The following is a 287,627-nucleotide window of genomic DNA, read 5'->3' on the forward strand; positions in this document are numbered from 1 at the left end:
TGTAATTTGCTTTTACAGTTTTGTCTTTCTCTTTACCTATCACGCTAGTGGCACAAACGTTAATAGCTCGTTTTAGCGAGTAGAAGAGTAAATATGTCCCTTTTAGCAATCCGAGAATCTTCCAACCGATACTTCCGAAGCTGTTCCCTTCTCCCTCTATAATAACCATGGAGCATACATCTCTGTATCTCTGTTATTCCAAAGAATAAACGTACTAGAAAAATACCTTGGCGTCGACGAGCTGTCGGCGCATATATTACTAAAAAATCTGATCAGATACTTTTCAAACGTAAATAAATGTGGATGATTTGATTGACCATAATTAATTATTGCGTGGTGGAGGGTAATTTTAAGTGGGGAGATTACAATGCCCCTCGCAGCGAGCGAAGTTTGTGAGCTCAATTTTGATTCACCGAACACACTTCGCGAGCTATCTATTAGCGTGGATAACCCGGAAGTGATGATTGTCAGTCCTCCGACTGGAAAAGAATATTATGTTTGAGACAGACAAAGAAAAGAAATGTTGAAGACAGAAGAAATGAAGAGACAGGTACCGCGGCTGTATTGCTTTTACGTGCATCTAGGTGTTATGTTTGCTGTGCACAACCAAGGAAGATGATCTTTCATGAAACTGTTATCAGGGTCTACCCATTCGGGAACTTTCTTAAGCAGGGAAACCTTGGAAAACCTCTTAAGCCTAGACCCCCAGCCTACGGTACATAGAAGATAGGAAAGCCTATAGAAGAAAAAAATATAATTTTGAAATAGATCTCTAAAGGAAAGACAGGGATCAATTTGTATCATGATTTGGAGAAGAGTGGTTTGTGCCTCTAGAAAAAAAAAAACGTTTTACAATAAATAACGTGAATTCTCGTTTTACAATCTTGTTCCTAGGACAATATCTTGCGGTGCTAAACTCCCCCGGGTCTTGCATGTCGCCAACGTCCACATTTGTAGTCGGTCTTCTACGCGGCCCCCTTTGTAGTTGATCTTCTACGCGGCCCACAATGGGAAGAGTAGAAGAGACAGGGATACTCGAATTCACATGCAACATTCATTCCAAAAGAATTAGCAATGACCAAAAGGGAAACTCTTCCTGTAAGAGAACTGGTTAGGTTGCACCGTCCAAGATTCTCCTTTTTGAAAGCAAAATCCTTATGGCTTCATGGATCCTTTTTGTTACGACGTACTTCAAGGAATTCAACCATTAACTAATGATGTTGCCAAAAGCATCATCCGATTTACTCTCGTTTGAATACTCCTTTTGACTTTGCCTCCCCACTTGTGCTTATAAGTCCAAAAATTCTAACACATTTTCTACCACTGATTTGTTCTTCGTAATTTAAAGGATTCATGCAACTTACAATAGATTTTGGATTCAAATCATCGAATAATGGAAAGTGTAGTTCATTTTATACAAAGACATAATCCATATTTCCTTGATAAGTCATATAATTTATCTATACTCAAAAACTTTTTGTTCTAAATACATATATTTCTCCGCTTGAGTGCTGAAATGTAAAAGTTATTAGCATTGAGGAATGCGGATTCACTTCTTTCATTTATTCTCTGATTTATACGGCGTTCACCCATGCTCATATATGGAAATGGATTTTTCACACAAAATTCCCAAACGAACACGAACCATTAAATAACTACTATTCTATGAATATTACTTTCTTTAATCATTCATTAATAAATTAAAAACTCTTAACTTCTAATTATAACACCTTTTCCTTTTTAAAGTTCAACATGAATCAGTTTACCCTCGCGTTTGGAGCGAGTCTCTTACAAAGCATATCTGTGTCGTCTATATCGATTTTAACTCTCGCGCCGACGTCAACTGTTTTGCGCGGGAAATTATCTTTGCAGCGTTAACCGTCACTCACTATTCACTGCCTCAACACATCCCTTCACACGTTTACACATCTAAGCGTTCACATGAGATTATATATGAATATTCACTCGGAACCTCTTTTGATTATTCAGCGTCATTTGCGGGAAACATTTCATTCTTCTTGAAGGTCAGTTAGATCCTTAATAATTCTTGATGACATTAGCGATGCTCAAGTTCTATGTTCACCCAAACACAGGTGAAGCCTATCTCCATTATCTTCTTTACAACACTCTATAGTAAAAGTTAGTCACTATTTCTATACTCTATGTCACTGATTAACTATTTCAAATTAAAGGTTTCTAACACTACACACACACAGTTTATTGTTATGTTTTTACGAGCGTTCATCTCTGTCACTCGGAACACCATTCCTCCCTATCTTCTAATCTTCATTTTATTTTTTTTTAAGTCGTTATGAGAAAATAACCCTTTTATTTTGTTCGATCCCGGGTATGCTTTTGACACGACCAACAATGGGGAGCAGTATGGGCTTGTAGAGGGTTCGATCAAACCCCATTCCAACATGCGATCTATTTCTTTTTGAACTTGCGCCTTTAACCTCCAGGGAACAGGATAGAAAGTTCTACAATACGTTTCGTGCGGCTTAACGTAGAGATGAAATATGTATCCCTTAATAACTCCTGGCCTTTCATCAAACTCTTTTTCATACGCTAGTAATAATTCTTTGAGCTATTTTTTGCGATCTTCAGTAATGCAGTCGGATTCATTTAACTTCTCATATACTAATTGACCGAAATCTCCTTTGACTTGGAACTCATTATTTACGTGCTGTTTAGAATTTTGTGCAGTCCTGATTACTTGCACACTGATCCCACTATTATATTTTCTGGTAAGGCTTTCTTTTTTCAACAAGTCCAACTCAATTTTTTGTTTATTTACATTCAACCAAATTTTTCCTGTTTTAAAATCTATTCTGCATCCGTATTGACGTAGGCTGTCGACTCCGATAATGCAGTCTACCACCAAATTTTTCACAACAAGGAATGTGCTTAATATTGCTACATTTCCGACTTCTACACTAAGTAGTGACTGCACTTTTACATTAGCCGATCTAGCCCCAACGGCACCCATTATTCTACAATTTTGAACTGGAAAAATTGGTACTCGTCTTATATTTCTGATCTTGTTGAATAGAGCCTCCGAAATAACATTTGTGGTTGCAGCTGTGTCTAAAACCGCCACTATAGGTAATTCTCCAAAATGACTTGCACTTCGGCTACTGCCACCTGTTCCTTATCCTCATCTTGGGGTTCTAAGTCCTCGGTCAATTCATCTGCCAGTAATCGTCCATCTTATACGTTAGCATGGGTACACATATCCTGTTGCCCCTCAACCAATTGTTGACCGCTCCTCCGGGGCACGAGTGGGTCCTTACAAGTTTGTTGGATTTTGATTCGCCTGGTGGTTGACATCGTCCGTCACTTCGGTAATTACCGGTTGATTCGTAGATGTCCGTCCCCACTGATGTTGGTTATTTGAGTTTATTCCCCCCGGTTGATTCCACTTTCTATTACTGTTATTGTTCCAGGCTTGCGGTCTGAAATTCCTTTCGTTCCCCCATACGGGATTGTATCTTTTCCCATTCCTGTTGTTCCTTGGATAGCCCCTCGCAAGACTATTGCCGGTATTATTATTGAGATTTTGAGGGGTTTCTCCACTATTTATCGATCTCTGTGCGTTCCCTTGCCTACCATTTGGCGGAGGTTCTATCTCTCTATATTGGAATCTGTTGTTACGGGCTTTCTGGTTGTTCTCTTCGATAATATCTATATGGTCTAACGTCGTGAGGAACGACTCCAGGTCTTTATCGTTGCCGTAAATTAATTGATTCCGGATGCTAGTTGGTAGTCTTGCCTTAAGTATGTTTATTATGTCCGGCAAGGGCATAGGTCGGTCCCAATATCTAGTTTTATTTATATATTTTTCAAAATACTTCCTAAGGCTTCCTTTTGAAAAAGAGAAAAGCTCTGGGTAGAGCACCTCCTGCCTTAGGCGTTCCTGTACCCCTTCTGACCAGAACTTTGCTAAAAATGCTTTCTCAAAATCGTCATATGTCGCGCAAACAGAAGTCATGTCCGAGGCCCAGATCTCCCCCGAACCTTGTATATACCCCGTAACGAAACTGATCTTCTGCCACTCCGACCAATTTCTGGGTAGCACTCCTCTAAAACTTCGGATAAAAACAATCGGATGGACCCCCCTTTTGTCAGTGTTAAAAATCTGGAATTGCCGATGCTTTATCATTTTTTCTTCGGCATGGCAAAGGCTTTCGTAATCTCCGTCCGATAAAACTTCACGCGAACAACTAGCTCGTGGCAATTTAATATTTGAGTTACTTACACAAGTCGGTATCGTGTGCGAATGTGCAGTAACTGGCTCTATAGTCGCTGCCAACTTCTGCTGCTGGCCTGTATTCATTTGTTCTGAGCCTTGTTGTGAAACACGTATCTACTCTTCTATCGTTTGTTTCCAATGCTCGAAATCAGCACCTAACTACTGTCGCACTTCCTCAAGTCCTTTCGCAAACAAATTCTCTTCCTGTTTGCCACATAGACTCTGGAATGCTGCTTTAACATTTTGCTCAACGTTTTCACACATTAGCCTTTTGTTTTCTAATGTGATTTCGGATAATTTACCCGTTAATACATTAATTTGGTGGTCTATAACGTCTTGACGTTCCGTCAGATGTTCAACACTTTCCTTTAGGTTAGTCTGCGTACGTGCCAATTCCGGAAGTTGCGCAATTGCACATGACATGGCATCTTGCTTTTGTACTAATTGCGGAACCATTTCCACCTGTTCCCATGCGGTATCTATCTTAATAGCCACATACTCCTTCATTTCTACACGTACGCGGTGAGTAGATTCCTCACATTGAGCTTTCACCAATTCTATTTGTGCAGTTAATTTTCGTTCCGTCTCTTCGGCCTGATCTTTAAGTTCCTTTGTCTTCGCCTCTATCCGCTGCTCTAATTCGGAAAAACTGTCGTGTAACTGCTGCTTAATCTCAGCTTTCAGATTTTCCTGCCCTTCCGTAACTGAGGCTAACTGCGTATTCAAATCATTTTGCCCCTCAGTAACTGAGGCTAACCTCGTATTCAAATCATTTTGCCCCTCGGTAACTGAGGCTAACTTCGCATTAATGTCAATTCTCAAATTTTCTTGCCCTTCAGTAACTGAGGCTAGTTTCGCGTTAATGTCGGTTTTCAAATTTTCCTGCCCTTCAGTAACTGAGGCTAATTTTGTATTCAAATGATTTTGCCCTTCAGTAACTGAGGCTAATTTCGCGTTAATGTCGGTTTTCATATTATTCATGCTCTCGGTTATCATCTGCATCTGTCTCATGATAATTACTAATGGATCTAATCCATGTTGCGTACTTGCTGTTACATCTCCAGCCGTGTCTCCCGGGCGTTCTATTGCGCTATCAGTAGCGATCGGTTCTACAACACTTCTTACTACATCATTATTATCATTGCTAACAGCTGAAGGCTGTTGCATGTTGCTCTGCTCTGCTTGACTCATCTTAAACATTGCCCTAGTTAAAACCATATAAATGTTCTACCGTCAATATATATATCTCCTTTCACACAAGAATACTTCTGTGTCTACTTTCTTACTGTACTTATACAGATAAATGCAACTAGGGCAGGTCAATCAAACTACATCTAGCATGAGCACAATTAGTCAATGTTCAAATGTCCAATAATACTAGCAAGCTTTAATAAAAAATTATAGATCTGGCCTATTTTCTGCGCCCAGCGTGCTGTTTATATGTGTAGATCCACTTAATTTGACTGCGAGTATTTCTTCTCTTTTCCAGGTTAAGTTGTCTCGTCGTAGTTCACATGAAACAGAGAACAAAATTATTTTAACAACGTCCGAAAACGTGTCCTGTCACGGATTGGCCATTATAATGAATTCTACTACTTTGTAAATGATGAAAGTCTGTGAATGCAGCTTGCCGCTAACTTGGTGTAATGTTTTGTCTGTACAGAGGTGTATCTGTCGCCTTTATTACTCCTTCACTCTCACACATAAATCGGTACAATAGAGTTAGGGCTTCCTGTTTTATAATTAGGCTGATCCGTGATAAGACAGACAAACAATTATGCTAATGGAGGATTCAGAGTATTTTCTCGAATTTCATTCGCTCTCTCCCTCTCTCTCTCTGTCCTTTATCTGTGTACAGTTTAAATATATTATTTACGTGAAATCAGCCTAGTCGAGTCTCTGATGGAGCCCTTCGTCTTAATATTCAGCGGCTGGCTTGCTGGAAAAGATCTTTACATTTGTTATTATTATTAAGCGCTGCATTCAGTTGGGAAAATCGATCGTTTGAACAATTCGTTCAGTTTACGACAGATTTAGAATTTCAGATGTGAACGAAGACTTTTTGGACGATTTATAAAAACTCGGAGATTGCAGGCTCTCTTCGTCACAGCTGAAACTTCCCCACTAATTACAGGGCCAAGACAATCATCAATGATTCAGACAGAGAACTCATTCGTCATTCGCTCTAGAATAAAATGGTCACAAACCTTATTTCTGAGGAAAATTGTATATTCACTCCATCTCCATTACATGTTCCGTTTTCTGTTGATTCCAAGTTTTATGTAATTTGCTTTTACAGTTTTGTCTTTCTCTTTACCTATCACGCTAGTGGCACAAACGTTAATAGCTCGTTTTAGCGAGTAGAAGAGTAAATATGTCCCTTTTAGCAATCCGAGAATCTTCCAACCGATACTTCCGAAGCTGTTCCCTTCTCCCTCTATAATAACCATGGAGCATACATCTCTGTATCTCTGTTATTCCAAAGAATAAACGTACTAGAAAAATACCTTGGCGTCGACGAGCTGTCGGCGCATATATTACTAAAAAATCTGATCAGATACTTTTCAAACGTAAATAAATGTGGATGATTTGATTGACCATAATTAATTATTGCGTGGTGGAGGGTAATTTTAAGTGGGGAGATTACAATGCCCCTCGCAGCGAGCGAAGTTTGTGAGCTCAATTTTGATTCACCGAACACACTTCGCGAGCTATCTATTAGCGTGGATAACCCGGAAGTGATGATTGTCAGTCCTCCGACTGGAAAAGAATATTATGTTTGAGACAGACAAAGAAAAGAAATGTTGAAGACAGAAGAAATGAAGAGACAGGTACCGCGGCTGTATTGCTTTTACGTGCATCTAGGTGTTATGTTTGCTGTGCACAACCAAGGAAGATGATCTTTCATGAAACTGTTATCAGGGTCTACCCATTCGGGAACTTTCTTAAGCAGGGAAACCTTGGAAAACCTCTTAAGCCTAGACCCCCAGCCTACGGTACATAGAAGATAGGAAAGCCTATAGAAGAAAAAAATATAATTTTGAAATAGATCTCTAAAGGAAAGACAGGGATCAATTTGTATCATGATTTGGAGAAGAGTGGTTTGTGCCTCTAGAAAAAAAAAAACGTTTTACAATAAATAACGTGAATTCTCGTTTTACAATCTTGTTCCTAGGACAATATCTTGCGGTGCTAAACTCCCCCGGGTCTTGCATGTCGCCAACGTCCACATTTGTAGTCGGTCTTCTACGCGGCCCCCTTTGTAGTTGATCTTCTACGCGGCCCACAATGGGAAGAGTAGAAGAGACAGGGATACTCGAATTCACATGCAACATTCATTCCAAAAGAATTAGCAATGACCAAAAGGGAAACTCTTCCTGTAAGAGAACTGGTTAGGTTGCACCGTCCAAGATTCTCCTTTTTGAAAGCAAAATCCTTATGGCTTCATGGATCCTTTTTGTTACGACGTACTTCAAGGAATTCAACCATTAACTAATGATGTTGCCAAAAGCATCATCCGATTTACTCTCGTTTGAATACTCCTTTTGACTTTGCCTCCCCACTTGTGCTTATAAGTCCAAAAATTCTAACACATTTTCTACCACTGATTTGTTCTTCGTAATTTAAAGGATTCATGCAACTTACAATAGATTTTGGATTCAAATCATCGAATAATGGAAAGTGTAGTTCATTTTATACAAAGACATAATCCATATTTCCTTGATAAGTCATATAATTTATCTATACTCAAAAACTTTTTGTTCTAAATACATATATTTCTCCGCTTGAGTGCTGAAATGTAAAAGTTATTAGCATTGAGGAATGCGGATTCACTTCTTTCATTTATTCTCTGATTTATACGGCGTTCACCCATGCTCATATATGGAAATGGATTTTTCACACAAAATTCCCAAACGAACACGAACCATTAAATAACTACTATTCTATGAATATTACTTTCTTTAATCATTCATTAATAAATTAAAAACTCTTAACTTCTAATTATAACACCTTTTCCTTTTTAAAGTTCAACATGAATCAGTTTACCCTCGCGTTTGGAGCGAGTCTCTTACAAAGCATATCTGTGTCGTCTATATCGATTTTAACTCTCGCGCCGACGTCAACTGTTTTGCGCGGGAAATTATCTTTGCAGCGTTAACCGTCACTCACTATTCACTGCCTCAACACATCCCTTCACACGTTTACACATCTAAGCGTTCACATGAGATTATATATGAATATTCACTCGGAACCTCTTTTGATTATTCAGCGTCATTTGCGGGAAACATTTCATTCTTCTTGAAGGTCAGTTAGATCCTTAATAATTCTTGATGACATTAGCGATGCTCAAGTTCTATGTTCACCCAAACACAGGTGAAGCCTATCTCCATTATCTTCTTTACAACACTCTATAGTAAAAGTTAGTCACTATTTCTATACTCTATGTCACTGATTAACTATTTCAAATTAAAGGTTTCTAACACTACACACACACAGTTTATTGTTATGTTTTTACGAGCGTTCATCTCTGTCACTCGGAACACCATTCCTCCCTATCTTCTAATCTTCATTTTATTTTTTTTTAAGTCGTTATGAGAAAATAACCCTTTTATTTTGTTCGATCCCGGGTATGCTTTTGACACGACCAACAATGGGGAGCAGTATGGGCTTGTAGAGGGTTCGATCAAACCCCATTCCAACATGCGATCTATTTCTTTTTGAACTTGCGCCTTTAACCTCCAGGGAACAGGATAGAAAGTTCTACAATACGTTTCGTGCGGCTTAACGTAGAGATGAAATATGTATCCCTTAATAACTCCTGGCCTTTCATCAAACTCTTTTTCATACGCTAGTAATAATTCTTTGAGCTATTTTTTGCGATCTTCAGTAATGCAGTCGGATTCATTTAACTTCTCATATACTAATTGACCGAAATCTCCTTTGACTTGGAACTCATTATTTACGTGCTGTTTAGAATTTTGTGCAGTCCTGATTACTTGCACACTGATCCCACTATTATATTTTCTGGTAAGGCTTTCTTTTTTCAACAAGTCCAACTCAATTTTTTGTTTATTTACATTCAACCAAATTTTTCCTGTTTTAAAATCTATTCTGCATCCGTATTGACGTAGGCTGTCGACTCCGATAATGCAGTCTACCACCAAATTTTTCACAACAAGGAATGTGCTTAATATTGCTACATTTCCGACTTCTACACTAAGTAGTGACTGCACTTTTACATTAGCCGATCTAGCCCCAACGGCACCCATTATTCTACAATTTTGAACTGGAAAAATTGGTACTCGTCTTATATTTCTGATCTTGTTGAATAGAGCCTCCGAAATAACATTTGTGGTTGCAGCTGTGTCTAAAACCGCCACTATAGGTAATTCTCCAAAATGACTTGCACTTCGGCTACTGCCACCTGTTCCTTATCCTCATCTTGGGGTTCTAAGTCCTCGGTCAATTCATCTGCCAGTAATCGTCCATCTTATACGTTAGCATGGGTACACATATCCTGTTGCCCCTCAACCAATTGTTGACCGCTCCTCCGGGGCACGAGTGGGTCCTTACAAGTTTGTTGGATTTTGATTCGCCTGGTGGTTGACATCGTCCGTCACTTCGGTAATTACCGGTTGATTCGTAGATGTCCGTCCCCACTGATGTTGGTTATTTGAGTTTATTCCCCCCGGTTGATTCCACTTTCTATTACTGTTATTGTTCCAGGCTTGCGGTCTGAAATTCCTTTCGTTCCCCCATACGGGATTGTATCTTTTCCCATTCCTGTTGTTCCTTGGATAGCCCCTCGCAAGACTATTGCCGGTATTATTATTGAGATTTTGAGGGGTTTCTCCACTATTTATCGATCTCTGTGCGTTCCCTTGCCTACCATTTGGCGGAGGTTCTATCTCTCTATATTGGAATCTGTTGTTACGGGCTTTCTGGTTGTTCTCTTCGATAATATCTATATGGTCTAACGTCGTGAGGAACGACTCCAGGTCTTTATCGTTGCCGTAAATTAATTGATTCCGGATGCTAGTTGGTAGTCTTGCCTTAAGTATGTTTATTATGTCCGGCAAGGGCATAGGTCGGTCCCAATATCTAGTTTTATTTATATATTTTTCAAAATACTTCCTAAGGCTTCCTTTTGAAAAAGAGAAAAGCTCTGGGTAGAGCACCTCCTGCCTTAGGCGTTCCTGTACCCCTTCTGACCAGAACTTTGCTAAAAATGCTTTCTCAAAATCGTCATATGTCGCGCAAACAGAAGTCATGTCCGAGGCCCAGATCTCCCCCGAACCTTGTATATACCCCGTAACGAAACTGATCTTCTGCCACTCCGACCAATTTCTGGGTAGCACTCCTCTAAAACTTCGGATAAAAACAATCGGATGGACCCCCCTTTTGTCAGTGTTAAAAATCTGGAATTGCCGATGCTTTATCATTTTTTCTTCGGCATGGCAAAGGCTTTCGTAATCTCCGTCCGATAAAACTTCACGCGAACAACTAGCTCGTGGCAATTTAATATTTGAGTTACTTACACAAGTCGGTATCGTGTGCGAATGTGCAGTAACTGGCTCTATAGTCGCTGCCAACTTCTGCTGCTGGCCTGTATTCATTTGTTCTGAGCCTTGTTGTGAAACACGTATCTACTCTTCTATCGTTTGTTTCCAATGCTCGAAATCAGCACCTAACTACTGTCGCACTTCCTCAAGTCCTTTCGCAAACAAATTCTCTTCCTGTTTGCCACATAGACTCTGGAATGCTGCTTTAACATTTTGCTCAACGTTTTCACACATTAGCCTTTTGTTTTCTAATGTGATTTCGGATAATTTACCCGTTAATACATTAATTTGGTGGTCTATAACGTCTTGACGTTCCGTCAGATGTTCAACACTTTCCTTTAGGTTAGTCTGCGTACGTGCCAATTCCGGAAGTTGCGCAATTGCACATGACATGGCATCTTGCTTTTGTACTAATTGCGGAACCATTTCCACCTGTTCCCGTGCGGTATCTATCTTAATAGCCACATACTCCTTCATTTCTACACGTACGCGGTGAGTAGATTCCTCACATTGAGCTTTCACCAATTCTATTTGTGCAGTTAATTTTCGTTCCGTCTCTTCGGCCTGATCTTTAAGTTCCTTTGTCTTCGCCTCTATCCGCTGCTCTAATTCGGAAAAACTGTCGTGTAACTGCTGCTTAATCTCAGCTTTCAGATTTTCCTGCCCTTCCGTAACTGAGGCTAACTGCGTATTCAAATCATTTTGCCCCTCAGTAACTGAGGCTAACCTCGTATTCAAATCATTTTGCCCCTCGGTAACTGAGGCTAACTTCGCATTAATGTCAATTCTCAAATTTTCTTGCCCTTCAGTAACTGAGGCTAGTTTCGCGTTAATGTCGGTTTTCAAATTTTCCTGCCCTTCAGTAACTGAGGCTAATTTTGTATTCAAATGATTTTGCCCTTCAGTAACTGAGGCTAATTTCGCGTTAATGTCGGTTTTCATATTATTCATGCTCTCGGTTATCATCTGCATCTGTCTCATGATAATTACTAATGGATCTAATCCATGTTGCGTACTTGCTGTTACATCTCCAGCCGTGTCTCCCGGGCGTTCTATTGCGCTATCAGTAGCGATCGGTTCTACAACACTTCTTACTACATCATTATTATCATTGCTAACAGCTGAAGGCTGTTGCATGTTGCTCTGCTCTGCTTGACTCATCTTAAACATTGCCCTAGTTAAAACCATATAAATGTTCTACCGTCAATATATATATCTCCTTTCACACAAGAATACTTCTGTGTCTACTTTCTTACTGTACTTATACAGATAAATGCAACTAGGGCAGGTCAATCAAACTACATCTAGCATGAGCACAATTAGTCAATGTTCAAATGTCCAATAATACTAGCAAGCTTTAATAAAAAATGCGCCCAGCGTGCTGTTTATATGTGTAGATCCACTTAATTTGACTGCGAGTATTTCTTCTCTTTTCCAGGTTAAGTTGTCTCGTCGTAGTTCACATGAAACAGAGAACAAAATTATTTTAACAACGTCCGAAAACGTGTCCTGTCACGGATTGGCCATTATAATGAATTCTACTACTTTGTAAATGATGAAAGTCTGTGAATGCAGCTTGCCGCTAACTTGGTGTAATGTTTTGTCTGTACAGAAGTGTATCTGTCGCCTTTATTACTCCTTCACTCTCACACATAAATCGGTACAATAGAGTTAGGGCTTCCTGTTTTATAATTAGGCTGATCCGTGATAAGACAGACAAACAATTATGCTAATGGAGGATTCAGAGTATTTTCTCGAATTTCATTCGCTCTCTCCCTCTCTCTCTCTGTCCTTTATCTGTGTACAGTTTAAATATATTATTTACGTGAAATCAGCCTAGTCGAGTCTCTGATGGAGCCCTTCGTCTTAATATTCAGCGGCTGGCTTGCTGGAAAAGATCTTTACATTTGTTATTATTATTAAGCGCTGCATTCAGTTGGGAAAATCGATCGTTTGAACAATTCGTTCAGTTTACGACAGATTTAGAATTTCAGATGTGAACGAAGACTTTTTGGACGATTTATAAAAACTCGGAGATTGCAGGCTCTCTTCGTCACAGCTGAAACTTCCCCACTAATTACAGGGCCAAGACAATCATCAATGATTCAGACAGAGAACTCATTCGTCATTCGCTCTAGAATAAAATGGTCACAAACCTTATTTCTGAGGAAAATTGTATATTCACTCCATCTCCATTACATGTTCCGTTTTCTGTTGATTCCAAGTTTTATGTAATTTGCTTTTACAGTTTTGTCTTTCTCTTTACCTATCACGCTAGTGGCACAAACGTTAATAGCTCGTTTTAGCGAGTAGAAGAGTAAATATGTCCCTTTTAGCAATCAGAGAATCTTCCAACCGATACTTCCGAAGCTGTTCCCTTCTCCCTCTATAATAACCATGGAGCATACATCTCTGTATCTCTGTTATTCCAAAGAATAAACGTACTAGAAAAATACCTTGGCGTCGACGAGCTGTCGGCGCATATATTACTAAAAAATCTGATCAGATACTTTTCAAACGTAAATAAATGTGGATGATTTGATTGACCATAATTAATTATTGCGTGGTGGAGGGTAATTTTAAGTGGGGAGATTACAAGCTGACTCCTGCCAACAAGCGCGGGGGGCGAATATCATCCCACTCCGCCACGCCCGGCCGAGACAGAAACGCATCGCCAACCGTGCAGCCGATCAGCTGGTTCTGACGTTCCGCGACGGCGAGAGACACGCTGGCGTCGAGCGGGCGTTGACCTCTCCGCAGCCGCCGCGAACGCCGAGCACCGAACATACCAACCGACGCCGTCGCGAGCTAAACGTCGCGGCGTAGATCATCAACGACACCGCAATCAATTGTTATAATGACCTCATTTCTTTGCATAGTGCAACAAAAAAATATTTGTAATTTATGCACTTCTTGTACTCCAATGACATCCCAGAAACAATTAAGTGAAAGTGACCAAAGCAGTTAGTCTGTCGCTCCGCCGAGGTTTTCCCCAGGGTTTCCCTACGGCCGCGCCAAATGGGGAGCGAACAGTTGACACCCCTGGGACTTCTACAGACTAACTCGTGATTGTATACCTTTGAACACTGCAAAAGTTGCAACCCTAAAAAGAAGCAGCCAAAATGAAACTAATTGTATTTGTGGTGTCACTGCCAGACACCACACTTGCTAGGTGGTAGCTTAAATCGGCCGCGGTCCATTAGTACATGTCGGACCCGCGTGTCGCCACTGTGTGATCGCAGACCTAGCGCCACCACACGGCAGGTCTCGAGAGACGTACGAGAACTCGCCCCAGTTGTACGACGACGTTGCTAGCGACTACACGGACGAAGCCTTTGCTCTCATTTGCCGAGAGACAGTTAGAATAGCCTTCAGCTAAGTTAATGGCTACGACTTAGCAAGGCGCCAATTGTATCAGTGCATGTATCTTACGAGTCTCATTTGTATAGTCAAGAGAGATATACCAAAGGAAGCATTAAAAGTTAAGTATATTCCAAAGCTACGTATTTTCTTTATAGCAGTCATAACTTATCCTGTTCCAGACTTGACGCCAGTCGGCGTGTGTGTACGCGTGCCTTTCGGCTTCCTCCTCAGTGTGGCGTGACTAGCTTGTTAACGCCACAACAGTATTCTATGTCCTTTTGTACATGACTGTATACGTAACCAGTTATATTGTTATGTAGATAACTTCATCTGTATTACACTTTGTGTGCAACACACCTCACTAATTACAACATACGATGTGACATATGTAGACTGTGAAAGAAAAATCTGCGTGTGGACACTGTGGACATGAAAGAGGAAATATCTACGTCAAAAACACGAACATTTTTTATGACATAAACATTTCGGGGGGGCAATATAGCGTCCCCAGTGCTATATTACGAAAAGACTTAAAAACAATATTTATAAAGAAGAGACATTTAAAAATTGAATAATATATTTTTATCATGTAGCCGTAAAATAATAATTTCTCTATTCGATTGCAAAGAAATAATTTATGACAAAATGATCTAAAGAGACGACAAGATACGCTCTTTTGTTAATTTTTTTAGTCGACTTCCCTTCTTCACTTGTCTTGATGATGTACAGACGGACATCTTGCGAGTGCTGGCAAATGTAAGCATATTTGTATGAGTTAAGCATATAATATACTGATTTAATATTATTGTGCACTTTTAATTTGTAAGAGGTGATGCCGATTTCATGTCCGCCTTCCTTGAATTAACCTGCATTCAAGTAATTTACAGTTCAACAATCGCAGCGGCCGATGCAGCCAACGACGCCATTACGTGGCGATATTAACTTATGAAAAATTGGCGGAAGCGAAAAACTCGCACACTATTAACATAATATTAATTTTTCTCCACAGCCGCACGACGTTGCAGAAATACGTAGCTTTAAGATTCTTATTTGCAGTACCATAGCCGAGAGCCAGAGCCAGGACTCCGACTACGTGGCAATGGTTAACGGAGGTAAGAAAAAATACTCTCGCGCGTGTGTGGGCCGCAATTGTAATTAACAACTAAAGATCTTTTGCTTTAAAGTGAACTGACTAGCCGAGGAAATTAATATGAAAAGTTTATTACATTGTTCAACTTATATGCTCATGTTTTAAGATGCAGCGAGTCTAACATTCATTAACGTAACAAATAATTTGAGATTAATATTGTTAAAAAGGAGAACGTCAGGAAAGCATTTAATCGTAAAATCAAAATAAAATGAAATATCATTTTTATTAAGGCCCACCACGTAAGTCGGCAACAATCAAAAAATAATAATAATAATAATAACAATAATAATAATATATTAAATTACGACGGCCGACGGACGCGAGACGTTTCCGGACTCATGTCCACATAACATATTTTCTTTCTTTGTGTGTGAGGAATGTTTCCTGAAAGTTTGGCCGTACCTTTTTGTAACACCCTGTATATCATTTACTATCCCCCCACTTGTCTTCCCCACTCTCTCTCTGGCACTGAGCCTTTTTTATTGTTACTGCAGACGAAACGTTGTTGGGAACTGAATGAATGGCTCAAATGGCTCTGAGCACTATGCGACTTAACTTCTGAGGTCATCAGTCGCCTAGAACTTAGAACTAATTAAACCCAACTAACCTAAGGACATCACACACATCCATGCCCGAGGCAGGATTCGAACCTGCGACCGTAGCGGTCGCTCGGTTCCAGATTGTAGCGCCTAGAACCGCACGGCCACTCCGGCCGGCACTGAATGAATGGGTAAATCGGTTTGAATCATCGGTATCATCTCCAGCTGTTGGATCTGTAAGGATGGTAGCTTCAATGACACTATTTTGCATAGTTTTAATCTGCGAATAGGTTGGATTACAAAGTTTCGGATAACTCAGAGTCCTCAGTAGTATTCTAACAATAAGCCGATTAGCCATAAATACAATTTTGCTGTTTTCTGTAAAACAAAACAACACGTTGTCGTGTACACAATTTTTGTTTAAAATTAGATACTGTATAAGGAGAAAGAATATATAGGTGACAACGCAGTAAAGTGGGGACTCCATTACCCGAACCTCAGTTATAAGGATTCACGATTATTCGGATTGCCAGCCGCGAGCAGATGTCTTTGTACGTCTGGTCCGTGGGTGCATGGACACGTCGCGCTGCCACTACAACCCGGGGACCCGCGCCATCTCTGCCACGTGCCTTTCGTTATTAGTTAGACAGTTAGTTGCTGTTGTACCGTGTGGCGTGATTACTTACAAATACGAGGGCAGTTCAATAAGTAATGCAACACATTTTTTTTCTCGGCCAATTTTGGTTGAAAAAACCGGAAATTTCTTGTGGAATATTTTCAAACATTCCCGCTTCGTCTCGTATAGTTTCATTGACTTCCGACAGGTGGCAGCGCTGTACGGAGCTGTTAAAATGGCGTCTGTAACGGATGTGCGTTGCAAACAATGGGCAGTGATCGAGTTTCTTTTGGCGGAAAACCAGGGCATCTCAGATATTCATAGGCGCTTGCAGAATGTCTACGGTGATCTGGCAGTGGACAAAAGCACGGTGAGTCGTTGGGCAAAGCGTGTGTCATAATCGCCGCAAGGTCAAGCAAGACTGTCTGATCTCCCGCGTGCGGGCCGGCCGTGCACAGCTGTGACTCCTGCAATGGCGGAGCGTGCGAACACACTCGTTCGAGATGATCGACGGATCACCATCAAACAACTCAGTGCTCAACTTGACATCTCTGTTGGTAGTGCTGTCACAATTGTTCACCAGTTGGGATATTCAAAGGTTTGTTCCCGCTGGGTCCCTCGTTGTCTAACCGAACACCATAAAGAGCAAAGGAGAACCATCTGTGCGGAATTGCTTGCTCGTCATGTGGCTGAGGGTGACAATTTCTTGTCAAAGATTGTTACAGGCGATGAAACATGGGTTCATCACTTCGAACCTGAAACAAAACGGCAATCAATGGAGTGGCGCCACACCCACTCCCCTACCAAGAAAAAGTTTAAAGCCATACCCTCAGCCGGTAAAGTCATGGTTACAGTCTTCTGGGACGCTGAAGGGGTTATTCTGTTCGATGTCCTTCCCCATGGTCAAACGATCAACTCTGAAGTGTATTGTGCTACTCTTCAGAAATTGAAGAAACGACTTCAGCGTGTTCATAGGCACATAAATCAGAACGAACTTCTCCTTCTTCATGACAACGCAAGACCTCACACAAGTCTTCGCACCCGAGAGGAGCTCACAAAACTTCAGTGGACTGTTCTTCCTCATGTACCCTACAGCCCCGATCTCGCACCGTCGGATTTCCATATGTTTGGCCCAATGAAGGACGCAATCCGTGGGAGGCACTACGCGGATGATGAAGAAGTTATTGATGCAGTACGACGTTGGCTCCGACATCGACCAGTGGAATGGTACCGTGCCGGCATACAGGCCCTCATTTCAAGGTGGCGTAAGGCCGTAGCATTGAATGGAGATTACGTTGAAAAATAGCGTTGTGTAGCTAAAAGATTGGGGAATAACCTGGTATATTTCAATGCTGAGTAAAACAACCCCTGTTTCAGAAAAAAAATGTGTTGCATTACTTATTGGACTGCCTTCGTATCAAAGAGAAAGACAGTGGTGTTATAGTTTAAACATCTACATCTACGTGATTACTCTGGTATTCACAATGAAGTGCCTGGTAGAGGGTTCGATGAACCACCTTCAAGCTGTCTCTCTACCGATCCACTCTCGAACGGCGCGCGGGAAAAACGTGATCATCATTTCTCCCAATGTAGGTGGGTGCCAACAGAATGTTTTCGCAATCGGAGGAGAAAACTGGTGACCGAATTTCATGAGAAGATCCCGTTGCAACGAAAAACGCATTTGTTTTAATTATTGCCACTCCAATTCACGTATCATGTCTGTGGCAGTATCTCCCCTATTTCGCGACAATACAAAAGGAGTCGCCCTTCTTTGCACTTTTTCGATGTCATCCGTCAGTCCAACCTGATGCGGATCCTACACCGCACAGCAATACTCCAGAACAGGGGGACAAGCTTGGTGTAAGCAGTTTCCTTAGTAGACCTGTTGCACCTCCTAAGGGTTCTGCCAACGAATCGCACGCAGTCTGTGGTTTACTCTACCCACAACATTGTCTATGTGATCGTTCCAATTTAGGTTATTTGTAATAGTAATCCCTAAGTATTAAGGATAAAATAAACGTTACTGGACCATTAAATAAATGAGAAACTGCTCATAAATTAGTCGATAAGTGTGGGCTAAGTACTTCTACGATAAGCGATAGTCAGAACAATACCGATTCAGTTTTGATTTATACGTGCAAACTTGATAGTGGAGTTGGGAATAAACATCGAAAAGTGATTAAGAAACCGTACAATTCAGCAACCGAGACAGGTGATTTTGTTTCGGAGGATTCAAATTAGTTACTGACAAACACACAAATATGCTAGGAATGTCAAGCTCGCTTGCGACAGTAATGATCAAGGTTTCTAGATCATGTCGGCTGACGAAATTATTGAAAACTCAGTGCCAAGAAACAAACAGCAGCAAATGCAAGAAGATGAAACAGAAGAAAATGTAGATGCAGAAAATGATGGAGGACTATCTCATGCGGAAGTATTTCAAGCAGCGGAAAAAGTTTTCAAATGGTTCGGAAAACAAAGTATACTGTAATTAAAACAAATTTTGTTTTAAAATCTCCTTATCAAAACTTTGATAAGGAGATTTTAGCTTTGTTTCACCATGTGATGACCTCCACATACTTTTTATTTAATAACGACTTTTTTGAACAGACTGACGGTGTTGCCATGGGTAGTCCTTTGTCACCCTTGGTGGCCAATTTATTTATGGAGGACTTCGAGGAGAAGGCCCTGGAGTCTGCTAGTTTGAAGCCTACAGTTTTTTGGAGGTACGTTGACGACACCTTTGTAGTGTGGCCCCATGGCGAGGACAAATTGCAGGACTTCTTAAACCATCTGAATTCCATCCATGGACAAATTCAGTTTACAATGGAAGTGGAAAAGGAGGGATGTCTTCCATTTTTGGATGTCTTGGTTCGGCGCAAAGAAGACGGCACTCTGGGTCATGCAGTATATCGGAAACCGACCCATACAGACTTATATTTACATGCAAATAGCTGTCATCATCCTTCGCAGACAAGTAGTGTTCTAAGAACTTTGGTACACCGAGCACACGTCATATCTAATGAAAGTAGTTTAAAAGACGAACTTTTACATCTGAAGAGAGTTTTTGAGGACAACGGGTATTCTCCACAACAGATACGTAAGGCACTACAAATAAAACCTAAGGTGTCCGTAAGGAATGCAGAAGATGACGAGGAAACATTTAAATCCATGGCTGTCCTGCCGTATGTGGGAAGCCTTTCATCCAAAATAGGACGGATCCTCACTAAACATAAAGTAAAAGTGATTTTTCGTCCACCGGCGAAGACGGCTGCACTCCTAGGTTCCGTTAAAGATGACTTACTACTCCGCAAGCCTGGAGTTTACAAGATACCATGTGAATGTGGCCTTTCATATATCGGACAAACGAATCGTACAGTCCAAGAGAGGTGTACGGAACATCGCAGGTACACTCGGCTCTTACAACCCAGTAAATCGGCTGTGGCAGAGCATTGTATTGATTCTGGTCACTCTATGGTATATGAAAATGTCGAAATTCTGACTTCTGTTTCATCTTTCTGGGACTCCGTAGTAAAAGAGGCCATTGAAATCCGCTTGGCAAAGAACTTAATTAATAGGGACAGCGGTTTCACATTAGATAAATCATGGAATCCGGCACTTTCAATATTGAACTTACAAAGACGTCGCTACAGTTCAGCTCCCTGTAATACATCGACCTCCCAGCATGGATCGAATGCGCAGCCACAGACGTAACTCATGCATATGTTACGTCTTTGCCGCCGATCAACTTCACTGGCGCCTTGTTTATCTGTGGCCGCATGCGCAGTGGCGCGGTCCGCGAGTTTAAAAGGATGGAGCGAGCGCTGGAGCGTCAGCCGTACGGCTCTCTCTGAAGATGGCTGAAAGGTATACAGCCGAAATATTAGAAGAAGAAGCAGAATTTATGCGGCTGCATTCCCGAAACTTAATGGAGCATGTTTGTAGTGTGTTTCACCGCTTGTCTCGTTGTAACTAAACACTTCCCTGGGACATTTTAATGTGTGTGTGTGGGGGGGGGGGGGGGGGGGGGGGGGGAATTCTTGGGGTTAAAATCATCGGTGCAGGGGAAATCCTGCCTATCCTCCCAAGGATTTGCTGGATGGCAGCAATATCTACAGAGTAGGGGTTCCCAACTCTTTGAGAAGTCTCGCAGTTTGATGGAACACTTTCTTTTATTTTCAAGTTTGAAAAAGTTAATAAAACATTAAAACTGAGAAAAACTTGTTTTATTCAGTGATTAGTTCAATTTCAATTCATAACTAATCACACAAAAATCGTAAGAAATTTTTTTAAAAAGAATGAGACAAAACTGCGAAGGAAACCGCCATGTTAGTAATAGTCTTTCGTGGAGCACTTACTCATTTCCAGCCGAACGCGTGTTCCGCGGAACACAGGTTGGGAAACCCTGCTTTAGAGGATCGACTCACTGGCCTTACCTGCAAGATGAAGCATACTTTGTGCGGGAACTGATTTAAATGTGCGCCCTGTAGCTAGTTTATATTGATGCACCAAAAGAAATGAACTATTTATGGCATTTCAGCACTGTATTATTTAAAAACAGAATCTATGAACTACAAAAAAAGCACAAATAAAGACAAACACATGACAAAAAAGTTGCTAGATACCCAAAAACAAAGTATAATTACAGCCTGCGGAGCGCAAAAAGCTCGTATATGAAACGTCAGCGTGAGCCAACTACAACGATAAAGATATTGTCTTTTAATGATGTGACATTGACAAGTAACAGGCGTGCTTTTGGATATAAGTGTACACACGTCTACAATGAACAAGAATCAAAACTAGAATAAATAGGCTTGTTCAGATGTGCGTCTCAGAGCTACATTCATCGACAATTTGGTTGAGAGTCATCACTTTGTAAACGGGCACGCTTCAACTACACCCGGTGGAACTTTGCCTGCATCTCTCATTCACTACCGTACTCACAAGTCCAACAACTCGTCTGGATGTGTGCTAACTTTAATTTGGCAGACTACTTCTTAGTCCTAATCGGTACAAGTTGGAGGGAGCTGGCCGACAGTCATTCGTTTTTGGCCGCGCCAACGTTGTAGCTTGCTGACAGTCCTGTTTGGTTGGTGCTGTTGTCTACTATGTTACTTTGTTGTACTCTACTATATTTAGTAGAGATGGGCAGACTGAAACACGTAACTGTTTCGAAACAAATGAAACAGTACAATGTAATGTTTCGAAACAGTGAAACAGTTTGTGTTTTGTAATCTAATAAACCTAAACGTTTTATCATCTTGAATGTCTTCTGTATAAGTAAGTCCATATAAACACAAATGAGGTGTGAAAGCGCTAATCATGTCGCAGAAAGTATGAAACTATCACTTAGGCGTCTTGGCAGTTTAGTATTTCCTGCAGAAAATGCACTGCTTTCGTGTCGTGTGACTTCCATACTTTTCAATTGGCTGAGGACAGCCATAGCTGAAGACAGAAGAACCACCACGAACGAAACTGGAAGTGGGAGCAAACTGCAGAAACAACGGATATGCTACTGCGATTCCCACATTCCGTTGGTATGGGTAATATACCCATCCCGGTAATTTCCATGCACACAAAGGGAATTATTGTGGATAATAGGCACAGTGACTATAGACTCACAAATAACGCCAAAAAATTCGAATAAACAACAAAATATAACAGAAAAAAATTTTGTCTTGCAAGGTGTTTCGAACCGTTACTATAAATTCACCATGCTTCCCAGCCCTTCCCGTTCACCAATACACTATCAGTGATATGTCAAACAGATTGCTTGCAATTATACCTTCATCAAATTTGTGTATAGGTCTAATAACTATCACTCTACGCCTTTTGTTATTCAAAATGTTGTAGCCTTACTTGCGTTTCTTAATATGATTACTGTACATGAACAGAGAAGCGTATGTTATAAAAAGGTGTAATTTAACTGCATGAGATCACATATTTATTATTTTGAATGTGAATAGTATGCGTTGTTTTATTGTTTGATTAGTGTTTATAAAGCAGATGTTGCGCCATTTCGGAATAGGACAGTCAGCTAGAAACGAAGCTTTATTTTCGGATATCTTAAGCTTCATGCTATTGCTTGTCAAAAAGATTTCGACACTCTTGAAACTGTTTCATGAAGTGGTTTGTTGTGTTTCAGTACCTGTGCCAAGCCCGAATCTCGTCCGACACAGAGCGGAATGAAACATCACTGTTTCGATGCAATTAGTCCGTTCCAAGCACAGGTGGACTGAAACAGCCTTATTTTGAAACAACGATACAGTTTCTGTGTCTGGCTCGAGATCGAATCTGGTCCGGTTATCCGAGACAGGGGCGGAATGAAACACCACTGTTTCGAAACAGTGAACCGCAGCCGTTTCGGAACACTGAAACAGTTCCACATATCGATACACTGTATCGAAACAAGGTAACAGTGGCCAAGTCTAATATTTAGTATTGTTTCCTTTCCTTGCGATAAACGGACGTAATTGCTGCAGTAAGAACGCGTACGACAATGTCAGTTTCGTTTACGAATAGCATTTACGCGCTTTTTTACGTCGGTGCGTGACCTGCTTTCGCGGAAACATGGAGCTAGTGCACATCCCCCTCTACCTATGGACCGTGCTTGCTTGCTCCGCTCCTAGCTGAGATCAGCCATCTTAACGGGTAATCCCCTTGTACGCCATATTTTTCATCTCAATACCATGTACTATATCGTATATTCCATGGCAAAAGCAAATGCCTTACATTTAAATTTTGGAAATTATTGACTAATTAAGTTCATTGTCAATGACAGTTGGACGACACAGCCCAAGATGTTTTTTTTGAACCGAGGAAATAACACGTAACATTATGGAGATGGCTTTCGACAGTGAGTAGCATGTAGTAGTGACGAGCAAGGAGCAATAATTTCACTTAGGTTCTGGGTACCGATATCTTATCGCTCAGAATCATTGTAGAGAAGACTTGCCCGAAAATGGAGTAACTATTATCTGAACACGAACGGAACATTGTTGGGCGTAATCCCTTTAACGGAGATGAAATTTGTGTTGTTATATAGGCACGCATTTTTGCCTGACAAATGTGCAAGAAAATGTACTCGCCAGGAACCGTTTGAGAATCATGTTAACTACAGATATCAGTACAAATTTGAATCGGAAGCTGACACATGTTAACATATACCGTCGTAAGGAAACGTTCATATTCCCCCTTTTGGCAACGCTTGCTGAATGCTAAGCGAATGTAATTCAACAATACTCTTCCATAATCGCCGATATTGTTGGGATTGTTGTATTACTACTTCTGCTTAGTGGTGTTGCTTACCGGAGTTAAGGATTATGAATTTACAAACAATAGTTCATGTTGCCGACATCTGATTTATGACTTCTCTTAGACCTCCGTTGTGTGAGGCACTGTTGCAGCAATTTCAGGGGTTCCGAATATATTATGTGTTGTAAGAGTAATAATAACTACTTTTCTCCTTCCCACAAGGACTTTATATGTTTACATCTTACTACTAAGTGATTATCGATCACGTGGCTGCATTTCCCGATGTTGTTGGCTGCTCAAGACAGAAGGTGTACAGGCAGTTTTTTTAGACAAAAAAAAAACAATGAATCATATTACAGCTCCATGTTGTTTAGTTGTCACACCTCAGGTGGCAGCGAGCGCAGAAGCTGAGATGTCATAATTCTCAACGGTGTAACACCTAATTAATCGACCATAACGTTCAGGTATCTATAACATGCTAAATAAATTTAGTTCAAGCATAGAAAATTACAGAATTGTGAACGTGAAATGTCATCAGCCAATAATTGCTATTACTTGGTGAACTATGTACCGGGAGGGGACACTTGACCTGTGAAAATTTCTGACTCGGTTGTAGTATTAGGACCAACCATCGCTAATGTGTACGAAGTTACCTGAGTATTGCGACACGGGCAGTTAACACTACGGTCATATTAAACAGATTTCTTTAGCGGTCCGTGTTAGTGTTGACGTTGAAGCATTGGCCGTTTTCAAGAGTAGCCGGTTTTCTAGTAATATACGTATAGAAACTAAACTGGAAGTAATTTCTATGAATTATTATAGTTTGTTGGTAGTGTACTTCACAGACGTTGCCTTCACTAGCTGCTTATGCCTGTTCACCCTGAACCGTGGCGTTTATTAGACATAGTTGACAAACGGAGTGAAGATTGCAATAATGTTACCGCATGAAAAGGTTGATTTGATTTAAGATCACAAAAAATAAAGAACTCTTGTTGCTCTCGTCTGACAGGAGTTCGTGAATAATTACTGTAACAAAGTACGCAATAAAAGAGGGTTAAAATATTTATTCCTGGACGAAGCTGTGGTTAGGGCGTAATTTTAAAATTAGGTTAATTTTCACAAATTGGCTTCGGTAGCAAAGGTAGTTTAAAAGATTGTAACAGCTATAACTTTTTATTTATTAGTGTCATTGGAACGATAAAAGGAACTAGCGTGATACAAAATTATTAAAATGCGGGAAATACACAAACAAATATTTACAAATCTGTAATGAAGGTCGTTTCTCAAATTTTTTTCCAATTTTTGATAATTATTCAATAAAATGTCAAGGTTTCACTGTTAATAGTTTCGCATGCACCGTAAATTGGGCCAACTTTGATCCACATTTCCTGGTCTGTCAGGATTACAGTTTATTACGTCCATCATTTTTGCCTTTTCCCCTAAGTGAACTAATGTTGCCCTATTGTAGGACAACGTTAACCCATTTGCAGTTTTATATTTTGCAAAATATTTTTTGATCAGTTGGTCAGTATTGTACATGAATTATGAAGAAATAATGTTTGAACTGGGCGCATATATTCTCATTTTTGCTCCGTATTCTGTGACAAAACCAACAATTTTGCCTGGGCATAGTTGTCTGTTAAAACTGACTGCAATATAGTTATTTTCTTTCACGTCTTCATTTTATGATTATTTATGCCTAGGGCTCCCATTAGTGTCACAGTCCTCCTGCCCACACTCCAAGTCATCACTTGTAGAATTATCAACATGAAGTCAGACTCCTCACTAGAGGAGCTGATACACAAGTGATTTTTTCCTTGTGTTCCCACCTTCCTCTTCTCATTCAAAGGTGAGTCAAGGATTTGCACTTCCAAGTCTGCAGAGATGATTCCTTTTCCAGGCTGCATATTAACCAGTTTCCTTTTTCTTCTCGCAATGGATTTAGCCTTTGCCCTCTTACAGATTTAGCTTTGCTCTCTTACTAATTTTTGTTTCAAGGGATGCTTCACTGACATGTTCAACATTCACAGACTTTTCAACACCAGGAAGCCTTGTCAGAACAGCGTTTGCCTCAAAATGTCGGATGCCACAACCTCAAAAACCTGAAACCATGTTTTCTTCTTTGCCATGAAGAGATTGTGTCTCTAGCTTCACTGCATTCTTGGAAACACATACTTAAAGAGAGTCTTGAAGTTTTCTCCATTTGTAGTATTGCAGCATGCGTGAGTGTACTTAATTGAAACTACCTGGGCAACTTTGCCCTGGGACAGAGTTGTCCTAGATAACCTATAATGCAACACCTAGTGTGATTTCAAAATGTTGTAAGAAAGTGCACAGAAATTAAGCTTTATGAAAGACGTAATGCTATTTCATACTAAATAACATAAAGAAACTGGTACTTACTTGAATTTTAAGGGTGAAATTAAGATCCACAGACAAGAAAGAAGTTATCCCATTCTACCACTTGAGCAAAGAGGGGAATCCCTTGTAACAATACCTCCAGTATTAAAATAAAGTTGGAAACTACTGCGACCAACTCAGACTGTGAGTTTATTTGCTAACATAGAGTATAGACTACCTGGATGTGCCCAGTTTATGGTACATCTATTATCATACTGTTCAACATAAATTAAAATAAACTTGTTTCCTTTTGTGACTCTTAACTGGTGTTTGTCAAATGATCAGTTCACACAAAATACATCTATAAAAGTCTAAAAAGTATTCATTCCGTTACGCTAGCTATCATTGGAGAATATTGTATCTGATACAAAAATGTATAAGTGACAGATCCTTATTCTTGCACTAAGAGCAGGTAAAGTCATTAAAATATTTTCATAAGGGATCCAGCAAACAGCAGCATGAAGTGGCCATTGAGGAAGGTCCATGTGGTCTCTTGAATGTGACCATTGCATCAGTGTTCTAAACTGATCTCCAGAATTTTTAGATGTGACCATTGGTCATCAAAAATAGCTGCGATAAAATTTTTTCTTTAGTAGTGATAAGAGGCCTTGTTTTGAAGCCTAAGGTGAACTGTTATGAAAGATGCTTTCTCAGCAACCTGCTTTCATTCAGTGGTTTTACAAATGATGAACTCTGGTCCCAGGAATGATTGCACCAGTTTCATACCATGTCTGTTACATATTTTTGAATTTTATTACCTTCTGTGTCAAGACATGAGATGTGTGTATTCCTGGAACATTAGTTTTGGAAGATGTATATAGATGTTTTGGACTTAAAATGTGATTGCCATCTGGGTGTTGTAAACTTCCTCTTTTGCCTACATTTTGTAATAGTACCAACAATTCCATCATGCCTACATAAATTTTTGCGATTATTAGTGGCAAAAAAGTTCCAGTCTGCTGTTACTCTTGATCTTGCCTGTGATGGCACAAATTTACAAATTTGTACAGAACTGCCATCACTGAAGTACATGACATGTTGAATGTGTGGTATATATTTCAGGACACAGGTAAGAACAGTTTTCTGGAAAATGTAGAATGTGTTTGTATCATGCTGGAAACCATCACTTCTACAACTTAACAATATTGGCTTAATGCAGCACTCTGTTTTATAGTACACAACAAAAGGATGAACTGTAACTTTGATGCTCTACCAGTAAAGTCCTTCTGCAGTATCCTCAAGCAAATGTGTATAGTTTTCTATCAGGGAGTGTTTCCTTGTGCGATTGAACTCTTGAGTTTTTGATATATAATAGTGTGGTGCTAAGTTTTGAAGTTTTTGGACAAGATACCCAGCTCATTCAGCGACTGTATTCATTAATGTGTTGGTTGTTGGTCGATCAGTTTGCAGCCATTCCCTGAAAGTAACATTTTCAGAATCCTGTAAGGATTCCACTTACATTAAAAATTTACAGGTCATTTCCATTAGTACATTGAGAACAGCGATGCAGCATTCTCTCTTAATTTCCCAGATTGCAAACCATTTTGTGTAAAAGTTCAGCATTTGGTTCTTTTACATATGTAGTGTGCATAATCAGTTTCACATTTTGGTGATAAATGTATATACATACAGTATTCATTTTACAACTTATTCTTGTGGGTGAAGTTCACAGAACTTCGTAAAATTGGTAGGATATAATACTTTGAAAGGTGTCCTTACCTATCGTATTTCACACTTAATAGCTTCCTTTTGAAAAATACTATTTTCTTTTTTTAATACCCTTGATTGCTTTACCATGTATTCAGTAGTGTTAAAAAAATTTTCGATTTTTTCTGTACTCCATGACGTTCATACTAAGATCGGAATGTTCAGTTTTTATTTAACACGACTTGTGTTAAATTTCTCTTGAATCTCCTAAATTTCTCTTGAAATTTTTGCATTAAACTATTACAGTTTGTACATTCAGCACTGCCATTTTCTTCTGACACATTTTCCACTGGAACATAACGGCACTTCTCATGCAGTTTGCTGGAATTTTAATGCCAAGCATCAAGACTTGGATCGACGACAGTCTTGTGTAGACAGAGAATTGACTTATGACATGTTATATACAAAACTTAACAGTAATATAAATCCAGTACTTTCATATTTTTTGCTATGGTTAAAGATATAACTATGAAATATTGCTTAATCGACTTTTTACCATGTTTCTTAAAAGGGTCACAGCTAATACTTTGTCTGTCGTCAGATGCTCCCAAATAGAGCCTTTAATGAGATGAACAAATACTGTCAACATTCTCACAGTATTAGCTTCAGTAATTCAATATCAGCTTGATTCAGACTTGCCACATCTATTAAATCTATCTCTTTGCTCCCATTATTTTTCTTCTGGCACACCTCTGATACAAAGTCTATATCACATCTATTTTCCATGATGGTTTCTAAATTGAATTTGTATGTTACAGAAAAGGACTGGATGATTTAAGACTTTTCTGACACAAAGGTGTATTACAAAGATTCTGTGAGGGGAAACAAGAAAGTGTTAATGACTGAATTTTTCACTGTTGTTTCATGTAGCGTTGTTAAGGCACTTAAAAAGGAAAAACACCCTTCTGATTTTCCATGTTGAAAAGTATTATAATAATAGGCTTTGTGTAAAACAAAAATTATGATGGTCAAACTTGTGATTTTGGTGAAAAAAGTTCCTGAAATTTGAAAAAAAAAAAAAACTTTAGAAACAACTTTCATTACAGATTTGTAAGCATAATTCCAGAATTCTAATAATTTGCTATTGTGGTTGATTCTTTTGTCTTTCCAGTGACAGCAAATTTAATAAAATTAATTTATAAATAAAAAAGTTATAGCTGTCACAAACTTATAGGCTACCTCATCTCTCAAAGCCAGTTTGTGAAAGTTGCCCATATTTCACATTGGCCTCGTAACTGTAGTTTTTTTCAAAATATTTTTAAAAAATTATTTTAATATTCTTTAATTATATACTTCCTTATGCCAAATTTTCACAAACATCTGTGTTATGAGGGCAACGGCCACTGGGGGATATCATGAGAAACACGCCAAAATGAATACAGTATTGCAGTTTCAACAGTGATAGTAAAATGGATACTATAGAACATACTAGAATTCAGAACTAAATTTCAGTGTAGGTGCTTTACAGTTATAACACACTTACAAAATCAGTACTAAAATATAGTATAGATAAATAGCAAGATTTGCCCTTATTGTCGTAGCATTGAGTTGCAATTCAGATAAGCATTGTTGTCGTATCAGACAAGAATTGATAATTGTTATACAAATGTTGCTCTTTTACTGCACTTAAAATTTTGCTTCCAAATTACTCTGGTGGTAATGACTGATTATCCTTAGGTACTGTATTAGGTGTAATTAATTTTGTTACCACCATTGGGAAGGTATCACTTTTCAGCACACCCTCGTATGTAAGCTACCCATACAACTGCATCTTATATTTGAGCTGTACTTTCACTGCAGCAACAAACTGGCAAAAAATGCATGCACCACCACTTGATGCTGTGTTAGCCCCACAAACTTTTATTCCTTCTTCAGGGTCAGGCCTTGGTTTATCTGTAAAAAGATGGAGGGGAAAACTAAACAGTAGCAGGAAACATCCTGATGCAAAGACCTATGCAGCTGTACTCTGCTGTTATGTTTTGGAATTAGTGATACACTGTCTGTATGGTAATAGTTCCTGTTTTTCAGGTTATCATCAAGTTTGCGAGATATTCTGGGAGATATTTTTGTAATGAATGGAATAGCTTTCTTTTGAAGCTTGGACAACCTAAGTCCACACACATTTGTTTCATCTATTTTTACACGTGATTAGAAGCCAGTCATTTTCATACTTGGAAACATAACACTTACATGGATGTCAAATGTGGGAAGTTAATTTAAAACACTATTTCAATCGCCCATATGTAAATTAAACTCCTGCTACCATGAATTTTGAGAGGATTGTGCATTGTTGTTCTAGTCTGCCATGTCAAAATCATAACAAGACTTTAGCTACTTGATCTTATACCACACGTACATAATAAATAAAATAAATAAATCTCTGAAATGAAAAGTGTCTGCGCTTGGCCACTAAATAACATTGACTGTATGACTTATGTTAACAATTGAAATGAAGAAGGCAGTCTCCAACTCCTTTAGTACATGACAGGCAGTGCTTGTAAGTGGAATAAAATGTAAGGGAAAGAAAAAGACAGGCTGCGTCAACGTAATAATGATGTGCATACCATCTTAGTATACAGAAAACGTACTGTACAGTAAGCGAGACTGAAGGGCTGACTTTAGAAATACTGTAAAAAATGCAAATAGTTAACAATTAAAAAATTTAACTTCGTGGCAGATTAAAACTGTGTGCTGGACCGAGACTCGAACTTGGGACCTTTGCCTTTTGCGGGCAAGTGCTCTACCAACTGAGCTACCCAATCACGACTCACGCCCAGCCCTCACAGCTTTACTTCTGCCAGTATCTCGTCTCCTACCTTCCAAACTTTACAGAAGCTTTCCTGTGAACCCTGCAGAACTAGCACTCCTGCATGAAAGGATATTGCAGAGACATGGCTTAGCCACAGCCTGGGGAATGTTTCCAGAATGAGATTTTCACTCTGCAGTGGAGTGTGCACTGATATAAAACTTCCTGGCAGATTAAAACTGTGTGCCGGAGCGAGACTCGAACTCGGGACCTTTGCCTTTCGCGGGCAAGTGCTCTATCCTTTCTTTCAGGAGTGCTAGTTCTGCAGGGTCGCAGGAGAGCTTCTGTAAAGTTTGGAAGGTAGGAGATGAGATACTGGCAGAAGTAAAGCTGTGAGGACTGGGCATGAGTCGTGCTTGGGTAGCTCAGTTGGTATAGCACTTGCCCGCAAGATGCGAAGGTCCCGAGTTTGAGTCTCAGACCAGCACACAGTTTTAATCTGCCAGGAACTTTCATATCAGCGCACACTCTGCTGCAGAGTGAAAATCTCATTCTGGAAACATCCCCCAGGCTGTGGCTAAGCCATGTCTCTGCAATATCCTTTCTTTCAGGAGTGCTAGTTCTGCAGGGTTCACAGGAAAGCTTCTGTAAAGTTTGGAAGGTAGGAGATGAGATACTGGCGGAAGTAAAGCTGTGAGGGCTGGACGTGAGTTGTGCTTGGGTAACTCAGTTGGTAGAGCACTTGCCCGTGAAAGGCAAAGGTCCCGAGTTCGAGTCTTGGTCCGGCACACAGTTTTAATCTGCAAGGAAGTTTCATATCAGCGCACACTCCGCTGCAGAGTGAAAATCTCATTCAATTAATAAATTTACTTGTATGGCTGGATAAACGGACATTCTTAAGACGATAAACAGCCATCTGAAAGTTCGAGTCTCAGCCCGGCACACAGTTTTAATCTGCCAGGAAGTTTCATATCAGCGCACACTCTGCTGCAGAGTGAAAATCTCATTCTGGAAACATCCCCCAGGCTGTGGCTAAGCCATGTCTCCGCAATATGCTTTCTTTCAGGAGTGCTAGTTCTGCAGGGTTCGCAGGAGAGCTTCTGTAAAGTTTGGAAGGTAGGAGACGAGATACTGGCAGAAGTAAAGCTGTGAGGGCTGGGTGTGAGTCATGCTTGGGTAGCTCAGTTGGTAGAGCACTTGCCCGCGAAAGGCAAAGGTCCCGAGTTTGAGTCTCGGTGCGGCACACAGTTTTAATCTGCCAGGAAGTTTCATATCAGCGCACACTCCGCTGCAGAGTGAAAATCTCATTCTGGAAACATCCCCCAGGCTGTGGCTAAGCCAAGTCTCTGCAATATCCTTTCTTTCAGGAGTGCTAGTTCTGCAGGGTTCACAGGAAAGCTTCTGTAAAGTTTGGAAGGTTGGAGATGAGATACTGGCGGAAGTAAAGCTGTGAGGGCTGGACGTGAGTTGTGCTTGGGTAACTTAGTTGGTAGAGCACTTGCCCGTGAAAGGCAAAGGTCCCGAGTTTGAGTCTCGGTGCGGCACACAGTTTTAATCTGCAAGGAAGTTTCATATCAGCGCACACTCCGCTGCAGAGTGAAAATCTCATTCAATTAAAAAATTTACTTGTATGGCTGGATAAACGGACATTCTTAAGACGATAAACAGCCATCTGAAATTACGTAAAAATAAATTCACTGAATGTGAATAACTTTGCTTCAGTTGTGTAATGTATAGATGTACTATCTATTGGTGACATGTGAAAATTTGTGCCAGATTGGGGTTCAAAACTGGATTTCCCACTTGTTGCGAGTGGTCGCCTTAACCAGTAGGCTATCTGTGCACGCCCTCCGGACCAACCCAAAGTAATTTCAGATGGCTGTTTACTGTCAAATATGTCTGTTAATCCAGACATGCAAGTAAATATTACACGCTGAGGCAGGCCAAAGACAGTAACATCATAGGTCTCAATTGTTCATAGTCACAATCTCACTGGTGCAGGAATACAGAGTATAGCTGCAAGCATTTAATGATGAATGTAGGAGCCTGTGGTATAGGGATAGTGTCATATAATGAAGTTTGGGACAGCATGGGAGGCATGCACAGATATCATAATTGTTAAGGCAGTTGCTTTCGATAAGTAGGAAATCTTGTTTTGAGTCCCAGTCCGGCACAAATTTCCATACCAATTGATAATATATCTGTACCTAACACAGCTGAAGCTTAGTTATTCACATTCAGCAAATTTATTTTGAATGAATAAATTGATAATTTTTTTAATATTCTCTGTGTAGGCTACTTAATTGTGTTGTTTTCTATATTGATGCTTGTGTTTTCATGAAGATATTGGTTCCTGACTCTCTGTTAATAAAACACGAGCCGAAAAGCTCAGTGGAATTTTTTGTTTAACAAAAACCTAAATGATCACCTGTTTGAACTAAAATGCCAGTCATTCATTTCATTAAAGAAACTTAGTAGTGGATTATGGTGCGATAGTTCTCCCTATGTATGATTTTTAAATTAGGCACACTACACTTTCACTTATATCTTTATGTTGTCATGTTCAGCTGCACCATTTGACATTGACTACTGTGGAAAGTCTCCTGCAGATGTCTCCATGCTGTAAGGTTTTCTGTTGTATATGTCCATGTTTATTCTGCATATTTTCTAACATCATATACTCATTATCTATCTAATTATCTTCTCAGTCGTTTCAAATATTTCGATATCCAGTGAAATACCTCCTTGGCTCAGCTATCATCTGGTCATCTAGCTGTATGTCCTGCCTTCCTCCATGTCATTTTTGTTAGTAATTTTGAAATCTTTCGTTCCAAATTGTTTACAGATCAGTTTATTTATTTCCCTCTCTATATTCTATTAAAACAGATTCCTTCCTTTGTTTTCCTAGTTTAAGGACCTATAAACTTTCATTGGTGTTGCTGAGCACAGTTTTGCTGATAAGGAAGCCTGACTTCTCTTTCAATTCTGGATTTCCAAGTTCCTTCTGAAACATAATAGCATCTGTGTACAGCCTTCACTATACTCGAATCAGTGCTTGGTTTCTCAAGTGTTGTTGGTATGAATTTTACTCAAATGAAGTTATAAGCTTTCACAAAATCTATAAATTCTAAACTAAGTCCTAAATTAAAGTCATTGCTTCGTACTATACTGTCATTTACAACTTGCAAATGGACCATTAACATTTTAGTTTACAATCTTAAGCAATATGTTATAATTTCATTTATATGACAGGCATAATGCCACCATACACAAAAGTTGTATGTGTATGTTCTCATTTATGAAGTGTGTCAATTGAAATTTACATTTCATTTTACATTTACAGGTTCTCGCTGTCTTCTGCTGGCAAGATGTGTGACATATTCACAAGACAAGATGCAATGTCATTGTTGCAGGGAAAGTACATACTCATGCTAGGGGACTCCAGTAAGTTTTGAAAATAGTTCTTTCCAGGAATCAGTACAGTGGAGCTGCAGTTTACTTAGATCTGTATGGCTACAGGAATATTATCATGTGCATGGCTATCACAGTCGTCTTCACTGCTGCCATGTGCAAAATTAGTTTATTCAAAAGAGTTGTCTTTATTGAATTACCTATAATTACTTCATTATTTTAGGTTCTCAGAACAGAAATTATTTTCATACTCCACTAGATCAGGCTTTACTGTTCTTCAGAAACTGTTAGTTGAACCATAGTCTTTTCTTGTCTAACTGTGAGTAGTGAGCAACACATCTCCACATCTCACCTCCAATTTTTTGAAATTGAAGAATTCATTGTTAAAAACTCTGTGTACTTGATAGTTCTATTCAGACAGGAGAAGAGTTGTCTGTCAGATATATGTCATTTCTCCTTAGCAACTCCTGTAGCATAGAGAAATGCTTGAACAGAAGTAAGTTGTCAGCTAAAAAACTATCAGTGGTTAACGTGCAATATTCTTTCTCATTTGGCATGTCCACATCATGACATCTATCGTCAGTGTGATCTACAGAACATGGAACTAACTTAAGCCTAACAACTCATTTAAGTGTCATAGCAAACATAATTTACAGTGATGTTGTTACAGTTCTCCACTCACCTGCATTAAGCAGAAATAAGTGTAGACCATTCAGCTGACAGCCAGTCCTCAATAATTTGTGGGTTGTTTAGCTAGTTACAGCTGGATGCTGCCATGGTTTCAAGATGTCGTATACCTCCAGGTTCATTAAATTTATACATTAAATTTATATCCAATAACAATTTATTTCTATTAGCAAACTAATATGTAGGTCACACATGTAGTCTGTTGATGTCTCTGTCATCACCAGGAACTCTCTTGGATCGCCAGGGAAAGCACTGAGGGCATTTTTTAATTACATGGCAAACAACTTGATTTTCAGTGCTGCAGTCACATCTTTGAGAAGTTATTTTCTTTCACTCAATGCAGAGAATGGGCACACCTGCCAGGGTTCGTTCTTATTCAGTTAAGAACCAACCAGATCTTACGTGGCTATTCAAAACCAGGTAGCTTAGCCGATATTCACGGCATCTTAAGTTGCTCCATCACAGCATTAATCTGCCATGTGTTTCTCCAGCAGCCATTAGCATCAAAGCCGTTCAGCAACTAGCTTCCTTGCGGTTTCCTGGGGTGCATGATGAGAGCAAAGTCTTCCTTTACTGATAGCTGAAATATCTGTGTGGACAGGGAGATGAGGATTTTTCTGTAATTTTTTCCTTCTGTACAAGTGCACTTTCCTACCACAGAGATGGATGTGGTATGTGGCACAGTATGGGTTGCTAAAAAGTATGTGTAGGTCTCATTGTACCACTTACAATATGCATAGTGTGACTGAGCTGTGTGTCAACAAGCCATGTGTGAGTGCTATTGTCCAGTCAGGTGCAGAATTCCTCAATTCTAGAGCTTAAGTACAGAGTGTTAATGCAGAGGTTCCTCATAATGCGCCACAAAGTTTATGAAGACTGTTATTTCAAGCTTTGATTTTGGCAGATATTCTTAACAGATGTTGTCGGTAACTGACTCCTAGATACTTCAGGTTTCTGGTATGTCAGAGTAGTCTTTCTTGGAACTGGACCATGAACTCTGTTGGGGCCAACTTCTGGCTTGGGCGAAACATCAAGATTTCTGTCTTAGTAACACTTTATTGCAACCAGGCAATCCTCAAGACATCCTCATAATTATTACATTGCACATCAGAATGTGAATGAGTTACTGGGAAGTGAAGAAGAATAATTAATGATGTGAAGTATACCAAATTTGTACCTTCATAATCTTACAAATAATATATTGTAGAGGCAAATTACACAACTAAAAAACAACCAGTAATAAAATGAAATATTTTTCTGAGGCTAGTGTTCGTGCCTAAACCAGGTGAGAGAAGTAGGACTCAAACCCTTGTGTATAGGATTCAAACCCTTGTGCATCTTTCCAGTTTAAGTTTTGTGTCAGAAGGGAGATTACTCTCAGAAAGCTTTAAAATTATGAGATTCAGTCGCTGGCACGTACTTTCTTTACAGGAGAAATAATATTAAGTACTGCTGACAGAAAAATATAAAAGCACTAGTTTTTGGAACTATTTGTTCTGCGTTGGGAAGGAGAAAGAGAGAGGTTGTGAAAGCTTCAAAAGGAAGGGCAGCTCACTCAGACTCTAGGATAAGGGGACCCACCTGCTGTGAGGACAAGGGGAGACCAAATTAGGTTTTATGCAAATTCTGTGAACCATACAGGTGAGTGCTCCTCTAATAAAGAACATGACAGATTTCCTTCCTTATCCTTGCCACAGTCTGAGCTTATGATCTGTATCTTAATACCCTTTGATGTTAACAGGATATAAAAAAACCTAATTTGTTTTCCTGTTCTAGGTTAGTTTCCTTCTCTTTGAACTTTATGATTGCTGCAAACCTCTTCATTCCTAAAACATGGGTTTTTCATAACGTACCAGTCTGCAAGTATTCATTGGGAAGAAAAAAAGCAATGCTTATACATCGATAAAATTTCTTTGTGACTGACATTTCAAGAAGTTGAGTGGTAAGAGCCATCTTGTTCATACATGCAGTAACTCAGGATTTGTGGCTGAGTACGCACTGGCATCAGCGCCCCCACCACTGCAGTCCGTCAGTCACAAAATAATTTTAATTCGAATATGAATATGAATGTAAAAGTACTCATTACTTCATTAATTACTTTCCCTTGAAAACAGTTTCTAAAATGTTTGTTCATAGACATTAATAAAACAGCACTCCAACATAAAATTGTTTCAGGAAATTGTTACAAACAAATATAATTTATGTTCTGTAATAAGCCATCCAAATACCTTAGGAAAAACATAGTTTGTAGGGTGCAGTTAGACAAAATCTGGAGAGGGTCTGAGTGACAATGGGACTGTTACTAAGCTGTATACCAGCTGAGTTATAAAATACAGTAGTCATTTCTTAGATATTTTATAGTGTGAACTCATCTGAAATGTAATTTATATTTGACTTCTGATCACTATGCCTCCCCTCTCATCGAGTCACCTGTCTTTAGACTAATTTAATGCCACTTCCCATTTCTCTCCCTCTTGCAAATCTTTTCATGTCATCGTATCTCTTATAATGTACATCTTCCATAATCTCTTTTGCATATTTCAGTTTTTGTCTCCTCCTAAGTTTTTCCCTTTGCTACTTCCAGCGCAGGGCCAAGTCTTCCTATATGCCACAACAGGGGTGTTCCATTAATTATTTTGTTATTGCAGTAGGAGTTTCAATGAACATTTTCCCTTGATTATTTTTCTAGTATTTCTTCATTTTGTACATGATCTGTGCCCTGAATATTCTCCTGTAATACCACATTTCAAGTGATTTCATTTCCTTCTCTAGATTTCCTATTGCCTTTGTTTCAGTCCAGTATAATTCAGTGTTCACAGTATCCACTTTCAGCAACTTCTTCCTCAATTTCATATCGTGGTGTGATATCTCTAGATCTCATTTTGCCGAAGAAACCTTTCTTTCTCGGCACCAATCTACTTTTAGCAGTTTCCCTATTTTAACTATTTTGACTAGTCAGGTTTTTGGTAGATGATCATTTGCTCACTTTTACTACTGCCTCTTCCAGTTTTTTTGGGTTTAGTCACCTCAGGGGGCTCACAACTCTTTCGTGAGTATGTATGTGGTGAACATGAGGCCCTAAGCCATTGCAGCTCTTACTTCCTTTCCTGTGCTGCACTTTCTCATCTCTGACTATACTTCCTTCTCTGCTCTTTTTTTACATGGCAGCTGTAGTGTCGGCAGACTTGCCAACACTACGCACACTAATTGAAAGAGGCGGCCAAGATGCACGCGCTAACTCACGAAGGATGGAGTGAGGTCAGAAACAGGAGACTTGATGAATGCTATAACGAAAAGTACGTAGCTTCTGGACTACTTAACTTTTAATCCGTCCTTGTATACATCGTTCTTGATGAGACATCTGGAGATTGCGGCGATACAAGTGAGACTCTTTAGATACAAGCAATCTAAGGCTAATGGCGCCTTGCTAGGTCGTAGACATTAACTTATCTGAAGGCTATTCTAACTGTCTCTCGGCAAATGAGAGAAAAGGCTTCGTCAGTATAGTCGCTAGCAACGTCGTCGTACAACTGGGGCGAGTTCTCGTACGTCTCTCGAGACCTGCCGTGTGGTGGCGCTCGGTCTGCGATCACACAGTGGCGACACGCGGGTCCGACATGTACTAATGGACCGCGGCCGATTTAAGCTACCACCTAGCAAGTGTGGTGTCTGGCAGTGACACCACATTCCTCCCCCGCAAATCGGCGAACGGTCATGTTATAAGGCTTCCGCCCGCCGTGGGGAGGACCCCATGTTGACGTATGCGATGAGATGGGGAACCTAACAACAGGCGAGGCTGTGCCACCCGCACCCGGCCATTCGGTCCGAGGGCAGCTAGGAAACGCCTGAAAACCTAGTCCAGGGTGCACGTCAACATGCGGTGTATGCACCCGTAGAGAGACAGGAGGGGCCGAAGGGTCGACCGCCATGTGGTCGGGGCACCCGACGGGCGAAGACGACATCTGGTCCGGAGCGGGCAAGAGTTCCATGGTGGAGGACAGCCGGTCACGGGAAGCGAGCGGCGGCGCGTGACCCAGGGAGGCGCCAGGCGGTTGCAGCGACGCGTCCACTGCGGGCGGCGCCGGCGGGAGAACAGGCGGCGGCGGCGCGTCGCCATGAGGCAAAATGGAAGGCAGCGTCGGTAACACCTGGGGATGAGGCAAGCCAGTAGATGGGTCCCCAGGGCGCTGACCGGACGGCACCGTCGCTGAAAGCAGACGCGGAGCGGCAGAACCCAGGCGACGACAGAGGCGCAGCTGATTGAGATGCCGACGCACCTCACCAGAGGCCCCCAAAACCAAATACATTGCGCGGCCGAGGCAGCGAAGAATGCGCCCTGCGAGCCAACGCCGTGAACCGCGATAGTTGCGATAGAAAACAACGTCGCCAGGAGCAAAAGCAGTAGTCTGCCGCTGCACTGGAACCTGATGCGGCGGATGCAGCAAAGACATCAAGGTTCGATGAGGACGACCATGGAGCAACTCAGCCGGCGAGCGACCATCGCGGGGCGGAGAGCGATACGAAGACAAAAAGAGCAACAATGCGTCCTCCCTAGAATGCGACTCTTTCAACTTCAACATCTGTGACTTGAAAGTCCGGACCAACCGTTCAGCGGCACCGTTTGACTGAGGCGAAAACGGCGCGGATGTCAGATGTTGAATACCATTGGCCTTGCAGAATGACTGAAATTCTGCGGACATGAATTGTGGGCCATTGTCGGAAACAATAGTCTGGGGAAGACCTTCAATGCAAAAAATAGCGGACAACGCTTGGATGGTGGCAGATGACGTCGTGGAAGACATCCGGACAACAAAAGGAAAATTACTGAAGGAATCCACCACAACCAACCATCGAGCATTCCAGAATGGACCAGCAAAATCGATGTGCAAGCGTTGCCAAGGGGAAGTGGCTGTCGGCCATGCAAAGAATTTCCGCGGCGGGGCGGATTGTTGTTCGGCACACGCCATGCAAGAAGAGCACATATTCGTAATCGCAGCATCGATTCCGAACCAAGTACAGTGCTGACGAGCAAGTTGTTTCGTGCGCACTGTACCCCAATGTCCTTGGTGAAGGAGCCGTAAGACAGAGGACTGTAACGAACGTGGGACCACTACTCTGGACTGATCATTATCAGAACGCAACAACAAAACACCACGTCGTACAAAAAGTCTCTCCTTGTGAGCAAAAAATCGGCGAACCAGCGGATCCTCGATCCGTGACTTTGACAAGGGCCATTGCATAGCAACAAAACGCAAAACAGTAGCAAGGACAGGGTCAGCAGCTGTGGCTGTAGCGACACGACGAAAATCAATCGGAAACGATTCGACCACGTCATCGGTTTCCGAATCAATGAACATGCAAGCAAGTTCGGAAGAATCGAATGCTTTATCCTCAGCAACAGGCAAACGGGACAACGCATCAGCGTTTCCGTGCTTAGCAGTGGACCGATACAAGATATCGTAGCGGTACTGCGAGAGGAAAAGAGACCAGCGAATGAATTTCTGCGCTGTACGTGGAGGTACAGGCTTGTTCGGATGAAAAAGCGATGTCAAAGGTTTGTGGTCTGTGATGATGGTAAAGTGACGACCATACAAGAAATCATGGAACTTAGTAACACCAAACACGAGAGCTAAAGCTTCTTTCTCTATCTGTGAATAATTGCGTTGCGCAGACGAGAGCAATTTTGAAGCAAAGGCAATAGGACGATCATGCGATCCATCTTTGTGCGCAAGCACAGCACCGATCCCGAATTCCGATGCATCTACCATCAACAGAAGTGGTTTCAGGGGATCGAATGGCGTAACGCAAGTATTTGAAAGCAACGCCGATTTCAACCGGCGAAAGGCGCGTTCGCATTCCGTCGTCCAGACGAACGGAACACCTTTACGGCGTAAGCGATGAAGCGGAGCTGAAATGGAAGAAGCGCGCGGCACAAACCTGGCATAGTAGTTAATTTTTCCCAACACACTCTGTAGCTGCTTCACATTCTGCGGCGAAGGCAACTCCTGTATGGCACGGAGGTGCTCTGGACTCGGATGTATGCCTTGGGCATTGATGACATGGCCCAGATATGGTAAGTCACGAGCAAAAAACACACATTTGTCCTTCCTCAAGCGAAGACCATTTTGTCGCAAGACCTGAAATAACGTGCGTAGGTTGGCTAAATGTTCGGCTTCTGTCTTTCCGGAGATCACAATATCGTCCAGATAGTTCGCAGCAGTAGGGACCGACGCACAAACAGTTTGTAAATATTGCTGAAACAATGCAGGGGCGGATGCACACCCGAATGGCAGTCGTTTGAATCGGTACAATCCAAGATGCGTGTTAACCACCAAGACGCGCTGGGATTCTTCGTCCACTGGTATTTGCAAGTACGCATCTGCGAGGTCCAATTTCGAAAAGTATTGACCCGGGCACAGTTTATCAAAAAGATCTTCCGGGCGGGGCAAAGGAAAAGTTGCAGTCACAAGTTGTGGATTCACAGTTGCCTTGAAGTCCACGCAAAGTCTCAATTTTCCGGAAGGTTTTGGCAAAATTACTAAGGGTGAGGCCCAGAGAGAAGCCTGCACACGTTCAATTACACCTTGAGATTCTAAATCGTTTAATGTTCTTGCGACCTCATCACGCAATGCGCGGGGAACATTGAAAAATTTCGGTTGCGCGTTTACTTTCAGTTTCAAATGAGCTTCATAGTTCTTAGCGCAACCAAGGCCCGGTGCAAAAATGGCTGCAAATTCTGCACAAAGACGAGAAACACTGGCGGAAGGCACAGTCTGAGTCACTGATAGGACCTGATTGACTATAGACAAGTTAAACAACTGAAATAAATCTAAACCAAACAAGTTCACTGCCGTAGAAGAACGAAGAACGTAAAATGACACAAGTTTTGTTTGTCCCTTGTATGTGGCAAGAAGGTTGCACTGTCCCAACACAGGTATCGGCTGTCCTAAATAACTATTGAGCTGAACATTTGCGGCACGCAACGGAGGTTTGCCCAGTTGTTTGTACGTGTCTTGATTGAGCAATGAAACTGCAGCTCCGGTATCGAGCTGGAATGGTATCACTTTGCCTCCAAAGTCTAAGTCTACAAAAAGTTTATTGTCCTGCTGACGACAAGAGCGACTTTCACGTGCAATTTGAACTGATACAGGTACAGAAGCACTTGCGACTTTACGGGATTTCCGGCGACGTCAACGCACACTTTTTGTGGGACGAACACAGTCACTGTTAGATAAAGTGGCACTGGACGGGGTGGAATGAACGACATGAATGTCCATGGGCGAAGGTCCACGAGCCTGAGTGTCCCTGGTTCGATTCCGGCGCGAAGCAAAGGGCCTGGAATGGTTTTGATTGTCTGATCTTAGCTTTTTCTGGCAAACACTTTGAACATGTCCTTTCTTATGACAGTAAAAGCAAATAGCTTGGCGTGACGGGCAATTGTCACGCGAATGTCTAGTTGCACACCGCGGGCATGATTTTAGAACTGCATTGGCATGCTTATGCGGCACACATGTTTGCGAGCTAGGCTGCAGCTGCGCGGACATCCGCGAGGGCCGTTTAGCGTCCCGTGCCGCGCGCCCGGCGGGCCGGTCAATGCGACACACTGCTGGCGAAGTTTCAAATGATTCCTGAGCAAAGTCAAGTGTGTTTTGCCTATCCAATATGTCTATCACTTGTTGAAGGGAGGGATTTACTAGTTTCAAAATCTGTTCCCGTATGCGAACATCAGAAACGTTCTGTGCTATTGCATCACGCACCATAGTATCTGAATAAGGGAGTCCACATTCACATTGAAAATCACAATCCCTAGTAAGTCCTTGCAATGTTGCAACCCACTCCCTATTAGTCTGACCGGCCGTACGTGTGGTACGAAAGAACGTATACCTTTTGGCAACTACATTAACTGTTTCTTTGAAATAGGCATCTAAAGCAGACAAAATTTCTTCGTAGGACAGAGTTGCTATGTCGCGTCGGGGAAACAATTTCACTATCACACGGTAGGTGGACACACCGACACAAGAAAGCAAAAACGGCTGCCGCTCATTACCTTGAATTCTGTAGGCGGCTAGATGAAATCCAAATTGTCGGGACCATTCTGGCCAGGTCTCATGGGCTGCGTCAAAGCTACGAAACGGAGGCGCAACTGCTTGGTGTGGCCGCGGTAGCGATGAAGCGGTGGCGGCCGCATCGGGGTGCAGCGCACGTTGACCCTGGACGAGCTGTCCAAGGGCATCCAATAACGCCTGCGTCTGCTGATTCTGCAAGCGATAAAATTCAGACAGTACATCTGGCGAAGCCATGACACAAGTAAGTTAAGCAAAGCAAGAATAAAGAAGACCGTTTTTACGCTCGTAGCCAAAAATTGTAGTGTCGGCAGACTTGCCAACACTACGCACACTAATTGAAAGAGGCGGCCAAGATGCACGCGCTAACTCACGAAGGATGGAGTGAGGTCTGAAACAGGAGACTTAATGAATGCTATAACGAAAAGTACGTAGCTTCTGGACTACTTAACTTTTAATCCGTCCTTGTATACATCGTTCTTGATGAGACATCTGGAGATTGTGGCGATACAAGTGAGACTCTTTAGATACAAGCAATCTAAGGCTAATGGCGCCTTGCTAGGTCGTAGACATTAACTTAGCTGAAGGCTATTCTAACTGTCTCTCGGCAAATGAGAGAAAAGGCTTCGTCAGTATAGTCGCTAGCAACGTCGTCGTACAACTGGGGCGAGTTCTCGTACGTCTCTCAAGACCTGCCGTGTGGTGGCGCTCGGTCTGCGATCACACAGTGGCGACACACGGGTCCGACATGTACTAATGGACCGCGGCCGATTTAAGCTACCACCTAGCAAGTGTGGTGTCTGGCAGTGACACCACAGCAGCAGCCTTTGATGCTAACTTGGTTATTCCCTAGGTTCTGCCTTCATTGCTTGGAATATTCTTTCATTTACCACCTTTTGGCTAAAGTAATTGTGGCCCTCATCTGGGTTTAACATCCATTTTCCAAATTTTGCTTCATAGTCCTTATGCAAAATATATGCTGGAAACAGTAGGATCCTTCTGCAGTCACTTTCAAATGCTGGTTGTGTGAATTTTCTTAATAGTGTTCCTTGAAAAGAATGTCGGCATCTCTCCAGGGATTCCAGTTTGAGTTCCTGAAGCATCCTCATAACACTTACATGTTGTTCAAATCTACTGGTAACAAATCTAGCAGCCTGCCTCTGAACTGCTTTGATGTCTTCCTTTAATCCAACCTGGAGCAGCATGCAGTGTTAAAGATCATCTGCAGAGGCTCCTATTTGCACTTCAAAGCCAACACAGTATCCTGTCTGACATGGTGGGATTGTTATGTACCCTTTCCGTTGAGCCCCCTCACAACACAGGGATCACACTGCTGATACCTGAGCTGCCAACTCCCCACCCAGGCCAAGGAATAGATGCCAGGGGCATCAGGACTCCTTGCATTGGCTATCCAATGGCATTTGCTATGGCTGGTTTACACCTCTGGGGAGAACCCTTGATTGATATAGGCAGCATCAGAGCAGATGTTTCACACATGAAATGTATTAAGCCAGTCTGACTTAGCCATCTCTTCAGATAGGAATTGAAAATTCCCTGCAGACATTACTGTTTTCCCTGCCCTGGCTATCTGAAGGGAATAGGGACAAGACAGATGTCTAGGAGCAAGGCAATGTATCCAACACTTAGTATGTACTCGAACTGATGGGGTTGCTTTTACTGCAACAAAGCCTTTTTTTGTGGAGCATATTAAGTGTAAATTTGGAGAAATTGAATCCTTGGGTAAAATGCACAATGGACCGCCATTGATTAAAAGTGTCCTCTGTTGTCCAATCTACAGCTCTTGAGGCAAGTTAATATATGAGTGACAAACCAGTGACTATTGCCCAGTGTGCGATTTGTGCTTTTACCAGTGGGGGGGGGGGGGGGGGGATGTCTTAGGGGGTTAGTATAATTATATATGTTACTAGCTTGGACCGTGGCGTTACCCATGGTTAAACAGTTATTTACAAATAGATGTTAATGCCGAAACTCACTATTCACACGTATGCACTATGAGAAAAGCCATCCCTTGTTATATCTTTATAAGTACATTATAGGTAAAGCTTATTTACAGAATCATCTACATACAGGTTGTTGTTGTTGTGGTCTTCAGTCCTGAGACTGGTTTGATGCAGCTCTCCATGCTACTCTATCCTGTGCAAGCTTCTTCATCTCCCAGTACCTACTGCAACCCACATCCTTCTGAATCTGCCTAGTGTATTCATCTCTTGGTCTCCCTCTACGATTTTTACCCTCCACGCTGCCCTCCAATGCTACATTTGTGATCCCTTGATGCCTCAAAACATGTCCTACCAACCGATCCCTTCTTCTAGTCAAGTTGTGCCACAAACTTCTCTTCTCCCCAATCCTATTCAATACCTCCTCATTAGTTACGTGATCTACCCACCTTATCTTCAGCATTCTTCTGTAGCTCCACATTTCGAAAGCTTCTATTCTCTTCTTGTCCAAACTGGTTATCGTCCATGTTTCACTTCCATACATGGCTACACTCCATACAAATACTTTCAGAAACGACTTCCTGACAATTAAATCTATACTCGATGTTAACAAATTTCTCTTCTTCAGAAACGCTTTCCTTGCCATTGCCAGTCTACATTTTATATCCTCTCTACTTCGACCATCATCAGTTATTTTACTCCCTAAATAGCAAAACTCCTTTACTACTTTAAGTGTCTCATTTTCTAATCTAATCCCCTCAGCATCACCCGATTTAATTTGACTACATTCCATTATCCTCGTTTTGCTTTTGTTGATGTTCATCTTATATCCTCCTTTCAAGACACTGTCCATTCCGTTCAGCTGCTCTTCCAAGTCCTTTGCTGTCTCTGACAGAATTACAATGTCATTGGCGAACCTCAAAGTTTTTACTTCTTCTACATGAATTTTAATACCTACTCCAAATTTTTCTTTTGTTTCCTTTACTGCTTGCTCAATATACAGATTGAATAACATCGGGGAGAGGCTACAACCCTGTCTCACTCCTTTCCCAACCACTGCTTCCCTTTCATGCCCCTCGACTCTTATAACTGCCATCTGGTTTCTGTACAAATTGTAAATAGCCTTTCGCTCCCTGTATTTTACCCCTGCCACCTTCAGAATTTGAAAGAGAGTATTCCAGTTAACGTTGTCAAAAGCTTTCTCTAAGTCTACAAATGCTAGAAACGTAGGTTTGCCTTTTCTTAATCTTTCTTCTAAGATAAGTCGTAAGGTTAGTATTGCCTCACGTGTTCCAACATTTCTACGGAATCCAAACTGATCTTCCCCGAGGTCCGCTTCTACCAGTTTTTCCATTCGTCTGTAAAGAATTCGCGTTAGTATTTTGCAGCTGTGACTTATTAAACTGATAGTTCGGTAATTTTCACATCTGTCAACACCTGCTTTCTTTGGTATTGGAATTATTATATTCTTCTTGAAGTCTGTGGATATTTCGCCTGTCTCATACATCTTGCTCACCAGATGGTAGAGTTTTGTCATGACTGGCTCTCCCAAGGCCATCAGCAGTTCTAATGGAATGTTGTCTACTCCCGGGGCCTTGTTTCGACTCAGGTCTTTCAGTGCTCTGTCTAACTCTTCACGCAGTATCGTATCTCCCACTTCATCTTCATCTACATTCTCTTCCATTTCTATAATATTGTCCTCAAGTACATCGCCCATGTATAGACCCTCTGTATACTCCTTCCACCTTTCTGCCTTCCCTTCTTTGCTTAGAACTGGGTTGCCATCTGAGCTCTTGATATTCATACAAGTGGTTCTCTTCTCTCCAAAGGTCTCTTTAATTTTCCTGTAGGCAGTATCGATCTTACCCCTAGTGAGACAAGCCTCTACATCCTTACATTTGTCCTCTAGCCATCCCTGCTTAGCCATTTTGCACTTTCTGTCGATCTCATTTTGAGACGTTTGTATTCCCTTTTGCCTGCTTCATTTACTGCATTTTTATATTTTCTCCTTTCATCAATTAAATTCAATATTTCTTCTGTTACCCAAGGATTTCTATTAGCCCTCGTCTTTTTACCTACTTGATCCTGTGCTGCCTTCACTACTTCATCCCTCAGAGCTACCCATTCTTCTTCTACTGTATTTCTTTCCTCCATTCCTGTCAATTGTTCCCTTATGCTCTCCCTGAAACTCTCTACAACCTCTGGTTCTTTCAGTTTATCCAGGTCCCATCTCCTTAAATTCCCACCTTTTTGCAGTTTCTTCAGTTTCAATCTGCAGTTCATAACCAATAGATTGTGGTCAGAATCCACATCTGCTCCTGGAAATGTGTTACAATTTAGAACCTGGTTCCTAAATCTCTGTCTTACCATTATATAATCTATCTGATACCTATTAGTATCTCCAGGATTCTTCCAGGTATACAACCTTCTTTTATGATTCTTGAACTAAGTGTTAGCTATGATTAAGTTATGCTCTGTGCAAAATTCTACAAGGCGGCTTCCTCTTTCATTTCTTCCCCCCAGTCCATATTCACCTACTATGTTTCCTTCTCTCCCTTTTCCTACTGACGAATTCCAGTCACCCATGACTATTAAATTTTCGTCTCCCTTCACTACCTGAATAATTTCTTTTATCTCGTCATACATTTCATCAATTTCTTCATCATCTGCAGAGGTAGTTGGCATATAAACTTGTACTACTGTAGTAGGCATGGGCTTTGTGTCTATCTTGGCCACAATAATGCGTTCACTATGCTGTTTGTAGTAGCTAACCCGCACTCCTATTTTTTTTTTTCATTATTAAACCTACTCCTGCATTATCCCTATTTGATTTTGTATTTATAACCCTGTAATCACCTGACCAAAAGTCTTGTTCCTCCTGCGACCGAACTTCACTAATTCCCACTATATCTAACTTTAACCTATCCATTTCCCTTTTTAAATTTTCTAACCTACCTGCCCGATTAAGGGATCTGACATTCCACGCTCCGATCCGTAGAATGCCAGTTTTCTTTCTCCTGATAACGACGTCCTCTTGAGTAGTCCCTGCCCGGAGATCCGAATGGCGGACTATTTTACCTCCAGAATATTTTACCCAAGAGGACGCCATCATCATTTAATCATACAGTAAAGCTGCATGTCCTCGGGAAAAATTACGGCTGTAGTTTCCCCTTGCTTTCAGCCGTTCGCAGTACCAGCACAGCAAGGCCGTTTTGGTTAATGTTACAAGGCCAGATCAGTCAATCATCCAGACTGTTGCCCCTGCAACTACTGAAAAGGCTGCTGCCCCTCTTCAGGAACCACATGTTTGTCTGGTCTCTCAACAGATACCCCTCCGTTGTGGTTGCACCTACGGTACGGCCATCTGTATCGCTGAGGCACGCAAGCCTCCACACCAACGGCAAGGTCCATGGTTCATGGGGGAAGTACATACAGGTATACGAGGGGAATTCAAAAAGTAAAGGCACATGTGTGAAAAGCTGTACTTATTCTGATGATAGAAAACTGAAACATGCGTTATTTTTCTACGTAACCTCCCTGGAATTCAATGCAGTTTTCCCGACATTTTACGAGTTTTTTTTTTTTATTTCATCAGATAACACGTTTTTCGATTGCATCTGTAACCAATTTTGCACCGCAGCAATGACGTCTTCATCACTTTGAAATCTTCTTCCCTGTTGTGCTTCTGTTAAGGGTCCAAACATGTGAAAACCGGGCCGGTCACCGCTCTGTGTCAGGGCCCGGGGTGGGAATTTGAGCCCCCAGCTCACCCAACTCGGCGGTACGACTGCTGCGGTATGACTGCCACACTACTTCCCTCTCAAGCTCGCAAGTAAAGGGATGACGCACCTTAGACGAAAGCAACAATGACAACATGAGAATGATGATTTAGTTGTAAATGTTTTGAAATGCTTAACTACTACATAACCCTTTTTCAAAATTAATAAGCAAACATATTAATAGTATTAATAGTAAGACTGTATTAAAAACTTTCAGTGTTCGGCTCCACAAATTTAAATTATATGTAAAGTTTTACTCCAGAGCGTGGGAAATAAACATCCCAGGTTGGGATGCATAAACTAAAACCAGAGGAGGGGATGGTCTGATGCAAAGGGGGGGAAATCCCCCCCCATCCCCCCCCCCCCCCCTGCAAATCGCACACTGCTATTGCCCCACATAAAATTTTAAATTTGGTCTAAGGGATCATCTTTCAAGAAGACCTCAAACACCAAATATGTTAGGAAGTACAGGCTATCTTGAGCAATGAGGCATCCAAGAAGGTCCAAAGGATAATAGGATAGACACAGGTGCTTTTATGTTAGCCTTTGAAGAGAATATCCTCCTGGAAAAATTTAGTCATGGTTTACAGGTGTGATGTGCAACCGTATGTCCCACCACCCATCAGGTGCTTCCATTTCTTGTGCTTTTGTCACTTTTGAGGCCACTGATTGGTGGACTGAAAATATGGTATCTGTGGACGATCACTCCATGAAGGCAGTCCTTGTGAACAACCACTTTTTTTGTGTCAGTTGCACAGTACACCATTCTCCATTTTCACTATTCTGCCCAATCATCAAGAAAGAAAAGAAAATACAGAAATATAAATCTATTGGCCATCTGTCACATACTGAAGCAAAAAATATGAATGCCCACATCCTGTTCATATGATATCCAATTATGCCAAAATCACAGCCATTCCTCCCACTACCACAATTTTTTTGAAACCAGTTCTCCCAGTGCCGTCGTCTCTTGTGTTTCGCATGGTACTATCTTTGAGAACCACTTGCCACACCTAGCCAGAGGTGCAGCTTCCCCCTCCGGCAACTACCAGTGACAGGACTCCCTTTGGGGATCCCTTTCCTGGTAACCCACAGCCAGCAGCTGAAGAAACTGTGACCTGTCGGTCACATGGCTACCCACTCTTCGCCTGTCCCCACATTTGTCCTGAATAGGCCCTTGCATGAGTCCTGGCCATCAGAGACCATGGAGGAGGAGGAGAAGAAGAAGAACTAAAATCAGGACAAGGCTACTCTACTAATCCCAGACATGGCAGATCCTCCCCCCCCCCCCCCAAATGCCATTGGATTCGGGAACAGTGCTCATTGATATAGTGACAGCAGTGTTACTGGGGCATGACCAGTCCTCGTGGCCCGTTCACACCTAACCTGGACATCTGTAACATGATAATTCAGTGGAACTGTAATGGAATGGATATTACCATGACCTGCCAGAACTTCAACACCTTATTTACTCTTCTTCTGCAATTTGTGTTACTCTACAGAAATGCAGGTCAGTAATGACCATTCCCCAACACTGGTTATTGTGCTACCCGTCGGAACCATGCTGACCCTAGTGCCATATGTCACTTGCTGTAGGCCTATCTCACCTTCCAGCTGGGTCAACTAGAGGTTTAGTCTGAAGGATTCACTTGTTTGATCAGTCATGTGCAAGGTAAGCAGACAATGACCTCTGGTGTAAGGCAGGGGATATATGAAAGTGGTGGCATGGAGGTGGAAGGTTGTTGGGAGTATGCTTTGGTGGGTTGTGCTGTAGGCCACCTTAATTTTGCTGTCCTGGGTTTTCTGTTCCTTGAAGGGACTTCTTTGATGGTCGTCTTGAGTGGCTTTGGACTTGTGTTCAAATGTTAATGCTGTTTTAATTGTGGCAAGGATCAGCTGGGCAGTTACAGAATTCGCTTGGGTTGTTGCAGTTGTGATTAAATTTTCACATAGTTTTAAGTGCTGCACAGTGCAGCTGGGCAGCCATTGTGTTCTTCTGCTTTGTAGCTTTTTGTTGCTTAAATTTATTATAAGTTTTAGATGCTGCTCAGATCACCTGGGTGGCTATTGAGCTTTGAGTTGTAGTAGTTGTTGTCTAAATTTTCATGAATTTTTAAGTGCTGCACAGATTAACCAGGCAGCTGTTGGCATGGGTGATGCAGCTGCAGGTTTTGCTTTTTATATATTAATTTAATTGCTGCACAGCTCAGTCTAGCAGCTGTTGAGTTGATTAAAGAGGCTGCAGGTTGACATTGGTACTCCTCATGGCAGTCGGGAATTGAGAGAAGCTACTGCCGGTATTTATCATTTCTGTTAAGGCCACAGCCGGCCGGTGTGGCCGAGAGGTTCTAGGCGCTTCAGTCTGGAACCGCGCGACCGCTACGGTCGCAGGTTCGAATCCTGCCTCGGGCATGGATGTGTGTGATGTCCTTAGGTTAGTTAGGATTAAGTAGTTCTAAGTTCTAGGGGACTGATGACCTCAGATGTTAAGTCCCATAGTGCTCACAAGGGAACCTTCCCATCGCACCCCCCTCAGATTTAGTTATAAGTTGGCACAGTGGATAGGCCTTGAAAAACTCAACACTGATCAATCGAGAAAACAGGAAGAAGTTGTGTGGAACTAAGAAAAAAATAAGCAAAATATACAAAGTGAGTAGTCCATGCACAAGATAGGCAACAACAAGGATAGGCTGAACTCAGGAGCGCCGTGGTCCCGTGGTTAGCGTGAGCAGCTGCGGAACGAGAGGTCCTTGGTTCAAGTCTTCCCTCGAGTGAGACGTTTACTTTCTTTATTTTCGAAAAGTTATGATCTGTCCATTCGTTCATTGATGTCTCTGTTCACTGTAATAAGTTTAGTGTCTGTGTTTTGCGACTGCACCGTAAAACCGTGCGATTAGTAGACGAAAGGACGTGCCTCTCCAATGGGAACCAAAAACATTTGATCGCAAGGTCATAGGTCAACCGATTCCTCCACAGGAAAACACGTCTGATATATTCTATATGACACTGGTGACGGCATGTGCATCACATGACAGGAATATGTTGTTTAGGTGTAGCGTCCCCATACTACGGCGCAGTTACCTCGCATCGGACGGACGGACGGACAGATAATAACCGTCTGAAAATTAAAAAATAAACTTTTTACTAGAGGGAAGACTTGAACCAAGGACCTCTCGTTCCGCAGCTGCTCACGCTAACTGCGAGACCACGGCGCTCCTGAGTTAAGCCTATCCTTGTTGTTGCCTATCTTGCACATGGACTACGCAGTTTGTATATTTTGCTTATTTTTTCATAGTTCCACACGACTTCTTCCTGTTTTCTCGATTGTTCTGTGTTCAGTTTTTCAAGGCCTATCCACTGTGTCAACTTATAACTAAATCTGAGGGGTGTGCGATGGGGAGGTTCCCTTGTCAGAGCCATTTGAACCATTTGTTAAGGCCACAGTAGTAGGCGTTGGACTCCAAGGAGATTATACTTCAGCAATTATGAAATTGTCCATTGTTATTGGATTGAAGTCAATTTTATGTCAGAAGATGTGGATTTAGAATTCTGTGAAACAAGTATATCCTTCAGCCTTACATATCTGCAATTAGTGTGTACTCTGGTGGCCACAATGGGTTGTCAGTACTGGCCGCTCATTATATTGTTGAAAGGAGTGGTTGTTCAGGTATTGTAATTGAGATAATTCACCGGCCCTCCTCTCAAGAATTGCTCGTAGGATCAAACTCCAGTTACAAGTGTAGTGCAGCAGAGCATGGTTACTGGGTTACAGGTTATGCCTATTTGCTACAGTAGAGGTCAGCTGGGTTACTGGTGTAGCCAATTTGGGTGAAGTGTTGTGAAGCTATTTAAACTCACAAGGTGGAACCAAGGTTCATCTGAGACCCTACTTACCCCTGTATGGAGGAAATGATGTATGAAATTACCATTAGTGGGGCTAAACCTCAGGGTACTATCGCAGAGATGTTGGAGCAGGTGTAGAAGGTCAAGTTGAAACCACTGACAGCATTGCCCAAGGAGGATCAAGAGATAAAAATCTGCAAATGGTCATTGAGAAGGCACTGGAAGAAGTTGGTATTTGTCATGATCTGCTGGTGAATAGTGTTGCATCTGTAGGTCAGGTTCTGAAGCTGGGTGCGAAGCTGGAACATTACAGAAACAGAATTAAAGATTTGTTGTTGGTGACCAAAATCACTTGTAAAAGATGACAGTTAATGGAACTGCAAGACAAGTGTTGCATGTTGTATCTGTGGTAGGCTAGTTTAAGACTGGAGCCAAAATAAGAGGAGGATTCAGTAGATAAAACAGTAGGGAGTATTGGATTTAGTCACTTCAGTAAGTCGTAGGATCCGCTTCAAGGCTTTTCCCAGAAGTTTTGAGTAAGTTCTGTTCTACATCTACACTGTGAGGTGCATAGCAGAGGGTTCATACTATTTTACCTGTTATTAGGCTTTCTTCCTGTTCCATTCACTTATGGAGTGCTGGAAGAATGAGTGTTTGAAATTTAAAGCCGATTCTTGAAATTTTGATTAGTCTTTCTCGGGATAATTTATGTCTGTCTTCAAGAGTATGCAAGTTCAGTTCCTTCAGTGTCTCTGTGACGCTCTCCCATGAATTAAAGAAACCTGTGACTATTCGTGCTGCCCTTCTCTGTATATGTTCAGTATTCCCCATTAGTCCTATCTGGTATGGGTCCCACATGCTTGACGAATGTTCTAGAACCGGTCGCACAGTTGATTTGTAAGCAATCTCTTTTGTAGATTGATTGCATTCCCCCAGCATCTACCAATAAACTGAAGTCTACCACCTGCTTTACCCACGACTGAACCTATGTGATCATTCCATTTCATATCCCTACAAATTGTTACACACAGGTATTTGTATGAGTTGTCCAATTCCACCATTGACTCATTGACATTATAGCCATAGGCTACTATGTTTTTTCGTTTTGTGAAGTGCAAAATTTTACATTTCTGAACATTTAGAGCAAGTTGCCAATCTCTGCAACATGTTGAAATCTTATCAGTTCTCGCTGAATATTTACGCAGCTTCTCTCAGATATTACTTCATTAGTAGGTAACTGCATTGTCCGCAAGGAGTCTTATATTACTATTAATAACTTGTGCAAGGTCATTAATATACAACATGAACAGCAAGAATCCCAACACACTTCTTTGGGGCACACCCGAAGTTCCTTATACATCTGATGATGACTCTCCATCCGAGATACTATGCTGTGTTCTCCCTACCAAAAAGTTCTCAATCTAGTCACAAATTTCACTTGATACCCAAAGTGATCATACTTTTGACAATAACCACAGGAAGTTAAGTTTTTTGTATTTTTTGGAGAGAATTGAAAGAGAAGGGTGGAACCTAAAATGTTAAACTGGAGGAATTGTTATGAACAGTAGTCACGAAGGTTGAGGGGGACTTGTTGGAGATGGTGCAGAATGCCATAATCCAGGGTGAAACCTTGCATGAATTTCATGAGGGGACATGCAGGGGCAATGCAAGAGATCATCCATTCTGCATTGTGGATGCAAGCAAGTTCTTCGGGAGCAGTTTACCTGCAATATAGGTGGAGTTAAGCAGTGTGATAGAGTTTGCACCTAGGATTTAGCCAGTCAGAAGTTGTATGACATACTCTTGAGGGTATGTAGCAGGAAGATCAACAGAGAGTGATGTTTTTGAAAAGCCCTACAATTATGTTACCTCGAATGATGTGGTTAGCCATATGCAAAGATTGCTTATGTCAATGAGCGAAGGAAAGAGAAAGGAACTACAGAAACCAAACCACATTATAATACCAGATCTGCAGCCCAAGGCAACTTAAGGTATTTTGCTTTTGGTGGTCCCAGCCACATCACTGTCTTCTAGGTCGAAGCAGGGGAACAGAACAATGACAGTTTGACCTCTCATCCTGTGTGACGACTATGGGAGAAGGGTAGGTTGGAGCATTTACAGCCATGAAGCTGAGATGGTGTAAACAGCTGCCATAAATATGTTATTACGTTAATAATGAGCCAGTCTATGGCTTAGTGGATTAAGGCAGTGTTGGGATGATGTTGGGCCTGGTGTGAGTCAGTATAAACAGCAGTTGTTACAAATTGGGAGAAACTGAACAGGAATGCATGCAAGTAGTGGCAGCTAACAATATAGAGAGGGATGTCTTAGGTGTGTTGGTTATCAGATTGAGAATACAAAGTTATACTTAGAAGGTTAATGCTAGGATAATTGACAATTTCTCAACTTCATTGATTGTTGGCTCAGATGTGATAAGGAAGACCGAGGTAGTTGTCAACTGAGCAGGCAGTAGTTATTATATCAGGTTTGCTCAAAATCTCAAGTTTCAGTTGTGTAAGCATGGTGGTAGGCAAACCGAGCTGATACAAGGATTGCTTGTGGGATTGAGCTCGGATTACATCCTGAGAGGGCATCTGGAGGGGTCTGAACAATGGTTCTCACAGGCGAGGTCAGTGAGTGGATCACCCTTCCAGCACTTTGGAAATGATAGTGATGCGAGTGCAAAATGACCTTAGCGGTTACTATTTGCAATGTTATATACCTCCAGACAGGCCACTTACCTTGGAGTGACCACCTCAGTCTGTGTCCTCAACAGTGGTACTCCTACCCACTTAAGTGCCACCCTTGGCACCTTTCAAGTTCCTCTTTGAATGATCTTTTCCCCCCATCTTGTGGCTTCATAGCGTTGGTCACTACACGATGACCTTCACAAAAGTGACTAGTGATTCAGTTGCTTCCTTGCCATTGCCAGATGGACCACATTGGATGCATTGAAGACCAAACTGGCAGTTGTATGCCTGTGCAGTTACCTTTGCTCTCTCTCTTGTCAGACTGCATCAGCAAGGTTGTGCGAGACATCTCCAGCACAATCACCCGCACCAACAGGATACCTATTCCCCATTCTACAAGTATCCTCCAGCACCACAGACATTGTAATAGGTGTTTGGGATCACCTTAGAGCTCTGCACCATTCCAAGTGACAACCTTCTCAGACCAATTTTATCGCTTTTAAATGACTTGGTGCTAAGGTTTGCGATCTAATTAAGCACAGCAAGAAGGAATGCTGGGAGTGCTACATTTCCTCCCTAGGCATGTATGCCTCTTCATTCTAGGTGTGGGCCAATGTCTATTGTCTTCAACAATCACCAGCTGTTCTGGGCCTTGTCCTTCAGTGTGGTTTTTGTACTGATGCATCGGTTCACACTGAACTCCTTGCATCCCACTTTGTGACTGCATTGGCACCCTCTTCTTATCCAGCTACTTTTCTACTGCATAAATGACAAGATGAAGACATCCCCTGTGCTTCGCCCTCCGCCCCTCCTCCCACCCCCCCCCCACCCCACCCCCCACCCCCCTGTTTCAGGCTCTTGCCTCATCTCACAATGTAGCCCTAATCAGTGATCCAACGTCTGAATGCTACTCAGAGGCTACATCTACTCAGGGTCTTAAACCATATTTCACACAGGGATTCTTTCCTTCACAATGGTAATGTGGTTTCATCATCCCAACCCTTAAGCCAAGCAAACCTACATCTCTGAACAGCTGACCAATTAGCCTCATCAACTTGCTCTGCTTGAAAGGATGATTGCCCACAGATTATACAGGGCTGTCAAGGCGTGAGGCCTTTTGTCCCCCTATCGGTGTGGTTTGCAGATGGGACAATCAACAACTGATTATGTGGTTTGGTTGGAAACAGCAATCCATCACATTTTTCCGTTTGCTAACTCCCCACTGCAGTCATTTTTGATCTGTATGAGGCATGTGACATTTCTTGGAAATATGCTTCCCACATATTGTCGCATCCCTTCCTTTGTTGGTGCCCAAGCCACCCTTCTTTGTTGGTGCCTAAGGCACGCATTAGCACCAATCTATTTCAAGGTTCTGAAGTCTCAGTTACCGCACATGACTTTTCAGTGTCTGTTACATTCAGTTATTCGAGAGTTTCAGGGTGCTACTATCTTTTACACTGATGTCTCTAAATCCTTGAATCAGATGAGATATGATTTTACATCTCCTGCCAGTGAAGTTAATAGCCATTAACAGAGCCCTCCACTTTATTAAATGGGTCTTCCTGGACCATGTAGAGACTCAATGAGCAGCCTTCAGGCCATTGACTGATGTTACTCTTGGTACCCTGTGGTGTGAACAGATTAAATAGCGGGGACTCTTTAATGTCTTGAGTACACTGGAGCAGGTTTGAGATGGCTGTGGGTGGCGATTCCTGTTGCATGCAGAGCCTTGGAGTCACCGAACTGCTGCCTTATCTATTTCTCACTTCTTGTTTATTAATATGATTATATTATTATTATTGTTCTTGTTGTTGATGGTGCAATTGATGTCCATTACAGTTTTAACCTTCTCAGTTTTACTGTTCTGAATCTGGTGATTTGAAGACATTCTTTGCCCTGTAATTGTCTTGTCTCTTGATCAGTCTAGTAGGGGATGGATGCAGGCTGGAGCTTTTCTCGTCATTGGATGGACCGGGGAGAACTCCCATCTGCTCTGACCTCCATACTAGCCCAATCCATACTTTTCTCAGTCAATTCTTTTACACCTTTGGCCACAATATTGCCCTCAGTGCCTCAATCTGACTGGTCCTGTGTTCTTTCATCACCTCATGGATGTCACTCATTACAGATGAACAACACATGGATTGAGGGACTGATGATCATACTGTTTAGTCCCTTAACCATCAGTCAAGCCACCAACCTTTTGTGTTTAGAGAGCTGATGTCCTCCTCGACTGATATTCAATTGCTACTTATTTTTATACAATTTTTAAGTGTTACCTATTTATGCTCATCAGTGCAGTATTTACAAAACTCATAATTTCCGTAGCTGTTTCTCTTGCATTTTTATTCTTTTCCTCAAATTGTTCAAGACAGAAGTTGCAAAACAGTTTTGTTAAGCTCTAACCATGCGTACATCAGTCTTAAGACAAACACGTCTTTTTGTGCTTTCACTTGTATGACATTCTTATGTAGATTACTAATCGATCGTTATGCTTAATCCCTAGTTATCTCATAACTTTGTGTGTTTTAATTTAATTTAATATTTTACCTATTTCATGGATCATGTTAGCAAGACTTCTTATGATGACGTGGAATGTTTCAGCTGGTTTTTTTGTGAATTGTGGCTGCATGCCAGTCAGTTACATAATTGCATTTTTTTGAAATCTTAATGAAGAAATTTATCAAACTCCTTATTTATCCTACATTGTCAACTGCTTCCCCGGTGCCAACAAGAATTGTTAAGCTTCCTTCATTTTACATTAGTCTTACTGGCAAAATGGGAATGGTTAGCTAAGGAATGCAAGGCTACAGAAGCATTCATGATTAGGGGGATGATAGATGTCACCTATAAGAAAATTAAAGATACCATTGGTGAAAACAGAAGTAATTGTATGAATATCAAGAACGCATTAAAAAGTGGCTGGTTGCTGTATTTTTATAGTGAAATCCAGTATAGGATTGCCACAGGTTCTGGAAATCAGGGAATTTCAAAGACGTCAGTGAACTCAGGGGGGGGGGGGGGGGGGGGGAACACTGGAAAAACCTCATTTTTGTCTCAGTAGATGATATGGTTTGTTTACTGAAGTGTCATGCATCGTCGCTGGCTGGGTACAGCTGAGCACATGCGCCACTTCCCTACTCCCTCATTCCTACTGCTTCTCCCCTTGCTACCACTCCCCTCAGCTTAAAGCCATTGCTGTCACCACTTCTTGACACTAGCCTAGCAGCTGCCGACGAGAGGCAGAGAGACATGAGGAGTGGTTTGTTTGGATGGGATTCTGAGAGACTGTAGATGCAGCGGCAGGGGACGACAGTCATGCGTGCATGAGTTGTATCAGAGTGAGTGTGTGAATGAGAGTGTGTTCTCATTATCTGACAAAAGCTATGGATGAAAATTTAGTTGTGAGACTGTGTTTGTGTTTTCTGTGTGCCTGTCTGCAGCTCTGCAATCATCCTTATGGTAAGTTGCTAGCTGTCATTATTACTGATTCTCAGAGTATTTGAACAAGCTATATATTGCATTATTGATCACCATGGTCTCATTTCATCAAGATACTTTCTGGGGCTCATGAATAGTTAGCCATACCAGTGGACTTCTACGATGGGCCAAAACCAGAGGCCGTCTTTGTGGGTATCTATAATGGATCGGACCTGCCGATCTGAAGCCATTCGGTTCCCACTAATGTGCAGGCCCTGCCTGTCAGATCTAGTCTCAGGCCAGGTCTGTTTGTGTGTGGCATAATGCAATGGATTTTCATGGTTTATCCATGAACCCAGGACTGCGGTGCTCCTCAGCAGGCCAGAGGCCACCGACGATTGATTTCAGGAATTGCAACTGTCTCACCGCAAGTGTGTCGTAAAGTGTGGTGTTTTATAGACATTTTATTTGTTCTAGTACGTTTTGGCACTTCAAAAGAAGTTTATATATTAGAAAGTATGGACGATAAGAACAAGAAAACTATATCAGTCACTAGGCTGTTTGTACACTGTTGTTGTTGTTGTTGTTGTTGTGGTCTTCAGTCCTGAGACTGGTTTGATGCAGCTCTCCATGCTACTCTATCCTGTGCAAGCTTTTTCATCTCCCAGTACCTACTGCAACCTACATCCTTCTGAATCTGTTTAGTGTATTCATCTCTTGGTCACCCTCAACGATTTTTACCCTCCATGCTGCCCTCCAATACTAAATTGGTGATCCCTTGATGCCTCAGAACATGTTCTACCAACTGGTCCCTTCTTCTAGTCAAGCTTTGCCACAAACTTCTCCTCTCCCCAATCCTATTCAATACCTCCTCATTAGTTATATGATCTACCCATCTAATCTTCAGCATTCTTCTGTAGCACCACATTTCGAAAGCTTCTATTCTCGTCTTGTCCAAACAAGTTATCGTCCATGTTTCACTTCCATACCTGGCTACACTCCATACAAATACTTTCAGAAATGACTTCCTGACACTTAAATCTATACTCGATGTTAACAAATTTCTCTTCTTCAGAAACGCTTTCCTTGCCATTGCCAGTCTACATTTTATATCCTCTCTACTTCGACCATCATCAGTTATTTTGCCCCTAAATAGCAAAACTCCTTTACTACTTTAAGTGTCCCATTTCCTAATCTAATTCCCTCAGCATCAGCCGACTTAATTCGACTACATTCCATTATCCTCGCTTTGCTTTTGTTGATGTTCATCTTATATCCTCCTTTCAAGACACTATCCATTCCATTCAACTGCTCTTCTAAGTCCTTTGCTGTCTCTGACAGAATTACAATGTCATCGGCAAACCTCAAAGTTTTTATTTCTTCTCCATGGATTTTAATACCTACTCCGAATTTTTCTTTTGTTTCCTTTACTGCTTGCTCAATATACAGGTTGAATAACATCGGGGAGAGGCTACAACCCTGTCTCACTCCCTTCCCAACCACTGCTTCTCTTCCATGTCCCTCGACTCTTATAACTGCCATCTGGTTTCTGTACAAATTGTAAATAGCCTTTTGCTCCCTGTATTTTACCCCTGCCACCTTCAGAATTTGAAAGAGAGTATTCCAGTCAACATTGTCAAAAGCTTTCTCTAAGTCTACAAATGCTAGAAATGTAGGTTTGCCTTTGCTTAATCTTGCTTCTAAGATAACTCATAGGGTCAGTATTGCCTCATGTGTTCCAATATTTCTACGGAATCCAAACTGATCTCCCCGAGGTCGGCTTCTACCAGTTTTTCCATTCGTCTGTAAAGAATTCGCGTTAGTATTTTGTGTCCGTGACTTATTATACTGATTGTTCGGTAATTTTCACATCTGTCAGCACCTGCTTTTTTTGGGATTCGAATTATTATATTCTTCTTGAAGTCTGAGGGTATTTCGCCTGTCAGTAGTTCTAATGGAATGTTGTCTACTCCCGGGGTCTTGTTACGACTCAGGTCTTTCAGTGCTCTGTCGAACTCTTTCCGAGGTATCGTATCTCCCATTTCATCTTCATCTACATCCTCTTCCATTTCCATAATATTGCCCTCAAGTACATCGCCCTTGTATAGGCCCTCTAAATACTCCTTCCATCTTTCTGCTTTCCCTTCTTTGCTTAGAAATGGGTTTCCATCTGAGCTCTTGATATTCATACAAGTGGCTCTCTTTTCTCCAAAGGTCTCTTTAATTTTCCTGTAGGCAGTATCTATCTTACCCCTAGTGAGATAAGCCTCTACATCCTTACATTTGTCCTCTAGCCATGCCTGCTTAGGCATTTTGCACTTCGTGTCGATCTCATTTTTGAGACGGTTGTATTCCTTTTTGCCTGCTTCATTTACTGCGTTTTTATATTTTCTCCTTTCATCAATTAAATTCAATATTTCTTCTGTTACCCAAAGATTTCTACTAGCCCTCGTCTTTTTACCTACTTGATCCTCTGGTGCCTTCACTACTTCATCCCTCACAGCTACCCATTCTTCTTCTTCTGTATTTCTTTCCCCCATTCCTGTCAATTGTTCCCTTATGCTCTCCCTGAAACTCTGTACAACCTCTGGTTTAGTCAGTTTATCCAAGTCCCATCTCCTTAAATTCCCACCTTTTTGCAGTTTCTTCAGTTTTAATCTACAGTTCATAACCAATAGATTGTGGTCAGAGTCCACATCTGCCCCTGGAAATGTCTTACAATTTAGAACCTGGTTCCTAAATCTCTGTCTTACCATTATATAATCTATCTGAAACCTGTCAGTATCTCCAGGCTTCTTCCATATATACAACCTTCTTTTATGATTCTTGAACCAAGTGTTAGCTATGATTAAGTTATGCTCTGTGCAAAATTCTACTAGGCGGCTTCCTCTTTCATTTCTTAGCCCCAATCAAATATTCACCTACTACATTTCCTTCTCTCTGTTTTCCTACTACCGAATTCCAGTCACCCATGACTATTAAACTTTCGTCTCCCTTCACTATCTGAATAATTTCTTTTATTTCATCATACATATTTTCAATTTCTTTGTCATTTTCAGAGCTCGTTGACATATAAACTTGTACTACTGGGGCAGGTGTGGGCTTCGTGTCTATCTTGGCCACAATAATGCGTTCACTATGCTGTTTGTAGTAGCTTACCTGTACTCCTATTTTTTTATTCATTATTAAACCTACTCCTGCATTATCCCTATTTGATTTTGTATTTATAACCCTGTAATCACCTGACCAAAAGTCTTGTTCCTCCTGCGACCGAACTTCACTAATTCCCACTATATCTAACTTTAACCTATCCATTTCCCTTTTTAAATTTTCTAACCTACCTGCCCGATTAAGAGATCTGACATTCCACGCTCCGATCCGTAGAACGCCAGTTTTCTTTCTCCTGATAACGACGTCCTCCTGAGTAGTCGCCGCCCAGATATCCGAATGGGGGACTATTTTACCTACGGATATTTTACCCAAGAGGACGCCATCATCATTTAACCATACAGTAAAGCTACATGCCCTCGGGAAAAATTACGGCTGTAGTTTCCCCTTGCTTTCAGCCATTCGCAGTACCAGCACGGCAAGGCCGTTTTGGTTAGTGCTACAAGGCCAGACCAGTCAATCAGTTGCCCCTGCAACTACTGAAAAGGCTGCTGCCCCTCTTCAGGGACCACATGTTTGTCTGGCCTCTCAACAGATACCCCTCCGTTGTGGTTGCACGTACGGTATGGCTATCTGTATCGCTGAGGCACGCAAGCCTTCTTGGGGCTAGTTGGTTTCTTCTTCTTCTTCTTCTTCTTCTCTCTCTCTCTCTCTCTCTCTCTCTCTCTCTCTCTCTTTTTTTTTTTTTTTTTTTTTTTTTTTTTTTTTTTTTTTTTTTTTTTTTTTTTTTTTTTTTTTTTTGAGGATTATGAAATATATGAGTACATAGTTTGTACACTATGTACTCATATATTTCATATTTCTCAAAAAATAAAAAAAGGGCCATACAATACCTGTAAAATAATAGATATTACAGGTGGCTAATAACCGACAATAACGAACATAGTAGAACCAACGTTTTATTGGCGGTGACCTACAGTATTGATTTACTCAATTCTTCTCCACCTTACACACTTCTTTCAAGAGGCCTACTTTTTTCTGAGGTTATTTGTGAAATCAATGAAGGTATTTTAAATCCATCCTGCAACTTCCAAGGAAATGAATATTTTTGTTACCACATGTGTTTTGTTTTATTGAAATAACATCAGTGGTCTTAATGAAACATATACAGGATGTACATAAAGACCGGGAACACTTTCAATTATTTATTGCATAAGAACCAACCACTGTACAGATATCATACATATGTCATTTTGAAGAGAAACCCTGAAATTTTTTTTCTTGGGAATTTCACTTGGGGAAACTTATGGCAACCATCCAGTATTAATCAAAGAGAGGAAAGCTGAAAGGTGGAAGGAATTTATAGAAGGACTCTACAAGGGAAATCGATGGATCAGCCTTGCTACAGAAGGGGCAGCTGTTTCATGAAATGGCCTCCCTGATTACCAGATCTCACTCCGTGTGACTTTTTTCTGTGGGGGACACATTAAAGATCTGATGTATGTACTGCCTCTACCACGTGATGTAGCAGTTTTGGATAGAATACGGGAAGTGACTGCCACAGTCAATGATGCCATGCTGGGACGGGTATGGCAAGAATTTAATTACCGTATTGACGTCTGCCAGGTCATTCATGGTTCGCATATCGAATGTTTGTAAAAGAACTTTCAGAGTTTCTCTTCAAAATGACATATGTACAATGTTTAGTTCTTATGCAATAAAAAATTGAAAGTGTTCCTTAGCTTTATGTACACCCAGTATATCATTTAGCTTGGTTTCTCTATCTGAAAACAGTTGATTAGAAAAGATGTTGATGTTAGTACTTAAGATTTTTACTCACATTAGGGGATGCCATCTGCTTGAAAGATTTTTTTTAGATTAACTGCAAAGACAAATTTTTAACTTATGTCGTAACTTACCCTTGGGATCAGGGAATTTCACTTGGGGAAACTTGTGGCAACCGTCCAGTATTAATCAAAGAGAGGAAAGCTGAAAGCTTGAAGGAATGTATAGAAGGACTATACAAGGGAAATTAACTTCAGGGAAATATAATAGAGAGTGAAGAGGAGGTGGCTGAAAATAGGATGAGAAAGAAGAAGTTGATAGTTCTGCGAAAGACCGAAGTGGAAATGAGTCTCCTGGCACAGACAACATTCCCTCTGAATTTTTGAGATCCTTGGGGAACAAAGCCATGATAAAATTATTCTACCTTGTGTGCAAAATGTATGAGATAGCAAATTGTTCTCATACTTGTACTTCAAGAAGAAAGTAACAATTCCAATTCCAAAGAAGGCAGGTGCTGACAGGTGTCACAAATTATTTACAGAAGAATGCAAAATCTGTTAGAAGCTGACCTTGGGGAAAATCTGTTTGGGTTCAAGAGAAATGTAGAAACACTCGAGGCAATGCCAACCCTTCGACTTATCTTGAATGATAGGTTAAAGAAAGGCAAGCCAATGTTTTTAGCATTGTAGATTTAGAGAAAACTTTACTTATATTGACTGAAATACACTCTTTGAATTTGTGAAAGTAGCAGGGATAAAACAAAAGCAGCAAAAAGTTATTTAAAACTTGTACAGAACCCAGATGACAGTTATAAGAATCAAAGGACATGAAATGGAAGCAATAGTTGAGGACAGAATGAGAAACAAGGTTGCACTCTATCCCTGATGAAGTTCGATCTCTACATTGAGAAAGCACTAAAGGAAACCAAGGAGACATTTGGAAAGGGCATCATAGTTCAAGCAGCAGAAATAAAAATTTAGAATTTGCCAGTTCCATTGTAATTCTGTCAGAGATGGCAAATGGTTTTGAACATCAGTTGGAATGGATGGTGTCTTGTCTTGAAAAGAGATTATAATGTGAACACCTGTGAAATAAAACATGGGTGACAGTGGGTAATCGAATTAAATCAAACAATGCTGAGGGAACTGGATGAGGAAACGAGACACTGGAAATAGTAGGTTTTTCTATTTGGGCAGCAAAATAAGTGGTGAGATGTGAAAAGAGAATAAAAATTGCTGACTGTCTCTAGCATTTCTGAAAAACAGGAATTTGTTAACATCTAATATAAATTTTAATGTTGGGCATTTTTTCCTGAAGGAATTTGTCTGTAGTTCAGCTTTGTGTGGAAGTGAAATGTGGACAATACATAATTCAGATATGAAGAGAATAGAAGCTTTTGAAATGTGGTGCTACAGAAGTGTTTCAAATTTGATAAGTAGATCAAGTAACTAATGAGGAGGTACTTAATCAAGTTGGAGGGGGGAGAAAAAAAGAAATTTATGGCACAACTGTAGTAAAAGAAGAGATTGGTTAATAGCACACCTACTGAGACATCAAGGAATCATCAATTTGGTAATGGAGGGGAGAGCGTGGGTGGTGGGTGCAAAAACTGTAAGTCAAGGCTTTAATACAGTAAGAAGGTTCAAATGGATGTAGAGATCTGCACAGGATAGGCTGCTATGGAATGTTGTTGTTGTTGTGGTCTTCAGTCCTGAGACTGGTTTGATGCAGCTCTCCATGCTACTCTATCCTGTGCAAGCTTCTTCATCTCCCAGTACCTACTGTTACCTACATCCTTCTGAATCTGCTTAGTGTATTGATCTCTTGGTCTCCCTCTACGATTTTTACCCTCCACGCTGCCCTCCAATGCTAAATTTGTGATCCCTTGATGCCTCAAAACATGTCCTACCAACCAATCCCTTCTTCTAGTCAAGTTGTGCCACAAACTTCTCTTCTCCCCAATCCTATTCAATACCTCCTCATTAGTTACGTGATCTACCCACCTTATCTTCAGCATTCTTCTGTAGCACCACATTTCGAAAGCTTCTATTCTCTTCTTGTCCAAACCGGTTATCGTCTATGTTTCACTTCCATACATGGCTACACTCCATACAAATACTTTCAGAAACGACTTCCTGACACTTAAATCTATACTTGATGTTAACAAATTTCTCTTCTTCAGAAACGATTTCCTTGCCATTGCCAGTCTACATTTTATATGCTCTCTACTTCGACCATCATCAGTTATTTTACTCCCTAAATAGCAAAACTCCTTTACTACTTTAAGTGTCTCATTTCCTAATCTAATCCCCTCAGCATCACCCGAATTAATTTGACTACATTCCATTATCCTCGTTTTGCTTTTGTTGATTTTCATCTTATATCCTCCTTTCACGACACTGTCCATTCCATTCAACTGCTCTTCCAAGTCCTTTGCTGTCTCTGACAGAATTACAATGTCATCGGCGAACCTCAAAATTTTTACTTCTTCTCCATGAATTTTAATACCTACTCCGAATTTTTCTTTTGTTTCCTTTACTGCTTGCTCAATATACAGATTGAATAACATTGGGGAGAGGCTACAACCCTGTCTCACTCCTTTCCCAACCACTGCTTCCCTTTCATGCCCCTCGACTCTTATAACTGCCATCTGGTTTCTGTACAAATTGTAAATAGCCTTTCGCTCCTTGTATTTTACCCCTGCCACCTTCAGAATTTGAAAGAGAGTATTCCAGTTAACGTTGTCAAAAGCTTTCTCTAAGTCTACAAATGCTAGAAACGTAGGTTTGCCTTTTCTTAATCCTTCTTCTAAGATAAGTCGTAAGGTTAGTACTGCCTCACATGTTCCAACATTTCTACGGAATCCAAACTGATCTTCCCCGAGGTCCGCTTCTACCAGTTTTTCCATTCGTCTGTAGAGAATTCGCGTTAGTATTTTGCAGCTGTGACTTATTAAACTGATAGTTCGGTAATTTTCACATCTGTCAACACCTGCTTTCTTTGGGATTGGAATTATTATATTCTTCTTGAAGTCTGTGGGTATTTCGCCTGTCTCATACATCTTGCTTACCAGATGGTATAGTTTTGTCATGCTGCTATGGAAGGCTGCATCAAATCGGTCTTTGAACTGAAGACTGCAACAAAATCAGCAACAACTTGCTTTTGCAAGCTAATGTAATGTCATAATTGTGTCTTGTACTGCTTCAGAAGCCCGAATAAACTTTTTGCAGTTCAGTTTTTCTTCTTATTGTTTTGAATGTTGTTCTAGTTAGCAGTTTACAAACATGAGAAGCAAGGCTAATTAGTTTTCACATTTCTATGATCTTGTCTTCTTCAGTGTTGGTGGTGCAGTTCTTTTGTAATTAAATTGTGTGTCCTCTGTTTCATACGCTTCTGTTACCAGATCAAATAACCTGTTTTCCACGACTCCAAAGGTATATCGAAGATTTGTGTTGATTCACTTGAGCCCTATCAAACTCGATTACTAAAGCACCTATTTGTTCCACATCAACTTCCTTTACTTAAATGAAAGATTTGCCTGCTGGTCCTTCTTCATTTTCAGAGATTTCCTATTTTCATTTTATAAATTAAGGCATCTGTTTTCTGTTTCTCTGTAATTCATTTAACTTTCACAAATGCTCTGTCAGTATGCTCTACAAACATCTGTTTCCCAGTTGTTTCACACATCTCTGCTCTGCTTGCTGCTCTGCTCTGCTTGATTTTACCTCTTTATAGTATTCTTAATTTATAAGAAACCTGTACTTTTGGTGTTTTGTGCCGCCTTGAGTATACTTTGATATGAAACTTGTATTTTCAGAGCTAACATTCGACTTTTCATATCCACTTCAATTGTAGCCTTATCTATGTCACGCTTGTCTACCTTACTTATTTCCTTTATGACATTCCCCTCCTCTTCTACTGGAACACACACAACACTTGCATTTAGAATGTAGGGAGATTTTCTGATTTGTTTTTAATATTTCTTAAATTTTTGTAATTCCATTCAGCTGTATATACCTTTTTCTGAATTATTATTAATTTAAGCCTGCTGTTCAAAACTATTGGCTTCTTGTGTCCCTGGATGTGCTTTTCAGTCAAATATTTTACTTTTAACATTTGTTTAACAGAAATGTAGTCCAGCTGAAATCTTCATATGTCTTGTGGTTGTGTTGTGGGGTCTATACTTCATTAGACTGATCAACTTTCATCTGATTTGCTAGTGATGGGGAGTGGGAACCATGTGATGAGGAATGGCAGTGTGTGTTGTATCTATTTTGGACATTAATCAATTTTTTTTTCAATTACAAACTTTATGTATTATCTGATTGCAACACTTATTTTTACATACATGGTGTTGTTAACAATATATTGCAAACATTTTACAGTATGCTACAATTACAGTGCAGAATTGTTTTTTACATTGTTTTTCATGTTAAATCCAAGTTAAATGAGTGATTTTGGGTAAGCCACTGCCTGAGTAGCTTCTCAAAAGTATCCCCATCAATATCTTAATTTCATTTGGTGCAAATTATGATAAACAGCTCCTTCGATATAGGGACTTTTCGTTGTCAGTGTTACTCTTCTGTTAACCATGTGAAAGTCTTTTTTGTTCTTTATGTCATGGTTGTGGATTTCCATGCACTTTTTAGCATCGTATTTGAAAAGCATAATCAATGTTTTCCAGCATATTCATGGTATAAACTCTGAGAATACTGAATCTAATAAATAGGCTTTTTCAAGCTGTTCCTTGCTTCACTTTTGCTGTGATCCTCGTGGTAAACATCTGCATTATGAAAACCCTTCTCTTATGAGTGTAGCAAGTCCCATCCCACAGAATTAAGGTGTGGTGATAATCTCCTTAATACATATAGACTGATTCTTTTTTTTTTTCAGACATGGTCAACATGCTACTGCGGTGAAAGTTAGTCATCCATGTATGAACCCAAAAACTACATTTGAATGAGGTTTTTGATAGAATTTCATCAGTCAAAATATTTTGCTTATTTGGACCACTTGTTTTAAAATGAATTATGTTTCCAGAATAAAATTTTCACTCTGCAGTGGAGTGTGCACTGGTATGAAACTGCCTGCAGATTAAAACTGTGTGCTGGATCAAGACTCGAACTCAGGACCTTTGCCTTTTGCAGGCAATTCCTCTACCAACTGAGCTACCCAAGTACGAATCACAACCCATACTAACAGCTTTACTTCCACCAGTACCTCACCTCCTACCTTCCAAACTAATCTGCCAGGAAGTTTCATACCAGCGCACACTCTGCTGCAGAGTGAAAATTTCATTCTGGAAACATCCCATAGGTTGTGGCTAAGGCCTGTCTCCACAGTATCCTTTCTTCCAGGATTGCTAGTTCTGCAGGTTTCGCAGAAGAGTTTCTGTGAAGTTAGGAAGGTAGGAGACGAGGTGCTGGCGGAAGTATAGCTGTGAGGACAGGTTGTGAGACATGCTTGAGTAGCTCATTTGGCAAAGCACTTGCCCACAAAAGTCAAAGATCGCGAGCTCAAGTCTCGGTCCGGCACACAGCTTTAATCTGCCAGGAAGTTTCATGAATAATATTTGTTTTTTTTTCTATGTTTACTTTTAAGTTGTCTTTTACAAAGTGAACTGTAACCTTTTTAATAAAGTTTTGACTCTCTTCAGTTAGGCTAGGCTCACTGTCTGCACAACAGACACCAGTTGTGTCATTGGAATACATAGTGATAAAGTGCTTGTTATTTAGAGAACTTGAGTAATCGTCTCACAATGTATAAATAGGAATGGACCTAAAATGGAGCCTTAAGGATACCAAAACGTATATTTCTTATTCTTGACTGTCTCCTCTCCAGTATTTCTCTATTATCTTGTATAATTTCTGTATACTGTTGTCTACCTTTTAAATGTGTTTCCAGCAGTTGCAAGAATTTCTCCTCTCCAGTATTTCTCTATTATCATGTATAATATGTTTCCAGCAACATCATGCAAGGCAATTTTTGGTAAGAGTGTGTCATGATGTATTCTGTTAAGAGCTTTTGAGAGGTGCAGGAATATTCCTGCTACTTGGAACTTTTCATTTATTTTTTCAAGTTTATAATGGACAAATTGTACTGCTGCTGACATGGTATTTTGCCCTCTTCTGAAACCATGTCAACATTGTTATTATGTTTCAATATTCCTTTTAACATTATTTTCTTAATCAGTTTGCTAAATGTTGAGATTAGGGAAATTGGTCTGTAATTCTGAACATGCTTTCTTGCCCCATTTTTGTTTGTTTGACTAAAGCCAGTTTCAACTTGCCAGGGAATACACCATCTTTGAGAAGACAGCTTATTAGATGAACTAATGGTTTCACTAGTTAAAATTAGCATTCCTTCAATAGATATGGAAAAAATTCATTGAATCCAGCAGATTTTTTTTCTGGGCCTGTCAACAAGCTGCAGAATGCCATCTGTGCTTACTGTAGTTAATGTACTGCGGTTCCATTAGGTAATGGACTCAAATGTGTGCTGTAAATCTGTTGTCCTGTAGACATCATTTTCAACAGTATCTATAAAGTAATTATTAAAAATATTGGTCACCGGAAGGGGTCAGAAATGATATATTTATTGACAGTTAATTCTATATTATTAATTTTGGTTTCTATTATGTTGTTTTTTATTTTATTTAAAAATGACCAGCAGGACTTTGAGACATTATCTGAGCTTCATATCTGTTGGTTATTCTTTCTGCTTTGAAACACCTGACTTCTTTGTGGTGCTGATATTTGTACTGCCTGTAGAGTTCTTTATGTAACTTGGAGTTAGTCATTCTGTGTGAATTATACAGTTTGCAGTGATTGACTAATCCATCAGTTCTTGGTAGAATATTTTGTACACTATAAATGAAAACATACGCAACATGGATGTAATAGTCTACAATATTTATTATTGAAACACTTTGTGAAATAAATAATAAGTATTGTAGAATATTACAGTAGTATTGTGTGTGTTTTCATTCATAATCTGCACATGTTTCCATTTTTTCTTTCAGATCTTTTAGATCTTTTGTTTTAATATCTAAGGGCACATGTTTTGATTTTAAATGTGGATGTTCTTGAATGCTCATTTTTTTAAATTGGTTGGAACTATTTATGTACCTGTCAGAAGCTCTAAGAACATGTCCCATTTATTGTTTTTATTGTTGTCATCAGCAGTAGTAATAACTGATTCCCAATATTCCTGCCTTAAACTACGTTCTAGTCGAGCAGTGTTGTTTGCAGATAGGATTTCCTTGTGCTCATACAGTTGTCTTTGTTTGAGATTGATATTACATTTTAGCGCCAGTGTCTGGCCTAAATGATCGATGATATGACCGTTTACAATGCCTGCTGAGGTGATGTGTTCAAAATATATTACATCTGCAGAAGAAAGCAATCAGTCATTACATGTTCCCAGCATAAAGTACATTGTAAGCCCTAGTTTGCTGAACTCAAAATAATGACTGTTACAAAACTGTACATATACCAAGTTTTAATCTATACAAAAAATAACCTACGTGAAGTAAAATGTAGAAATAATATCCATGGTCACAACACATGGAAAGACAAGTCCATATATACATCATACTGTAGACTAGCAAAGACAATCAATAGCTATGAGCTAGTGGGCCATAAACTATTTAATAAGCTTCCACAGACAGTTCAAGATCTTCCAGAGTGTGAATTTAGGAAAACATTAAATAAGTGGCTTGTTGCCAACCCCTTTTATGAATTAAAAGAATTCTTTGACTGGGACATTGAATTGTAAGTCAATAATACTTTATTATTCTGTTTATTAATGTAACGATTGTGCTGTACAAAAATTTGTCCATTGTGCAAAAATTTGTCTATTGCTGTAATGGCCTAACAATAATAAAATTATCTTATCTTATCTTATAATTTTTTTCAGTATAATCTTTTGAACTGCTGTGTGTGTGATCTATTTTAGTTGTCACTAGCCCAAGTTTATCTTTAGCCTCATTACATGGAAAACAATTTTTAAAATGTTTGCTTTCTTGGCAGTCATTTAAAGTGTTGATGTTCAGATCTCAAAGCACCAATATGACGAAATTTAAACTTCTGTGACCTAATGTTACTTTATTCAAAACTTCCATCAAGTGATTTCAGGAAAGCATCAAAATATCAGCAGATCTACATATACCTTTCAAAAAGAAAGTTACAGCGTGAAACGCAAATTTGGGAATTATGATTTCAAAATCTTTGTCAACACAGAACTTATTCACCCAAAGCACTTTTTCTGTGGAGTTTATAAACTTACATTTTCTAAAGTAAATGGCAATACCACCACCTTTATTATGTGTTCTATAGTGTAATGTTGATAGTTTACAGTTTTCTAATTTGATATGATGAATGTTACATACTAATCTCTGGTGTTCTGTAAGAACAACAACATGTGGAACCAACCCTGTGATAAGTGATTCAGAAACATCTCTTTTGTTTCCTAAACCCTATACATTCTAATACAAAAATGATATCTTACTCACATGTGAATTTAAGTATGTGTGAGGCAAATACCAACGTGAATCACATACACTGGTGTTAATTTCCACCTGCGTACTCAATATTTGTTTTGGATTGTTAATGTTGTTGCTATTGGCCACTTTCATTAGATTCCCTGCATGTTAGCATGTAGGGTGACAGATTGTTTTCATAGTTGCTTTCACACATTATTTTGTTAACAGCTTTGTTTATTTCTGATGAGAGTCTCTTCTTACAAGATTGATTTAGATGTTGTACATGTGTTATGAAACTGTTGATGTGAAGAATTCTCACATTGTTAAAACTTCAAATAGAAATTTGGCTTAAATTCCTGTCCTAACTGCATATACTGTATACGTGTTAATGCCTCTAGCACAAGGGAGATTGGTGTGTGGTTAACAGGAAGCTCAATATGAAACAGGTGCTAAAATGAATGGAAATGTTCCTCATGCTGAACTATAGCTAATAGTCAGCCCCATATTTATGTGTGGGCCACATGGGCCTGGGCCAAGGGCAGAAAATTCTTAGGGGTGGCAAAATCTTATGGTCGGAAAAATTTTGAACATACAAATTTACATGTGCAGAAAAAAAAATGAATCAATGGTTGCAGGAACTATTATTAGGTTCTTTGAAGTTAGGTCATTACTGTTTTGACCGCACTAATGTGTTCGAGTGTACCTTTTCCTCAGTTGCTGTGGTTTCTGACTGGCCATTTGCTATTCGATTTGTGGCCAATGGATGGCCAAAACTGTCTCCCACTGATGAGAAGATTTTGTTGTGATGCTTGTGAAGCATTCAAAACCATGCCCCAAAGAGATCATTGCACATGTGCATAGCATAGTTTTCTGAAGCGAGCAAAGGTGTCAGCTACCGCTATGGGTTAAAACTGTTATTAAATCAGAAGCAACAGAGGTATTGCAACAGCTGAACTCCAAAAATATTGAATTCATGCCTACAATATGGGGGAGTATTTTGGAACATCAGTCAGAAGAAGTTAACATATCTGCAGTAGTGAAACTTTATAGTTCACTTAGATGAGATGACTAAGTCTTTTGAAGTGTACAAAAAGTTGGCAGAGAGAAGACTGGAGACCACGCAACAACTGCGAGTCAATGAAACTCAGGAAAAATGTGTGAAGAAATGAAAGAAGTTCTTTGATGATTCAGGCTCTTGAGTCAAAAAATGAAACGGTGGTTTGCAAATCTGAAGGCAACATACTGAAAACCAGTCATTTAATTATAATGAATAGACTCTCCGCAGAGCTCAATAAACATCTTGGTGTCTACAAAGACTTTCTGAAAAGTGCTCTTTCTTATCCAGTTTGATGGAAATTGACCCTGAAGTCTATAATGCTGCAAAACAGCTGCAGCATATTTACTCAGGGGATATAGAAGATTCTTTTGGAACAGATTGTGTCCATTGAAAAAGCTTCCTTTTGAATTCTGGATGTGAGAATGGTCCTTCTTTACCAGTCTTAAATAAAATGCTAAGGGAGATATATCTCTTTGATATTTATCCTAACACCAGAATCATTCTGCAAATTTATTTGAGCACACCAGCAACGAACTGCTCCGCTGAACGATCCTTCTGACTTCTTGAAAAGGTTAAGAACTACTTGCGTGCTTCGCTGACTCAAGACCATTTGTATCACTTGGCTGTAAAGCAATACAAAATGATTTGACTGTGAAACTGGACTTTGAAAATGTGATAAATGTGACTGCTGATTACAAGGCAAGAAGAAAGCCACTGAACTGATGAGATTCTTTGTTGATATAATAATCAATTACCACAATTCCATACAACATTATCCTTTTTGTAGACTTCTTAATTGGCTACGTTTGTTGTTGGTGGAGGGGGGGGGGGGCAAAAAAACTTTTTGGGCCCATGGGCATAACATTATCTAAACACGGGCTGCTTATAGTCATCACTTTTTGCAGTATAAACTGTAATTGCTCTTATAGCGCATATAATCCAACTTAGACATTATTGATTTAACTGAGCAATAATTTCACTGACCTCACAGTTACTCTACATGTGAGAGTGAGGAAGAGATCACACATTCCTCACACTTTCCAAGTTTGTAATCACCTGCGCGAAATTCATTTGCGTCAATAATTTATTTCTTATTAACCACTCACAGATCACAGTGTCATTGTTCTGGGAGTATTTTATTTATTTAATTAGGTTGGAATGTACAATACTGTTTGTTCTCTGAGTTAAATTTTATTTATTTATTTATTTTTTGTTTTATTTATTTATTCATTCATCCATCAAGCGATTGCCTGATTATCAAACAAAGGAAAATCCAGGATGGAATAATGACAATATTATTAAAAGAATAGATTGTTACTCACCATATAGTGGTAAGGTTGAGTCGTAGACAGGAACAACAGAAAGACTTCTAAACAAGTAAGCTTTCTGCCAAAGGCCTTCTTCTGAATTAGACAAAACAAATGCACACGCGTGCGCACACACACACACACACACACACACACACACACACACACACACACACACATTATCACTGTCTCTGGCTGCCGAGGCCTGACTTCCAGCAACAGAGTATGATTGGAGAAGCAACTTGGGTGATGGTGGTAAGGAGGAGGCTGAGGTGGGGAAGTGGATTGATAGCAGTACAAAGTTGTGGAACAGTAAAGTGCTGCTTGTGGGAGTATACAGGGATGCGGTGGGAAGAGGGTAGGGCAACTAGATGCAATTGGGAGGTTGATGGAGGGTGGGGGGGATGGGGAAAGGAGAGAAGTAAATAGAGTATTGGTGTGTTGGTGGAATAGAAGGATGTGTGCCACTGGAGTTGAAACAGGGATGGGGACAGGTGAATGAAGAACAATAACTAACGAAGGTTGAGGCCAGGAGGTTACACAAACATGGGATATATCGTAGGGAGAATTCCCACCTGTGCAGTTCAGAAAGGCTGGTGTTGGTAGGAAGGATCCAAATGCACAGACTGTGAAACAGTCACTGCAATGAAGAATATTGTGTTGGGGAGCGTGCTCAGTAACTTAGTGGTCTAGCTGTGTCTTGGCCATAGTTTGTTGGGGCCGTTCATGCAGACAGACAGCTTGTTGATTGCCATGCCCACGTAGAACGTAGCACAGTGTTTGCAGCTTAGCTTGTAGATCACGTGACTGGTTTCACAGGTAGCCCTGCCTTTGATGGGATAGATTATGCTTGTTACTGGAATGGAGTAGGTGGTGGTGGGAGAATGTATGAGACAGGGATATGAGACATGAGGTAAGAGTTGGGAGCAGCGGTAGAGTAGGGATAGACAAGGATATGGTATAGGTTCGGTGAGTGGCAGAATACCACTGCGGGAGGGGTGGGAAAGATGGTGGGTAGGACATTCATCATTTGAGGGCATGATGAGAGGTAGTTGAAACCCTGGCAGAGAATGTGATTCAGTTTCTCCAGTCCTGGGTGGTAATGAGTCATGAGGAGAATGCTCTTCTGTGGGCGGACAGTGGGACTTTGGAAGATGGGGGACTGGAAAGATGAGGCACAGATCTGTTTCTGTATGAGATTGGGAGGATAATTATGGTCTATGAAAGCCTGAATGAGACACTTGGTTTATTTTGAGAGGGACCGCTTGTCACTACAAATGCAACAGCCATGGGTGGCTAGGCTGTATGAAAGGGACTTCTCGGCATGGACTGGATGGCAGCTGTTAAAGTGGAGGTATTGCTGGTGGTTGGTAGGTCTGATACGGACAGAGGTAGCTGTCTTTGAGGTGGAGGTCAATATCAAGGAAGGTGGCTTTTTGGATTGACGAGGGCCAGGCAGGAAATGGGGAGAAGGTGCTGAGGTTCAAGAGGAATGTGGATAGGGTGTCCTCACCCTCAATCCATATCACAAAGATGTCGTCAGTGAATCTGAACCAGATGAGGGTCTCAACTGGATGGGGGATTTGGGATTCTGAGTGGTTAGGAAAGATTCCTCTATATGGCCCATGAATAGCTTGGCGTAGGATGATACCATGCTGGTGCTCATTGTTGTACCCCAGATTTGTTTGTAGGTGATGCCTTCAAAGGAGAAGTAATTGTGGGTGAGAATAAATAGTTGGGCATGGTGACCAGGAAGGAGATTGTAAGTTTTGAGTCTGTTGGGCATTGGGAAAGGTAGTGTTTAGTGGTGACAAGGCGATAGACATTAGGGATGTTAACGTAAAGGGAGGTGGCATCAGTAGTGACAAGCAGGGCACTGTGTGGTAAAGGAACAGGAATGATGGATAGGCAGTGGAGAAAATGGTTCATGTCTTTTATATAGGAGGGTAGGTTGTGGGTAGTGCCAGCCACAATGGGGCATCCTAGATGGTTGAGTTAATGGACTTTAGGAAGTATTTAGAAGGTAGGAGTGTGGGGAGTGATAGGGATGAGCAGAGAGATGGACTCTGAGAAAAGGTTCTGGGGTAGGCTTAGGGATTTGAGGAAAGACTGGAGACCCTGCTGGATTTCTGGAATGGGCTCACAGTGCCAGGGTTTGTAAGTGGACAAATCTGACAGCTGGTAGAGTCCTTCCATTAGGTAATCCTTGCATTTCAATACAACAGTGGTAGAGCCTTTGTCAGCAGGTAGGATTACTGTTATAATGTCAAGTTTAACAAATATATTTCAGAACAACACAACACATATAAGTCACAGAGTAAGTTGACAAGCAAGACATGTGTACACGTTAGCATTCGAATGAGCACTGAGTCCCAGTCTAGCGGCCACTGCTTGGCTGGCCGCTTAGGTGGCGCAGCTGCTGCATGGCTGGCAGACAGCGCCGCACATAGAGGATGCGCGTAATTGCGCGGCAGCACTTTGAATGATCGGCGAGTCACAACAATTACTAGTTCAGGATCAGTTTCTAATGGTGGATTGTGGTTCTTTCTGCGGATATTAGGTTAGATTGCAAGTTGAGTGATTTGGAAAATGATGGTGAGTCAAGGTTCGAGTCTTTTGATTGCTCCTGCTTCCAACTCAACATTCCCACTATACGTGAGTAGCAATCTCTGCTTTTCACAATATTGTGATTACCTGATTATGATATACAAGGGCTATTCAGTAAAGAATATTATAGTCATAATTTCTCATGCTTGAATTTGATCTTTTGATATTCTATTAGCTTAATGTGTAACAAGCATGCCAGACTAATTTCATTGTTGGCACTCCTAATTCCTACCTACAAGAGTAAGGCAAACTCAAACATTTTCAGTAGCTGCTACCGCCACTATGGAAATGACACCCAAGGAACAATATGCTGCTTTGAAATTCTGCTTTCATCCCAACATATCTTCAGATGTGAATTATGCAGTATTACAGAAAACCTACGGAGAGTGTATTCTTCCCGAGAGCATGGCTCAAAGATGGTTTAAATTACTTAAAGAAGGGAGCCAATCAATTTCAAAGAAAAATAGAATTGGCACTCCAGTTACTGTTCTTCTGAAAGAAAATGTCAACATCACTGCTGTAATTGTGAGAGATGATCAATGAATAATCTTACAAACACTTTTTGAAAAATTGAAAATTTCATTTGGAGCTATCCACGAGATGATGACAGAGAAGTTACACATTATACATGTTTGTGTGCATTAGGCTCCAAGACTGGTGGTTCTTGAACAAAAGAACATGCGCATGCAGTTCTGCATGTTATTGAAACTGCTGTTAGGAGAAGGTCGGGAGTTTCTTTCAAAGGTAATCACTGCTGATGAACCTTGGCTACATTACTTTGATCCTGAAAGAATCAGCAAAGTTCAATATTGAAGGAGTACTCAAGTGTTATACCGATTCCCCTAACCAATGAGTTCGAAATGCTGTCTTTCACTGAAGCTGAAACTGAGCCAGTGGGACTCACTTCACCTGTTTTGTCTGATGTCAAGAGGACACAAACACAAAATGGTAGGTGCCTAGTAGTTGATGGCAGTTCAGACATATGGCAAATGATGGTACCTTTTATGGAAATGGCAGCAATGGTCAGGAAAGAACACCAGGTGCTCTCACTGTGTATGCCTGGGGCCTCATTGAACATGTTGAAGAGGTAGCTATCCTGGCAGCAATTGGGGGAACAGGGTGCAGCCAACTGAAGATTGTGGCACACATTGGAACAAATGATGCCTATCACCTGGGCTCTGAGGTCACACTTGGATCATTTCAGTGAGTGGCAGAGAAGGCTGAGAAGGCAAGCCTTGTGTGCATGAGTTTCAGTGAAGCTCACAGTTTGCGGTGTTGTCCCCAGAACTGATCAGGGTTCCTCGGTTCTGAGCCAGGTGAAAGGACTGAGCCAGAGACTTGGAAGGTTCTGTGACAAGCTAGGTTGTGACTTCCTGGAGTTGTGCCTTAGGGTTAAGAGCTGTAGAGGCCCCCTAAATGGGTCAGGTATGAACTACACCTCAGAGGCTGCTACCCAGATAAAGATAGATATAGGAAATCCAGAAGTATCAGTGTGAGATCGAAAGAAATGCTTCCCACAGGTGAGAGTATTAAAGTCTATTGGTTAAGTGCTGAAGCATTCGAAACAAATTGCCAGAATTAGAAATGCTCATGCAAAGCAGCGAAACTCGCATGATAGGTACAGAAAGCTGGTTGAAATGTGAAATTGATAGCAGTGGGATTCTTTGGGGAAAATTTAAGTGTGTATCAAAAGGATAAACTAATGGGAAATGGAGGTGGTGTATTTGTTGCAGTAGATAAGAGACTCTCATCCACTGAGATAGACACTGAAGTTGCATGTGAGATTGTTTGGGAAAGACTCAGTATCAGTCATGGGCATAAAATGGTAAATGGGTCCTATTATCACCCACCCGACTCATCTCCCAATGTAACCGAAAACTTTACAAGAAACTTCAGTTTGCTTGTACAAAAGTTCCCTAGTCACACTGTAATCATCATTGGAGACTTTTATCATCCAACAGTCAATGGGGAAAATTACAGTTTTGCAGTGGTGGTCACGATAAAACATCCTGTGAAACATTAACAAATACCTTCTCTGAAAATTACCTTGAACGGATAGTTCAGAACCTCTCTCATAATGTATATATACTCACTCCAATGGCAAGAAAAACACAGTTGTGGCAACAATGATTACCAAAGTACAAAGGATAACTAAAACAAGCAGAAAAATATGTATGTTCAGTGAACTAGATAAAAAAATCAGTAGTGTCATATCTCGATGAGGAAATGGAAATTTTCAGCACAGGAGAGGAACATTTAGAAGAACTATGGCTTAAGTTTAAAAGAATTGTTGACCATGCACTGGACAGATATGAACACAGTAGAACAGTTCGTAATTTGGGGGGGAGGGGGGGGGTCCATCATAGTATATTGCCACTGTAAAGGAACTCCTAAAGAAACAGAGACTTCTGCATAATAGGTGTAAAACAAACCATGGGATAGTAGGTAGAAAGATGCTGGATAAACACATTTGGCTACCAAGAGAGCAATGCATGAAACCTTCAGTGATTACTGTAGCAGAATATTGTCGTAATGATCTTTCACAAAATCCAAATAAATTCTGGTCGTATGTAAAGGCTTTTAGTGGCACCAAAGCTAGTGTCCAGTCTGTAATGAATGATACAGGAACTGAAATTGAGGGTAGTTAGCAAAAGATGAAATGCTTAACTCTGTTTCCAAATGTTCCTTTACAAAGGAAAATTTAGGAGAAAGGCCCCAATTTAATCATTGTACCACTGAAAAGATGGTTGAAATAAGTTTTTGTGTCAGTGGTGTTGAGAAACAGCTGAAGTCATTAAAATTAAACAAATCTCCAGGGCCTGATGGAATCACTGTCAGATTCTATACTGAAAATGTGGTTGATTTAACCCCTCTTATCTCTCTCTTCCATCTTCATATTTATCTATTCTACTTCAGAGGTAGCAAACTTTGAAGAATGGAAATCTCATTGCAGAGCACAACAAAATATGTCGGGGAGGGGGGGGGGGGGGGGCGAGTCCTGAAAACTAATGCCTCTGAATTTTTTTCTGTGAAAACTCTTAGAGCTTTTTTAATAAAACAAACCTTATCAACCTTTGGCATCTTTATTCTTCATACCTGCATATTTATTTCTCAACATAGTCCCTTTCACTAGGAAGACATTTATCTCATTGAGAGACTAATTTGTTGATACTGTCACTGTAGAATGTTCGACTTTGTTGACGGAGCCACAACCTCACTTCTACTTGTGCCATTTCATCACTATCAAAGTGAAGTCCTCAAAGGTGTTCTTTAAGTTTTGTAAACAGAAGGAAATTAGATGGGGCCAAGTCGGGACTGTATGGAGGACGATTGATGACAGTGAAAACATGGTGTTGGATTGTCGCAAATGTTGCAGCGCTCGTGTGGTCTGGCATTGTCTTGCTGAAGGATAGGATGCTCCATGTATGTACAAACTCTTTGAATTTCAAACTCGACTACAGCATGCTGTTTCTCATGGCCTGACGTAGTTATGTTACACACTGCCATGTTACATGCTACAATTCAGAGCCCTCTTGTGGCAGAAGGCTGCTACTTGTGTCAGTGAAGTGGGGAAGTTGACCAAGTAAAATGCATGAGGTGTGATACCTTAATCAATATTGAGAAAAGAATGAAAAATTTGGAGGCCTTCCCTTTCAATATGCCCTCATATGTTGCATTTTCCTCGTTGGCAGTATTGCTTTACAGACACTGCTCTCTGCTGGTCTATGATGTTTATTGGAGCTTCCTTCCTCTTCTCTGCTACAACAGGAAGCCATACATTATGTGAATCAGTTTGAGCAGAAGCAACAGTAACTACCACAGCTTGCTCATCACTGACACAAATGAATGAAAGCTGTGGTTTTAGCAAGTTACATAACAACTCAGCTTATTGTAACATTTGTAATTTGAAATGAGTTTTCATGCCTTCAGAAGTTATAATCCTAGATCTGATAACTACAATGAATAATATGTAACTATAAGAATGGTAAAGCATGTAGAAGCTAGATGTGAAGTATGTTCTGGGTTGACAATAAGATGTGGGTGATAGTATGATTGATTTTTTTGTTGCTATGAAATGATTAAAAATGTTTTGGAGATTAATCTCTTGGAGTGCTACAATAAAAGTTTCATTTCAGATATGAGATCTTTGTACAAAGACTTAATTTGGCTGTTGGAAACCAACACACTGATTGAATCTCATCAACTTCGAACAAAGGTAATGCACAAAACTTCTCTAAATTGAATTATGAAGTAGACGACCTATTAAGAAATCAGTTATATTTTCGTATGTAGTTGGTCATGTAGACTCAATTAAATTATTTTTTGAAGTTAAAAGCTTTTAGCATTCCAATTTTGCTGACAGTATGTGAAAACTTATTTACAGTGGCAGCATGAGCTTAGTTTTATGATAAATGAAACTCAAAGTGTTACTGAATGTATGTGATAGTTATACAGAATACATGCACGACTGCAATGTAACTCAAGCAAAACTTTTTTCCTCTATGATTCCCTGCCCATCCTGAGTAATTTAGCATGGTGTACAATTGTGTTGAAGTTGTAGAGGTCAGATTGGCAGGTGAAGCTGGCTCTGATGTCAGGACGCAGCGCAGTTCATCTCCCAGGACATGGCTGCAGTAGTGTGGTACAGATATTGGCTAGTGACATGTGTTGGAAACATGGCTATTAGAATAAATCTGTTATCCATTAGAAATCACAGTGGTGGGGTTGGATCTGTGGCAGCTATGGGCCACCAGGAATATGGTATGTGTACACAATAGCGGCTGTCGGCATGGCTGATGATGATAGCATGCCTGCACTGGGTGATGGACAGCAACAGCATATACGTGCCCAGGGTGACAACCAGAGACAGTGTGCCTATTTGGACAGTGGTGTCTGGGCACCTAGATTGCCCAGACTTGAACTGTAAGGCTGTCAGCAGATAGTAGTCAGGTAGCAGGTGTTCCAACAGTGCGAAAGTGCCAAGTCAGTAGCACACAGACTTAGTTTAGGCAGTGGCCTGCAGCTGATGACGGCAGCTTGTTGGTTCACCTCAGACTGTGAGTGGACATGGACTTCTTCTCATGACTAGCAGCAGTAGTCCAGTCAACAAAAGAAAATTAGCAGAAAAAATTCAGGTAGTCACAAATTCTTACACAGTGATAGGGGAGAATGTCATTAACAACATAGTGAAAATCCACTCCTCTGAGGTGTGAGGGTTGTGGTGGGGGCTGTTTAAAGGTCACTTTTTACATTTTTCTTGAATAATTAAAAAACCACAGCTTTTATCAAAAATGTTTCCCAGTACAAAATTAAACTACATTAAATTTCCTACAAAAAAGTTCTATTCATGTTTTCTCTAGAATTAATAGTTTCTGCATTCCAGTGATGGAAAAACTGTAAATTATTAAAAACATTGTTTCAATGGTATAAAATTAATGTTAAACATATCAAACTTAGAAATAACAGAAAATCTACTTTAGCTATTATAAAATAACATCATATCTTGAATGGGAACCATTCAAAAATCGATAGTTGTATCATCATCATCAACATCATCATCTTGCAGATCAAGTAGCAGTGCACCATTTATACACATACAACTGCATGGATTGGAGCCACTTACCATATATCCATAGCATATTTGGTGATAATATGTCAGATGGAATGGGACTAATTATTTTCAAGCCAAGGGTAGTAATATGTTGTAATGCATTGTTTCTCTGATGTTCAAATAAATAAAGTTCCATAACACCCAGGCAGCTTATTTCTGTGACAGAAGGAACTGATTTAAGCTCCTGGATCTCTTCAGGTGTTGGCAGAGCTGAGGCTGGAGTTATGCATTTGATGGTCCCCCCCCACCCCCCACCCTCCACCCTCCCCACCACCACCACCCACCACCACCACCACCACCACCACAAGCTGTGGGAAGTATTCCAGATGTCATTAGTGTGGTGTCACCGCTAGACACCACACTTGCTAGGTGGTAACTTAAATCGGCCGCGGTCCTGTAGTACATGTCGGACCCGCGTGTCGCCACTGTGTAATCGCAAACCTAGCGCCACCACATGGCAGGTCACAAGACACGGACTAGACCTCGCCCCAGTTGTACGGACGACATTGCTTGCGACTAGACCTACCAAGTCTTCCTCTCATTTGCCGAGAGACAGATCGGATAGCCTTCAGCTTAGTCCATAGCTACTACTTAGCAAGGCGCCAATTGTATCAGTGCTAATAGCGTACTAATATTCAAGAGAGATGTATTCCAACAAGAGAATAAAGATAAGTATTAAACGCATCTACGTACTTTTCCTCTTATTCATTAATAAGTCTCATGTTCCAGAACTTCAAGCCCGTCTGCGTTAGTTTAGCGTGCACCTAGCTACCTCATTGTGTCTATGCTGTATGAGCTAGACACAACAATTAGTACATACACTGAAATATCAACATTGTCAAATACATATTGACAAAATGTTCCACTTGAGGCAGGCACTTTGGTGTTGTAGAGAGCTGATAGCGCCAGCTGTCACACTTTGTAAGATGTATCACTGAATTCCAGATCAGCAAGTTGTCTGATGAAATTATTTGATCCAAACTTTGTGTGAATGAAGAGAGCAACAGCAGGTAGTAGAGGTGATATAAATTATCAAGGGTGAATGTCAGCAATGGGGGCATTTGATACAGATGTTAGCTTCTTTTCAGTTTTCTGTTTTGCCTTTTCTTCACTGAAATGCAGTCCATGAAGACACGGAGTGCCATTTCCTCACTCTCATTATGGAATTTGTTACAGTGTGGGAAAACAAAACTATCATTTGTCATTTACCCAATATCTTCTAAGATTATAGTGGCAGTGCTTTTACAATTCTTTTCCATTCTGCTTGTTCATCTTTGCAGTTCTAAGAATACCATGCATCATTCACATCTTTTTCACCTGAACTATGAAAGTACACCGCAGATTTTCTGGTGTGGAGAGTGTTGAAAACAATGCTGTCTGCATTCTTTTTTTCTCTGTCTGTCCGTCATTGTCTTTATATGAGCTAATGTTCCCGAAACTTGCTCCAACAACTCGTCTAAAGTGAACTGGCAGTCATCATTCCCCTCTATGCTGTTGAATATTTCTTCCATTGATACAATAGTTCGTTCATTCTCAGAGGATCCAATTTTTCTATATTTAGGTCCAAGAGCCTGTAAAGATCTTTTCATAACAGTCCTTGTGATTTACAGCATCTGTAGCTTGTAGATCCCAAACAGAGCATATACGTCTTCAGATAGTGCCTCCCCATTCATCCATCCTCTCCTCTGCTTGAACTATAATTGTATCATTGTAACTGAAGGATCGAATACTGTCAATCTTTTGCTGCCATTTTTGGGGTCTTTCTCCTGTTTATCAAAAAATTCATCATCAATAGATTCTGCACAAAACAGACAGCTAGTTTTAAAATAAAATTCCACTGCAGCTGAATGCAAACGTTTGACTTCAGCTGACTTCGAAGGCTGTTCATCTACAACAGCCTCTCTTAGAAATCTTTCAGTTGACTCACTTCTGGTGTACCATTTTCTCAAGATCCATGACCACCACCCTGTTTTTTTATTCCTGTAACTATCAGCTTTCCCACCCTTTCTCAAATAACTAGCATTTGCCAATCCATGTATCCTTTCTCACCAGCATTGCACGGGTTGCTAATAACATCACTCACACAAATTAAACACTTCTTAGCCATTGTTTATTGGAACATATTTTATTTAAAAACTCTCTTAATTATTGCAAATAAGTACTCACTTAATAAACTTAAAATCACTCCATTATTTAAACATTAGCATAGTGAAGTTGTTTTGTCTACTCACACAACTGGACAGGAAATGCTGGGGAGGGTATATTTGATTATTCTGTTTGCAAACTGAAGAGCGAGCAGTTCTCGTGATGGGGGAACTGATCTTTCCCAGAAGAAAGCCACAACAGTCCTACTGGATGACTGACAATAAATTTCCCTGCCGGCAGTGCAAGGCGGAGTATCGAGATTTATGTAGAATCTCCTCGTATGTATAGTTTTGTTAGTAACTAATATCTGTATTCCATTTATAGTTAATGCCTTTTGTGGAAAATTAACATTTTCCAGACATGTCTGCACAAAACACAGTTTGTGGACTACAAACATTCTCCAGGTGTGTCTGCACACTGCATCACCAGTGATTTACAAGGGATGCTGTGGAAGGTTCACTATGATTATGAAACAACGTGTAGTTGTTTCATGTGACATATTGGTGCAGAGAGACTCACTTGCTTCCTCTTCATTTTGCAAGCACAAACAAATGAGGGAAATAAGTGACCTCAACCTGGTGACATGCTTTCTCTCACAATTCTACCTTCTGCCAACGCCACACCCCACTACCACCCCCTCCCGCCCTCCTCCTTCCCACTGCCACCAGTCGTATCCCCAGAACACGGCGTATCCCTCAATATGGTCTCCAGCAGTGGGATCTACTTTTTGAAATAACAACTATACGGTGATGTAAGTTAAGGTGCATCCTTTTGACTCGAAGGTCCCTCGTTTGCGAATAACCGACGAAGAAATTTTCGGAATTTTGCGTGATGCTGTATACCTTTAAAAATAGTAACAATTCATGGACTGGTTGTATTGTGTAATAGTTAAAGTATTGATCCCCGCGTTGAAAAGGTTTCCAGTTCGAATCTCGCGAAGTTTTCTACAAGAAGTGTCTAGTAACCTCAGTTTAGTCAACTGTCAGCCGCCTTTAGTGAATTAGCAGTCTAGTTAAAAGCTGATTAACTCTGTACAGTAAATTGATTTCTTAGGATGGATAGGATGTGTGACTGCTGTGTACGGATGCAGGAGGAGCTGGCCACTGTTCGCGAACAGCTGAACGTGTTGATGGCCGCGGTCAGCCGTCTCCAGGCTGCTGCCTCGGAGTGTAGCGGCAGACATCTTCGCGGGTTCCGGGTGCGGTTGGGCCACCCTCTCCCCAAGGGGAGTGGGGTTCAGCGGCGCACGAGGCAGAGGGTCAGTGTGGAGGCTGGCCGTGTGGCATCGCCCGCTCTGCCTGTGAGTGGACATGTGGCCGCTCCTTCAGCAAGGTCCGAGCAGGCACACGGGGGGAGGGGTTTATTAGTGATTGGGAGCTCCTACGTTAGGCGGGTGATGGAGCCCCTTAGGGAAATAGCGGAAAGGTCGGGGAAGAAGAACAGTGTTCACTCCGTCTGCTTGCTGGGGGGTCTCATCCGAGATGTGGAGGTGGCCCTGCCGGCGGCAATAGAGAGCACTGGGTGCACCAGAGTGCAAATTGTTGCTCATGTCGGCACCAATGACTCCTGCCGTCTGGGTTCAGAGGTCATCCTCAGTTCATACAGGTGGTTGGCGGAGTTGGTGAAGGCGGAAAGCCTCGCTCGTGGGGTGGAATCTGAGCTAACTATTTGTAGTATCGTTCCCAGAACCGATCGCGGTCCTCTGGTTTGGAGCCGAGTGGAAGGCTTAAACCAGAGGCTCAGATGATTCTGCGGAGATCTGGGGTGCAAATTTCTCGACCGCCACTATCGGGTGGAGACATGTAGGGTCCCCCTGAATAGTCAGGCGTGCTATACATGCAGGAAGCGGCTACGAGGGTAGCGAAGTACGTGTGGAGTGCACATGTGGGTTTTTTAGGTTAGAGAATTCCCTCCCTAGGCCCGACAAGATGCCTCCTGAGACGCGGCAAGGTAGGAGTAGGCAAAATGCAACAGCGAATAACAATATTAATCTGCTTATAGTAAACTGCAGGAGCGTCTATTGAAAGGTCCCAGAACTGCTCTCATTAATAAACGGTCACAATGCCCACATAGTACTAGGGACAGAAAGTTGGCTGAAACCAGATGTAAACAGTAATGAAATTCTAAACTCAGATTGGAATGTATATCACAGAGAAAGGCTGGACAGTGAAGGGGCAGGCGTGTTAATAGTGATAAGAAGTGCAATAGTATCGAAGGAAATTGACTGAGATCCGAAATGTGAAATAATTTGGGTGAAGGTCACGGTTAAAGCAGGCTCAGACATGGTAATTGGATGTCTCTATAGGCCCCCTGGCTCAGCAGCTGTTGTGGCTGAGCATCTGAAGGATAATTTGGAAAATATTTCGAGTAGATTTCCCCACCATGTTATAGTTCTGGGTGGAGATTTTAATTTGCCGGATATAGACAGGGAGACTCAAACGTTCATAACGGGTGGCAGGGACAAAGAATCCAGTGAAATTTTTTTAAGTGCTTTATCTGAAAACTACCTTGAGCAGTTAAACAGAGAACTGACTCGCGGCGATAACATATTAGACCTTCTGGTGATAAACAGACACGAACTATTTGAAACACTTAACGCAGAACAGGGAATCAGCGATCATAAAGCGGTTACTGTATCTATGATTTCAGCCGTAAATAGAAATATTAAAAAAGGTAGGAAGATTTTTCTGTTTAGCAAAAGTGACAAAAAGCAGATTTCAGAGTACCAGATGGCTCAACACAAAAGTTTTGTCTCAAGTACAGATAGTGTTGAGGATCAGTGGACAAAGTTCAAAACCATCGTACAATATGTGTTAGATGAGTATGTGCCAAGCAAGATCGTAAGAGATGGAAAAGAGCAACCATGGTACAACAACTGAGTTAGAAAACTGCTGCGGAAGCAAAGGGAACTTCACAGTGAACATAAACATAGCCAAAACCTTGCAGACAAACAAAAATTACATGAAGCGAAATGTAGTGTGAGGAGGGCTATGCGAGAGGCGTTCAATGAGTTCGAAAGTAAAGTTCTATGTACTGACTTGGCAGAAAATCCTAAGAAATTTTGGTCTTATGTCAAAGCGGTAGATGGATCAAAACAAAATGTCCAGACACTCTGTGACCAAAATGGTACTGAAACAGAGGATGACAGACTAAAGGCCGAAATACTAAATGTCTTTTTCCAAAGCTGTTTCACAGAGGAAGACTGCACTGTAGTTCCTTCTCGAGATTGTCGCACAGATGACAAAATGGTAGATATCGAAATAGATGACAGAGGGATAGAGAAATAATTAAAATCGCTCAAAAGAGGAAAGGCCACTGGACCTGATGGGATACCAGTTCAATTTTACACAGAGTACGCAAAGGAACTTGCCCCCCTTCTTGCAGCGGTGTACCGTAGGTCTCTAGAAGAGCGTAGCGTTCCAAAGGATTGGAAAAGGGCACAGGTCATCCCCATTTTCAAGAAGGGATGTCGAACAGATGTGCAGAACTATAGACCTATATCTGTAACGTCTATCAGTTGTAGAATTTTGGAACACGTATTATGTTCAAGTATAATGACTTTTCTGGAGACTAGAAATCTACTCTGTAGGAATCAGCATGGGTTTCGAAAAAGACGATCGTGTGAAACCCAGCTCGCACTATTCGTCCACGAGACTCAGAGGGCCATAGACACGGGTTCCCAGGTAGATGCCATGTTTCTTGACTTCCGCAAGACGTTTGATACAGTTCCCCACAGTCATTTAGTAAACAAAGTAAGAGCATATGGACTATCAGACCAATTGTGTGATTGGATTTAAGAGTTCCTAGATAACAGAACGCAGCATGTCATTCTCAGTGGAGAGAAGTCTTCCGAAGTAAGAGTGATTTCAGGTGTACTGCAGGGGAGTGTCGTAGGACCGTTGCTATTCACAATATACATAAATTACCTTGTGGATGACATCGGAAGTTCACTGAGGCTTTTTGCGGATGATGCTGTGGTATATCGAGAGGTTGTAACCAAGGACAATTGTACTGAAGTGCAGGAGGATCTGCAACGAATTGAAACATGGTGCAGGGAATGACAATTGAATCACAATGTAGACAAGTGTAATGTGCTGTGAATACATAGAAAGAAAGATCCCTTACCATTTAGCTACAAAATAGCAGGTCAGCAACTGGAAGCAGTTAATTCCATAAATTATCTGGGATTACGCATTAGGAGTGATTTAAAATGGAATGATCATATAAAGTTGATCATCGGTAAAGCAGATGGCAGACTTAGATTCATTGGAAGAATCGTAAGGAAATGCAATCCAAAAACAAAGGAAGTAGGTTACAGTATACCTGTTCGCCCACTGCTTGAATACTGCTCAGCAGTGTGGGATCCGTACCAGATAGGGTTGATAGAAGAGATAGAGAAGATCCAACGGAGAGCAGCGCGCTTTGTTACAGGATAATTTAGTAATCGTGAAAGCTTTACGGAGATGATAGATAAACTCCAGTGAAAGACTCTGCAGGAGAGACGCTCAGTAGCTCGGTGCGGGCTTTTGTTGAAGTTTCGAGGACATACCTTCACTGAGGAGGCAAGCAGTATATTGCTCCCTCCTACGTATATCTCGCGAAGAGACCATGAGGATAAAATCAGAGAGATTGGAGCCCACACAGAGACATACCGACAATCCTTCTTTCCACGAACAATACGAGACTGGAATAGAAGGGAGACCTGATAGAGGTACTCAAGGTACCCTTCGCCACACACCATCAGGTGGCTTACGGAGTATGGATGTAGATGTAGATGTAGAAGTACATTGATTTTTTTAATTTTTAAATCTTTATTGAAATGACTTTGATCATTGTTTTGTTTGGTTTACTCGCGATTTCTTTTATTTATATTCCTTTGTCAAATCATTTTAATCAATGTTTTAACTTCTTCAGTTGCTCTTATTCTTTGTTCCTGTCATTCTTTTTCCACTTCGAATCTTTTTGAATATGAATTTAATTATTTTTATGTATCTGTCATAATGCTTAAACAGTTTTCGTTTCAAGAAATACATCTTTTTGTGTGACAGTCGTTATAAAACATTTAAAACATATATTTGTATTGCACTATGGATGATTGATGATGATGATGATTTAAATGAAAACAAGGATTATAAGTGAAACAAAATTCAAACAAAGTGAGAAATAGAAATAATGAATGCAGTAACATAGACTAAAATACCAGATGGCAAAATGGAAGCAATTAAATTGAAGTTAATGCATAACAGTAATCAAAATCACATGAACAATGGTTCCGAGTGGAAAATGAAATGAGAGCAAATGATGTTTTTCATATGATGACTACTGTGGCATGACAAGTGAATGGAAAACATTACATTTAAACCAATTAACTGAATAAAAATAATGGTCAAAGTCATTTCAATAAAGGTTTAAAAATAAAAATAAAAATTTTGATCTACTGGTAAGATTTGAATCAACAACCTTCTGGATGTGAGATTAGTACCTTAACTATTACACTATACAACCAGTACGTAGACTGTTACTATTTTGAAAGGTACAGAGCATTACACAAAATTCAGATTTTTTTTTCTGTTGATTACTCGTAAATAAGGGCCCACCGGGGTGAATGGCTGCAGTGGTCCTTAACTTACATCAGTGTATACACTGTTTCAAAAAGTCGATCCCTCCGCTAGGGACCTCCCCTTGTTAGATATAGTGAAGTCATTTCAATTTAGTCTTAACCCACTTCCTTTAACAGTAAACATTAATTTTATACCATTAAAACGCTATTGTTAATAAATCATAGTTTTTCCATCGCCTGTAACACATAAACTATTAGTTCTAGAGAAAAAATAAGTAAGACAATTTTTGGAAGATATTTATTGTAGTTTAATTTTGTAACTGGGAAACATTTTCGATAGAGGCCACAGTTTTCAAGTTATTCAAGAAAAATGTAAAAAAGTTACTTTTAAATGCCTCCCCCCCCCCCCCCCCCACACACACACACACCATTGCTCACACCCTACAGGTGGGGATTTTCTTGTATGTTGTTCTTGTTCATGACACTCTCCTTACCACTGTACAAAAATGTGCAACTACGTGAATTCTTTCCCTATTCACCCATTTTTGGTTGTTGTTGGCCTGGCTAACAACGTTGACTGCTTAACTGAGCACACCTGAGACTGAGAGTTTAAATTAGGTGGTATTCACATGAGCCAGGCTGGCTAGTGTTTTTCAAATGGCAGCAGTCCTAGACTCCAAACTGTAACTGGCTAGAGCTGCCAGGCTTCACCAAGATGAAGTATGACACAACAAAGTAAATAAAAACATACTGGAGCTCTCTCATAAGAGGCGCCCAGTAAATTTTCTATGGCATCTTATCAGATATTTGCAATTTCATTTACACAATGTGTAAATTTATTCACACCAAAAACATAACTGCTCATCACATGTATATGTGATGCTCTTTGCCAATAGAGCAAATCTGTTTGTTTCTCTTTGCAAACAATGTATTTTTCAACAGGATCCTCTGTACACATTTGATCAAGCATTCTCAAATTAGTCTAGTGATATGTCCTTTAACACTTGTATCAGTTAACATTTATTATCCACATCTTCCTTGCTAACTTACCACATCCTGTGAGTCACCCTGTGCTGGTGTCTGCCACTGACATGCAACAGCACTACTATCACAGCTGAAGTTCTAGTTATTCTTCATGTTTTGTTTGTAATATTACCCACTCACACATCACTATTAAAATTTTCTGTCTCTGCACAAGTTTTGAAAGCTTCATGAGGTGTAAGATATACAAAAGAAAAACTTTTTACTTATCTTCATTTTCTCTTGTTGTGTGTAGGGGTACATTCTTGTGACTGAAATTTTGATTGAACATTGTGGCTTCCTGATGACTGATGAAGAACTGTCTGTTGCTATGATTTTCTTTTATTTTATCCCATTCTTCTATATCACACTAACTTCACAGTCTCCATTTTCATACAACCATCAATTACATTGTTGTAGACAAAATTAAAAATACATGTGTTTCCATCAGAGGCATGCTCACTACTCCTTACATTCTGCAGTACTAACTGTATTCCAAAAAGTTTACAAAACAAAAAGAGTTTACGTACTTTCTTGACAAAAGAAGAATCATCACCAACATATAACATTATTTTATAAATGAATCCATAAATAAATTTAATAATTAGTGCTAGATTGTGCAATTAATAATATGAATTTTAAGTATACCAGATATTTTGTAATTTCAAATATTTCTAAAAGAAGAGTAATTTTAACTGGGTGTACAGAGAACTAACAAATTAATTTCCTTTTATACATCTTAGCCTGAAATATAATACATCGTATACAAAATCATATGAAACTCATTTAGTTAAACAGTTATACAGCTATACAAGAATCGATAGTATACATGGTATCCGTTATTTCTATAAAAAAAAGGTAATGTTAGAGTAGGGTGTCCTATTGCAATATTCCCCTCACAGAATTTGGAAACATGGTGTTAACAATATTATATGACAGACTACAAGATTTGCCAAACGGTGTACAAATTGATACTAGGATAGCAGATAGATGTATTGAAGTACCTGATACATAACATATTACAGAAAACCTAAGAAAAATATCTACTATACAAGTCAGGATATACTATATCAGGATATGATATTTAGATTTTCAGATATGTGGAACATACTATCACAAGACGAATAATACGAGGTCAAAACTACAACATTACACCAGTAAACTGTAGAAATAAGTACAGAGACAATTTAAATTACTAGTGTTACAATTTTTAAGTTTACATCTGTAAAATCTCTCGTTCAAAATCTTCAAACGAGAAGAGAAAAATTTCAGAGCCTAGTATATGACAAGTAAGCCGACTCGAAAAACTCACAACGATGGATACAGACCAGAAGAATATACTTAATCATGAGTAAGAATATAGTACAGAATCAATCAGCCACATAAACCAGAGTATTTAAGGATATATTGACTTATGAAAGAACAAAATAATGGAAAAATATTAGGGCCTGAGTTGACGATGTGGCGATCGACCCAAGAATCCAAACCACACCAGGTACAAACCAGCAAAAAATATTTTGATACAACAAAATGAATAAAGTTCATAATCACATTGGTCAGTTCAATAATATGCAATGAGTAACTGTAAGAATCATCCAGCCTCAATCAGTAGTTGTACACTCTCCATGAGTACGCACACTCAGTCACGATGACCAGGGGTACCCAAAACAGAGTTAAGCATGAGTGTGCCCTCAACTCAAGTTCCATTCAGATACAGTATTGCAATACTCAGGATAAATTCAGGTTAATGTAGTCATAAATAGCTTAGAATGATGACACAATCCAGTAGCTTGAGGACTAAAATATTATATTGTCTACACTAGTAAATGTCTTCCACACTATTTGATAATTGTCCATACGACTAACCTACATACGTAAAGACCTAGAAGATTCATTTACAAATGATTAAAAAAAATACATACTAATTTAAATTTACATAATGTATTGGAAAGTCAATCCCCCTACTTTAAAAAAAAATGCATTTATGCTGAATAACACTGTCTTAACAGTCTTGGCTAACAATTCACAAATATCTGTCACAACACAGATGCAGTTGACAGATGCTTGAGTGTGTTATCCAGCACCCACAATCTCTTGCAAGTTGACTGGTCGAGCATGGTACAGCCATACAGCAGTGTGGGGAGTGGATCTGCCAACATCTTTCAGCTTCCTCCCTAGTGTTCTCATCACGTGCTCCAACAGACAGGTAAATTCCTGTCTAGCAATCACATCAAATCCTGAAACATTGTTTTGTGTACTAAATATGCTGTTCAGTACCTTCTTCACATAACACGAGATGTACTCTCCTTAGTCATTTTTCAAAGTCAATTATATGGGACTTACGTCAGGTGCACATATGAAACATTAATAAAATGAGCTAAATGCAGTTTTAAAAATGGACTATTAAAGCATTACACCCAGGTATGATCAGATACTATTCCTCATTTTCAAAGTACAAATTATGACTATTGTTCCAATTCAGAACCGTAAAATGATCTACTCATCTAGTTTTATGGTATATACGTATCAAATCCTAAAGCACAAATATGTTACAGAACACAACTATATAGTGTATCATAGATTTTTAACTCAGTCAACAACTTTAAAAATCACATCATCTTACATAGTAAATTAATGTCAAACAAAACAGAATTATACTGTCTTATGAATCTACAGATAAATTTAGACTCAGCCAATGGATATGATAGAACTCTAGAAACTACATGGTCTTACATACTACATTCATGGCAAGCAAAACACAATTACATGGTCTTATAAATCTACAAACATAGTGAATATTGTCTTCTAGACTAAAGATCATTATGCATCTGTGTTCATAGATGTCCTCTATACTAAATGTTAACCATACTTGGCATTTTACATACTTGCTTTGCTTACCAGTAGCTCCTCTTATCTTTATAAGTGCAATGGACATCTCCACAAAATTCTTACTATACTGGATTTTGTCTCTGAATTGTTCAGATATGTCACAAATTGGACTACCTGTAACAATGAAAAAGTTCCCTTCCCTCTGATCAATCTTAATCTCAATCTTAATGACATCCAAAATCTGAATCATCATCTCTGTTCTTAGACATGTCATGTAAAAGATTACTTTAAATTTCATCAAATGCTGCAACTACGCTGTTATTGCAGGGTTTTATCAACTTCACTGGTTTCACAGCTTTAGTTTGTTCAATTCACTCTACCAGTTTGAATACAAATTTTGACCAGCCACAGCTAACTTATTCCAGAATGCACTTTATCTATGTTATCATCAATCTGGCCCCAAACAAATTTCAAAAAGTTTTCACCTTTATTCTCTAGGCTTACAGATAACTCACCTTTACTGTTTGGATCATTAATCTGCATGACATTAATGAAAAACTGCTTTGACTGGACTGTGGTATTCCATGACAGTCACTTACATCATCACATACAGTGCTTACCTTACCTGTATTCACAAACACCTCTAAAACTTTATTATTCTTAAACTCCACAAACACATGATACTCCTCCTCCTCCTCATCATCATCATCATCATCATATTCTTCCAAAATTACTTCATTAACAACACAAGTCTCATCTACATCAAAGTCACACACCTCACCTACATTCATTTGCAATAAACTACGAGTCTCAGACTTACCAACCTCGGTCATTTCACAGCTCTCATTCACATCTACATCAAAAATATCACCTAATTCAGATCCAATACAGTCGTCACCTGTTTTATATTCATCAATAACATTGTTTTCTAACCTAGAGAAGAAATCATTAGTACATACTACATCAAAATTCTCATTACTCTCAAATTATGGTTTGTGATTAGTACCTACATCATCATAATTAAACATAGTATGCCAAAACTTTTGATCAGAACGTAAATGAGAAATGTGATGTTCCTTCTGTTGAACTTCAGATACCTGTGGCACATTATTAATACTGTTATTATTGTCTAATTGTAAGTGTAACTTAGGGGTACTGTACTTGTTATGTTTACTCACCCCAAAATTGTGGACCTTCATTGAGGCATACTGCTGTTTTCCGAATAGTTACCGCTATGACTGTTTTTCCTATTAATTGCCCATGGTTATCACCATTATTCCTATTCTGCTGATGTTCAAAATTTCTGTCTCTATTACCATTTTGACCCTGATAGAAATTACAATTATCTCTGTTTCTGTAATTATTACTATTGTGATCTCTATCATTTCGATTGTTATGGTACATGCTTCTTTCTACTGCTGTATCCAGCCTGTCAAAATATCATACAAATTGTTCAAGGCATGTCCACATTTCGAAAGCCTGTAACATCTTATTGTTTTTCCTTCTGATTGGTGAAGTTTTCTCTGGAGTATCTTACTACTCAGTGCCAAAACACTTCATCAAGCTTTTTCTTAATCTCATTTCTCCTAAAGAATGCTGATTCCTTCATTGCTATTCACAATTTGTTACGTGCACTGTGTCTCCAATTCCTTTCTGTTTTACTTCCTAGGTACTTAAATCTTGCATATATTCAGATTTACTTCCGTTTATCATTGTTTTACATTCAGTAATCTTTTCCAGTGGTTTAGATCTCCTTTACCATATTTCCATGCAGCCCTTTTGCAATCCAGACTGGAAGAATCATATCATTTGCTAACATCCAACATTAAATTCTTTGTATGTAACAATAGTAAACTATTTGTACAGTATCTGATAACTGCTTCACTTTGTTAATATAATATCTTGACTCATTTGACATACTTGAAGGTTCTCTTTAATGAGTGATTTATGGAGCATAATGAATCAGTGAACAACCTTGTTTAAAACACCATTCTTCCATCAGTGCTAATAACACTTACTACATCTATAAAGCAGATGGAAAAATGAGTATTATGGCAATTGGTATGAAGTTTAACTAGTAAATAAATTAGTGAATTCATGTCCATTTTAATTGAATTGAATTTTCAGATGGAAAAAAGCTTTCTTGGTGACAAACTGACAGCTGGTGATAAGTTACATAAAGCAAGAAATTTCACAGAAACAAGAGTGTATGAGGCAAGTATGAGAGTACGTGATTCTTGTGTCATATAGTTTTAATGTATGAAATGTAAATTGTTTCAATTTAACTAAAAAAAAAAGCTTGTTGCAAAAATAATCCTAAATATTTTCTGCCAAGGCATCTCATCTCCCTACTATCCTCATTCTTGATTTGTAAAAAATTTGTTCATCATCATCATCAGCTATTTGAAGTCCATTGTGGTGTAAAGGGTTCCTTCATACTTCAGCTATTCATTTTGCTCCTGCTGGTTTCTAATGTCATGTAACAATATTTCACTATGAAGTACTCAGTCTTTTCGTATCACTTTGGAACCAGTAAAGAACTTCTTGATCTGTATACCATCCATTCACTTAGCTACGGGTACCACCCAACTCCACTTTATTTTCATTACATTCATAGTTACATATTTCACTCCAAGTTTCACTGATCTATTTGTTGATTCTCCGGTCTCTCGTCATTATTCCCAACATGCATCTCTCCATTTGCTGATGAGTAGCCCTCAGTTTTTTAATGGTTTTCACATTAAAAATCCATGTAATTTTCTGGGAAATGGAAGGGGTCAGACACAAAAGGGCAAGGTGGAGGTAGCATGAGGTTCATTACAAAATTTTCAGTTGAGGAGGGGGTAAAAAGGTTACATGGAGTGCAGTGAAGGATAACAGGAGAGGAGATGTGGGGATAAAGGTATTGGTGTGGGACACTGACTAATAAAGGTTTAGGCTAGAGGGTTGCAATAATGAAAGATATGCTGAAGGGACCATTCCCATCTACATACAAGGTGGACAAAATAAAACTGGCCCAGAGAATATCTGGAATAAGACTGATAAGGGACTAACCCTCGTTCAGCACATAAGAGTTGTGAACTCACAGGACATCATTATTTATCAGAAAATCCCATGAGAACTTTGTAGACCCAGTGTGTAATTTTACGAAACTGTTCACTTGCAGATCTCTGGCTCCTGATAAAACATAAAACAAGGTATTTGACAAGTTATTCTAACGAAGGGCATGATAAAATACACACATCAAAAAAAGTTTTGCATCACCTCAGTTCCGAGAGTTGTGGAACCTGTACAGAAAATTGGAATAGAGATCAACATAAATATCATTTCCGCCCTTTTTATTCCTCATCAAAACCACACATTGCATGTTGTACCACCATACAGCGAGACCTCAGAGGCGGTGGTCCAGATTGCTGTACACATCGGTACCTCTAATGCCCAGTAGCATGTCCTCTTACATTGATGCGTGCCTGATTCGTCATGGCATACTATACACAAGTTCATCAAGGCACTGTTGGTCCAGATTGTCCCACTCCTTAACGGCAATTCGGTGTAGATCCCTCAGAGTGGTTGGTGGGTCACATCGTACATAAACAGCCCTTTTCAATCTATACCAGGCATGTTTGATGGGGTTCATGTCTGGAGAACATGCTGCCCACTCTATGGAAGTCATTCACAAGATGTGCACAATGGGGGCACGAATTGTCATTAATTGAAGACGAATGCCTCGCCAGTATGCTGCAGATATGGTTGCACTATCAGTTGGTGGATGGGATTCATGTATCGTACAGCCATTACGGCGCCTTCCATGACCACGAGCGGCATACGACGGACCCACATAATGGCACCCCAAAATTTCAGGGAACCTCCACCTTGCTGCACTTGCAGAACAGTGTGTCTAAGGCACTCAGCCTGATCGGGTTGCCTCCAAACACATCTTTGACAATTGTCTGGTTGAAGGCATATGTGACACTCATCAGTGAAGAGAATGTGATGCCAGTCCTGACGAATCCATTTGGCATGTTGTTGGGCCTATCTGTACCATGCTGCATGATGCCATGGTTGCAAAGATGGACCTCACCATGGACGTCAGGAGAGAATTTGCGCATCATGCAGCCTATTGCACACAGTTTGTGTCATAACATGACGTCCTGTGGCTGCACACAAAGCATTATTCAACATGGTGGCGTTGCTGTCAGGGTTCCTCCGTGCCATAATCCATTGGTAACGGTCATCCACTGCAGTAGTAGCCCTTGGGCGGCCTGAGCAAGGCATGTCATCAACAGTTCCTGTCTCTCTGTATCTCCTCCATGTCCGTACAACATCAGTTTGGTTTACTCCAAGACACCTGGACACTACCTGTGTTGAGAGCCCTTCCTGGCACAAAGTAACAAAGCGTATGCGATTGAACCACGGTATCGACCGTCTAGGCATGATTGAACTACAGACAACACGAGCCGTGTACCTCCTTCCTGGTGGAATGACTGGAACTGATCAGCTGTAGGACCCCCTCTGTTTAATAGGCACTGCTCATGTGTGGTTGTTAACATCTTTGGACAGGTTTAGTGACATCTCTGAACAAAGGAACTGTGTCTGTGATAAAATATCCACAGTCAACATCCATCTTCAGGAGTTCTGGTAACAAGGGTGATCCAAAACTTTTTTTTTTATGTGTGTACTTTCTGCTCACTGTGGCATAGTTTAACTGAGACATACATCTACTCACTGTGATGTCTCAGCAACTACCTGTCTGCCCTGAACAAAGGGTCGGATGACACGTACACACAGAAGCAGTTAAAAAGCTCCCAACCAGGAGCAGGCTATAGTGCACATGTTGACCTGACCAGTTGCTGAAATGTAGCACTAGATGGCACTAGCAGTGCCAGAAGTGAGTGGCAGAACTCGATATACTCACACTCTGTAATAAGGCGTGTCATTTTAATAATTTATCATAAATTTAACGAAACAGCAAAAATGAGAATGTGAATTCCAAATCGTGGAAAAAAATAAAGATAAATATTATTACACTATACCGAGGTATATGAAATGCTAGTATTTGACATACAAACTAATTAAGAAATGGATACTCACAGTAATCAGTATACAAGAAAATATGTACAGATTCTTCAGCTAAAATCAGGACATGGAATTGTTTTCCTGTAAATGATAGTTTTGGCTGTGGGCTTTCGTCGAGAATCAACACAAAAAATGGGAAGGAACATACCATTGCTTCACTGCTTAGGGAGGGCATGCGGCTTCACTGTAGGCCTCTTAACCTGATCATTGGCAGCTTGCACCATCACTACATGAACTTTATAATCACGCCCAGGCTGTTCGATGACACCCAGCCTCCACACCAAGGGAATAAAGGTATCCTCCTTGACCAGCACATCATCCGTGACCTGGGACAGTTGATGTCCATTTACTATGTTGCTGCAGCTGACGCTGGTGCTCAGTGAGACCAAGGACTGATTCAGCTATTGCAGAAGTTGCCACCTGTGCATGCAACCTGTTAGTGGGAATCTTAACTTGCTTGCATGTAGTCTTAGATGAAGTTGGAGAAATTCTACCCAACAAACTTCCAAACAAATTTTGTGTCAGTCATTGTGGGTTGATGTGGTTTCTCCAGTATTTACTTGCCTAAGATATAAAAGAAAACATCCACCCCAGAACCATATCTATTTTGGTAGGATTATGAAAGTCAGGATCAGCAAATGTCTAACCAAACATTATGCTCCAATCTCATATGTCAGTAAACATACAAGGTAGCTCATTAATCAGAAAATCCACCATAGCACAAGTGGTCTTAATGTGAGGATCTTCAAACCTGGAGACACATCAATGTTACAAATGTCTGATACAGAAATAGCAAAGCTTTTGTTTATGCTGTTCACTGGAAATGAATGTTTGCTGGGCTTCAGTTTCTTGACCATGACATTAGTTATGAAAGGTAGTTGCTTGCACTGTCTAGTAATACTCTACAAGACCTACCTCTGCTGTCTTTAATGTTGACAACAGCTGTTGCAGACAATTACATTTATCATCCAACCTCCCTATAGCAGTTTGATGGGGCAAGGTGCAGCTTCTAGAGTCATCAGTGTGATTAGACCTTGTGTCACCTGATTTGCGGAGCAAAGTAGTATGCATTGCATTGAATGTCTTGCAAGTAGGAGCCTTGCACTTGCTAGTAAAATGACAAGAGCACTTGCACAAAGACACAGATTATTTATTGTAACAAATGCCCATTGACTGTCTACAGCTAGTGCATGAAACTTCTTGCATGTGGTAGTAGCATGAGGTTCATTACAAAATTTTTAGTTTCCTTTTCGATCAGCATATTCCATATGAACACTCTTCATATTCCCTGTTTGATTTAAGTTACTGGAATTTATTTGTGGATTTTTAGGTTCTGTTCCTGAATCTGATCTACTCAAGGTCCGGATGTTTTGTCTCCAAAATATCTGTCTGTTGGTCTAATGTAATGACTGTAGACTCAATCACTTTTATCTCCCACTCATGATGACCCGTGGGTTACAAAATAGCCAGAATTGCTTCCAAAAGAACCACTTCTTGAAGTTTGATGTCAGGTTTAGGAGCTGCTAAGGCCTTAATGTGACTACATACATGATTAACTAATTGTCTCTAATTGCTCACTGTGCCTGGCTGATTGTAGATAAGACCAGCAAAGCCTTTGCCTGCCTGTCTGCATAATTTCGCGTTAATGGTGTGTTTGATAGAAACGCGGTTGGTACCTCTGTGCATGCCTGTGTTTAATGTGTAGCTGTTGAAAGTTTCGTTGTTGTATGTCTGCTAGCTGTTGTTCGGTGCTGTATTGAGTAGAATGTTGTGTCGCACAGTCTGAGAATTTCGAGGTGGCAGAGTTAAAGAGGCAAGGCATCTGAATTAAATTTTGCCTGAAACTCAAGAAATCCTTTTCAGAGACACACCAAATGGTGGGGGAAGCCTACAGTTATGAGCGATTGAGCCATACTCAGTGTTACAAATGGTTCACATTGTTTAAAAATGGCCAGACAGAAGTTAAAGATGATTCTCATTTAGGAAGCCCTTCGATGTCCTAACAACACGTTCATGTCAGCATCTTCAACAAAATTGCACGTATCAATCAAAGACTGCCTGCAGGAGAATGTAACATTTCAGTTGGATCATGTCATATCCTGACACAGCATGTTGTTGCCACCAAGTTCATCCAATGGCTCATGGGTCAAGATGAGAAAGACTTTCGCCTCACAGTCTGTGAAGAGATTCTGTATCATGCACAGGAGAACAACATGGAACTATGTTTATGATCTTGAGACCAGGGTTCAGTCTTCACAGTGTGTTGGTGTTGTGTACATAGTTCCGCGTAGTCAGTGCATACACAACTTTCCCAATAGAGCGTGCCTCACTAAGCACAACATCGCAGGTGCAGTGCTCGTCCATCTCCGCACTACGAGATGGCGCTGTCTTAGAGACAGACCAAATTCTGCTTCCGCTGATCCGCGTATTAATATGTAACGCAGCCAATGAGATTGCTGCTAACGTAGAACCTTTTCTCCTCGCGGATCACACTCGTGCAGTGATACCTGAACACTTGAGGTATTATAACGAGTGTACAGACCTCCGATTAGTCAGCCTGCATTAGTCTGTACCAGTCTATAGTCAAGTTTCAGTCTGCGCCAAATAAGATTATCATATTCCTGTACATAGCCATGAAGAGAAACGTATAGACACTTTGTCAAGTATCAGAGATATGTGAGAATAAGATTAACGTACCAAGACCAAAGGAACTTCAGATTGTCAATTGTAAACAGCATCCAGAATCAAGTTAAGTAATTTCTATGCTTTTTATTATTTTAATAAATGTGTGTGAAAATTAATCAAGTTCTGTTTAAAGTTGGTCACCATCAATCTACTACTCTAAGCGTGCAAGTGGCATTTCTATCGTCTGACCTAACGGCAGAAGATAAACATGCCACGATAAGACCACGAGACATATTGCTGACAGTCGCCTACTTCGTTAGAGCGACAAGTCAAATAATCTGATGGTGTGTGTACCGAAGGTCTTACAGTACGCACACCACAGTTGGGAAAAAGTTCAAGAAGAAGAAGGAAACAGCCTGAAATGTGACGAGAAATTCGTGGGTCTTGCATCACTACAACGCACCCACACCTTCATCCCTGTTGGTGGATGACTATTGCAGAAAAAACGAAATCAGTGTGTTGCCTCATCCTCCGTACTCTCCGGATGCTACCTTATCCTTCATACTCTCCAGACCTGGCCCTGAGAACTTGTTTTTATTTCCAAAGCTGAAAACTCAGTAGATAGGACAGAGATTTGCAATGATAGATGAGATAAAATAAAATTTGCAAATGACACTTCACGTAGTGCAGCAAGAGGGATATCAAGACTGCTTCCAGAAGTAGAAAAGTGTTGGGAGTGGTGTATCAATTGTGGAGGAGAATATTTCAAAGGAGGCCACGCACAATAAGTAAAAGGTGAGCATAGAAAAATTTTGTGGGCAAAGCTCCAGAATTTTTTGAACAGACCTCATTTGTCTCAAAGGGTCCTTTGCTTCACCTCACAAAGTAGAACTCAGGTTGTGAAATTTCTGCACATCATCAATTTAATTGTGTATTGTTGTTCCTGACTAGACTCAAAACGGCACCTCCATATGGTGACCACTTAAAATAGTTCTGTGCAAAGTTAGATAAGTTAATAGAGATTAACTTTAATGAACTGACATTATCTGATGGATTCGATGAGTCCATAGGCAGTAGAGGTGAGCATTCATCTTCATTTGCTAGCCATGTGTGAGACAGTCAAAATCAATCTGAATCACATCAGTATATGTAATTTTGTCTCCAGTATTTTAATGGCAGGACTGTCTGCAGCCTGCACAAAACTATGTATGTACACGAGAGCGGCCTTTGCAATACTTCTCCCTTTAGCCAATCTTAGCAGCTACACCCATTAAAAACAGTTTTGCATCACCTTGGTTCTGAGAGTTACGGAACCTGTGCAGAAAATTGGAATAGAAATAACATAAACATCATTTCCACCATTTTTATTGTACATGAAAATCACACATTGCATGTTGTACCACCATACAGCAAGACCTTCAGAGGCGGTAGTCCAGATTGCCGTACGCATTGGTACCTCTAATACCCAGTAGCACGTCCTCTTGCATTGATGAATGCCTGTATTCATCATGGCATACTATCCACAAGTTCATCAAGGCACTGTTGGTCCAGATTGTCCCACTCCTCAACTGCGGTTCGGTGTAGGTCCCTCAGAGTGGTTTGGGGGTAACGTCGCATTATTGATCGGACAATGGCATTCACGTATCATACAGCCGTTACGGCACGTTCCGTGACCACCAATGGCGTACATCGGCCCCACATAATGGCACCCCAAAACATCAGGTAACCTCCACCTTACTGCATTCACTAGACAGTGTGTCTAAGGCGTTCAGCCTGACCGGGTTGCCTCCAAACATGTCTCTGATGATTGTCTGGTTGAAGGCATATGCGACACTCATCAGTGAAGAGAACATGATGCCAATCCTGAGCCAGCCACTGTGGCTGAGTGGTTCTAGGCACTTGAGTACAGAACTGTGCTGCTTCTAAGATTGCAGGTTCAAATCCTGTCTTGGGCATGAATGTGTGTGATGTCCTTAGGTTAGTTAGGTTTAAGTAGCTCTAAGTCTAGGGGCTGATGACCTCAGATGTTAAGCCCCATAGTGCTCAGAGCCTTTTGAACCATTTTGAGCTGCATGGTGTTGTGGTTGCAAAGATGGATCTCACCACTTACGTCGGGAGTGAAGTTGTGCATTATGCAGCGTATTGTGCACAGTTTGAGTCGTAACATGATGTCCTGTGACTGCATGAAAAGCATTATTCAACATGGTGGTGTTGCATTCAGGGTTCTTCCGAGCTATAATCTGTAGGTCCATTGCAGTAGTAGCCCTTGGGCGGCTTGAGCAAGGCATGTCATCAACAGTTCCTGTCTCTCTGTATCTCCTCCATGTCTGAAAAACATTGAAAATCCGAAACGCCTGGACACTTCCCTTGTTGAGAGCCCTTCCTGGCACAAAGTAACAATGTGTATGTGATCGAACTGCGGTATTGACTGTCTAGGAATGGTTGAACTACAGAGAACACAAGCCGTGTACCTCCTTCCTGGTGGAATGACTGGAACTGATCGGCTGTAGGACCCCCTCTGTTTAATAGGCACTGCTCATGTGTGGTTGTTAACATCTTTGGGCAGGTTTAGTGACATCTCTGAACAAAGGAACTGTGTCTGTGATAAAATATCCACAGTCAACGTCTATCTTCAGAAGTTATGGGAACCGGGGTGATGCAATTTTTTTTTGATGTGTGTTGTATGGGGTGTGCTGCATATTAACCATCAGCAAACAAATATCTCTGAGCTGTTGTTTCTGAAGTCTTGATTAGGCATTGAAATGTTCGACAGAACTTACTGATGGACCAGGAACATGTGCAATGCTTTGGTTCTCACAGTTACATGTTAACGTATACTGGAACTCTGCCTTCTTCCACATGTGCTGTGGGGAAACTTCTTCTTGCAGAAGGGTGGTGTCACTGATTCAAATCCTCACTGATCTTCCATTTAGGCATTTGACTAGGTGGAAGTTGCACAGTAACATGAGATACTCATTGCTCCTGCACTTCCAGAAATCTTCTGCTGTTTTCTGATGTAGTCTGAACTCTCTCATCAAGTCTCATGTGATCAGTGGCTCGTGTCCTGTTAGCATGTTGTAAGTCTCTCCTCCACAGGAAGTCTTCTGGAGTGAGCATTTCATCTCCTAAACAAACCAGTCCCACAGTCCACTAAAACAGTGATGTTACTTAACAGACTAAAATTATTTCTTTGATGTTTCTGTCTAAAGCCATAGGCATAGCAATGATTTGTTCACTTTGTGGGACATAGGTTGCAGATCAACAACATCCAAAGTTGTTTTTTGATTAAATCAATAGTAAAAAAGTTAAAAAACAAAAATCATGCTCTTATTAATTTCCTTGATGTCACGGTAATTGCTATTGCTTGTTGTCCTGTAGTGAAACAAGGTGTGAACTCTGTGCAAGAGTCCTGGATTTGTTAAGTTTCTGAACAAAATTCACGTCCTCATAATCAACGTCCTATAATAGTGCTTTCTTCAAATAACTGAGGTAATAATCAACTTCTGTTCACATCAGCAAAAATGTATCTGACTGGATTTTAAATTAAACACATTTTCAATACCACCTCCCTATATTTCACATGGTCAAATTCAGAACAAATCCTCAGTACATTCACTTTTTATACATCTTCAAATTTCAGAAAATGCATTACATAGTTGCAGTGAGAACAAGTCCCAGACCTCCCTCCCCACTTCTCTCCACCAGCAATGCTTGAAATATACTTCCTTATGACTCCATTACCACATTACAACTCTTTCTGTACAAACGACCTCCTGAGACTCACAGAAAGTAAAGACAAAGATGTTACATTTCAAGAGAATACGGACTTTCATTATCATCAATATAGTTCATCTGGAATATTTACAGAGAAATTATTAATTAAGTCATAGACATATTTTGTAAAGTATAATTTATTAGGTAATTTTGAAATATAGTTTTTATAACAGATTTTTTAATCATTTGTGTTTTCTTAGAATAAGCTCAGCTGATGATACCCTTATAGTAAGCAAAACAGATCACATGGGACACTTCACATTGTCAGATAAAAAGCAAAAATGTGTAGGAAATTACTTTCAAAATATAGAGAAAGTAATACAAAATAATAAATGAAATTTCAAATATAGGCTCCCAAACATCAAAACTGATTTGCGAACTCACATAGAGAAAATACGTTTCGTAAATGCTAAGAAATATCCCGAGGATATGTATTCAGTCAAGACGTTCATGAGACATAGCTGTATCATTATCTACTATTACAAAGGTGTTACCAAAGTGTAGGTTCACTCCAGTCCTCAATCTGATAGATGGGCCTTAAGTTCAGGGTAGCTTCAGTATTCATGAGCACATTCTGTAGCTCTTCTTTGTCCACACTGGAGTGACTCTGTGCTTTTCAGAGACATCTTTTGGTTGAGCCAACCATTCTCTTCCAGAATCCTCCCCACCAAGACACACATTGAGCTATAAACTTCCAATTCTACTTTGGCATACAACAGCTGTACAAAATCAACACCAGTCACTTGGGTGGATCTGTGTGGTGTTGTCTGCTCAGCTGCTAGTGAAGCTTCTATTTCTTGACTGGTGACAATAAGTGCTGTTTTACACAATGTAGTATCCAGGAGGAGGAACAAAGCTCCGAAAGCACAATTCTAATGCCAAGGTGAAGTAAGTGGAAGTGAGTGTGTCAGATTTAAAGCATCTTGAAATGGTGGTTTCTGTCCAGTGTAAGTGAATGTCAGTCTTCTTTGGTTAATTTGGCACAATGAAAATGACCACATATACACAACTAATCCTCATCCAAAATGTGCTTGAGACAATTTTTGATCCATTGTATAATGGAATGTTTCCCTTTGGAGCCTTGACTTCTTGAAAAAAAAACATAGTTGTTGTACAGCCTTGATCCAATAATTTCAAGCTACAATCATTTCTTCAGCCATAAATTAACTGTGCAAATGTACCTTGTCAGTAAGCTTTCTTTGTCAGTAGGTTTTCTTTTCAACTGGAGAATGTGGGCTGTGACTCACAGTAATTTCCAATAGGAACTAAATCTTGCAATATTTATCAATGGTTGGAGTATCTCCACAAGAAGGACCTATGTATCCAAGTGCAAGCTTTCGGTTTCCAACAAAGAAGCAGGAGTGAGATATTCATTTGACCAGCAACAGGGCTGTTGTGAAAGCCAAGGCAGGCTATGTCACCATATGTCCACTGTGTGTAAAATTTGAGGCAGCCTTCCTCTTGACAGATGATCCACAGGATTGTCCCTGTTTGGATAATGCCTCCACTGGAATAGCAAGTTGTACCTTTGAATTTCCATGACCCTGTTGCATATAAAAGTTTTCCAAGTGTTGGGATACCCTTTAGCTAAGCTTGTTCAACCACAGAGTCAGTCCAAAGAGTTGCTTTACTTACGTCTGAATTGGTAGCCTTGCAGTAGTAATGTAGAAGTCTCATCACCATTACTGCTGCTAGCAGCCCCAGTCATGACAGCATAAACCTCTTCACAGGTGTTAGTATGCTTTTGCTACACATCAGTTGGACATGGGACTCACTATTTACAGTGCACCAACATCCAAGATTGCACCATATGCTCACTGTGAAACATCACAAAAACCTGGGTGCAAATACTTCCCTCTTGAAAGCTTTTGATCGATCTTAGTACATAAATATGAGATAAGCTTGAAAGAGCTGACATCCAAGTCTGCCACCAAGTGGCAAGATGCTGAGGCGGAAGTTGACCCCACCCTAGTCCAAGTATCTTGAAACAAAAATTGTTCTGTTGTGGATACAGGAGTTATTAAGACCAGGGGGTTATAAAAACTAGCAGTTGTTTGTAATAAGCTTCTTTTCATTGCAATTACCTGTGGTATTTTATTGACAACTTCATGCTGTCCCACATGAAACATATCATTTACTGTGTTCCACTGAACACCCAACATGTGTAGTTCTCATGAGCTCTTGTCCTCCTGATTTTCATATTCTGACTAATTGCTGAGACTTCTTTGCCCATTTTGTCATTGATTTGATTCATGAGTGAAGTCATTTGAATGGGAAAGTAGCTCCTTATGCAGTTCACAACCTGAAAGTTCCTTCCAGCATGTGTATAACATACAAAGGCATGCAGATCAAAGAGTTTGACAGTGATAAATTAATGGGCTTAGAACTCAATAATAAAGAGCATACCACAGAATTTCTGAAGCGCCTAAAAAATCTGTATTTGGAGTCAGGATGATGTCAGGTATAGGGGATCTAAATATTAAAAAAAAACTTGCATACTTTGTTTAAGCCTAGTTTACATGACAACATTGGATTGCGCCACTCGTTGTGCGGAATGAGTTGCACGCAAATGGTTTCATATATGACTGTAGACATGGTGAAACCAGTATACGCTTCAGTTTCGTCATTTTGTGGGTTCCTGAGTCATGTCTGAAATGAAAGTTTTGGCAGCTGCACGTCACACGGGGTGTGATGGAGTTAAAGCTTGTTGCATGGAATCGCTGCATAAGAAAAAATAAGAAACATGTTTCGATTCGTGACAGGATGAAGAAAATACGTCAGCTCGGTTGCTCAGCATCCTTTCTGAAATAATGTGTAATGGAAGTCCCAAGAAGTCTTTTAATTATCTTAGAATGTCACCAGAATTGTTCGTGTTTCTTCTAAATAGAGTTAATTATGCGATAAGGAATAAAGATACGTAATGCATGAAGCACTGTCACGAGAACTCAAATTACACATCACATTGTGTGCATTACAATCGAGAACACTCAGCATGCTATAAGATGTAGTTTTAGTTGGTGATAACGCTTTTTCATTAACAACAATAATTATTTGAAGCAGGCCACATTAAGAAGAGAATGGTTTGCAAACTACTCTCTTGAAGGTAGATCTGTACAGTGGCAATATTTCAAAATCAAAACATGTGTGAATGGGGAGCACTGCTGCAACGTTTTAAATAGATGAGTGTTGAATAAAGAATGCAGCATCTTGATTTGTGTAGCCTTCCCTCCTGTCAACAATATTCCTTAATAAAAAAAAGAGTCAGCCAGCTCGAACGATGGGATTTTAGTCTTGTAGACAAGAGCATTTCCACAGCTAGAATTACATTTGCTTGTATTTCTCTTAATTCAGTTGTACATGTACTCCAAATTCAATAAATTTTGCCCTGCAGCTCAGATATTGTCAAACCATCTGTGTTCTGATCGCACGTGACAATCTCAGGAGCAGCAATATGGTGCTTATTTTTGTAATCAGCATCACTGAAATCCCACAAACACCTATGCAAAGCATAGATATCCAAATATCCAAAAAGTGAACATTATTCTCTGTTCCCCATGTCATATTTCAGTTTGTCTGCACTCTACAAACACACATAACCTCAAAACTCATGCACCTAGTGTTGCCAAAGTTGGAACATTCCAAAAGTGTTTAGTTTCACCAATGAGTTGCGCAAGCGCATGACGCGCATGCGCAGTGGCCGGTAGCGCAGTTGCCTGAAACCTAGTGTCGTTGTGTAAACTAGGCATTACTGTCATTGTATTATGTCATATGGGATCATATTCTGGGTAACTTGTCAAACACGGCAAAAGCTTTTAGCTTGCAAAAGTGTGTAATAAGAGTCATTTGTGGTGTAAATTTTAGAACATCATGTAGAAATCTGTTCAAGGAACTTTGTATACTTACCATTGGTTCTCAGTATATTTATTCCTTAATTAAATTTGTTGCAAGTAGTATGCCTCTATTTCCAATCAAAACCTCAGTACATAGTATCAATACTAGGAATAAGAACAGTCTACACAAAGACCTAAAATCACTTTTTGATCCAAAAACGGCGTCCAGTATTCAGGAACAAACATTTTCAATAAATTGCCAGCAACCAACTCGGTTTCAGATAAAGCACAGTTCAAACAGTTCGAAAGACTTTTTGATAGGCAACTCCTTCTAATCTATAGATGAAGATCTTTCAACAGGTACTGTTCGACCACCTTAAATAAAAATGTCTATTAGATTACAGTTTTGACAGACTTGGTTGCGACAGTCAGGATTAGGTATTTTGTATGTGATAAATTTATTGAAAGTGCACAACTGTACTTCATTCTGATAGTGTATTAGTTCTGTAAATATTAGCAGTTCCACTTCACTTTTATGTATTCACATATTTTGACAATCTCCAGACATATGACCAGGGTAGTGAGTATTATACTCAAATTTTTTTAAGTTTTTTATTTTAGGTTTTATGACTTGTTCCACACCCATGAGAATCATCTCATTTTTTGGGTGTGGTGTCGTCAAACGAATTTATTTGATTAATGAAGCATAAAACAGTGGAATCATTTGTTTTGCCTTTATGTTTTAACTTGGAAAGACTGCTAGTTGTTTCAATATTTGTACTCAAGTTTAGTTGTAATTTTAGCACCTGTAAAAAACGGCAGCAATTGACACTATTAACTAGAAATCAGCTATGTGCTTGTTATATAACTAAATTATTCTGCTACACTTTACTCAGATATTATTCCATCAGCTAGTATACAGGCAGTAAGCTGACATATTTCAGTAATGAATGCAAATAAGCTGAAGTAAACAATTTGTAGATGACATAGCTAGGAGTGTGTGTTGTACATTATGCATGAAGGAATTCTGTAGTCACTCGGAGTTGATGTGTAAGCTCTCTCAGAGTACCATAGGCTTCCCAGAGGTCTAAAAAGTTCCAATCTATGTCACTTTTTTGATATGTAAGTCCTCTCAAAGTATCTTAGGCATCCCAAAGATTTCCAAAAGTTCCTGTCCACATCACTATTTCCAAGGTTTCGGCACCAGAAAATTGGTGGGAATAATTAGAAAGCATTTCAACATCAAGTAACATACAATATTAGCAAAGGACGTTTATAGTGTGGAAGTTACGTAGCACCTGTCGTCAGCAAAACAGGGGTACAGTACAATTCTCCACAGGGCAGATGGTCCAGGTAGGCACACACAGAAGCAGTTACAAAGCTCCTGATGGGGAACAGGCTTTAATGGACAGCTTTACCTGCCTAGTTGCCAAAATGTAGTTCTAAATGCGTCTCAATGATAGACCTCAATAGTAACCACAAAGTTGCTGTTTGGTGCTCAATGTCTGGTTTCTGCATCATAAGACATTTCTTTCACTAAATTGTTTATGCTAACCATTATGTACATAAACTGTTTAATCCATTTGTGGATCAACTCACAGAAAATGAACAAGTATATGGATATTTTCAGCAGAGAGGAGCAACGCCACACACTGCCTTCACAAACTTGTCATGAGCGCGAGAGGTGTTAAGTGAAGAGCATCAGCAGAAGCAATGAAATATGGTGGCCACCTTAATTGCCTGATCTCTTTCCCTGTTATTTTTACCTGTGGCGCAAATTGAAGGGTCAGGTATACTTAGATAGTCCTCGCACACCGTAATATTTTCCAGGCTAGTTTATTTTGCCCAACTTATAGTTCAGAGAAGCTGGTACTAAAGGAGAAGATCCAAATAGTACAGTTAATGTGTAGCAGCTATTGACATCATTGATATTGTGGTAAGCATAATGCTCAGTTACTGGTTGGTGAAGTTTGAGGTTAGCCAAAGTTTTATGATGGCCATTGATGTGAGCAGTCAGCTGCTTACTTGTCATATCCACATAGTGATTATAGCACAGCTGATGTATAATGTGGCAGCTTTCACACAAGACTATACTTTCTATAGAACAGGAAAAGCCTGTGACCTGAGCACAGAAGAAGGTGGTAGTTGCGTGCACCAGGCTGAGTGACTGTACTATGAAGGACTGGGACCTGCAGTGTGTCATCTTACTGACTCAGATAACATCTGAGTATCAGAGGTTGTTTAATGCATTAAGTCCTAAATTATTTGACACTTAGTTTTATGCTGTAAATTAGCCAACCATTTTAACACTATTTCATCACATTTATTTGATTTCCTTCTTAGATTCAAAATAAATAACAAAAAAATTCTTATAAGTACAAGTAGGGCCCGCATACAAAGGGTTCCATAAAATTTAATTATGTATGTAGAAACTTCATCCATCCTGGGAATCAAGAATCTCAATGATTTTTATCTGTTATTGATATGACACTGGCAAGATAATGGTTCCGGGCTTCAAAGATCTTCGAGATTGACAAAAAATATATATTTTTTCATGTCATATAATTACAAATTAAAAATATACAGATTTTTTCCTTTACTTATAGTATGAATCCTTGCTTCTTACCAAATTTTGTGAGAAATTTCAAAAGATCTAACATAAAGAGGTGTATCTTTTTATTATGATGACTAGAAGCTGAAATGGTTTACACCTTCAAGAGACCATAGACCTTAGTGTGTGACATAAATTTGAACTTGATGTCCCTACCCGTTCCTGAGAAAAAGTAATCTCAACAGATGGACAGACAGATACTCAGATAACAAGTGACAAAAATATTTTTTGCAGGTGATATAATTACAAATTAACAATTTATGGTCTTTTCGATTTGCTTGTACTATGAAACATAGCTTTTTCCTAAATTTCATGGTTCCAGGTCAGTGCGAAGTACCTTATGGGTTTTAATGAGTGACTTTGCAAGCACCAAAATTTGTGACATAAACAGCTGTACCTTTGATTCCATTGAATTAGAAGATTAAAGTTTTTACACCACTAAGGGTCTTTAGACATTGTATGTGACATAAATTTGAACTTGGTAGGTTTACTCGTTCCTGAGAAAATGAGTTCATAAGAGTTGGACTGACAGAGAGACAGAGATATGGACAACAAAGCAATCCTATAAGGGTTCCATCGTTTTCCAATTGAGGTATGGAATCCTAAAAAAGAAGTCCTCATTTGAGGATGCAGGAATTCAGTGTGAAGAATTTTAGGACACAGATAAAATTAGTTTTTCATTGCTGCCAATATTTTATTCAAATTTTTTTCCAATATTGTTGGAAATAAAGCCATTATTAATATTCCAATACAGACATTCCAAATAAGTATGCAATCAGAATACTATCACTCTCAGAAATGTTTCATTTAAAGGCATAATTAGTCTACAGTTCGGTTTTGAATAAGCCAAAACATTCAACACATGTAGTGGCATTGCACTTAGTTCAATATGTGCGTGGTTTGGCTGTGAAACGTTTTGTTTGGCATCTTTTTTGTTTATGTCGTTTACGTATAAAACATCCCTCTCCATCATATCTTACACTTGGCAGTACATTCATTTAAGTTGGAGTGATGGATGTTGAAGGTCTCCTTCATGGAATTCTGCCAGAAAATACTTCTTCAAATATGTGACAGCAATCTCTTTTCTATTGTCTTTCATGGTTACATATGGTTTTTTGCTGATAGTTCTGTTAACACACTGACTGCCACAACACTGCTAGCAGACAGACATTTGTGATGGTCAATGGCTCCCATATATTTATTGTAATTATGAAGGCATAGCTGGTTGCTCAGTTTCAAGTACTTCCTTCTTTTTCTTGCAGAATCTTTACTGAATGCTGAATGTCCTTCCTCTTGCCAATAGCTGCTTCATTCTTCTTGTCAAATGTATATTCTGGATGGTCCCTTTCATTCTGTTTTACTTCTTTCTTTGGCTTCCCAGGATTCGTTACTGGTTATGTTCACCCTTACTGTTTCACTGGCTCTGAAATCTCTCTCTTTCCATACTTCCAGTGAGTAAGGAAGTCTGCTTTACACTGTCATGTACATAATACACTACTGGCCATTAAAATTGCTACACCACGAAGATAACGTGCTACAGACGCGAAATTTAACCGACAGGAAGAAGATGTTGTGATATGCAAATGATTAGCTTTTCAGAGCATTCACACAAGGTTAGTGCCAGTGGCAACATCTTCAATGTGCTGACATGAAAGTTTCCAACCGATTTCTCATACACAAACAGCAGTTGACACGTTGCCTGGTGAAACGTCGTTGTGATGCCTCGTGTAAGGAGGAGAAATGTGTACCATCGCGTTTCCGACTTACGTTTCCGACTTTGATAAAGGTCAGATTGTAGCTTATCACGATTGCGGTTTATCGTATCACGACATTGCTGCTCACGTTGGTCGAGATCCAATGACTGTTAGCAGAATATGGAATTGGTGGGTTCAGGAGAGAAAATACGGAACACTGTGCTGGATCCCAACAGCTTCGTATCACTAGCAGTCAAGATGACAGCCATCTTATCCACATGGCTGTAACGGATTGTGCAGCCACGTCCCGATCCCTGAGTCAATAGATGGGGACGTTTGCAAGACAACAACCATCTGCATGAACATTTCGATGACATTTGCAGCAGCATGGACTATCAGCTCGGAGACCATGGCTGCAGTTACTCCTGATGCTGCATCACAGACAGGAGTGCCTGCGATGGTGTACTCAACGACGAACCTGGGTGCACGAATGGCAAAACGTCATTTTTTCGGATGAATCCAGGTTCTGTTTAGAGCATCATGATGGTTGCATCCGTGTTTGGCGACATCGCGGTGAACGCGCATTGGAAGCGTGTATTCGTCATCGCCATACTGGCGTATCATCCGGCGTGATGCTATGGGGTGCCATTGGTTACACATCTCGGTCACCTCTTGTTCGAATTGACGGCACTTTGAACAGTGGACGTTACATTTCAGATGTGTTACGACCCTTCATTCGATCCCTGCAAAACCCTACATTTCACCAGCATAGTGCACGACCACATGTTGCAGGTCCTGTACGGGCCTTTCTGGATACAGAAAATGTTCAACTGCTGCCCTGCCCGGCCAGCATATTCTCCAGATCTCTCACCAATTGAAAACGTCTGGTCAATTGGGGCCGAGCAACTGGCTTGTCACAATACGCCAGTCACTACTCTTGATGAACTGTGGTATCGTGTTGAAGCTGCATGGGCAGCTGTACCTGTACACGCCATCCAAGCTCTGTTTGATTCAATGCCCAGGCTTATCAAGGCCGTTATTATGGCCGGAGGTGGTTGTTCTGGGTACTGATTTCTCAGGATCTATGCACCCAAATTGTGTAAAAATGTAATCACATGTCAGTTCTAGCATAATATATTTGCCCAATGAATACCCGTTTATCATCTGCATTTCTTCTTGCTGTAACAATTTTAATGGCCAGTAGTGTATTTTACTATCATTTTGACTATATATAGTCATGGACTGCGCACCTGGTCCCGGCGGAGGTTTGAGTCCTCCTTTGGGGATGGGTGTGTGTGTTTGTCCTTAGGATAATTTAGGTTAAGTAGTGTGTAAGCTTAGGGACTGATGACCTTAGCAGTTAAGTCCCATAAGATTTCACACACATTTGATTTTTTTGAGTACATATAAGTGGGTGAAATGTGTACTGTTTTTGGAAATTTTTGTTTATCTTATCAAATAAAAGCCTGCTTTCAAAAGGTTTATCATGTGTGTTTTCGTTTGCTTTTTTGGTGTCTTGAAAATGGATTACCTATCTCAATTGAAAATACCTGTCTTTACTCAGAGCAGTTTTAACCAGTGATATTGGCACGAGGTGTAGTGCATACAGTGTGGTGTAAGGTTTAGCATCACTGGCTCGCATGCTGTGGGTTGCCAGTTCCAAACCTGACCACCAGCAGTTATTTAGTATTTAGTATCTATCATTTCTGGAGAAGGTTGTTGAAATATCTTATATTTATGTATTCTGGAATGTTTGGTGCCTGTATAAATAACAACACTCTCCATCCAGGAATTCAGTTCTGATCTGTGTATATGTTAATATTTGGAATAAATGTGTTTTCTGTGCTAAGAGTTTTACTTCACTGATGATCATGCTTTTGTATCTGAACCTGATTGTGGTTATGATGTGACATTGTTTGGAAAACACAAAGCGTCTTCATAACTGTGGCTCCAATTAGACAACATAAAAGCTGTCTACTACACGTACAGGAACCAGTATACAAGCAGTACATTGTTCCTAAGACCTGTATATTCAGGACACAGATGGATTCAGAAACAGCAGTAAATCAGTTGTGTATCAGACATCCATTAGTGTTTTCTGGAGACACTGGTTAGTGCCCAGCAGAATGGGATTCAACCCAGTTGCTAAATGCAACAAATGTATTACACGATATGTTTAAACAAATATGCACCACCTCTACTTTGATGGCCTAGCTGAAGAAAATGTTTGGCGACAATCAGCAGCAAGTCCACTTAGTAGAAGAACAATTGAAGAACAGGGCCCAACGTTAAGGGGAAATGACACACTTTATCTCCACATTCGTTGATTACCTTATCTTACTTATCTTAGAACATGGGCTAAGGAAAGGTAAACCTACATTTATAGGATTGTAGACTTTGAGAAAGCTTTTGACAGTGTCAACTGGGATACTGTAAAATTTGAAATTTTCCCGGCGAATCAACTGGTCAAAAAGATTTCGGGTTTGCAGCCGGTCGTCGTAAACTTCATTGCACGATATTTCGGCTGGACAACTGCCAGCCATCTTCAGGTTAGCCAAACAAGGACTGATGAAGACGTTCTACGCTCCAGCTTATATAGTGCGCTGATAGTACTGCCGCGCATGCATTGCAGTTGTGGAGACAGAAGGGCCACACCGACCAGTGGCAGCGACCTCGCTGGTGGAACTGCAGTAATCAGCTGTCGTCGGTATTGTCGCTGGCCGCAGCTATCGAAGTCTTCTGACGTCTTCGTCTCGAGCAAATTTCGGAGATGACGGGATTCCATGTGTTATACAATTGGTAACCACTGTCACGGTTCATTAGATTTCCCGCAATGTGTATTTCAACTGATTCTTTGATAATGGAGTCCCAAAAAGTTTTTGCAGTGGCCAAAATCAAAGTTTTGTCATACTCCATTGAATGTCCATTAGAAATACAATGTTCCGCAACTGCAGACTTACTGGGTTGCAGTAGGTGAGTGCAACGTTGATGTTCTGTACAACGCTCTTCCACTGTACGCATTGTCTGTCCTATTTATAAAATACCATGTCAGTTTGGTATGGCCTATATAGGACTGACAACGCGTACAGTGGAAGAGCGTTGTACAGAACATCAACGTTGCACTCACCTACTGCAACCCAGTAAGTCTGCAGTTGCGGAACATTGTATTTCTAATGGACATTCAATGGAGTATGATAAAACTTTGATTTTGGCCACTGCAAAAACTTTTTGGGACTCCATTATCGAAGAATCAGTTGAAATACGCATTGCGGGAAATCTAATGAACCATGACAGTGGTTACCAATTGAATAACACATGGAATCCCGTCATCTCCGAAATTTGCTCGAGACGAAGACGTCAGAAGACTTCGATAGCTGCGGCCAGTGACAATACCGATGACAGCTGATTACTGCAGTTCCACCAGCGAGGACGCTGCCACTGCTCGGTGTGGCCCTTCTGTCTCCACAATTGCAATGCATGCGCGGCAGTACTATCAGCGCACTATATAAGCTGGAGCGTAGAACGTCTTCATCAGTCCTTGTTTGGCTAACCTGAAGATGGCTGGCAGTTGTCCAGCCGAAATATCGTGCAATGAAGTTTACGACGACCGGCTGCAAACCCGAAATCTTTTTGACCAGTTGATTCGCCGGGAAAATTTCAAATTTTACAGTATCCCAGTTGACACTGTCAAAAGCTTTCTCAAAGTCTACAATCCTATAAATGTAGGTTTACCTTTCCTTAGCCCATGTTCTAAGATAAGTAATAGGGCCAGTTTTGCGTTGCTTGTTCCTACATTTTTCCCCTGAGGTTGGCTTCTCCCATTTTTTCCATTTTTGTGTAAAGAATTCGTGTTAGTATTTTGCAACCATGGCTTATTATATTCATAGTTTGGTAATATTCACACCTGTCAGCACCTGCTTTCCTTGAAATTGTAATTACTACATTGTTCTTGAAATCTGAGGGTATTTTGCCTGTCTCATACATCTTTCGCTCCAGATGGAAGAGTTTCGTCATGACTGGCTCTCCCTAGGCGTATCAGTAACTCTGACAGAATGTCATTTGCTCCCGGGGTCTTGCTTCAACTTAGGCCTTTCAGTGCTCCATCAAATTATTCTCACAGTATCATAACTCCCATCTCATCTTCATCTGTGTCCTCTTCCATTTCGGTAATATTGCCTGCAAGACCCTCTCGCTTGTATAGATCCTCTTTGTACTCCTTCCACCTTTCAACTTCCTCTCTACACCTACATCTGTGTGATTACTCAGCAATTCACAATAAAGTGTCTGGCAGAGGGTTCAATGAACCACCTTCAAGCGGTCTCTCTACCGTTTAACTCTCGAACGGTGTGTGGGAAAAATAAGCACTTAAATTTTTCTGTGCAAGTCCTGATTTCTCGTATTATATCATGATGATCATTTCTTTCTATGTAGGTGGGTGCCAACAGAATTTTTTCATAACTGGAGTGCTTGGGACTAGTTTTTCACCTGAGCTGTTGATATTCATTCAGCTGCTACCCTTTTCTCCAAATGCCTTTTTAATTTCCTATAGGTGGTATCTACCTTTCTCCTAGTCTTCTAACTATGCCTGCTTAGCCATTTTGCACTTCTTGTCAGTCTCTTGTTTTAGACACTTGTATTCCTTCTGCATGCTTCATTTGATACATTTTTGTATTTTCTCCTTTCATCAGTTAAATTCAGCATCTCCTGTGTTATCCAGTAATTTATTCTAGGCCTTGTCGTTTTACCTGTTTGGTCCTGTGCTGCTTTCAATATTTCATCTCTCAAAGCTACCCATTGTCATCTACTTTACTCCTTTCCCCTGCTCTGGTCAATCATTGCCCAATGCTTCCTGTGAAATTTTCAACAAATACTGGGTCTTTCAACTTTTTCAGGTCTCTGAATTTCCTACCTTTCTGCAATTACTTTAGTTTTAATCTACGTTTCATAACCAATAAATTGTGGACCTTGTCCTCATCTGATACAATGGAATGTACCCTCTGCCATGCATCTCATGGTTGTTTGCAGAATACAGATATAGCTGTAGAAGTAGACTGACCTCAGGTATGTTTAAGATAAGCCTCGTACCTTGCCTCTGCTGTGGTTTGCAACATGAGACAACTCCTCATAATACAACAAGCATATAAAATATACTCAATATACCCCGTGCCTGCATTTGATGTTGTTCACAAATCCATGAAATGACTCCACAGTATTATTACTGTAGAGCCATTGCATGCATATATGAACAATAGTGTCAAATGCTGTCATCTGGTGTATTGAGTGTACAGACTATTCTGGAGCAGATCATCATTTAAGCTGTTTAGTTGGCCCACAACTGTAGCAAATAAAGCACCCATCACCTGTTTTTAATGTAAACTTCATCCACAGGCCCTGGAAGGCCCATCGGTACTAACTGACACCCATGCCAATGATGCCACCACTGGCATCACTGGATGCACTGTGGAGTAGCACAAGCATGAGATCACCACACTACTCTCCTGGCGATTGTCAGTTTTCGTTCCCTTGGCGTCATGAACGTGAGTGCACCCCATTCCAGTCCACCACCCAAAGAAAAATCCTTGGCTGTACCGGGAACTGAATCCATGTCCTCTGCATGGCAGTCAGTCGCACTGACCACTCAGCTCCAAAGGTGTACCATAACCTTTTTTTTAGGTATATATTTTATTTTTCAGCCAGCAACACAAATTTGACACCATATGTATTGACATTTATTTGAAACACTATTCCCTTGACTGTGAAGTCATTTTTCTTGACCTTGTCTTGAGAACATGGCTTCCAAGTGAATTTAAAGTCTTAGTTATGTAGCTGTATGCAGTCATGAGGCAATGGAATAGATAAAAAGTGTCAAAGAGTATGTAACTTGAACTAGTCCTGCCTATTATGTAATTAGCCTTGGTGCCGGCCGAAGTGGCCGTGCGGTTAAAGGCGCTGCAGTCTGGACCCGCAAGACCGCAACGGTCGCAGGTTCGAATCCTGCCTCGGGCATGGATGTTTGTGATGTCCTTAGGTTAGTTAGGTTTAACTAGTTCTAAGTTCTAGGGGACTAATGACCTCAGCAGTTGAGTCCCATAGTGCTCAGAGCCATTTGAACCAATTAGCCTTGGTAGCTGCACGTTTTCACTGGATCACCACCTGGAAACACTGATATAGCAACTATTCTTAAAATGAATAGCCAAAAGCTTCTTCATAAGTTCAAAATTGGATGTGCCCCAATCTGTAATCATATTTCTAAGATCTTAGTCACCAATAAATTTACAGAAAGGTAATTAACACGGTCATATGTGATGCATAGTAGTTCTTATTACATCAAAAAGCAAAATTTCACACAGTATAGTAGAAATGAACAAAAGTTGCTTCATATGCAATTGAGTATCAAAGGCCACATAACTGTTAAGAGTCACAAACATTGTTCAAATGTTCCAACAAATCTTTTGAATGTGTAATTCTCATTATTGCATAACAAGTTCTCTCAGCCTTGTTTGCACAAACAGAGATGCAACTCAAAAGGTTCCCAAGGCTGGGCTAGAGAACATACCAGCTGAAGACTTTGAGCAAAATGAACAGAACGCCTGAAAATGGTGTGAACTTGAGTATTATAATGACTCTCTTCTGGATGTTCTGAACTTTGTTAATTTATAACAGTTAACAAATTCCATCGGTTGAAAAGTTCATCTTTTATTGGTCGTACATTTTCTCATTATATATATATATATATATATATATATATATATATATATATATATATATATATATATATATATATTGTCATGAGCAGTATCTGTTAAAGTATGCAATACAAATTTATGCCTATGCAATGGGAATCCCAGGTTTATGACTGTGGGATCTATCTTGTATGTTATAATTTAGTTATCGGAGATGTAGTAATTTCTAATGAAAGACTCTTGCTCATTAATATTGGTGTTAATACATTCAGAGAAATCTGGCAATAAGAAGTATATCAACAGATCTCATAAATTTACAGGAGTTTAGCTATAATCAGCACTGAAAGTTTGGTCCAGGTGAAATCTTTAATTAACAATATCTTTTAAACTAACACTGTACTGAAAGGAGGAAAAATAGCTCCTTAATTTGGAGGTGGCCTTTCCTCATGAGATTTTTCCTGTGCATAGATGTACAAAATTTTTTAGTTGCAGTAACTTTCAATTGCCATCATTTTTGCTTAAACTAATTAGCTCGTTGCAACCAGGAAAACAACCTGAATGGTCTAAATAATAATAAAGTTTTGTGAGAGGAATCTGTTTCTTCCATTCTGATAATGTGCATGTTGCTGTTGTTGTGGTCTTCAGTCCTGAGACTGGTTTGATGCAGCTCTCCATGCTACTCTATCCTGTGCGAGCTTCTTCATCTCCCAGTACCTACTGCAACCTACATCCTTCTGAATCTGCTTAGTGTATTCATCTCTTGGTCTCCCTCTACGATTTTTACCCTCCACGCTGCCCTCCAATACTAAATTGGTGATCCCTTGATGCCTCAGAACATGTTCTACCAACCGATCCCTTCTTCTAGTCAAGTTGTGCCACAAACTTCTCTTCTCCCCAATCCTATTCAACACTTCCTCATTAGTTATGTGATCTACCCATCTAATCTTCAGCATTCTTCTGTAGCACCACATTTCGAAAGATTCTATTCTCTTCTTGTCCAAAATATTTATCATCCATGTTTCACTTCCATACATGGCTACACTCCATACAAATACTTTCAGAAACGACTTCCTGACACTTAAATCTATACTCGATGTTAACAAATTTCTCTTCTTCAAAAATGCTTTCCTTGCCATTGCCAGTCTACATTTTATATCCTCTCTACTTCGACCATCATCAGTTATTTTGCTCCCCAAATAGCAAAACCCCTTTACTACTTTAAGTGTCTCATTTCCTAATCTAATTCCCTCAGCATCACCCGACTTAATTCGACTACATTCCATTATCCTCGTTTTGCTTTTGTTGATGTTCTTCTTATATCCTCCTTTCAAGACACTATCCATTCCGTTCAACTGCTCTTCCAAGTCCTTTGCTGTCTCTGACAGAATTACAATGTCATCGGCAAACCTTAAAATTTTTTATTTCTTCTCCATGGATTTTAATACCTACTCCGAATTTTTCTTTTGTTTCCTTCACTGCTTGCTCAATATAGAGATTGAATAACATCGGGGAGCGGCTACAAGCCTGTCTCACTCCCTTCCCACCACTGCTTCCGTTTCATGTCCCTCGACTCTTATAACCGCCATCTGGTTTCTGTACAAATTCTAAATAGCTTTTCGCTCCCTGTATTTTACCCCTGCCACCTTCAGAATTTGAAAGAGAGTATTCCAGTCAACATTGTCAAAAGCTTTCTCTAAGTCTACGAATGCTAGAAACGTAGGTTTGCCTTTCCTTAATCTAGCTTCTAATAAAAGTCGTAGGGTCAGTATTGCCTCACGTGTTCCGATATTTCTACGGAATCCAAACTGATCTTCCCCGAGGTCGGCTTCTACTAGTTTTTCCATTCGTCTGTAAAGAATTCGCGTTAGTATTTTGCAGCTGTGACTTATTAAACTGATAGTTCGGTAATTTTCACATCTGCCAACACCTGCTTTCTTTGGGATTGGAATTATTATATTCTTCTTGAAGTCTGAGGGTATTTCGCCTGTCTCATACATCTTGCTCACCAGATGGTAGAGTTTTGTCAGGACTGGCTCTCCCAAGGCTATCAGTAATTCTAATGGAATGTTGTGTACTCCCGGGGCTTTGTTTCAACTCAGGTCTTTCAGTCTCTGTCAAACTCTTCATGCAGTATCATATCTCCCATTTAATCTTCATCTACATCCTCTTCCATTTCCATAATATTGTCCTCAAGTACATCGCTCTTGTATAGACCCTCTACAAACTCCATCCACCCTTCTGCTTTTCCTTCTTTGGTTGGAACTGGGTTTCCATCTGAGCTCTTAATATTCATACAAGTGGTTCTCTTTTCTTCAAAAGTCTCTTTAATTTTCCTGTAGGCAGTGTCTACCGTACCCCTAATGATACATGCCTCTACATCCTTACATTTGTCCTCTAGCCATCCCTACTTAGCCATTTTGCACTTCCTGTCGATCTCATTTTTGATACGCTTGTATTCCTTTTAGCCTGCTTCATTTACTGCATTTTTATATTTTCTCCTTTCATCAATTAAATTCAATATTTCTTCTGTTACCCAAGGATTTCTACTAGCCCTCTTGTTTTTACCTACTTGATCCTCTGCTGCCTTCACTACTTCATCCCTCACAGCTACCCATTCTTCTTCTACTGTATTTCTATCCCCCATTCTTGTCAATTGTTCCCTTATGCTCTCCCTGAAACTCTGTACAACCTCTGGTTTAGTCAGTTTATCCAGGTCCCATCTCCTTAAATTCCCACCTTTTTGCAGTTTCTTCAGTTTTAATCTACAGTTCATAACCAAGAGATTGTGGTCAGAGTCCACATCTGCCCCTGGAAATGTCTTACAATTTAAAACCTGGTTCCTAAATCTCTGTCTTACAATTATATAATCTATCTGAAACCTGTCAGTATCTCCAGGCTTCTTCCATGTATACAACCTTCTTTTATGATTCTTGAACCAAGTGTTAGCTATGATTAAGTTGTGCTCTGTGCGAAATTCTACCAGGCAGCTTCCTCTTTCGTTTCTTACCCCCAATCCATATTCACCTACTACGTTTCCTTCTCTCCCTTTTCCTACTACCGAATTCCAGTCACCCATGACTATTAAATTTTCGTCTCCCTTCACTAGCTGAATAATTTCTTTATTTCATCATACATTTCTTCAATTTCTTCGTCATCTGCAGAGCTAGTTGGCATATAAACTTGTACTACTGTGGTAGGCGTGGGCTTCGTATCTATCTTGGCCACAATAATGCGTTCACTATGCTGTTTGTAGTAGCTTACCCGCATTCCTATTTTCCTATTCATTATTAAACCTACTCCTGCATTACCCCTATTTGATTTTGTGTTTATAACCCTGTAGTCACCTGACCATAAGTCTTGTTCCTCCTGCCACCGAACTTCACTAATTCCCACTATATCTAACTTTAACCTATCCATTTCCCTTTTTAAATTTTCTAACCTACTTGCCCGATTAAGGGATCTGACATTCCATGCTCCGATCTGTAGAATGCCAGTTTTCTTTCTCCTGATAACTACGTCCTCTTGAGTAGTCCCCGCCCAGAGATCTGAATGGGGGACTATTTTACCTCTGGAATATTTTACCCAAGAGGACGCCATCATCATTTAACCATACAGTAAAGCTGCATGCCCTCGGGAAAAATTACGGCTGTAGTTTCCCCTTGCTTTCAGCCGGTCGCAGTACCTGCACAGCAAGGCCGTTTTGGTTAGTGTTACAAGGCCAGATCAGTCAATCATCCAGACTGTTGCCCCTGCAACTGCTGAAAAGGCTGCTGCCCCTCTTCAGGAACCACACGTTTGTCTGGCCTCTCAACAGATACCCCTCCGTTGTGGTTGCACCTACGGTACGGCTATCTGTATCGCTGAGGCATGCAAGCCTCCCCACCAATGGCAAGGTCCATGGTTCATTGGGGGGGGGGGGGGGAATAATGTGCATACTATGTGCTTAATTTAAGAACTTTAACATGGGGATTTTGAAAAGAAAGTTAACGAAAATTTTATACGAGCCTTAATACATGAAATATGAGGGCATACAAAGTTGGACAGTGTGGGTCAACCTGCTCTGTCACAAATAGTGTTCTCATCTGTTGACATTATGCTGTGTGCTTTGTCACATTAAAATTGAGAGAATGAACATGCTCCCCATAGCAGTGAAAGTGGCCTGAAGAAGCTACAAAGTTGACCAATGTGCTACTCACCTGCAGGCTACCATCTTGTAGTTGAGTTAATAGATCAAATGGCAGTGCAAGTAAGAGTGGCCTAAAGTGAGTGTCCGCAAGATGTACGTTTAAATGTGGTCATGGCAGCCATTCTACCTGGCATCAAGATGGTGTGTCCTACATTTCATTGTCCATATGTGGTGATATCTTCAGATGCAATATTTTTTATACTCCAGCCAAAGCATCCACCTTTTTGAATTGCTTCTGCCACATTTCAGTGCCCCGAATTATATTAAAATGCTTCACAGTCTGTAACAGGAGATGAGCCATCCTACATTTGCACTTTAAAAACCATTGCATATTCTTTAACAGAAGCATTTTTAAACATATTTTAACAGGTTTTAGTGGTTTCCATCAATTATTATTATTATTTACATGTATTTGCATATGAGGGGCAGCCATTTATTACACCAGGAACTTGAATTTTGCAAGTAGTTATTCAACTGGGAAATTTCATATATGATATAACATTGTACCATCAGCTTCTGCCATTTTTACTTGTTATTTTTGTGGTTATTAGTTTCATACTTTTTATATATTGTTCAAATTAGTCATCAGAGACTTTCTCCACCCTCCATGAAACACACTGCTCCTGAACACTCATCCCGTAAACCGTTTTCAACCTTTATACCAAAAGTCTGATCCCTGTAGAAGTCTCAGTATTTTCTAAAGGCCTCACCCTTAACCTAAAACCTGAATTCAGCCATGCTGCACTTGTAAAGGGCCTTCTTCATTTGTTCTTTACAATGGAAACATTCCTCACCACACAACAGCCAAACAAAACTCCACATAAAATATTGTTTAAAACAGTTCCATCCTCCCTCCAATCATGATCCTCCTTTGCTTCCACCAATTGTGATAGTGAAGTGGAAACGTGGAGGGACACATAGAGCACAAAAGCATACAGGCTGACCTCGTCTGTTGACTGGTAATATTTCCAGAATTCCCCATTTCTTACTTGGCATTACCTTCCTATCCGAAATCCCTCACTAGTGAGTCTAGCATTACTCTTGTGGAGCACACAGCTATCTGTAACCTTATCAGCCTTCCTGCAGACAAAGGCACGGTGGTCGTGAATCGTAGTGACTGTGTGGCTGAGGGTCTCTGCCAACTTATGATGCCATGATGCCATCCCAGATGTCCAACAATACAGTTGCATCTCCTCAAGAGCTTAGGTCCATCCCAAAACTAGACATCTGAAACCATCTCCCTCCTCACACCAGCAAATCACCACATTCTTACTTTCTGAGTACTCCACAAACTCAACCCCATAGGTCTCCCTGCTCGTTGTCCTGTTGTGGCTGGGTACAGTTCCTTCATGAAACGAAACTCTGCCTTTATTGACCAACACCTCTCAAACTGTTGTCCTTAACCTCCCATCCTACATCCAAGGACTGCTCACTTCCTTCACTACCTTTTCAGAGTTCCTGTCTCATTATCACCAGTCTCCTTGTTGGTCACTGTGGATGAAACATCCCTGTACAACATACATCCTGCATACTCATGGCTGTGCGGCTATGGAACACAGCCTTTCCCAACATCCTCCTGATACCAAACCTACACTATGTGATCAAAAGTATCCAGACACCCCCAAAAACATACGTTTTTCATATTAGGTGCATTGTGCTGCCACCTACTGCCAGGCACTCCATATGAGCGATCTCAGTAGTCATTAGACGTCATGGGCAGAGCGGGGGCACTTTGCGGAAATCACGGACTTTGAACATGGTCAGGCGATTGAGTGTCACTTGTGTCATATGTCTGTATGTGAGATTTCCACACTCCTACACATCCCTAGGTCCACCATTTCCATTGTGATAGTGAAGTGGAAATGTGAAGGGACACATACAGCACAAAATCATACAGGCTGACCTCGTCTGTTGACTGACAGAGACCGCCGACACGTTCGTAATGTGTAATAGGCAGACATCTATCCAGACCATCTTACAGGAATTCCAAACTGCATCAGGCTCCACTGCAAGTAATATGACAGTTAGTTGGGAGGTGAGAAAACTTGAATTTCATGGTCGAGCAGCTGCTCATAAGCCACAAGTCATGCCAGTAAATGCCAAAAGACGCCTTGCTTGGTGTAAGGAGCATAAACATTGGACGATTGAACAGTGGAAATACGTTTGTGTGGAGTGACGAATCACGGTACACAATGTGGCGGTCTGATGGCAGGGTGTGGGTATGGCAAATGCCCGGTGAACGTCATCTGCCAGCGTGTGTAGTGCCAACAGTAAAATTCGGAGGCAGTGGTGTTGTGGTGTGGTCATGTTTTTCAAGGAGAGGACTTGCACCCCATGTTGTTTTGCATGGCACTATCACAGCACAGGCCTACATTGATGTTTTAAGCACCTTCTTGCTTCACACTGTTGAAGAGCAATCCAGAGATGGCGATTGCATCTTTCAACATGATCGAGCACCTGTTCATAATGCACGGCCTGTGGCAAGGGGTTACACGACAATAACGTCCCTGTAATGGACTGGCCTGCACAGAGTCCTGACCTGAATCCAATAGAACACCTTTGGGATGTTTTGGAACGCTGTCTTAGTGCCAGGCCTCACTGACCAACATCGATACCTCTCCTCAGTGCAGCATTCCATGAAGAATGGACTGCCATTCCCCAAGAAACCTTCCAGCACCTGACTGAACGTATGCCTGTGAGAGTGTAAGCTGTCATCAAGGCTAAGGGTGGGCCAACACCATATTGGATTTCGGCATTACCGATGGAGGGTGCCATGAACTTGTAAGTCATTTTCAGCCAGGTGTCCAGATACTTTTGATCACATAGTTTTTCACATCTTTCCTAAACCTGATCAACCACATACTGACCCATAGTTATTTCACTTTTGAAGGCCAAATGTATAAAAAACTGTGGTATCCACATGGCAACATCCTATTTATGGGCCATTTGGAAGAGTTCTTTTTCATGATATGTGGTCATGGTAAAGACAACCTTTTGCTCTTTCGTCCATAACCTCAACACTTGCTCCAAAATTCACTTCAGTTGGCCTTTCTCAAGTCAATGAGCCACCTTCCTCCACCTCTTAGATGGATCCGTAGATATGTGTGTTCATATCAAGCACACCAACGACCAACAATACTTCCATTTCGGCAGCTGTCACCCATTCATTGTCAAAAATCAAAAAGTTGCTTCCTTACAGCTTCACCACCCATGGACACTGCATGTGCAATGGAAAGCAGGAGTTGTTGAAATATAGTGATAATCTTGTTGTGTGCCATCTCCTCCTCTGACACTCTTTATCACCCAGTTGGTGTTGAAAAGGTTGAACAGCTCAATCATATCATCCAACAAGGTTTTCACTACCTCTTGTAATGCCCTGATATGAGTGATATCCTACCAAATATCATATTCACATCATTCAAAATAGTGTTCTTCCACCCATCCAACTTGCAGAATATTCTTGTCCATCCCTATTCCAGGCACACAGCCATTGCTGCACCCAGAAGTCATTCATTTCCTTGTAGATGAACGAGGTGCAAGACCTGTCCCATGCCCCCACTCTCCACTGCCTACCGCAGTTCCACTCACAGGCTTTTCCTACTCTGTAAATGGCGGAGCCATGTGTCAAATCAGCCATGTTACATATCAACTGTGCTGTAATTACTATGTTGCATTCTATGTGTGCATGACAGGCAACCAACTCTCTACTCACATGAACTACCACCACCAAACTGGCCAATTGTGAACTTAATCATCCATTGCTCAAATGCTGCACAGAACAACACAAATGACTACTTACAGCTGCTTCACTGTTTGGGCCATTTGGAAATTCCATTCCAGCACAAATTTCACTATGTAGGCCATGTGGAAATTCTCTTCAAGAACGAGTTTCTCTAAATTACACAGGTGGGAACTGTCACTCCATCATACGTAGTACTCTGCAGTCCCTCAGCCTAAACCTCTACTAACTTGTTTCCCACTGTCTTACCTTCCCTTTTCCCTTCTGTCATTGTCCACTCTACAACTTCTCTGTCCAGATCAGGCACTGTCTTCTCCAACCATTCTTCTTGCCCCCCCCCCCCCTCCCATTCCTCCCTTTCTTTCTCCCCTACCCTTATTTCTCCCCTCCCTGTCTCCTCCTCTGCTCTTGCTCCATCTTTCTGTCTTTTTATATTTCTAATGTACCCTACACTCTCAGAACCCCTTTTGTCTTGTTGTGCACTCACTGAGTCATCTGTCTTTCCCATTTCTATCTCGTAGTACCCCATTAAACCCCCCTTGCCTCAATCATCCTACCCTACCCTGTCCCCACATCCATCAGCCCAGACAGCTGCTCTCAACAATCAATGATTGTGTCACTGTGACCACCATTTTGTGCCTTTGGCACCTGAGTGGTTGTGTGTGTGAATGACTGATCTTTCTGCTAGAAAAAGAGCCAGAGCTCAAAAGCTTGTGAACTGTTGTTTTCTGTTACCTGTGTCTGTGCATCACCCATCTGCCTGCTATAGGTGAGTTGCTGCCTTTCCCATTTTTATGTATTGTTCCATCCAGGTATTTTCACTAGTGCCATCAGATTAATTAAATTAGACATATGATAGAAAAGTCAGTGGCATGTACTGGCAGATTAACTGAATTTGTATGGTAAATGCTGACTAGTTATTGTATTGTGCCATTGTTTTACACTGTAAGCTGATACTGCAGTAGTTGTCGACAAAAGACAGTGCATTTTTTTACAGACACATTACATTTATTTCAGAACCACAATGTACGTGTGAAATACAGTTTTTTAACAAAGTGCTACTCAGAAGAAGTCAAAAATATGCTTGGAGCCATCAAATCTGGAGCATCATATTGTCCTGATGTAGTAGTTGTGAATTCTTGCTTGTGGGACATATCACGGTATGTGTTCTTATTTGGCATGAAGTGCAAAACTGAATAAATACCAGAAATTGAGATAAATTGTTACTAGCAGACATTGTATACATTTTACTCAGATTTATTGATTTGTTAATCTTAAAATGCACCTCTGGGACTGAATGTCATTGTAATAAGAAATGGCTAGTATTTTAATATCCAGATGTACTTTTCAAGCATTTGATCATAATTTAGTTAGTTAATTGTTAGTTACATGTTCAATGTATCATTTGAATAATTCTTTTATCGAAATGTTGTGAGACGAGTCAGTTCACAGGATATGAATACATGTTCAGTGTTAACATGAATTAACACATTATTTTTTTTAGTTTTACTTATGCATTTACATCTAAAAACAATTTTTTTCCATGCACTTTTTTAAACAGGAATTCATTTATGGAATAGAAGGAATTGTCCAGGAGATTTAAAATCTGTTTTGGTACCTGCCAGACAATTTAAGGCATTGGGCGAATGATCAGAAATTTTTGTTGCAACATATTATATCTAAGAAGTGTTAATTCATGTTACAGTAATACTTTTTAAGTACTGTTTTATATACTGCAGTTTGCAGCATGTAGAAGATAGTAGTTGATCACTCAGAGCTTGCTGCCCACAAGTTGGTAGAGACTTTCCTGCTCAAGCCTGTCCCATTCTTAGATGGTGACTATACTTAGGTTATGTAGTTTGTGAGATGGCTTCTGTAATGGCATACTGCCAGTTCCACGTGATCCCCAGCAGGCTCATTTTTGTTAATGCCAGCAAGTACAGTAGGCCATTCCATTTAATCGATTCTTGCTTCTTGGAGGAGAGTGTTGTTAAGATGGGTGTTATACGCTTGTCACCTCAAAAGACAAATCCTTCGCTGAAATGTTGACTGTAGGCCTAGACAAGAACTGAGAGGCTCCTCCCAAATAATACACAGTTTAATATAACAGGTGAAATTGTGCACCTAAAGTGGAGCCATCTCCAAAAAAAAAAAAAAAAAAAGCTATTAGCATTTGTGTGGGTAATTTGTACTGATGTTTCATTTTCTATGTTCATTTAATAATAATTTTATGTATTAATACTTGTAGAAGGATTTGAATAACATGATGCAAAACAGGCAAGGAAGAATTAAGTAGTTGTTTTGGCAAGCAATTGCTGTTCCAGTTCGTGCCATATACTAAAAATAAAAAAAATAAAAAATTGTAATGAGAAAATATAATAGTATGTGGTAGAATAAGTGTACAGAACTGTGTAATGTAATTGGTTTAATATTTGTGTATTGTGAAAAGTATTTTTCTGTAAATGAGTGATGGTCAAGTATATGGATCTTAATTTGACTAGAGCAATGTGTCAAGTGACAGAAAATGCAGGACAGAGATGCTAGGTAAAGATCATGGTCTTCGATGTGCTGGGAGCTGTGCGTGTTAGGTGGGCTAAAATAGCGTGGGGCCACACATGTTTTGATTCTGAGGCAGGATCAGGCGTATAGGACTGTTCAGAAGCTAGTCTTCAGTTTATAAGTTTGTGAGCTGTGAACATAATGGAATTATGGTGACTGTGATGTAATGAACTGTTTATTGCCTGCCACTGCTGTGCTAAAAGTATTTACCTGATTTGATCAGACCTTTGTGTGTAGGACTATCATTCATAGCTAAGCAAATAAATAATCATTTATGTAAGGGCTTAAAGGAACGGTGTGCCTGTGCAGACAAGCTGCTTAACAGATTGTGCACTCGCCCTCTGCTGTATTGCAAAGAGTGGTAGTGTCATCACGGATGAAGAGAAGCTGATAGTAACGATCCAGAACCTATTCCAGGTGTCCCCTTGCACTGTGTGGTCCTGGGAGAATTATATTGTTGTTCGTAATTGGTGCCTAGAGGCCAAATTGATTTCATGGAGGCAGTTGTGTACTGTCTGTCTTGACCCTGTATTCCCAGTTGCTTAAAAAAAGGCAGGACACACATGTACAGAATTTTATTTGAGGTACCCATGAGCCGTAATTGGTAAATGGCACTCCTCAGGTGGTGCTGTTGAGCATAAGCAACTGCTCCGACGCATCTCCAATGTTGTGTACCTCACAACAGCTGTTAATGTTAAAAAGTCATCAGTGTGGTGGGCCCTAATTTTGTAGACAATTTCACTCACTGATAACCCTTCTTGTCATAAAGTGATTATGAGCACACAGTCCAAGCCTGAAATAACCCTTCAAGGCATGTTATTGAAGACCAACATTCTCTATTTAACTGCACTGAGAATGCACTTTTAATTCCATTACACAAATAGCTGTGTGAAGTTATTTTCTGTGGTCAGTGGAGTGTTGAAAGATAGGTTTCTGATAAAAAATGAGACAAATTAAAGAAACAAAAAGCTTACATGTCATGGTGGTTTTTGAAAGCTTTTTTTTTAAGCATTTAACATGATATATTACTGTACATTTCGGTAATATACTGAAGCTCATCCTGACAAAGTTAAGCACAATGAGTGATGGAATAAACAAAGTGCAGAGCTACTTCAGTCTGTTTATATAAGGTGATATACGACTGCTACCCCAGACACTTGTGAAATAAAACATAGCTGGAAGCCCATGGTTGTAAGAAAACCATCACGTTTTGTATGTATTATCAGTTCTGGTGGAACAAGTGAAATCTGTGTTATGGCACAAATTGTTACAAGGTTTGCAACTCTTGACAGGTTACATAGGCAAACAATGAAACATATTAATTAAGTGAAAGTGGTTTATATTTATCATTATTAGTGTGCTGAATCTTAGTAAGAAAGTAAAAGAAAACATATCATACACTTTCTTTTACAATTAACACTCAGTATTTTTGAAAAAAATGCATTTTTAGCTGTTTTGATCACATATATTTCTCCTACTATTTCAGTTAATCATATGGTTAATATGTGAAATACTATTATCATAATTAAAACTATTCAGAATCTATGTAAAAACTGTACATCTAGAACAAAAACTGCAAAACTTCCTCTCACAGGGATTTAAAGCTACAGAGGGATCCAGCTTATCACCAACACTTTATAAAATATATTCAGAGAAAGCATTGGAACATTGGAAGAAAAATGTAATAACATAGAAACCCAATAAAAGATAGTATTATACACTCACTGTAATTTGCTGACAACCAGCCAATTTCACCACAAGATGAAGAAGACATTGTATATATCACTAGGAAATTGATAAGAGGAGTGTAAAAAATGAGGTGTTCAGGTCAGCATAAATAAAACAAAATACTTGGTAACAGGAGGAACAAATCAGGATTTTACACTGGATGAAGGTTGAGAACAATTACACATACTGAAGGGTACAAAAATATCTGTAGATGCTAAACATGGAAATTAATTCAAGTATAAGTGCTGGAAAGTTTACCATTGGAATATTAAATGGTATTTAATGGGCATATTAAATGGTATTTAATGGGCTCAACCAATTAGAAGTCAAACAAAAGAAAAATCTTAAAAACAATTATTAGAAGTGTTGTAATAATAAGGATCAGAAGTGTGGATCATTTGATCCTAATTAATGAAAAGATTGCGGACAACTGATATGGACTTTTGGAGGTGGTCTGAAAGGATATCCAGTTGGGAAAGTGTCAGAACTGAAGTCACTAGTTTGAGTACATGTGAAAAGATGTCAGAGGAGACACTGGCACAACAGATTATGGAATGGGAACCACCTGGAAGGAAGGAAAAAGGGAGACCACAGCCACATGGACAGAAGCAATTCAGGCATTAGCTAGAAGAAGAAATACTGAAGAAAATTTATGGGCAGATATGCACAAACGGAGAATACAAATTGAATTTGATGGATAACTTTGGGTTACTGGAAAATGTAAATACATTGTAAAACGGAGAATAATAATAGACAGTAGGACAAAGGATCAACATTGGTCCAGAATAAAACGGCCTGCAAGAAAATCTTTGAGATTGGAGAGAAGAACACTTTATGCAAGAACCTTGTGGATCTAGATAGCCATTTGTCATTTGCAGTTGAAAGTTGTCAGAAGTGCTCCCAGGTCTCAAGGATTTCCTTAAGTTGACTTACCTGTAGGAGTGTCATAGTGGTAAAGAATACATGTATTAAAACTGCATGCATGATGCGACATTTTATCATGCATCTCAGTGTTTATGCCCTCATCAGATCTCTTGAAATATGTGTCACACAGTGATATATTTTGCTTAGCTGCATTCAATGGCATACATGGACACTACCAGCAAAACATGTTATGAAGAGAGTTAGTAGCAAAGAAGTAATAAATTTAAATGTCAAATTTAAATGTCTTAGCCTCACAGCAATTATTGCTTTCAGTGAGGAATGTGTGTACCAAGTGCAGCTGGAAGGAGGTGTGGAACATACATACATGCATAACGTCCATAATATGTAAGGATAATGAAGACAGATAATGGGCTGGCTGGTGTGGCCGAGCGGTTCTAGGGCTTCAGTCTGGAACCGCGCGACCGCTACAGTCGCAGGTTCGAATCCTGCCTTGGGCATGGATGTGTGTGATGTCCTTAGGTTAGTTAGGTATAAGTAGTTTTAAGTTCTAGTGGACTGATGACCTCAGATGCTAAGTCCCATAGTTCTCAGAGCCATTTGAACCATTTTGAACAGATAATGATTCCATTTGATGTCCCATATTGATAGTGCTTTCATTAATAATCATTGGTATGGTACTGAGTCAAAAACTTTCCAGAAGTCAAGAAATACTTCACCTACCAGAATGTGTCATAGTGACTTCAGCCACTTGTAGTGATTTTACAAGTAGCATTGATGCTTTGTTATGATTTATAATAGTTTAAAAAATTTTCATCAGCTGTGTACAGCTAGATGTACACCAATACCTTTATGGGCCATTCCATGTCAGGTGGCCTAAGGGTCTCCACTCGACCATCTCCAATTTCAATGAAATTTTTACAGGATGTACTCATACACCTTACATGAAGCACTGCCAAATTACAGCTTTATAAGTAGTATGATTGGGCCACTAGCCACCTTGTCATAAAGGCTCGTTTTTGACATTGCGACTGAAGTGAATAAATGATCAACTTTGGTTACCATTGTTCAGGATCTAAGAGACCTGTTGTGCTGAAACTTTGTGATCCTCTTCAACTTTTTGGGTGCAATAGCTTAGTTGTAGTACAAAAGGTCAAATTATGGTAAATTCATCATAATGTGCTATCAAAGTGGCTAATAAATCTTGTCGTACCAAATTTTAGCTATCCTTTATTGCCTTGTATCTACTGAAAGAACAACTTTCTGAAGCTATTACTTTGGTTATCTGCAGCCTGCCAAAATGTCATTAAGTCCTGCAAGTGGCATCCAGATTGCTCAAATAATAACTGAGTTACCTGAGCTCACTTTGTCTGATCAGAAAAAGTTGTTTTTATTTTGGAGACAGACCAGTTTAGTGTTAACAATGGAGTTTGGTAACATGATTCAACGATTAGGCTGAAGCACACTGTTGTGCAAGGAAGAGTGTTCAGAGGTTGTGTGTGCCTTTTTAAATGATGTAAAGTGTGTTGTAATTACCGGATAAACATCTTTTTTTGGTAAGTAAAAATTATTTCAAGGTACGGGGTGACTCTTTAGAAATGTTTATCAGGTTATTTAATTTTTTTTGTTGTATTCTCAAGGAAGTTCTCATTATCAATGATTGTTTAATATTTTTTCAGTTGGAAATGTACACCACTTTTACTTTATCTAATATTGAAACAAACGGCAATTGGAAGCATAAATTTAATTGTAATGTAATGGATATCAGTACCATGTGTCATTGGCTTTGCAGATAATTCTGCATGTCATCTGAAAACATAAACACATCAAAAAGGCTTCATTCCAGTCAAAGAATTTTTGGTAGAGCAACAGGAATTAATAAACCAAAGAGGCGAGATATGTCTTACTGAAAATGCACAAATATGGTTTCATCACAAAGCAATACTTGTGGACAAATATGACTTTCTACAGAGATCTTGTTGTAATCCTTTTGGTGCAAAGAACCATTCTGTTAAAAAGGGTTTATGGATTGTCAATGTGGAAACAGCAAAACAATTGCAAGCCATGACTAAGAGCCATGTGAAACCTGGTCATAAGATCTGTCCAACTTGCAGAAAACAGTTTTTAGCAAAGAAAGCAGAAAAGTCACAGTCAACTTCAAATCAGTCAGAAGATGAAGCATATCCCGAAGTATCAGTCGATTCAAGTCTAACTGCTTTTGGGGTCTCCCCTCTAAAATTTCAGAGAGTATGAAAAAGGGATGTGAAAGGTTACGCAAAACAAAAAATAAGTGAAGCTCAAGAGCCAATTGCGAATAACATTGCTGCTGATGGAGGATTCGCCCCAAAAGATCTTCAAACACCTAGTACAAGCAAGACATGTCCTGATTGTGAAGATTATAAGCAGCTGATTAAAGAACTGAAAGAGAAGTTGCAGTTGTCAAGGCAACCTGAAAAATTGCAAATACTGACATTAGTGCCTCAAAGCTGGACTATAAAAAAGACAGTGCAAGAATTTGGTGTTTCAAAGAGGATGGTAAAAGCAGCTAGGAAGTTACAGGCAGAAAATGGTGTATAAGCTCTGTGGTGTCACCGCCAGACACCACACTTGCTAGGTGGTAGCTTTAAATCGGCCGCGGTCCATTAGTACGTGTCGGACCCGCGTGTCGCCACTGTCAGGATCGCAGACCGAGCGCCACCACAAGGCAGGTCTCGAGAGACGTACTAGCACTCGCCCCAGTTGTACGACGACGTTGCTAGCGACTACACTGACGAAGCCTTTCTCTCAATTGCTGAGAGACAGTTAGAATAGCCTTCAGCTAAGTTAATGGCTACGACCTAGCAAGGCGCCATTTGTACCATTGCATGTATCTCAAGACAGTCTCACTTGTATCATCAAGAATGCTGTATACCAAAGGACGATATAAGAGTTAAGTGTTCTAGTAGCTACGTTCTTTTCTTTATCACATTCATTACGAATCCTGTTCCAGACTTCGCGCCAGTCGGCGTGTGTGTACGTGTGCCCTTTCGGCTACCCGTCTCTGTCGACTGGCTGCCTTGTCAGTCCACTACATTGGCGACGAGTCTAAAAAGGGACTTTAGCGTTCGTATTGTCTTAATTTGCTTGTGTCATGGCTTCGCCACATTCTCCAGATGTACTGTCCGAATTTTATCGCTTGCAGAATCAGCAGACGCAAGCGTTATTGGATGCCCTTGGACAGCTCGTCCAGGGTCAGCGTGCACTGCCACCCGATGTGGCCGCCGCCGCTTCACCGCTACCGCAGCCACACCATGCAGTTGCACCCCCGTTTCGTAGCTTTGATGCAGCCGTTGAGTCTTGGACGGAATGGTCGCGACAATTTGGATTTCATCTCGCCGCCTAAAGAATTCAAGGTAATGAGCGGCAGCCGTTTTTGCTTTCATGTGTAGGTGTGTCCACCTACCGTGTGATAGTGAAATTGTTTCCCCGACGCGACGTAGCAACTCTGTCCTACGAAGAAATTTTGTCAGCTTTAGATGCCTATTTCAAGGAAACAGTCAATGTCGTTGCAAAACAGTATACGTTCTTTCGTACAAAACGTACGGCCGGTCAGACTAATAGGGAGTGGGTTGTAACATTGCAAGGACTTACTAGGGAGTGTGCTTTTGAATGTGACTGTGGACTCCCTTATTCAGATACTATGGTGCGTGATGCAATAGCACAGAACGTTTCTGATGTTCGCATACAGGAACAGATTTTGAAACTCGTCAATCCCTCCCTTCAACAAGTGATAGACATATAGGATAGGCAAGACACACTTGACTTTGCTCAGGACTCATTTGCAACTTCGCCAGCAGTGTGTCACATTAACCGGCCCGCTGGGCGCGCAGCACGGGACGCTAACTGGCCCTCGCGCACGTCCGCGCAGCTGCAGCCTAGCTCGCAAACACGTGTGCCGCGTAAGCATGCCAATGCGGTTCTAAAATCATGCCCGCGGTGTGCAACTAGACATTCGCGTGAGAATTGCCCGTCACGCCAGGCTATTTGCTTTTTCTGTAATAAGAAAGGACATGTTCAAAGTGTTTGCCAGAAAAAGCTTAGATCGGACACTCACAACCATTCCAGGCCCTTTGCTTCGCGCCGGAATCGCACCACGGACACTCAGGCTCGTGAACCTTTGCCCATGGACATTCATGTCGTTCATGCCACTCCGCCCAGTGTTCCTCTCGCTAACAGTGACTGTGTTCGTCCCACAAACAGTGTGCGTCGACGTCGCCGGAAATCCCGTAAAGTCACACGTGCTTCTGTACCAGTATCAGTTCAAATTGCACATAACAGTCGCTCTTGTCGTCAGCAGGACAATAAACTTTTTGTAGATTTGGACTTTGCCGGACAAGTGATACCATTCCAGCTCGATACCGGAGCTGCAGTTTCATTGCTCAATCACGCCACGTACAAACAACTGGGCGCACCTCCGTTGCGTGCCGCAAATGTTCAGCTCACGAGTTATTCAGGCCAAGCTATCCCTATGTTAGGACAGTGCACTCTTCTTGCCACTTACGAGGGACAAACAAAACTTGTGTCATTTTACGTTCTTCGTTCTTCTACTGCTGTGAACTTGTTTGGTTTAGATTTATTTCAGTTGTTTAACTTGTCTATTGTCAATCAGGTCCTATCGGTGAACCAGACTGTGCCTTCAGCCAGTGTTTCTAGTCTCTGTGAAGAATTTGCAGACATTTTTGCACCGGGCCTTGGTTGCGCTAAGAACTATGAAGCACATGTGAAACTAAAAGTGACCGCGCAACCGAAATTTTTCAGAGCGCGCAATGTTCCCCACGCATTGCGTGATGAGGTCGCCAGAACATTACACGATTTAGAATCACAAGGTGTCGTTGAACGTGTGCAGGCTTCTCTCTGGGCCTCGCCCTTAGTTATTTTGCAAAAACCTTCCGGAATATTGAGACTTTGCGTGGACTTCAAGGCAACTGTGAATCCACAACTTGTGACTGCTACTTTTCCTTTGCCCCACCCGGAAGATCTTTTTGACAAACTGTGCCCGGGAACGTATTTTTCAAAGTTGGATCTAGCAGATGCGTACTTGCAAATACCGGTGGATGAAGAATCCCAGCGAATCTTGGTGGTTAACACGCATCTTTGTTTGTACCGATTCAAAAGACTGCCATTCGGGTGTGCATCCGCCCCTGCCTTGTTTCAGCAATATTTACAAACTGTTTGTGCGTCGGTCCCTACTGCAGCCAACTATCTGGACGATATTGTGATCTCCGGAAAGACGGCCGCAGAACATTTAACCAAGCTCCGCACATTATTTCCGGTATTGCATCAGAATGGTCTTCGCTTGAGGAAGGACAAATGTGTGTTTTTTGCTCGTGACTTACCATATCTGGGACATGTACTCAATGCCCAGGGCATACATCCGAGTCCAGAGCACCTCCGTGCCATACAGGACTTGCCTTCGCCACAGAATGTGAAGCAGCTACAGAGTGTGTTGGGAAAAATTAATTACTACCATAAATATGTTCCCCATGCCTCTTCCATTTCAGCTCCGCTTCATCGCTTACGCCGTAAAGGTGTTCCGTTCGTCTGGACGATGGAATGCGAACGCGCCTTTCGCCAGTTGAAATCGGCGTTGCTTTCTAATACTTGCCTTACGCCATTCGATCCCCAGAAACCACTTTTGTTGATGGTAGATGCATCGGATTTCGGGATCGGTGCTGTGCTTGCGCACAAAGATGGATCGCATGATCGCCCTATTGCCTTTGCGTCCAAATTGCTTTCGTCTGCGCAAAGGCATTATTCACAGATCGAGAAAGAAGCTTTGGCTCTCGTGTTTGGTGTTACTAAGTTCCATGATTTCTTGTATGGTCGTCACTTTACAATCATCACGGACCACAAACCTTTGACTTCGCTTTTTCATCCGCACAAGCCTGTACCTCCACGTACAGCGCAGAAATTCATTCACTGGTCCATTTTCCTCTCGCAGTACCGCTACGATATCTTGTATCGGTCCACTGCTAAGCACGGCAACGCTGATGCGTTGTCCCGTTTGCCTGTTGCTGAGGATAAAGCATTCGATTCTTCCAAACTTGCTTGCATGTTCATTGATGCGGAAACCGATGACGTGGTCGAATCGTTTCCGATTGATTTTCGTCGTGTAGCCACAGCCACAGCTTCTGACCCTGTCTTTGCTACTGTTTTGCGTTTTGTTGCTACGCAATGGCCCTTGTCAAAGTCACGGATCGAGGATCCGTTGGTTCGCCGATTTTTTGCTCACAAGGAGAGACTTTTTGTATGACGTGGTGTTTTGTTGTTGCGTTCTGATAAAGATCAGTCCAGAGTAGTGGTCCCACGTTCGTTACAGTCCTCTGTCTTACGGCTCCTTCACCAAGGACATTGGGGTATAGTGCGCACGAAACAACTTGCTCGTCAGTACTGTACTTGGTTCGGAATCGGTGCTGCGATTACGAATATGTGCTCTTCTTGCATGGCGTGTGCCGAACAACAATCCGCACCACCGCGGAAATTCTTTGCGTGGCCAAAAGCCACTTCCCCTTGGCAACGCTTACATATCGATTTTGCTGTTCCCTTCTGGAATGCTCGATGGTTGGTTGTTGTCGATTCCTTCAGTAATTTTCCTTTTGTTGTCCGGATGTCTTCCACGACGTCATCTGCCACCATCCAAGCGTTATCTGCTATTTTTTGCATTGAAGGTCTTCCGCAGACTATTGTTTCCGACAATGGCCCACAATTCATGTCCGCAGAATTTCAGTCATTCTGCAAGGCCAATGGTATTCAACATCTGACATACGCACCGTTTTCGCCACAGTCAAACGGTGCCGCTGAACGATTGGTCCGGACTTTCAAGTCACAGATGTTGAAATTGAAAGAGTCGCATTCTCGGGAGGACGCGTTATTGCTCTTTTTGTCTTCGTATCGCTCTCAGCCCCGTGATGGTCGCTCGCCGGCTGAGTTGCTCCACGGTCGTCCTCATCGAACCTTGATGTCTTTGCTGCATCCGCCGCATCAGGTTCCTGTGCAGCAGCAGACTCCTGCTTTTGCTCCTGGTGACGTTGTCTTCTATCGCCACTATCGAGGTTCACGGCGTTGGCTCGCAGGGCGCATTCTTTGCTGCCTCGGCCGCGCGATGTATTTGGTTTTGGGGGCCTCTACTGGCTCGCCTCATCCCCAGGTGTTACCGACGCTGCCTTCCCTATTGCCTAGTGGCGACATGCCGCCGCCGCTGCCGCCTGTTCTCCCACCGGCACCACCCGCAGTGGACGCTTCGCTGCAGCCGCCCAGCGCCTCCCTGGGTCACGCGCCGCCGATTGCTTCCCGTGACCAGCTGTCCTCCGCCATGGAACTCTTGCCCGCTCCGGACCACATGGCGTCATCGCGCGTCGGATACCCCGACGCAATGGAGGTCGACCCTTCGGCCCCTCCTGTCTCATTACGGGCGCATACACCGCATGTTGACGTGCACCCTGGACTAGGTTTTCAGGCGTTTCCTAGCTCCCCTCGGACCGAATGGCAGGGTGCGGGTGGCACGGCCTCGCCTGTTGTTAGGCTCCCCACCCCATCGCATACGTCAACATGGGGTCCTCCCCACGACGGGCGGAAGCCTTATCACACGACCGTTCGCCGATTTGCGGGGGAGGAATGTGGTGTCACCGCCAGACACCACACTTGCTAGGTGGTAGCTTAAATCGGCCGCGGTCCATTAGTACATGTCGGACCCGCGTGTCGCCACTGTCAGGATCGCAGACCGAGCGCCACCACAAGGCAGGTCTCGAGAGACGTACTAGCACTCGCCCCAGTTGTACGACGACGTTGCTAGTGACTACACTGATGAAGCCTTTCTCTCAATTGCCGAGAGACAGTTAGAATAGCCTTCAGCTAAGTTAATGGCTACGACCTAGCAAGGCGCCATTTGTACCATTGCATGTATCTCAAGATAGTCTCACGTGTATCATCAAGAATGCTGTATACCAAAGGACGATATAAAAGTTAAGTGTTCTAGTAGCTACGTTCTTTTCTTTATTACATTCATTACGAATCCTGTTCCAGACTTCGCGCCAGTCGGCGTGTGTGTACGTGTGCCCTTTCGGCTACCCGTCTCTGTTGACTGGCTGCCTTGTCAGTCCACTACAAGCTCTGCCAAAGAACAAGTGTGGCAAGAAGATTCCAGATGTCATAAAAGAAAAAGTGGTAACATTTCTTCAGAATGAAGAATTTAGCCACATTTGTCCAGGTAAAAAGACTGTGTATCATTTAGAATAGAAGGAAAGAAAGTTTTTATGCAAAAATACCTTCTTCTGAATAATTTGAAAGAACTGTTTGCTGCATATTGACTTCAGCATGGGCCTGAAATTGGATTTTCCAAATTTTGCGAATTGAGGCCAAAACGGTGCATCACTGTGGGTGATGCAGGAACCCACTCAGTCTGTGTTTGCACTTCACACTAAAATGTGACATTGATGCTTGCAAGCACTCCAATTAAAGGAGATTATAAGAGTCTGATTGCTAAAACAGTGTGTGATTTGGAATCCAAAGACTACATGCTTCATTGCTGTGAAATCTGTCTGGGAAAAGAACTACGGGAACAGTTTTTAGAAAGTAGTTTTGAAGATAGTGATCCAGATGATACCATTGAGTTCAAACAGTGGGTGCACACTGATGGAGATACATTAGAAAGAAACCAGTCAGATGACCACTGAGGATTTTATTGAAGATCTGATTTCAAAAATTGACAAACTTTCCACTCATCATTATGTATCAAAGCACCAGAGCAAGCACTAAAATGCATAAAAGAAAGCTGTAAGCCAACTGAACTAATCATATTAATGGACTTTGCTGAAAATTATTCCTTGATTGTCCAGGATGCAACTCAAGGTTTTCACTGGAATAACATCCAAGCAACTTTATACCCATTTGTTGTGTATTTCAGAAATAACTTGGACATCAGCAGCATGAGCTACTGTATAATAAGCAACAACCTGAAACATGCTTTTATAGTGAAATTAATAAAGATCTAAAGTGTCTCTTTGGAAAAATCACACACGTTTACTACTTCAGTGATGGGTCAGCAGCGCAGTACAAAAACTTCAAAAATTTTCTGAGTTTCTGCCGCCATCAAAATGACTTTGGGATGGAACTTTTTTGCTGCAAGCCATGGAAAATCTCCAGGTGATGGAATTGGAGGAACTTTAAAGTGCCTGGCAGCAAGAGCAAGCATTCAAAGACCAAATGAGGACCAGATTTTGACACCAACTGATTTGTTTAAATACTTACAAATAATATCAGAGGAATCCAATTCATTTTCGTTTCAAAAGAAGAAATTGAAACAAAAACTGAGTAGGAAGCAAGGTTTAAAAATGGCTGCACAGTATTGTTATAACCTTTAATCACCGATAAATTGCGTGGATATACAAACGTAGAAACAATAGCTGGTTACATGCTACCAACTCCGTATCTGTCATTCGACTGCCATGCCGTGACATGCGGCCAGCGCCGTTCGTAGCTAGGTGGCGCTCCCGTGCTCAGCCGAGTTGTGGAGCGCCTCTATCGCTGTTAGCGCATACTGACGTGGCGGCACTGTTAAATGTCGTGGCACTGTCACAACACTTTTCCCCTCTTGAAAAAAAAAACACTCACTTCCTTGGAGACACGGACAGTGCGGAGACATCCATGGCCTCTTGGGAGGCCCCGAGAAGATCCCGCGGAGAAACACGAGAGTATGGGCGAAAATGTCCTGGACGGAAGGTTGTGCGTGGAACGTGCCTCCTGGATGAGATGATGGGTGAAAACTCCGGAGCAGCATCCATAGGTGTCGTGGACCTGGGGGTGTGCTCCAGCGAGATGGGTCCCAGAGAAGGCGGCATCGCGACTGGGGCCAGTTTTGGCGTACTCGGAAGCGGTAGCGACGGCGGCTGCAGCAACACACACGGGAGATCGGCAGCAGCAACAGGACTGGCTGCTCGTGCTGGTGGAGGCGAAGGAAGGGGCAGTGGCACGGGCGTGGCCACTACTCGTGGGCACATCTGGTCGTAATGGCGAACAACCATGCTGTCGTCCGTACGTATTTCACAAAGCCGGCAGCCGCGAAAAGCCTGGACCACCCCTGGAATTCATTTAGGGCGAGATCCATACCCTCGTGCCCACACGTCGGCGCCTACCGAGTATTTTCCCTCACTAGGGGACACAGTACAAGGCCTGACAGGGTGAAGTAGGTGCAGTAGAGTGCGCGGTTGGCGGCCATGCAAGAGTTCAGCAGGGCTGCGATCACCCAGAGGAGTGAAGCGATAAGAACTCAGAAAATGCAGCAGAGCGTCATCTGTGGAAAAATCACTAAGGAATTTTTTCATCTGGCTTTTGAAAGTGCGGACAAGGCGCTCGACCTCCCCATTCAATTGTGGATGGAAGGGCAGTGCTGTAACATGATGAATCCCTTGCCCAGTACAAAAATCACGGAAGGCCTGCGAAGAGAACTGAGGGCCATTGTCCGTGACGATCGTGGATGGAAGACCTTCTAGCGCAAAGATTTTGGACAAAGCCAGCGTCGTCACCGCAGTGGTGGGTGACGGACATCGAACAACAAACGGAAACATTGAGAAGACGTCAATCAACAGTAGCCAATAAGTGCCGAGGAAGGGGCCGGCAAAGTCAGCGTGCACCCGTTCCCATGGCTGCGCCGGATCGGGCCACGGAGAGGGCATTGTATGGGGTGCAGCCAGTTGTTGAGCACACTGACCACACGCAGCGACCATGTGGGCTATGTCCAAATCTATACCGGGCCAATAAACGTGCCTGCGGGCCAGGGACTTAGTCCGTGAAATCCCCCAATGGCCTTCATGCAACAGTTTGAGAACATCTTTGCAAAGAGAGGCTGGCACCACGACCTGTGGAGATGCGCGATCCGTGGCCAGAAGAACAACACCCTCACGAACAGACAGACGAAGGCGCAAGGCATGGTAGTTGCGAAGGGGATCCAATGCCCGGCCCTTGGTCCTGTCCGGCCAACCCCGTTGAACAAAACCGATCACCTGACGCAGGACCGGGTCCCGCGCAGTAGCCGATGCGACCCGCGAACCTGTAAGTGGAAAACCCTCGACCGCACGACGTTCTTCCTCATCAATGTGGAAACAGAGTAGTTCATCTCGATCGAAAACCGGGTCGGGGCCCATCGGCAAACGCGACAACGCGTCAGCGTTGGCGTGCTGGGCCGTGGGGCGATAGTGAATCTCATAGTGAAAACGAGACAAGTATAAGGCCCAACGTTGCAGGCGGTGAGCTGCCTTGTCCGGAAGCGACGCCGATGGGCTGAACAGAGAGACCAGCAGCTTGTGGTCGTACAAAAAAATGCTGAACTTTTTTAGAGCATAAATGATAGCGAGCGCCTCCTTTTCGATTTGAGAGTAACTCTGTTGCGCATTGTTGAGGGTCTTGGAAGCATAGGCGATGGGTCGTTCTGACCCATCCTCATACCGATGGGCGAGAACAGCCCCTAGGCCATACTGTGACGCGTCAGCCGCCAGAACCAAGTGCTGACCTGGACAGAATGTGGCAAGACAAGGTGCCGACTGCAAATGAGCCTTCAGGCGGACAAAAGCTTGCTCACACTTGGCGGACCAACAGAAAGGAACGTTTTTGCGTAACAGCTGATGCAGAGGATGAGCTACCGCCGCCGCGGATGGAATGGATTTGTGATAATAGGCAATCTTGCCTAGAAACGCCTGAAGTTCTTTGACCGTAGACGGCCGGGGTAGAGTGGTAATGGCAGCAACATGCTTACGTAGAGGATGTATACCCTCACAGGACAAGTGGAAACCAAGATACACAATGGAGGGTTGGAAGAACTGTGACTTGTCCAGATTGCACTTCAACCCAGCCGAATGCAGAACCCAAAACAGTGAACGCAAATTGCGAAGGTGCTCCTCAGTGGAGGCCCCCGTGACAACAATGTCATCCAGATAGTTGATGCAGCCGGGAACGGAAGCCCTGAGCTGTTCCAAAAACCACTGAAAAATGGCCGGCACGCTAGCGACGCCAAATGGTAACCGCTGGTACTGATACAACCCACAAGGAGTGTTGATGACGAGAAATTCCTTGGAAGACGCATCCAACGGCAACTGATGGTACGCCTCCGATAAGTCAAGTTTGGAAAAGAATGGCCCACAGCGAGCTTGGTAAATAACTCCTCAGGATGGGGAAGAGGATAAGTGTCAATGAGGCTCTGAGCATTGACAGTGGCTTTAAAATCACCACAAAATCGCAGACTCCCGTTTGGTTTAGAAACCACCACGATTGGCGATGCCCATTCGCTGGAGGTAACAGGAAGGAGAATCCCTGAAGCTGTTAACCTGTCTATCTCAGTCTTGACAGGTGCACGCAACACCACTGGAATAGGGTGTGCCTGGAAAAACTTAGGGCGAGCTGTAGGTTTAAGAGTAATGTGGGCTTCAAAATCCTTGGCACGACCCAGACCAGCAGAGAACACGGACGAGAATTCAGAACGCAATCCATCCAGCTGTTGATACAGAATATCCTCAGATATGAGGTGCACATCATCAGCAATGGAGAACCCGAACAACTGGAAAGCATCATAACCGAACAGGTTTTCAGTGCCCGCATGATCCACCACATAAAACGTGAGGGGCCTAACAACAGACTTGTAGGCAGTGGAAGTATCAAACTGGCGAACGATAGGAATTTTCTGCTTATTATAAGTTCTCAGTTTTCGCGTAACTGGAGACAAGGGAGGGGAGCCCAACTCCAAATACGTGCGAGAATTAATGAGAGTTACTGCAGAGCCAGTGTCCACTTGCATGCGAATGTCTTTATCCAGAACACGAACAGTAACAAACAACTTTTTTGTTTGAGAAAGCACACAGTTAACATCCATGCCCGATGGCTCGTCCTCGTCGACAGGAACTTTAGGGGACTGACACACAGAAGCAATGTGGCCTTTTTTCCTACATGAATTACATGTGGCCCAACGTTTTGGACGCGCGGCCCTGTCATGCTGTACGAAACAACGTGGACAAGAAGGAAGTGTGGAACGAACCTGCTTCTGTGGTTGCTGTTTTCGCTGCGAGTGTGGCGGCCCAATGCGACGTTGTTTATGCGAGTGAACCGCTGCCACATCGTCGTTCTCCTGTGAAACAGGCAAATTGTACGTGTCGAAAGTGGTCTGTGCAGCGCCTACATCACACCACGCGTCTATTTGCGCACCAGCAGCGTGAGACACTTCAAAAGATTGAGCGATGCTTAGAACTTCCGACAACGACAGGCTTGGCAGTTGTAAGGCACGTTGGCGAACTTCTTTATCAGGAGCAAGCCGTAGAATAGCATCCCTAACCACTGAATCAGCATAAGACTCATGATGAGTGTCCGTGACAAACTGACATTTCCTACTCAAACCGTGTAGTTCCGCCGCCCAAGCCCGGTAAGATTGATGGGGCTGTTTACGGCACCGGTAGAACGCCACGCGGGCAGGAACGACGTGGGTGTTTTTTCGGTAATAGTTAGACAATAAGTCACACATTTCTTGGAAGGACAGAGAGGCAGGTTCCCGCAGAGAGGCTAACTGATATAGCAGCTGATAGATCTGTGGGGAAATCCAAGATAGAAATAACGACTTACACATAGGAGTGTCGACAACGCCGAAAGCCAAGAACTGTTGCCGCAAACGCTTCTCATAATCCTCCCAGTCTTCAGCGGCCTCGTCATAAGGAGGGAACGGAGGCGGAGAAGAGGAAGACAGACGATGAGTAAGCGACATCGACAATGCTCGAATAGCAGCCGTCAGCTGTGTTTGTTGTTCAGTGAGTGCTTGCATAAGCTGTTCCATGTCTGCCCCAACATGAACACACAAATCCACAACGCAGTAAAAAAAATATCCGACCTCGTCGCCAAAAGAGTTATAACCTTTAATCACCGATAAATTGCGTGGATATACAAACGTAGAAACAATAGCTGGTTACATGCTACCAACTCCGTATCTGTCATTTCACTGCCGTGCTGTGACATGCGGCCGGCGCCGTTCGTAGCTAGGTGGCGCTCCCGCGCTCAGCCGAGTTGCGGAGCGCCTTTATCGCCGTTTGCGCGTACTGACGTGGCAGCACTGTTAAATGTCGTGGCACTGTCACAACAAGTATCAGGAACAAGAAAGAATCACCATTTTGTGCCATTAAATGAAAAGCAAGTTTGTATTAAAAGAGTATCCAATGATACAATTTTTTCATGGCAAATGTTGACCAAAGTCAAGCAACAGTTTCATTCAGAAATATTACAGCCTTACAGCCAGGCCAATACATTGCCTGTATATATGATGGAAAATGGTGGATTGGTAATGTGTCTGATGTTTCAGAAGACGAAAATGTTGTTTTAGTCAGTTTCATGCACCCCAATGGACCTGCACGTTCTCTCTGATGGCCAGCTAGGCAGGATGCTTGTTGGATTCCAAACCAACACATTATTTCTGTCATTCCAGCTTCATCAGCAACAAGAATGGGCTGACATTTGTTAGAATCAACTGTAATTGCTTTTAGTAACAAGTTTCAGCAAATGAATTAATAACAACTGAAATATTTGGCTTGGGAACCATAAAGAGTACTACTGGTACATGTATTTTTTAATGTAATATAAATGTAAATTTATTTGGTTCAACAAGATTTACGGGCCACTTTGATAGCATACTGTGATGAATTTACCATAGTTTGACCTTTTGTTTTACAACTAAGATATTGTACCCAAAAAGTTAAGAACAGGATCACAAAGTTTCAGCATGACAGGTCTCTTAGATCCTGAATAATGGTAAATCAAAGTTGATCATTTATTCATTTAAGTTGCAATGTTGAGAAATGTAATGTAATGAAAATATAAGTTTATTTGTTCTTAAATGCAAAGTCTCCAAAATAAAAACAACTTTTCCTGATCAAACAAGGTGAGCTATTTTCAATCATGCAGAGAAAAATCAAATTTGAGTGATCCCTTTTGAGATATGACCTTTTGAAAGTGAGCCAAAATTGACTGATTAAATTTTTTAGCACATTTTGAACTTTGATAACTCAGTTATTATTTGAGCAATCTGGGTGCCACTTTCAGAGCTTTATGACATGCTGGCAGGCTGCAGATAACTAAAGTATTAGCTTCAGGAAGTTACTCTTTCAGTAGATACAAGGCAATAAAGTATAGCCAAAATTTGGTACGACAAGATTTATGAGCCTTTTTGATAGCACACTATGATGAATTTACCATAGTTTGACCTTTTGTACTACAACTACGCTACTGTACCCAAAATGTTGAAGAGGATCACAAAGTTTCAGCATGACAGGTCTCTTAGATCCTGAACAATGGGAAAACAAAGTTGATCATTTATCCATTTCAGTTAAAAAACAAGCCTTTACAAAAAAAGTGGCCCCACCATACTACTTATGAAGTTGTAATTTGGCAGTGCTCCATTAAGGTCCATATGCACATCCAGTAAAAATTTAATCAAAATTGGAGATGATCAACTGGGGAGCTTGTCTAAATTTAGGCCGCTTGACATGGAATGACCCCTATGTATGTTTATGGGTCATCTATTAGTTTTCAGGTTTGTCTTCTTCAGATACAATAGGGGCGATAACGTAGAATGACTTTTTATTTGAATTTCACAATGAAGTCATCATTTTCAGCTGTTGATTGCAGCAGTTTTTTGGCAACCAATTACCATGTTTTAACAGAAAACTCATCTATGTATACTGGAACTCTGGATTTTGTGCCGTCAGTCCAACATAACTTTTAATGTTTTCCACTTTAATATACTCTGTAAATTTTTCAGTTAAGTACAGTAAATAGGTTTCACTGACTTTCCAATACAATTTATACTGTTCTTTAAAAACATTTATTATTCAGTGAAAACCATGTTTCATCGGTCTACTTGAAGAATCAACACTTTCAGAAATAGTCTCAACTCCAGGAATATTCTCACAAATACTTCAAGCTGTTTTATTATCACTACAGAGTGCAAGATAATGCCATGTATGGTATTTAAAAATTTTATGTAAGAACTATATGTGAACTGTATTATGGCTAGAAACACCTGATTACAACACTAACAATAACATTACTAATTTTACAATGTGCACTTATTAATAATCATCAGAAGATAGTTTGCATAGCCTTGGGCTGCTCCTTGCTGTAGATGGCTGTCAACTCAGTGAAGATTTAATCCAGTGACGTGAGATTCCACTGCCACACAAAGAACAGCTATCAGCTTTTGCTTGATCTCTGCATTACTTGTGCAACACAGAAAACACAAATAGATACCAAAAAGATCATTAACATCATATATGTATCACTATACACTTTTGATTTACCTCCACTCACTGTGTGTGCGATTTCAGAGATCGCGTGTCCATGCAGTTCACAGGCCCGCTTTTAGAGGCCACCTTGGTCACACCCCTGGTGCACCTTAGTGAACCGCCAAAGAAACAGTATTATTTAAGTGATCAGAAATGAGTGCTCAGCCTGTTGTAGAACCTGTATTACTATTGTCCAGTCAGTGTGTTCAGTGCTGTGCACAACCTGTTCTTCATTCTATCCTGTGTGTTGCTCTATACAGTACTCTGTTCTACAAATTGTGTTTGTTCTGGCTGTGGCAGACAAGGCGACGAGGATGGGATTAAGTTTTCTGTGCATGTTAGTGTCGGTGCTAAGTTACACGATGAACATCCTTGATGGAAGAAATGCTCCAATGTATCATTACCCAGCAGCAAGCTTTCACAGAACAACAGCAGGCTCTCACCACCACTCTCAGTCAAGGGGTATCTTTGTGTTCATACAAGTTACTCTCCCATCAGTGCAGCTGTCACCTTTTCTGGCCTATGACGAATCAGCTGAAAATTGAGAATCCTATGAGACATGGTTACACCAATATTTCCAGGTTTTTCGCGAGGGCGATGCAGACCTGTGTAGGGCTTTCTTTCTTTTCTGGCTATCGCCACACATTTATCATTTTTTGTGCCAACTTGCACCTTTGCAAAAACCAGCCAGCTTATTTGATGAATTGTACAAGCTTCTCTCAATATAGTACTGTGATGGAATGGATGTCTTTGTGGCATGTGTAGAATTTTACCATTGTCAGAAATGCCCAGATCAATCTTACAAAGCCTGGGCTGCAGAATTTTTGAAGTGCCATGAGCCACAGGCGATCAGATTGCTGCATTGGGGGAGGTGTTAGAAGTTACTCAGTCAACCCCTGTTGGCACACTGCAAGTGTTCAGGATGACGGGGAAGCCATTACAGCAGTACAACCTTTGACTCACCGTCACATGTGGCATCATTGGTTACGGTCACAGCAGAAACAAGATGTGTCACAACAGTGGCCACGTGCCCCCTTCCATCTTGGCCGTACTGCTTCATCCAGCATGAGCGTGCTGATTTCCCTAAGCATTGGGGCTGTTTGCAACGAGTGTTCAAAGAAAAGCCACATTGCATCAGTGTATAACTCTTCTTCAGATGTGGAAGACACATTAGTACCAGTGGACATAAATTATATCTTTACAATGACTGACTCCCCAAATATATTGTTTATTGACTTGCGTACTTCTTATAAACTGCTAAAAATGCAATTGGACACAGGAGCTGCTTTCTCTTTAGTAAATGCGCAGACATACGTGGACTTGGCCTCCACTCTCCTCACACAGGGTTCATGAAAGAGGATTAGCTACAATTAACAGCAAATTCCGAATCTAGGTCAGTTTTTCACTCCTGTGTTTTACAAATATGGTGTTCACCTTCTCATCATCCTTGTTGTGGATCCTTCCCATTTGGCAGACCAGTTCGGGTTAGGTGCATTTAACACTTTCGGTCTCTACTTTGCTAATGAGTTAAATCTAGTGTTACATCAAGTTCCACATCAGCAACTGGAGTCCCTGTGCCCTGAATTTTCGTCTCTATTTTCCCCTGGATTCAGTTCTGTTACTGGTTTTGAGGCTCACATTATCCTGAAAAAGGCCACCTGCCCTACTTTTCTTTGAGTGCGGCAAGTGCCAGTCACATTGCACAACACTGCCAAGGCCAAATTCAACAGTTTGATGTCGCTCGTTGTCTTTCAGCCTATTTCTTCCAGTGAATGGGCTACACCAGAAGCCGATGGGTATGCTTTGCCTCTGCAGCATCTTCAGTGACACGATTTGTACACAGTCCATGATAGATGCATAACCTTTGCCCTGCCCTCACATCTTGCTTGCAAAATTATCAGGTGGTCACTACTTTTTCAAGATTGATTTGTCCGAAGAGTATCTCGAGCTCCCCTTGTATAAGACCACAAGGTTCCTTCTTGTTGTCAGTGCACCTTTCAGCCTATTCCAATATCAATGCTTGCCTTCTGGAATCACTAGCATGCCCCTTTTCCACATTTTTTAAAACAATTGACATTCTCTGTGCCTGGCGGCATCAGTTACCTTGATGATATAATTGTTTTGTGTTCTTCCACCTAAGACCTCCTTAGAAATCTCCAATCATTGTTTTCTGTTTTGCAATATGTGGGTCTCAAGTGCAATCTTGCCAAATCTCAATTTTTTCAGCCATTAGTTGAGTACCTAGGTTTTGGCATTTCTCACACAGGGGTCAAGCCATTGTGTCACCATGTTGACGCAATCGTGGGTTTGCCGCAGCCATCCTCCATTAAGGAACTGCAGTGTTTCTAGGTAAAGTTGCTTACCACCATACGTTTTTACCAGATGCATCCACTGTTGCTCAGCCCCTGCACGTGTATTTATCTGGTCCTCAGCTTGTGCCCGAGCATTTGCCTTGCCTAAATCTTACCTTCAGTCAGCCCTGCATCTGGCTGCTTTTCAGCTGGATCAGAATCTCGTGTTGGCCACAGATACCTCTCAGCACAGGCCTGGTGTGGTGTTTGTGCACAAGTAAGCAGATTGAAAAGAAGGCCTTAGGGATGGTATTCATCCTCAGTAAATGTCACACCTTCTCAATGCATCTGACTGCTTTTCAGCTGGATCAGAATCTCGTGTTGGCCACAGATACCTTTCAGCACAGGCCTGGTGTGGTGTTGGTGCACAAGTAAGCATAATGAAAAGGAGGCCTTAGGGATGGTATTCATCCTCAGTAAATGTCACATCTTCTCACTTTGTTCTAAGTTCCATTTAATCACAGATCACAAGCCATTGATTGCTCTTTTTAGCACTTCACCTTCCATGCCAGACAAGGCAGCACATTGTTTGCAGAGGTGGGCTCTCTTCCTCCCCCATTATCATTATCAGCTCCGTTACCGGCTGATGGTATAACACACCAACACTGATGCCTTATCTCACCTTTAAATTGGGCTAGAATTGGCATTCCATCAGGACAAGTTGCTTTGTTTCTATTCAGATATTGAAAACCAGAATGCAGTCGATGAATTTCCCATCACTAGTGCCACGATAGCATCGGTTGTCGCTGCAAATCGGGTCCTCTCTTTAGTACAGCATGATTGGCTGGAAAAACCCCGGGCTATGCCTCAGATCCCTTGCATAACTGCTTTTCCCTCCAGCACCATCTCTCTGTGTTTGACAGGGTTCTTCTGTTAGCTGCGGAAGACACTGCTCACCAGGTTGTGATTCCCACTTCCTTACGCCTTAATGTTCTGTGGCTTGTGCATGTCAGTCATCGGGGGACCTCTTGCAGCAAAGCTTTGGCCCGCCAACAAGTGTAACGGCTGGGACAGATGGAGACATTACATGGATTATCGTCACTTGCACTCACTGGGTTCAGCAGCACACAGACCTGCAGGGATCTTTTTCCCATTGGCTGACACCGCAGTGCCTGTGGGAGCATCTGAATGTCGATTTTGCTGGGCGCTTCTTAAATCAGTATTGCCTCATTGCAGTGGATGCCTATTCCAAGTTTCCCTATAAGGCATGTTGTCCGTCCGCATCCACATCAGTCACTATTTTGGCCCTGTCTACGATTTTTGCAATTGAGGACTTCTGTAACTCAGATGCGGAAGTATGTATCCAGCAAGCCACCTGAAGCTGCTTTAGACTACTTTTTGAGTTCATACTATTTCACTCTGATCCCGGTGGAGTTGCTACTTGGACACCAACCACGTACCCTCCTTCACCTGCTGCTACATCCTTTGGCATCACTGCCTGCCTGCACCCATGGTTTTGGCCGCCGGCTGCACTGGATTCCTGCCATCATCGAGTGTCGCCAGGGCCAGCGCCTGTGTGTTGTCCACACTCCTGAATGGTGGAGTCCTGTCACTTCGACCAGCTGCGGCCATGCATGGCAGGATCTGTTCCATCTCCCCAGCCCCCACCCCGCAGTAGGGGTCGCTACCTGGCTGATTGCTGCGTGGGGTTCCTTCCTCCACTCCCACTCCTCAGTTACCGCTGCCACCTCCTTTGCTGGTCCTGTGTGGGCATCTTCACTGATGTCCCTGCTGACGCTTCTGGTGCCGACAGCTGACCTCGACTAGGACATCGCTGTGGAGCCACTGTACCCTGTCCTGGCCTATGGCCTCTCATAAGAGTAGGAATGGTGCACCACCCCACCCCCTCATCACTTATGACCCTACTCATCGGTGGCTGCCTGCCACTTGCTGCAGCGGCCGCTGCCATCGCGCGATGAAATAGATGTCAGTGCTGTCATTGGTGTTTTCTGTGACTCATAATCCCAGTGTCTTGTAAGATCAGTGCTTGTTTTTCATGATACCAGTGCTTTTTCAGTACCAATGCCTTTTTTGTACCCATGCTTTTTCACTACAAGTGCTTTTTATTTCTATACCATGCATTTTTTCTGTACCATGTATTTTTCTGTGCCTAATGTTTTTAGGTATGTATGTGGTTTTCCCACCCCTAGAATGAAGGAGTGATTTACTTTCACTCATGAAGTGCGCGATTTCAGAGATGGCGCATTCATACAGTTCACAAGCCTGCTTATAGAGGCCACCTAGGCTGACCCCCTGGTGCACTGTGGTGAGTCGCCAAAGAAACAGTTTTATTAAAGTGATCACTGATGAGTGCTTAGCCTGTTCTATAATCTGTATTACTGTTGTCCAGTTAGTGTGTTCAGTGCTACATATAACCTGTACTTTACTGTATCTTACCTGTTGCTCTATAAAGTACTATGTTCCACAAATCGTGTTTGTTCTTGCTATAGCAACGTTCAGTGTGAATGTCTTAAAGAGGTCAAGTCTTTGTTGCCATTAGATCTATTACTGTCATGATATTTTTCAGAGAAGAAATGTAGCATTATTTTGCCAGATGTGTGGTCACACCCACCAGTAACAAATATCTTAATTATCCCAAATGATTGTTGGATTATTTAAATCTCTTCCAATGATGACAGTATGATTACAGAATGTGTTTGAGCTAGCTGAAGATGTTTATGAAGTTTTCAGCTACATCTAGGGATGAGTCTGATGGTCTATAGAAAGTTTCTATTTTGTCCACAATCTTGCATGCAAGTTCAATTTCTATATAAGTGGATTTGAGTTTCTTGTCTGCTGTGACAAATACACCACCTCCATTTCCCATTAGTTCATGTTTTTGATATACGCTAAGACTTACCCTAAATATTTTGCTGTTGTCATAAGATTAGTCACTGCTGTAAAAGAACACACTGGTCATTTCGGTGTGCTCCAGATGATTTAGAACTAGTACCAAGCAGTCTTAAGACCCTCCACCACAGACATAAGTCTTGGCAATGAAGTGGTGTGTATGTGATAGTTGTCTGGATTCAGTGGAATGCGTTGATTAAACTTGGAAGTGTCACAGAACAGTAGTAAGGAGCTGTTTTGTTTGGATGTGCCCATGACCACAATGCTTCTGCATGAGATGGTCTTGCATTATTTTCAGCATCTGCGTGTTCTTCTGTTTCATCTTCTTTCATTCCCTACTGTTCATTTGCCTGCAATATGTTTTCAACCATTTCGTCATCCATGATAATTACTGCCACAACTCTTACATACCACTGGCATCACATTCATGGCATATTTGTATATGTGTCATTAGCTCATTTATATCCTCCAAAACAGAATATTCCGCTGTTGTTGAATTTTTGTACTTGTGTTTGGCACTCTGTTCTGAACATTGTTCATTCCTTTCAGTCAAATCCCATGCATCTACAACCATGTAATAACACTCCTTTTAATTCAGTTGCTTGAAAACAACTTCTGTGTTATCTGCATCAACAGATCACTATGTACATAAAGGTTGTTTTCTGTAAAGTCATTTTAATGTTTCAGTTCTATGATCCATTAGCTGTAGCAGGGATGTCACATTAAGCTGCAAAAATTTTACTGTAAACATTCAATTTTCTGTCTCTAACAGTTGAGCCTAATGATGGGTTGGTGCGTTATCCAGTAAACTAGGACTTTCCTATGTTTACCAATTTTGTTTTAAACTTTTTTTACTCCAGTGATAAAAGTGTTGTCATACTAGTCAGTGAATATTTCAGTACTCATAAATGCACTTTTTTGGTTTTTGTAAACTAAGGGAACCCTGATATTTTTCAAGGGTCTGAAATTTTTGGTATTTCTGATGAGGTGCAAAGGCATTTTATGGATCTTGATTGCGTTTGCTCAAGCTGATTGCTACTCGCCCTTTTCTAGTTTTACATCCTGGAGCTGAACTCTTTCCCCGAGATGCTAAAGATTTTGATGGTAATGATTTCCAATTTGTTCTGGCGTAACCACAAGTGCCAGAACTAAGATGAACAGAAAACCAGGGAAGGTGATGAGGAAACATAGGGCGATGGTGCACAGAATTGGACCTTGCCGCACCAGGAGCACTACCTTCAGGAAGTGAATACTAGTGCTGCTCATTCCAGCCTTGGGGCTCAGATTGCACCAGACTGCAACGGACATTAGTGCTATACTATCAGATTGTCGTGATTCGTATCAAGTGCTTACAAGGACTTTGTGTATAGCAAGAACTTTACTGTTTCCTTGTCGCCTCTTGCTAGTGACATTTGATGTAATCAAAGTTAAGAAATAAAACTACTAATGTTATTCGTTTGAATTGTTGTATAGCATTCTGAGAACACTGCATTCCTTAGGCACCCTATAAACAATGAGTGGGCAATACCGCACACAATTTAATCCAGTTTCATCAGTGTTGTGAACAAAGTCCAAGTCATAGACATTTTCATCCAATTCTTTTTTTTATACCATGTTCAAAAGGATTTGTTGCATCTACATCAGCTGACGTTTTTTCACCTTTTTTTTTTTAGCTCAGAGCAAAGGATCAGGTATCGGTTGCCCATTTGACAGTTTTTGTAAAAACCAGCAATACAGAGCTTCATTTTTCAGTTTCTTCAGCACTTTTTTTTCACTATCAAGTTTGCAGGTTGACTTCAAAATCAGATCAGAATTCCTTTAATATCACATATCGTAGAAGTACCTACACTATAGTTATTGGCTAACTGATGACCAGTTTTTCCTTTTTTATGAATCAGTAATGTTAATTTTATCTTTAAGCGATAACACCACCCTGTTGCACTTAGACATTTATAAGCACACACGTGGTATGGCACAGCAGTGCCAAACTTGGATGAGGCAGAGGCCGCATAGGGTCAGAGCAGCTAGTGCCAGCACAATATGTCCGTGCACACACGGACTAGACTACAGAAGTATTTGCTCATGACAGACAATCCAGGTAGTCGCGAATCCACATTAGAGACGTTCAGATAATCAAGTCTTCACTGAAATTGTTGTATGTGCCATTGCTCCATCAGTTGAATGTCATTGACCACAATATATTTAAAAGTTTCACTGTTTAGGATTTTACATAATGAACTTTCAATTGGCTATTATATGTTATCTTAAATGGAATTTTATCTTTTCTCAGATGGGGACCCAATGGTGTTCCAGACTACAAAGACAACATGGTGAAGCTAATGAGACTCTTCAAGTCATGCCTTCCAAAACAAACTTGTGTTATATGGATGACAACACTGCCAATATCGGCATCGTGTAGGGGTGGATTCCTCATAAAACAGGTGGGGCCATTTCTTATACATTTATTGTAAGAGTTAACAAAAATTGATGTCTCTCAGTCTTTACCGTTTGAACAAAAATTGATGTCTCTCAGTCTTTACCGTTTGTCTTTGTTCCTACTTATTCAGGAATGCTGGCATGTGTGTGTGTGGGGGGGGGGGGGGGGGGGTTGCGCGCATGCGTGCTTGTGTTTGAGTATCTCAAGGGAGGTGAAAATTTAATTCTGATGGGGACTGCAACTCTACTGAATAAAAAAAAGAAAATGAAAAGTAGTAGTAGAATATGGGCAGGAGGAAGCACAATTAAATCATTACAGACACTTGGTGTAAGAATAATGAAAGATAGTTGTGTATGTGGAAGAGAACCGATAAGACTGGAATTTTTCAGATATATTACACAAAGGACTTAGACTGTTAGACCTTTCCTAGAGCTGACTGTGGAAGTGATCATAATCAGTTGTCCATGAAAATGAGTATTAAGTTAAAATCCACCAAAGAGAGCAGAGAAGGACAACTAAGACTCACAAACAAGGAACTCTGTGGGAGTCTGATCAGCTGGTAAGACCGAAACTCCACAAAATCAGTGTTGGTAAGGAAGTACCAATATCAAAAACAGGCGCCAAATGAAGGAGACCATTTCCTCATTACTTCTGACATCAGAATGGCCGCAAAGTGCTAATCATCCATGGATATCGTAGTCTGTAGTACAGTTAATTGAAGAAAACTGGTATCCACACTATCCAGGATCAAGACAGATACTCTATGATATGATGGCCACTCAACTTGGAAATCTGGAAATATCAGGTATTGTAAAGTACTGGGAAAAGTCACAAAAAGTCAAGATTTTTTTGCATGTTTCTGCAATTTCAGTTCGTAATGTGAAAACTGTGCACTGTTGTAATGTCATACATCTTTCACGTAAAAGACACTGAAATGTTTGAACTGCGCTACTGTAGCTGAGTGAGCTATTCATATCTTGGCAAATTTATCAGTATTTGTTACAAGTGGTTTTGAGAATGACAATGTACCAGGTACCAGACACAGTTTCAAAGTAGTTCGGAGCACATCCAAGAAAAATTACTTGGCGCAAAATTGGTATTTTTATATCCGTTGCTTCACACTTTGAAACATTTTTAAGAAAGTTCAAAGTGATATGCTGTAAACTCCATATCTTTATGGTGTGTTGGCAAACATTGTGAAGATTTTTATGGAATTTGTCATAAAAGAAAGTGTTTCGAACAGTGTATCTCCTTTTCCCTCAGTTGACCTGACAAGGAAAGATAAGTTTGTTCCCTCAAAAAGTATTCATCTCGGTTTTGCAACAAAAAATGAGAAAGCAAGGGTAAAGGCATCACTGATTTACATATGCTACAGTTCGAAAATGACTGGTCAACCTGTGTGAAGATACTCTTACAGAAGTTAATGGAGAAGTCACCATTATATTTTCCTTTGATGAAGGCAATTTCATCCAAATTTTGTGGCACTCAAATCAGCAGTAGCAACTGCTCATTTACACTTATTCCTTCAGTGTCTGGTTGAGAAAAAATGGTTTTCTTGAAAACAGGCTGATAATGCTAAGCATCAATTTAAGGAGTTTATTTCACTACCAATAATAAAAGAAGAAATGTCCATGTACAAACAAAAGAAAAGTAAATTGGATCACCACTGCATCAAACTTTTAAGCTCATTTGGGGAGGAGGAATTTCTTGGTCTAAGATCTTTGGTGAGATTTATTTCCATACTTTCTCATGGGAATGCATCATTGGAACAGAGGTTTTCTGTGAATTTGGAAGGCACCATAGAACATAAAAAAGAAAGAACACTGATTGCTCAGTGGCAGGTTTTTGAAGAAATGATTGATAAATGCAGTGAACAATGCTCATTTTTATTATGCAGAATTGCTGAATAATGAGAAAAAAGAGAATCAAAGGAAAAGACAGAGTGCCAGAAGAAATCTGCTGAAGAAGTTAGACATCTTGCAATGAAAAAGTTAAAATTATTAGCAGATACTGAAAGGGAAGTAGCACTTAAGAAAAAATGCAAGATCTTAAAAGATAGTGCCACATAAAACTTTCTTATGTATAGTTTGGTATGTTTGAGACTTATATAGCATTTTTTGTAATTTTAAAATAGTGCCCAAGTTTTGCTTTAAATTAGCGTCCTCTCTTCCCGTTATCCACCAGGCCTCAATCTCCGCTAATTTCAAGTTGCCGCCACTCATACCTCACCTGTCATTCAACATCATCTTTGCCTCTGCACTTCTGCCTCGACTGACATCTCTGCCCAAACTCTTTGTCTTTAAATATGTCTGCTTGTGTCTGTATATGTGTGGATGGATATGTGTGTGTGTGCGAGTGTATACCCGTCCTTTTTTTCCCCCTAAGGTAAGTCTTTCCACTCTGGGGATTGGAATGACTCCTTACCCTCTCCCTTAAAACCCACATCCTTTCGTCTTTCCCTCTCCTTCCCTCTTTCCTGATGAGGCAACAGTTTGTTGCGAAAGCTTGAATTTTGTGTGTGTGTTTGTGTTTGTTTGTGTGTCTATTGACCTGCCAGCGCTTTCGTTCAGTAAGTCACATCATCTTTGTTTTTACATAGATTATTTAATATAATAGAGTTACAGGTGTGTCAATGTGACTAGTATATTGTTCCACTGAATCATCATTTGCGTAACAGTAAAATATAAGGAACTACACTTTCTGTATAGCAGAGATGCTACATGGCGAGTAGCAACTATCCTTTCATAATATTGTTACATTCCTCTGGATTTTCCATTGTTTGATCTACACTTTCTGCATCATCAAATGTGAGATCAGGTTATTAAACACAATTTCACAAAAAGTCTTCCAAAAGAGTGAATTTTGGATTTGCATTAAATTGTAAGTATTTTGCCACTATTTTTTATTTAAGTTGTAGGTCATTAGTTAAAATTTATTTGTATTTCATTCCCTGACTGTTTGCACACAACAAATAAATGTACTATTTTCAATTCTTATCACAATTTTTGATGGCCAAATCATTTAATTTAATCTTATTTTAGGGAACGATTTAAAATGTATGTGCTTCATATCTGGAATATTGGTGTGCTTTATCCAATGTATTGCAGTTTGCATTGCCATTTGGTGGTACATTGAAATGTCAGTTTGGCTGAGTATGTTAGATACTTTCAGTTGTCCATTAACATATAAAACCATCATTTTTTAAACAAAGGACAACAAAAATACTGAATATTTAAAGCATGCTCAACATTCAGTGTCCATCCCCAAAAGACTATTTGGGAACTGCGTACTAAAGTCATGGAAAAATCAGGGAAATTGAATCAGCCAGTAAGTGGCCACCTTGTAAGAACCTGACCAGAGAAATAAACAGTTGAAAGGGTTGGTCACACGTCATTAATTGTATCTGTGATGAGATAGAACAGTATTATAACCACTATCAAGTACATGATCTCTTCAAGTAATTGAACAACATTAGCAGTGAATTTAATTGTTGTGTGTGGCTGGTGAGAATGGCAGTCGTAGCAGAGACAACGAAGACGTTGTTTGTGATGTGGCAACAGTATTGTGAAATGTTGTATTCTGGAATTTGCTACAGTACAGACAGTAAAGCAGTTGAGTAACTTACATCAGAACCTACAATCTTACGCAGTGAAATATCAAATGCAATTCAGCATCTGAAAAACTGTAAATCCTCAGGTCTAGACAGTACCTCAGTGGATATGCTCAAAGAAATGGGGGCAGGAAGGTGGTGACATGTTGCTTTCATTGAGTACAATGGAAAACTTTTCACTCAATGAAGAATCTTGTGTATATGTCTCCAGGAGACATGCTTACAATTTCTGAAGCCCCTGTGCTAAGAGGTTCAAATCTCCACAAAAAGACAAATTTTGTAAGAGAGATAAAGAAGTGCCTATTTTTGTAATAAATGAATATAACTCTGACAGTACTGTGGGCAGTGCCTTTTGCTTGTGATTATAGGCTATAAACCTGAATGGGAATTGAAAATAAAAGTATGAATATTGTCCCCTAATTTACAAAACTGCCCTGACATGTGTGATTGTGCATCCCAGTTACAAGAACTTTATCAGTGTCAGCTTTATCAACTTACTTAGCATTTCAGCACATGCAATAATTTTTATTGCCTTAATCATTGCCCAAACAAAAAAATGTGAAGAGGAAGTTCCATCTGCAAATTATATATACTTTCCACAGGCAATGTTTCTGTATTTATCAGAAAGCTACCCTGCACATTTGGGACATTAAGGCTGCCCGAAAATCAAGCCCAGTCCTAATTTATAGAAGCTCTTTGTCCACTGGTAACATTTCCTTAACTCATTGTAGTTGACGTTCTCCGTGATAAAAAGGTGATGACTTATGACAATCAGCTCTGTCTGATCCACCAAAGTAGCAGGGTGCAAGGGTCTCTTGGTTCATTTTATACAATAGTTTATTAACCTATAAGAAGCAATTGTGAAAGCTCACAAATATCCTGGTTTGAAGCATAGCAGATTCAGACTTGTGTGTACATAAAATACACAAATTAGCATATCAAAAAATATTGTTTTCGTGCTTACCTTCGGCTGCTACAATGATTATTGATTATTCAAACTCTCAGTACTCAACACTAAGATTATACAATGTCAATATCAAAGAATACACTGCACAGAAAACTGACATTATGAAAATTGGCAATATTGAAAGCAAAAATTGAAAGTGGTGATTCAGCAATGTACCACTGCTGTGAGGATAGAGCCTTAAATATAATGCCTGTGGAAACTGAGTGACAATGCGTGTATGCATCACCATGCATTGTAGGGTTAAAACATTCTAATGCAACATAGTGTTCCATTATGATCTTCTAGATTTTATAATCTTAAGGGCATTTCTAAAGTTTTGTTCTATTTATATTGTCACAGAAGAATCTGAGTATCACAGTCACTGTAGTGTAGTCGTTATGATACTAGACTGTTGCATGGAGGGTCGTGAGCTCAAAACTCACCTGAACTGTGAAATTTTAATATCTGTATTTGGTTCGAATACATTCTAGAAGTATCGACAAATGTCAAGAATCATTGTACTGGAATGTTCTGTAACCATATATATACCGTATGCGTTCTGACCGGAGGCAGTTCGCTTCACGCTTTTATATGTGCAATTGCAGAATGAAACTTCATTAAGTAAAGTTAGTGTTCGTCATTCATCTAATTACACCTTCTTCTACGTGACATTATTCTGGTGGAGGCGTTGGGTATTGGAACTTGTGATAGGGCATATTATCGAGGACACAGTGGCTCCCATCAGGCCACGACAGAGCTGCCATTTACGTGGTGAGAAACCCGAGTTCGAGCCATATTCAACAGATCACAATCCATCAGAGACAGCAGAAGAAGAGGACATTACAATGACAGCAATGGTGTTCCACTACATGAGACATCCTTCCGGGTTCTCTGGTGACGATGGCCAAGATCCAAACAAGTGGCTGAAGGTATATGAGCGTGTAGCCAAATTTAACAAGTGGGATGACACCGTGTGTTCGGTGAACGTATTTTTCTACTTGGAGGGCACTGCCAATCAATGGTATGAGAGCAACGAGAAGTTCACAAGCTGAGAAGTATTCCAGCCAGAATTGCCCAAGTATTTCGGTGACACACAATGACAGAAGTACAAGGCTGAAGATAAATTAAAGTGCAAGGCACAGCGTCCAGGAAAAACTACAGCATCCTACATTCAAGATGTCTTGGAGCTGTGTAAAATAGTGGATCATAGAGTGAAGGAGGAAGATAAGGTTGCACATCTCATGAAGGGTGTTGCTGAAGACATGTATCAAGCCCTACTCCTGAAGGAGGTTTCGACAGCAGACGACTTAATAAAATGATGCCAGTATATCAAGACAATTCATCATAAAAGAATTACACGCAAGAAGTTTGAACAGCTTCCAAACGTCATATCGATGTCTGTGATGGAGGAAGAAACTAATTTCATAAGTGTTCTTTGTCAGCTCGTGAGAGAGGAAGTTCAGAAGGCACTTGGATTGCACGGCAAGAAAAAAACCGAGACACTTCAAGAGGTCATAAAGGAGTAAGCGGAACAGACATTGAACTCAATCTCTTGTCCTACACAGCCCTTAGAATTCATCATCTTACAAGAGTGTACTCATGACGTCATTCTTGGATGGGACTTTTTGAAAGCTTCTCAGGCAGTTATAGATTGTGGTTGCTCAAAGATTATCAGGGTGTATACGACCCGGGACAACAGGGAGATCTGGGAAAAACCCGGGAATCTTTTCATCCGAGAGAAAACCGGGAAAAACCCGGGAATTGTTTAGAATTCCATGAATTTATCATTGTTTTAGTTTTCACTTAAATATTTGTGATTTTGACTGGTAAGAACCAATACTCTAACAAGGGATATTACTGTATCCCGCTACTGAAGAATAATACTGCAGCAACAAAGTATGAACGAGGGGGGGGGGGGGGGGGGCCAAAAATAAAACTTTAGTTGCAAGGGAAATGCACCATATACAACAACAAAACAGTGCTCATACAAGCGTCTGCCAACAGAAAAGTGTGTCAAAGGCTTTAGGAAGACTGCAATGCTTCATAACAACAAATTGCCTCCAATGAGCGTGATGTGACAACTGTTTTAATTAGATTCATTTGAGCAGTTGCGGGCGGGTTCTTGCGCATGCGCAGTTGAGTCGCGTATGAGTAGTACCTTCTCCCGCTTCTGTTTACAGAAGTGTGGCTGGGCGCCACTACTTAATATTGCCCCAGTTGGGAAATAATAGTATATCTGGGGCTGATGCACAGAGCAGGCTGAGTTGTGGTGGGGAGGTGGGTCATCTCCACGTGACCTGTGTTTACATTCAGTGATTTTGTTGTTTCCTCTTCATTTATTGCTCTCACGTTAAATGATAACAAAATGGATTTTTGTGGCCGTGAGCTATCAAATGAATTAAAATACGTTTGCATAATTACGGAAGGCCAAAATATGTTATTAGTTTCAGATATTACTTCCACCTTTCTGACAGTCAGCCTTAATCGCCTTGCAGAACAATGAAGTTATTTTTGCCAGTTTGCTAAAGAGATTTGGCTTTCATTAATCTTTTCTTCTGAGGCAGTCAATTTATTTGAAACAAAGTATTTAATTTCGCACTATTGGCTAGTTTCAACTGTTCGCTGCATTTCAAGTGCACATATGGCATTATGCCATAATGAAGAACCAAACATGAGATAATAAAGTACTGGTACTCCAAGAAAATTTACATACGAGTGTGCATTTTAGTATGGTTCATGAAATTCCGACATTCTTGAAGTATCCTCTGATGTCTTGTTTCTTTTATAACATAATCTAAGATCTTTTAATGTTTTACATGTACGAACACATATATTGGCTTTCTGTGTCATCGTGGCTGCGCAAGTGCGCTGACGCCTGTTATCTGGCACTCTCTTGTAACTGCTGAAACGAACATATTTCTAACAGGTCGTGGGTGAATATTGTGATTGGCGGTTTCAAAAGCGTTACATTCAAAGCAAATTTCCTTTTACGCAACATGAACTATTTGCGAGAATAAACGATGTATTTCTCAAATCACAAAGCGTTTGACTCTGATTTAAAAATCAACTCTTTGAGGATGACCATTTAGAAGAATTTTGAGCCCAGAAGATCAGACATTTACGTCATAATCATAAATTTTACTGGCACATTTGTGTGATGTATCTTAAAGTGTATCACGCGCAAAAAAGATCGACATTATATATGGAAGCTTAACTTCTCTTCCAGCTTATTAATCTTCGAGACCAATATTATATGTGAATGCTATGTATATTAATTTAAACCATTAACTTTTCTTATTTGTGTGTTCACGCTACTTAAGAGTGATCTTGCTATTGGCTGACTATATCACGTGTCCTATGCTGTCATCAGCTGGCGAGATCACGTGACATGAGCTATGACTGGTCTACAAAAGCGCATCATAATCTTGATTTCAATGCTTCAGAAAGTTACATGCGTTGTTTGGCGGAATCCAAATTTATACCTTTGTAATATGAAAATATGTAGCGTACATGTTGCTGCACATCAAAGGTGTTAAAAAACGTATTTCCCAAGGTCGTTAATTACGGATTGAGGGAAAGGTTTTCAATCGAATCTTGTGACAGAGATAAACTGTTGGTGCAACATTACTCATCACATGACGACTGCCTACCATCCACAAACTAACGGGCTTACTGAAGGCCTTAATAAGACCTTGCCAACATGCTATCAGTGTTCGTCAATGTTGAGCAAAGCAACTGGGATGAGGTGCTACCTTTCATGACATTTGCCTACAATACCGCCAAACAAGACACCACAGGATTTATGCCATTTTTCCTGGTGCTTGGGCGTGAGGCAACTACGACAATGGACACTGTGTTTCTGTTACATCCTGATGCTGTGGACAATGACTACATCGGCCAGATGTTAACCGGAGCTGAGCAAGCTCGGCAGTTAGCTCAACTCCGCATGCTGCAGGCTCAAGAAAACGAATGTCGAAGGTATGACGCATGGCACCGCTCTGTTGTCTACCAGCCTGGTGACCTCGTCTGGAACCTCACTCCTGTTCAGAAGGTTAGTCTCTCTGAGAAGCTCCTCAGGCGCTACTTTGGACCTTATAAGATTGTAAGACAGTTGTCTGATATTACTTATGAAGCTGAAGATTTCAACCCTGACACAAAGACAACAAAAGATCAGAGATGCGGTCCACGTCCTTCAAATGAAGCCCTGTAAGGATCCTACAGCCCAGGGTAAATTCAAAGCTCCGGTGACAGGCAACAAGCGGAAAGGTGAGGAAGTGTGTAGCGGCAAGGGAAGTTCTAAGAAGATCACCACGAGGGTGAACGTCAGTCGTCGGGAGTCGGAGTATGCATGACCGATGACTCGTTCCCGAACTAGGAGGATGTAACACTGAGATACTGTTCTCTTAAGGAGGGAGCAATGTCAGGAGAAGCTCAGTAGCACAGTCAGTGTAGTGTAGTGGTTATGATACTAGACTGTTGCATGGAGGGGTTGTGAGTTCAAAACTCACCTGTACTGTAAATTTTTTATTTCTATATTCAGTTCGAGTACATTCTAGAAGTGTCCACAAATATCAAGAATCATTGTACTGGAATGTTCTGTAACTGTATATATACCATACTGTAGTGCCTCAAGAATTTTGGGGTAAATTCTAGAACATCCGATATTTTAGGTACGAGTGCGAAAGAGTGAGAACGTTTCTACCGATCCATCTGTTTCTATGTACAGGTCAGAAGTTTGTTATTAGAAGTCTGTAAGAGGGGCAAGTCACTGACGACAACAAGTGTTTGCCGCCAGAGCCACAGAAGATGTGAGGAGAACTCATCAAATAATTATGTCGTATTCTTTGATGTGTTAGTGTCTGTGGTGATTGTAAAAACGACTATTGAACAGTTGAATATAGAGTGCTATGCACGTTCATATATTGGACTCACTTAAGATTAGAGACTTTTAAATTATTTCATGTCTTGGACTCGGAGAAGTTAAGATGCATGTTCATAGTTTCATATGGTTTTTAAACCAACTCTTATGTCTCCATGTACTTAATTATTTCTAAAGCTTGAGATAAGAGTGAGATGACGAAGATATTTATACATCTAAGAGGAGAATTTTGTTCTGCATAGCAGTTCTAGTACATCATTAATCAATGAGTACATTGACACTAAAGTTCATATATGTGATCAATAGATTACAGAAATAAGAAGATATTATTTTCTGTCGCCGGAAAACGTTAGGACGTGGCGAACTAAGTGACAGGATCCAAAGAAAACGGGGATTTAAAAACAGAAACGGAAAGAAGTTATTAGGCATTGTCATATCAACCAGGCCTAACAAGATACGAGAACTGTCTCCAGAAATCCTATTGAGTTCAATAAACAAATGGAAGAAAGTTGCGAGTGCAGCACTGTGAAAGACGTGGGAAAGTAATAGCAAAGAAAACTGGAGAGAAGACCTCAACTTTTCAACTAAGAAGATCGGGTGTGGAGAGTAAGCAGTCTTCACACGCGTACATCGTGCTGACGCAGTAACCAGTCACTAACACTGACTGCACCAGCTGCTGCTCACCGGTGCTGACTCTGCATCCGCTTGCTGATGACAATGCTGAAACCAATGTCCAACGCTGCTGGCGCTAGTGCTGTTCTCTGGCACTGATTACACATTTGCTCACCAACGCAGCTAGAACTCTATGCTGGGTGAGCAAAAAACAATAATTTTTTGATAAAAGCTGAGGGGATGAGTGAATAATAAACTTTTGATGTAGTTATTGTTCCCAGTAGTTAATTTTCTAGTAGATGATTAATAGATCTAAGATCAATAAAACTGTGGATCAAGAACAGCAACAAACTTCAGGACCAGCCAAGACCATGACAGTGAATAGGGACACACCAGACTGGACTGAAATAGCAAATTTAATCAAAGGACTAAGTCTAAAGTTAGACTCAGTAAATACTCAACTAAATACTAGATTAGATGACCAAAGTGCTAAGCTAAAGTTTTGTACATGGTTGCACATTCAGAGACCATGAATAGTTGCAATTGAAATAAAAAAGCCCTCGGTCACTATTTTTAACGAATTAACTGGGTTTTAGCATTGCTAGTAGTGTCTTCCTCAGAATTTAAATCAAAGAATGGTGTATAACATGGTCACAGAATTATGACTAAAAACGTATGATACAGAGTATAAGTACAGAATCATCGTGAAAGACTTGCAGTACTTATATGTCATTTAAAAATAATATATCAGCCAGGTGAACATGGCACTGCAACGAGCACCATCTAGAAGCCATAATACAATTAGGCTACGTCACTATAGCACTAGCATTTGTTAATGCGGGCCCCTCAGTCTGTTTGCAACCTGTAACCGCGTAAGTAACGAGCAATACTTAGTGGCTCGCCATCACAATTTTTATCTTAAATATCTTTGTGACTAATGCTCTTTTGGCATATTTATTATTTTATAAATGACATATAAGTACTGCCAGTCTTTCATGATGATTCTGTACTTATACTCTGTATCATACGATTTTAGTCATAATTCTGTGACCATGTTATAGACCATTCTTTGATTTAAATTCTGAGGAAGACACTCCTAGCAGTGTTGAAACCCGGTTGATTCATTAAAAATAGTGACTGAGGGCGTTTTTCTTTCAATTGTAAGTACATTCTAGTTTAAATGCTCAGAGTGAAACCCTGAACAGTCAAGCAGCAAATATGTTTTTATTAAAGAATGAATTTGACTCTTTAAATAATAAGGTAGAAAATCTGAAGTTGGATTTAAAGAGTGAACTCAATAGTTCTTTGAATACTCAGGTTAATCAACTATTTACTGAATTTAACAAGAGGCTGGATGAGCAACTTCAAGATTTAACTAAAAGATTAGGATTTGACATTGAAGATAAATGTAATAATGTAGAAACGGAACTGAGTGAAAAATTAGGATCTTGTGAAAATGTATGTAATGTTAAATTTAATTCTGTCTGACAGGACATGAATACTTTGAAGAAGAGCACGGATCGACCTAAGGAAGTATTATCGATTATTCAGTCGAAAATTCCAGGTGTTAGTATATGAGCTGTTACTACACGAGCTGTCAGTTCACAAATAAATAATATGGAACAAAAAAAAAAGTCACCTTTGATTTTATAAATGTATATAGTTTGGAGGAACCATTTGAACAAATTATAGATCGAAAAGTTACAGAGAGTATAACCTCCGGAAATGTTTCGGCTAATTCAAACTTGTTTGTGACAAAGTAGAAAATAGAATAACTTTACCTAATGTTGTGTTTCCTAGTAAAGTGGTGATTGTTTTGTCGTGGAGAGACTTTCACACAAAATTTAACAAGAAGTACTGGTTTGCACTTGCTGAAGTGAGGTTAAGGTCACATCCATGAGATCCAGGCAAAGTCACACCTGTCTCCCAGGGATGTTAACATTCTGTGTTAATGGGCGGGGTGACAACCATCGGATCCCTGGATGTTTTCGGTGTTTCTTCTGTAATATTTTTCCTGTGCCGAATGCCCTTCAAATCTTAAACTATTCTGTAATCTATTCTTGAATTCTTATACTATCCTATTATCCACCTTTAAAGAGACATATAAGTTGATCAGTTTTCTCTTGCTTCTGCATCCTTGTCTTTACTTGCCTGACAAGCAATTTGATATCTAGGCCATACTGCTTCTTGTAGTAATAGCAATAAATGATTGGAATACTATTCATGGTCTCAAATGGGTTATGTAGGCTTCTGTTCCACGCTATGTCATCAGCTTGATAAATTTTGTTGTTATATCGAGTCAGGACTGAAGCACCTATTTCTGTTTTCATAATATGCTCCGTAGAAGCAGTTGGATTCTGACTTGATATATCTGCAATTACATCCAGAACAGTCTGTGTTCTCAGCATTCGGTTGTTAGTGCCTGATAAGTATTTAAGTCGTCTTCATGCTCCGCTCTACTCAGCGGTGGTGTCGAATCCCAGCATCAGTGTAGAGTTTGGAAGAAGTCGTCCTAAGTATTTAAGTCGCCTTCACGCTCTGCTCTAGTCAGTGGTGGTCTCGAATCCCAGCATCAGAGTATACCTACATCTTAATTTTGCCTAAGTTATTCTTTGAGAGTAATCAAGGAATATTAGATTAATAGAAAATGGAAGTTTATATGAACCATTACATAATTGTGATAACATGATACATAATTTTTACCATTTGCGAGATATAATGTAAATGGGAAGGTTTGTAGCACTTTTGGAAGGGCTGGGTAGTGTAAGTAAAAGCATGACTAACACTTATCACACACCCCAAATTTCAGACAACCCTCACAGACAAGTGTAACTGATTCTTCACCATTTGCCGTTCCATACATGTTGCTAAGATTTTTCTTCAGGGGCTTCAAAGGTGAGGGTGAGAATGTCCGTTCTGTAGGAGATGATGTTGAACATCATACCTCCTCTGGCTTCTCACTCAAATACCGGCAAAATAGGGATCCTGGTGAGGGGGGGAGGGGGGGGGGAAGGGTTTTCCTGTCTTTGTGGCTATTTTCTTCCTCTTCTTCAATCTCAGCAACCAGTTCTACTTTTTCCTTTCTTACTTCTCATTTGAGTACCGGTCTATCTTTCCCTCTTTCCATATGCGTATACTTCTATTGCTGAAGTCCTTCTTATTTTCCGTGGTTTCCAATAACCTTAAACATATTTCCTGTACCATAATTCCTATCATCTTTTACTCCTATGGAAAAGGTACGATAAGAAATAATGTCTCTGTGATAGTACGATTCCAATCCTAATAATGGCTTATCACCACCTCGTACTATTGCAACTGTTAACCAAGAATTGCCAGTAACAACCTCGGTAGTAGTACGTGAAAAATTAATCTTGCATCCAACAAATGTAATAGGACCACTCAGAAGCTCTTCTTGAACAACATTATTAGGAACGAAACCAAAAGTGTCCACAGTTTTATATATTGGCGTCCTTTGCCTCCTGTAGTATCTTATACGACGGTAAGGCATGGCTGTGTGCTTCGTGCGGCTGCCACAAGTCGACTGAGCATGCAGCTGCCTGTGTAGTCTGTTATCAAGCAACATGGGCGTGGCAGGAAGTCAGCGCACTCTGCGGCGCAATGGCAGTGCCTGTTGCGCAACCGGAAGTGAGTTTTCCAGCAACACGGGCCTAGTAATACTAGGGCCCGTGTTGCCCGGCTGCCTCGTCTAGCGGCTAAGTCCCACTCAAGGTCACCCGCCTTAGACAGCAGTGTACAGTATATGCACACAGCCATCGATGGCCCGTGTTGCTGGAAAACTCACTTCCGGTTGCGCAACAGGTGCCGCCATTGCGCCGCGGAGCGCGCTGACTTCCTGCCACGTCCATGTTGCTTGATAACAGACTACACAGGCAGCTGCATGCTCAGTCGACTTGTGGCAGCCGCATGAAGCACACAGCCATGCCTTACCGTCGTAGAAGATACTACAGGAGGCAAAGGATGCCAATATATAAAACCGTGGACACTTTTGGTTTCGTTCCTAATAATGTTGTTCAAGAAGAGCTTCTGAGTGGTCCTATCACATTTGTTGGATGCAAGATTAATTTTTCATGTACTACTACCGAGGTTGTTACTGGCAATTCTTGGTTAACAGTTGCAATAGTACGAGGTGGTGATAAGCCATTATTAGGATTGGAATCGTACTATGACAGAGACATTATTTCTTATCGTACCTTTTCTATAGGAGTAACAACATCCTTTTAAGTAAATTAGAATTCTATGGTGTCACGGGCAGTGCTGCAAAATGGTTCAAGTCATACCTCACTAACAGGAAACAAAGGGTGTCAGTGCAAGGGACTAGTGAATTAAGTCATCATCAGAATGGGAAGAAATTACATGTGGTGTCCCGCAAGGATCCATCTTAGGGCCATTGCTTTTTCTTGTGTACATTAATGATCTCTCATCAGTTACACTGCCAGAAGCAGAGTTCGTTTTGTTTGCAGATGACACAAGTATTGCAATAAATAGTATGTCAAGTGTAGTTCTAGAAAGATCTGCTAATGATATTTTCATGGATATTAATAAATGGTTTAAAGCCAACTCACTGACATTAAACTTCGAAAAGACTCACTATATGCAATTCAGAACTTGTAAGAGGTTTCCACCCAGCATATGCATAAAATACGAAGAAGAGCAGATAGAAGAGGTTGACAGTCTTAAATTCCTGGGATTACAACTTGATAATAAATTCAGTTGGGAAGAGCACACCACAGAACTGCAGAAACGCCTTAACAAATCTGTATTTGCAATTCGAGTGTTAGCAGACATAGGTGACATAAAAACGAAAAAGCTTGTATACTTTGCCTACTTTCATTCCATAATGTCATATGGTATAATATTTTGGGGTAACTCTTCAAGTCAAAAGTTTTCAGAGTCCAAAAGCGTGTAATATGTATTATTTGTGGAGTAAATTCACGGACGTCCTGTAGAAACCTCTTCAAAGAACTGGGTATACTAACTACTGCCTCTCAGTATATTTACTCATTAATGAAATTTGTCCTAAATAATATATCTCTTTTTCCAACAAACAGCTCAGTTCATACATACAATACCAGGAACAAAAATGATCTGCACAAGGACTTAAAAGCAGTTACTTTAGTTCAAAAAGGGGTCCACTACTCAGGAACACTCATCTTCAATAATTTGCCAGTAAACATAATAAATTTAGTTACAAATAAAGATCAGTTTAAAAGGAGCCGGAAAGACTTACTAGTGGCCAACTCCTTCAACCCCATTGACGAATTTTTTAGTAGAAACAAATGATGTATTGTATATATTCATACTATTAGTATTGTAATTTCAGCTTAAAAAAAATTGACATGTTCCACATCCACGAGGATCTCCTCAGCACGGATCTATGGAACGAAAACTAATCTAATCTAATCTAATCTAGGCCGAAGAATCAGGATACACAAACACACATCTACATACACACAAAGATACACTTAAACACAAACAGGAGAAAGAATTATGATTTAGAAACCTGAAGTGATGTCAGAAATGCCAGGGGATTTGGGGAATAAAGATATATGTACATCTGAGTCAATGCACATATTACATTGTTGATTTGTGACAGCTCTGCATCGTATTCCTCCCCCCCCCCCCCCCCCCCAACTCTCAAAAATATATTTACATGTGCCATGCAAGTCCTTTGAGAAAAGGCGTATCTACTGGAATTTGGTAAATACAGGTAGACATAACATCTACTATGTGTGGACATGATATTTGTTTATATGGTAAAAGTGAGGATTGAAAGAGGACTCTAAGGTATTAGATGAAGTATTAGAAAGTGGAATAGAAATATAAAGTAGATTTGTAATTTTACCAGAGAATATATAAGAATAGTATTCATAAAGATGTATGCTAGCGCAATGAACCAGGAAGCCTATTCAAGAAGGATACAGAGGGTGCACTCGACATTTATTAGATGAGAGAAAGGGCGGATAGGCAGACCTATGAAAGGCTGACCTATACTGCATGGACAGGGGCACCAAGAAGGGGATTGACCTGTACCATAGGAGGATAGGAATAAGAAAGGGACGTACCTACCAAAACGCAGGGAGAAAGGGTACTCCTAGGATCAACCCATGTAACATTAAGATGTAGGTACTGTTCCTAAAGGGAAAAAAGGCAGTATCATGACAGAAGCCACATATTTAAAGGGATGAGTCTGGTAATTTTGAATTCTACGAAGCACTAGCATTTTTACGTTTTAGATTTACAGGTGTCAGAAGAAGGGAACACTTTATTCTACCCAGAGTTCCTCCAGATCAAAATAAGTAATGAATAAGTACATACTTAGGAAAAATAGTGTGGGAATTAAGAACAAAGCAGTAGAGTATTCATGAATTATGTGCACCTGTAATTTACGATTGGAAGAGGAATAGAAAACAAAAGTTTGGTACTCACAAATTTTTGGAGAGTGAAAAGAGGTAACTCCAACATAGATTGAAAGGTTCACATTTTGTAATTGTGGTAAACTATGTATGGTTATTAGTAAAAAAGAGAGATACTGTTAAAAGATAAAGAATTATCATTTTGTGCAATATTATTGTACATAATGAATATGTATAAAATATCATGGGTTCAAGCTAAGGGGAGGGATATGTAGTGCCTCAGGAATTTCGGGGAAAATTCTAGAAACACTCGGCCTTTCTCCATCTCGAACACCCGATATTTTAGGTACAAGTGCGGGAGAGTGAGAACGTTTCTATGGATCCACCTGTTTCTATGTGCCAGTAGAAAGTTTGTTATTAGGAGACTGTAAGAGGGGCGAGTCACTGACGACGACAAGTGTTTTCCGCCAGCACCACAGAAGACGTGAGGAGAACTCCACGAATAATTATGCCATATTCTTTGATGTGTTAGTGACTGCAGTGATTGTAAAAAAGGCTATTGAATAGTTGAATATAGAGTGCTTGCACATTCATGTATTGGACTCGCTTGAGACTAGAGACTTTTAAATTATTTCGTGTCTTGGCTATGAATGAAACAAGACAAATGTATGCTATTTGAATATGTTTAAATGAGTCTAACATGTAAGGAATAAATTAGCTTGCAGAAGTTATTATCTGTGAAAGTTGAAAATATAAAGTGATCGGACTGAAAAGTATTATATGAGTACCAAAATTATGTCAAGGATAGAGAAGTATTTTAATAAATTCCCTTAACCAGCTATAGTCTTCGGAGAAGAAGCTCGTGGGAGATTGACATAGCTGATTACCCAGAGAAGAGGATCAGCTATACACAACATGCAAGTTAACTGAATTGAGAGACGTGTGTGCCTTGCAACCCAATACCACACTGTCTCTTGTCATCTGAAAATGTTGGAGTATGTGTTCTGGCTGGAGGCAGCTTGCTCCGTGTTCTTGTATGTGCAAGTGCTGAATAATGTAAAAAAACTTCTTATTAGCATAGTTACATTCCCTAAACCAAAGGCAAATCTTATACTATTAAAAGACACTACAGTTACACATTTTTTGACTTACAACTTCAAATTGTATTAATTTTTTGGTATTTATCGATAATCCATTTTCCCTACTTTTGAGAGGTATTCTTACCCATCAATATGCAAGATCCAGAAATTAAACAGTATAGCTTTTAAAGCTTAAAGTATGCTCTTTCCACCTGTGGCAGGAGAAAAAGGATTGAACAAGGCACAGTTGAGATATTGCCCCCCAAAAATGCCCTAAAATTTTCCCGTAGAAAATTTTGACCAACTTAACAGATGCATATCTTTTCATCTAGGCATTCAATGTTAGTTAAATTTGATCCACATACAGACATCATAGGTAGAAATAACCTTCTGACGTTTTGATGTGATTGATTCATATGAAAAGTAGCAGTGGTCAGTGAGACCTTGGCTCTCAGAATAGTGCGACAAACTTTTTAGCCATTTTAGAGGATTTAATCTATATTTAGGTGTGGCTAAATCTCTTAATTTTTGCCATAGTATGACTGAAATTTGGTATATAACCATCAAAGACCACATAGAACCTTCACACCAAATTTTATTAGATTTGGAGTGGGTGGAGTGGGGACATGTTTTAATTGGTCCCTTTGACATAGAATGACCCAATAAGTAACAGCCTGTCAGTTAAAATACAACAACTGAAATACTACAAAGATTCATAGTTTTTGTGGATCACTGTTATGGGATTAAGGTAATGTGAGGATATTCTTGCTGATGTAAGATCTCCACTTCCATACACTACTTTCCGCTGATAAACAATTTCTTGCTTGGTAAAAAGTGTATGTCATGAAATGCTGTCCATAACCTCAAGCTGTTACACAAGAACTGCCTTTGGACATAGAGAGATACATAATAAGCAATGACAATGTTCTGTAGTTGTGTGCCTTGTTATGTTTATTTGGTATTGTTTACCATAACGACTATGTTCCAATCATGCAGTATTTCATACTTTTGAATTATTTCGCATTTTTATAGTTATGTAGAACTTAAACATTTTTCTTCTTATGGTTGACTTATATGGTGTTGTTTCAGCTTAATTGTCTTTGTAAAACAATAAAAATTTGTCATTCCCGTGGTAATAGCATTTGAGTGGAGAACCAAGAATGTCAACTGACTGAAAAGTTGAGAACTGACAAAAATTCAGTTATGCAGTGTTGTTTAATCAATAACTATATACTCCCAGGTTGGTGTTAATGAGCAAGCAACTCAGCATGGACTGACAGGTTCAAGTTCGCTGAATCTGGTTTTCCTGAGGTGGGCCATGTTCAGTTCTAACAGTTGTCCCTCTGGGCTTGCTTCATGGACCCTTGTCAAGGTGAGAAGATGAAATGTTGACTGTTTAAAAGAATGGGCGTTTTGCTGTAGACATCTTCATGATGATGAAGATACAGAACTTGGAAAGAGAGTTGCACATACGTGAGTTTAATGTTTGATGAGGTACATTACACATGTGCAGTTCATTTCTGCCCAGGTGAATAGGGCTTTTCTGGTTGACATGTCTTTCTTGCTTTGGGTGGGTTGAGGGTGAAGACTTTGAACCCAACTTCTAAAACTCTTTGTGGAATGGGCAGGGTGTTAACCTTAATTATGAGATTCCATTAGAAAAGGGTTTAATGAGCAAAGGTCCTGTGGAGCCATAGAAACAATGAGAAAATGAAAATATTTCCCTAATATTACATGTTCATGTTAAGTATTGTTTTGGGTAAGAGAGTGCTTGGTGTAGCATTTATTTTTGTCAGTACATGTTCGGCTGCATCCTCCAGTTTGCCATTTGTGATGTCATCCTATCATAATTTTTGCTTATTATATTTCATCTCTTCCAAGTCAGTTGAACACCACATAACAATTCTGCTGTCTACCAAAATTCTCTGTTGTCTGATTATATTAGTTTACATTTGTAGATTGCAAGTTTAGGAAAATATGATATGTACAGCAACAATGATGACTGTGATTAACTTCTAATATATCTGTTAACAACAGCATTCATGAAATTGTCACTGCGCAGTACAGAACTTCTAATAGGTCAAAAATATTAATCAAATTCCTCTCTAGAATGAGATTTTCACTCTGCAGCGGAGTGTGTGCTGATATGAAACTTTCTGGTAGATTAAAACTGTGTGCCGGACTGAGACTCGAACTCGGGACCTTAGCCTTTTGCAGGCAAGTGATATACCAACTGAGCTACCCAAGCACAACTCACCCTCACAGCTTTACTTCTGCCTCGTCTCCTACCTTCCAAACTTTGCAGAAGCTCTCCTGCGAACCTTGCAGAACTAGCACTCCTGAAAGAAAGGATATTGCGGAGACATGGCTTAGCCACAGCCTTGGGAATGTTTCCAGAATGAGATTTTCACTCTGCAGTGGAGTGTGCGCTGATATGAAACTTCCTGGCAGATTAAAACTGTGTGCCAGACTGAGACTCGAACTCGGGACCTTTGCCTTTTGCGGGCAAGTGCTCTACCAACTGAGCTATCCAAGCATGACTCACACCTTGTCCTCACAGTCTTACTTCTGCCAGTACCTTGTCTCCTACCTTACAGACTTTGCAGAAGCTCTCCTGCGAACCTTGCAGAACTAGCACTCCTGAAAGAAAGGATATTGTGGAGACATGGCTTAGCCACAGCCTTGGGGATGTTTCCAGAATGAGATTTTACTCTGCAGCAGAATGTGCGCTGATATGAAACTTCCTGGCAGATTAAAACTGTGTGCTGGACCGAGACTTGAACTCGGGACCTTTGCCTTTCGCGGCCAAGTGCTAGTTCTGCAAGGTTCGCAGGAGAGCTTCTGCAAAGTTTGGAAGGTAGGAGACAAGGTACTGGCAAAAGTAAAGCTGTGAGGACATGGTGTGAGTCATGCTTGGATAGCTCAGTTGGTAGAGCACTTGCCCGCAAAAGGTAAAGGTCCTGAGTTCGAGTCTCGGTCCGGCACACAGTTTTAATCTGCCAGGAAGTTTAAAATTCCTCTCCCTTAAAATAGTCTTCCTATCTGTAAATAATTCACAAATCTTGTGTAGTACACCCCATGAACTTCTCTCCATGCACCAGAAAATAATAAAAATTAAAATGTATCCTTCTGATACAGTTAATTTTCATCTCCTTCATAAAATATAATATATTCAAACCCAGAGCAACTATTTCTTTACCTTTCAATCTTCAATCAACAGTTATTGATGTTACAAGCAAGGTTTCTGGAGTTATGTGCTACCAGATGTCTATGCACAGGTCATGCAATTCTCTGAAATTATGGGCAATGGTTTATGAGCATAGATTTGTTCCATAAAATGTAGATGCTTTCCATAGTGTTCATATCGGGTGAGTTTGGTGGCCAGTCCATCAACAAGAATTCACATTAAACTCCTCCAACAATTGTAGCACAATTATAGCCTTCTGACAAGGACAGTTCTACATCTATACTCTGCAAACCAATGTGAAGTTATTGGCACAGGGTACGACCCATTATACTAGTTTCTATGGTTTCTTCCTGTTGCATTAGTGTGTGAAGCACAGGAGAAAGATTGTTTAAATGTCTCTGTGTGTGCTATAATTAATCTAGTTTTCTCCCATGACTGGTATGGGAGTGATACGTAGAGCATTGTAGTATATTCCTAGAGTCATCACTTAAAGCCAGTTCTTGAAACTTTATCACTTAAAGGCAGTTCTTGAAACTTTGTAATTAGTCTTTCTCAGGTTAGTATACATCTATCTTCAAGAGTCTGCCATTTCAGTTTCTACAGCATCTCTGTGACACTCTCCCATGGGTCACACAAACCTGTGGCCATTTGTGCTGCCCATCTCTGCATATGTTCAATATGTTAGTCTTATTTTGTATGGGTCCCAAAAACTTGAGCAGTATTCTAGAATGGGCTGCATGGGTGATTTGTAAGCAATCTCCTTTGTAGACTTATTGCATTTCCCCAATATTCTACCAAGAAATGGAAGCCTAGTACCTGCTTTGCCCACCACTGAAGCTCAAATGTGATCATTCCATTCCATATCCCTCCAGAGTGTTACACCCAGGTATTTGTATGAGTTGGCAGATTCCAGCTGTAGTGAATTCAGCACATTGAAAAGAACAGCCTGAATATTTTATTTAATTGAGGCAAAGTCTCATTAACGTTCTGATAGATTCAAGTACATCTACACATGTACTTTGTAGGTACTTGAATGAGCAGTTAAAGAAGAATAAAAAAATTACTTATTAATGGGAGTGAAATAAGAGCATATAGTAGATTCCAGTTTGCTCCGTTTCATACTCCCTGTAAGATCTGTCAAAGAGCGCTTGCTGCGTAGCATTGCAGAACAAGCAACCTCAACCTGCATGTTTTTTGATGAAATGTGGCCATCCAACGCCTTGTCACTTACTTATGGTTTCACTGTCCTTCAACCACTTTCCATAGATGCCCACTTTAGTAGCAAGCAAACAGTTAACCAGCTTCACCATTGCCAAGATGCCTCTCCAGGCACCGAACCATATAACAATCTGCCCTTTGCCAAAGTTGCTTATGTCAGCTGTTTTCCCCATTTGCAGCCCATATTGTCTCTAGGGTGATTCGCCATTCACCTCTGCTCCAGCAATATATTTTCCTTAGTGTGTCATGTGCCTGCAATGCCACCAGATGGTGTTCAAGTAAAATTGAGCAGTGATCAAATAATGCTTTGTCTCATCAGTATTTGTGTGTGTGTGTGTGTGTGTGTGTGTGTGTGTGTGTGTATGTGAGTGAGTGAGAGAGAGAGAGAGAGAGAAGGGGGTTGGGGGCAGTTAATCATACTGCAACAAATAAATTATCGGGATTCCTGTAGTAGAGAGAGAGAAGGGGGTTGGGGCAGTTAATCATACTGCAACAAATAAATTATTGGGATTCCTGTAGTCATTTTTTTAGGCAAACAATACTGCAAATAATGAATGGGTAATGTATTATGTCTTGCTGATCTGTACACTTTGAACCCATAATCTGACTGGGACCACATACAATTCTTATATGTCTGGATCCATTCCGCCTGCTCTCCAGGTCCTGTGGCAAAGGCACTGAAAGTTACTATAAGAAACAGAATGTGGTCTTTCCTTTGTAAAACAGGTGGATCGAAAATGTAGCACATTTGCTTTAAAATGGTCTTACACATACATATCTCTGGTGAGAACAGTAAGTCAGTGTGCTTTGTCCACAGCTCCATCATCTCACTCATCATTCATGCCAGACACACAGTTTTTACTTGTTACAAAAATACAGCTAAACAGTGTATAATAAACACTGCTCTGGCTTCTTAACAGTATATGTTATTCTATTGATCATCATCAATACCTCGTCTTCAATAGTTGAAAGTTGCTGACCATCACATGAGCCTCTTAGCAGCCTGCCTCCATTTTTCCCAGTCTTCTGCATCTCAGAGTATCTGGCCCCAAGTCTGGTTTGTCTCCTTCTTCAAGAGGTCCATCCACCATCTCAGTTATCTTCTCTGCAGACTTTTCCCTTCAACTTTGCCTTGGGTGATAATATTTTCCAAGTTATCCTCTTGTCATCGGGGTGACAAAAGAACTGCAGGATTCTTTGGAAACAAATGTTGGACAACCTCTTCTCCACACTGAGTCTTGAAGGATTGATTTGTTGGTTTGTTTATTCACCTACGATATTCTCAGTAACTACCTGCAGCAATTTTTTTGCGATCTACTTTGGTTATTGTCCACATTTCAGCCCCAAAAGGAAACCTGGAAACACCAGAGATTGTAGCAATTTAATACATCTGGCTAGGACTTGGTCCTTCCAAATCACAGACAGCTTTGATTGAGCATCCTTTCCAAGAGCAATTCTACACTATATTTCTTGTGAAGAGCCACTCTCTTTTCGAACCACTGAAGCCAGGTAGACAAAGTGATCAGCTTCTTCATATTCTGACAGTATATCAGTAGATGGCAGTGATTCACCTCTGCCAATTATCATGATCTTGGTCCTTTTCTTATTCACTGACAACACAAGTTTCTCAGTTTCCCTCTAAACTCTGTTCAGTAGTTCATTCATTACTACCTGTATTTCTGTTAACTGTGTGGTGTCAACAGAAAATTCTGCTGATGCCAACAAGAAAGTGATAACACACATAATTCTGGTCAAACTAATCGGCAATACTTCCCCCAACATGATACCAAAGAATCAGCGCAAGAGAATGGATAGGAGACATCCTCAGAAACACCACTGATGCAGCTTTCAGATGAATTTATTTCCACCTCACCTCCCTCCACCAGGTGGTATTATAGAGTTTCTTAAGATGAAAAAAGACACCAGTGAGCTTGCATAGGAAAGCCTAGTGGCTATCCAGCTCCAACAGCGTCAAATTGTCAGTTGTAGAATATTATCTCCTTTACCCAAACTGAAAAGTGACATAGTAGCTATTTGGACTCTAGAACTCAGACAAAGCAGCATTTCCCTACCAAGTGAAAATTATTCATGTAGAGGTGGTGAGGGCAAGATCACAATGTTCACTTTGGCAAGTCATGTTCTTTCTTAGCTTCAGAAGGGGACCTAGGATGGATTCACTATGTAAGTCAGGAAGTGTCTAGTTTCACAGATTGAATGTGTAAAGATGATTTCTTTTACCTCCCTATGAGGTACCACAACATGAACAGCCAGACATCACTGTTATGACAGTTTTTGTGTGCATGTAATGACATTTATGAATCAGAAGCAATAATGCTTCACTTCACTTTCCAGTAAATAATTTTGCTGCCAAATAATCTCATGCAACGGCTGATGTTTTCATTTTTTATTGTCAAGTTACTGAAATGGAAAATCTTTTAGGTTGAATTTCTACGTCACACCATGCGATTTGAAGTAATGGAAGCAAATATGTATGCACGTGATGTTGTTGCCTCATTTGGGTTTGATGTACTAGACGTACATTATTACATGCGAATGCAAATACACAGGTATGACCTTTATTTCATCCAGTGCAGTATTATATTTATCTACATTACATTAGTGATCAACAGTCTTTTGGCAAATTTTCAGGAGATCAAGTGATGGTGTCCACTGGCTTCCCTCAGCAATGAGGCATATAACTAATCTATTATTAACACATATTGGTGAGTTTATTTATTTTATTTTATTCATATGTTTATCATGTAGACCATTTTTCCAATGATTTGTGACAAATCTGATTCTGTAATGTAGTATTTGCATATTTCATCATTTCTGGGAGGTACATCTGCCCAGAAAATTATGTGAAATATAGTTTGAGCACAGGAGAGACATCTTAAATTTACATTATATTTAAAATAATTTTTACTCTAATACATAATAATATGACACTAAAATGAACATCTTAGCTGTTGGTAGGATATGTAGCAAGTGGTATCCAGCTCAGATTACCAGTTCATCCTGTATGAATTTGTCCACTAGTTAATAGTGTTTCATGTGCAATATTTCATGTAGGTTTCTCTCCAATGCGCCTAACTAAAATGCATTAACTTGTTCCTTTTTAATTTATTGTAAGTTTTCATTCTCATATGCTGAGGATAAACAAAATCAAAATGAGCTAATGTAGTCAAATTAAATCAGGTGATATTGAGGGAATTGATTAGAAAATGAGACATTTAGAGTAGGAGATGAGTTTTGCTTTTTGGGCAGTAAAATAACAGATGATGGCCAAAGTAGAAAGGATAGAAAATGTAGACTGGCAGTGGCAAGAAAAGTATTTCTGAAGAAGAGAAATTTGTTAACATCGAATATAGATTTAAGTGTTAGGAAATCTTTTCTGAATGTATTTGTATTGAATGTAGCCATGTATTAGAGGGTAAATAGTTTAAACAACAAGAGATAGAACCTTTTGAAATGTGGTGTAAAAGAAGAATGCTGAAGATGAGATGGGTAGATCATGTAACTATTGAGGAGGTATGTAATAGAATTGTGGAGAGAGGAAAGTTGTGGCACAACCTGACTAGAAGAGGGGATCAGTTGATAGGACACATTCAAAGACATCAAGGGATCTCCAGTTTAGTATTGGAGAGAAGTGCATGGAGTAAAAATTATAGAGGGAGACCAAGAGATGAATACAGTAAGCAGATTCAGAAGGATGTACAGGGGATAGGTAAAATAATGTGAACTAACTTCTGTAGCAACAAGGGATGTGGAGATCTGCTCTGGAGTCTGCGCTCCAATACCACCCACAGGAGTTCGATAATGTTCATGTCCGGGTGCTGTGCTGGCCAGGGAAGATGCTGCAGTTCAATTGCATGCTACTGATACCACGATTGTGCTGTCCTGGCTGTGTGAATGGCTGCATTATTGTCCCAAAATATGGCATCATTGTAGGGGAACAACATTTGAATCATGGGGTGCACCTGATCACCTAAAATGTTCACACAATCGTTGGCTGTAACACGGCCTTGAGAGTGATCATTGGACCAGCAGAATACCATGATTCGGCTGCCCACACCATCGTACTTCCACCTTCATGCTTAACCATTGGAATCAAGCAATCAGGATTGTAGGCTTCTTTTGGCATTCTCAAGATGTAAACCCGGCCTGATGTTGGAAATAAAAATATTGATTAGTCAGACCATATGACATGTTTCAACTGATCAGCCATCCAGGATTTATGCTCCTGATACCATGTTTTCTGCTTCTTTGCGTTGCTTGTGGTCACTAATGATTTTGATTTTGATATAGCAGCTTGTCCATGAATATTCGCTCTATGGAGTTCTCGGCGGACATGTCAATAGATTCTGGATCTTGAAGATGGCTGTTGAGCTCTGCAGTCACTTTAGCCACTGTAGTTTTGTGTTGTTTTGACATAATTCATGTTAGCGTACGACGATCTCTCTCATTTCGTTTTGATCTGCGCCCACTATTACGTTTACAAGATGATATCTTCCCATATTTTGTGTAGGCTGCCATGATTGTTGAGACAGTTGCTCTTGAAACATTCAATAAGTTTGCTGTTTTGGTTACTGATGCTCCAGCTAATCGGGCCTCCACAATCTGCCCTTTTTGAAACATTGATAGGTCTTTCATTGCACATCAACCTTGTCCTCTGCAAATACGAAGTGTGCACTACTCATAAACAGCCTGCAGTGATACCTAGTCCATACTGAACATGCACAGTCCAGTGCGACATGTGCCTTATCTGCGTTGTTGACCGTCAGACACAACCATCTCATTGCTACCACTGTTCACATTATTTTGCCTATCCCCTGTATGTTGCAGTAGTTATTTAGAGATGAAGAGGCTCACACAGGATAGAATTGCATGGGGAGCTGATCAGACCAATCTTCAGACTGAAGACCACAACAAAAAAACAACAACATATTCAGGAGCTTGGACATGCAATCTGAGGTAGTAATTGGACAGTGTAAAGTTGTCCATGTTTCTTGTTTCATGTGCATGAACAAAATGGTTTCCCTCAAACAATTCTTGGTTGGTACACAAAAAGATAATAATCCCATCAATATTTGAGGGTGGGATAGTTAATATTTGTTGGTCTCTACAAATTGGGTGACATGATTTTTTCTGATGTACATTGCACATATTCGGTAAGGTTTTTTCTCTATCCTTAATATGGAATATTCAGGCTCTGGAAAAAAACTTCAAGAACAATTTTTGCATGCTATAGGGGGCATGAAAATTTATTGCAAAAATGGTGGTTTTTTTAAGCTGCTTTGAGTCATGCATTATATTAAGTCTTGTTTCAGCACTTTTTTTCATAGTGTTTTCGTTTATGTAACTTTTTAAAATAGGTAAGTTGTGTTTATGTGTGTTTTTCCCAAAATGGATAAACTGGAATAACTTGTTATGTTAAATGTCTTTGTTTTGGTTAGTTTATCACCATCAAAAATGGATCTGATGTTAACAAGGATTTATGAGGGGAGTACTGTGTTATTTTAAACAGTTAAGAACTAAGCACCTGAATTTAAATATACTATGGTTCATGCTGATTACAGATGGCACTCACAAAGCATTGCAATTTCAATGACTTTAGCAAAGATTGGAATTATTGATATTGGTCTGAAGCTTGCCATTATCTAGTTCATGCTTTTTCTAACTGGTACTGTTCGTGCAAGTTTAAAAAATTTCGGGAATATACCAGCAGAGAGACACTTATTAACTACCATAGTTAAAGGTTCAGTAATATCATAGATAATTTGCTTGAGGACATTAGTGGACATCCCATAATCCTGACTGTCAGAATGCTTATGTTATTTCATTGTTTTTAAATTTCCTCCATTTGATCATGGTGCACCTTTTGTCATTTCTTACAGCAGCTGCAGGGTCTATATTCAAGTCAAGCACGGCACTTACTCTCAATATCAATAAAATAATCGTTGAAGTCATCTGGGCTACAGAAGCATAATGGAGAGGTGTTTTTTTCTTTTCAGTGATCAGAGCCCAGGCTGCTTTGCACAGATTATGAGCTCCTATAGTGAACCTATCACTGCTTTTCTTTTTGGCCTGTTCAACACCATTTCTATAAAGACTTTTTACCTGTAAATATTTCCTGTAAAACATTTCCTTTGCATCCAGAGCTGTTGATGTTTTGAAGTGATCATGTAATAGCTGTACAAATTTTTTTTAGTTTGCTAGTATGTTTTTCTTTTCCCCACATTTTGCCTGTGTTTCATTCACAGGACAGTTTTTGGTGTTCTGTAGATAGATATACATAGTCAAATTTGATTTTGATGGTCTGGAAGCACTCTGTAAATGCATCAATTACCATCATTTCCTGCAAACCAGGCTGTCACTCTATTGCAGGTAGTGCTGTCTGAAAAGCACTTTATGTTATTTTGGCTTGCTCAACATCTTTTCCATAAAGACTTTGTGCCTGTAAAACATTTCCTTTTCATCCGGACCTGTTGATGTTTTGAAGTGATCGTGTAATAGCTGTACAATGCATTTAATTTTTATTAGTTCGCTAGTCTGTTTTTCCTTTCACCACATTTTGCCTGCATTTCATTCACAGGACGGTTTTTGGTGTTCTGTAGATATATGTACATAGTCAAATTTGATTTTGATGGTCTGGAAGAACTCATCAATTACTGCCATTTCCTGCAGACCGGGCCGCCACTCTATTGCAGGTAGTGCTGTCTGAGAAGCACTTAATGTTTCTGTATTTATGACCCTTTTTGTGAATACATAATTAGAATGCCAGTAACCAGTTGGTTGATTGTCAGCTCTTTTTGTATATATTTTTCCATGAATGGATATTATTGGGTCAACTACAGTCATCATGTTGACCCAAGTATTTAGATTTGTGATCACAGTGTCAAGGCAGGCATGACCTCTGGTTGGTAAATTATTTGTTACAAATAGTCCATAACTGGCTACTAGGTTCATAAAGTCTCTTTCCTTAGAACTCTCTCTATGAAAGTGTACATTGAAATCAAAATCACCACACAGCACAATTTTCGATTCCAAGCACATTAAGCAGCACAGGCAATATTCCGTTTCAATGAGGAAATTTTTAAAGCTACTGTTTGGAGAATACCACTGAGACAACAATTATATTAACCCTCTACTGCCCACCGTGACTCTGAAGTCACGTCAAATTTTATCGTTATATTTTGCATTAGGATCGTTATTTCTTTCTTGACCAGTGTGACTTGAGTGTTACAATATGACTGCTTTATACACAAACAATGTAACTGCCCACTGTGACCTCAGAGTCACAGAACTATTTTAAAAAATAATTTTTTTCAAAAACAAAAATTCACCTGATATGTGTTAAATACATTATTCTCTAACATTCTGTGCATATAAATATTTTTTTCTACAGGAAATAATAATTTGGGCAATAGAGGGTTAAGATCTAAAGCAGCCAACTCTAAAACTTAATCAACATAGAAGCTTTTTAAGGCAGTTACTCCAACACTAAATTTTCTGTTAGTGTGTATTAATTGATTCACTTTTTTTGGTCCAGTTTTATCATACAGCACAAATTGAACAATTTATATTTGACAGATCAAAGAAAAGTTGCAATAATTCATAGCATTAGCAATATACAGGGTGAATATTAATGAAACCGGTGAACTGCAGAGATGGATTCCTGACAGGAAATGGAGGAAAAGAGGTCCTGTGAACATGTGTCCAGGACATGCCTTGTTGCCACTGTAAATGAGGCTAATGAATGACAATTCCTCTGACCATGTGCTGTGTGTTCCTTGTGCACTGCAGGCTGTGTGATTGATGCATTGTATTGTAAGCAGCAGAAAGGTCCAACATTCATGGCCAAGATGGTATTTTGTGTATGGTCAAACAGATGGAAATGGTTGAGAGGCAGAACAGCTCTACCAAACAAGTACCCTCAGAGGCACCAACCACATTACACAACATTTTGAGCCCTTTTTGTGCTTTTCTGTGATAAAGGGTCCTTTCAGACAGACAAACGTGCAGAGAGGTGCCGGACTGCGCATACATCAGATTTGGAGGAACGAGTTCTATGGGTATTGAGAAGAACCTTAGTACAAACTCCAGGCAAGTGGCCTGCTAACATGGTGTAAGCCAACGTAAGATTATGTGTATCCTTAATGACAATTGCTACTATACTGCCTATCACCTGCAAACCGCCCGCATCTCGTGGTCGTGCGGTAGCGTTCTCGCTTCCCACGCCCGGGTTCCCGGGTTCGATTCCCGGCGGGGTCAGGGATTTTCTCTGCCTCGTGATGGCTGGGTGTTGTGTGCTGTCCTTAGGTTAGTTAAGTTTAATTAGTTCTAAGTTCTAGGGAACTGATGACCGTAGATGTTAAGTCCCATAGTGCTCAGAGCCATTTGAACCATTTTTGAACCTGCAAACCCAATGAGGCTATTTTGAACATCTGTTTTGACTTGGATGCAATGCAGCTCTGTACTGTGTTCCATGATAGTTTGTTGTCATTGCAGGCACACTATCCATTTCCAAACACATATTTGTAGGAGCTGCTTCCTCTATTTCCAGTTGGGAATCTATACTTGCAGTTTGTTGGTTTTATTAATTTTCACCTTGTATAGATACACACGAAAGGAAGCAGTTCTTCTTTATCATGCACAAATTTACATGTTCAATACAGTCGTCATACTTGGCTTGTTTTGCTGATAACCAATGTTCATACACAATGTATATCTGGCTTCACTTCTTCTATAAAGAATGATAATACATCAAGTTTAGTTCTAAGACATTGTGTATGGACACTGCTTCTAACTATGGGAGTGACATTCTGAGCAGTATGTGATCCCTTTAAACTTAGTTGCTCTTCATGTTTTGTCTATCACAGAAGAGCTTATTTCACAGGAAAACTGGCCATCCTCTGGAATTAAAGCCACTTTTGTTGCTGTATTTTTTAGCCATGTTCATTACTTTATCTCTAAGCTCAAAGTCAACACTAACTTTGAAACTGCCATTAAGCCCCTTTCTTTCAAGCTTTTCAGCTGTAACTTAGATATGGTTAGGAAAAGTGCCTAATGACATTTTCAAGAGTTGTGTCTCTTTTGACTCTGCTCAGATACCGCCGTGCCCTTTTTCCACCATACCTATTCCTTGTCCATCTCCTGTACCACCTATTGTCTTGATCTTGTTTTAGATTTGGCGTTTCCAGGTGCAACAGAATTCGGGGGCAGTGAGCCTACATTTGGTCTCATACTTAGCAGAGCATTTTTGTATGAACGTTTGTGATATTTAGCCACAGTCTCAACGTGCTTTCTCCCTTCAGTACTCACAAAAGTTTTTACTTCATTGCCAAAATGTAGATTTCTTCTCCTTTTCCTGTGCACTTCTTCAAAAGGTGCTTCTGCATTCTTTGCAGACGTTTCACCTGTGGTGTTTGCAAGATTGTTGGGACTATTTAGATTGTTACATATAATGGCATGTTTTTGTTTACAAATACTTGAGAAGTTATTTGTATGTATTAAGTCACTGCACACATTTGTTTTAAGTTTGTTGGTGTCCTGAGAGCTCCAGTGCACAACACTTCATTTGTGTGCTGTTTACACTTTTGCCTTGCTCACGAGCTTGTGTATGTCATTTCATAGAATCACTGCCCACACACTTCATGTTGTTTTCAGGGGATTCCTCACTTTGCTGTACAAAGTACTTAGCCAAATGCAATAAATATTTTTCTAATCCTGCATTTGAATGGAAAAATGTCTTTACCATTGTATTTACTGCTGAGTTATCATTTGATAGTTCCGTTATTAAGTAAACAAGATTTTGTATGAACTAAGTTGATGAAATTGTTAAAGCAATTTTTTAATTTTTTTGGTTAATGAGTTCCTTTTCCTCCAGCAACTTTGATGCCTAGTCTCTTCTCCCAGGCTACACAATGAAACTTCAATCTCTCTTTTGAACACATCACAGCATGAATTTCACAGTTACTGAGGCCTACACAGTCATTGTGCAAAGATTTTTTCCACCATAATCCACACACCAAAACTATTTTTTTGCTTTTAACTGGTTTTTTGACCTCAAGACATGATTTACTGTTGTCACTCGCCACCATCTTGTGATGTAAAGTAAATGAAAAGGTGAATTTATCAGTATTCATGCCATTTTAAAAAGAATCCACCTGTTTTCTAATCAGTTTGTGAATGCAAAAGTGTTTCTTCTTACTGATTATCTTTGAAAGGCTAAAACATTAAATGAAAAATGCTATGCTGAAATTCTGAACCAGCTGGATAAAAGAATTTGTGAAAATACCTGGTTTGCAGTAGGTAAAAAAGTTTTTTAAAAACCTTCCCCACCCCCACCCCATCCCCCAATTTATACATCCTCTCACTATGGTGTTTTAGCAGTGGGAAAACTTCAGGTTGGAGTACAACTTGTTGAAATATACCAGCCACATTCTCCTAGATATTAATATACAGGTTCCTTATCTGAATGCCTTTATGGCTGCAAAATTGAGGCAGTCCAATGAAAAGTTTAAGTGGCTGCAATAGGGTATTTCAGGACCCATCTATAATCGTGCTTCAGAAATGGTATCGATTCAGTGGATAAATGTACTTCTTTTTAACTTAAAAGGAGACCACAGTGGACAATAATGGAACTGTGAACTAAAACATAATTATTCACCAGTAGACAGGGAACTGACTTTCACAAGTATGTTACAGCTACATTACAACATTCTGCATCTACATCTGTGCTCTGCAAGTCACTTTGCAAACCACCTTGTGGGGCATGGTAGAGGGTACTTTGTGTACCACTGTCACTTTCCCCATTCCCTGTTCCAGTTGTGAATAGTTTGCAGGAAGAATGATTGCTGGTAAGCCTCTGTGTGAGTTTGAATCTCTCTTATTTTATCTTCATGACATTTTTTTACTCTTCTAGGAGTGTATGCTCTCAGAAAATTAACAACAAACCACAATGTGAAGCAGAACGCCTCTCTAGCAGTCTCTGCCATTGGAATCGGTTGATCATCTGTGTGGCACTTTTGTGCTTACTAATGAACCTATAACAAAATCTTTTGCTCTCCTTCAGATCTCTATTTCCTCTATCAGTCCTATCTGATATGGATCACATACTGACGAGCAATTTTCAAGTAGTTATTGAATGCATGTTCTGTAAGCTACTTCCTTTGTTGATGGACTACATATCCTGAGGATTTGTTCAATGACTCTCATTCTGGAATCTGCTGTACTTGCAATGAATTTTATGTGGTTGTTCCATTTCAAATCTCCATATTAAAACTCTTAGGTATTTTATGGACGTAACAGCTTCCACTGATCATTCTGCAATTGTATAATCATACAGTAAAGAGTTTTTCTGCCTATGTATTCACAGTATGTTACATTTGCTTATGTTTAGGGTCAATTGCCACTCCTGTGCCAAGCATTAGTCCTCTGCAGGTATTCTTACATTTCGCTAAAGCTTTCCTGAGTCACGACTTCTCTGTATACAAAAGCATCATCCACAGAAAGCCTCATCGATAAATAACTTCCACCGGGGGCACACCCAAAGCTACTTAACAATAAACCACAATGTGAAGCAGAACGCCTCTCTAGCAGTCTCTGCCATTGGAATCAGTTGATCATCTGTGTGGCACTTTTGTGCTTACTAATGAACCTATAACAAAATCTTTTGCTCTCCTTCAGATCTCTATTTCCTCTATCAGTCCTATCTGATATGGATCACATACTGACGAGCAATTTTCAAGTAGTTATTGAATGCATGTTCTGTAAGCTAATTCCTTTGTTGATGGACTACATATCCTGAGGATTTGTTCAATGACTCTCATTCTGGAATCTGCTGTACTTGCAATGAATTTTATGTGGTTGTTCCATTTCAAATCTCCATATTAAAACTCTTAGATATTTTATGGACGTAACAGCTTCCACTGATCATTCTGCAATTGTATAATCATACAGTAAAGAGTTTTTCTATTCACAGTATGTTACATTTGCTTATGTTTAGGGTCAATTGCCACTCCTGCGCCAAGCATTAGTCCTCTGCAGGTATTCTTACATTTTGCTAAAGCTTTCCTGAGTCACGACTTCTCTGTATACAAAAGCATCATCCACAAAAAGCCTCATCGGTAAATAACTTCCACCGGGGGCACACCCAAAGCTACATTTAAGTCTGTAGCCTTCTGTCCATTCAGAATTATGTGGTATGTTCTGTTTGCTACAAACTCTCCAATCCACTCACATTGTTGGTCTGATATTGTGTATGCTTGTATTTTGTTCATCAGGGGGCAGCATGCAACTGTATCGTGCCTTTCAGAAGTCAACGCACATGGCATGTGCCTCGGTGCCTGTATCCACTGCTTTCTAGGTCTCGTGGACAAACAGAGTGAGTTGAGTTTCGTATGATCATTGTTTTTGGAACCTGTGGTGGCTCCTACAGAGGAGATCTTCAGCCTCTAGAAATATCATAATATGCAAGCATAAATCATGTTCCAAAATGCTACAACTGACCGATATCAGAGAAATAGGCCTTTAGTTTAGTGAGTTCGTTTGATGACCCTTCTCAAAAATGAGAATTACTTTTGTGTGTGTGTGTGTGTGTGTGTGTGTGTGTGTGTGTGTGTGTGTGTGTGTGTGCGTGTGTGTGAGTGTGTTGTTTTTTTCAATCATCAGGAACATTTTGCTCCTCCACTGCTGCTAGAAGAGGGGCAAGTTCTTTCACATACCCTATATAGAATTGTATTGGTATCCCATTAGGGCCAGTGGCCTTCCCCCGTTGAGCAGTTTCAGTTGCTTTTCTGTCCCATGGTCACTTTTTCAATATCACCCATTTTGTTATTTGTACAACAATTTAAAAGAGGTACTGCAGTGTGACCTTCCTCTATGAAACAAATTGGAAAAAGACGCTTTTCTGTATCGTCCTCCATTTCCTTGCCATGATGATCACAGAGTATCCGGACAGATGCTTCAATCCATTAACTGATTTAACATTAATAGGCAGAATTTTACTTTCAAGTTCATTGAACCCTTCACACATGGCTCTCCTTATGTTAATTTTTGTGTCATTTAACTTTTGTTCATTTGTGATGCTTTGGCTATGTTTAAATTTGCTGTAAAGCTCTCTTTGCTTTCATAGTGGGTTTATAACATGAAGGGTCTTTTCTATCTGTCGCAACTTTTCTTGGTACATATCAGTGTAAAGTATATTGTGCAATGCTCTTTAATTTTTTCCATTGGTATTCAATGTTGTTAGTGCTGGAGATGAAATTTTCATGCTGGCCACTCAGGTAGTCTGTAATCTGTTTGCTGTCGCCCTTGCTAAGCAGAAAGATCTTCTGCCTCTCTTCGTATTCCTATTTATGGGTGTGTTTAGTGATGCTGTAATGGTCTTATGATCACTGACTGCCTGTTCTGTGCTAACTAGTTGAAGAGTTTGGGTCTGTTTGTCACTATCAGGTCAATGATGTTACATTCACAAGTAAGTATTCTGATTAATTGCTCAAGGTAAGTTTTTGATAAAGCACTTAAAACAATTTTACATGATTCTCAGACCCTACTACCCATACCAATCACTGTAGTCTCCCTGCTTGTAGCTGGTAGGCTAAAATATCCACCTAAAACTATAACATGGTCATAAAATTTACGTGAAATATTCTCTAAATTTCCCCTTAACTTTTCTGCCACTCCTTCTGTTAAGGCAGGGGATGTATAAAAGCACATAACGCCTGTCTTCATCCAAATTATTTTGCATTTAGAATATGTACTGATCTCACTAGATGATATATTTTTTTGTGGCTATAAAGATGCGTCTGCCACCAGCGTTCAACCTATCTCTATGATATATATTCCAATTAAAATTCACAATTTCATTGCTATTGACTTCCGGTTTCAGGCAGCTTTCCGTTCCTAGTACCATTTACAATCAGGATTAGTTTCCATACAGTTAACTAATAATATATTACCATTGTCTTTCTCTGGTCTGCTATGACGGCATATTATTAATCCTGTGGAGGGATTTCTCTATCCTAAAATAATAAATAAATAAATAAAAACATTTGCACACCACATGTACTCCAACACACTAGGTGCCACTTATTGCATGTAGCGAACACCTGATTTGTTAAGGGGAACCTTACAATTTGCCACCAGATCCAGTACTGTTGCAGAATCATCTGAGCCTGTGGTTTTGATCTTTGACTCTTCTCCAAGTCACAGGATCACAATCAGCTTTGGGAACAACATTGCGAAACAATAACTCTGCTTCCACCCTGTTGATGAGGCTAACTGTCTTCACCAAATCAGCCAGCCACCTGTAGGAACCTAGGATGGCCTCTGAAACCAGGCAACAGATGTGATTCGTACCTGCATGGCCCATGATTTGCAGCGCTGAATTGCTGTTGGCATAGCCTTCTCCACATCTTAGAGAACCCACACACCTCCATCCTCACCCCTGCCGAGAGGCAAACCGAGTGCACATGCTCCTTTTTTCCTGGCCTGCCCACTATTTACATGAGTACTGCATAATCTGCCTAACATAGGAGCTCCCAGTGACAAGCAATCCCACCCACTGCACTTGTCTAGACCTCTCAGAAAGATGGGCCACAGTCCCAATAGGTTAGGCATCCCATGTGGCTCAGGCATACTTGCAGCTGCAGGCAATAGCTCAGACTTGTTTATACATACACAGAGATGGAGTGGGGGATGGGGGATAAGTATATTTATAAATGTTTTTTAATTCTGTTGTAAATTTGTTTTTCCCTTACAGCCTCATCAAGGCAGCTGGCAGCTATTCAGAAACTTCTTTTGATGTAGATCAGATATGTCTGTTGCAATTATCTTTGTATGTTCTAAATGAGATTCCCCACAGTGTCCCTGTCTAGCTATAAAAGGTGATATTTGTTTGCAGTGTAGTATAGAGCATGTCTAGAATAGAAAGCATTCATTGTTGCATATTTCTTAAACAGCAACAGTTTTGGTTAGATTTTCTAACACTGATGATTACAAAGAAAAATAATTACAAATTTGATGTATTAAGTTATCTTTAATGTTGTAATATTCCTTTTCCACTAACTAGTCTTTGAGCTTCTTTAGAAAATTAACTGTCACATACACCATCCCATAGTTTTTTGGACAGAAGGTAGGCAGGTGGACTCACCTCAGAAGATGTTGCCCGCAGCTGGCAGCGAAACCTCAGGAGGAAGAATTTCTACTGTTTGACCATGGCCTCTTAGCCTGGAAGTTTTAATTAATGAGGATGCCGGCCATGAAAGCCTACACATTATGAGGAGGATATGTTGTAAGGAGAGTCCCCACCTGTGCAGTTCAGAAAACCAGGTGTTGGTGGGAAGAGTCCAGATGGCACAAGCAGTCATTAATGTAAAGCCCACAGTGTCGGGCAACATATTCAGCAAGTGAGTGGTCAAGCTGTCTCTTGGCCACAGTTCACAGTTTGGCAGTGACCATTTGTATAGACAGACAGCTTGTTAGTAGCCATGCCTGCGTAGAATGTAGCACATTGGTTGCAGCTGAGTTTTTAGATCACATGGCTGCTTTCACAGTTGGCATTGCCTTTGACGGTATAGGAGATGCCAATGACAGAGCTGGAGTAGGTGTAGTAGAGGATGTATGGGACAGATCTTGCATCTAGGTCTGTTGTAAGCCATGATGCAAGGGGTTGAGAGCAGGTTTGGAGTAAGAGCAGATGAGGATGTGGCATAGGTAAGGTGGGTGACAGGATACCTCTATTAGAGAGATGGGGAGGATATTTCTCATTTCAGGGCAGAATGAGAGATACTCGAAACCCTTCTGGAGAATGTGATTCAGTTGCTTCAGTCTCTAAGTGGTACTGAGTCATGAGAGGAGTGCTCCTTTGTGATTGGAGTGTGGGATTGTTGTGAACGGTATGTGACTGGTGAGACAAGGCATGGGAAATCTGTTTCTGAACAAAGGTAATTTTGGCCTGTGAAGGTGTCAGTGAGACCCTTGAAATATTTAGGGAGGGTCTGCTTGTCACTACAAATGCAATGGCGACAGGTGGCTATTCTGTATGGAATGGGTCACAGATGTCGAAGTGGAGGTATGGTTGGTGTTTGGTAGGCTTTATGTGGACAAAGCTACTAATTTAACCGTGTTTCAGGTGGAGTTTAACATCAAGGAGGGTGGCTTGTTGGCCTGAGGAGGACCAGGTGAAGCAAAGGGGGCAGAATAGTTTGAAGTTCTGGAGGAATATAGATGGAGTGACCTCACCCTCAGTTTATGTCAAGAACATGTCTTAAGTGAAGCTGAACCAAGTGAGGGGTGTGAGATTCTCTAAATGGCCTATGAATAGGATAGCATAGGATGGTGCCATGCTGATGCCCATTACTGTACAACAGGTTGCTTGTTGATAAAACTTTCATAGGAGAAGTAGTTGTGGGTGTGGGTATAGCTTTTCATGGTGACCAGGGAAGAGGTTGTAGGCTTAGTCAGTCGGGCATAGGGAATGGTAGCATTCAATAGCAGCAAGTCCATTGGCATTAGGGATGATAATGTAGAGGAATGTAGTGTGACAGTGGCAAGCAAGGAACTGGGTGGTAAAGGAACAGGAAGTGCAGAGAATTGGTGGAGAAGATGGTTAGTGCCTTTTGTTTAAGAGGGCACATTACCGGCAATAGGCTGAAAGTATTGGTCCACAAGAGTAGAGATTCTCTACATGGAGCACAGTAACCAGCCACAAGGGGCATCCTGGGTTGTTGGGTTTTTGAACTTTAGGAAGCATGTAGAAGGTAGGAGTGCTGGGAATCGCAGGAGTGAGAAGTGGGTTACTCAGGGGAGAGATTCTCAGGTAGGCCTAAGAATTTGAGGAGGTACTGGAAGTCCTGTTGGATTTCTGAAATGGGGTCACTGTGGCAGTGTTCATAGGTGGATGAATCTGACAGCTGGTGGAGTCCCTGCAGCCAGTAATCTCTGCAGTGGTAGAGACTTTGTCAGGAGACAGAATTTTAAGGTCTGGATCAGATTTTTGATGGTGGATTGTGGTTCTTTCTGTGGGTGAGAGGCTAGTTTCCATCTTGGAGGTTTTAGGGATCGATGTTGAGTAAGGTTCAAGGTTAGGAAATTCTGTAAAGTTAACAGGAAGTAAATTTGAGGGCAATGGGGGTGGATCATGCTTGGATAGACGAGTAAACTGAGTCAGGCGGAGTTCAGTAGTCATTTCTTTTCATTGTGCTAATTTGAAACCCAACACCCTTCTGTGCAGACATGCCAAGTATTACAATCTGCCTGTAATTATCACAGTTTCTAGGTTAAAGTTATGGTCTTACGGGAGCCCCTGCTAAAATTATGGAATTCACTGTTTGATTTATTTTAGTAGTTTGACAACAGAGTACTGTAACAAAAAAGGATGTTTGCTCTATGTTTTACCTTGTTATTAATATGATTTTGTTTGCAGTTTCATTGTATTCTTTCATTTGGTTTGCCTGTTACACCTTTTTTTAATGCAGTTTGGATTTTTTTTAATGTCATTAGCAGTTCTGAAGATATGTTTTATTAATGCAAGACTCATGATGAACATTCAGTTTTTACTTCTTTGAAAGTTCCTTTCTCTGTGCTTACCGATTATGAAATGTTTTTAACTGTTTTGTCCTTTGAAAATTGATTTTATTTCACACTCCACTAACATTTCGCTTTGAGATAAAATTTGAATTTTATTTTTTGAACTCTGAAGATGTAATTTTTAAATTTGCAGCATCATTTATTGGCTTTCCAAGCATTTCAATTGGGCTTCAGATTGAGATTTTTATTGTCAATTTAAAAAAAAAATTCTGGGGGAGAGCCCGCCCCCTCAATACAGACACACACACACACACACACACACACAATTCTCTTGTCCCCAACTGCTGACAGCAGCTCTCCAAAGTTGGCATCTCTTCTATGCGGTGGGGAACAAACTGTCCCTCCAAACTGTAATTACAAAACAGCTACCACAGTATACAGAGCTAAGTTTGTTACTGTTAATATTAATATCCTGTTTCCATTCCAATTTCTGTTTTATTATTCACAAGAATTTTTGTCTTTGTTAAATATTCTGCATACAATATTTTCCTGTGTGTGTTTTTTTTTTCACTCCTATGTCATTTATAAACAGACTGAGCAGCAATGCCCCAACTGCCAAACTCTGTGAACTTCATATTTAATGGCATTGATTCTGATTGGTACGTGTTCCTTATTGATAGATACTGTGTCTTATTACTTACATATGCTTGTATTCACTCTCCTACTTGCCCATGACTAAAATAGGTCTTGGATCAGTATTGTAGGCACACTGATGTCAAGTGCTTGATTCAGCCTTTCTAAAACCACACTGTGATGGTGAAAGAATTGTTTGTCCAGATAAACAGTTAAATGTAAGCATTTGCAATTTTTTTTGAGAAATTTGATACCAGTGAAACTGGTCTGCAGTTGTTGGTGTCATCCTTGTCTCCTTTCTGATACACTGACACTACACTTCTTCTGTTTTTCTGGGGAAAAAAATCATTTCTGAAAAGCTGTATGCTTTGGGTGGAATATTGGCTTACACAATAGTTATATTATATGTTTCAATAAGTCATCACCAGTAGCTGATTTCCTGGCCTCTAGTTTCTGTATAGATTTCCTCAGTTCTTGTTTTGTGACTAACTTCAAGAACAAAGTACTTTATGATTCTGTTGATACTTAGTAATCTTCATTTTCTGATGTTTTATTCTTGTTTTAAGTTCTCTACCACATTTATATAATTATCATTGAGTAATTGTAACCACTGTGCTATGCATTTTCATTGGTCTGATCTCTATTTGATCTACAATTTTTGTTTCTTTCAGAACCGATTATATTTTAAGCTGCTTTCACCTTAATGTTTTAGTTCCTTATAGTGGTGGTAATTGCTCTTACCTTTGCCTTTCCCATTATTTCTTCTGTAACATTTTAGCATTTTAGGCCTTGCATGCCTGTCATACTTCCTGTAGCTTCTGACAATGTTTTAGTATTTCAGTGGCAATCCATTATGTTTGTGCCTGCAATGTTCATTGATTCTTTACTCTGGGGATGCTACATTAAACTGTTACGAAACTGTAGCACTGAATGTAACACATGGTTACTATGATCTCATGGATTGTCATCCGTGGAGAGCGAAATAAGACTAAAACTTCTTTGTTGTGGCCCTCAGCTGTAGTACATCAGAAACAGCTTGATGGAGATACCCAGTTGCCTCTCATGCAAAACAATAGATGTATGGATTTGCTGACAGCACAAAGAGTGGGGCCGAGTGGGGCATCACTCAGATGCTGCTGTCAGCAACATCTCCAGCTGTGACTGTGATGGCAGCACAGCTGCACTCCTGGCGATACAGCGGAGGTGGCTGTGACCTCCCTCCAGCTAGGAGGTGGCTCTCTGTTCAGGGGCAGCTGGTCTCATGACTCAGAGCAGGTTGCCCCATCCCGTGGTTGAACAGTGGACCCCATACTGCATTCTGTGATGTCGGTCTGTATTTCACAGGCTCTTGGTGTAGGCTGTGATACTGAGGCTTGCCTGCTTGCAGCTGGCTCTGTTCAACCCACTTCCACTCTGGTGTATTTGATTGAATACAGTCGACATATAACATTGCCATCCTTCTTATCAAGACCAGGTCCCTCGGATTGACCAAATTAGATAATCTTTTACACTAGAGTTCCTATCCTTAGAGCCTTCTGGCCCTGTTTCGCTACTTAAGAACTATTCTAACAGTTGGTTTTCTTAACACCATACTTAATGTTACACCTTTCTACAGGACCCCTTGCCCTGTTCCTTAACTCAAACACCATGGAACTTATTCAATTATTAGGCTCCTTGCACAATAACTTCTAACTCTCTGTTCCAAACAAACAAGTTAAAATGAATCAATTATTCTTAGTACTACCCCTTCGTGCATTCATCTTCCTTCTGCTACTTTTATGCTTAGTGTATCCAGTCCACTGGAATATGAATGACGGCTGAATCTGAACTCAGTCTTGTGCTATGTCTTCTATGTACCAAAACAAGGACTATGCTCAGCAGAACAAGTGCCACTGCAGTGACTGATACGACAATAGTCAGTATTGTCTCTTTCCGATACTGATTTTTTTGATATAAATTTACATGGTGCAATGAAGTTTCCAGGGAGACTCGTCCATCCTGCTGCTCAGAAACTATTTTATAGAGTGCATTAATCTGAGACCTAGAGTTTGGTTTAAGCTGGTCACATTTGTGACATGTGGCACTTCCATTGGCTTCTCTGGCCAATACAAATGAGGTTGTGAAATATTCAGGTGTGTTATCCCTGAAACTGCAGTGGACAGACGGAAAATAGTCCCCATTATCTCGTGCTCTATTTCGTTTAATAACAAACCACTCCCATTTAATTGTAGCCTCTTTGATGATATAAGCTTCCCTGCTTGAAACAACTAGCCACTACTACCATCTTGTCAAAGGTAGAGTACAACCAAAGCACCTCAACCTGCTGAAAGTACAATTCTGGCTCAATTACTTCTTTATTGCATTCTCTTACCTCCTTTTCTCCCATTAGAAATTTCAGTGTACGGGAATCCGGCCCCTCTGTTATTAACATATTTTGACAGACTGTGATTACCCTTCAGTAGCATTTTTGTAAATTTGCTTCCCCCATTTCTTTCTCTTCCCTTGTCATTTGCAGTAAATCATAGTCACTGCAATTTTACTCTTTCACATCGCTTCAATATCCCCCACCTGACAGGATACGCAAGAACTATGTAGCACTCTTAACTTGCTTGTTCCCCCGCTACTATTATAGAAATGAAAATGTCAGCTTTTGCTCCATACTGTGGCTACTTTGAAATAAAAAGGTAAGTTTTTGTGCTCAGGTTCTAAAACCAACCCCAACTCCACTGCTCTGGCAACAAGTTTACCCATAGCTGACCTCTTACAGCCTGCTGCATAACCTCCTGTTCCTCAATAACCTCTGTTACTTCCCCCGTGATTTCCAAACACTGTCTTCCATGGACTGCAACCATTTTCTCATTACTACTTCCCTATCTAAGACTTCTACTTCAAGATTTTAAACATGGCTGCAGCAGCAACTGTTAAAATTCTTCAGAATAAAGGATGACAGCCAGAAACAGTTGCAGGATAGAATTTTTTTTATTAAAACTCTTGACCACGGTTTCGGTACATATAAACATACCTTCATCAGAAGTGTCTCAATAGTTCATAGGCGAAGCAACGATGTTAAACTGTTCGCTATGATCTTGTGCCCATTACACATGTCGTATAAATGGAGATGATGTTTTAAATTACTGACGACGCCTTTGGCATAATTATTTCCTTAGTGAAAGTATATATAGCATTTTCCATTGAAAAACATTTCTGGAAACCAAACTGACATTTTGATATAAAACTTTATTTTTACAAAGGTGTGAAGCTTCTCTACAATACATTACTTTTTCAAGAATTTTGGATAAGGCAGTCAGAAGAGAGACTGGGCAGTAGTTGTTGACATCAGACGTATCCCCTTTTTTATGCAGTGATTTAACAATGGCATACTTCAGTCTATCTGGGAAAATACCCTGCTTCAGAGAGCTATTACATATGTGGCAAAAAATTCCACTTATTTCTTGGGAACAAGCTTTTATTACACTGCTGCAAATGCCATCAATTCCATGTGAGCTTTTATTCTTGAGAGAGTTTATTATCTTCCTAATTTCAGAAGGAGAGGTAGGTGGAATTTCAGTTGTATGAAATGGTGTGGGTAAGGCCTCTTTCCATTAACTGCCTTGCTTCTTCTAATGAACATTTAGATCCTATTTTCTCTACAACATTTAAAAAACGATTATTCACAATGTTTTCGACTTCCAGCTTGTTGTTGGTCAAGTTTCCATTCGCTTTGATGGTAATGCCGTCGTCCTGTACTCTTGGTTACCCTGTCTCCCTTGTAATAATATTCCAAATTGTTTTGATTTTGTTATCAGAGGTATTAATCTAAGACATGATGCACATGCTTCTGGACTTTTTAATAACCTTTCTTAATGTAGCACAGTAGTTTTTATAATATTTGGCTGTTTCTGGGTCATTACTCTTTCTTGTTGTTAGATACAGTTCCCTTTTGTGGTTACAAGATATTTTTATTCCTTTAGTAAGCCAAGGTTTTTTGCATGATTTCTTATAATTAGATGTAACTACTTTCTTGGGGAAACAGTTGTCAAATCCTCTTACAAGTGTATCATGAAATAAGTTATATTTTAAATTAGCATCGGGTGCCTTGGACACCTCATCCCAGTCTAACTGCTGAAGATTTTCTCTGAAATTTGACACCATCACCCACTGACCAACCTTACATTGTGGCATTCTTGCCACAAGGCCTAGTGCTTCTTCCTGTTTCTCCAGTGCTCAAGCATTTGTCCTCCATACTCTGTTCCAAATTTACCTAATCACTCGGGCAAATTCTTTTAACAGACTCCCCAGTCTTCCCTTTCTTCGTTTTCAATATGTCAAATAATGATGGAATTTTTATGACCATATACCACTTAATATGGGGATAATCCTGTACTAGTATGCTGTTTTGAGCTGTAGTTAGAGACAAAGTACTTCAAATAAACATCCCAGTGGGTATGATGTGAGTCAACATAGTATCCAAACATCCTCCCGATTCTGCTATGCACTGTTTCAGGTCTTCCATTGGCTTGTGGATAGAGAAGACTCATCCTCAACTTCTTCACATTCAGTAACTTACACAATTCCTTAGTAGATTGGACATGAAGTTCATTCCCTGGTCTGTTACTATTGTTTTAGGCATTCCAAACTTCAGTATACAATTATTCAAAAGTTCTTGTGCCTCTGTTGCTGCCTGCTGGTTTGGCATCGTGGCCATTTCTACATATATTGAGAAATGATCTATGATTGTGAGTACATACTTATTTCCTGCAGGTGTTTTATTGAAAGGACCTAAAACATCAATCCGCAGGCATTATAATGGTGCTAATGCTTCAGGTAACCTCTGCAATGGTATTCTCTCTCAGAACAAATCTGCTCTGTGTGCACAATGTATGAAATTTTGCATATACTGGTTTACATCCATCTGCCTGTTCCTCCACCAACACCTTTCTGCTACCTTTCCTGTTGGTAGGTCTACAACCTTCTGGCGGTTTCCGGTGATTAAGGGTGGCAGTGTGATACAGGAGTGCAAGACTCACTCTCCCCCTTGACTTTCGAACTTACTTGGAGTTGCTTCGCCGATCTTTGGCGATATTTGGCCCTGCTTCTTCACCGAAGAATAGATGCTACTCTGGAGGAATTTTCTGTATTTTTAAATAACTCGATACACTTGAGAATACTTTGAACTCAGTCTCACTGTATTTTCATAACACATAACAGTTTTCATACACTGAAACATTTCCCGTAAGCTTGACACCTTCTGGTCCAACAGAAGCTATTACAATCATCTTTCTATAAATACAGTCTATAAATCTCTCCAAGTTTAACAAGACAAATGTCCATACTTTACGACAGTAAGTGAGAGAAATGAATGAATCAAAGTCCCTTCTTTTCTTTCAACAACCTTCAAATGTTCACACAATGTTTTACGTTGCACAGAGTGCGATGCATTGAATCCATGAGTGGGATGTGTAACTTCTTAGGCGGGCTCGGCACTACCTGCTCGCGCCGATCATATGTCCAATACACATTTGTCCTGCACACACATTATAATGGTACAGTAGACATAGTTCTACTTTACCACACTTATCTCTAAAATAACGTGTGTTCGAGACAGTGTAAATACGAGTGTCCCTAGAATTTACCCCAAAATTCTCGAGGCACTACATATCCCCCTCCTTATCTCGAACACACGATATTTTATACATGTTCGTTATGTACATCAATATCATATTTATATAACATTACTTTATGGTTCCAACAGTTTTCCTTTTAACGATTGTGTACTTAATACATAATTCTCTTTCTTTAAGGACAAGGGTCTTTCTGTTCCCTTTCCAGTCATGAATTCTGAGTGTACATTACCCAAGCATATACTGTTATTTGCTCTTACTTCGCGTACTACTTTCTCTAAGTATGGATTTATTCACTATTTTTTACAATCTAGAGGAACTCTGGGTTAATGAAGGTGTTCTTTTCAACATATATATCTTCACACAAATATAACAAAGCGCGTGGGAACAAGAATTTAAACTTACCAGAATAATTTCTACAAATTTATGACTTTTGTCATGATAGTGCCCTTTTCCTTTAGGCACAGTACCTATACTTTACCCATTGGTGGACACTATGAATGCACTACATCCTTCCGTTTTGGTAGGTGCACCCCTTTAAACAAATTCCTAATATACTATGGTACATGTCAATCCCATTCTTGGTGCCCCTGCCCGCACAGTATTGGTCAGCCTTCCTTGGGTCTGCCGACCTGCCTCTTTCCATCCAAACAATTCTGGGTGTGCCCTCCTTATCCTTCCTAATTAGGCATCATAGTCCATTGCCCTAGTATACATATTTATGTACTCTATGATTCAAAACTACTTGGAAAAATTAATATATGTTCCATCTTATACTCTGCTTGTCCCATTCTCATATAGTCGTTAGACTAACCTCAAATCCAAACATATTTACATTATCCTACAATTCGTCAGAATAGTTGTTAGACTGTCACCAATTCTGTCTATTTAAATATGCGCTGTAACATGTTCTCCTTCTCCAACATACATGTAGTATGATGTAATACTGTCATCATAACCATGAATACTCTCAGTTCTTACCTATATAAATATCCCTATATAATATAACATGACCATGAATACTCTTCTGTACATACCTTTATGTGATGTGGAACTGTCAACTCACATAACCATACCTATCACTATGTGCACAGTTTTCCGCCTCCAACACCTGACAATTCTCACATTACCTTAAACTCTACTCTTTCTGTTTGTGTCTTTGTGTTTCACTGTGTGTATGCATATGGGTAGTCTGATTCTTCGGCCAGCTTATGTAAAATAAGTTGAAGGTTATGGAAAACCACGGAAATTGAGAAGGACTTCAGCGATAGTGTATGCATTTGAACAGAGGGAAACGTATACTGGTACTCAAAAGAGAAGTAAGAGAGGAAAAAGTAGAAATGGTTGCTAAGATCAAAGAAGAGAAAGAAGATAGCCCCAAAGACAGGAAACCCTTCTCACTTCCCTTCCCCAGGATCCTCACTTTGCCGGTACTTGAGCGAGAAGCCGGAGGAGGTATGATGTTAAATGTCTCCTGCAGAACGGACATTCTCACCTTCACCTTTGAAGTCTCCGAAGAAAGGCCTTAGCAACTCCTATGGAACGGCAAATGGTGAAGAATCAGTCACACTTGTCTGCGAGGGTCGTTTGAAAAGTGTGGTGTGTGTGTGTGTGTGTGTGTGTGTGTAGTGTGTGTGTGTGTGTAGTGTTAACCTTGTGTACCTCCACTACCCACCCCTTTCAAAATTGATACAAACCCTCCCCATTCATGTGTTATCTCACCAAAAGGTATAAAATAATCTACAAAAATAGAAAATTATACACTATAATCAAATACTATGATCTAGTCACTTCAGCTAGTCACTTCACACTGTATCGTTCTCAAATATACTACTCTTATTCATTTTATGTCATCTACGTATCATTCTTCTTAAATAGTACCATCATATGATATCTTCTCCTCTAATGCTATTCTGTTAGTTTTACCTCATGCTTAGAGGTCACTGTTTACCATGACTCCTTAAATTAGTCATAACCGTGCAGTCATAATATTTAAATACTAATATGATAGGATAGTTTAAGAGGTTATAAATGGAAATATTGGAACGCGTGAGGCAATACTGACCCTACCACTTATCTTGGAAGCTAGGTTAAGGAAAGGCAAACCTAGATTTCTAGCATTTGTAGACTTAGAGAAAGCTTTTGACAATGTTGACTGGAATACTCTCTTTCAGATTCTGAAGGTGGCAAGGGTAAAATACAGGGAGTGAAAGGCTATTTACAATTTGTACAGAAACCAAATGGCAGTTATAAGAGTTGAGGGGCATGAAAGGGAAGCAGTGGTTGGGAAGGCAGTGAGACAGGGTTGTAGCCTATCCCCAATGTTATTCAATCTGTATATTGAACAGGCAATAAAGGAAACAAAAGAAAAATTCGGAGTAGGTATTAAAATCCATGGAGAAGAAATAAAAACCTTGAGGTTCGCCGATGACATTGTAATTCTGTCAGAGACAGCAAAGGACTTGGAAGAGCAGTTGAACGGAATGGATAGCATCTTGAAAGGAGGATATAAGATGAACATCAACAAAAGCAAAACGAGGATAATGGAATGTAGTCGAATTAAGTCGGGAGATGCCGAGGGTATTAGATTAGGAAATGAGACACTTAAAGTAGTAAATGAGTTTTGCTATTTGGGGAGCAAAATAACTGATGATGGTCGAAGTAGAGAGGATATAAAATGTAGACTGGCAGTGGCAAGGAAAGCGTTTCTGAAGAAGAGTAATTTGTTAACATCGAGTATAGATTTAAGTATCAGGAAGTCATTTCTGAAAGTATTTGTATGGAGTGTAGCCATGTATGGAAGTGAAACATGGACGATAAATAGTCTGGACAAGAAGAGAATAGAAGCTTTCGAAATGTGGTGCTACAGAAGAATGCTGAAGATTAGATGGGTAGATCACATAACTAATGAGGAAGTATTGAATAGGATTGGGGAGAAGAGAAATTTGTGGCACAACTTGACTAGAAGAAGGGATTGATTGGTAGGACATGTTCTGAGGCATCAAGGGATCACCAATTTAGCATTGGAGGGCAGCGTGGAGGGTAAAAATCGTAGAGGGAGACCAAGAGATGAATACACCAAGCAGATTCAGAAGGATGTAGGTTGCAGTAGGTACTGGGAGGTGAAGAAGCTTGCACAGGATAGAGTAGCATGGAGAGCTGCATCAAACCAGTCTCAGGACTGAAGACCACAACAACAACAACAAATAAATTACAGAATAGTCGAAGATTTGAAGGGAATTTGGTGTAGGAAAACTAATGTGGGAGTAACACTGAACCCAACTCAGGAACCGATGGTCGTCACTCTGCCCGTTAACACAGAATGTTAACATCCATGGGGTGTATACTGCTTGATGTCTTTAGCATTATATTTTCCTTTTCATCCATGGGGTGTATACTGCTTGATGTCTTTAGCATTATATTTTCCTTTTTCTTCTCCAGTCGTAGAATCCACTAAAAATAAGGTTTTTGGATGGATTACCGATTGTACTCCGTAAGGCCCCACATACTTTTGAAAAAATTTATGCGTTTCTTACTTCAGGGCAGAGCTCTGAAGATGTTGTTTTACTAAGACTAGATCATCTACCTTATACTGAGGATCTATAGCCTTCTTGTTATGTTTGCTTACTCATTGTTGTGCTCTCGTAACTAAGTTCTTAACAACTATCGTTTGGTTATCAGTAGTAGATTTTTCTGGCCATGTAAAACATGTAATGAGTGATTCAGCAATTACTTCCAAAGGGGTTGGTCCAGTTGATAAATGAGGCAACTCATTTATAATAAGCTCAAAATCTTTAATTTCTGTCGCCTATGATGTATGGTTTTCATGGCAGTATGTGTGGCATAATTTCCCAATTTCCTTCCTAACTCTTTCACACGGGTTAGAAGAAGGATTATAGTTGGATATTAGTATTTGACGAATCCTTCCCCATGCTAAAAATTCTCTAAACTCTTTATTAGTAAACTGAGGTTCATTGTCAGAAAGAAATTGTTTTGGTTTGCCTGCTTCTAGAAAGTATTGTTGTAGACAATGCATTACTGTTGGTGTGTTTCCTTTTTTAATTGGATAGAATTTAACATACTTCGACCACCACTCTATGAGGACAAAAATGCAGGCCACTCCTCCTCTTCCTTTTGGAATTGGTCCAAAGAAATCTGCAGTGGTTAGATTGTGTAACGCTTTAGGAATAATTGGATACATCTCATATTTAACATGAGAGTTATCCTCTTTTACTTTCTGACAAATCTCACAAGTCTTAATGACTAATGCCACTTTATGTCCTAGCTTTTTAAAGTAATAGATCTTATTCATATGTGCATGCATACCTTTATATTGAAATATCCATAACCCTTATGAATGTACAACAGTAACTCGTCTTCCACTAGACTTGGTACACATAAACACCAACATTGCGTTGTCTTACTGTCTCTCCAGAACAGATTATATCGCACAATCTTCCTTCTTCCCTCTTGACTAGGCAGCAGCGATTTCCTAACGCACATAGAAAAGATATCCCTAAAATAAGGATCATGTTGGATGTTCTCTGTAATTTTATGAGCTATCTCTTGCGCTTTGTTGTGTGAATGTTCTAATATTAAAAAATTACTCGCAAAGATTACGCCAGGTCCTTCTGAATGCTTTAGTTCTTTTATGCCTACTGGTAGTGGAGACAAAGTGTCAGGTACAATGTTCTCCGAACCCTTTACATAATGGATCTTAATGTTATACTCTTGAAGAAACAACATCCACCGCATCAATCTACTATGTAGTAATCGGCTATTCATTAGAAATGACAGAGCTTGGTGATCTGTATAGACATATATTTTGGACCCCCATAGTGTTTGGAATTTTTGTATACTCCATACTGTGGCTAATAATTCCTTTTCTGTTGACATATAATTTAATTCATGTTTGTTGAGACTCCAGCTAGCAAAAGATATTGACCTATGGTCTATACTGTTTAACCCCCATTCACCTTGGAATTGCTCTGCAGCTATACCATAGTCTGATGCTTTGATCGAAGTCTTAAATGGTTCACCCATTACCGGATTCAGTATTCAGTTTATTTACCATTGACCACTTACAGTGGAATAGGTCTGAACATTAAATATACAATTAATGGTGCAGTATCAGTGATTCTGATAGAGCTCGCTTTGCCTTTTCAAATGCTTCCTGTGCCTCTTGGTCCCAACACCATGGTACTCCCTTTCGTAATAAACACTAAAGCCGAGGGTCGTTCAACTTTTGACTTCACACATAATGTCTATAATACCCTGCCATTCCAAGAAATCCCTTCAATTGTCTTATATTTCTAGGTGGTGGGCACTTCTTTATAGCCTTTATATGTTCTGGATCAGGCTTAATTCCTTGTACACCTACGATATGTCCCAAAAATTTTAGTTCTTGCCTTGCAAAATGTGACCTAGACAATTTTATTGTAATACCTTTTCCTTTAAATTTTTTCAGTGTTTTCTTCAAGGTTAGGCAATGCTCTTTCCAGGTGGGTGATATCGTCAATAAATCATCCACATAAATAATCAAATCCTTTAATAACTCTCTACCTATCGCTTCGTACAGTGCGCATATAAACACTGGTACCGAGATATTTAACCCAAATGATGACACATTAAAATGATATAATTTTCCATCAAAAAGGAATGCTGTATATTTCCTTGAATCTGGATGCAACCGGATCTGCCAGTACCCAGCAGTCTGGTCCATCAAGCTAAAGTACTTGCTTTCTTGAATTTGGATAATAACTCATCGATGTTAATAGGTCTATCTCTTTCGGTTTCTATATGTTTATTCGGGTGCATGTGTCCAGTACGCCTGTAGCCTGTAGCCTTTTTCACAACTAACAAGTGATTATTTACAACACTTGTACTGCATTCTATTATTTTATTATCTACCATTTTATTTGTTTCCTCCTTAAGTGCTTCTTTAAACTCACCAGTATCAAGTAGGATTTACAGAAAAATGTTGTATCATCTTGGATCTTAAACTTGCATATGTAGTCACTAATACTACCTGGACTATCTGAAAATACCATCTCGTATTCTAATAGAATTTTGGCTAAATCTGCTTTCTGGTCATTGGTTAATATTGGGGATTCATTTACTTTATTTGGAATGTCAGCTTGTTGTGATGCATGATGTTTTCCTTCTCTGGTGACAATTTAACTGTCACGGGTAATCATAAACTCTGGTGTTCAGTTGTTTGTTTATCAACATAACTGTCTGCTAGAAACTTCATACGATATTTATCTTCGTCGAGTCCAAAATAAAGGCAGCTCTCTTCAAAATTCAATATAACATTAAACTCTGACAGGCAATCTAAGCCAAATAATACCTCTATTAATATTTTCTACTACCAGCAGTGTTTGCCGGAACGTAATCCCACAGATGTTACAGTTTACTTGGGTTTCTTATTTAACAACCTTACTTTCAGTTCCAGTTATACCGATTATATATACTCCAGTTACTGGTAATACAGGTAAGTTATTGCTAGTTCTTAATGTATTAAAGAACTCACTAGAAATAAGTGATACTTCACTACCAGAATCAATAAATATGTCCACTTCAGAATCTTCTACTTTTCCAACTATAATAAGTTGTGGATTAATTGTAGCTATGCTAGATTCTTCTAGTAGCAACCGTTGTTTTGTTGGTATTTTATGCATAAAGGAAACATACTCATTATGAGGTAGGCCTCTTAATGTATTTCTACAACCTGGGCCCTGGCCCTGGGTCCAGATCACCCTACGTTTTCCTCAGTATTTGTAATTACTGGCTGGTTACCAAATCTTGATATGACATTACCATTTTGAGCCCTATTATTCCCAGGTACAAATTCTTGTGTAGTTACTGGGCCTACATTCGAAGGAGGATGTCCTTTTTGATAATTTCCATTACCCCTATTCCACTTATATCAGTGTACTCTAGCCAAATTTGTCTCTCATGTCTTTTGAAATTATTAGAGCTATTATTATTACTCCTCCTGTAATTTTGATTCTCATTCTGATGTACATTCTCATTTTGGTCTTTATTTATTGCATCAAGTGCATCAGGTCTCATACTCCGAGGAGCAAAGGGGACGATGCAGGAGACCTGCACTGCTATACTAGGTAAGGTCCTAGCAGAGGTGGTTTGCCATTGCCTTCCTCCGACTGTAATGGGGATGAATGATGATGATGAAGATGACACAACACCCAATCATCTCGAGGCAGGAAAAATCCCTGACCCTGTCAGGAATCAAACCCGGGACCCCATGCGCGGGAAGTGAGAACGCTACCGCAAGACCACGAGCTGCGGACTCTTTTTTAAATGCCAGTCAAAATATTTTCTCATTGTACCCCACATACTATTGTAATACTTTTGGTCCTATAAATCCAGTATTAATTTATCCTGAGCACTAGATGGCCAATATTTCTCCTTAAACTTTCTCTGAAAGTCCACCTAAGATGAGAAATTTTCTATATTCACTGTTCTCCATTCAGAAGCGTCTCCTAAAAGATAACCTACAGCAAACTCTATCTTTTTTGCATCTTCCCAGTTTTTTGGTAAGGCCTGATTAAATCGCTGTAAGAAATGGGTTGGGTGCACATCTCCATCTGGTTTAAATTTGGGCAATTGTCCCCATTGTAAATCTGTTACTACTTCACTAGTCAACACTACATTCTGTGAAGCTACATTCTATGAAGCTACCCCTTTCTGGATAAGTCTAAATTCCTTCTACAAATCGTCTATGCCTTTCTTAGTATCATCAAGTTCCGATGCCAAACGTGATGGAACGTTATCTGTGTTCACCCTCTCGGCCACTTTCTGGTCAATTAAGTCCTCTACTTGTTCCTCCAGACTGCTTATATTTATGGTGTCTGAGGCTGCTAACTTTTCCTTAAAATTTCTCTCTACCGCATCTACATGAGTGTTGACCCCTGCAATTTGTGATTGGGCAATAGGTATCAGTTTTTTTTTGTATTTCAATGGAATTATTTAAAGTATGTAACCTTCACTGCGTTGAATGTAACGTTACATACATTTTAAAATGATCCTAATCTTTCATTAAATCGACTCTACACTACTACACTTGTCTTCAATGTCAAAATCTAGTGTCTTGATCAAATTCTGTAATTGCTCCTACTGTCTTTGGTTAAACTCCGTAAACATTTGATTCATTTGTGCTGTTAAAGAATTACTTAATTCATTCTTTAAATCTACTCATAACTTTTCCACTTTATCATTTAACACCCCAAATTTAGAATTTAAAGCTTCACCCTGTGCTTCTAGTTTTTCAAAAGATTCACCCTGTGCTCTGAGTTTGACGTTTAACGAAGCATTCTGACCATCTAATTTGGTGTTCAGTTGTGTATTAATGAATCTAACTTAAGACCTTGAGCATGTAAGGTTTCATCCAATTCCTGCCTTGTACATCTAATGTAGTTGTTATAACATTTAATTGAATACTTTGAGGTTTGATTTAGTTTATTACTTCAGACAAATCTGGCATGTCTTTGTTCACCGCCATGGCCACGGCTGGTCCTGCAGTTTCTGTAGGTTGTTGTTCCTTCTCCATGATCCTAACGTTTTGTGGTCTTGTGATCATTAAAAAAAGTCTCGTCTGCAAATAATGACCACCGTTGGTCGCGTCGGCGGTTGTGGGCCTAAAGTCAGCAACTCAAACAGCAACCATCAATGATGGCGTGTTACTTTGACTGCATCGGTGTTGGTTGGTTACTGCATTGGCATCGACTGTTTACTGTGTGTGTGAGGATTGTTTTCTCCCCACAACCAGATCTTCTTGATCAAATCTTGCAGACCAATTTCTTCGTTTTGTTATTATGTGTTGCTATGGCAACTCTCAACTTTTTCTTATCTCAATCTTCTTCTAAAATATTCCTCATTTTCGTGTCCTGTCACGGTCGCCACATTCTGACAGTTTCCGGTGTTTAAGGGTGGCAATGTGGTACTGGTGTGCAAGACTCACTCTCCCCGTTGGTTGTCAAACTTACTTGGAGTTGCTTCGCCAGTGCGGAAGCACTGCCAAAAGGTAAACGCAAATATTTAAACAAGCCCAAGTGAGTATTCACTACACACACTTTTTGAGATTCTTCGTCGAGCGGTATTTGAAGATACGCATCACGCAGATCAATTTTTGAAAAATAGCGTCAGACACCTAATTTGTCCATGAGATCCCCTGGGCATGGCAATGTGTAAGTATCAATGACAGTTTGTGGATTGACTGTAGACTTAAAGTCAACACAGGGGTGAATGCAACCTGAACATATGGGGAGCAAAACCAGTGGACTTGCCCATTGACTAGCTGATATGTGTGCAATAACTCCGTTATCTTGCAGTTCTATAACTTCAGCTGCCACTTTGTCTCTTAGTGTAATGGGAACAGTTCTGGCCCAGCAAAATTTCAGCTGAGGATTGTCTTCCTGCATAATTTGTGCAACAAAACTGATCCGGGAATTCTTTTAGCAAGCTAGCTACACTGTCTTTTGCATTGAATGCAGATACTGACAACACATTCTCCTGAATGTTAAAGCCAAACAAATCAAAACAATCCAGACCAAATATGTTCTCATACTCGCATGATTGTAGCACTGTAGAAGTCACTGTTCGCATATGCGAGTGATACATGGCAGGCAGAGAATATGTTCCAACAACATTGTCCATTATAAGCCATCAGTTTCATGCTAGTTTTAGACTGGCGTGGGGAGTCTAACAGTTCATATGTGTGACAATTGAGCAGTGTGACAGAGGCACCTGTCTCCAGCTGAAATTTCCCACATTTCCCACAAAGAAGTAAACGAATAAAAAGTTTATTTGACTGGTGTATCACTGAAGAAACTGCACGCTAGCTAGTTTTGCTAACGCCCGTTGCTCACTTTGAATATACTGCATTAAGACATGTACCTTGTCAGTAGAGTTTTTTGGTAAGTGTGCCGAATTCTTAAGTTTATTCTGCTACAAACAGACGGATTGTACATTTTCTTTCCTACAACAAGCATAACTCTGAGCCTGTTGGGAGGGGCAGTCTTGGCATTTGTGCCGTGAAGAACACCTAGGACAAGACTTAATTCTGATCGCCTATGTAGCCACTTGTTTAGTGAACTGCATGCATAGTGTGGAAGGTTGTTTACTTGGCTACGCTAGCACAAGCTGCTGGTGTGGAATGGGGCGATTGCAAGCAAGGGACTCAACCCGACAAATAGCTGGCTGCTCAAATATATGAGCCGACAAGACACCGGAATTGTACTTATCTAATATTTGCACAACATGCTGAAATGATGAATTGGACTGTTTCAAAATCTGTTCTCTGAGTTTGACATCAGGTACATAGTACACAATCGCATCATGGAGCATAACATCTGAATATGAAGCACCACAAGCACATTTGAATTTGCATTTCCTTGTCATACCCTGCTAATCTGTTGACCAGTCACGATAAGTTTGTTCTGACCATTTTTTGCAATTAAAGAATTGATACCTATCTGCTACCACATTCACTTGTTGGTCATAATAGTTTGTTAGTGATGTTACTACTTGGTCGTAATCAAGTTCACTTGGAGTGGCGCTAATAAAGAGTTTTTTAATTAATCTGATCACTGCACTTCCTACTGTGGGTAATATAACTGGGACGTTGTAAGCTATCACATGGGCATCGAACTGGTGCAGCCACTCAAGCCATTCCTCATCTTTCTCAGTAAACTGTCGAAAAGGTGGTATAGCAGCTGTAGTAGGCGATGCTTGTTCCATCAGGTGCACAGCGTTGGCGAATAGCTGCTGCGCCGTGTTGGGTAGTGCTGAGATCTGCTGTGCCTGGAACTGAAACATCTGCATTAGCTGTGTTGTATCTAATGCTTGCAGCTGCGGTGCCTGAACAGAGGGTTGGACAGGATAGGTGGGCATTTTGGAAGAGACAAAAGTAACAGATAGACAAGGTAAGAAATCCAAAGAACGACATAATCAAAGAAATTTTCTGCAACATCCACTTGAAAACACTGATTAGCAGAAATGACAAGAAACTGTTAAAGCAATAAGCGCCCCTGCAAAGTAAAGACAAGAGAGAATTAAGGGCCCTTGACTCCCAGCTTTGCCTAGCTATATGCTCCCAATGATTTCATGTATAACATTTTACTGGAACTGGCACAGAATGGCCCTCAAGGCTACACTGTGCACATCTAACAGGCACTAATGTGTTATTCTGGCCCTTGTCCATAGTACATCAGGAACAGGTTGGTGGAGGCATCAAGTCACGTCTCATGCAAAACAATAGGCATCCAGCATTGCTGACAGCACAAAAAGCGGGGCCGAGCCTAGCATCACTCGAATGCTGCTGCCAGTGACATCTCGACCTGCAACCGTGATGACCGCAGAGCAGCTCCGCTGGCAGCACCACAAAGGCAGCTGTGACCTCCCTCCAGCAAGCAGCCAGCTCCCTGCTCTGGTGGCAGCTGGTCTCATGGCAGGCTACCTATCCCGTGATCAAAACAGCGGACCCTATTCTGCATTCCGGGATGTAGCTCCAAGTGTCACGGGCTCATGGTGTAGGATGTGATACTAAAATGAGAATAATTTATTACACGAATGGCTGAGTACTTACACACTCCAGACTATGTTTGTTTAGGGCTTAAGGCACATACTCTATAAACTTCTGTGGTGGCAAGTGAGGAAAGGCTTCTGTCTTTCCGCCATTGTACCGCACCCATCTGTCTCTGCTTCACAACGCCTGTTGGCTGCATTTTGCTTCGCAATGCATAACCCTCTTTCCTGCCTATGGCTGACTCTGTTGTAACCCGCTTCTCTGGCATACTTTTTGACTGAATATGGTTGATATGCTACGATATTTTTCATTTACATTCTATGTCTCCAGAGTTTGTCAGAGTGCCCTACTTAGTATTGTTTTGTTTTTGTTTTGTTTTCTTGCTTACTGGTTATCCTAACTTCCTTGCTTGTTTGCTTCATTTTGGATGCATCCCTTGTCCAACATGATCAGATATTTCTGTTGCTGCAAATAGCATCAGGTCACTCAGGCACTGGCTGGAATAGGGGGAGGTGTCAAGAATATAGGATCTCTTACTATCTGTGATGCCTCCCTCTTCATATTTGTTTCCACTTGTCCTCACAGCGGGCGGGTCCCTCTCATTTCTGGGATCTGTGTGACCTGCAGCTTCTTTCCAACGTTCCCCAACCTGTTCCTGTGTCCTCCTCAAGGAAGGAGCTAATTGTCCTGAAAGCTGAAATCTGAGTTTTCTCTTGTTTGTTGGCATCCTGGAATATTGCCTCATGTGAAGGTAAATACCTGCCAGCCATTCTGTCTTTTTGTAATTATATCGTTTTCCATTTTATACAGATATTTCTCCTTGAAGTACATGTGACTCGTACCCAAATAGTGTTTTCTGTAACTGCCTGACTTTAAGAAATTATTCAACATTTATTCAAAGTCATATCTGATTTTTATTCTTCTTCGATGTTGATATTAAAGTCTCCACATAGAACTGTGTTGATCTTCATATTATTCCATAGCACATTTCCAGTATTTTCAGAAAAATGCTGAACTTGTTTTCTTTTGATCTGCATACACAAAACATTCTTTACCTCGTCTGTCACTGCATTAGTAATTTTGAAGTGTTTTTCTTTAGTTGTGGTATAGACTTACAGTATGAATGAGCTTTCCTATTGTTTTAATGTGTACAGAAGCTCGACAGTCTTTGTATTTGGATCAGCTGAAGTAACTGCATAAGATATAGTCCTTTATATGCGATTGCAGGCTTTCTCGGTGTATTTCAGCTATGAAATCTTCACGGGTTATCAGCCAAGTGGCGTTGTCTTCTAGTTGCAATGTTTCAATGGATTGTGTATCCATCACTTCGCCTGAAGATGATAGATATGCAATCCATTGAAACATTGCGACTAGAAGACGACACCACTCAGCTGATAACCTGTGAAGATTTCATAGCAGATATAGTCCTTTATTGCCAGTTTACCAAGCTGACTATCATACAGAAATTGTCCATCTAGATTGCACTTTATTTCCTCAAATGGATAACACATTTCCGTAGATAGTCATCATCAGACCTGTCATAAGGTAACTAAAGAATAATCATAGGCTACATGTTATTTCATATATTGGTAGAAAGAAGATGTGCTCACAAATTTATGAAAGAAAAATGCAGCAAATTGATATGAAAAATACACACCAATAAGTTAAATAGTTGATACATCATATTACATCAAATAGTCTGTGATCTTACCATGTATAAGCGCATAATGGTGGAAAAAAGTCTCAAGTGAAAAAATAAATTATACGCGCTCCAACAGGTGGCGATCATAACACAAGAAAAGTGCAGTTTACTTTAATGCAGATGTAACAGGGTCAGATATTTAAGTGAAATATCAGTCGCGATGAGAATATGTTTTACTTTTGTTCTTCAATGTCTCAATCAACAGTTAATATGGTTTACTCCATATACATGTATAAAGATCTCATAAAACTTTAACAAACACAGAATTACATAATGATTAGACAATATGAGACAGTTTTACAATAAAACAACATAAAACATAAGCCGCGCAAAACTAAAGAAAACGAGAAACATCAAAACAAAACAAGGGATGGACAAAGGGGTTGCAAAGTACATTTTAACAGGAAAACACAAATTCAGTAAACAATGTCAAAATAAAATTAGGGGCGAAGGACGGATACTAACCATTGTCTAAACTTACTGCGGTCACTGAATGGGTGGAAGGGGGGAACGCTTGTTAGGGCAGCTAGAACTCAAATAATGGCAGACAGCATAAGATATTTTATTTTTTCAGCTATTATTCTCACAAAATAAAAGTAAGAAGAAGGAAAGCACATCAGACACAATACAAAAATAAAATCTCATGCAAAATATTAAAAATAGCATAATGTGGAAGAAAGTTGCATATTAAGAGGAGAGAAATCACAAACCATGTGAAAATTAGTAAGAAGCATATAGCTAAGAGTTCTAAGCACTACATCTCAATCTTCACATTGCAGAATTTATAGTCTATGATTACCACTGTTACAGACTTCTCCAAATGCCAAAAAATGGCATAAGAAGGCTTACCACATGGGCAGACCACTGACATCACAAGGGTAATGTATCCCACCATCCATAGAGCACAGTCGCTTCATATGATGCTGACCTTCATGTACAAATCTCACTAACACCTTGCTCCATTCTACTAGGCCATTAAATAATACTCTCTAATGGTTATTTCTTTGGATTGTTTCACTTGACACATGTGACAGGACGCTCTAAGTTTGGTGGCAGATCTTTAGGCTGACTACATGTCATGTTTACAGTGTCAAGGCATGGACTATTTTTCTGAACTTTCAAATGGCTCTGAGCACTATGGGACTTAACATCTGAGGTCATCAGTCCCCTAGAACTTAGACTACTTAAACCTAACCAACCTTAGGACATCACACACATGCATGCCCGAGGCAGGATTCAAACCTGCGACCGTAGCGGTTGCGCAGTTCCAGACTGAAGTGCCTAGAACCGCTCGGCCACTCCGGCCGGCTCTGAACTATCAATTCCTTTTGTGTTGTGTAAAGGGTAGTGAAATAAATCACTTCTGTTACACCAGTAGTGGGTGTTATGATAGGACTGTTTCATCTAATCTGTCATTTTTCCTCTTTGGATCTGATATTTTGGTTTTCAACAACCGATCGTCATTTTGTAACTCAACAATATGAAACGTTGCTGTTCACCACATTGCCCCTCATGCACTCTGTTCCATATGCTATATTTCAGCAGGTCAACACCCGGCTGCATGTGGTGAGGAATATGGAAGCCATTTTCAAAGGGCGAAGGGTACCACTGCTTTCCTAGCCTGCCTGTTTGTCTGATATGTCACCCATCCAACATTTCTGGGATATGGTCAGTCAACAACTTGTTTGTTCAGGTGATCTCACAGCCATAGTTGAGGCGTTATGGATGCGTCTATAAACCATGTGGCAGAATATTCCCCAGCAGCTTATTCAGGTACTCTTTGATTCCTAGCAACAACGTCTAGCGGCTCTGATTGCAGCATGTGGTGGCACTACTCCTTATTGAATTTCCACTGCAGGTACAGCTGTGAATCTAATCATTTGTGTAGTGTCATTGTCCCTGATTGGTGCAGTAAAATTCATTGTGATCATATCTCTCGGTCTTGGTGTTCCACTTTCTTTAAACAGTAGTGTACAAAGCAACTATAGGAAAATTTTACTAAGGGAAAGCTAAAACAATTGTCAATTAAATGATGTTACAGTAACTCAAAGATTTCTGAACACCATTACTGACAGTCATACTTCTGTATATTGCAGTATATTAGCAGGGGTAAATGATTTACAATAGTAGCTAATGTGCTACTGTAGTACATATTTATGACATTGTATAATTGTTGTAAACATACAAAAAATGCTGATTTTCAAGACTGTAAAGTTATTACGGACAAATAAAGATTACTGTTATTATTATTCCAGTTATGCAACTGGTGATAAAAAATTCCGCAGTTTTTCAGACTGCCATACAGTAATATTAAGCTGTCATCTGCAGTGTTTACTATGTGTGAATTGGGGAGGGGGGAGGGGGTTGTTTTGTTGTTAATACATATGAGGAAGGAGTAACACAAAGAACTGAGCCCTTAAGTACACCATTTATTATTGTTTCATGGCTGGATTGAAAAGTTGTAATCGATTTTATATGTCAGTTTCGTGCTTTTCTTCCTATTTGTCAAGTTTGTAGTTAGAAGATGCACCAATTTATTCCTAAAATATGGTTCACTGAGTCAAACATTTCTGCCAGATCTGAAAATATACCTGGTCTAGCCACTTGATGGAAGAATTCATGGCTGCTGAGGTAGTGTTCAGTTATTGATTTAAGACAGATTAGCAATCTCAAACATCATAGAAAAAATGTGGGTTTATTATATTGATCATACTGATTTTAGGGCAGTTGGATACATGCTTCATTAAAGAAGGTAGATGAGAAATTTTAGAGATTTATTTTAAGCTCCTTTTAGTAACCACACTGTATGTGCCAAACTGTTCAGAAGGATACCTATTCTTTGACAAGTACATTTCCTTGCTTACAACCAACTCATTCACTTCCATGAGTTCAAAATCATTTGCTTGTGTGGTGTGATCTGGTGTCTTGACATGTGTGCCTACAACATGAGTTGGTTGGTCAGTGAAATGTTACTAAAATATTAAATATAGTATTTATCAATGAAAATAATCAATTTCTTAAATGTAATATAACTGGATAGATAAAAATTTACTCAGAAAGCAGTGGTAGGAGAAGATGCATATAAAAGTTAAGGAAATGCGAAAGCTGTCAGAGCCAGAGGCTCCTCCTTCTGGCCAAAGGGGAAGGAAGGGGGATGAAGGAAAAATTCTGATGAGATTTAGGAATTGGGAAGAGGTACAGAAAAGTTGCTCGCAGCCCCAGGTCAAGGGAGATTCACCAGACAGGATGTGAAGGAAATACTTTACTTCTCATCCTGTCCAATAAGACTCTGATGATCTGGGGTTGTGGGTGACTTGCCCACAACTCTCCCAATTTTGTAAACCTCACCAGTCCTTTTCCTTCATGTCTAATGCAGTTTTACAATTTTTTCTAATATATTTTACTTTTACTGTCCATCTAGTCTAATGCTTAGCAATATCTTGTACCTTTATTGTATTTCTTCTTAAAAATTATGTAGATTGTTGTTTTATGAATGAAGTTCAGATTATGTAAACTCTGTCCAATGTTAATTAAGACTGAGTGGAAGTTTCAGTCTATGGTTGTTTTCAGTTTGGCAGTGTTGTCATCATAAAGTAGGACTGTATTTTGTGTCTCTTATCATTAAAATGTTTTTCTTTTAAACTACAACAGAATTTTTGTCTTCTAATTTTTTTCAGTTGTATTGACCAGTTTAATGCTAGAAATTTATGTCTTTCATTCTGATGTAATGTAGTAATGCATCCACATTTGTCATAGGATTATAAAGTGATGTGGTAGTGTTAGAAGAAAAAAAAGACTGCTTTTGTAACAAATTTTGTAGAAACTAAATGATCACATCAGTTGCTGTGGGAAGAAAAAAAAAATCTGCCCTTCCCCCACCTCTACTCCATTTGCACGCCTGTCAGCTTTTCTCAGTTTGCACCCTTCTCACTCATTACTAATTATGCTGTCGTATCCTCTCTCTTATTGTTTCAGGCTGCACTCACTTTCAAACCTGAGATTTATATGTGCTAGTAAATAGAAATATGCACATCTTTAATGATATTCACATAATGCATTAAAAACAAATTAAATTGGTCCTTTCATGTTCTTGATCAGTCAAAAATCCTCAGCTCTGCAACCTTTGATTTGCAAATAATTGCATTAACCAGTGGTCATGATTCGAAAAACGTAGCATACACGGGGTCCTTTCATTCACTGCTGAATTTTGTGTATCACCAGTAATGCTGTTCCACCCCAGATGGTTTCCCATCCATTGTGCTAACCAAGTCCTACAGCACTTAACTTCAATTATCTTAATGGGAACTGCTGTTACCACTGGCTAAATTGTTACCTTTACTCCTATCATTATTTACACTTCCTCAAAGGCTTACTGAAACTGTCAACTTCACAAAATTGTATACTGTATGCTCTTCTTCACTACATTCTCTACAAGTTCTTGTGAGCATCATAACATATATTTTTAAATCATAGACTCCATATTCCAGCAATTTGTTTACTGTTTGAGTCAGTGGAAGTTGACTATAAATGAATATAATTTTGTTAAGTTTACATTCTCCAGTAAAAACTTCATAATTAACATAAAGTCTCAATACTGTGTATATTTGCAATACAAGTGCTTTTCTGTTGTTGGAATTACGCATGTATATAGCAAGAAGACAAGGTTGGCATAGCATGATAAAGTCACATAAATACAGTGTTATTCTAAATGGTGAACCCATTTTCAAAACTTCATATTTATTCAAGTACAAATCCAAAATGAACAAGCTTCATACCAATGAAAAGAGGAAGTTTCAAAGTTTTTTTTAATAATGTTTGATATCAATTTAATAATTTGTAATTAATTAGTTTTTAATAATTATTTAATAATTAGAAATGTGATCAATGTTCAATGTGGCCACCCTTGGTTGCACAGCAAACATTGACGCAGTAGCCAAACTTGTCCCACACACGCGAAATAGTATCTGTTGTTACTGAGTCTATGGCAGCAGTGATCCAGTCCTGCAGATCGTTCAGAGTGGTTGATAGAGGCGGGACACAAACAGTTTCCTTCACATAACCCCTTAAGAAATAGTGGCGGGGTGTGAGATCAGGAGATCTCGGTGGGCAGAAGTGCAGAGCCAGGTCCTCAAGTCCCCTGCAACCATTCCAGCACTGAGGAAGGGAGTCATTCAAAAAGCCTCGTGCATCACAGTGCCAATGGAGCTTAGCTCCATACTGTTGAAAAATGAAGTCCTGGGAATCTTCCATAACTTGAGGGTACAACCATTGTTCCATCATGTCCAGGTACATGATTCCCGTTACAAGTATTTCCACAAAGAAAAATGGTCCATAAACCTTTGTAAGAGATACAACACAGAACACGTTGATCTTCGATGAGTCTCTTGCTTGTTGCAATGATGAATGCGGATTTTCCAAACCCCATATGCGAACATTGTGTCTGTTGACTTTTTTTCCATTAAGGTGGAACATTGCTTCATTCCTAAAAACTACACACTGTAAAAATGCACCATCCTCCATCTTTGCTAGCACATAACCACAAAATGCGAGACGCTTCTCTTTGTCATTGGGGATGAGAGCCTGCACAAGTTGTAATCGATAGGCCTTGTACAGCAAACGCCATCTCAAAACAGTTTGTTGGGGTGTTCCAAGTTCTCAGCTGGCTCCATTGGTAGACTTACTGGGACTGCGCACAAAACTTTCTTCAATTCATCAGACATCATCCTCTGACACACACAGCCGGCCTGTGCTTTTTCCTTTGCACACACTCCCAGTTTGTTTAAATTGCTTAAACCAACGGCTAATGCTTTTGCGAGTTGGTGGTTGAATACCAAATTTGGTACGAAATGTCTGCTGCACTGCAATTTTGCAACTCACTTTTTGCAAACTCAAGAACACAGAAAACCTTGTGCTCCATAGTTGCCATCTCACTCAAAACTGACAGTGAAACTGAATGATGGCCCTGTTGCTGTGCAAACTCTACCAGCCACTTCTGAAACCAACACCACCCGCCTGCTGCTGCCCACCAAAAGCTTTGAAACTTCCTCTTTTCATTGGTATAAAGATTTTTCATGTTGGATTTGTACCTGAATACGTACAAATTTTTTGAAAATGGCACATAATTTAGAATAAGCCTGTATATAATTCCAGTTTTTCCTTCCCATATAGTAACAGAAGAAGGTGGAACCATTACATTTGTTCTTGTACCACTCTTGACATTAATATACTTTTCCTTTATTTAATCTAGTTAAATGAATAGCACATATATGATAGTTACACAAATTATCTACTTTTTTATTTGACTATGAATCCATAAAGTTTTATTTCGACGTAATTTCCCAATTACTATTGATGACAGCATAATGAACTAGTCAGGAAAATTTTTTGATAAACAGATATGCATAATTTAAGATTCAGAAGAAGCTTTTGGAGCTGAAATTCATGGTGTTCTCTGCAAACATCTTAATTTGTCCTTAAATGTTTTATTTCAAAAATTATTTGTAATAAAAGTTATTATATTCTAGAATACTCAAATCTTCACTAATGGTGACTTCTGGCATTCAGTACTATAGTCTTCGTTTTTCTGATTTCAAAAATGCCCATTTTCCTTAGGAGAATTTATTAGTTTTCCAAGCATCAAATCAAGAAAACTTCATTTTTTGTCAGGCTAGGGAAGTTCCCACAGTAGTAATAAGTGTTTCCGCAACATAATTCCTATAATTTTGTAAATTTTTTCGTTACCCAGTCCGTAGTTACACAAACTTGCTCCTTTGCTAATCATAATTTCATGTACACTGATTTTGTTCTCTTTTAGATTAATATTAAAAAGCAACTAATTTTGAGTTTTATCCCTGCATTCATTTAGAAGTAGTTGTGCAGGACAATGCTTCGAGGCTGTCGACAGTAGTCATTCACAGTGTTTATACACTCCTGGAAATAGAAAAAAGAACACATTGACACCGGTGTGTCAGACCCACCATACTTGCTCCGGACACTGCGAGAGCACTGTACAAGCAATGATCACACGCACGGCACAGCGGACGCACCAGGAACCGCGGTGTTGGCCGTCGAATGGCGCTAGCTGCGCAGCATTTGTGCACCGCCGCCGTCAGTGTCAGCCAGTTTGCCGTGGCATACGGAGCTCCATCGCAGTCTTTAACACTGGTAGCATGCCGCGACAGCGTGGACGTGAACCGTATGTGCAGTTGACGGACTTTGAGCGAGGGCGTATAGTGGGCATGCGGGAGGCCGGGTGGACGTACCGCCGAATTGCTCAACACGTGGGGCGTGAGGTCTCCACAGTACATCGATGTTGTCGCCAGTGGTCGGCGGAAGGTGCACGTGCCCGTCGACCTGGGACCGGACCGCAGCGACGCACGGATGCACGCCAAGACCGTAGGATCCTACGCAGTGCCGTAGGGGACCGCACCGCCACTTCCCAGCAAATTAGGGACACTGTTGCTCCTGGGATATTGGCGAGGACCATTCGCAACCGTCTCCATGAAGCTGGGCTACGGTCCCGCACACCGTTAGGCCGTCTTCCGCTCACGCCCCAACATTGTGCAGCCCACCTCCAGTGGTGTCGCGACAGGCGTGAATGGAGGGACGAATGGAGACGTGTCGTCTTCAGCGATGAGAGTCGCTTCTGCCTTGGTGCCAATGATGGTCGTATGCGTGTTTGGTGCCGTGCAGGTGAGCGCCACAATCAGGACTGCATACGACCGAGGCACACAGGGCCAACACCCGGCATCATGGTGTGGGGACCGATCTCCTACACTGGCCGTACACCACTGGTGATCGTCGAGGGGCACTGAATAGTGCACGGTACATCCTAACCGTCATCGAACCCATCGTTCTACCATTCCTAGACCGGCAAGGGAACTTGCTGTTCCAACAGGACAATGCACGTCCGCATGTATCCCGTGCCACCCAACGTGCTCTAGAAGGTGTAAGTCAACTACCCTGGCCAGCAAGATCTCCGGATCTGTCCCCCATTGAGCATGTTTGGGACTGGATGAAGCGTCGTCTCACGCGGTCTGCACGTCCAGCACGAACGCTGGTCCAACTGAGGCGCCAGGTGGAAATGGCATGGCAAGCCGTTCCACAGGACTACATCCAGCATCTCTACGATCATCTCCATGGGAGAATAGCAGCCTGCATTGCTGCGAAAGGTGGATATACACTGTACTAGTGCCGACATTGTGCATGCTCTGTTGCCTGTGTCTATGTGCCTGTGGTTCTGTCAGTGTGATCATGTGATGTATCTGACCCCAGGAATGTGTCAATAAAGTTTCCCCTTCCTGGGACAATGAATTCACGGTGTTCTTATTTCAATTTCCAGGAGTGTAGTTACATGTCACTATCAATCAGTTGCTAGTTCGCATTCACCAAGTCAACACCATGCAGTATGTTCCCAGTTAAGCTAGCATTTATTAAACAAACAATGTGTAATTGAGATCTGTTGCTCAATGTGACAGTTCCTATCAATTTAAAACAAGCAATAACAACCCAGTCAGGAATTACAAAGACTTCTGCCACTGCTCTGGACTAAATATTTGTTAACACAACCTATACTGTAAATTGTGTAAATACAAATTTTAGTGACTATGAAACCCAAGGGGTAAGCCTCACAGGCTATTTACTACCAAGCCAAAACCATAAAAGAACTCTGACAGCAAGAAGGTTCAGCATACAGAGTGCAGAAACATTCAGTTGCTTATTATCAAGAGAAAGGTGCGAAACAGTTTCTCAAATGCATGGCATGAACAAAAAAATTTGAAAAGTTCTCTAACATCTTCAACTGTTGTTTTGTAATGACATTTCCTCTCAAAACATGGGAAGTGAGGAACACAAGTCTAAAAGCAAAGATGCGTATAGCAAGAGGCCTAAAAGTCTCAAGTAACACACAAAGAGAATTGCTGGGTTCCAGAAAAAGTCACAACATATCCCCTCTCCTTTGCAGTTCTATTACAGAAATATTCAGATATATAGAAAAATCCTACATCAGGCAAAAATAATGGCTAGTGTGGGGGTTTAGAGTCATAATGACGTATCTATAAAATGTGTGTTTCGAGATCATGTAAAAAGAAGTTTTGCAACTGTGGAAACACTATCATCATGACCACTGAAAGTTCATGATGCTGATAATCAGGATACCTCATGGTTGTTAGTGTGTGTTTACACTCATTCAACAATTTTTCAACTTCAGCATTAAGTCCTACATAACAAAAAGACTGGCACTGTTGTAGATAAGTTGTTTTGACATGAAACATCTTGGTGCTCTGGGCAGTTATATCTGATTTACTACAAATAACAATAACATGAAATGCATTCATAAAGAAAATATGTTTTGCTTAATTCTGTTAAAAATTCTTAACAATTTTTAGAGATTTATAAGTGTTTTACAGTGCTTCACAAATGCCATGGGTCATAACAATATTGTGATTTGTTGATATACAAGGAATAATCACCATAAGGACATGACAAAATGTATGAGGAACACAACATAATTACTGTATTTATCTGTAAAGAAATCAATTAAACAGTAAAAAATACTTACTGACAGCTGGAAAATACTTTAAACATCATTATCATCGACATTAATTTCTATTTCACAAGCTACGACTCGGTCACAAATCAATCAGTGATCTAGAAAATGTAGAATAAATTTCTTTATTTCCATCTATGATCACAGACAGAATTAGAGAAATTTTATATTTTCTGTTTCTTCACCAGCTATTAGATCTGCCATTAATGCCTTGTAGAAGTGATGACACTGCTATAGTATGATCCCCATGTTGCAAAGGAGAATAATACAAAGTCTGAAGTGTGAAAGATTCATGCAGTCTCATTTTAGCCCTGTGGGAGTCTTCCATTCTTTAAAATTCTTCAGAAGTATTGTTGCTATATCTAAAATAATTGTAATCTGAGTTTTCTTTTCGATATTGAAACTGGAATATTTTGAGCCAGTTGACATTATTTGCATCAATCAGATTTTCTGCTCTTTGTTTTGTAGCATCTCAGTTCTGCAAAATCCAGTACATCCTTCTGCTGAACTGCAGTAATGTGGTGTTTCTTTTATTTTTCATTCTGACAGCAGAGAACCATTCCGATGGATCAAACGTATCAAGCAGTTTTGTCTCTTTCTCTATTGAGGCATGAACTGAGTCACATTCCATTTGTGAGTGAGTTGGCTCAAAGAATGTAGGGTTTATTACAATGATATCAAGATGCTCAGCAGCATACACAAACATAGCAGACATGTTTGCATTTCTGTTTTGTCCTCAGTGTGTATCAGAAAAAAAAACATTCTTTACCATCTGCATTTGTTTCCAGAAATCAAACAGTGGAACATCTAGGATGGAATGTAACAATATTGTGAAAAGGAAAGCTGCTACTCACCATATAGCGGAGACATATGGCAGACACTCACATGTACACCCACGGAAACACAACTCACATACACATGACTGCTGTCTCAGGCAACTAAGGACAAACTGCGAGCAGCAGCACCAGTGCATGAAGGGAGTGGCCACTGGGTGGGGGTAAGGAGGAGGTTGGGGTGGGGAGGGATAGTAGCATAGGCTTGGCGGACAGTGACGTGCTGTTGGGGAGCATCTAGGGACGAGGTGGGAAGAGGGTAGGGCAGCTGTGTGCAGTTCGGAGGTTAGCTGGAGGGAGTGGAGGAGGAGGAGGGCGGAGGGGGGATAGCGGAAAATGAGGGAAGTAAAAAGACTGGATGCGATAGAGCAATGAGGGCTATGTGGTGCTGGAATGGGAACAGAGAAGAGGCTGGATGGGAGAGGACAATGACTAACGAAGGCTGAGGCCAGGAGGGTTACGGGAACGTAGGATATATTGCAGGGAAAGTTCCCACCTGCGCATTTCAGGAAAGCTGGTGTTGGTGGGAAGGATCCATATGGCACATGCTGTGAAGCAGTCATTGAAATGAAGGATGTCATGTTTGGCAGCGTGCTCAGCAACAGGATGGTCCACTTGTTTCTTGGCCACAGTTTGCCGGTGGCCATTCATGCGGACAGACAGCTTGTTGGTTGTCATGCCCACATTTCTAGAAAATTAAACAAACATGAGCCAATTTTTGCAGTACCTCATTTGGCTGTCCTTTCACTTCACATGCAGCACATAGCTTCTCTTGAAGCTGTATTGTGTACAGTTAGGTTGTACATAGCAAGTTTTTGTTGATAAAACGATGCTTTAGCATATGCCTCTGGACAACAGCAGACAGCCTCCAGATCAAATTCGGCTTAATTGATTTTTCCCTGGTGTACTTTCCAACTTTACTGCTATCTTTCCTAACCCTAGCTAAACACTGTCAATCAATACTAGCATCCTGCTCTGAACAATGAATTTCTTTCTCTATGGCGTTCATATGAGAGAATCTGTAGCATGTTTCACACACTTCAGGGGTAATGTGATCATTTTCACAAGTTTTTACATACTTTTGGTACATTTTTTGAAGATTTAATTCTTGACACAAGTACTCTTTTTCCAAATCCTGCTTAGCATAGTGTGAAGGGAGTTTTGGAAAGCTATTGACGTGAGATCTAATTCTTCCTTTCACAGTATCTGATTCAGATACATCTGGTTTGTGCCGTCCTGCTAGATGTCTAGGAACTATGTTATGCTCATTCCCTTTTAACAGAACATGGCGAATGAATGATTCAGTCAAATCCAACTACGCAAGAAGGGGCACTGAACAAACATGTACCTTTTTACCATTTTTGTTTAAAACATACGAGGGCAGTTCAATAAGTAATGCAACACATTTTTTTTCTCGGCCAATTTTGGTTGAAAAAACCGGAAATTCTTGTGGAATATTTTCAAACATTCCCGCTTCGTCTCGTATAGTTTCATTGACTTCCGACAGGTGGCAGCGCTGTACGGAGCTGTTAAAATGGCATCTGTAACCGATGTGCGTTGCAAACAATGGGCAGTGATCGAATTTCTTTTGGCGGAAAACCAGGGCATCTCAGATATTCACAGGCGCTTGCAGAATGTCTACGGTGATCAGGCAGTGGACAAAAGCACGGTGAGTCATTGGGCATAGCGTGTGTCATCATCACCGCAAGGTCAAGCAAGACTGTCTGATCTCCCGCGTGCGGGCCGGCCGTGCACAGCTGTGACTCCTGCGATGGCGGAGCGTGCGAACACACTCGTTCGAGATGATCGACGGATCACCATCAAACAACTCAGTGCTCAACTTGACATCTCTGTTGGTAGTGCTGTCACAATTGTTCACCAGTTGGGATATTCAAAGGTTTGTTCCCGCTGGGTCCCTCGTTGTCTAACCGAACACCATAAAGAGCAAAGGAGAACCATCTGTGCGGAATTGCTTGCTCGTCATGTGGCTGAGGGTGACAATTTCTTGTCAAAGATTGTTACAGGCGATGAAACATGGGTTCATCACTTCGAACCTGAAACAAAACGGCAATCAGTGGAGTGGCGCCACACCCACTCCCCTACCAAGAAAAAGTTTAAAGCCATACCCTCAGCCGGTAAAGTCATGGTTACAGTCTTCTGGGACGCTGAAGGGGTTATTCTGTTCGATGTCCTTCCCCATGGTCAAACGATCAACTCTGAAGTGTATTGTGCTACTCTTCAGAAATTGAAGAAACGACTTCAGCGTGTTCGTAGGCACAAAAATCTGAACGAACTTCTCCTTCTTCATGACAACGCAAGACCTCACACAAGTCTTCGCACACGAGAGGAGCTCACAAAACTTCAGTGGACTGTTCTTCCTCATGCACCCTACAGCCCCGATCTTGCACCGTCAGATTTCCATATGTTTGGCCCAATGAAGGACGCAATCCGTGGGACGCACTACGCGGATGATGAAGAAGTTATTGATGCAGTACGACGTTGGCTCCGACATCGACCAGTGGAATGGTACCGTGCAGGCATACAGGCCCTCATTTCAAGGTGGCGTAAGGCCGTAGCATTGAATGGAGATTACGTTGAAAAATAGTGTTGTGTAGCTAAAAGATTGGGGAATAACCTGGTGTATTTCAATGCTGAATAAAACAACCCCTGTTTCAGAAAAAAAATGTGTTGCATTACTTATTGAACTGCCCTCGTATTTATTTGTGATGTTCCTCCTGGATGAATCTGTAATTTCTCAGGTTGGGCAGTTCATCCGCATTTTACCTTTGTGTCATTATGTTTGACACATTTTTCATTTACTAACAGTTTTGTAGTATTATTGAAAATTTAGAAACATCTCAATCTAAAATTTCATTCAGATTGTTCCCTTCTTCCAAGATCACATTTGGATTGCCAGAAGCAATGGTTTGTCCCTCAGTATTTGACAGAGGTGGAATGTTTGATGATTTATGATTTATGAAGAGAAGTCGTAAGGTACTCTTTAAAAAAAAAAAAAAAATAATTAAAACCACTATTTACTGAGGGAACGTAATATAGGGCACAAAATTTAGAAAATAAATATTCTTAAATTTATAAGATAAGTAAAACTTACTCATGGATCACAATCGCAAAATACAACATTAATAACCCAATAGAAATTGTTTGGGTTATTATTCTTGCATAAATAATTTTATGTCATTCTTTTCGCTCTAATCAATTCTGTTGCATTAACAATGCTGAGCTGTACACGCCATCACGGTCAGCTGCCTGATGATTAGGATTCATTAAGGAGTCATCAGATGATAAATCATAATCAAATGGCTTTAACATGCAGTTGTGTACACCATACTTAAATAGCTACTTTTAATTAATACAATAATGGGTTGTTTACTGTGAGTAATGAAAAATAACTTCCACAACCTGCAAAAACATTGCTGCCTGATGGTGAAAGCACATTGTGGAAGGTAAATCTACATCTATATCTCTATATGTATTTCGCAAGCCACCATAAGATGTGTGGCAAATGGTACCCTGTGCCACAACTAGTCGTTTCGTCTTCTGCTCCACTTGCAAATAGAATGAAGGAAAAATGACTGTCTGTATGCCTCTGTATGAGCCGTAATCTCTCATCTTATCTTCATGCTTGTTTTTTGAAATGTACTTGAAATTTTTTTTTTAAGTACACTTCTGATTCTTTGAAATATTATGGGTTTTTCTTCCTCTGGAAAACATGCTGAATACCCAACAGGGAAGGCTCGAATATGTAATTAAAATGGTTTGATCTGCACAATAATGGATAAGTACTGTTGTTAACTATATTGCAAGTGTTACTTCAACAATGTGTGTCTAAGGCTACAGACTGCTCCACACTTTGAACACATATCTAAAAATACACAGCCTTTGATTGGTGACAAAAGGACATATTTTCACTTGTACTGTTTCTTTTAATGCCATAATGCAGCAAAGGGACCTAAACTGACGTGAAAGGCAATATGCTACTGTGACAATAAGTGTTAAAATAAATTGTGGATACACTATGCACTACCAGTGTTACAGTTACAGAAAGGTGTTCTTGTTATAACATCAAGTTTAACAAATATATTTCAGAATGACACAACACATATAAGTCACAGAGTAAGTTGACAAGCAAGACATGTGTACACGTTAGCATTCGAATGAGCACTGAGTCCCAGTCTAGCGGCCGCTGCTCGGCTGGCCGCTTAGGTGGCGCAGCTGCTGCATGGCTGGCAGACAGTGCCGCACGTAGAGGACGCGCGTAATTGCGCGGCGGCGCTTTGAATGATCGGCGAGTCACAACACTTTTCCCCCCTTTGAAATTGTTGCACTGGTCTTGATGGAGGTGTCCTGGAGATGGCTAACGTCCATAGGCATTGTTTGACTCGCCGTAAAGTCTCGAGGAGGAGGTTACCCGTACGGACGGAAGTGTCCCCGATGACAATGGGTCAAGATGACAGGAGACGTAGGGTCGAATCTGCTGGGGCCCCCTGCACCAATCTGCCCGTTGCGGCAAGTCCAGTTGATATGACAGGAGACACGGGCGATGTGTCGACGTCCGTTGGAGGAGGAGGCGAGTTGATTTGCTCTGACAGAGGATGGTCATCCGGTTCCTGCATGGGCACGTCTCCTGGTGGCGTCCGTTCTTGTGCTGGCATCGCGATGACGGTGAGAGAGCTGCGTTGTGAGTATTGAGAGATGCCAAGATCCCGAGTGTCAGGTAGGGCCAAAAGTGGTGTAGCGGCATTCGGAACAGGCGTTGCTGGCACACGAGGCTGAAGCTGGTCCGAATGACGCACTGCAACACCCGTGTCCGTCTGGATTTCATACAGGCGTCTGCCACAGTGTCTTAAGATGTGGCCCAGGCTCCATTTTGGCCGCCTGCCATATCCCCGTACCCAGACGAGGTCGTCGGCGGTGAACCAGCCAAGGGAAGGCACCCGCGGCCATGAGGTGGGAGGCCGCAGAAGATGAAGTAGCGTGCGGGGCTGTCGGCCATGTAAGAGCTCAGCCGGGCTGTGGTCGCCCATGGGGGTGAAACGGTAAGATGCCAGAAACTGGAGAAGCACATCATCAGCAGCAGAAGAAGTCAGAAGTTTCCGCATCTGAGCCTTAAATGTGCGGACCAGTCGTTCAGCCTCACCGTTGGATTGTGGATGGAACAGTGGGGCCATGACATGCATAACGCCGTGACGAGCACAAAAATCCGCAAATTCGGAAGAGCCAAATTGCGGACTATTATCAGTAACAAGAGTAGAGGGGAGTCCTTCCAAAGAAAAAATGCGGTCGAGAGCTCTGGTGGTTGCCGCGGTGGTAGGCGACGTGCCACGGACAATGAAAGGAAAGTTAGAGTAGGCGTCAATTACGAGGAGCCAATAAGTACCTAAAAAGGGTCCCGCAAAGTCAGCATGAATGCGCTCCCAGGGCTTCTCAGGCGAAGGCCATGGTGACAAAGATGACTTCGGGGCAGCGGCCTGTGACGCACAAGGGCCACAGGCAGCGACCACATGTGCTATTTCAGAGTCGATGCCAGGCCAGTACACATGACGGCGCACCAGAGATTTTGTCCGAGACACACCCCAGTGCCCTTGGTAAAGGAGGTGCAAGATCGAAGCACGCAAAGACGCAGGTACCACGACACGTGGCGAAGCATTGTCAGTGGAGAGGAGCCATCCCCAGCCGTGAGGCGGTAGCGCAAAGCATAGTAGTTCCGCAATGGATCAGAAGTCTAAGCGGACGGGCGATCTGGCCAACCCTTCTGAATACAGCGTAAAACCCGGGAGAGGGTAGGGTCAGAACTCGTAGCAGCCGCCAGCCTGTCCCCAGTGATGGGGAACCCGTCCACAACCCGCTGCTCGGCAACATCCAGGTGGAAACACAAAAGTTCGTCCCTATCGAATGCCTGATCAGGACCCATGGGAAGGTGAGACAGAGCATCAGCATTTGCATGTTGAGCCGTTGGCCGGAAATGAATCTCATAATTGAAATGAGACAAGTAAAGAGCCCAACGCTGGAGGCAGTGTGCAGCCTTGTCGGGAAGTGACGTTGATGGATGAAACAAGGAAACAAGTGGTTTGTGATACGTAACCAGATGAAATTTTGAGCCATAGAGAAAAACACCAAACTTATGAAGAGCATAAATAATGGCCAAAGCTTCTTTTTCAATTTGAGAATACTTTTTTTGGGCATCCGTGAGCGTTTTGGAGGCATGAGCAATGGGTTGTTCCGAACCGTCAGAAAAACGGTGCGCAAGGACTGCACCGACCCCGTATTGAGAGGCGTCTGTGGCAAGAACAAGATGTTGGCCAGGTCGATAAGTAGCCAGGCACGGGGCCTGTTTCAGCATAGTCTTCAATTTCTGGAAAGCCGCATCGCATGACGCGGACCAGTGAAAAGGCACGTTTTTATGCAACAGGCAATGCAACGGCTGAGCCACCGAAGCCGCAGACAGTAAAAACTTGTGATAGTATGCTATTTTCCCCAAGAAGGCCTGCAGTTCCTTAACAGATGTAGGGCGAGGAAGGGCATCGATCGCAGCGACAGTTTGCTGAAGCGGACGAATACCATCCCGAGAGAGTTGAAACCCCAAGTATGTGATAGATGCGTGAAAAAATTGTGATTTCTGAAGATTACACTTAAGAGCGGCAGTCTGTAAGACATGAAAGAGTGTGCAGAGATTTTGAAAATGTTCTTCAGTGGTGGAGCCAGTGACAACAATGCCGTCCATGTAATTGATACACCCAGGGACAGGGAGCAATAATTGTTCCAAGAAACGCTGAAAGAGAGCAGGGGTGCTAGCAACCCCGAATGGCAAGCTTTGGTATTGATAGAGGCCGAAAGGCGTGTTAAGGACCAGAAACTGCCGGGAAGCAGCGTCGAGAGGAAGTTGATGATAAGCTTCTGACAGGTCAATTTTAGAAAAATACTGGCCTCCAGTAAGTTTAGTGAACAGTTCTTCAGGACGGGGCATAGGGTAAGTGTCGATGAGGCATTGAGCATTTACAGTGGCTTTCAAATCGCCAGAGACAAATATCACCATTTGGCTTAGCAACAACAATGACAGGAGAGGACCACTCACTGGAAGTGACAGGAAGCAAGACCCCTGAAGTAGTGAGACAATCCAACTCCCGTTTTACCCGATCACGAAGGGCCACAGGAATGGGCCGAGCCCGAAAAAACTTAGGCCGAGCATTGGGTTTGAGCGTGTTATGAGCTTCAAAGCCATTTGCACAGCCTAACCCAGGAGAAAAAAGGGACGAAAATGTCGTCGACAAGGAATCCAGTTGAGCATAAGGAATAGCATCAGAGACAATATTGACAGTCATCTATGGAGAACCCAAAAACGCGAAAGGCATCGAAACCAAAAAGATTTTCTGCGTTGCTCTGGTCGACCACAAATATGGGAACAGTGCAAACGACGGATTTGTAAGATACCTCAGCATTAAACTGTCCCAAGAGAGAAATCTTCTGTTTATTGTACGTCCATAATTGCCGAGTGACAGCTGACAGGAGTGGAGAACCCAACTGAAGATGCGTCTGAGAATTAATTATAGTGCCAGCAGAACCGGTATCCACTTGCATGCGAACATCTCGACCAAGGATTTGGACAGTGAGGAATAACTTCCCTGAAAGGGAAGAAGTGCAATTGACAGACAACACAGAATCAGAATCAGCGTCATGTTCATGAACAACATGTATGCGGTCGGATTTGCAAACAGAAGACACATGACCTTTCTTTTTGCAATTGTGACACACAGCCCAACGTTGGGGACAATCCTCGCGTGAATGTTTCGTAAAACACCGCGGACATGAAGGAAGTTGCTGAGGGTTTTGCTGCAGTTTCTTAGCGGGTTGTTTACAGCTAGGCCAAGGCTGCACGTGGGAGCGCACTGCGGCCACGTCGGCCGGCGGGGACGCGCCGCACGCGTCGTCAGTAGCGCACAGAGGTTGTATTTCCCCACATCACCCCACGCCTCTATTTGCGCCCCAGCGGTGCAAGAAATTTCAAAAGACTGTGCAATGGAGAGAACTTCATCTAGAGTCGGATTCACCAACTGAAGGGCACGTTGCCGAACTTCTTTGTTGGGCGCCAACCGGATAATAGCATCCTGTACCATGGAATCGGCATAGGATTCTTTGTGAATGTCAGTAACAAATTGACACTTTCGACTTAGGCCATGAAGTTCAGCAGCCCAAGCGCGATAGGATTGATGTGGCTGTTTTTGACAACAATAAAAGGCAACACGAGAGGCTACCACATGTGTTTGCTTTTGAAAATAGACAGACAGAAGTGAGCACATTTCAGCAAAGGACAAAGCTGCAGGATTCTTCAAAGGAGCCAATTGCGACAACAACCGATACATTTGAGGTGAAATCCAGAAAACGAACAGGGACTTACATGGTTGTTCGTCCGTGACATGGAATGCCAAGAAGTGCTGTCGAAGACGTTTTTCATAATCAGACCAGTCTTCCGCCGTCTCGTCGTAAGGAGGAAAAGGAGGTACAGCCACGACGAGAAACGCCCCGCATTTGACGCCGCGACGAAATCGCGAATCGCCGCTGTTAGAAGCGTTTGCTGTTCAAGGAGATTTTGCAATACTTGCTTGCCAGTAGCCATGGAACCCTGTGGGTCAACGGTGAAAAGGAAAAATCCACTACCTCATCGCCAATTGTTATAACGTCAAGTTTAACAAATATATTTCAGAACGACACAACACATATAAGTCACAGAGTAAGTTGACAAGCAAGACATGTGTACATGTTAGCATTCGAATGAGCACTGAGTTCCAGTCTAGCGGCCGCTGCTCGGCTGGCCGCTTAGGTGGCGCAGCTGCTGCATGGCTGGCAGACAGCGCCACACGTAGAGGACGCGCGTAATTGCGCTTTGAATGATCGGCGAGTCACAACAGTTCTGTCAGTTTTGCATTCATTAAATTGGTGAAGTAAATATATCGGAATGACCAATTTGGCAGATATGTCATTATGACTCTAAACCTCCAAATGGTAACTTCATCAGGGTAAGAAAATAAAAGCAAAGCAATCTGGAGAGTAAAAAGGCAGGAAGGAAATAGTAAATAGGAAAGTATCTCCCTGAACTGTGACAACAAGACAGTTATTGACCCCCAACAGATTGCAAATCTCTTCAGGCAGTAATACAAAACAGAATAAATTTGTGCCTCCACATAGTCTGTGTCTACGAAACAACTACAAATGAAATAGTTCACATAGCGAAAACTTTAAAAAATGTCCTTGGAAATTAATGGTATTCCAAATTTCAACATAAAGAAATTTATTATGTACATTGCAAGACTCCTTACAGAAATAATCAACTATTCCTTCTCAACAGGAACCTTTCCTGACTGTCTTAAAATTACCAAAGTGATCCCTATTAATAAAACAGATGACAAAGCAAATTTAGGAAACTGTAGACCAGTCTCCTTATTTTCAGGCTTTCCGAAAATCAGTGAAAGAATAATACATAACAGATTATGGATGGACAAAAAATAAAATGCTACTGTATTTTCTTAGATCTAAGGAAAGCTTTTGACATTTTGGACCACAAAATCCTACTGCAGAAGCTCCAAAAGTATGGTATTAGACGCATTGCATTAAAATGGTCATCTTCATACTTAACAAATCGGAAATGTGAAGTAGCAACAACACATGAACTAACTGATAGCACAAGAAGACATTTTTCAGGCAAAGGAATATAGAAAGTGGAGCCTCTCAAGCATACGTTGTTTAATCCTTTTCATTCTCTACATAAATGGCCTAGATATAAACATTGACTCTCAACTACAAGCAGACATAAATAATTCTAGAGACCTGGTAAATGTCCAATTGAAGGAAATAAACTAATAATAAATTCAAGCAAAAAAAAAATTTTCTATACTTCTGTTCAAAAAGGGAAGCCTCCAACAACTAAGTGACAATAAACTCCAGTGAAATTACATGCTCACTGGAAATAAACTTTTAGGCACATGGCTTCAACATGTTTTTAAGTGGCAGACACACATAACGGAAACAAATGCAACACTGAATGGGGTATGCTACAGCCAACATTTACTTGCACACAAGGCTAGCTTTCACACTGTTCAAATTGCTTACTTTGCTCAGTTTCGCAGGATTCTACAAAATGGTATTATATTCTGGGGTAGTACAACTGCTAGCCCAGTCATCTCCTTGACCCAAAAAAGAGCTATAAAAGCAATACACCATGTACAACAAACAGATTTCTGCAGGTCCCTAGATGTTGTTGTTGTTGTGATCTTCAGTCCTGAGACTGGTTTGATGCAGCTCTCCATACTAATCTATCCTGTGCAAGCTCCTTCATCTCCCAGTACTTACTGCAACCTACATCCTTCTGAATCTACTTAGTGTATTCATCTCTTGGTCTCCCTCTATGATTTTTACCCTCCACACTGCCCTCCAATGCTAAATTTGTGATCCCTTGATGCCTCAGGACATGTCCTACCAACCGATCCCTTCTTCTAGTCATGTTGTGCCACAAACTTCTCTTCTCCCCAATCCTATTCAATACCTCCTCATTAGTTACGTGATCTACCCACCTAATCTTCAACATTCTTCTGTAGCACCACATTTCGAAAGCTTCTATTCTCTTCTTGTCCAAACTACTTATTGTCTATGTTTCACTTCCATACATGGCTACAATCCATACAAATACTTTCAGAAACGACTTCCTGACACTTAAATCTATACTCGACGTTAACAAATTTCTCTTCTTCAGAAACGCTTTCCTTGCCATTGCCAGTCTACATTTTATATCCTCTCTACTTCGACCATCATCAGTTATTTTGCTCCCCAAACAGTAAAACTCCGTTACTACTTTAAGTGTCTCATTTCCTAATCTAATTCCCTCAGCATCACCGACTTAATTCGACTACATTCCATTATCCTCGTTTTGCTTTTGTTGATGTTCATATTATATCCTCCTTTCAAGACACTATCCATTCCGTTCAACTGCTCTTCCAAGTCCTTTGCTGTCTCTGACAGAATTACAATGTCATTGGTGAACTTCTAAAGTTTTTATTTCTTCTCCATGGATTTTAATACCTACTCCGAATTTTTCTTTTGTTTCCTTCACTGCTTGCTCAATATACAGATTGAATAACATCGGGGAAAGACTACAACCCTGTCTCACTCCCTTCCCAACCACTGCTTCCCTTTCGTGCCCCTCGACTCTTATAACTGCCATCTGGTTTCTGTACAAATTGTAAATAGCCTTTCGCTCCCTGTATTTTACCCCTGCCACCTTTAAAATTTGAAAGAGAGTATTCCAGTCAACATTGTCCAAAGCTTTCTCTAAGTCTACAAATGCTAGAAACATAGGTTTGCCTTTCCTTAATCTTTCTTGTAAGATAAGTCGTAAGGTCAGTATTGCCTCACGTGTTCCAACATTTCTACGGAATCGAAACTGATCTTCCCCGAGGTTCGGCTTCTACCAATTTTTTAATCTACAGTTCATAACCAATAGATTGTGGTCAGAGTCCACATCTGCCCCTGGAAATGTCCTACAATTTAAAACCTTGTTCCTAAATCTCTGTCTTACCATTGTATAATCTATCTGATACCTTTTAGTATCTCTAGGATTCTTCCATGTATACAACCTTCTTTTATGATTCTTGAATCAGGTGTTAGCTATGATTAAGTCATGCTCTGTGCAAAATTCTAACAGACGGCTTCCTCTTTCATTTCTTGGCCCCAATCCATATTCACCTACTATGTTTCCTTCTCTCCCTTTTCCTACTGTCGAATTCCAGTCACCCATGACTATTAAATTTTCGTCTCCCTTCACTACCTGAATAATTTCTTTTATCTCATTGTGCATTTCTTCAATTTCTTTGTCATCTGCAGAGCTAGTTGGCATATAAACTTGTACTATTGTAGTAGGCATGGGCTTCATGTCTATCTTGGTCACAATAATGCGTTCACTATGCTGTTTGTAGTAGCTTTCCCGGACTGCTATATTTTTATTCATTATTAAACCTACTCCTGCATTACCCCTATTTGATTTTGTATTTATAACCCTGTATTCACCTGACCTAAAGTCTTGTTCCTCCTGCCACCGAACTTAACCAGTTCCCACTATATCTAAATTTAACCTATCCATTTCCCTTTTTAAATTTTCTAACCTACCTGTCCGATTAAGGGATCTGACATTCCACGCTCCAATCCGTAGAATGCCAGTTTTCTTTTTCCTGGTAACGACATCCTCTTGAGTAGTCCCCGCCCGGAGATCCGAATGGGGGACTATTTTACCTCCGGAATATTTTACCCAAGAGGACGCCATCATCATTTAACCATACAGTAAAAGCTGCATGCCCCCGGGAAAAATTACGGCTGTAGTTTCCCCTTGCTTTCAGCCATTCACAGTACCACAACAGCAAGGCCATTTTGGTTAATGTTACAAGGCCAGATCAGTCAATCATCCAGACTGTTGCCCCTGCAACTACTGAAAAGGCTGCTGCCCCTCTTCAGGAACCACACGTTTGTCTGGCCTCTCAACAGATACCCCTCCGTTGTGGTTGCACCTACGGTAAGGCTATCTGTATCGTTGAGGCACGCAAGCCTCCCCACCAACGGCAAGGTCCATGGTTCATGGTTCATCTATTAACAAAGTTTCAAGAACTAGCTGTAAAAGATGACTTTAGGAATATACTACAGTCTCCTGCATATCGCTCACATCGGGATAGTGAAGATAAATTAGAATAATTACTGCAAGACCAGAGGCATTTAAACAGACATTCTTCCTGCACACCATACTGTCTGATAGTTTATTGTAGACAGTCTATTTGATTATCTCAGTGAATTTTTACTTGGATCAAAGAATTTGCAGTAAATTTTGCTTAAAAAATGGAATCAAGTGCAGCACCACATTTAAAATGTTGATTGTGGCTTTTGGAGAATCTACTATGAGTAAGACAAGATACGATAGATAAACATTTCAAAGAGGGTCAAGAAGATGTTGAAGATAATGACCGTCCTAGACACCCTAGCTCACCAGTTACTGATAACAGTGTGGAAGAAGTAAAGAAAATGGTTCTGTGGACTCACCGAATAACCATCTGAGAGGTTACTGATGATGTTGGCATATCCTTTGGCTCATACTAACCTATTATTTATTTTTTACATTTTGGACATGAAATATGTAGCAGCAAAGTTTGTTCAGAAATTGTTGAGTTTTGACCAAAAACAACATTGTTTAGGAATTGCTGAATGAAGTCGACAATGATCCAGAACTTCTAAAGGTGATATGGGGATGATTTTTCGAAGCCAAGGCCCAGCTGTCCCAGTGGAAACTGTCTGAACACTGAAGACAGAAAAAACTTTGACAAGTTCAGTCACAAGTAAAGGTTCTTCTCACTGTTTTCTTTGATTACAATGGGATAGTGCATCATGAATTCCTGCCTTATCATTGTACAGTCAGTAAGGAATATACTACCTGGAAGTTTTGCACCATTTGCATGAATGAATCCAAAGAAGATGACCAGAATTGTGGCAAAACCAGTTGTGGAAATTGCACCTCAAAGCTTGTTCATGATATTTTAGCAAGAAACGAAACCATTATCACAGCCACCCTATTTGTCAGACATGGCCCCCTGTATCTTCTTTGTATTCCTGAGGCTGAAGAGAACCATGAAAGGATGTCGTTTTGCCGCCATTGATGGGATAAAAACAGAATCAATGAAGGAGCTGAACACATTAACAAAAAGCTTGTTCCAGAAGTGCTTCCAAGATAGGAAAAAGTTCTGGCATCAGCATATCATATCCAAGGGGGATTACTTTGAACAGGACAAAGTTCATGTTGAAGAAAACATAGCTTCTTTAAGAAAACAAAAAATTCCCATTACTTTTTAATCACATCTCGTATAATTAGCATGCGAGTATCGACTATCACATGAAAGTATCTATATGCATCACTCCATTTAATCTGTCACCAATGAAATTTGAGGTGGTTTGTTGATGAGTGTAGATTTCTGATCTGATTTCAATATTGAAACTTCTGACTGTTAAAAAGCTGATCACCAGTTTTTCAGGCTGTCCTATTCCACAATATTTTGTGAAAGCAGTAAATAATCTATTTCTTCCTAATTTTTGTGGTGTTGCTGTTAAATCACTGTGGATCCTTATCTTGTATGGTTAAGCATGCTAAATGTAATAGCATGTCTTTGTTTTCAGTGTGATTCTTGAATGTGCAGCACTTAGTAGTAAATGACTTTCATATTTATGTATGTACAGGATACTAATGATAGTTTGACTCATTTTTTCCTTTATGGAGACTTACTTTACATTCTCAGTCCTTTTTAGAAATTTATCCTGCTAATGTATTGTTTTATTGGTGTGGATGTGTGTTATTGTTGTAATATTTACTTTACAGAATTTGGACTGTAAATTATTTTCTTATTCACTCCAGTTTACAGACTTGGAGAAATTTTTGTTTAATGTTATTTTCTAGGAATGGTTTGGAATTGGAAATTTGTGGTAAGGTCTTATAGGACCAAACTGCTGAGGTCATCACTCTCTAAGCCTACACACTATTTAATCTAACTTAAACTAGCTTACGCTATGGACAACACACACACCCATGCCTGAGGGAGGATTCGAACCTCCGACGGGGGGGAGCCGCACGGACTGTGACAAGGTGCCTCAAACCGCGTGGCTACTTCGCGCAGCCTGAATGGTTAGAATGACTACAGTTTCCTTTCCATCTTCCTGGGTTTTACATTGGTTTTCAGTTAAACCAATTAAAGATATTCGAGATGGAGTAAGGAGAAGCACTCAAGTGCTAAATGCAGATATTCAGGACATTTATTTGAACTTGGATCCCATTTGAAATAACAAAATTCCCTCATTTCAGCTCCATGGGTGATAGCGATTGAATACTATGCAGAGCATTGTGGAAGTTCTCCTGAGACTGCTCAATAAGATTGGGCTTGGAATGAATGATAAAGATGCAGCTGCTGTGATAGCTGGTCTACTTTATTGCAAGCAGAAGAAAAAGGTGGATAAAAAATTGGTGCAAGGAGTGTGAAAGATCACTCAGGGAAACTTGTTGAGAGAACTGACGTTGAAGGGAAAAAATTACCATAATTTTTTGCATGTCAATGATCCAACATTTGATATACACTCCTGGAAATTGAAATAAGAACACCGTGAATTCATTGTCCCAGGAAGGGGAAACTTTATTGACACATTCCTGGGGTCAGATACATCACATGATCACACTGACAGAACCACAGGCACATAGACACAGGCAACAGAGCATGCACAATGTCGGCACTAGTACAGTGTATATCCACCTTTCGCAGCAATGCAGGCTGCTATTCTCCCATGGAGACGATCGTAGAGATGCTGGATGTAGTCCTGTGGAACGGCTTGCCATGCCATTTCCACCTGGCGCCTCAGTTGGACCAGCGTTCGTGCTGGACGTGCAGACCGCGTGAGACGACGCTTCATCCAGTCCCAAACATGCTCAATGGGGCACAGATCCGGAGATCTTGCTGGCCAGGGTAGTTGACTTACACCTTCTAGAGCACGTTGGGTGGCACGGGATACATGCGGACGTGCATTGTCCTGTTGGAACAGCAAGTTCCCTTGCCGGTCTAGGAATGGTAGAACGATGGGTTCGATGACGGTTTGGATGTACCGTGCACTATTGAGTGTCCCCTCGACGATCACCAGTGGTGTACGGCCAGTGTAGGAGATCGCTCCCCACACCCTGATCCTGGGTGTTGGCCCTGTGTGCCTCGGTCGTATGCAGTCCTGATTGTGGCGCTCACCTGCACAGCGCCAAACACGCATACGACCATCATTGGCACCAAGGCAGAAGCGACTCTCATCGCTGAAGACGACACGTCTCCATTCGTCCCTCCATTCACGCCTGTCGCGACACCACTGGAGGCGGGCTGCACGATGTTGGGGCGTGAGCGGAAGACGGCCTAACGGTGTGCGGGACCGTAGCCCAGCTTCATGGAGACGGTTGCGAATGGTCCTCGCCGATACCCCAGGAGCAACAGTGTCCCTAATTTGCTGGGAAGTGGCGGTGCGGTCCCCTACGGCACTGCGTAGGATCCTACGGTCTTGGCGTGCATCCGTGCGTCACTGCGGTCCGGTCCCAGGTCGACGGGCACGTGCACCTTCCGCCGACCACTGGCGACAACATCGATGTACTGTGGAGACCTCACGCCCCACGTGTTGAGCAATTCGGCGGTACGTCCACCCGGCCTCCCGCATGCCCACTATACGCCCTCGCTCAAAGTCCGTCAACTGCACATACGGTTCACGTCCACGCTGTCGCGGCATGCTACCAGTGTTAAAGACTGCGATGGAGCTCCGTATGCCACGGCAAACTGGCTGACACTGACGGCGGCGGTGCACAAATGCTGCGCAGCTAGTGCCATTCGACGGCCAACACCGCGGTTCCTGGTGTGTCCGCTGTGTCGTGCGTGTGATCATTGCTTGTACAGCCCTCTCGCAGTGTCCGGAGCAAGTATGGTGGGTCTGACACACCGGTGTCAATGTGTTCTTTTTTCCATTTCCAGGAGTGTATTACTGGTAGTGGTTGTCTTCATATATAGGCACTTGTCATCCTCACAATCTGAAATACTTTACTCATTACAGAATTCTCATTCACTTCTAGAAGTGAATTCCACTAAATATTCTGTTAAATCCACTAAACCTCTCATTTAGTCAAATATGGCTGACTACAGTGAGACAGTACCATGGCTCAACAATTGTTATTATGAAAATGCAAGCTTTAACTCTCGTCCACAATAAATATTGCTCAGTTGTTCAGTAATAAGTTTATTTTGCTCTCATAGCATAACACTAATGATAAACAACTGTAAATAACAACAGTCACTGTGTTGACTGCGGCAAAAATGCTTTTTATAGTATGCAATGGTTTTGATCACTTATTGCTGTGAAGTGTATTGCTGGTGTCACCACACTGTACAACTTTTGTTTATTAATTGGTTTTGAGTATCAAAATAATCTACCTATAACAGATATTGAGTGGATACCATTATTTCTCTGGGATATAATCAGATTTTTTCGTCACCTATAAAATTAGTTGTTTTGGCATGACATGTCTTGAAAATGAACCACTCATTTTAGAGTCTTATTGTCCCTCCCCATGAATAAATTTCTGCAGATGCGAATATTCCCATAACAAAACACAAAATACTGCACTGAGATGCCCAGTTCCACTATGTCAGCCATTATGTATTATGCTAAACACTTAGCTACTGGCAATTCTTTCAAAGTCTTGAAAGTTGCAAGTGCAGTTCCATTTGAAAGTATTCGAGTCAGAGTTATGGAAGTGTGTTCCCCTCAGGAGATACAGCTTTAATGAAACCTGTATGTGTGGGTGAGAGGGTTTGTGCTTTCCAATGAAGTGAAGAGCTGTAGCAGCGGTAGTGTAACTGTCAGCATGATCTCCCAAGCTTGGCAGGTCTCCACAAAGGAGGCAGACAAAGTGTGTCTTGTACCCTATCATTTCCTTTTCCTCACTGTGATTGTGTGACAGCAGGTAGAGACTCCAAATGTGGGCTGTGGAAGATCCTTGATAACCAGGACAATGGTAATGCACACAGGCCTTACTGCAGAGGGATGAATAGCATTCTGAAGTCTAAGTGAAGACAAACTATCTAAGGGGTAAGGCCTTGAAATAAAACCTTGACAGGTGTCCAGGCCATGAAGTGATCAGCCCCACCTGGACACATTTAAATAGTAGGCTGATAACCCACTCCACTGAAAAGAATTTCAAATCACAAAAACTCGAAGGGGAAATAACTGGATTGATTTTAAGGAGATGACGTTTGTTTTGATAAGGAAACCCCATATTGGATTTTGGAATGTAGGAGAACATTGAGAAAGGCAGGAAAGTTAAGACAAGTCAAAAAAGAGACTTGAGAATTATCAATTGGATACATTGGGACTAAGTGAAATGAGGTAGCAAGAATCTGGAGAAGTTCAAAAAATGGTGCAGTGTTGCTTTATGTAGGGCAGACAGATGAAGATGCAATGCACAGGAAAGTTGTAGGGCTCTTTCTATCTAAAGACTGTAAAAGGAGCTTACCGAAGTGGAAGTCAATTTCAGAAATACTAATAACTGTATGCCTTGAAACAAATGTGCAAAATATCACTGTATTTCAATATAAAAAAAATGCACCTACTGTGGTGGCTGAAAGAGAGTTAAAAGATGCATTATGTACAGAGCTGAATGCTGTCCTTTGACAAACAAATTATAGAAACAAAAGGATTTTAATAGGAGACATGGATGCAAAAGTTGGTTTAGAAAATGAAGGGCTTGAACATATCATGGGTGTTCACAGCATTGGGAATACAAATGTAAGTGGTGAATTACTAGACATGAGCGCTGAATATGACCTAGTTATTGGAGGCAGTCCAGGATCGCGAAACGGGGAGGGGGGGGGGGGGGGGACCAGCAATTTCAGGTGGCGCCAAATTCATATTCTTGAAGAAAAAAACCTTGTTTCACAAAGTGCCTGGCATCTGGTACACGTTAGTATATCAATTATTCATATGATCTCCAAATGCATCCCTGTTGCTTTTTGAACATATTCTAAGTTGATTTCTCAACTATTGTGCAGCTGTTGTGACAGGGGGTTTCATTGGGGAAATTGTAGCGGCGTGAGAATTGGGGAAGCAAATGAAACTCGTCCATTCTTTTGCAGGGTTTGCTCCAGAGATAGGATTATAGCAGAACAGGAGGAGAAAATTAGAGCCCTTCAGGCTGATATGGACAGAGCGAGGGAGGAACTGAAGAGGTTAAGGGAGGAGGAGGGCAAACAGCAGTAGGAAGTGGTAGCTGGGAACAGGGGCCACAGAAAGAGGACAGTGTCTGACAGTTTCCTAATTGGCACAACCAATAGATTTGCCTTGCTGCCACAGTTAAGTAAGGAAGAGGCTCCAGTAGAAGTAGATGTAGTTAAGATCCAACAGAATCTCACTAGGAAACCAACTGTTTCAAAAAAAGTAGAAAGTAAGAGGAAAGTTTTGTTGCTAGGTAGCAGCCATGGAAGAGGTGTGGGCCAGATTTTGCAGGAAAAATTAGGTGACAGGTACCAGGTCACAAACTTTTTCAAGCCAAGTGCAAGTCTTAGCCAGGTGGTAGAGGATGTAGGTTCCTTGTGCAAGGGATTCACAAAGCAGGATCATGTGATGATAGTGGGTGGAGTGGGAAACAGTATTGGTAGGGATCAAGGCTACAGTATTGAGTGTGACCTGGTGAAAATAGCCACGGCAACGACCCATACCAATGTTGGGATGGTGCCTGCTTTCGTGCGACATGATAAGCCCCGGTTGAACCGCTCTGCCAGGAGAGTTAATATGGAGTTGGATCAGTTGTGAAGGGCGGCCATTCTGTCAGACATTGGATTGGTTCCTGTCGAGGTTATTGATAGGGGGGATTTCACAAGGCATGGCCTACATCTCAATAGGAAAGGAAAGGGTAAACTGGCAGGGTTGTTAGCGAAATCCATAAGGAGGGACCCTAGTACTCATGGATGTATCTCTTTTTTAGACTACTATCAGTGTGCAATGAGAAGTTCAGGCAGGCAGGTGCTAAAGTGGTCCAAAACTCACAAAATTCTCAGAACAGGAAAGTAAATAATAATGTTACCATATTTAACCAAAATATTGGTGGATTAAAGAAAAAAGTAGATTCTCACAAAAGTAAAGTGAAAAATGTTACTATTTTTCACAAAATATTCTGGGATTGAAGAATAAAGTAGATGAGCTCCTGGTTTGTTTAGATGACATTGAACCTGATAATGTAATAGATATACTATGCCTGTCTGAGCATCACATTGTGTCTGATATGGAAAAGGTAAATATCAGTGGTTATAAACTAGCTGCACATGTGAGTAGAGAGAATAAGGTGGGAGGAGGATTTGCCATATATTTCAAAAGTTATCACCGTGTAGAAAGCTTAGATACAAAAAAGTTTTGTCTAGACCAGCATATAGAAACATGTGCCAGTCAACTTAAACTGAAGGAGGGCTCTTTTATAATTGTAACAGTATATAGGTCTCCTTCAGGAAACTTTCATTTATTCCTGGAAAACTTGGATGCCTTGTTGTGCTATCTGTCAGATAGGGGAAAGCAAATTATTATTTGTGGGGACTTCAATGTTGATTCACTGAAAGAGTGTAATAGGAAGAATTACCTGGAAGTCTTGCTCGGTTCTTTCAATTTGTCATCTGTCATTAATTTTCCTACTCAGGTAGTAAAGGACAGCAGCACATGGATAGATAACACTTTTATAGACCAAGATAGGTTTAAAAACATAAATTCTTGTCCTGTTGAGAATGGGCTTTCTGATCGTGATGCTCAGCTAGTTACAGTATATCACATAGCTCCATTCAGTAATTCAAAACTACCCTCCAAAGTTGTGCGTTCAATTAATGACTCAACAAAATCTTCAGCAGTTAGACTGGGATGAGGTGTACAAGGAACCTGATGCCAAATATTATAAAAACTACTGTGCTACACTAAGGAAGGTTATTAAAAAGTCCAGAAGCATGTGCATCATGTCTGAGATTAATACCTCTGATAACAAAATCAAAACAATTTGGAATATTATTACAATGGAGACAGGACAACCAAGAGTACAGGATGACGGCATCACCATCAACGCGAATGGAAACTTGATAAACAACAAGCCGGAAGTCGAAAACATTTTGAATAATCATTTTTTTGAATGTTGTAGAGAAAATAGGATCTAAATGTTCATTAGAAGAAGCAAGGCAGTTAATGGAAAAGGCCTTACTTACACCATTTGATACAACTGAAATTCCACCCACCTCTCCTTCTGAAATTAGGAAGATAATAAACTCTCTCAAGAATAAAAGCTCACATGGAATTGATGGCATTTCCAGCAGTATAATAAAAGCTTGTTCCCAAGAAATAAGTGGGATTCTTAGCCACATATGTAATATCTCTCTGAAGCAGGGTATTTTCCCAGATAGACTGAAGTGTGCCATTGTTAAACCTCTGCATAAGAAAGGGGATACGTCTGATGTCAACAACTACCACCCAATCTCTCTTCTGACTGCCTTATCCAAAATTCTTGAAAAAGTAATGTATTGTAGAGTAGCTTCACACCTTTGTAAAAATGAGTTTTAACAAAATGTCAGTTTGGTTTCCAGAAGGGTTTTTCAACAGAAAATGCTATATATACTTTCACTAATGAAATATTAAATGCTCTGAGTAACCGTAAGTCACCCGTTGGGATTTTTTGCGATCTATCAAAGGTTTTGATTGTGTAAATCATGGAATACTTCTAGATAAGCTCAAGTACTGTGGTATGAATTGGACAGTGCTCAAATGGTTTAAATCATACCTAACTGGAAGATTGCAGAAAGTTGAAATAAACAGTTCACATAATATGCAAAAAACTGGTGATTTCTCTAACTGGGGAACAATCAAGAATGGGGTGCTGCAAGGTTCGGTCTTGGGTCCTCTGCTGTTCTTAATATGTATTAATGACTTGCCATTCTATATTCACGAAGATGCAAAGCTGGTACTTTTTGCCAATGATACAAGTATAGCTACACTCCCAACAGACAAGAATTAATTGGTGAAATTGTAAAAGATGTTTTTCAGAAAATCATTAAGTGGTTCTCTGCAAATGGGCTCTCATTAAACTTTGACAAAACACAGTATATACAGTTCCACACAGTAAATGGAATGACACCGTTAATAAATATAGACTTTGATCAGAAATCGGTAGCTAAGGTAGAATATTCAAAATTTCTAAGTGTATGCACTTATGAGGGGTTGAACTGGAAAAAACACACTGGAGATCTGCTTAAATGTTTGAGTTCAGCTACTTATGCTATTAGGGTCATTGCAAATTTTGGAGATATACATCTGAGTAAATTAGCTTACCACACCTGTTTTCATTCTCTGCTTTTGTATGGCATCATATTCTGGGGTAACTCAACATTGAGTAAAAGAGTATTCATTGCACAAAAGCGTGTAATCAGAATAATTGCTGGAGCTCATCCAAGATCATCCTGCAGACACTTATTTAAAGAGCTAGAGATCTTCACTGTAACCTCACAATATATATATATATATATTCACTTATGAAATTTGTTATTAACAATCCAAACGAATTCAAAAGTAATAGCAGTGTACATGGCTACAACACTAGGAGAAAGGATGATCTTCATTACTCAAGGTTAAATCTAACTTTGGCTCAGAAGAGGGTAAATTATGCTGCCACAAAAGTCTTTGGTCACTTACCTAATAGCATCACAAGTCTGACAGATAGCCATATAGCATTTAAAAGGAAATTAAAAGACTTTCTTAATGGCAACTCCTTGTACTCATTAGATGAATTTTTGGATATAGTAAGTGGGCAATTTCCCCAACACCCACAAAAAAGTGTCATGTAATATTTTTTGTAATGTAATATCTTGTATAGACACCTTTTATTAACCTGACATGTTCCACATCATTACAAAGTGTTGTATTCATGATCTATGGAACTAGCACTAATCTAATCTTCAGAAGTTGATATACATGCATAATGTACCTGATGTCTCTGCCGGGGAAGTCCCTGTGGTTGATTGAGTGTGCGAATGATTAGCATTGTTATGATTATTAGTGTAATCCATAGATTCAGACTAACAGAGTGGAAATAAATGACTAGCAGGAATAACAGGTAAGAAAGATTGTATATTATCTTCTTAGTGTATCCAAGAAAGTATAATCATGACAGAAATTTTTTGCCAGATTGCTGCACTCCTAAGGGCCTGTTGTACAGTCCCCAGTTAGAAGCCACATATATTTTGTTCTCGCAATAGTGCAGAAAACATGTTGTACAAACACATAATAATGCCTACTTGGAGAATAAACACAAGATTACTAAACCATTGATTCTGGCAGGGTTAGTGAAGTTAATCTGAGAATAAGTTTTGACAATGGCAGGAATAGTTACATAATTAGTGATGACAATATTGTTTTTTAGAATGAGGAAGGAGAAGAAATGGGGACATCACACAAAGTATATGGAAAAATATGATGATTCCAAATTTATATAAAAATTTTGTACTACCACTTTTTGATCTCATGCTTGAGAAACTGGAGCATATGAATGAAATGTGAAACTATTTACTAACAGAAAACTTTTTGCTTGTAGTAGGCCCAATAGGCATTTGATATTGTTACTTCAAGAATTATATTCTGTTGTGTTATTTATGTAAATGAGGTAGATAAAAATGACATCATTTTATCTAGCAGACAGTGACAAAATAGCTGTAATCAAGTCAAGAAGCCCCACCAGTCTTGGGTACTATTCGATTACAGTTTTTCAGTATTAGACAACAATATTTTGATTTTTCATGTAACAAAATGTTTGACAAACTGTGATGAGGTAATAGATTCTTTCACAGAAAGGAAAGCACGCTGTGTAAAGCTGTAGCAAGATTAGAGAGAAAGAAATGCTGAGACCTATGGATTAAAGAAACGTATATTGTCTTGCTTGTCCCTTGTCTTTACTGGTTTTATATTTCCTATATTTAATTTTATGTCACGCTAAGGGGAAAGTTATTAGCTAATAGGCAATAAAGAGGCAAATTGTCTGAAGAGTTCTTATTCTCCCAGTCACAAATAATCCCACCCAATATTAATTTTTTTTTTAAGTGTGGGTTGTCAAACTTGCCAGCTGGGAGCAGGAGAGGCACGACGGGATATTTTAACTTCCACTTACCTGAATATAGATTTGATGGCTTCCATTACAAAATATACACATTTGAATTCCACAGAGTGAAATACAGTGACATGTGATAGAAGAATGCTGTGTGAAGATGTGTGGCACTGCACTTTTGCACACTTAAAACCAAATAACATGCCTTACATTTTCTTGAACATGTTTGTTTTATGTCTCAAACTCTTCAGAAAGATGTGCACTACAGAATGAACATACTTTCTTTTGAAGGAAAAAAAAGGACCCTCCTTTTTTATCTCAACTGCTGAAAAGTGGGGGGGGGGAGGGGGGGCACTATCAAATTTTTGTCCCTGTCCAGAAATATCATAGATCCAGGGCTGATTGAAGGTACACTGTTTTCACATCATAAATGCCATAAGATAATCTAAGTCTCACCAGATCATGTTCCAGTAAATCAAATAGATCACTCTCTTTTAAATGTGAGAAATAAGGAGGAGCAAACATTGGAAGTGACCACCGCATAGTTTTAGCATGAGTTTAGCTTGAAGACAATGGCAAATAGAACCAACGTCAGTCTCAGGAGCAATAAGAAACATATGTGGGTAGGTTAAAAGACCAATAGGTCAAAGAAAGATTGCTCTTAAGCTGCAAAACAGAAGAAACTTTCATGCAGGAAGGAACTGACAGGTTGGCAAAAGTTAAGAGACAGTTACCTAGATGTTAGAGAGAACATCTTAGGATTTAGGACACATCGAAGGGAAGACTGTATCTCTGAAGACACCTGGAATGAAGTTAATCACAGGAAAAATCTGAAGTAAAATTTAAATCTAATTAAGACAGGCACAGAAGTTTGAAGCGTGTGAGGAATATGTGGAAGCAAACAAACAAGTGAAAATAGGGATAAGGTGATATAAAAGGAAATGATTGGGTGAGCAAGCACAATCAGCAAAAGTGGCAGCAATACATGAGAATATAAAGAAGCTGCACAGTATCACGAAATGTCTGTCAATGAAGAACTTTAGCCATGAAGGACCAATGAAGAGCAACAATGGTGTGATGATTATGACCCAACGATTCAGCTACAAAGATGGGAGGAGCACTTCTAGGAGCTGTTAATTTGTGAGGAAAATCAAGAGGAACAGTTGAGAGATGTTTTGTAGGAAGTTGAAGCAGTTCAAGCTATAAACCTATAGTGCTATCAATGGACTAAATTAGGATTGCTTTTAGAATCCCAAAAAGAATGCAAATGTTTCAGGCCTAGAAAACATAACTCGAGAACTTTTAAAAGCCAATAACAAAATGACTGTGAAAATTCTCCACCTGTTGTCCAAGCATGTTTGGCTCAAAGAGACTGGAAACTCTTTCTTTTATATGTGCAGTACAGTGACAGAAAATTGTGGAGCTGGAGAAGACATGAAGAACTGCACAAAGAAGATAGATACTGTCTTCATACAGTTGTGTCTAACATGGTGTTATAGGAACATCACATGCGAAACAAAAATTCATGTTTTTAGTTCCGATGTGAAGGCTCCTAACGTACACCAGTAAATGTCATGTGACTAGGGCCTTCCGTCGGGTAGACCTTTCACCGGGTACAATTCGTTCAATTTGACGCCAGTTCGGCGACTTGCACGTCAATGGGGATGAAATGATCATGATTAGGACAACATAACACCCAGTCCCTGAGCGGAGAAAATCTCTGACCCAGCCAGATAAAATCTCCGACCCAGACAGGAATCGAACCCGGGCCCTTACGATTGACATTATGTCGCGCTGACCACTCAGCTACCAGAGGCGGACATGTACACCAGTGAAATGTGGAAAGTAGACAAAAAGGTTACATCACTGTCACAGAGTATATAGGTGTCTTTGGTACATCACGAATACCTTGGTGGCCACAAAAAATAAGTAATGAGGAGCTGTGGAGGTAAGTGAGAGAAAGTGGAGATGACGAGGGCACACACTGAGGAAGTTAGAGGGGCAAGTGAGTAGAAAGCACTGGAATGGAATCCCCAGGGAACAAGGAAGAGAGGCAGGCCCAGGGAGAGGGCAGTGAAGGGGAAGCAAGGAAAGTTGGAAAAACGTGGGCAGAACTGAGGAAAATGGTGAGTTCTCCTGGATGCCCTAAGCCCCCATAGGGACCAAAGGAATTAAGTATGGCAATGTGTCATACAATAATACAAACACAGAAGGATTATATTCAGGTAAGTAATTTATGTACAAACATAAATATCTACATACATTTTTATTCATAATTTTGCACTGATTATATTTTTTAAAAAGTCTTCCTTTGTGGTTGTAGGGTATCATTCCATGTATTTTCTGAGCAGCAAATCATACAATTCATTCTTAACATTTTTCTTTTTGTACTGATCTGTTTTAACATCATACAGTGCCAAACATGATTTATATATTTTGATGCACTCTAATAAGAATGCTCTTCCCCATTTATTTTGAGCCCATTATCAACACAGTGACAAATAGCAAACACAAAGACACCCAGAGACTGCAGCAGTGAGTGACTGGTAAGGACATTTTCAATACTGTCCACAGACAGCACAATATTTCCAGGCAGCACAGCATATTTCAATAGTTTTTGATATGCTCAGCATTACTGCACAACCTCTTAATCTCAACGCTACACACTCAATGATATTGCATACCCAGAAATATTTTGCAGTAATATTGACCATCTAGAGGCCAGTGAGGTCTAGTACCATCTTCCATCTTGTTTGACACTGACAGCCTTTAGAAACTGATGACAGAAAGTAAATTCTTTGAGGAAAATCTGTGAAGTACTTCTTAGATATGTAAAATTTATTTATTTATTTCAGCTCTTGTCTGGAACAGGACACTGCCCGGGAATTTCAGTAGTTTGGCCTTGGAAAAAGCAAAAGTGCTCACTGTGAAAGAGAAAAAACATGAATTTAAATTACCTGAAGTTCCAAACATATTCATCAGGGAAAAGCAGTCAGGTGAGTGAAACGACATAATTAATGTACAGAAACTGGAAATTGACACTAATTTCACTCACTTGGTATGTGTGGCAGCACAGCTGTAGTAATCTGTTTCAGCTAATAAAACTGCACCAGCTGTCAGAAAGTAATTTATTACTCGCTCTATCACAACAAGTTTCATGACCATAAAATCACATCTTCAGGTGAACATAGACCAGATACAAATGCAAAATGTACAGTTAGAATTAACCATAGTGTGTGTCTATCAAAATGTTCCAGTATCAATTACCAGCTGAAAATGATGACCTCAAATTGTGATTGGATCTCCATGAGGGTATATAATTAACATCCCCTATCTTCCTGCTAGAAACTGGCATGTAAAAAGCCCCCATCATCTATAAAATGACAGACAGTATTAGACAAGAAGAAATGATTAAAAAACCGAATGTAAAGAAATGAAACAGCATTTTCCAGTAGATCCAGCAAGTGGACAAAGCAGATCACAGGCGAAGTGGCCCGGACACCAGCACAACACATACTAAGTGCAAAGGTCATGTCCATGGAGGATCACTCAGGCACACATGCATGGAATTGGAGGATCAACATAGGAACCCAGTGGCCCCAAACACACACAACCGAATCAAGAAGTTAACTACACGACAACACAAGAAGATAGGGAAATATGTATAGAAAACCAGAATCCGGAATCACCAGTATGAAAAGTAGTATAATTGACAAATAGTGTAAAGTATCTTGACACATTGATGCTATCATATGCAGTTGTGTTTAGGTGTGAATAATACACTACATTTGTGCAAAGAAGCAAAAAGTAAAATACAAGAGAGAACAGATTACAAAATGTCTGTAAAAAGATTATAAAACATGAAAAAAGCCCATAGATGTTCAATATGGAACCACATATTTAAAAAAAAAGAAAGAAAGAAAGAAAAACTTAAAAAACAGAAGCTGAAAGACAGCCACTTCTAATAAGCAGATAGAACCAATATAATAAAATAAAGTACAGTTGTACAAAATCAAAAACTGGGCTAGCCAGTCATTAGAGCAATATACTTAACAAAAATATGAACTGCTGTATACAGGATATGTGTAAACACTTTTTTATGCTTGAAGCATGAGGTAGTGCAAGTCGGTTGTGCAAATAGATGAAAGTTAACTTCAAAGCAGTGTACTGTATAGGAAATGAAAACTGAGCTGCCACTTTTACAGAATGTGTAATACAATATTTTTTAAATGTAAATACATCGTAAAATATTATAAAATATATAAAATACAAACATCCCAAAGGGAACCTAAAAGGAATTCTACTTTAGCAATTCTGTATTGTAACCTGCTTATGAATGCCCACAAGCAGGGAACAGCAAAGTGCCATGAACTGCAGAGAGAATGGACAATCTACCTATTATGCATCAAACCCCCACCATTATTTTGTGTTCTATGCATATTAGCCAAAATGGTGTGGTGCCGTAGGTCTATCTGCTCATTAAGAGTAAATACGAAATAGCTTTAACGCATTCATTATCTCCACCTTATCGAAAATATTCTGCGGATGGCCTTTAGGTTCCATAAGGAAACTTTTTAGAAATATTTATAATAAAGAGTGTCCAACAGCACAAAGTGAGCACTGAGTGCTGTTTTTGAATTTATGTCTTATTACCATGTTCTTTAAATTGAACACTTTAAGTTTCTCCGTGTCTCACTGACATATTTTACTGGACAAAAATTATGACCAAGTTGTTCACCCTTAATGGGCAGATTGAACTACACCGCCATGCCCATTTGGCTAACTTTAATTGTCTGCACAGAATACACATGACCAATAAAGGGTTGACTCATAAGAGGTAGGTAATCCATTCCATCTGCAGTTTGCGGTGTTTTATTATTGTCCAATTGCGATTGTTAATGTGCAGGTTGCAATACAGAATTGATATGGTAGTATTCATTTTAGGTTGTAATTGCGTGATTAATAAAGCAATTTCTCACAACTGTTATTAGTCAAAATAACATGAAATACTTCAAGTAGAGAGTGTCAGCCAGTGTTAAAAGGGGGTTTGCAAAGGTGTTATGGCACAATATCTGTGTTCACTGTTTGTTGCAAGGGGATGAAAACCAAGCTTATGAAGCAGCAGAAAGAGAGAGAGTGATGATTGTCTTTGCATGTACTTACAGTCATCCATTGTAGTAAAATGGCAATCAAGATAATCAGTACCACCAATGTGTGTCATCACTCACGACTAAAAATCCATTCCCTGTGAGGTAGAAATTGCAACAAGATGTCAATAGTAGCTTTTCATTATCTATTTCTGAACAAATACCATGAAAAGTGATGTATTTGTACTTGATTCAAATTAGCATGCAAGAGACCCATTCTCTGTGCTACCCACAGAATGACACAGTAACAGTGAGCAATGGGGCACCAACTGTGAACCTTGGGAAACCAAACAAATCACATTTCTAACTATATGAGACTAATTTGTGGTCTGCATGCAAGTAGAGCTTTGAGTTGGAGGAGTTTGTGTAGTGTTACATAAATATTTTATTAATATAGGAATTTTGGTTGAAATTGTGTGTACGGTTTAGAATGGCTGCATTGAGATACTGTGCAATTAGATTTTGTCATTTACCTATCATTTTAAGAAAGACCATGACATTAGCAGTCATGCCTTTGACGATGACAGTATTCACTTTGAAACTTCCTGGCAGATTAAAACTGTGTGCCGGACCAAGACTCGAACTCGGGACCTTTGTCTTCTACCAACTGAGCTACCCAAGCACAACTCACGCCCATCCTCACAGCTTTACTTTTGCCAGTACCTTGTCTCCTACCTTCCAAACTTTACAGAAGCTCTCCTGCGAAGATGCTTGCAAATACAAACAATATGAGTGGGCTTCCGATAAATGGAACGCCCCAGAGAGGCATCATTCTTTCATCTAACCAAGACATCCAAGAAAGGCAGACAACCATATTTCTGTATTTCCATAGTGAACCAAATGTTGTTATGAACAGACTGGAGGTGGTGAAGAAACTTCATCAATTTATCTTCTCCATGAGGCCACACTATGAAAGTATCATCCACATACCTCTGAAACACAGTTAGTTTAAGGACAGCTGATTCATGTGCTCTTTCCTCAAAATCCTCTTTAAAAAGGGTGGTCACTAAGTGAGACAGTGGGCTGCCCATTACAACGCCGTCAGTCTGCTCAAAATATTCTTGGCTGAACATAAAACAGGTTGAGGATAGAGCATGTTAAAACAAAGCAGTGATAACCGCATGAAATTTTTTCCAACTAGTGCTAAAGAATCTGTGAGAGGGACCTTGGTAAAAGTGACAGCACATCAAAGCTAAAGAAATGGTCAGAACTGCTTAGACACAGAGCACACAGTCTATTGTTAAAGGCAGCTGAGTTATGGATGTGATGTACCTAGGCATTTTCCCACCAACAGTCTTAGCAAAGAAGAGAGATGTTTTGCTAAATCATATGTAGGCGCTCCAGTGTTGCTTGCTATTGGATGTAATAGGACACTTTCGTTATGAAGTTTGGAAAGCCATACAGGCCTGGTGGTACACAGCCATGTGGTCTTAACCTCTTGAGGTAAGGAGGATGAATTCAGTAGTGCAGAAGTTTTTCACTGCACACATCCTGAAGGGTTTTAATCAATCTTCCTATAGGCAGAGCCACTTAGCAGACCACACGTTTTATCATATACACTCTGAGGTAACGAAACGGTGCATTACTTTTGTCAGCCTGCAGTACCACTTCATCAGTGTCATCTTGTAGATTTCACAGTGCAGTTCTTTCTGCAGAGAGTAAGTTATTATGTTGAGGAGAAACTTTCAAAAGAGTATGGCAAGTTTCCCTTCATGTTTCTTCTGCTAATTAAAAATGGTGCCCTAGATGTAGGTGCAAAATTGAGTCCCTTGCTTAATACAGATGTCACATGGTCTAAATTTTTCTCTGTGAAATTGACGATGGATTGTTATGCAGTTACCTCTTGTGGTGATCACTACTGTAGCAATAGATGATCAAATTTTGACATCTGCTCAAAACTTGCATTATTTGGGATTCGATTGAACCATGCCAAAGTCACTCCATCGACCCAATCCCATGATACAGGTGAGAGATGTTCTGCAACCTTCTGATGTAACTGTTACAGTTCTTCTGAAACAGTATCCAGTCTTCGTCTTGTATAGCAAATCCTCGCTTTGACTATAGCATGACTGGCCTTCTCAGTACTGTGCAGCAGCAGACTTAATAAAATACGTCACTCTGGCGTATTTTGGTATTATGTCAGGTTGCCAACGCCTCAATAAAAAGCTTAAAGAACTTAACAGTTTTGCTCTCTTACCACAAGCTTGTCAAAACTTTGAACATGTGAGGCCATCTCCTCCCCCTAAAGATGTCTGATGTTAAGTTTAACCAGCAAGCGCATTGCCTCCAGGAAGCACGGTCAGTCTGCCAAGTTGAATTGCGATGCATGTGCAGAATACTCGCAGCACCTTATATAGGGCCGAATTGAACAAGTCTTCATAGGCTTGCATGAAGTTGACTGGCAAGTGCCCAGTCAAAATGTTATGCAATGAATTAAATGACAACTGGCTGCAAGCCCAAAATTTGTTTGAATTTTTAAATAGCTAGGAAAATTTTAAAATTCACATCAGATGTCTGTATGTGGAGGGTTTAACGAAATCGGTCGAAATATTTGGAATTGATTTTAAATTTCGTTAAAGAATGAATAATAGATTTTATCTTTTTCTTTTAAGTTAAGTTTCTTTCGTGCGAACTTTGTTGTAGAACCACTCTCTTATTTTCGTGTGGTAATAAAAAATTTTACTTTCTTAATAATTACGTACATTTAAAGAAAAAAAATATTTACGTGAACTCATATGAACTGGTTAAGAATATTAGATTGAGAATTGAGTCCTTTAAATCATTCGGCCTTGGCATACACTTTCCAGATGCAGTGGGTTTTTTGTTAAATAATTTTACTGAATTTTATCCCGGCAATAGCCATATAACACAAGATTATCTCTATCAGCAGAAAATGTTTTAATTATTGCCAAGCCGATATTTATCACTGATCAAACCTACTTCACTACGCATTTGAGTTATTTTAAAGAACCAAACTGTTTAAATTTCAATGTTAACTAACATTAACTATCCGCCTACGAATGCACAAACGTATAATTAATTCAAATTTTATCAGCCACAGGATCACTGAAAAGGAAGAACAATTTCTTAATTCACTATTGATTTTTATGCATCTGTTCCCGATTTACGGGTTTGATAATTTTTTAAATGTGCCGCCTCTTCAGATCTGCGATTGTTGGTCGCAGCACAGCCCAGCAACACCGCTAAAAAATGCTGAAAAATTCTTAAAGAAATTTTATAGATGACGTGGGCAAGCTAATTTACATAAATAATTCACACTTTTGATAAATACTGATATATTTAGCTCAAACAACAATTCAACTCACATTAATTCGTAACGCATCGTCTAATGGCGGCTAAGTCCAGACAGAGACAAAAGAAGTCTACCCATTCGTTAAAAGCTTCTTCACAGCGTCCTACCTCGATCACGTCAGAACAGAGACGACCAAAGAATACATAATGTTTAGTCCTTATATAGCATTTCCCGACAATTAACATTTCTTTGTAAATTATTCTTTTCTGGCAAATTTTTATATCTCTGATACCGCAATTACTGACACATTTTACATTCACGTATTAAATACAGAAAAATTCCTATCCTAAATACAGAGAAATATTACAATAAAACATAATGAGAATAACAAACGTATTTTATACCACATTCAGTAATATTTTTGTTGAATAATTACGATGTATATACAACTTGCCCAGAGCGGCGTATATGGTACAAATAAACTGTGAAAATGCCAGGGAACGTTACATTGCCCCCTGGCAGCATTTGGCAAAGAGTTTTTACACTTTGACACAATGGTGCCAGTAACGTTCTTTATACTTCTGTATGTTTTACGGAATGGCTCTTTTATTTAGTCCCAGGGTTATATAAGTTCATGGCTCCCCCATTTGGGCGTAGGCAAACAGGAAACCTGGGCAAAACTGTGCCGGAGCCCAGCCATCCCAGTTGGTTTATAGTCAATATTGTCTTTTTAACAGTTATTCATTTGAATTAAATTAGCAGTTTGTCACAAACGGGGTTACACAATTACACAATATCACAGTCACATACAGTTCAATGGAAGGTTTTTTGTGTGTGATACTATTATTCTTGTGATGCACTACAAGGTCACTTGTCCTAGAATATATCACTCACGGACGTACATAGTAAATGTTCAATGTTTATCGAAATGAAGTCATTAACATGTTATTCAGTTTATGTGAACATTTCAAAAGGTCAATAATGTTGTATTTGGTGAGCGGTGCGGAGTGATTGTTGGGCGGCGCTCGGCGCGGCGCGCTGACTCCGTGTAGGTCACCGCCCCCGGCGTTGACAGCTACGGCGCGGAGGGGCGTGGCTGTCTGGTCTGCTACGGGCTGCTGCGACCGCTGCATAGCTGATGTAGCCGGATGCGCGTTGGATATCAGCTCGCCCGTGCGACGTCTTCTCGCGGTGCTCCAGGAAACATGCAACAAGTTCACAAACAGTGTACTATCCTTATAGGCATTTTTCCTGCTGTGGGAAAGAATGCACACAGTTAGTGGTAGTTATTACTCAGTAGGCCTTCACTAGTCTGGTTTGCACAATGTTTCGTTGTCACAGTAACACTTTTATGGGCACACAATATTCTTCACCATGTCATGACTTGTCATTAGTCACACGCAAGTTTTCACCTTAGGACAAAATCAAAATGTATTTCTGTAGTCAATGCGCTTTCCTAGCGTCCCTTGACACACAAAGAGTTAAAGTTTGACACTAAGTTGATCCACCGTCCGTTATCGGTTCACTGTTCGTGTCGTGCTAGTTCCTTGTCCACTTGCACACACGGTGATGATACAGTTTTTTATTACTTATACACATCTACTCCGTGACGTATTGCTGCAGGTTTAACAGTCACTGTCTGTCTCTGCCGCACAATACTGCACTTTTGTTAAAGTTCCTTTATTTCTATTTACAATGTCCGCTGCTCAATTTTGTTTGTAACAGCACATTCGTAACTCTTTACCAAGGTGTGAGATTTGCGTACATGGTAACAAATATTCAAAATTCGTATTAGTTTGCCCATAGTCATCTATATTCGTGCTCGATTAGATTTTATTTGTGCATTCCAGCCGGATTCAGGCATATTGTTCAATAACTCCTTTGTACTCATGTCACACTTTACTATCAACGTCCTACGTAACTACAGTGTAGTCTCTGTAGGCAAAAATTTACTTGGACTGTATCTGGCTAGCTCCTTTTAACTGATTGAATATGCACATGCTTCAATTGAAGCTTCTTTGTGCGTAACTTTGCGCTACATAAATTTGCAACAAGTTTGCCTCCCGTGGTGCCCTCGGGTCACTACTGGGTGCATTATTTTCTCTGATAACATTGGTGAGATAATAAAGTTCTCAGGGCATCATATTACTGATATTATTCTGGGTTCGAGTCTGTCAATCTGACAGCTACACATATATACATACATACACATAATAGAAAAGATTGTGCCACGAAATATTTCAAATTTGACACACATATTAGAAATTATGTAGTACACTAACTAATCCTTACTAAAATGTTCTTCTTGACTGAACTTTGTCACAGCTTAACACTACAAATAATTGCACTAATCAGATTATCTGTGCAAACATTTAGAGCATGGTTTAGATAACACAAATTAAAAGAGTACATAACATAAATATCCATACACATGAGAAAGTCAATCATATTCTTATGACTAAACACTTCTACACTAGTACACACATTATTAATGTTCATTATTTACAAAAGAACGGTGTCCACATAGGACTATTAGTCTTTTATTGTAGGAATGCTTTTACATCCTTACGCGAATACAGTCCCCGTACTCTCCCTGAGTGGGGATCTGCTAAGAGATAGTTACACTCATGTGGCACACTTACTACTCTAAAAGGTCCATTGTACACCAATTGCCACTTGCTATTCTGTTTCAAGGATGCCGAGGACTTAGGATGATTGCGTAAGAGTACCAAGTCCCCAACACTAAATTTTTGGTTATTCGTCACATGTCGGTTATATTTTTCTTTCCTTTTCTGAGCGCACCTGATAAGGTTGCACCCTGCTTTTCTTATCTTCCATCTCGTGTGTTTATATGCAATGTATAACCTGAAAAATGTATTTAACTCTCCAAATGTTCTCTCTACTATTTCCTATTTGGACCAAGGAATGGAGTATGAGGCTCGACAGTAAGTTTTGTGAGGCTTTACCTCGATATTGTACTGATATCCCTTAACAAATCTGTATAATTAAATAATAACTGGTACCAAATCCTGCTGTTGCATAGAATTCAAATTTTCGGACTGTGATACTTTGTTCACTAATGCGTCCATATTCGCTTTTGATTGATCACCTTGTACGTCAGGATAATAGAGATTCTGTCCTAGACAATGATTGTCTAAATGTAGTATCGACTGATTCCTACATTTTATATTAATAGCATTACATTTAGGTACAGGTACCTCTCCAGATCTGAGCATGGACAATTCTATTCTCCTACCAGCATTCATCAAACTTAATTTTCCCCGAGAAAGGTCGATTATTGCGTCCCTTTCTCTCAAAAAATCTACCCCCAAAATGCAGGCTACCTTTAAACCCTTTACTACCAGGAATGAGCTCGGTATGGCTTCTTCCCCTATATACATCTCTACCCGCACTTGGAGTTTAATTATTTGTCGCTGTGCACTTATGGCTCCAGTGACTTTACAATTATTCACGGGAAAAGTCAGCATACGCCTTTCCTTCCCCAGTACTTTGAATAAGTCCATACTCATAACACTGACAGTAGCACCTGTATCTATGACTGCTTGCACATCAATATTGTTAATTTTGATCTCTATTATCGCTTGTACTTTGTCTTTGTGTTCCTTTATGCACGTGGATGGTTCAGTTATTAGTTCGTCTCCCATCTGTACCCCGTCATTATACCTAAGGATACAGATGTTGTTGGGTGTTTTGTTCTGTGTCGGGCTGCTCTCACTCCAAACCTCAGCCGACGATGGAGAGCGTATCTCGGCTGCATCTAGTTTGTTGAATTATTGCTAGTGGATGGGCGTGGCTGCTCTGTGTCACTGACCTCCACTATGTGCACGTTGTGTTGCGTCGGCCGCCACGGTTGCGCAATTGGCGCATTTTGTGGTGGCGGTCGGTTATTGTCATATCTATCAATGTTTTGCCGGTCCGGACTGGGCCTCTGGTTCTGTGGCCAAGTTCGGTTTGCATCATTATAAGTATTAGTGTTGTACGGCCCCCTGGCATTTTTCCATCTATGATTGCTTGGTGGGCCTGTTTCATACCGGTCATCGAACCTCCTCTTTCGGTCATTATTCACCGGCGGACTATTGCCATTCCGGTCTCTACCTCTATTTCCGTTTTGTGCATACTCTTGTCTCCTATTATTACCTCCGCCGTTTCCATTACTTGGTGGAGGCGTGTTATTTCTACCATTTCTATAACCGTTTCCGTTATTTCTAGCCTGTTCAGAGGCTGCCTTAACGTCCTCCTGAATCAGGTCAATTGAGTCCAGAACAGACAAGAAATGTTCCATATCATTTTCAGGCACGTGTATAAGCTTTTCCTTTACATGTATCAGCAAGTGTGATTTCAAAAGTCTGATCAAATCCCGGGATGAAATCTGTTCGTCCCAGTAACGGGTCTTGTTAATGTACTTCTCAAAATATTTTCGCAAATTGCCTAGTCGTGGAGAATACGGCTCTGGATTATATACTTCCTTCCGTAATCTCTCCTGAATACATGTTGACCAATATTTGGCCAAGAATGCCTTTTCGAATTGCTCATATGTATCACAACTGTCAGCTGCTTCGGTTGCCCATAATGCAGCATCTCCTTGTATGTAAGACATAACAAACTGTATTTTCTGGGTATGACTCCAAACGCTAGGCAAAATGTTTCTAAATCCCTTGATAAACACTACAGGGTGAACAGATTTCTTCTCCGTTGTAAAGATCTGAAACTGTCGGTTCCTAATCAGACTTTCTTCAATCACTACTTTGGAATGACATTTATTTGTTCCGCTTACATTGGTTGCCTGTTCTGTCTCGCAGTCGCAATTTTTTACTGCAGTATTTATAGGCCTATCATTGTTGGACCTGGCTGGCGTGACATACGCCTGCGCATCGTCATGCCGCAAGCCCAGCTCCACTTCGGCAAGACGGCGGTCCACACTCCGCTGCCACAGCGGAATGTCCTTTTGCACTATCTTTTTAAGATTTTGCACATCCGCAGTTGAGTCCACCTCCCTGGCCTCAATTGCGGCGTGCACTTTCTCATCTATTTCCTTTGTGAATTTACATTCTACATTGTGCACTTGTTCGATCACTTTGTCCTCAATTACTTGAGTTGTGTCAAGTTCTAGTTGTTCGACCCTATTAGTCAGGACACTAATTTCCTCTACGATATTGGCATTAGCCACTTGAATACTGTCTACTCTTTCGCTTAATTCTTGCACCGTTTTGGGTATGGTTTCATATTTTTGTTTCAAACTAACAATCTCACTTTGCATAACTTCTAAAGTTTGCATCAACTGTAAGTCCCTCTCATGCAGGCGTCGGTCACGCTCTGCTTGTTTAGCTTCACGTTCTCTATCGCGCTCTGCTTGTTTGGCATCACGTTCTTTATCGCGCTCTGCTTGTTTGCATGCAAATTCCGCTACCAATCTCTGGTCACGCTCTGCTTGTTCACTTGCAAATTTAGCTACCAATCTCTGGTCACGCTCTGCTTGCATATGTACAAATTCAGCTTGGAAATTGAGCATGCGCTCGAACATAACTCTTAATGATTGCACTTCTGACATCACACCACTCTCTGGTCCGTGTCCAGTGCTTGCGGATGACACAGTATTTCCGCTATCAACTGAATCACTGGGTGGCAGTGGCAACATTTCTTGCCCTTCTGCCCCCAGATTCTCACATTGTACTTCCTGAACTACGTCACTAACATTACTTTGTGTCCCACTTTCTAACTCGGTATCACTACTTACTGACTGTTGCTCATTATCCATGTTGATATCTTTCTGACTACGCAATCTAACCATAGTAAGCAAAGGAAATAAAATCTGAACTAAATATCCTAACACTCAGGTTTCACTGACATAATCACACAAGAAATGGACATTAACTAATACACACTTACTATATACTACAATGACTAACTACTTAAATGTCCTGTTATTTTAAAACAAAGTACTAACAAGAAGCACACCACTAATGATCCGAGAACACTGCACTGAGGCTACTTTACTACCCACAGGACAACTACACTGTAGCTTTACCTTTTGGTGATCTATCTTGGGTGCAGCTGCCCCCTGATATTGTGGTAGGTAATTAATTTTTCAAAATAATGAGCTCTCTTCTTCAGCTTGCCTCTGGATACATAGTGTTCTCATGCAAAAAATCATACACAGGTATTACCACACAATATTGGTTATGAAATACATACAATACATAGAAAAATTATTAAATGTTCTGCAACAAAGTTCGACTATATTAATTCCCTAGTTATCTCACGGGTATTTAGTGGCCACTGCATATTCGGGCCCCACGTTGGGCGCCAAATTTAACGAAATCGACGATGTCGAATTCGTTAAAGAAGAATAATAAATTTTATCTTTTGCCTTTGAAGTTAAGTTTCTTTCGTGCGAACTTTGTTGTAGAACCACTCTCTTATTTTCGTGTGGTAATAAAAAATTTTACTTTCTTAATAATTACGTACATTTAAAGAAAAAAAATATTTACGTGAACTCATATGAACTGGTTAAGAATATTAGATTGAGAATTGAGTCCTTTAAATCATTCGGCCTTGGCATACACTTTCCAGATGCAGTGGGTTTTTTGTTAAATAATTTTACTGAATTTTATCCCGGCAATAGCCATAGAACACAAGATTATCTCTATCAGCAGAAAATGTTTTAATTATTGCCAAGCCGATATTTATCACTGATCAAACCTACTTCACTACGCATTTGAGTTATTTTAAAGAACCAAACTGTTTAAATTTCAATGTTAACTAACATTAACTATCCGCCTACGAATGCACAAACGTATAATTAATTCAAATTTTATCAGCCACAGGATCACTGAAAAGGAAGAACAATTTCTTAATTCACTATTGATTTTTATGCATCTGTTCCCGATTTACGGGTTTGATAATTTTTTAAATGTGCCGCCTCTTCAGATCTGCGATTGTTGGTCGCAGCACAGCCCAGCAACACCGCTAAAAAATGCTGAAAAATTCTTAAAGAAATTTTATAGATGACGTGGGCAAGCTAATTTACATAAATAATTCACACTTTTGATAAATACTGATATATTTAGCTCAAACAACAATTCAACTCACATTAATTCGTAACGCATCGTCTAATGGCGGCTAAGTCCAGACAGAGACAAAAGAAGTCTACCCATTCGTTAAAAGCTTCTTCACAGCGTCCTACCTCGATCACGTCAGAACAGAGACGACCAAAGAATACATAATGTTTAGTCCTTATATAGCATTTCCCGACAATTAACATTTCTTTGTAAATTATTCTTTTCTGGCAAATTTTTATATCTCTGATACCGCAATTACTGACACATTTTACATTCACGTATTAAATACAGAAAAATTCCTATCCTAAATACAGAGAAATATTACAATAAAACATAATGAGAATAACAAACGTATTTTATACCACATTCAGTAATATTTTTGTTGAATAATTACGATGTATATACAACTTGCCCAGAGCGGCGTATATGGTACAAATAAACTGTGAAAATGCCAGGGAACGTTACAAGGGGATGGCCTCACATGTTTGAAGTTTCGACAAGCTGTCTGGTAAGAGAGCAAAACTATTAAGTTCTATAACCTGGCTGCCATTTCAGAAGAATTGTAACAGTTACATCTAAAGGTTGTAGCACATCCCTCTCCTGTATCATGGGTTGGGTTGAAAAGGAGAGATTTCGACAGATGTTGAAATTTGGTAGTCTGTTGCCACAGTAGTCATCACCACAAGAGGTAACTGCACGACATTTCACTGTCAATTTCACAGAGAAAAATTTGGACCATGCGACACTCCATATTAAGCAAGGGATTCAATTTCGCACCTACTCCTTGAGCAACATCTTTAATTAGTTTTGTGAAGAGTGTTGACGAAGCTGTATGCCATCATCCTTTGGATGCTGCAGAAGAAATAAGAAGGGAAACTTGGAATATTCTTTTGAAGGCTTCTCTTGAATGTAATAACTTAATATCTGTAGAAGGGGCTGCACTATGAAATCTACGAGAGGACACTGATGTAGTGGCACTAAAGGCTGACAACAGTAATGCACCGTTTTGTTACCTTGGGGTGTGTGTGACTGTACCTACAGGAGGACTGATTACAACCCCTCAGGATGTGTGCAACAGAAAACTTCTGGACTATTGAATTCCTCCTCCTAACCTCAAGAGGTTAGACCACATAGTTGTGTACCACCAGGACTGCATGGCCTTCCGAAAATTCTTAAAGAAAGTGTTCCATTACATCCAGTAATGAGCAGTATTGGAGCGCCTACATATTGTACAGGATGGCATCCAGTCAAGGAATATTTTTAGGAATTGTTTTAAGAAATTTATTTCAGAGGCCCAGTGGAATCTTTACAAGTTTTCTTCCAGAGTAATTCACGCCGTGTCTACATGACACAAGTCGCTTGTCTTTCAAATGTGAGGCAGTTCTGTCCGGTTAAAGCTGCTGTCAGGAGATGTCCTGAGTCCTCTGCTGAAACTGCTAGCGAATTCACACCATTGATTTTAGCCAATAGTGTGCGCGGGATACCGATCACATGTGTGGACACTGGAGTGTCCTGCAGTGCAGAACACACTTGCTACTCTCTCTTGTAATCCATACCTTGAGCAGAACAGACATCGTTTTGGAAGGCAAAGCCACTGGCTCAGCTTTTCACAACTGGCCACCAATGTAAGGTAACGTGAACCGCTTCCCCCTTTCCCAAACCCTGTATACATTTACAATTGGTGACCATAAGTGGTATCATATACATTTACAATATGATGCAGCCCAGCATCTCTCTTCTTTGCTAAGACCGTTGGCGGGAAAATGCCTATATCATATCTGCAACTCAGCTGCCTTTATCAATAGACTGGGGGCTCTCCATGTAAGAACTTCTGACCATTTGGTTTGCGTTGATGTGGTATCACTTTTTACAGAGGTCCATCTCACAGATTCTTTGACACTACCTGGAAAAAGTTTCATGTAGACATCACTACTTTGTTTTGGCACACCCTATTCTCAACTTATGTTATGTTCAACCAAGAATATTTTTAACAGACTGACAGTGTCGCCATGGGAAGACCACTGTCTCCCTTGGTGGTCAACCTTTTTATAGAGGATTTCAAGGAAAGAAGACTTGAATCAGCTGCCCTTAAACCAACTGTATTTTGGAGGTATGTGGACAATACTTTCAGTGTGTGGCCTTGTGCAGAAGATTAACTATATTTATAACAATGATCGACATGAAAAAAGAGAGAGATCATTTTTTGCCTTTCTTGGATGTCTTGGTTAGACGAAAGAATGATGCCTCTCTGGGGCATTCCATTTATCGTAAGCCCACTCATGTTGTTTGTATTTGCAAGCATCAAGTTGTCATCGCCCGTTGGAAACTATGAGAATGCTTAAAAAATTTGCACACAGAACTCTCACTGTCTCGGATCTAGGTAGTATGCCTAAAGAGCTCAACCACACAACGAAAGTGTTTAGAAAAAATAGATATTCTACCCAACAGATTAACAGGGTACTGTCAGTTAAAAAACCAAGAATCAGGAAGTGGATAAAGTAGAGAACACGCTGCCAAAATCTTTAATTTTTCTTCCTTTTGTGGGCAACATTTCATTTAAAATAACAAGAATTCTCTGTAAATTTCAAGTGAATGTTATTTTCTGTCCCACTATCTAAAATTGCAAACCTTTTGGGACCAGAGCATGATGACTTGTTACTGTAGAAGGCCGGAATTTACAAAACGGCTTGTCAGCATGCTATGGCTTATGCAGAACAGGCCGCAGGCACTGTGGAAGAATGCTGCACTGAGAGTCAATGTTGCACTTGCCTTTTGCAGCCAAGCAAGTCCACTATTGCCGAACACTGTATTTCCACTGGACATTCAGTGGATTGTGATGTAACTTTGAGCACAACAACATCTTTTTGGGACTCCATTATTAAAGAATCCATGAATATACATCTGGTGGAATATCTGATGAACCAGGATAGTGGCTACCAATTGGACTGTGGGTTGAGCCCTATTGTGTCCATGATTTTCTTTAATTGAAGATGACAGAGTGCGCTAACAGCTGCGGCAAGCACTAATACAGAGAACACGCTTCCACTAGTAAGACACTGCTGTCGGGAAGTGTGGTCTGTCTGTCAACTTGAATTCTGATGCAAGTGCAAAATACTTCCAGTACACTACATATGGTGGAACAGAACAAGTGTCCATAAGTCTTCAGTGGCTCACCTGAAAGTGACTGGCAAGTGCCCAGTCAAAATATCGTGCAATGAATTATACAGCAACTGGCTAGAAGCCCAAAATTTGTTGAACATTCAATTCCCCAAGAAAATTTTAAAATTCACATTAAAATCCTCTGACACGTGCACATCATTGTGGTATCTGAGCCTTTTAACTGTAAGAATAAAGCAACATCAAATAAGTAGAAGATTGTATACATCTTGAAAATTATATTAATTACATATAATAATAAAAATGTTGATATCCTTAACATCAATCTCAATGAATATAATGTATTTTATAAAGGTCTAGCTGCCCGCTGTGGTTGAGCCGTTCTAGGCGCTTCCGTCCAGAACCATGTGGCTGCAGGTTTGAATCCTGCCTTGGGCATGGATGTGTGTACTGTCCTTTGGTTAGTTAGGTTTAAGTAGTTCTAAGTCTAGGGGACTGATGACCTCAGATGTTAAGTCCCATAGTGCTTAGAACCATTTAAACAGGTCTACATGACTGTGAAGTCCAGCTGTGGGAATTTAAGCAGTTGATGTTCATACACTGTTCCTCTTTCCTCTAAATGTTTCTTTAATTTTCCTTTATATAGCATATACCTTTCCTAAAGTCATACATCTTTTCCAAATTTGTTTTTCTCCTCTAACCATTCTTGCTTAGCCACTTTGCACCTTCTGTCAGTCACATTTTTAGATGTCTATAACCATATTATGTATGGTTCATTTGCTGCATTTTTATATCTTCTTCTTTCATCTGTTAAATGTAAAATCTAATAAGTCATCCTAGTATTCCCATTGGGCCTTGTCTTTCTGCATAGTTATTCCTGTGCTGCCCTCACTATTTCATCTCTCAAAGCTACCCATTTATCTTCAGTTGCATTTCTTTCACGTATTTCTGTCTGTCATTGCCTAATGCTCCTGTATTAACTCACAACAACTTTTGCTTGTTCCAACTTACAAAGTCCTATCTACATAATTTCCTACCTTTCTTCAATTTCTTCAGCTTTCATCTGCACTTCATAACTAACAAATAAAAATCAGAGTCCATATCTGATCCTACAATTGTCTTGTAGTTTGATATCTGGTTTCTAAACCTCAGCATTATCCTTATATTATGTTGTTGTTGTTGTTGTGATTTTCAGTCTGAAGACTGCTTTGGTACATGTCTCCATGCTAGTCTAACCTGTACAAGCTTCTTTATCTGTACACAACTACCACATTCTACATCCATTTGAATCTGCTTACTATATTCAGGCCCAGGCCTTCCGTTACAATTTTTACCTTCCATACTTCATATCATTATCAAATGTACAATTTGTTAATGCCTCAGGATGTGTCCCGTCAACTGTTGTGCCATAAATTTCTTTTTTCCTCAGTTTGGTTCAGTAACTCTTCATTTGTTGCTCGAGTTACACATTTAATCTTCTGCATGTTTCTATAGCACCATGTTTCAAAAGCATCTATTCCCTTTTTGTCCGAATTTCTTAGCATCCAAATTTCATTTCCATATAGGGTTACACTCCGGACAAATACCTTCAGAAAAACTTTCTAACTCTTGTATTGGCATTAAATGTTAAAAAAATAGCTCTTTTTCAGAAGTGGTTTTCTTGCTGTTGCCAGTATGCATTTTATTTTTCCTACTTTGACCTTAATCCTTTTTTTGCTGCCCAAATAGGAAAACTCATCTATTACTTGTAGCATCTCATTTCCTAACCTAACTATTTCCTAACCTAACTGCCTCCACATCACCTGATATAATTTGACTTCACTCCATTACCACTGTTGTACTTTTTTGATGTTCATCTCATAATCTCTTTTCTCTTATCCATACTGTACAGGTGCTCATCCAAGTCCTCAGCTGTCTCTGAGAGAATTACTATGTCTTCAACAAATCCCAGAGTGTTTATTTTCCCCATCTTAACTTCAGATCTCTTTGATTTCCTTCAAAGCTTGCTCAGTGTGCAGATTGAATAACATGGGGTAGGCATCCGTCGGCCGTCGTAATTTAATGTATTGTTATGGTTATTATTATTTTTTGATTGTTGCCGACTTACGTGGTGGGCCTTAATAAAAATGATATTTCATTTAATTTTGATTTTACGATTAAATGCTTTCCGGAAGTTCTCCATTTTAGCAATATTAATCTTAAATTATTTGTTACGTTAATGAATGTTAGACTCGCTGAATCTTAAAACGTGAGCATATAAGATGTACAATGTAATAAACTTTTCATATTAATTTCCTCGGCTAGTCAGTTCACTTTAAAGCAAGAAATCTTTAGTTATTAATTAAAATTGGGGCCCACACACGCGCGAGAGTATTTTTCTTACCTCCGTTAACCATTGTATTGTAGTCAGAGTCCTGGCTCTGGGTCTCGGCTATGGTACTGAAAATAAGAATCTTAAAGCTAAGTATTTTCTGCAACGTCGGGCGGCTGTGGAGAAAAATTAATATTATGTTAATAGCGGGCGAGTTTTCTGCTTCCGCTAATTTTTCATAAGTTAATATCGCCACGTAATGGGTCGTTGGCTGCATCGGCCGCTGCGATTGTTGAACTGTAAATTACTTGAATGCAGGTTAATTCAAGGAAGGCGGACATGAAATCGGGATCACCTCTTACAAATTAAAAGGGCACAATAATATTAAATCAGTATATTATATGCTTAACTCATATAAATTATTTCTTTGCATTTGAAACTTGGACAGAGAAATTATTATTTTACGGCTACATGATAAAAAAAATATTTTATTCAGTTTATGGGTCTCTTCTTTATAAATATTGTTTTTAAGTCTTTTCGTAATATGGCCTGGGGACGCTATATTGCCCCCCGAAATGTTTATGTCATAAAAAATGTTCGTGTTTTTTGACATAAATATTTCCTCTTTCATGTCCACAGTGTCCACACGCAGATTTTTCTTTCACAGTTTACATATGTCACATCGTATATTTACACAGTAGTAATTACTGAGGTGTGTTGCACACAAGGTGTAATACAGATGAAGTTATCTACATAACAATATAATATATGATTGGTTACGTATACAGTCATGTACAAAAGGACATACATTTTGGCTGCTTCTTTTTAGGGTTGCAACTTTTGCAGTGTTCAAAGGTATACAATCACGAGTTAGTCCGGAATATTTGAAGTCCCAGGGGTGTCAACTGTTCGCTCCCCATTTGGCGCGGCCGTAAGGAAACCTGGGGAAAACCTCAGCGGAGCGACAGACTAACTGCTTGGGTCACTTTCACTTAAATGTTTCTGGGATGTCATTGGAGTACAGGATGTGCATACATTACAAATAATGTTTTGTTGCACTACGCAAAGAAATGAGGTCATTATAACAATTAATTGCGGTGTCGTTGATGATCTACGCCGCGGCGTTTAGCTCGCGACGGCGTCGGTTGGTGTGTTCGGTGCTCGGCGGTCGCAGCGGCTGCGGAGAGGTCAACGCCCGCTCGACGCCAGCGTGTCTCTCGCCGTCGCGGAAACGTCAGAATCAGCTGATCGGCTGCACCGTTGGCGATGCGCTTCTGTCTCGCCCGGGCGTGGCGGAGTGGGATGATATTCGCCCCCCGCGCTTGTTGGCAAGAGTCAGCTCTGCTACGCATCTCCGACGTAGTACATGAAACATACACACAACCAACGTAATATTTGTTTCCCGCTGCAGATGGTTACGCTAGTGGGAAAGAAGCATTTATTAATGCGGCAGTTGTTGTTAAGTTTTCGCCAGTTTCCGAGTGTCAAGCTAGCACTGTCTCGCAGAATACATGACATGGATCTTCTCCCGTGAATGAAGTTTTGATGCGTCACTGTTTCCATTACACGTCAGTTTTTGTCTTGACAAAATTATTTGTTTTCGCCGCACTCGCAGGCACTGGTGAGTGTCCCAATACGAGCTTAGCACAAACATTCGCCGTTTCTGCGGTCGCTGTTTTGCAAGTCCACGCATCGCATTCCAATCTCGCATTGTTGTACTCACTGAAATTACAGTCTGTCCCAAAAATATTTACTGTGGGTTCACTTCACGTTAACAGTTCACATTTATAAGCAAATTCACAGTTTTTTGTGCGTAATATTGGCGTTTGGCGTCTTCACCGCTGTTGAACGTTCAATACTAGCACTTCACTGTCCGTATCACAGTTTCACCTTCACTGTTTTTCACAGTTTAAAGTAACTGTTTCGATTAGTTCACAAACACTAATGTATTTCATTCAGTCTGAACTGGATTTTGGCTCGTGCTTGATTTTACCAGTCTCTCGCACTAATTATCTCTTTTCATTTTCCACTTAGAGTCGTACTTGCCTTCAGATTTTTTTGACTATACAATTGTATTTCCGTCTCATCTGAGGTAAGTCCCCATGTCATGTCTGCCCACTCATTGCGTACTTGCCCTCCAGAGCCAGGCTCGACTTTACAAAACTTTGCCTCTCGCATTATGGTACACATTTTATAATCTAGGCCTAGCGTGCAAGTTCCGAGATTAGTGTTTGATTTGTGACTTTTGTTTACACTATAAATTCGTGTAAATCTCTGCCTTAGCAGATGGCAATATATTTTAACACTGCTTAGCGGTAGTCGCGTTTACTGATTTGCTTTGTACCTTGTCCACAACACATGAGGTACCTTGGGTGATGTACACCCTGCACTCATGTTGTTTAGTAAATTATGATTGAGCATATTTCAAGATCGATATAGACATAAATACACGGAACAACATATACACTATAATATTGAATTTCATAAGTTGCGTTACTACTACAGTTCAAAAATATCCATGACACACTAATAAAAAAATTCTTTGATCATTACATGCTGTTGAATTTTTTTAAAAATATTTTTAAAGCATTTTTAAACATGAAATTTGTAAAATATTCTTCAACCTACGTTCATTTTTTTTTTTCAAAATGCAATTGCTTAAAAATACTGTTATTCCTTAAGATCTACAAAATTGAATCACACTAGTCTTGTGTGCCTCATTGTCTTTAAATGTTACACTAAAATCTGAACATTTACACACAAAAAGAAAATACACTATAAACTTAACCCACTACTCATTGCTCTACTGAGCGAACTTCTTCAAGTCTTTGTATGGATAGAGTCCTTTAATCTCTTCCGATTCTACGTCACCCAACAAATAGCTACATCCATGTGGTATGTCTATGATTTTGTAGGGCCCGGCATACACCGGTTGCCATTTTTTATTCTTTTTCGCTAACAGAGATGACTTGGGATGAGTCCTTATTAGCACCAAGTCACCTGGTTGATACACTGTTACCTTCTTTATTTTCTGGTCATGCTTCTTCCTTCGGCGCTCCGCGCACCTCGTTAAGTTATTCAAAGTCTCAGCTATAATTTGTTCGTGAGGTACAACTTGTCGTGGTACAGTTGGTAATGGTGACAGCCAGCTGTCGGTTTCATTCTTTCCAAACATGACTTCTAGTGGAGTATAACCGGTGGCTGAATGTGGCAATCTATTGTGGAGTTCCTCAAAAGTCGAAACGTATTCTGCCCACTTGGTGTGGCGATTCGGAATGTAAGTTCTCATGAACCTATTCAACTCTTTAAAGGTACGCTCTACAAGACTGCTCTCCGGGTGAAATCGAGCTACAAAAATGTGTTTAATACCTTGCTCTTGTAGAAACGTTTTCCATTTGAGACCAGTAAAATAGGTGGCATTATCGGATAATATGATCTGTGGTTTGCCAACATTAACAAAATAATCTGTTCGTAATTTCTGAATGAGGGGTGTTGCCGTTGAAGCTTTTACAGGATACAACTTTAGAAATTTGGAAAACGCATCATATACAGCAAATACATATTTCACACCACCTCTGCCAGTGGGTAATGGCCCTAGAATGTCAACAGAAACTAGTCGTAATGGTTTGTTAGGAACAACAGGGTGCAATTCACTTATAGTGGGCAGATTTGTAGGTTTCGTCCTTTGACAAACTACACATGTCCTTACAACATTCTGAATTATTTTCTTCATATTCTTAAAATGACATTGTCTTGCGAGAAGTGCTCTACATTTTTCAATACCCACGTGTCCCCACGAAAGGTGCACGTGCCAGATTAAATCACTGATACAGACTTCCGGTACACAGATACACCACAAGTCCTTGTTAACATCCTTCCGGTAATATAATACCCCATTTTGCACAGAATAATGGCTACCTATCTGATTTCCACCCGAAGATAGGAGTTCTTGTTTGACTTTTCCCAAGGCGGGACCTTCGTCCTGTAAACTAGGCAGTTGCTTGCACGTCTGCAGGAACTTTTTTCGACAAGTAGGGTCTTTCATAACTAAAATTTTGTACTCTGTTGCCTGTTCTAGTATTGTTGTTAACTCAGGCAGACCTTGCGGCAACCGTGACAAAGCATCAGGTACTACGTTGTCACAACCTTTTATATACATTATTTGAAATTGATATTCCTGCAGAGCAAGCACCCACCTAGTCAACCTGTCGTGCATTAACTTGCATGTCAGCAAAAAACTTAAGGCCTGATGATCACAGAAAATTTTTACATTTTTTCCGTACACATAGTATCTGAACTTCTTCATGGCCCATACTACTGCTAGTGTTTCGAGTTCGGTGACTGTATATGATCGTTCACAACTTGACAACACTCGGCTTGCGAAACCGATTATTCTTACGTTCTTGTTTCCACCATCCTCATCGATTTGAATTAAACAAGCGCCTAGTCCGACAGTGGAGGCGTCTGTAGCAAGGCAAAATTCCTTTGACATGTCAGGATGTGACAGTAGATTAGCATTTAGAAGGGCTTGTCGTATTTGCTCAAATGACTGCTGGCACAATTCATTCCATATCCAGGGTGTATTCTTTCTCAACAAGTTTAACAGGGTATTATCATTTAAAAGCTGGTCAGGTATGAATCGTCTGAAAAATGACACTAGACCCAGAAATGCCTTTAACTGTTTCTTGGTTCTAGGAGGAGGGAAGTTCTCAATTGCTGCCATTTTCTTCGGATCGGGCACAATACCTGTAGGTGATATTACATGACCAAGAAATTTTATTCTCTCCCTGCCAAATTTGGATTTTGCGAGGTTTGCTGTTACGCCTACTTCAGAAAATCTTTTTAGTACGCATCTCAGCGTGTCCATGTGGCTTTCCCAATCGGGAGTAGCTATTAATAAGTCATCGACATACAACGTTACTCGGTCCAACAAATCTGGTCCTAATACTGTATCGAGCGCTGCAATGAAGACACCTGCACTAACATTTAATCCAAATGGTAAAACTTTAAATTGGTAACTTCTGCCGGCAAACACAAAGGCAGTGTACTTTCTTGATGATTCAGTTAGTGGGATTTGCCAATACGACGAACGCATATCGACAGAGGTCAGATATTTAACTCCATAAAACTTCTGTATCTGTTCATCCAGGTTTTCTGGTCGCGTTCTGACAGGTACAATTATTTTGTTAATATCGCGCGCATCAAGCACGAGACGTATACTGCCGTCCGCTTTCGCTACGGCCACGAGCGGACTGCTGTACGGGGATAGAGATGGTTCAATTATCCCCCAATCAAGCATTTTTCTTATTTCCTTCGTAACTGCCTCCTTCTTTGACCACGGGATGGTGTAGTTTGCGTGACAGAAAGTATCGTGAGGTACCACTTCGATGTTATAGGGGTAGCCCTCGATAACACCGGGTTTTTCCGAAAACACATTCTCATAATCTGTGAGTAGTTGTGTCAGTTCGTTTTGTTGTGCTTCAGTCAAATGTTCCGACTCCCTGACTTTCATGGCTATCAGTTTCCTTTTTTCCCCTCTGTCTTCAGTAATAAATTCTTTATAATATGCTTGTCTTGTACTTAAGTCAGAATATAAATTCATTACCTGTATTCCTTCGAATCTCGACTGAAAGTTGCGGCAATATTTACCGTGCACTTGCCGTGTCCTCAACAATGGCAAAATTACACGTCTATCCTCATTCATAAGCCTTACTTCCCCGCACAAGAGGTCGATTTTTGCGTCCCTCTGGCGTAAAAATTCCATCCTCAGGATGCAAGCAACACCTAATCCCTTAACTACTAGGAACAAGCTTTTCATTGCTTCATTTCCTACCGTAAACTCGACTTGCACCTGGTGCTTTATGATATGAGATTGTGCACCTATTGCACCAGTAACACGACAATTCTTCATTGGCAATACTGGTATTCTATTATTTTGACTCAAGTACTTGTAAAAATTTGCGCTCATGACGTAGGTTGACGCACCGGTATCGACTATGTGTATTGGTGCTCCATACATGTCTGCTTGCTCAGTTCGGTTACATTTCTGCGGTATGTCTACAAGTTCCTTTTCTATTTTTATTCCCTCATTGCATCTCAGCATACAAAGTTTATGGCTGTCATCCGTGAATGTGCCCTCACTACACCATCCTGCAGCCAACAACGGAGAGCGTATTGTGGCTGTCTTTAGTTTAACGGATGAGCATTAGTGGGTTGACAGTTGTCCGTCACTTCCACTAACCTCACATTGTGGTTCTAGTTGTTGTTGTTACTACTGTTGGGTTGGCCACCCTGCCTCCCAGATGGTGTAATTTGATATTGTGTATGGCTCTGGTTCTGCGGTGGTCGGTTGTAACTCCTTGACATGTTCTGTGACGGACCTGGGTTGGCGTTCCATTGTGGCGCTGTTTTTTGTTGCCACTGTGGTGTCGATTCATTACAACCACGCCACTGGTTTCGGTTATTCCGCCATTGCGGATTGCCGTTACCATTATATCCATTACTCATGCGTCCATCATGATGTCTCTTTCGATTTTGACGATTATAACCGTTGCCGTTATAACCATTGCCACTGTTTGTGCCTCGATTCTGTTGCCGGTGCTCTTCCCTATTCCCGTTACCATTTGGCACTAAGTTACTACCATTACTGTGGCTGCTATTGTAATCGGCTTTTTGTTGATTACAGCCTGCATGGTTCCACTTGTTTTCGGTTTTCATATCTTCGATCAATAAGTCAACAGAATCCACTATTTCCATGAATTGTTCTACACTCCTGGAAATGGAAAAAAGAACACATTGACACCGGTGTGTCAGACCCACCATACTTGCTCCGGACACTGCGAGAGGGCTGTACAAGCAATGATCACACGCACGGCACAGCGGACACACCAGGAACCGCGGTGTTGGCCGTCGAATGGCGCCAGCTGCGCAGCATTTGTGCACCGCCGCCGTCAGTGTCAGCCAGTTTGCCGTGGCATACGGAGCTCCATCGCAGTCTTTAACACTGGTAGCATGCCGCGACAGCGTGGACGTGAACCGTATGTGCAGTTGACGGACTTTGAGCGAGGGCGTATAGTGGGCATGCGGGAGGCCGGGTGGACGTACCGCCGAATTGCTCAACACGTGGGGCGTGAGGTCTCCACAGTACATCGATGTTGTCGCCAGTGGTCGGCGGAAGGTGCACGTGCCCGTCGACCTGGGACCGGACCGCAGCGACGCACGGGTGCACGCCAAGACCGTAGGATCCTACGCAGTGCCGTAGGGGACCGCACCGCCACTTCCCAGCAAATTAGGGACACTTGCTCCTGGGGTATCGGCGAGGACCATTCGCAACCGTCTCCATGAAGCTGGGCTACGGTCCCGCACACCGTTAGGCCGTCTTCCGCTCACGCCCCAACATCGTGCAGCCCGCCTCCAGTGGTGTCGCGACAGGCGTGAATGGAGGGACGAATGGAGACGTGTCGTCTTCAGCGATGAGAGTCGCTTCTGCCTTGGTGCCAATGATGGTCGTATGCGTGTTTGGCGCCGTGCAGGTGAGCGCCACAATCAGGACTGCATACGACCGAGGCACACAGGGACAACACCCGGCATCAGGGTGTGGGGAGCGATCTCCTACACTGGCCATACACCACTGGTGATCGTCGAGGGGACACTCAATAGTGCACGGTACATCCAAACCGTCATCGAACCCATCGTTCTACCATTCCTAGACCGGCAAGGGAACTTGCTGTTCCAACAGGACAATGCACGTCCGCATGTATCCCGTGCCACCCAACGTGCTCTAGAAGGTGTAAGTCAACTACCCTGGCCAGCAAGATCTCCGGATCTGTCCCCCATTGAGCATGTTTGGGACTGGATGAAACGTCGTCTCACGCGGTCTGCACGTCCAGCACGAACGCTGGTCCAACTGAGGCGCCAGGTGGAAATGGCATGGCAAGCCGTTCCACAGGACTACATCCAGCATCTCTACGATCGTCTCCATGGGAGAATAGCAGCCTGCATTGCTGCGAAAGGTGGATATACACTGTACTAGTGCCGACGTTGTGCATGCTCCGTTGCCTGTGTCTATGTGCCTGTGGTTCTGTCAGTGTGATCATGTGATGTATCTGACCCCAGGAATGTGTCAATAAAGTTTCCCCTTCCTGGGACAATGAATTCACGGTGTTCTTATTTCAATTTCCAGGAGTGTATATCGTATTCCGGCACATTGATGAAATATCTTTTAATTTCACTGGGCAACTTCATTTTTATTAATCTGATTATGTCACGATCGGACATTGGCTCGTCCCAGTACCTGGTTTTGTTTATATACTTTTCGAAATATTTGCGTAACGTTCCCATCTTAGGATTGTACATTTCTGGACTGTACAACTCCTTTCGTAGTCTTTCTTGGACGCTATCGGACCAGAATTTTTGCAAGAATGCACCTTCAAACTGTTGCATCGTTAGACATTTTTCGGACACGTCGGTGGCCCACAGTGCCGCGTCACCTTGGATAAAGGAGACCACGAACTGTATTTTTTGTCTTTCCGTCCATGTCCTGGGAAACACATTCCTGAAGCTCTTAATAAATACCACAGGGTGGACTTTTCGTTTTTCGCTATTGAAGGGTTGGAATGCCCTGTGTTTTATTACATTGTCCTCTTTTTTGCACATCTGATTGCTACATTCTGTGACATTCATTACTTGGTGATGTGCGCTGCACGGTATCTCATGTTGTTCGTGCTCATAATTCGCATTAGGTTGCGGTTGCACACTCGCACCCTGCATACCGTCAGCGTTATTATAGTAACCAGTACGCGGAGTCGGATTCATGATCTGTCCGCCACTGTTTACATTGCTTTCCGACGCAGACAGTCTCCGCACGACCTCCTGTTGCCAATTTGGCAACTCCGCTGTCACACGGGATTTGATCTGTGTTAATTCGGCGTGCAGTGCGGCAGCGCTGGCGTCAATATTTACACTCGCGGCCGCAGTCGCTTGTTCTACAGCTGCTTTTACGTCGCTTTCAACCTTTGCAGATATCTCGCGATCCTTTACTTCTAGCCATTCATTTAATTCTTTTCTACCTTTTGAGCTTGCACTTCCAAATATGCGTCAATAGTTTTCCGTGCATCTATCTCCACATTATCCACGCGGTTGGTTAAAGTCTGGACATTATCTTCAAGCCTAGCCTGCGATATCTGTAGTTTTTGCATCTCGCCGGCCAAGCTTTGCACAAGATCTGGTATTTCTTTGCACGCGTCCCGCATCTCGGCAAGTTCGCTTTGTATACGATCTATTTTCGCTTCACTGCGCTGCTATTGCTCACTGAGCTTTTGCGTAAATTCTTTCCCTTGGTCATGTAGCATTTGCGTTAATTTTTCCTCCTGCTCATGTAGCATCTGAGCCAGTTTGTCGTCTCTTTGTTTTTCCCTCTGTTCTGACTTTCTTTCTTTTTCCCTTTCTTTCTGTTCTCTTTGTTGCTCTTGCTCATGGAGCATCTGGGCCAGTTTCTGATCTCTCTCCCTATCTCTTTCTTCTAACCTGCGCAAAAATTCTGCAAATGGGTCTGCAATCGGTGAGCATACTGGTGCCCCGCTGCTTAATCTAGCCCTCGATTGACCCCCTGCCCAGGCAGTGGAGTTGTTACTCTATTCCCATTCTGCTGTGGAGCGTCATTCACCGTCCACAGATCCTCGCCCCCCGCTCCGGAAATTATGTTATCCGAGGCGGTGGCTTGGGATTCGTTTATGTATTGCAAATGATCCTCACTTTCCATATTAAAAGAATTTTGTTTCTCTGGTACGGATGCCTTAGGTTGTCCTATCTTACCCATACTAAATTCACTTTAAGCCACTGACGAATCTTTAACACTGATACACACACGATTAATTATCCCCTCCAAAAATAAACATATAAATAAACAAAACGAATAATTATCCCCTCCAAAAATAGACACATAAATACACAAAACAGCGAAGGTATCTCATGTGCACATGGGTTCGATATTCCGCACAGAGCTACACAGGATGCTTGCACAATACGCCTTACCTTACTTATTTTTCTTTCTCGCAATCCTTTTTCTTTTCTACACTTTTTCCTCTCCAGAACTCCTCAGGGTGTGGTTTTGTTGTTGTACATGTAAAAGAATTCATACAAGCATTAATATTTTACAACAATTAGACACATACATAATTACATTCATTACAATAGAGTCAGATTTCGTAAATTTCGTATTTTCTTTAATCGGGCCCCACGTTGGGCGCCAATCTCGCGTCCGTCGGCCGTCGTAATTTAATATATTGTTATGGTTATTATTATTTTTTGATTGTTGCCGACTTACGTGGTGGGCCTTAATAAAAATGATATTTCATTTAATTTTGATTTTACGATTAAATGCTTTCCGGAAGTTCTCCATTTTAGCAATATTAATGTTAAATTATTTGTTACGTTAATGAATGTTAGACTCGCTGAATCTTAAAACATGAGCATATAAGTTGTACAATGTAATAAACTTTTCATATTAATTTCCTCGGCTAGTCAGTTCACTTTAAAGCAAGAAATCTTTAGTTATTAATTATAATTGGGGCCCACACACGCGCGAGAGTATTTTTCTTACCTCCGTTAACCATTGTATTGTAGTCAGAGTCCTGGCTCTGGGTCTCGGCTATGGCACTGAAAATAAGAATCTTAAAGCTAAGTATTTTCTGCAACGTCGGGCGGCTGTGGAGAAAAATTAATATTATGTTAATAGCGGGCGAGTTTTCTGCTTCCGCTAATTTTTCATAAGTTAATATCGCCACGTAATGGGTCGTTGGCTGCATCGGCCGCTGCGATTGTTGAACTGTAAATTACTTGAATGCGGGTTAATTCAAGGAAGGCGGACATGAAATCGGGATCACCTCTTACAAATTAAAAGTGCACAATATTATTAAATCAGTATATTATATGCTTAACTCATACAAATATGCTTACATTTGCCAGCACTCGCAAGATGTCCCTCTATATACATTCAAGACAAAAGAAGAAGAGAAGACGACAAGGAAATTAACAAAAGAGCGTATCTTGTCACCTCTTTAGATCATTTTGTCATAAATTATTTCTTTGCATTTGAAACTTGGACAGAGAAATTATTATTTTACGGCTACATGATAAAAAAAATATTTTATTCAGTTTATGGGTCTCTTCTTTATAAATATTGTTTTTAAGTCTTTTCGTAATATGGCACTGGGGACGCTGTACTCTTCATTTGTTGCTCGAGTTACACATTTAATCTTCTGCATGTTTCTATAGCACCATGTTTCAAAAGCATCTATTCCCTTTTTGTCCGAATTTCTTAGCATCCAAATTTCATTTCCATATAGGGTTACACTCTGGACAAATACCTTCAGAAAAACTTTCTAACTCTTGTATTGGCATTAAATGTTAAAAAAATAGCTCTTTTTCAGAAGTGGTTTTCTTGCTGTTGCCAGTATGCATGTTATTTTTCCTACTTTGGCCTTAATCCTTTTTTTGCTGCCCAAATAGGAAAACTCATCTATTACTTGTAGCATCTCATTTCCTAACCTAACTATTTCCTAACCTAACTGCCTCCACATCACCTGATATAATTTGACTTCACTCCATTACCATTGTTGTACTTTTTTGATGTTCATCTCATAATCTCTTTTCCCTTATCCATACTGTACAGGTGCTCATCCAAGTCCTCAGCTGTCTCTGAGAGAATTACTATGTCTTCAACAAATCCCAGAGTGTTTATTTTCCCCATCTTAACTTCAGATCTCTTTGATTTCCTTCAAAGCTTGCTCAGTGTGCAGATTGAATAACACGGGGTAGGCAACAAATTTGTCTCAGCCCTTTCTCAACTATGGCTGCATCTTTCATGTTCTTTGACTGTAATAACTGCAGTGTGGTTTCTGTACAAGTTATAAATAACCTTTTGCTCCCTATATTTTATCCCTACTACCTTCAATATTTCAAAGAGTGTAATTCAGTCCACATAGTCAAAAGTTTTCTCTAAATCTACATATGCTATAAGCGTATGTTTGCCTTTCTTAAGCTATCTTCTAGGATAAATCAAAGCATCAGGATTGCCGTGCATGTTCCTACATTTCTATGAAACCCAAAATGATCTTCCATGATGTCGGCTTCTACCATTTTTTACATTCTTCTGTAAATAATTTGCATGAATATTTTGCAGCCATGGAACTGATGGCTCAGTAGTTTTCACACCTGCCAGCACCTGCCTTGTGATTGTAATTATTACATTCTTCCTGAAGTCAGAGGGCATTTTGCCTGTCCCATACACAGGGTGATCAGAAACAATCTGAATAGCTTGTCAGGGCGTTGTGAAGTGTGTTGTGCTGAGAAATAATTGTTAAGAAAATATTCTATACATTTTGCTGTTACTGAGTTAATTTGCATTGAAGTTAGCCAATTCAGGTTTTTGCATGCACATATTCAAGTTGCCTGCCAGATACAATTAGTGTCGGTTGTTCTCTTAGCTTAGATGAGTTCTTAGCCTTTGGCTTGGGTTCAATCCCATTTTTGTATTGCTCTCTTTTTCGGTTTAGGAAACCAAATTAAGAACTTATTTAGTGACACAATATCTGGTGGGCCACTTGAATTTGTGCCCCAATTGACTAACTTTAATGCTAATGGAAATTGCACAACATACCTTTTTTTTTTTTTTTTTTATCAGCACAACATACCCTACAACACCGTTACAAGCTTTCCAGACTGTTTCTGACTGCCCATTACACTGCACATCAGTTGGAATAATTTTGCCGTCTTCCACAGATTGTGATAATTCTGAGGGAACGTTGTGTGCACCAGGAGCCTTGTTTCCACTTAAGTCTTTCAATTCTATGTCAAATTCTTCTTGCAGTATTATGTTTCCAATCTCATCTTCAGTGACTTCCTCTTCAATTTGTATAATATTGTCCTCAAATTTGTTCCTCTGATAATTACCCTCACTATATTCATTCCATCTTTCCAGTTACCCTTATTTGATTAATGCTCGCTTGTCATCTGAGCTCGTTATATTCATACAGTCATTTCTCTTCTCTCCAAAGGTCTCTTTAATTTTTCTATAAGTGGCACCTATTTTTTCGTTTCTCTTATTTCATTCACTGCATTTTTATATTTTTTTGTTATGTCAGTTTTCTACAATGTCTTATCTTTTTGCGTATTTGATCCCTATTACCTTTACTGTGTCAGCTCTCAAAGCTACAGTGATCCCTCTGAAACTCTCAACAACCAGTGATTCTCCTTAATTTCCTACCTTTCTGCAATTTCTTTGGTTTGGTATGTGCTTCATAAACGCTAATTTATGGTCAGAGTATACATTTGTTCCTGGAAAAGTAACATAGTTTAAGATCTGATTTGGAAACCTCTATCATTATATAATCAATATGAAACTTTCCAGTGTTCCCAGGTCTCTTCCATGTGTACAACCTTCTTTCATGAATCTTGCACCAAGTGTCGGCAATGATTTAATTATGCTCTGTGCAGAATTCTACCAGGCGGCTTTCCATTTCATTCCTTTCCTCTGTCCATCTTCTCATTTTATTTTTCCTTCTCCTCCATTTCCTACTGCCAAATTCCAGTCACTAACCACAATCAAATTTTTGTCTCCCTTAATTATATGAGTAATTTCCTTTATCTCATCAGAAATTCTTTCAATAATCTTCATCATCTACAGAGGTAATTGGCACATAAACTTATACTACTGTGACTGGAGTTGGCTTCATGTCTGTTTAGAAAATGGTAATATGTTCACAATGCTGTTCACAGTAGCTTTCACACATTCATATTTTCTGATTCATTGTTTGATCTAGTTCTGTGTTATCTCTATTTAAACTTGCATTGATAACCTTGTATTGAAATGACTGTAAGTCCTGCTCTTCCTGCCACCACACATCATTAAGTTCCACTATATCTAACTTTAACCTATCCATTTCCCTTTTAAAATTCTCTAACCTCCTTACCCAATTAAGGGTATCTAACGTTCCTGGTTCCAACTCATAGAATACCAGTCTTGTTTTTCCTGGTAACAACATCCTCCAGAGAAGTCCCCACCCAGTAATCTGAAGGGGGGACTATTTTACCTCAAGAATATATTATACAGGTGATGCCGCATCGTTAAGACACACTGTAGAGTTGCATGCCCTCGAGGAAAAACAATAATTACTGTAGTTACCCCTGCTTTCATCTGTTCACGGTACCAGCGCTGCAAGGTTGTGTTTTCAAATGTTACATGGCCAAATCAGTCAATCATCTAGACTGTTGCCCTTGCAGTTACTGAATAGGCTGCTGCACCACTGCACAGGAACGACAGTTAGACTGGCAACTGCGAAAGCTAGAATTTTGTGTGTATGTTTGTGTTTGTTTGTGTGTGTATCGACCTGCCAGCGCTTTCGTTTGGTAAGTCACATCATCTTTGTTTTTAGGTATATTTTTCCCACGTGGAATGTTTCCCTCTATTTTACTCAATATACAGATTGAGTAACATTGGAGGTAGGCTACAACCCTGTCTCACTCCCTTCTCAACCACTGCTTCCCTTTTGTTCCCCTTAGCTCTTATAACTGCCATCTGGTTTCTGTATAAATTGTAAATAGCCTTTTGCTCCCTGTATTTTACCCCTGCCACCTTCAGAATTTGAAAGAGAGTATTCCAATCAACATTGTCAAAAGCTAAGTCTACAAATGCTAGAAACGTAGATTTGCCTTCCCTTAACCTATCTTATAAGATAAGTTGTAGGGCCAGTATTGCCTCGTGTTTACAACATTTCTACGAAATCCAAACTGATCTTCCCCGAAGTTGGCTTCTACCAATGTTTCCATTCATTTGCAAAGAATTCGTGCTATTATTTTGCAACTGTGACTTGATAGTTTGGTAATTTTCACACCTGTCGGCTCCTGCTTTCTTTGGGATTGGAATTATTATATTCTTCTTGAAGGCTGAAGGTATTTCACCTGTCTCATACATCTTGCTCAACAAATGGAAGAGTTTTGTAATGGCTGGCTCTCCCAAGGCTATCAGTAGTTCTAATGGAATGTTGTCTACTCCCGAGGCCTTGTTTTGACTTAGGTCTATCAGTGCTCTGTCAAATTCTTCATACAGTATCATATCTCCCACTTCATCTTCATCTACGTCCTCTTCTATTTCCATAATATTGTCCTCAAGTACATTGCCATTGTATAGACTCTACATACTCATTCCACCTTTCTACTTTCCCTTCTTTGCTTAGGACTGGTTTTCCATCTGAGCTCTTGATATTTATACAGGTGGACCTCTGTCCTCCAAATGTTATGGCGTTTGCCTGCTTTATTTCTTCGTTGATAGTCCTCAGCGTTGATGTACTGCATTGTTATACTGGCTGAAAAATGGGAGGTAGTAGTTCAACACTGACTACCGTAAATGATGTAGCCGACAGTAGCACAAACAACTATGATACACAGGTCTTTACTTTCACTGTTCAAAACCCCCCAATATTACACAATTATATGGGCAGTTTACTATTGGTAAATGTTGAAAAGCCTCATTAATAGGTTGCAGGCAACATCAGCATACTGCTACAATAGTTTGCTGTTGAATAACTATGAGCAGTAAAAATCTAACCAAACACTACACAGTTCTTGCAGAATAATACAGTATGTGTGACCCCAGTTTTCAAATAAATTAAACAAACATTGCCATTAATTATTCTAACACATGGCCTATTTGTGTTACACTTATTCTATTGTTAAATTGATGCATTGTTGTTATTCTAACCAATACATGTTTCATGTCTGAAAATCAGCCATAGACTGACCGTCTCGAAACCAAAAATCGGTCCTTTATGTATTCCTACAATAATGGGCACTGAAACTATATATTGTTCGATGTTTAAGTTACAGAAATTACAATTAAAACATAAGTCATTCAATTAACTGAATACATTGAAAAATTCCTTCTTTTTAACAGTTCCTTCTACCACAAAACTTGGGCCAAATTTTTTGCTTAAGTAATGAAATTAACAGATATAGTTATACAACCAATACTTTTGACAAACCTGATAATTATTTTGGGAATAATTAAGGGCTGGCTTTGCCAATATGTTTTCGAATAGAGCCAAAAAGATACTTTAAGACTCTTAGTACTTCTTCCAAATGTTTATAATTAGTGCAGAATTTATATTTGTTTATGTCAGCAATAGAATCTAAGTCATGAAACAATTACTGATTTCACCCTACAACGAAAGTATTGACTAGGAATGGTTAAAATAAATTAGGAAATTAATTACATACTAAGCACAAAATTAGACCTGGTGCTATATTCCTTAAGACCGAGGGACAAACTTTCTCTTATAACCCATTAGTGCCAAATATGATCTGATCG

The 287,627-nt window shown here is 40.5% G+C and overlaps 1 protein-coding gene across 1 annotated transcript; it reads left to right on the forward strand.

The window, feature by feature from the left end:
- Positions 1-18,797: 18,797 nt before the first annotated feature.
- LOC126260325 (PC-esterase domain-containing protein 1A-like) lies at positions 18,798-188,502 on the forward strand. Its single transcript, XM_049957650.1, has 9 exons — positions 18,798-18,949; positions 33,934-34,034; positions 80,924-81,003; positions 96,080-96,166; positions 129,188-129,330; positions 157,171-157,321; positions 181,662-181,789; positions 181,872-181,945; positions 188,411-188,502. The coding sequence occupies exons 1-9, from the start codon at positions 18,798-18,800 to the stop codon at positions 188,500-188,502; spliced, it is 1,008 nt and encodes a 335-aa protein (XP_049813607.1).
- Positions 188,503-287,627: the final 99,125 nt, after the last annotated feature.

This window comes from Schistocerca nitens, chromosome 5 (genome assembly GCF_023898315.1).
Source record: "Schistocerca nitens isolate TAMUIC-IGC-003100 chromosome 5, iqSchNite1.1, whole genome shotgun sequence".
In the NCBI taxonomy this organism is placed as follows: domain Eukaryota; kingdom Metazoa; phylum Arthropoda; class Insecta; order Orthoptera; family Acrididae; genus Schistocerca; species Schistocerca nitens.

Coding starts and splice junctions, on each gene's coding strand:
- LOC126260325 (XM_049957650.1), top strand. CDS start 18,798: ATGTCGGCTGACGAAATTATTGAAAACTCAGTGCCAAGAAACAAACAG. Junction 34,035..80,923: donor ACTCATGCTAGGGGACTCCA/GTAAGTTTTGAA, acceptor GTTTCATTTCAG/ATATGAGATCTTTGTACAAA. Junction 181,790..181,871: donor ATGCGAATGCAAATACACAG/GTATGACCTTTA, acceptor GCAAATTTTCAG/GAGATCAAGTGATGGTGTCC.